This window comes from Rattus rattus, chromosome 7, assembly GCF_011064425.1.
Source record: "Rattus rattus isolate New Zealand chromosome 7, Rrattus_CSIRO_v1, whole genome shotgun sequence".
In the NCBI taxonomy this organism is placed as follows: Eukaryota; Metazoa; Chordata; class Mammalia; order Rodentia; family Muridae; genus Rattus; species Rattus rattus.
Window position 1 is genome coordinate 113,774,507 of NC_046160.1, and position 209,510 is coordinate 113,984,016.

The window sequence follows — 209,510 nt, forward strand, 5'->3', positions numbered from 1 at the left end:
CTCGGCCTCTCGGCATAGAGCTCAGCGCTGAAACTAGGAGATGGATGGCAGGAGTCTTCCTGGGGAAGAGCCATGACAGCCTGAGCTATGGAGTTAGGAGGAAGGAAGGGTTCAGTCTTGCTAATGGATTTTAAGATTTTTTTTTCTCTTCATTTGAAAATGTTTCAGGAAAATGATTAAAACCAGGTTCCCCCCTTAAATGGGAAACAGCACATGCTCAGCACTGTGTGGCCAGACTTCCCGTCTTTGTTTAGTCCTGGCGTTTGTTGGGACATCTGTAAGTCTTTGGTCCGGTCTGCACATTCCTGGCTTTGGCAGTGTCTGGCTGTTTCCCGTTCTGCACTCACTTGCTGGTCTTCAGACTCAGCTCTTGACTACTCACAAACCAGGCAAGGGGATGTGAAAAGAAACCTCGCACTCATGAGAAGGCCTGTAGGAATGCCAGCGTAGTGTCTGCCTGTGTCCAGTTCACGGAGTCAAAGCGGTTTCAAACACGCATCCGTGGTCCCTGGACAGCCTTGCATTGATAGGTGTCAGGTTACCTCACCAAGCTCCAGCCCCTAATTGCCTGGGATCACCTGCACACTGGAAATGGCACAGTGGGCCTCAGTGAGCACAGAAGGCAGGAGGAGCTGGTGAAGCCTGAGAGTCAGGACCAATCGTCCATGGCACTTGGGGCTGGGACTGGCCTTAAAAATCATGACAGAGAAGCCAATGGACCTTTCTCCTTCCGCTCTTACAATTAAGGGTTAGAACTCTCTGAGGAGAAAGACAAACTGTGCCAGTGGCTAAAGGCTGGTGTAGCTGCAGAGTGGTCCAGCAGAACACTCAAAGCCAGCTAGACCTGCCATTTCTAACTGCTACTGCCCCTTGCTTCAGGATACGCCCTGCTAGCCGTTAGCCTTAGGAAGTTGCTTTCTCCCGCCTATGTCTGGACTATGACACACCCAGAGAACCTGTATAAATACCGCTTGAGGAAATTTCCTACCCCTGCCTTCCAGAAGTTCTCCACCTGTTAGGTTTGTTAGAATTCCACCATGGCTTCCATGGCTGGACTCTTGGACTGAACCTGGTGGTTTTAGGAGAGCTTTCCCTAAAGGGAAACCCTGGCTGACAGAAGAAGGCCTCTAGGGGTAGGCCTTAGCCCCACTCCTCTGTTTTCCCTGTCCTCAAAGATAAGAGCAGACAGTTCATGGCTGCATGAACCCAGCCATGCCTTCCCTTCCATGATGGAGGGGACCCTCTCAAACCACAAGTCAGAATAACCTCTCTAGTTACTCCTTGCCAGTGAAATTCTGCCAGCACTGAGAAGAGGAACTACACTTCGACTCATGACTAACCCTTCCATTAAAATTTGACTTTCAAATTCAAGCCATCAAAGATGTCAGCAGTCCACTTCACCTCTTGGGTGTGTGCTACTGCTCATCCCTGTTTCTAGCTTCTCCATTTTTTCCTGCACTTAAATGTCTATTTAAACTTAATAGGTCCAACCTCACAAAAAGAGGGCAGGCTAAGAGGAAGGCCCCGTTGCCTCTTCTGCACACAGTCAAACCACACCAATACTCCTGTTCGCTCCTAAGAACATTGTCTCGATGCTTTGCTCACCAGATACCTCAGAGTAAGCACGAATTTTTCAAAGAACACTTTGGAAAGGAATGGGAAACCTATTTTGTCAGCTACCTTGAGTGCGGAAAATAAAATATAGAAGGAAGAGTTTATATGGGAGTTTGGTTCCAAAGAGATATCTAGATGTCTCTAAATATGGTGAAGGCATGACAAAAGGAACAGAAGCTGAGAGGTCATGTCTCAATTGCACACAAATAGTAGAAGAGAAAGTCGGGTGAGGTTATAAGCCCGCAAAGCTCATCTGCAGTGGCGTACTCCTCTATAACCTCCCTAGACAGCAGCCACGGACTAAGTATTCAAATACACAAGTCAATGGAGGACATTTCTCATCCAAGCCACACAAAGGTGGGCGCCACCACCTCCTGGCATTTGTTTATATTTTTAAAGAGAGAAAAACATTTGGAGTAATTTTGTTAAATGATAGCCAGAGTATAATTTGATTTCGATCCCAGCTGCTTCTCAGATGTACAATGTGAATAGCCGCATCAGCCCTCAGGGAATCTTACAGTTAAGTGGGAAGGCAAACTGTTAACTGTCATTTTAGTGTTAAGTCACTGAACAGAAGTAAAATGGGCCATGGGCGTGAAGCTGGGCAGCAGGGCGGTGGCACTTGTGTGTTGGTCGTGCGGGAAGGGTATGGGTGAGCTTTCTCCGCTGAAGGTTCAGTGAGTATAAAACTTCTGTGTGCTTACAACCTCAAGGAGCCAGTGAGGCCGGAAACAGAACTGGAGGGGAGGGCATGCACAGCCGGCCTCAAGGGACTGTCAGCCAATGGAAAGGCTTCAAAACTTCTGTCTGAAGAGTAACCCTGTTTCCCCTGAGTCAACACCACCTTTAAACAGAGAGAACCTTTGCGGGTGCTCTGTCTAAGCTCCACCTCCACAGTTACCTAGCAACAGCCAGGTATGCTCCACCCCACAGTTACCTGGCAACAGCCAGGTATGCCTGACTATAAAAGGGGCTGCTTGGCCCCTCCTCTCTCTCCTTGCTTTCTTCTCTTGCCCTCTTGCCCTCTTCTCTTCTGTCCCTTCCTTCCCAATCCCTCTCTCCCCTTCCCTCCACGTGGCTCTCTCCATGGCTGGCCTCTATTCCTCTCCTCCTCTACCTTTCTTCTCTCATTTAAACCTTTCCACGTGGGAACCATGTTGGTTTGGTGCGGTTTGTCGGGACGTGAGCCGAGATTTATACCCCAACATCCTTTAACGCCTCATGTCTGTCTAGAGTCTGGAGATTACAGCTGCCCCGTATGAACATTCAGAGTGTGGCCGTGGGCTTTGCTGAGGTGAAGACAGCTGTGCCTTTATCGCTGTCTTCCTGTGTATTAACCAGAAAGACCAAAAGCATTAAACTTCCCACTGGTGTCACAGATCGGCTGCAAGGGCAGCTTAAGGGGAGGGGGGTAGGTTGGTTCATTTTGGGAAGGGTCAGTCCGTGGTGGGGACAGCACAGTGGAGCAGGAAGCAAAGAGGAAAGCTGTGGATCTGACAGTGGACAGGGCAGCGGGTGGCCTCCAAGAACACCCCCTTCTAACTTCCTCTAGCTAGGGCCCGCCTTCTGCTTGCAGAACGAATCCATCAAGGGGTCAATCCATTTATTAGGTCAGGACCTAATCAGTTCCTCAAATCCTAGCAGTGTGCAACCAAGCCCCTAGAACATGACCCTGAGGGGGAAATTTTGCGTTCAGATGACACCAAACCAAGGAAATCAAGCAACCCTTCCAAACTTCATGATCTTCTCATCTTAGTTCAAGTTGAAGACACAGAAGGACAAACTCCAAGAGTAGAACCTTTTGCATCTGTAGGCCAGCATCTCCCTCTCACTAACTTTAGTGTGAGCCACTGCCCAACATCTCTGCCGCCACGCCTGATCTTAGACATACCTGATCTCTTATGTGACAGCCATAGTTAGCCCCTGTGGTGTCACGGAACACTGCTTGGCATAAGTGATGCTTCTCTACTCTCCATATCTCACGGCTTCTCTGGGTTCCAAAGCCACAGCAAAGCAGAGAAACAAAATGGACAGGTATGTGACCAGTTAGGGGGCATTTAGACTGGACAGCTTGAGAGTGTCCCCAAGAGGGAAAGCAGTAAGGGTTTAAAGGATCAAAGCAGGGGCTGGAGATTGACTCAGCAGATAAGAGCATGCGCTGGTCTCGAAGAGGACCCGAGTTCAATTCCCAGACCCGTGTTGGGCGGCTCACGACTACTTGTAACTTCAGCTCCAGCAGATCCAAATCCTCACTTCATTTGGCAGTACACAGACAGACCAGACAGACCAGACAGACCAGACAGACCAGACAGACAGACAGAGAGAGAGAGAGGTTAATTTTTTTTTAAATACCCCAGAGCAGCAGTGGGCTGGGGATGGGGCCTAGTAGTAAATTGTGTGCCTGTCTTGCACGCAGTCTGGAAAATAAAACACAAAGGTGTAAACTGAGCTGAAAATATTTCTGACCATAGATGTTCATAGCTGATCCATTTGGGCTCCTGATTGTTTTATTTTCATTTTTTTTAAAAATGTGTGGGTGGAAGGGGAGCTAGAGAGATGGCTCAGTGGTTAAGAGCACTGGCTGCTCTTCCAGAGGTCCTGAGTTCAATTCCCAGCAAACCACATGGTGGCTCACAACCATGTGTAATGGATCTTATGCCCTCTTCTGGTCTGAAGACCGCTACAGTGTACTCATAAATAAAATAAATTATTATTTTTTTTTAAAGATTAGAGTCACACGGCTTACAGAATGTCTGTATGTATTAAGGGTAAGTATCAGAATGACTGACAGTCTGCGGTCCAATTAACCCAACAATGGCCAGCTGTGTTGCTCAGTCCCATGAGACCGGGTGTCTCAGCTGGTCTTCTGTATAAGGTGGAATCCTGAAGAAGTAGGTTCAACAGATGCGCTGGCAAAGTGAGTGAAAACAGGTGAAGAGGAACCCTTCCTACTTCCATAGTCCTTATGTGGGCCTCAGCAGAAGTTATGGCCCAGATTAAAGGTCTGTCCCACCACTCATGGACCTAAACTGTTCTTACTTGGAACTTGCCCTGTCTCAGGTTGGCTTTGAACTCAGAGATCTGCTTGTCTCTGTCTCCTGGGATTAAAAGTGTGACCACCTTGCCTGGGCCTAAGCTTTTCATGGTCACTATGCCTCGAGATCACAGGTGAGCCCTCCATTTCTGGATTGTAGTTCATTCCAGATACAGTCAAGTTGACAACTGGGACTAGCCATCACAGACCGCAGCTCACAACAGAAGCTGACCTCTCAGTTCTTCAGCTGAGGAGTCCCAAGCTGCCTGGACGAAGGCCCTGACACTCTTGTCTCTTGATTGAAACAGCTGCCTCACAACTGCTTCAGATGGGTTCTGCTCTCTGTAACTTATCTCCCGAAGACCTTCCCCTCCAGACACCCTTACAATGGGTATCAGGTTTCAACGGGGTACTCAGAGACTACTATGTACATTAGAGAAAGAACAACTTTGTCGACAAGACTCTCCACAAAGACAGGCCAGGGCATGGTGACATAGTAGAGAAGGCTTCCAAAAGCAGCAGGGTATTTTGACAGGATTTTGCAAAAGTTCTGTGAAGTGGCACCTAGGTATAGGAGGCTCCTTCCTCTGCCCTGCCCTGCCTCTCTTCCACAGAGGCTTTGATTCTTTTTGTCTTTGGTGCTTGTGACAGTTCGACCAGGAGCAACCACCTTCGATTCCTGAATGTGGTTCAGGTTAGTCCAATCCCAGAATTGATTAAATAAATCTCAACACGATGAGGAGTAGAGTGCACTCCTCAGTGCCATGGAAACCTGTTCTTACTGCTTTTACACGAGAAGCCACACACGTGTCTGCTGTAAGTTAACGGCACTGTGACCTTAAGATTCCACGGGGCTGGGGGTGGCAACGTCAGAGACCCAGCTCCTCCCTCACCATCCCACTGACGATCCACATCAGGTGTGGTCGTCCTCACCTTCTCTGGCTTCAGCACAGTTCAGCTTATTCCCCCCCTCCCCCTCCACACCTCCCACCCCCCACCCCCAGCCTGGGCCTTGAGACCTGATTTGCTTTGAATTTGAAATATCAGTGAAGACACAGGCGTCACTCCCCCTAGGGGGAAGGTGCATTGGGTGGCTATGGGGGTGGCGGGATGGGGGAGGGGATGAAACATGGATGAAGGCCCTGAGACTTTTTACATTTCATAGGCTTTTACTGTGACAGACTTATTGATCATTAACAACCCCACCCCCACCCTACCCCATCCTTACCCCCTGCTGCTCTTAACTTCTCTTAACCCAGATAGTCGCTCTGCTGGGATACTTTTCTCCCTGGCAGGCCCTAGCATGGTAATTTAGCTGCCACTTTCTTGATCAAATCAAAACTAAGACCCCCTTCCACCACCTCCTCCCCCCAAAAAAGAAAAAACAAAGAGCAAACAAAAAGATAGGGGTCAACAGTACACCGAATAATGCTCCCCTCCCCCAAACATCCGCCTGATTTCATTCCAGTGACTGGTGTCACGAAGGGATTTTTTGACCCTAAAATAGGATTGACCTGAACTAGGCCCTTAAGTCTCAGGATCCTAGAGGCAGAAGGGAAAGTGAGGACTCGGAATGTATGAATGTGAGGGTGAATGCAGGGGACAGAGCAGTGTGGTGCCGGCTTTGAATGTGGACGGAGGGGCTATTAGCTAAGGAACATTTCTAAAACCAGGACTGTTTGAGTAACAAAAAGACCAGAAGCTAAAGGCAGGTGCTACTGTCCCTGGCTGGTGGGCACAGGGCTGCAAAATCGGACAGGGTATGGCCACGCCCTCCCTCAGTTCTCTTTCTTAGAAATGACGAAATTCCTACTCAAATGTCAAACGTGAGTTGGTTTGTTCTCAACGGGGAGGAGACAGAAAGTACAAAATGGCCTCCATGACAACCAGTTGTCACTGCCCCGGGGCACAAACACAGACCTTGAAAGAGATATTAATGCGCTCACAATCAGGAATACAGAAACCTGAACATCCCAATGGGTACTTCTCTCCGCCCGGAGACCACTATTCCTCCAGAGAAAACAGCGTGGTCTTCCCTCTGGGTCAATGTTCTCAACCTATGGGTTTCGACCCCTCTGGGTGTAGGGGTGAGCAACCCTTTCACTGGGGTCAAATATCAGATATCCCAAATATCAGATATTTATGTGATGATTCAGAACAGAATTACAGTTATGAAATAGCAATGAAATAATGTTATGGTTGGGGTCACCACAGCATTAAAGGTTTCCAGCACTAGGAAGGTTGAGAAGCACTGCACTAAAGTGACCCCCGCTGTCTTTGTTGGCCCAGGACTGAGGGGACAGTAGACTTTTAATTCTAGCTGAGGACAGTTGCAGGTTCATTCTACCCTTAGCCATCAGAGAACAAATAACCCCAAAGCAGGTTAGACAAGAGTATTTGCTGTATTTTTTTAGCCATAAAATTGGATCTAAAAGCATTTCAAATCATTTGAAGTGGGGTTTTTTTCCCCCCCTGATATTAGAGTAGCATTTCTTAGTTGTGGAAGACACACATTTAAAGACAAAAATATCACTCACTCACAAAATCACTTATCTACATCAGCCAGCCAGCATGTTTTGGCCTGTTCTCTTCCAGACGTTTTTCCTTGACTGTGTATGCATGTCCATAGAAAGGCCTAGAAACAGGAAAAAAGCTGTAAGTCAGTGGTTCTCAACCTTCCTAATGCTGCAACCCTTTAATACAGTTCTTCACGTTGTGGTGACCTCCAACTATAAAATTATTTTTATTGCCACTTCATAACTGTAATTCTGCTACTGTTACGAATTGTAACTATTTGTGTCTTCTAACGGTCTTAAGTGACCCTTGGAAAAGTGTCCTTTGATCACCAAAGGGGGTTGTGCAACCCACAGGTTGAGAACCACTGCTGAACATACAGAGTTTCTCTCTCTCTCTCTCTCTCTCTCTCTCTCTCTCTCTCTCTCTCGCTCGCTCGCTCGCCTGAGTTCTACCACAAAGCCCCAGCCCACAATCTTCATTTTTAATTGTATTTTTAATCATACAATTCACAGATACATGCTCATTGTCAAATTCTGAACAGCCCACGTCCCTCAGCCCCGTCCCTAGTGACATTCCCTAGTGACAGCTTAGGAAGAAGCAGGATAGCTACACAGAGTTCAGCAAATATGTGTTGGGTACAGGGAAGGTAGCTATGGTGATTTGGAGTGGATTTTTTTCCTGGCCCTCTGTGATGGTCTGGAGGTGTAATTTGGCAGCAGAAACATTTGAATGGCATGCATGATGTTCTGGGTTCCATTCCCAGCGGTGTCTAAAAAAAAATGAAGGAGGTGAGATAAGGACTCAATCAAAACAGCCACCCAATGTGGCTCTCTATCCAGATGAACACGCAACAGTATGTGTGTCTATGTGTGGCAGTGCACACGCGCGCATGTGCTCACAATTATGGAGGTCAGAGGTCAGCATGGAGAGCCTTCTAGCACTGTTTTTTTTTCCAGAGCTGAGGACCGAACCCAGGGCCTTCCGCTTGCTAGGCAAGCGTTCTACCACTAAGCTAAATCCCCAAGCCCCTAGCACTATTTTTTAAGACAAGATCTCTCACGGAACCCAGAGCTCATTGTTTCAGCTATGCAGCCGGGCTAACCAGCTCTGGGGACCCGTGATTCAGAACCAACATTTTGGGGAAGAATGTGCCCTAGAACATTCCAGGACAGTGCATCAAGCCAAGAGGCACGGACAACAGCAAGGCTGCTTGATCACGTAGTGCAAACAATCTCTGGGCTCTGGGAAAATGGCTTATCAGGTAGGAATGCCTGCTATACAAACGTGAGGACCTGAATTTGAATCCACAGGGTCCATGTAAAATGCTGGGTTCAGACACACACACACACACACACACACACACACACACACACACACACCTATAGTCCCAGCATTGTAGGGTACAGAAGCAACAGGGTCCTTGGAGCTTTCCAGCTACTAGTTTAGCTCCAGGTTCAGTGAGAGATTCTGTTGCAATAAGATAATCTGACAGTGAGAGTTGGACACCTGATGTCCTTCTCTGGCTTCTGTGTGTTCTTAGGCACGTGTATGCACACTCACCACACAAACACCTACACCCGTATTTCATCTGTAGTTGCAAACCATGATTTTCACAGTCTTATTTCATTATTGTTATCAGTCTTAATGAGAGTGAAATCTCCCTAATTTACTCTGCTCTGGTTTCTTCCCAGCAGCTCAGGGAGAGTCCATGGAAGAACGCTGATTACTGGCCTGCTCCTCATGGCTTGCTCAGCCTGCTTATAGAAGCCAGGACCACTTTCCCAGGGGTGATGTAGCCAACAGTGAGCTGGGCCCATCCCATGTCAATCATTCATCAAGAAACGGCCCGGCAAGATTTGCCTAAAGGCCATTCTCGTGGAGGCATTGTCTTAAATAAGGTTCACTCTTCTGAAATGATCCGTGAGCTTGTGTCAGCAACGAACTAACGCACTGTAAAAGTCTTAAACCTGTTAATCACCACCTGAGATGGCGTTTTTATATTTTTAGACACTGCTGTTGTAAGGTTTCCCATTGTACTAACACTGGGAGTTTAGGAGAGAGAAATCCTCCATTCTCAATAACGCTGTCGTGAAAGACCAAATGCTCCAAATCTTTGAAGTAAAAGTGAGGGGCCAGGGCACGTCAGAGTCCATTGGGTTGCAAGTCACATGATGACTCTTCAGAAAGATTGCATGGATTCACCCAGGCACCTGCAGTGAGGTACTCTCTGTGATCCCACAGACAGCAAGTACTAGAAAGACAGGCACGTTGGAACACAGCATGCTGTCTCACTGGCCTCATATACCTGTATGGGAAGGTAGAATCTTTTGTGTCTGCTCCTTGAATAAGCTTTACAAAAGCTGCTTGCTTTAAATAGAGATCTGAAGGAATGAGGTGGCTGTTCTGGTAGCTCTGGTACTATCTGACCCCTGAACAGCAGGCCTAAGTTAGGGTAGGGAGGGCTCTCCTTTGTGGACCTCCCTCAGGATAGGCAGACCTTCCAAGAGGCATTAGCAGAATGTACTGGCTTTACTTGAGCAGGGGTCTCTGAGGAAACTGCAGGCTATCGACCGATAGGCTCCAGCTCTTACAGGCTGCTGAGGCTACAGAGCTCACCAGCTGCCATTAAGTTGTATTCTCTCCACAGAAGTCAGCCTCTGCCATATTTGTACGACTTCCCACTTCCAGGATCGTGCGGCAGCCCTATGGTGTTCCCACAAGGACAATCCCCAAAGTGCGTCTCTGCTCAGAATCTAGCAGAGTGAATTTTGAAGACACTGAGGGTGCCAAGCAGCCATTGGACTCAAATTCCTCATTTTAACGGGCCTGGAAATGAGGGTTCAACCCAGTTTCCTGAAGCTGCCTAGACATCTGGGAGCCAGTAAGTAGCACAGTGGCCTCACCCTAGTCACCACTCCCTGCTGTGACACCCCAAGATGTGTGGTTTACTGACTCTCACTGGGGACCAGTCCAAGCAGTTGTAGGCTCCTGTCTGAAAATCACCAAGGATCCTTATACTGATTTCTAGTGTCTCCGGAACGTGTGCAGTTTAAACCTTTAAAAAATGACATGCATGCATGCCACGGCGCACATGTGGAAGTCGGGAAGGGGATTGGGGATTTAGCTCAGTGCTAGAGCGCTTGCTAGGCCCTGGGTTGGTCCCCAGCTCCAGAAAAAAAAAAAAAAAAAAAAAAAAAAAAGAAAAAAAAAACAAAAAAGGAAAAGAAAAAAAAAAAAACAAACAATTCGGAAGTCGGGAAGGTAACCATGAGCATCCGACCTTCCCTTTCATCGTGTGGGTGGGTCTCAGGGATTGAACCCAGCTCATCAGCCTCGGCAAATGCCCCACTGAGCGATCTGTCCGACCCAGGGGGTGTGGCTTTTGACATGAAACAAATAGAAAGCTTGTGTCTCTGCAACTCAATCTCACTGTGACGTTGTGACATGCCAGTGCACATATGGGAAGCCTTTGGGTTTGGGAGAGTGTGGGCGGCTTCTGCAAGTCTCATGGGTAACAGCTGTGTGTAAAACAAAGTGCCTCCCTGGGTCCTGCTCCTTGGCTCCAAGCCTCATCGAGATTCGTCTCCTCTGAAATGGAGCAAGCGGGAAGCATTCAAAAAGCCGTACAGACTCCGAGGGGACAGGAGCAGTGGTTCTACCCCTACGGAGCCCCTTCTGCAGCCTGGAAGCCACTGCTACGTAGGCGACTGTCCTCTGTGTCAAATCCATTCCAGGATGCTCAGGACCACCTAGCTTTGCCCAATCCTGGAGCAGCAGAGAATGGGAACACACTGTTCCCAACACCACTGTCACCCGAGAATAAATTACACACAGGATCTCCTCCGTTAGCTACCGCTCTCTAACAAAAACCACTCCTCAAACTCATGACCTAAAACATGCTATTTCTCACAGCTCGGTAGAAAGCTCTCCGTCTGGGCCAAGTCAGCTGATCTTGGTGGACACTTCAGATGGGCTGTAGTCAGCTGGCTGATCAGGGTAATGGCTGGTCTAAGTGGCCTTGCCCTTTGTATGAGTGGGTGACAGAGCTGAAGTACTCACCATCCACCCAGCAGGATTGCCTGAGCATCAGCGCAAGACTGTGGCTAGCATATACAAAACCAGACCTGCTACACACATCACTCCTGTCTCAGTTCAGTGTGTAAGGCCAGCCCCACTCCTAGAGACTCCTCTTCCTCCTCCTCTTCATCATCCTTCTCTTCTTCCTCCTCCTCCTCTCCTCTTCCTTTTCTTCTTTCTCCTCCTCTTCTTTTTGTTTCACCTTGTATATGTATATGTGTGTGTTTGCACATGTGTGAGCACATGTGTATGTTACGGTTTTGATGTGTAGGTCACAGGACAACCTGGGTTCTCTCCTCTTACCATGTGGGCTCTTGGGATGGAACTCAGGCCGTCAGGGTTGGTGGCAAATGTCTGACCCTCATGAGCCATCTGGCCATCCCTAGGCTACCTCAAGAACCTGAGAGGACATGAGAGAGGACTGGACTTAGAAGTCACTGGACATTTTTTTCCCCCAATTAGTCTCTTTAATAAAGCCACAAGGCAGTGTGACTGTAAAGGAAAAAAAAATCTCAGGAAAACAACTCCTAGGTACTGTGCTCTATCCTAGGGAGCGTCTATCTAGCTATATGTCCATTCTTTATGGACATGCTGTTTTGAGATCCATGTGACTCCCTTGTTATGTCCTGATGCAGGGAGAGCGAACAACCTGAGCTCACGATATCTATCATGCATGATCCAGCTGGGAGGTGTCAGAGCCAGGAAGCGAACCAAGCACAGTGGCCCCAGAACCAGCGTCCCACATGCTAGCTCCACTGCTCCTGTGCCCATGAGGCTGGGCTCAGGACACCCATGTGTGCGGCTGTGCACACGACTCCTCCGACTTCAGAGACCTCAGCTCCTAATCAACCAGTGTGGGCTGAGCTGAAACAATGCCTGGTGATGTTGTTTGGGTTGCAGGTCTGATTTTGTACATGCCAGCCACAGCTCTGTGCGGATGCTCAAAAGATCCTGTCGGGTAGATGGATCCAAGAGACCACAGGCGGCGAGTGTGCGAGCCAGTAGCTCACACAGCTCACTGCCTGCTGAGCTGCATGGTCTCCCATTTGTCTTCTTGTCTGCAAAGCAGGAGCCGTCTTCTGCAGTGATGGCCAGGGTTAGGGGAGATCATGGATTTGAGAATGCCTGCATCTGCCTGGCACACAGCAGGCTAGCTGAATGAACACCGTGTTCCCTCCTTCGCTGGGGAGATCCTAGGTGCTTGGAAGGGACAGCTTTTCCAGGCTCTGTGATAATAAAGGTTGTTTCCGACTCTGTGTCCTCAGTTGTCTCCTGTGGTTGGCTCTTTTCTGCCAGAGTGTAATTAAATCCAGGAGCAGCGAGCACAAATAATGAATGGTGGGGCTTGTTAGGGTGTCTTCTGTTAATGGTTGTGACTGGGGAAGAGCCCGCCACAGGCAATTAGCGATTCTCCTGTAATTGGGATGCTCCGTTGGCAGGAGCGCAGGGAGCAGCTTGCCTGTGTAGGTGGCAGATGGAGGCTGGGCCCTGCCTGGGCCTAGTGGGCCAGACAGGGACGAGAGTCCCAGAGCAGGTCGTGGCCCACCTGACCCCTGTACACGGAGGCCACAGGGAGGCCCGAGTGGTTCTCCCCACACCTAGTGGACTTTTAGCTCAAGGAGTTAACGCTGAAGACTGGCTGGGGCTTGTTTTAGTTACAGTAACAGTGAATAATGAGTTAACCATTTACCTTCTGAGTAGGCAATGAATTTGCACGAATCTGACATCGAAATTGGGTTTTGTTAAAAAGATTGACCTGGGGGTTGGGGATTTAGCTCAGGGGTAGAGCGCTTGCCTAGCAAGCACAAGGCCCTGGGTTCGGTCCCCAGCTCCAAAAAAAAAAAAAAAAAAAAAAAAAAAAGATTGACCTGACATGACCTGGTCAAGCAAGGCTGATGACCCAAGTTTAATCTCAGGAACCCGCATATAAAAGCCAGATGTTGTGATCTATCTATCTATCTATCTATCTATCTATCTATCTATCTATCTATCTACATCTATCTATCTATCATCTATCTATCTCTACATACATCTATCTACCTATCTATCTATATCTACATCTATCTATCTATCTATATCTACATCTACATCTACATCTATCTATCTATATCTCTATCTATCTATACCTATATCTCTATCTATCATATCTATCTATCATATATATAATCATGATCCCAGCACCGCTACATTGAGATGGGAGATAGAGACAGGCAAACCACCTGGAACCTCACACTTGGCATAGCAGAAACATAACCTCAAGATAACCTCACCTCAGCAAAGGAAGGGATAACAGGACCAAACATATGCTGTCTGTCCTCCACGCGCGCACCGTGGCATGCACACATGCGCATTCATTCACATGCACATCACACACACACTACTACTAATAAAGTGATATGAAGTGAGAATGTATGAAAACGAGTGTTGTCCTGCTGCTAAGGTTGAAGTCTGATATTACCAGAAAGCCCTAAGATAGGTGCAATATGGCAGACTCTGTCAGCAGGGCTTCTCCTCCTCTGACCTTGTCTGGGGAGATCAAAACCCCTATACCGAATATCTGCAGAATGTCACATAGCATTAATTAGATTACAGCTTTCTCTCTCCTGATGAGAGCCCCATTCAGCAAGCAGCGAGATCCCCAGGATGCATCCCCATGCTACTGAGGCTTCTCAGTGCCTTAACCTTCAGCCAATGAATGCCTTTGCTCCTGGATATCCCTACCCTGTCCCCAAAACTATGTAACTCTTGATTTACCACGAATAAAGTTGATCTGTCTCCTTGAAGCTGATCCCAGAATGACTCTGTTCATAGTCATGGGCCTCCAAAACCCTGTTCATTGACTCTGCTCCCTTCATCCTTATGGGCCAGTAGCCAATTTCCCGGAAGAGAAGGGAGACTCACGAAGAAGCAGGAAGTGATGGGACACACCTGTAACCCTAGCCTGTAGTCCTGGCCCACAGGAGGCTGAGACAGGAGGATTGCAGGTTCGAGGAAAGTGTAGACTATATTGTAAGATCTTATCTGAACAGAACAATAAAAAATATGAAAAGACAAACTGAAAACCTCCATTTTACCCATTCAAATACAAATCCTCTCCCCCAATTAACAAACAAACACACAAACACAAAAAACCCACAGCTGAGGTTGGTGGTGCACACCCTTAATTCCAGCACTCGGGAGGCAGAGGCAGGCAGATCTCTGAGTTTGAGGACAACCCGGGCTACCACAAAGAAACCCTGTCTTAAAGAAAAACAAACAAACAAAAACCAAAAATCCCCCAAACCCCACGATGGTAGCAAACATATTAAAACTCTTTATTTCTTATAAGAAAGCTTCTTCTTACAATAGTGGAACTGCTCTGTAAGATACACAGTGAGCACAAGTCATTATCATTCTGCATCTGTCTGAATCCACAGTATCTGCCCAGCACACTGCTGTGTGAACTGTGCACCCTGGGAGTCATCTGTCAATCATAACCAGTGCACCTCTCTAGTGAGAAAGACTCTGTGTGTGTGTGTGTGTGTGTGTGTGTGTGTGTGTGTGTGTGTGTGTGTGTGTGTGTGTAGTAGTAGCAGAAGGGATATGCTGTACCACTGTACATCAATCATAACAGTGCAGCTCTCTAGTGAGGGACGCTAATACTGGGGAAGACTGAATGTTCAGAAACAGGATGTAGATGGGAAGCCTCTGCACACTGAGCTTTATTGAAACAGTAAGTCAGAAAATGTCGTGTGTTTTAACGTCTCTACAAAATTCCACAGACAGCTGTGTTTTAAACTGTAGCCAGTTATCGGCCAGGGGGGCTGCGTTGGTCAGGGTTCTCTGAAGGAAAGAATCTGCAGGGTGAATAAATATATTGAAAGAAATGTACAAATCCAGCTTATATTAAAATGGTAGCAAGTTCTCTCTCAGTCGAGAGCCTGAGAACCCCAGAGTTGCCTAGACTTGGAGGCTAAGTACTTCTGCAGACCCAAATCTGGAAGGTTCCTGGAGAGCGGCATCTTTGTCAAGATTGGAAGACTGGAAACTGTGGTCCTCATATCAGTGAAGGAATCGTCTGCCATGCCATTTGGCTCTGGGCTATCACCAGATGGTAATGTCTACAACTGAGAGTAGGGCTTCCCACATCAAGAGAGGCAACTAGGGTAAGTCTTTGAGTGAGGCTTCCTACTGAGGTAATTCTAATGTGTAGCAAGTTGACACCAAAGCCAACCAGCACATGGATAATCAGACTGTGATCTTCAGATCACAGAGCATCCCCAGGATTCACACTGAACAGACAGTGAGGACCCAGTGCTTTGGACCTTCAGCTGTCAAGGAATAGGGCAGTGAGAGACAGAGAGACCAATTCGTAGCCCATCCAGCCTAAGTCAGGTGGGTCCAGCTTAAATAAATCCACTGTCTTGAGGCAGAGGCAGCAACAGCCACAGTGCAAAAAGCTCTGGCCCATTCTATTGGCAGCCTGCTGGTATGGCCGTGGTTAGCTTCTGGGAGAGGCATGCCCATAACAAAAGGAAGGGGACAGCTGGCACCTTGAGCCCTCAACCATGAGGAAGATCCTTGTAACTGGCCATGCTAGGTCAAAAGAAACCAGTTTTAAAATTATAGTTGGGGGTTGGAGAGATGGCTCAGTGGTTAAGAGCACTGACTGCTCTTCCAGAGGTCCTGAGTTCAATCCCCAGCAACCACATGGTGGTTCACAACCATCTGTAATGAGATCTGATGCCCTCTTCTGGTGTGTCTGAAGATAGCTACAGTGTACCTATATAAATAAATGAATTAGTAAACATAAAATTATAATTAACATAGCAGTTGCACAGGTTAGTGAACTCATATATCCATCCATACAAGTACTCACTGTTCATGGTGTCTACCCACCCACCTACCCTTCCTCATCCACCTTTTAACCCTTTCCCATCCTTGTCCTTTCTGAGTGCCTAGTAATAAGCCCTCTTCTGCTTTTAGGATGTCTACTTATTTTAAAGGTTTATTTGTAAAAAGTGTGTGTGAGTGTGTGTGTGTGTGTGTTCTGTGTGTCTGTGTGTGTGTATGTGTGTGTGTGTGTGTGTCTGTGTGTGTCTGTATGTGTGTGTGTGTGTGTGTGTGTGTGTGTCTGTGTGTGTGTGTGTGTGTGTGTGTGTGTGTGTGTGTGTGTGTGTGTGTGTGTGTGTGTCTGTGTGTGTGTGTGTGTGTGTGTGTGTGTGTGTGTGTGTGTGTTTGTGTGTCTGTGTGTGTGTGTGTCTGTGAGTGTGTGTCTATGTGTGTGTCTGTGTGTCTGTGTGTGTGTCTGTCTGTGTGTCTGTGTGTCTGTGTGTCTGTGTGTGTATGTGTATGTGTGTGTGTGTGTACTTCAGCACAGCTACCCAGAGAGACCAGAAGTATCAGATCCCCTGGAGCTGGAGTTTCAGGTGGTTTTGAGCCACCTGCTTAGGTGAAAAACCAGAATGTTCTCTTTCCTGCTGAGCCATCTCTCGAGCCCCAGTATGTCTTTGTTGTTTTCACATATGAAAGAAAACACATCATCTTCTTATTGTTTTGTTGAACAGGATGCTCTTCAGTTCCCTGCAAATGACAGTGTTTTTTCTTTTTGTGTGGCAGAGTGATGCCTCTGCGGTGTAGACACAGCATATTTTCTTTATCCATTCATCCGCTGAGGGGTATTGAAGCTGAAACTCAGCTATTGTGAGCAATATTTTAATTAGCGTTAGCATGCAGATGTCTCTTGTTTAAGGAAAAATCTGTTTGAAGTATGGCCTCAAATGAAAGGCATCAAGGGTGGGGGCTACTGACTGGATGCTTCCTTATGGTTCATACACACACACTCTCTCACACACACATACATAAATACATACATACATACATATATACATATATGCATGTACACACACACACACACAAACACCCTCTTCTGGCCTCTTAGGGCACCTGCTTTCATGTGTACACACACGTGCATTCATGTTCACACACCTGTGCATTCGTGTACACATGCATACATACATCCGCACTTTAAAATAATAAAATAGATCTAAAAATTAAAACAGACCAGAAAACTCCAAATGCAAGGCGGGTATTAGGAAATCAGACCCTCCTGAACACTGCTGGTGAGATTAACGTTGGGGGTGAGGTTAGTGTGTGTTACAATAGGCCACCGTCTTTAAAAAGGAAAACATTCTGTAAATCACAGACTGTAGGGAATGATCGCGTAACCCTGCTGGCGCATCACTGTCTCAAATGCACTGCAGGGCACACAATGTTCACAGGGAACCCAAAAGGGACGGGCTCAGTCTGTGGGCATGTCCCTTGGCAGTTGAGTCGATTTCCTTCTTGTCCATCTGTATGTGTTCTTTCTGCCCCATTTTTGTGAACCTCAAATCACTACAAAATAAAGCCTGCTTTTCTTTCTTCGTTTCTTTTTCTTTCCTTTTTTTTTCCTTCCCCAGTTTCTCAGCGTGCTTTTGGTTAAAGCAGAGGCTGGGTTGTGTCAACAGCTGTCCCGGGATGAGCAGACTGCAGGCTCTTTCCATCGGGCCTGGGCAGGTTCTTATTCTAGGAGAGAAGGTCACCGGGTCAGAGAAGCTGCAGGTCTTGAGAGACCTTGAGAGCAGCCATTGATCATCCTGTCGGGAACTGCACTCCACAGAATGCTCCCAGGACAACAGATGTTTGCTGGCCTTGCCTCCCCTGATGGTCTGTCCCCAGATGGTTGGAACCCGCCAGTGTAGAGTCGGGCAGAGAAGAAGAGAAGCAACAAAACCGTCTATAACCCACAACTCCACTGGCTCCAGAACACTGAAGTCAATTACTTGTCTGCCAAAGGGTGGCAATGATCCCCACTTCTCCCTCAGACCTGACATTCTTTCCAGGCTGACGTCAAGCTGGAAGGGGAGGCTCATGAGGCCAGGCTATGTCAAAGGTGTCACCTGCAGTCAGGGTAGCCAGCAGAGGCTAAAGAGGAGTCTAATGCTGTCACAGCCTCCCACCCTGGCCCGTGTGGCTGGCATAGGCATCTGAACCCTGTCCAGAGAGTCCTCGCCCCCAAAGGCACTGGAGTCTGAGATTTTTGCCCCTGATTTTATCTTAATTGTAATTTTAAATAATTCACAATGTTTAATAGTAATCGTATTTGGGTTTTTGTACAATAATATCCTTAAGCCAAGGCAAGGCAAGGCCTTTAATCTCAGCGCTTGGGAGGCAGAGATGGTGGGTCTCTGCAAGTTTCAGGTCGGCCTGGCTTTCAGAGCAAGTTCCAAGATAGCCAGGTCTCCACAGAGAATCCCTGTCTCAAAAAACAAAAACAATATTAACAACAACAACAACAACAATAACAACAATAAGAATAACTTTATTAATTCTTTCAGAATTCCATACAATGTGCCTTGATGCATCTGTGGTTTTAATAAGCCACAACTGCTTTGGCGTGCTCTACACACTTTATTCCGAAAACCAATCAGTGTTCTGTGCGGAACACTGGGATCGCACAGATAGACAAGAAGACAGAAATTAAGGTCAACTGCCTTGACATCAGGAAGAAATACAGCTGAAGGTTTTGAGGTAAGCCTTCTGGTTCTTTCTTCCTCAGTTCCTTCTTCATTCAGTGGGCAAACGCTCGCTATGACTCACTGCCGTCAGTGCTGGCTGTCCTTGCACCAGGAAAACAACAGTCAGTGAGCCTGGACCTCAGGAAGCTGGACGCTCACACAAATGCCTGAACTCACGCACCCAGAGGCTCACACGCACCCAGAGCCTGGCTCCCATTGGCACTGAACACAAAACGACTTACATTCTTTCCACATAATGCACGATGAACACTTCCCGTGGGATTCAGTGCTGTTTCGAAATACCATCTCCAAGATTACATGGTGCCCAGCTCCGTGAGTGGGCCGTGGCTTCTCTTAGATTATTTACTTACAGTTGAACATTGAGTGCTTCAGCCAAGGTCCTTCCAGTTGGATTTTTATACATAGTCATGGTTGATTCCTTATTTTCAGGTTTTTTTGGTTTTTGGGGGGGTTTTGGTATCAAAATACATAAAGCACAAAACTTGGACTTTTAGCCACTTTTCGGTGTAGTGCTCAGCGGTCCTGGTGTGTGAGCATTGCTCCTTCTCTGCCCCAGGACTCTTTGAATTTATGACGTTGAAATGCTGTGCCTTTTATGCACCAGATCCCTCTTCCCTTCCCCCCACCCCCAGACCCCAGACGTCCTGCTTCCTATCAGTGTAGACACAACTATTCTATCTAGTCACTGATGTATGTAGAATCAGACAATCAAGTGCTAAGTGTCTTTTTGCACTTAGCTTGGTGTCCTCAGGGTCCCTTCGTGCAGCATGTGTCAAAAGGCTGAGTGACATTCCACTGTAAGGACAGCCCACAGCTGACAACCGTTCAAATTAAATACCTAGAGGTGACTGTAACTTTAATATTTTCAAATACCTATTTTTAATGATGGTTCTTAAATGCTTTAACCTCCCTTGTAGCCCACCACCCACGAGAGGTAAAAGAAAGGCTCTGGGGAAGTGGACCTGTTTAGAAAGGTTCTTTGGAGCATCTGTGTTGTCTGGAAGTAGGCAGTTCAGTTCACAGGTCAGCAGCGGCAGCTTGATCCACTCACAGACACTTCACAGATGCACCACGGTCCAGTTTGGTAGAGTCGGGATAGCAAACAGGAATCAGCAGCAGTGCTACGACCTAACAGAGAGAGTCAGGCCTCAGCCTCAGCACAAGTCAGCGGGAGGGACCCGGAGGGACACCAGGAGACGTTCTCAGCTGTGCCTCTATTAGAGAAGTAAAGATCAGGAAAGACACTAGGCCCACAAGCGTTGCACAGCTAGCTCTGTAAGCAAGCCAAGCTCAGGCTGCCACTGTCCACCGAGTCCTATTTATACCCTCTAAACGTCACTCGTCCTCCATCTTGTGCATCTGTCTCAGATGACATCACTCTGACAATCAGCCCAAGTCTGTGGCAAGAAACTGCAGCACACCACCACGAGTTTTTTTGGTGCGGTTTCTCTCTGTGGAGTCCCAATGAATGCAGCTCAACTATGCAATGTATGGCAGACCAATACACTCATGTCCTTAGCAAACAGTCTTTCATCACGTGTCCTTTCACACGCTTGCTTTAGCAGAACATCCTCTCTCCTGTGTTTGCTTCAGCAAAACGTCCCTTCACGGGCTGCCTTAGCCTTTCACACCTGTGTCCACTTTAACAAAATGTTCTGTCATGTGTTTGCCCCAGCCAAACACCATCCAAACGACTTTCCAAAGAAAGTCAGTTAAATTTCCACTTCAAGTGACCTTGGTAGGTGAAACATTTTGCTTTCTGTTGCCCAAGTCCCCTCTAAAACACTCAGGCCAGCTTCCTTTCCTGTTTTTAGGATAAGAGTTTTCAACCCTCTGCGACTTGTCAGCACTGGACATTACAAGGTTGTTTTGAGGGGAACAATGTCAAGGGGTCAGGGAATATATGGATGTGTGTCGAGGTATGATTGCTCATGTGTGTGCTATGGTGCAGGTATGTCCCTACATGCATGTGAATACCAGAGGTCAACCTTTGGTGTCATTCCTCAGGAATTGCCCACTTGGTTCTTGTGTTGTTGTTGTTGTTGGTTTGGGGTTTTTGAGACAGGTTTCTCTGTATAGTTCTGGCTTCTGTGGAAATAGCATTCTAGACCAGGCTGGCTTTGAACTCAGAGATCTGCCAGCCTCTGCTTCCTGAGTCCTGGAGTTAAAGGTGTGAGCCACCACTGACTGACTCACTTTGTTTTTTGAAACAGGGTCTCTCACTGGGACCTAGGACTTGCTGATTCAGCTAGCCTGGCTCTCCAAGAGTCTTCAGGGAGCCTCCTATCTCTGCCTCCATTGTTCTGAGATTATAAGTGAGGGCCCAGCACTCGCTTTTTACAGAAGTGCCAGGATTGAACTCCATCCTTATACAACAAACACTTTTAAAAAAAATGGAAAGTATGCAAAAGAGGGACAGGACACAAATAAATACTTGTGTGTGTGTGTAAGTGATTACATGTATGTCCATGCACCATGATGTCTGTAGAGGCCAGAAGAAGGTTTTGGATATTCTGGAACTAGAATTACGAATGGCTGTTAGCCATCATGTGGGTTCTGGGAACTGAACTTGGGGTCCTCTTGCAAGAGAAGCAAACACTCTTAACCACTAAGCCAGTCCCAAGCAAGCACTTTATTGACTGAGCCATCTCCCAGCTCAACTATGAGATTTTTAAAATAAAAACTGCTTTAAAAAATGAAAAAAATTAAACTTCATTTAATTTGATGTATAATTTAAATTTTACAGGAATAAACTACATAATTTTTCTCTTCCGAGACAGGCTTTCATTATGCAGCCTTGGCTGACCTGTAACACACTCTGTAGACCAGGCTGGTCTCGAACTCACAGAGATCCACCCACCTCTGCCTCCTGAGTGCTGGGATTAAATGTGTGTGCCACCATGCCTAACATTATAAATATCATGTGAGGTTTACACAGCATTCACAAGAACAGTGTGTGTGTGGTGGGGGGTTGAGGGGCAGCAAACACCGACCCCTCATCTGCTTCTTCTCCAGCCCCTCTCCCAGGTAGATTGCAACTGTCACAGCCCTTTACCCAGAATTGTTTCAAGGGACATTTTCCTAACGACCTCTATCATAACCACTGTACAATTACAAAACAATCGGGAATTTAGCCTTGCTCATAACCCACGATCCAGTTTCAGAACTCACCAAGGAGACTTTTGGTTTTACACCCATCTAGGTTTAGTGCATTTTCCAACTTGAAAGGCCCAAGGTGGTATCTTGATTTCATTTCTGACAAAACTGAGTATTTCTTCTGATTTGTCCTTGCCCGATATTGCAGGGTGAGTCTAGTACTATCAAGCACTCCACTAGCTAAATACCACCTGTCCCTCTTTTGCATACTTCCCCTAGGTGTCCTTTACACACAGGGCCGGCGGGTTTCCTTTGCACACGGCCCACTGGTTTCCTTTGCACACGGCCCACTGGTTTCCTTTGCGCACGGCCCACTGGTGTCCTCCATCCTTTTCCCTCCTGGCTTTCCCCCAGCACATTAGTATCTGACTTGACTTGTATAAACAGCCCTCAAAGCCTGAAGAGGGGGAACGACCGCTGCCCTGGCCCTGGCCCCTCAGATCAGCCTCTTGCCAGGGTTTTGAAATAACACAGTTGTCTGCTGCAAGCCAACACACCCCACCTGTCCTTCCAAGCCCCGGGGAACACAAGCCAGTGATTCCTGTTTGGGTTCAATGTTTCCTACAGGATCTGACGCTCTGCCAGCCCAGTTCTGTTTCCAAGAGGCCACCTGCTGAGTGTCAGAAGTGGTCAGCAGCCCCCAGGTGGCTATTGATCAGTGTCTGTGGCAGCCAAGGCTGGTGTCCAAGACCCGATCCATCCCGGGAGAGGACTGTGGAGCATAGGAAAGTTCCATGGTGCATGCAGGGACAGGCTAGTCCTTTTAGCTCCCGTTGTGGGGGGACTTCTCTTCAGAGGGATAGAAAATGCTACATCAATGCACTCAAAGCCACGAGCTCTGCCAGGGCCACCAGAACACATTGTCACTGTCCTGTTGCTACTTTGTATACAGGTTTTTATTGAATTAGGTCTCGCTCTTTCCAGGAGTCATTAAGAGGAAAAGATAAGAAAAAATAAAATTCCCTATTTAACTTGGCTCTTTTGTATCACATTCCCCCTCGTTTCTGCTGAGATAAATGTTAAGTTCGCAGGGGCTGAAGAGCCCAGTGGTTAAGAGCACTGACTGCTTTTCCATAGGACTGGGGCTCAATTCCCAGCACCTACAGACAACCATCTGTAACTCCAGCTCCTGAGGGTCTGACTTCCTCTTCTGGCTTCTGTGGGTACCAGGCCCACATACAATGCCTAGATACACATGCGGACAAAACACCCGTATGCACAAAATCAATAAATGTTTTCATATAAAATTATAAAATACAGTTAAATATGAAAGTTAGTGGAAAATAGGCTTTGAAAAATCCCCACATAGTTATCATAAGTTCTGGTCTCATCCACAGCACCAATACCCACCCCCTTTTCAGATTATTATGGAATACATTTTATATATCAGGTACTTTATACTGTAGTTCATACTTACAAAAGCACTTGTATGTTTTAACATCATAGCGCTCCTAAAGATAGCAAACATTTCTTTCTTTCCTTCCTTTTTTCTTGTCCTTTGTATATTTTAGATATTAATCCTCTCAGATACCTACCTAGCAAAGAGATTTTTCTATTGTGATAGAATTTTTTTTCATTTAATTTCATGTACATTGCTGTCTTGTCTGCATATATGTCCGTGAGGCAGTTGTGAGTTGCCGCGTGGGTGCTAGAAATTGAACCAGGGTCCTTCGGAAGAGCAGTCAGTGCTCCCAACCGCTGAGCCATCTCTCCAGCCTCTAATAATGGTTCCTTTAAAGATTTATTTATTTATTTATTATATGTAAGTACACTGTAGCTGTCTTCAGACACACCAGAAGAGGGCATCAGATCTCATTACAGATGGTTGTGAGCCACCATGTGGTTGCTGGGATTTGAACTCACGACCTCTGGAAGAGCAGTCAGTGCTCTTAACCACTGAGCCATCTCTCCAGCCCTAATAATGGTTTCTTAAGAACACAGGAATTCCAGTCAAATCCTTCTTTTCCTGTAGTTAGTTTGCCAAGCCGGCACCTAAACGAGGTCTACTATACTTTGCATATGCTTTCTGAGGCCATAATCACAAAATGCCCCTCAAAATCCATAAACTGAAAGATAATCTTCAATATAATGAAACAATAATTTACAAATGGGAGTCTGTAGGAACTTTTTTTTTCCTTTTTTCTTTTTTTTTCCGGAGCTGGGGACCAAACCCAGGGCCTTGCACTTGCTAGGCAAGCGCTCTACCACTGAGCTAAATCCCCAACCCCGATTTCTTTAGTCTATGCTATCTCTTCCTCATTATACAGATGGGTGTCGGGGCTGAAGAGTGGTTAAGAGCATTGGCTGCTCTTCCTGAGTTCAATTCCCAGCAACCACATGGTGGCTCACAACCGTCTGTAATGGGGTCAGATACCCTTTTCTGGTGTGTCTGAAGACAGCTACAGTGTGCTTATATATAATAAATAAATAAATCTTAAAAAAAAAAGAAAAAAAAAAGATGGGTGTCAACAGACCCAGTTCTGTTACTGGCCCATGGGTGAGCAGATGTGAATAAGTCATAGTTGTTTTGGTAAAAGCAGAAGTGGGGGTGACAGACAGGAAGTTTCAGGGTTCCTCCATGAAGGCGACTTGTTGACAGCATGAGTCAGCTCTAAGGCTGTAGAGGAGCAGCCCTGGGGTGGGGGTGGGAGGTAGATAGGGTCAGCCCGGCCTTCACTGTCGGAGGCCACTGGCTTTCCTGGTACAGCTCTCAACATGGCCGCCCTCAGTCGGACCCTGGAATGGGTCCCAGGAAGCTGGCCTGACTTAAAGACTTCTCATGGAATTTAGATCCACCTGGCTTCTGGTCACATTTACTGAACTTCTGTCCCTAGATCCTCCAGTGAATGGTGGTTCTGTCTTCAGTGAGGCCAGAGACACCCAGGTAGACTGTCCAACACAAGTCACAGGGCCTAAAATTCACCCAATTCAAATTCACTTTTCCTTCCCTTTCTTTTTTTCTCTCTGTTCCTCTTCTTTCTTCCTTCCAATCTCTTGAAGTTTGGGGGGGGGGTATCTCCCTCTTTAATAAACAGTTTTGTAATTTTTTTCAGTGCACTAGGGGGAGCTACTGTGTAACAAAACCCGCAGGGACTTGGCCTTGGCCCCTGCAAAGGCAGTCCTCTGGTCTGGGACCTGCGGGGAAGAAGGATCCTGTTACTTACTGCAGGGCTGCAGACAGCAGAGCCTATCCCTTTCTGTTGGCACAGAGGAGGAGCTCAGGAGACCTGGGTTCAAACGCGCCTCTGCCATCCTAACCCGGAAGACGTCTTCTCTTTCCTGGCTGGGCTAGGATAGGGTTGGTTTGAGGCTGTACTTACTGCTGGGGCTTGCGGCTCTAAACCCTGACCTTGTCACCTATCTACTATGTGATCATGGAGGAGTTGCCAGACCTCTCTGAGCCTTCTTCCGGAGGGCACAAGGCAGAATAACTACACTGCTCTTGGCACACAGCCTGAGATAAGCTGTTTCCCCGCCTAAGCCCAGGGCCTGGGAAATGCCCTATAGTTTGTGTTTGTAGCCTTTGAGGCAGATATGACTTAAGAATGACATTCTGTATGTGGGGACATTATAGTTTCCATAATAAAGTACTTATCCCTCCCTCCCAGTGACACAGACCTTGCTAGTCCCTGCAAGGTGGGTTGAATGTGCCGTTCATTGTGTAACCATGGCAACCTCTTATGGTATCTGGGCTGGTCCTCATTGGGCTGCTCAGCACAAGAGAAGTCAGCGGACTGGTGTGCCCCAACTGCAGATGCTTAAGAGAGACAAGAGGGGGGTTGGGGATTTAGCTCAGTGGTAGAGCGCTTGCCTAGCAAGCGCAAGGCCCTGGGTTCGGTCCCCAGCTCCGAAAAAAAAAAAAAAAACAAAAAAAAAAAGAGAGAGAGAGACAAGAGGGTCCCAGGCAGGCTTGTGGGTCCTGGTCACAGAGTGTCTGTGAACTTCTGTGTGTGGAGAGGCACTGAACAGCCACTGGGTCTGCGAACAGGCCAAAGCCTGTCCCTTACTTTCAGGTAAACTGAAAGGAGGCAGACCTCAGAGATCTCTGCCATGAATGGGACCATAGCCCTTGATCATTCCCACAGTCTCTGAAGTTCTGCAGGGGAGGAAACCCAGTCTCCCTGTTTCTGTATTCTTCCCTTGAACCCTAAACAGCTTGTCAGCTGGACCCAGGATCCCCAAAGCTGCTGGTGTTTCAGTGGCTGGATGTGGAACACTGTCACCCTGCATGGCTGGAGACGCAGGAAAGCAGGGTGCCGGTCTCCGGAGAGGAAAGCGAGCTTATATCAGACAAGGTCAAGGACAGGAATGAATCAGAGACTGATGAAGTGAAGCCTCAGGGACCTCGGGGACGGAACAGAAAGACGAAAATGGTGGGAAGGTAACGCCGAGAAGAGGAGGCTGAGAAACGCGTAGTGTAGGGAATAAAAAAATAAGTCTTTAAGGTGAAGAAGCCTAAGGAATCTTGAGCAGGAAAGACCAATAAGCCCACACTGGACACAATGGAGAGAAACTTGCCCCATCTGAAGCACGAGAGATCTTTAAAGCACGGGCGTAACAGACAACTAATATACAAAGGAACCCACACTCTCAGCACAGCAACACAAACTGAAACAATATTTTATAATCTCATGAACATAATCGTCCACAGCAGTTTGAGGTTCTGGAGGGAACTGTTTAGTCTCCAGTAGGTGCAATGTCTCAAATACAAGTTCAGGGAATAAGGACAGAGAGAGAGAGGGAGAGAGAGACAGAGAGAGAGAGACAGAGAGAGACAGAGAGACAGAAACAGAGAGACAGAGAGAGACCAAGACACAGACACACACACACATATACAGAGAGACATACACAGAGAGAGAGACAGAGAGACACACATAAATACCTGAAAGAACAGAGAGCCCAGAAATACACACACACACACACACAGACACAGAGAGAGAGACAGAAAGAGACAGAGAGACAGAGGCAGAGAGAGAGACAGAGACAGAGAGAGACCAAGACACACACACACACACACACAGAGACAGAGACAGAGAGACAGAGACAGAGACAGACAGAGAGACAGAGAGACTGAGACACACACACACACACAGAGACAGAGAGACTGAGGCAGAGAGAGAGAGAGAGAGAGAGAGAGAGAGAGAGAGAGAGAGAGCGAGCACTGTCACTGACCAGTGTTGGAGACAGGCTGAAGGGCGAAGGATGGTCCACATTGAAGTATAGGCCAGGAGGCAAAGCTAACTGCTTTTTATTTCCTTTCATCCTGCAGACAGGCTCTCCCGTAGCCCAGGCTGGTCTCCGGAGCATCAAGGGGAAAGGGGATAAAATAGAATGTGCTGGAGTTTGGAAGAAGGAAATCATGAGCTGAGAAATTCAGAGATTCCCAGAAACCGGGAAGGGGAGAGCAATGGGTCCTCACCAAGAGCTCCCAGAAAGAACGCAGCCCTTAGGTTGGCTAAAGATGATCCATTTTGAGCTCTGACCTCCAGAACAACAGGTTGCGTTGATTTAAATAAGAAAGTCTAGGGGTTGGGGATTTAGCTCAGTGGTAGAGCGCTTGCCTAGGAAGCGCAAGGCCCTGGGTTGGTCCCCAGCTCCGAAAAAAAAAAGAACCAAAAAAAAAAAAAAAAAAAAAAAAAAAAGAGTAAAAGAAAGTCTAGAGTACTTGGTTACAGTGGCTAACAGGAAACTGACACAGACCTAAGCATGGACCTGTGGGCAGAGCAGAAAACACAGAGCTTATCTTTCCTAGAGCCAAGGGATTGCCCTGGGTTTTTATACTTTTGAAACTCCTTTACCTAAAAGAAAATGTCCTTTCTTTTAGTGTAACTCATTGTTCCTGTGGTGGTTGGTAATTCACAAGCTTAATGCCTGATCGAATGATAGGGACCACTTCATTTTAACCTACATTTAAGACCATCCCACAGCTGCTCACTATAAAAAGCAGTAGACACATAAAACCCAAGGTGCTTCCTCTTGGCTATGTTAAGCAATTTTCTTACATTTTTAATTTTTAGGGCTATTAAAGACAATTTTTAGTGAGTAAAAGTATTTCTTGAGAGGTAGAGGGCTGGCTTAAGAGGACTTGCTGCTCTATTAGAGGACTGGAGTTCAGTTCCTAACACTTGTATCAGGGCTCACAACTGCCTGTAACTTGAGCTCACCAAGGAGTCCAACAGCCTTGTCTGGCCTCTGCAGGCTTTATACACATCCATGTGAATAAATAAAAAAAAATATCCTGGGCTTCATTCAGAAGAAAACAGTGCGCTAACACCTTTTTGGATAAGCATGCTTGGGCTGGAGAGATGGCTCAGAGGTTAAGAAGCACTGACTTGCTCTTCCAGAGGTCCTGAGTTCAAATCCCAGCAACCACATGGTGACTCAAAACCATCTGTAATGAGATCTGATGCCCTCTTCTGGTGTGTCTGGACAGCGACATATAATATAATAAATAAATACATCTTTTTAACAAAAAGGAAAGGATGCCTTCCTGTCTTATCTCTAGCCAATAAATTATGCAAAGGGAAGAAGGGACCCAAAGCCTATCAGTCATTCTAGAGCTCAGAGAGACTTGTGATATCTGTGCTTCTCTGTAATCGTCTCTCGTGCCCTTCCTGTATTCTGTGGCTCTCTGAAATTCCGAGTTATGTTTCCACTTAATGTTTGCTGGTGTCAACCTTGTGCAGGGGCAACCCTGGGAGGGTTAACTCAGAACAAACAAACCATTTACAGCTATGGATGACAGAGTCTTTTTTTTTAACAACACGAGGTCCAATTGTGTCTTTAGGATGCAGAACAGGAAATGGACCCTATCAGTAGAGTCTGGGTGAAGAGATGCATTAGAGTCAGGAAAGGGCATGAGAAAGTAAGATTCAGGCACAGGGATTCTCATGTGCAAAGGGCCTGTGGCTAGAAAGAGGCTTGCTAACACTGAGACATGAGAGTGTGTTTTGCATGGCAAACGGTGGGTGGGCATTGTGTGGAAGGGAGGCAGGCAAGGGTAAAGCGTGGAGGCTTTGGATCCTACACAATGTGCCTCGAGTTCATCCTGCACATAGTAAAGAAACATGGAAGCATCATGAGCAAGGAGAGGCAGACAGACCTGTGCTCCATGCTCTGAGCCTGGGAGCTGAAGGAAAGACAGTCCTGGTGCCTCTCTGATCATTCTACACACCATGCTGGAAGCTTCTGGAAAGAACTTCCAATCAGCAGCGGGTGTTAAGAGCCACTGGAGGTTTTCAGCAAGCGGGGAGATATGGCCAGACCAGCTGTGTAGAAAGATTCCTCAAAGACACCTCGGAAAGCAGAAGGCATCAGGACAGGGGACAGGAAGGGCATGGGGGTCATGGGTGGGGCATCCATTCTGGCATGAAGTTATGTGGGCTTGAACTCACTGGCCCTGTCCTGGCTAGAGGAGGAGATGGCTGAGAGAGATTTGGAGGAAGTGGAGAGACCAGGCTGCCCAAGGACAGATGGCAGATGACAAGGGCAACGTGTGGAGATGAAATGATATGAACGCAGGCAGTGTTCCTGCAAACGGACCCCTGCAAGCAAGGTCACCTTGCTGAGCGACATCTCAACCGGGCTGAGATGAAGGGCTAACACTGAGCAGGACACTGGGAACTCACCAAATCCATCATGCCCCTTCTCTCAGCCTTTCCCCGGAAGAAACCTGAGCTGTAATTTCTATCATCCTATAGACTCTTTTGCTCAGATGGAGGACCAGTGGGTGGATGGAGAGCCCCGCTTTCATAGGAAGCAGCTAAGCAGAGACCCAGGGCCAGAGGCAGTCCAGGCATCGTTGGGTTCTGAGCTGCTGCAGGCCAGATTAGATTGCCACTTACCAGATTGCTCTCTATTGCCTCGGTCAGATGAGTGGCTGGGAGATGAAATGGATAATGATAGAAGTTCAGCCGGCTTGTGTGACTAATGAATTAGCTGCTCTGTCTCTGATGCAGCCTCCCCTCCACGTGGTACCCAGACCACTTGCCTAGCCCTTCTCCTGACTGCTTGTTCCATGCACAGAAAGCATTGGCACCATGGAAATCATGATAACATGAGGATGGCCAACATAATTCCCTCACTATGGTATATTGCAACCCTGACATTTACTCCTTGGTATTCTGGGTACTTTGTATTTCCTGCTAGCAAGTGTGCTGGAGAGAACAACTATTCAGAACACCACACTTAGAGAGTTAATATGCTTGCTGGTGTCCAGCTCATTTTCTCCAACCTTACGCAGTTCAAGATCCACTGCCTAAGGAATGGCGCCACCCATAGTGGGCAAGTCTTCCCATCTTAATTACCATAATCAAGCTAATTATTCACAGACATCTATACAGTCAATCCCTTGTTGAGATTCTCTTTTTTCAGATTCTAGATTATGCCCAGTTAACTAGTAAAACCAACCATCACATCATGTAATGGTACAAGTTACCCCTGGAGGACGTCTCAGCCTCCCTCAGTCCATCTGCCCCCTGTTCAGTCCAGCCTGGCCCTCTCTGCTTGCTATAGTCTCCTGAAAGTCATACGATGAGACCTGATTACCAGAGTGGTGGTGATTACATTCAAGGCCTTAGAAGGTAGTTGGGATGATAAAGGGCTAGGTTGTAAAAGAGACTCCAGAGAATTGCCTTATCCTTTCTACCACATGATGGTTGACCAGGTAAAAGCACCTGCCACCAAGCCTGAGGGTCTGAGTTTGATTCCCTATACCCACATGGCAGGAGAAAACCAACTTCCAAAAGTTGTCCTTTGTCCCTCACATGTTCTGGCATGTGTGTGCCCATATACACACATACATATGTATATCCATGCACATGCATGCACCACACAATAAATAAATCAATAAAGTTTTAAAAAGCACATCTATAAGCTAGAAGCAGGCAACTTGTAGACACCAAGTCTGCAGGCACCTTGGCCTTGGATGCCCTAGATTCCAGGATTGTGAGCATGCTGTCCCCAAGTCACCTGGTTTATGATGCTTTGTCATAGCAACCTGAATTGACTGACAGGTTGACTACATAGTTTCAGGTCCCATGAACCCTTGAGGGCCTGGGCCCTGAGTCCCTAATGCTGAAATTCTCTATTTAAAATGGGAAATGGCAATATTGATTTTTTTTAAGCACATTGTTTTTTTTTTCATTCAAAAATAAAAATAGGAAGCAATTTATCTTTACAATTTTAGATGTATTTATTTTTACTTTATGTGAAGGAGGACACACTCCAGTTACAGCAGGAAAAGTTTAGAGGGGATTAACCGAAAAGCCTGCCCAGGGAGTGCAATTCAATTAAAGTGTCTCACTTACGCGCACGTCTGTACACAACACAAGTGCCTGGTGCCTGCATAGGCTGTGCCAGAGCTCCTAGAACCAGAGTTCCATGATGCTATGTGATACTAAATTGGTTCTGGGAACCAAACCAGTGTCCTCCACAAGAACAGGTAGTCTTTACCACGGAGCCATCTCTCTAGACCCTCAAAATAGGAAATTAAAATGACTTGTTATTTTCCAGGGAAGATCCTGTTTGCCACGTGTCCTTCCAGAATGTTCTCAGTCCTCGGCCCAGGCTGCACGTACATTTTGTCATTCCGAAATGAAAACGTCAGTGTACAATACTTCACACTCTCAAACTGCTTGCTGTTTGTCGTGTACAACGTGAGAATGTGACCCTGTCGGGACACCTGGGTCTCTTCTGTCACCCTTCCCTGCAGAGTGGTCTAATGAAAGAAAAGGCTTTAATCGAATTGCACCCCCTGGGCAGGCTTTCCTTCTGTAACCAGAGTGCGTCCTCCTTCACAAGCCTGGGCGGTAAGACGGCCTGCTTAAACTTGGGGGATCATTTGGTTCCCCTGGCTCACATCATAAAGGAAATTGTTTTTTTTTATTTTCAGAGTCAACATGATTAAATGAACAATGGTTGCCAAGCAACCTGGGAGCTGGGTTCTGGGTGGAGGCCAAAGCAAACAGTGGCCTCCACCTGCACCTCAGGTGCCCTGAGCATCTTTGGTGGGCATGGTGCTTCTAGGGAAGGAGTCCCTCCCTCAGACTGCCAGTGAGACTGCCAGTGACAGAAAAGACTTAAATCCCTCGCCTCTTGAAAACACAGTTGCTGCCGGTGCTCCCAGATACAGGTGCTGACAGGGAGTAAAAGCCAGGATCTGAGCCCAGCTGCTCCTTGGCCCATACTCTCTCCCTGTCCCCCACCACTGTGATCTCCTTCCTCCTCTCCCTCCTGTTCTCCTCTAAGTTTCTGTTTCCCATTCTCTCTCCCCACCCCTGTGCCTCCTCTTCCCTTCATTCCACTTTTAACTTCCTTTGGTTTTTTGAGACAGGGCTCCTGGGCTCCAGGTTGACCTCAAACTCACTGTGTAGAAACAATGACCTTGAACTCCTGATCCTCCTGCCTCTACTTTCCAAATGTTAGTGTGTGTGTGTGTGTGTGTGTGTGTGTGTGTGTGTGTGTGTGTGTGTGTGTGTGTGCATTGCATGCTATGGTAGGAGTTGGATCTCTGCTTCTATAATGTGGGTCCTGGGGCTCAAACTCAGTAGTCATGCTCAGCAGTACCTGTTTTTAGCCACTGAGCTGTCTTATTGGTCCCACAGGGTGTTTTTGTTTGTTTTGTTTGTCTGTGGCAGGGTCTGCCTGTGTAACCCTGGCTGTCCTGGAATTCACCCTGTAGGTCAGGTAGACACGGAACATAGAGATCCACCTGCCTCTGCCTCCTAAGGGCTGGGATTAATGATGAGTGCTGCTACCACCAGCCTAAATGGGGTGTTGAACTGGCACAGCTTCCTGAGCATTTGCTGGATGTCGCCGTCCTGTGTGGTCAGGAGGATGTGACCGGGATGACTGCTAACAGACTTATGAGATAGCTAAGGGGCTACGCCCTTGGATGGTTTTCACTCTGGGAGAAACCAGCGGCTGTCATGACTATCCTAAGGAACTGTTCATGCAAGGACAGTTAGGAGCTGGGGTCTCCTGTTCACAGCTGTCATGAATACAGACAGGATTCATCTGCAGAAACTGCTAAGCCTGGTAAGGATCTGGGTGGCTCTGGAAAAATCCCTAAAGGAAACAAGTTTTTCTTAAAGACTCAATGTAACACCCAGAACACACTGTGAGCACTGAGACACGAGTCTGTGAGCACTGAGACACGAGTCTGTGAGCACTGAAACACGAGACTGTGAGCACTGAGACACGGGACTGTGAGCACTGAGACACGGGACTGTGAGCACTGAGACACGGGACTGTGAGCACTGAGACACGGGACTGTGAGCACTGAGACACAAGTCTGTGAGCACTGAGACACGGGACTGTGAGCACTGAAACACGAGACTGTGAGCACTGAGACACGAGTCTGTGAGCACTGAGACACGAGACTGTGAGCACTGAGACACGAGTCTGTGAGCACTGAGACACGGGACTGTGAGCACTGAGACATGAGTTAGTTTGCATCTCCCCAGGTAGGAAACGCAGAGACGTGGCTCTGTGGAGTTAACAGATGAGATGGGTGAGTGCCACAGACCATGTGCCTGGCATGGATGGGTGCCGCCAGCTTAGTCAAGGTAGGACTCAGCTTTACAAAGGGCAGAGTGAGGGGTGGGCAGGCGACCGCTGGGGTCAGCAGGGCAAAGCCCCTGGCATCTTCTCTCTGGAGTGTATCTGAAGTATCTCTGGGCTGGGGAGCAGAAACAGGCCAGCTCTCCACCCAGCCTCAAGCCCCCATTCCTCATGCTAGTACTCTACCTCATCGCCCCTGTTGGCATTAGCCCCCTGCCTCTGATGAACTGCTCAAAGGCTTCTGTCCACCTTGGCTATTAATCAGCACCAACACTGTCCTCGGCTATCCCAGGCCCACCCCTCCATGGCAGTACCGTTATTTTGATCTCCTGTGCTGGTTACTTTTTATGTCAACTTGACACGGCTATAGTCCTTTGAAAGAAAGGAACCTCAGTGGAGAAAGTCCATCTATAAGGCCTGCCTGTAGGCAAGCCTGAGCTGTAGGGCATTTTCTTAGTTAGAGGTTGATGTGGGAGGGCCTTGCCCACTGTGGGTGGTGCTACTCCTGGGCTGGTGGTCCTGAGTCTTATGAGAAAGCAGGCTGAGCTAGTCCTAGGGAGCAAGCCAGTAAGCAGTACTCCTCCATGACCTCTGCATCAGCTCCTGCCTCCATGTTTCTGCCATGTTTGACTTCCTGTCCATGATGAACAGCGACGTGGAAATGTAAACCCAATAAATTCTTTCCTCTTCAAGTTGTTTTTTGGTCATGGTGTTTCATCACAGCAATGGTAATTCTAACTAGGACACTTCCCGAAACCCAGATCTAACTCATTTCTCGTCTCCCCACACCCCCATTTCCTTCTATCCTTACCTACAACCACCTCCACGTGGCCCTCAATGTTCACTGCCTTCACCCTGTCCCAAGCTGTCTATCACCCTGGGTTGCATAACCAGTTAGCTTGCTGGTAGCTTGCTGTCCAACTCACCCTCTCTGCTTCCTCAGTCCAACACTCTACCCAAGGGGATTAGTTCTAATGCTTTGTCTTAATTTAGCTCCCCAAACCCACACTTCTGAGACACTGAGGGTCCCTGCCCTTGGCTGGCTTGGATTGGTAATAAAGAATTGTGCTGTTCAGCCAATGGCTGGACAGGGAGATAGAAGTGAGACTTTTAGAGACTAAGGGAAAAGAAGGGCAGAGAAAACTGGCATGATTCCATGATGCCACAGGGGCCATTCCCCTGACTGTGTCTGGGGCAAGATAAAATGTAGAGTTAAAAGGTGTTAACAAGGATTACCAGAGGGGAGGTTCAGGAAGTGCCCAACCATTGAGCTAGTAAGGCATATTAAAAATTAAGCTGACAAATGGGTGTGTCTTTCATTCGAGAACCCAGAGAGGTCTGGTGGGTGGCTAGAGGCTCCATCACCCTCTGGGAGGGAGCTCAAGGTGGAGTAACTATTCACTGCTACAGGGACCTCGTGAAACAGGTGTCTGATTGTGTCCTTTCCTGGATTACAAATCCTGCTCGCTCCATAATTCCTGGCATCCCTGTGCACTGTGCCCCAGGCCTGTGAGGTCCCATGTGGTCCCAGCCGGGGATGATGAACTGGGAGCTGTAGAACCTTTAGGGATTTGGGGCCTCACCAGAGGAAGCGTGTTGCAGTAGGCAGGCCTTGGCATTTATAACCTGATGTCACTTCCTGTCCTGTCGCTTTCCTATTCTGTGGAGATGCAAGCAGGCAGCCTTATGCTGCCGCCCTGCCTTCCCCAGTGTGATTGACAGACAAAAGCCTTCCTCTCTCAAACTGCTTCTTGTCAGAGGCTGAGTCACAGGAGGAGGAGGAGGAGGAGGAAGAAAAAGAAACAAAAAAATAAAACAACAACAACAAAAAATCCTAACCCACTGGCTTTGTGCAAGGATCCAGCTTCCGGCACAGGGCAGGGCTCAGCTGCAGCAATTCAGGGTGCTTTTTAAAATGTTGAATGATATTTTTTTTTGACTAGAAGAAAAACATCTCACATTTTATATTGTTAAAAAAAAAAAAAAAAAAAAAAGTACAATGGCACCCCGTGGAAGAGGAGCAAACACACTCTTGAGCGTACAGTTATATAACAGTTTTCTGGTTTTTTTTTTTTAAAGGCATACTTACTTTTTGTGTGGCTATTTTGCCTCAATGTATGTGTGGGCATCACACGCATGCAGTGACCATGTCTGTGCATCACACGCATGCAGTGACCATGGGGCCAGAAAAGAGGGCATCAGATCCCCTGGGAGTGGAGTTTACAGACAGTTGTGAGCTACTATGTGGGTGTTAGGAATGGAATCTGGTCCCTCGCAAGAACAGCTAGCACTCTGAAGTGCTGAGCCATCTCTCCAGCCTATGAAACAATTCTTTTAACCCTGGGAGAACTTCACACAATGTATTCTGATCATATTGGCACATATCCTCCCCTCCCTGTTCTAAGAAATGGATGGACTAGACAAATTAGTGCTCGCTGGATTTTCAAAGGAGCTGAGTTTTCCCAGCACCTACGCTGGGCAGTTTGCTCCAGGGGATCTGACACCCTTTTCAAAACTCCATAGACACACATGTATACATACAAATAACCATGAATCTTCTATTTATTAATCTGTTTGCATATGTCTCTGTGTATGATGTATATACACGTGTGTGTGTGTGTGTGTGTGTGTGTGTGTGTGTGTGTGTGTGTGTGTGTGTGTGAGTCCACACACAAAGTCCAGAAGAGGGCATCGAGTACTGTCTTTCAGTTTTTCCTTTGAAACACTAATTTTTCTAGTCACATTTTTATGGCTAAGTTTTAGCAATCCTCCTGTCTCTGCCCTCTTTAGAACTGGGGTTATAAGGAGGGATGGGGTACCCAGATTGTCACACGTGTGCTGGTGTCTGAACTCTGGTCCTCATGAGTGTGTAGCAAGCTTTTGTAACTGCTGAGCCACTGCTCCAACCCTTCTTAGTGGCTCATACCCACCTGTTACTCTGATACCCTCTTCCGGCTTCCACAGGAGCAAGGCACACACATAGTGCACGGTGTGCATACAGGCAAAACACCTTTACGCATAAAGTAATTTTTTTAAATGTCTGAAGCAAATAGCAAAATGCACATAAATATTCTTGTCTGTACTTGAAGACTACGCCAAGATTTTAAAATACATTTTTAGGATGTAGTAGAGGGAGATAAAACCTCACAAAGTAGGAACTGTCTTCATGTTCTGAGGAAGAAACTGAGGCGGACAAAGTTGCTTGAAAACCAGGCTTTTCTAAGGACAGATGCTGGGGAGGGAGGGGTGTTGGTCAGGTGGGGGAAGTAACATCTCATTAGTCGGTGGGGAGGACTGCAGGCAGCCAAGCACAAGAGAAGGGTCTGCCAGCTGTCAATCAAAAGGTCAAATCATCCAGCACCCCAACAGCTTAGCTTATGTGAAGGAGAAAGCATTAAAAGGAGACCTTCCAGTAATGTTCAAGTTAGCGGTGTCTAACCATGCTGACCACCTAACGAAATGCCTCAGGGAGGGCTGGGCCCCACTGATTTAGCTCAGGTATTTTTCTTTTAATTTGTGTGTGTGTGTGTGTGTGTGTGTGTGTGTGTGTGTGTGTGTGTGTGTATGAGAGACAGAGACAGAGGCAGAGGCAGGGTCAGGGAGAGGCTCACAGAGGGAGAGGGTGTTTATATGCATATGCAGGTATACACAGAGGCCAGAAAAGGCCCTCCAGATCCCCTGGAGCTGGAGTTACATGTGCTCGTGAGATGTTTGAAGTGGATGCTGGGAACTGAATCCGGGGGCTCTGCAAAAGCAGCAATCGCTCCTAACTGCCGAGTCAGCTCCCCAGGCCCAGTCTCAGGTCAGCAGCAGCACTGAGAAGTGTGAGTGGAGCTCAGGAAGGTTGTGTGACCTGTTCCCATCCCACAGGCTGTGAAGGGTGGAGCAGGCTCTAAGCCTCCATCTGTGAAGCTCCAAAGCCTTTAGCTCTTGGAGTCCTTGCAGGCTCAGCAGGAGAGTGTTAGGTTCTGAACCAGGTCTCTGACCCCCTGGAGTGGCAAAACAGTGAGGACATCACTAGCCAGGACAGTGGACTAACCACTTACCTCAGCTAACAACCCCTTAGTAATAAATACAACTCCAAATGGCCAGGACCTTGGGGTCTCTTCCCAGCAGGAGAATCAACTCACTCTGGGCTTACCTCTAAGGCAAAGCGGGACACCCCACTCCTGGTCCACCTTTGTGTCATAGGGTCGTGTGAACTTATAATTGCAGTCAGTCCCCATACCTGTCTTTCCTCCAGCTGTTGTCACCATGAGGGTGGTTGTCCCATCTCTGCAGCAGGTGTATCATGACTGGAGGGAACCTGTTCTTTCCCTAGAGTCGCTTTGCTTCTACTCCGTTCCCCACCCCACCCCCACCTCAGTTCGGCTCAGCAGCCACCCACCTGCAGACTCCCAGATAATTAGCCTCCCTCCCACCTTCTATCACTTCTGATTAGACTCACAGGGTCCGACGAGCCAACGGCAGGAAGTCTGTTTCTGAACTCTAATTAAGAGAGGAAGTAGCTGACTCAGAGGGGTACAGAAAACAGCCAATGGCCCCTCCAGAACTTTAATCTCTTGGAAGTTCCAGGTGACAATTCTAGCCTTTCCATTAACATTTAGTGAGCTCCTACTGCATGCACACCCCTATTGTTGACATGGAAGTAAGCAAGACAAAGACCCCCCCCTTCCCCATCCCATAGTCAGGAAGCAAGTGTATTAGATACACAGAAAACATCCTGGGCTGTGACTAAAACTCAAATCCAACTCTCCTCCTCCCCTGTTTGAGCTTCATGGCATTTTGAAGCTTGTTCTCCTGCCCTACGCGGCACATGACTTGCCTAGGCCCTCCCCACCCCATCCCTCCTCCACTCTGCACTGGGACGGGCCTTCCTATGGCATCTCCAAAGAGCGCAAGGCAATGTTGGGCCTCTCTCCAGTTACAGGAAAGACAATTCAGAAGCAGGGATGTAGCTGGGGCTGGATGGAGAAACAGCCTAGAAGCCTCAGGTCCTGCATCCTTCACCCAGAACCTCCTTGGTCAGGGATGGCATCAGGCCAACTCTGTGATGACCCAGCCGAGCTATGTGGGGAAGTGATGGCTCACACATCTGATCACAGAGCAGTGTCCACAGAGCGTCTACTTTGTGCTGTTCATAGCAGGGACCCAAAGATTTGTGCAGTGGTGGTGCGTCAGGAGTGAGGATCCCTGAACTGCACATCTGGACAGGGATGGATAGGAACGAGTGAATCCCAGTGCTCAGGAGTTTGGGGTGAAGTCCTGGCATCTTTCAGCCATGCTTGTCAAGCTGCTGTCAATAAATAGGTTCTCTTCCTGAGAACCCATAAAATCATAGAAGGATGACAAGAAATATCTCCCACCAAACCTGCGACACCTCTGAGGAGGTCACATCCAATTCCTTCTTTATATAAATAGGTAAAAAGGCCAGATGGTGAGTTAAGAGACAGAGAAGTGTCTCACTTGAGGTTGACAGAGTGGAAATGGTCACCCTGCCTTCCTCCCTTCTACACACACAGAACAGTCTGCCCAGTTTTCCATGAACTGAGGGGGAAGGGCCCAGTTCTAGACCCACCTCTGCAGTTGGCCTCCTACGGAACTTGGCCTGTGTATCAGTCAGGATGCTTTGAGTAACGCTACAGTCACAAACACCTTCATCTCAATGGCTCAAAACCACAAAAGTTATTACTATTTCACACACAGATTGATGGTCTAGGCCCTCCCAGGGCCCTGTCCTGTATGAGGTGGCTCAACATTCAAAATGGTTCATCTTCTGGCTTTCCTCTCCGCAGGGTAGCTGAGCGGTGGCACATACTGGCTCCTAAACATGTTCATTCAGACCTGGAACACACAGTTCCTGCTCACATTTCATTGGTCCAAGGGGGGTCACATGACCACCCTCAGCTGGCGCCATCAGAGGCTGATAAAGCATCCTCTAATGGTGAGTGACAAAATGTCAGTCACTCTTTTGTACAGCTGACAAAATAACATCTGTCAACATCCCTTCTCCTTGGTCCATCTGGTGCATGGCTGACGAGAGCAGTGGCGGAGGGGAACTCAGGTTTCCTGTGTAGGGGTCACTCTACCATTTACGATGCCTGCCAGCCTAGCTCATATTTTGTGTTCTCTTTGAAGCAGGGCCTGAGGCAAGGACTCAGATTTAGGGGATTTTTTTTTTTGAGGCCCTTCTGGAGGCTAGCACAGAGGAGCAGGCAGTGAGACAGAGAAGGACAAGCCATCCCGTTGTGCTATTGAGCTGTCTGATGCGGGCTTGATTTCTCCAAACTCCTTGTGCAAGTGTGTAAAATACACAGCTAAATGATCAGGAAGCTACAACGTGACCTCTGCCTTCTGACACGATTGTCTCTGGAGACACACACCTCTGCCCTCCATCAGGAAAGTTCTGAAGCATGCAAGCTGAGACCCAGGAAAGGCTCTGGTTGAGAAGCCACCACTGAGTGTAAGAGCTGTCTATAGAGGCTGCAGCTGGTGTCAGAGGGGGCTCAAAGGACCAGGACTGAGGGGTGCCAAGACTGAAGCTAAAGAAACAAACGGCTGTCATGGGCCATATGGAACTGCAAAACAAAAAGCCTAGCTTTAGCCAAACGCCGGAGGCAAGTGTGTCTCATGACAGCTGTAAAACTATTTTCTTCTAATCTCCTTTCCCAATTTGGAAGGAAGGACCTCCTCCACTGAGAAAGGAGGGAGAATGGTAAGCAAATGGTACCAGTTATCCGTGTGTGGGGACGGATAGTGATGGTGGTCACAGGTGCTGTGGGAGAGAGGCTGCTTGCTGGCTCTGGCGTGCTACTCATGGAAGGTAGGACACTTGAGGACACAGACACAGGTCTGCTTGGCACCTGCTACAGCTAGTCTTCCCTAGAGCTCTGGGAATGGAAGACCCCAGCCTTGCCAGCCCAACTTCCACAGCAGAGGCAGTGCAGTATAGACAGGAGAACCCCACTGCGGAAACAGGTCTAGGTTCAAATCGTGATGTAGCTGACCATGTCCCCCACACCAAGTCTGAGTTAAAGACCAGAACACAAGTAAACCATGTGATCTTCACCTTGTGAGAGGTGGTGGGTTCAGTATCACCCTCTACAGTTTAGAGGCCTGGAATTGGAGGATCAGATCCTCCTAGCTCTTGCCTGCAGGATGTCAGACTGCAGACTTGAACAGGCTCCTCTGGACTCCAGTCTCAAGCTCCTTTGAGTTCACAATTCTGAACAAATGCAAAGGAAGAGTCAGAGTGGGATCACCACAGGAAGACCCTTACACTTGCAGAAAGACTTCATAAGGTGGTGCGAAGTGACATAGACAGGGTGGGAGCAGGGGTGACTCAATGTATTTGCTTTGGGAAGTGGAGAGGACTCAGGGCAGAGGGCACACAGAATCACAGGTTGTGAACTTCCCAGAGGCTGCATCCTTGTATTCGGCTGTGTTTACCCTCAAGACAATCTAGAATTCTTGGGTGAGGTTTTCTGAGGTTGCAGAGGTCAGGAGGGAACCATGTCCTTGTTCCCAAGGATTTAACAAACAGACATGGCTTGCCCCATTTCAGAACAAGGATTGTTTTGGTTTCCTTTCTTGTTGATGTGATAAAGTAAGACAGAAGCAGCAGGGAAGGGTGGAGGGAGAAACCACTGGAATGGGGATGAGGCATCTCTGGCATCAATGGGAACTCCCAGGAATCTATGTAGGTGACCCTCGCTATGGCTCCTAGCAATGAGGGCTACGAAACCTGAACCGGTCATCTCCTGAACCAGGCAAGACTTCCAAGGGAGGGATTGGAACCCAGCCACAAAACCTTCAGCCCACAATGTGTCCTGCCTACAAGACATGCAGTTGTAAAGATGAAGCAGACAAGGAGGGAATGACCAACCAACGACTGGTGCAGCTTAAGACCCCTGCCATGAGGGAGAGAGAGCCCACCCCTCTGGTAATGATATTCTTCTATGCTTGCAGACAGGAGCCTAGCATAACTGCCATCAGAGAGGCTTCGCCTAACAACTGATGGAAACTGATGCAGAGACCGGCAGTCAAACATTAGGTGGAGCTTGGGGAATCCTGCAGAAGAGGGGAGGAAGGATTGTAGGAGCCAGAGGGGTCAAGGACACCACAAGACAACCTACTGAATCAACTGACCTGGGCCCATAGGGGCTCACAGACACTGACTGCCAACCCGAGAGCATGCATGGGACTCTGCACACGGGTAACAGTTGTGCAGCTTGGTCTTCCTGTGGGACTCCTATCTCCTGACTCTGTTGCTTGCTTTTAGATTCCTTCTCCCTAACTGGGCTGCCTTGTCTAACCTCAGTAGGGGAAAATGCACTTAGTCCTACTGCAGCCTTGATATGCCAAGGCGGGTTGACATCCATGGGAGGCCTACCCTTTTCTGAAGAGAAAAGGAAGAGGAGTGGATGGGGAAGGTGAAGTGGGAGGAAGGACTAGGAGTACAGAAGGGAGGGGAAGTTGTAAAAATTAATTAATTAATTAATTAATTAAAAAGCAGCCTCAGGGGCCAAGGTGTTTATTCAAGTTACTGTCCCAAGCTGGGAAATCAGAGGGAACTTGAAGATGATAATCACATCCAACCACAGTCAAGAGCAGGAAGAGAGAGACTGGGAGGTGGCTCAGGGTTAAGAGCCCTGGCTGCTCTTCTAGAGGACACAGGTTTGATTCTCAGCACCCAAACGGCAGCTCACAACTGCCTATAACTCCAGCCCCAGGAAATCAGATGCCCTCTTCTGGCCTTCGTGGGCACTGCATCCATGGGATGCACAGATGCATATGCAAACAAAATACTCATATTTGTAACACTAAAAATGGGAGAGGAGGGGTTGAGGATTTAGCTCAGTGGTAGAGCGTTTGCCTAGCAGGTGCAAGGCCCTGGGTTTGGTCTCCAGCTCCGAAAAAAAGAAAAAAAATGGGAGAGAGGAAGGTGGGGGAGAGAGAGGGAGAGACAGAGAGACAGAGACAGACAGAGAGAGAGAGAGAGACAGAGACAGAGACAGAGACAGAGAGACAGAGAGAGAGAGAGGAAGGGAGAGGAGCCATGTATGCTTACTAATCAGGTCACTTTCTTTGCTCTTGCAAAGTTCATGTCACAAACCCAGGAAAGGGTGTTGTATCTTCCCCCATCAATTGCAACAATCCCCCACAGACAAGCCCATAGGCCTACCTGATTTAGACAATCTCTCATAGAAACTGTCTTCTCTGATGGCGTGATGACTAGTCCCAGTTGTCAATTGGACTGTATCTGGAATGAACTACAATCCAGAAATGGAGGCCTCACCTGTGAGCCAGATCTTGAGGCAGAGTGGCCATGAAAAGCTTAGGCCCAGGCAAGGTGGTGCTCACCTTTAATCCCAGGAGACAGAGACAAGCAGATCTCTGAGTTCAAGGCCAGCCTGGGACAGAACAAGTTCCAAGTAAAGAACAGTTTAGGTCCAGGTATGGTGGGCTGCACCTTTAATCTGGGTCACACCTCCTGCTGGAGACCTACATCAGGACACCGGAAGGAGGAAGGTTCGATTGCTCTCCACCTGCTTGCATACACTTTGCCAGCGCTTCTGTTGAACCTACTTCTTCAGGATTCCAGCTTATACAGAAGACCAGCCGAGACACCCGGCTTCCTGGGACTGAGTGCTTCTAGATCCTTAGACTTTCCCTGCGCAGCTGCCCCTTGTTGGGTTAGTTGGACCGCAGACTGTAAGAGATTCCATAAGCTCACTTTATATGTATAGATTCATTCCATAAATTCTGTGACTCTAGAGAACCTGACTAAAACAAATGGTCCTAGATTGTGTCAAGTTAGCAACTTAAACCAACCACCACGAAGCCCCTAGCTGGTGTCTTACCTTAGGCCCTTTGTCTCGTTATCCAAGCAGTGGGCTGGCACACTGCTGACACTGCCCGAATCCTCCCAGACATTTGACCTTCACTCAGGGCCCGATTACAGGATCCTGTATGAGGGCTGGGTTTGCTGAGTTAGGGGAAAGGCGACTGTGAAGGTCATGTGTCTGTCCCCGGAGCTTCTGTACTAGGACAGTACCCAGCTCCTAGATTCTCAGCATCCAGAGCAGCTGTGCCCTGGAGCCAGCCTAGAGCCCCTGAGCTAGTGAGTGGGCACTGGACCCATGGGTCTTTTTTAGTTTTCATGCAGCCTTTGTATAAAAGATACAGAAATGCCAAAGATTGAAGCGTTAATAAATCAGGAAAGCTGCCCAGGGGAGTGATGTGTGTGCATGTGTGTGTGTACTCGTGTGCGTGTGCATGTGTGTATAGGCACATGTATATGTAAGTACTTGTATGTGCAGATGTGTGTGGAGGCCAGACTGTGTATGACACTTCGTATATGTGCTCATATGTGTGTATGTGTGTGTGTGTGTGTGTATGTATATGCGTGTACAAGTGCATGTGTATATAGGTGCATATGTGGATGCAGGTGCAAGTGCATATGAGTATGTGTGTGTGGAGGACAGAGTGTGTATGACACTTCATGAATGTGTTTGTGTGTGTGTATGTATGTGTGTACAAGTGCACATGTGTATGTAGGTGCATGTGAGTGTGCATGTGCAAGTGCATGTGTGTGTGTAGGACAGAGTATGACCTTGGGTGTCATTCCTTAGGAGCCAGCCACTTTGCTTCTTTGAGACAGGGTCACTTACTAGTTTGGGATTGGCTGGGCTGGCTGGGCTGGCTGGGCTGGCTGGGCTGGCTGGGCTGGCTGGGCTGGCTGGGCTGGCTGGGCTGGCTGGGCTGTCCGGCTGGAGTCCACCTGTCTTCACCCCTCCAGCACTGGGAGTATTAAGCACACACCACAACACCCAGCTATTTAAAATGTGGGTTCTGGAGAGTCAAACTCAGGTCTTCATGCTTGCAGGGCAAGCAATGTGCCAATAAGACATCAGCCCAGTCCAGAGGGGAGTGAACATCTAAGCCTTAGCGCTGACCACGTCTGGCTCACCAGCAGTCAGTGCTGTGGGGCTTTTCTTCTGCTTAGCCTCCTTGACCTGCATGGCAGATAGAAACAGCGCCTCCCTCAAAGGGCCACTGCATCGAGACAGCTCACAGAATAGGTTCCGATGATAAATCCTGGTAAGCGGCAGATGGTTTTCGAGGTTATTATTGCCGCAGTTTATGTATTTGGCGTCCAAGCCATTGAACGAGTGGAGACGCGTTCTACACTCAAGTGGATAAAAGGTTGGAAGTGGACGGCATCAAAGATCGACATAAACACTTGATTTGCCCCTGATTTGGTGCTTACCATCTGGTATCCATGGCAACTACTGACTATCAATGCCTGAAATAGGGTTTCTTTGTTGAGTCCCAGAGGTAGGGTGAGGCTGCCGTTCTTTGTCACGCACAAAGGGTACCCACCTTGCTACTCTTTCTCCACCACAGAGCAAGGTCTGTTTAATAGACACTCAGAAGCCAAACAACCAGAGGCTCCTGGGAGGCCACAATTGCTTATCCTCTCTTGTTGAGTGAAGCAACAGGAAATAGCAGGACCAAGTCGGGACACAGAGTCTCCCTCTGGAGGGACTGGGGAAGCCCATTTCATGATCCCCCTGATATGGGCTGACTCAGCCTGTGAGAGAGCACCAGCTCAGGGTCAAGCACCAATATGCAGGTAGCTAGGCCACTGGGGCCAATCAAATCTGGGCAGAAGCAGTGGCTCAGATGTTCGTTCGCTTGGCAAACTCAGGCCTCAGTTTCAGATGGCTTAACTGGTCCATGTCACCTTCTCAGGAATGTCACACCGATAAAACGGCCCATGTTCATAAATGTCTGCTTGTCCACAAGAAAGTGAACCCCACTGCCTTTACTGCTAATGTTTGAAGTGGACACAGTAGTAACTTTCTCCTTTGGGAATACTGACTGGGTAAGTCAGGAGAGACGTCGTTATAAACTGTTGGTTTATAAAGTTGCTGATAAACTTTATAAGCCGTGCACCCCCGAGGGATCCTAAGGTGGCTTCAGTGGAGACAGCGGCAAAGAGAACCCGGAACTGCAGGAATGAGCCTCCCACTGTGGGGGATGAGACTCAGAAACAGGAAGCCCTGGGATCCTGCAGGAGTTGGGAGTGTTGTGCACAAGGCCATGGGCTTGAGAGTCAGATGACCTGAGGTAATGGCTTGTCCTACTCCCTGACCTTGGACCCATGCCAGTGAGCTGAGGCCTCACGTCTATGGTGGTGTTGCTGATGGTGGGTAGTTGTGGGGACTGAAAGGAAGCCTGGAGGAAAGGCTTGGCTCATACCTGGAACACGTAGGTGCTCCGTACAGGCAGCTGGCCCACTCCCTCCAACCTCATTCTCCATCCACCCCAGGGCTCAAGTTCTCCTGCCTCAGGTCACCTGGTCCCATCCTTAGTTTGTCAGGTGTAAGAAGAGAGTGAACCAGCAGGGAATCAAGGTGGTGGTGGTGGTGGTGGTGGTGGTGGTGGTGGTGGTTTGTGTCAACTGAGCCTTGTGCGGGTCATTAAGGCACGGCCATTCCACAGCAGGATGCTAACACAGACCCAGCTCTGTCAGGAGTAGAGCCTGCACTTGTTTGTCTTCTGTTATCTGACCTGCTTTGATTCCTGATCCTGTCTGGGTATCCAGAGCAGGGGCAGGACACAAGGGACAGAAAGCTAGTGGGCTCTTGGAGCAGCCTGAAAAGCTACCCTGATCACTACTATCTTCCAACTCCTCTTGCTTCTACTGTGACCTCTTGTCCTAGTGTTCCTCAGGTGGCCCCAGAAGATGGTGGCTGTACAGAACATTGTGAGCAGGGGCTGGAATCCCTAACAAGGCTGCCCTTCCCTCCTCAGATAAGAGCATGTTAAGCAATTGTATTTACCCTTATCTCACTCTCCTGTGAATGGGGCTTCTCAGCAATTAGACTACAAGGCAGGCTGAAGGTCTGCTGCTAGGGAAGAGGAGGCGGGGGAGGTGAGATCGCATCTTCAGATGAAAGGACACCCAGTCCTTCAGCTCGGGGTGTGCTGAAAGGCATGGTGGCTCCCGAGAGCACAGGCAGTACCTTGTCAGAAGTGCCAGAAAGAACACGGGTTTTGCTACAGGGCCTGCACTAAGTGGCTATTTAACCTCAGAACTAGTGCTTAACTGCTCTGGACCTCAGGTTCTGCATGGGTTTTCTCCTACAATGATCAAACCCACCTGACACTTAAGAGACTCCTATACATTTTGTGCAGTGGCTTTAAAAACAAACAAACGGGGCTGGAGAGGTGGCTCAGCAGGTTAAGAGCACTGACTGTTCTTCCAGAGGTCCTGAGTTCAAATACCGGGAACCACATGGTGGCTCACAAGCATCTGTAATAAGGTTTGATGCCCTCTTCTGGTGTGTCTGAAGACAGCTACAGTGTACTTACGGAGAATACATAAATAAATCTTAAAAAATAACCAAACAACCTTATTGACAGATACTGTACAATTCAGTAAGCTTTTACTTGCATGGATATCTGGGCAGCCATTGCCACAATCAAAACTGGGGATAGAGGCATCGCCTTGTTTGTTTGCTTTTGTTTTGATGTTGCCATTTTAGTTGTTATTCTGTGACAAGGCCTTGCTATGTAGCCCAAGCTGGTCTTAAAATTCAGTCTTCGTCGTCAGCCTCCTGAGTGCTGGAATCCCAGAGACGACCCTGCTTCTTCTGATTGCTAAGCACTGTCCTATTTCACAGCAACACCTGGGCCCCAAGCCTTTCTCCATCCATCTGTCCTTGGCTGGGATGCAGGGCAGGACTCTCCAAGCCCTTGAGATCTCAGTGTGTGTTCCTATCCTTTCTTCCTGATATGAGAGAGCTATAATGGACAGGTGACCTCTTGACCTTTCCAGGTCTGTGACTCCAGGACAAATGCACTTGAGACCCAGCTTTCCTTTTGTCTAGGAAGTCTTTGAGCTCTCAATGCCACTGAGTCAACTATAGTATCTATTATGTATTATATCTTGGGATCAGGGTGCCAGGATTAGGATTCTGAGCTTCCTATCTTACCACAAGACCCAAACCATCTGTCCTAGAGCTGAGGGGAAGGAGGACTTGACTTCTTCTGGACTCCCTCATCAAGGGCGACATCAGCTCAGGTTTTCTGGGGCTGTCCAGGGTGGCAGGATCCCCAGTTCTAACAATAACTCAAGAGACGTTGTCATTCCTAGCTTTCTACTTGTAGGAGGAAAATCTGCATGGCCTATCTGTGGAAGCACAGAAGAGTGAGTGTTTGGGTGGTCTTGTAAGATGGCTATGGGCATGATACGCAAAGCTCTCTGAACATTCTTAGTAACCACAGTAAGGCCATCTGTAACACACCATCTTTTGATGTGATATAGGATTCTTTTGTTCCTTTTTTAAAAATTAAATTAATTTTTAATTTTTTAACTTATTCATCGTATATCCTGCTCACTGCCCCCTTCCTGGTCACCTCATCACAATCCTTCCTCCATTCCCCCCTTCATTCTCCTGAGGGGGTGGAGGCCCCCCTCCATATCCCCCAACTCTGGCACTTGAGGTCTCTGTGAGGCTAGGCCCTTCCTCTCCCACTGAGGCCAGACTAGTCAGCCCATCTAGAAGAATGTAGACATGGGATTCTTTTTAAATGAGGATTTATTTGCTAATTGTACTTACGTGTTTGTGTCAGTGCCTGTGCCAGTGTGAGTGCACGTGCACTGTAGTGTGAAGGAACCCACAAAGGACAGCAAAGAGGGACTGCAGCCCCAAGAACTGGGATTGCAGGTGACTGAGAATCTAATGTGGATGCTGGGAACTGAACCAGTGTTCTGCAAGAGCAGAAGTGTTCTCTCTGTCTCTGTCTCTCTCCCCCTCTGTTTTGAAATAACATCTCTCTACTTAGTCCTGGCTGTCCTGGAACTCGCCCTGTAGAGCAGGCTGTCCTGGAACTCACTCTGTAGACCAGGGTGTCCTGGACCTCACAGGGATCCTCCTGCCTCTGCTTCCCCAGTGCTGGGATTAAAGGCTTGCACCTCCATGACCAGCCCCAGTAAGGTCTTCTAACTGCCGAGCCATCTCTCAAGTCCCCTAGATATTCTCACTTATTGAAAAGAGCTTGAGAAGAGGACTCGTGGAGGTGTGGGCAGTGGGGCTAGGGAAACAGAGGACATATTTCACCAAAGAAAGGAATCGGGAGATAATCCGGTTCAAATCTCTTCCATCGCCTCTACCGTTGTATCAATTAATTGATCAGTCAGTCTAATTAATTAGTCACCACCTAATTAACAGCGTAATTAATCTAATTACTCAATTAGCCTAATTAATCTAGATGATCTAATTAATCACTATGTAGCCCAAGATGGAGTCAAATTCAAGCTATTTCTTCCTCAGCATCACAGGTGCAGTGATTACAAGCCTGGTTGTTTTCACCATTATGAAGGGGAACATTGTAATGATGAATTGACTTGTCAAAAGTCATGTAGCCAGTGTGAGCTAGAGCTGGGACAATGTTTTTTCTTAAACGATGCAAAGGTGCTAATGCAACCAGGTGTGGTGGTGTATGCTTGCATCTCCCTCACTCGCAAAGCTGAAGCAGGAGGGGGGTGAATCCAAAGCTAGCCTGAGCAACATGGAAGGATTCTCTTGAAGCAGCAGCAGCAGCAGCAGCAGCAGCAGCAGCAGCAGCAGCAACAACAACAACAACAGCAACAACAACAGTAACAGCAACAGCAACAACAGCAACAACAGCCCACAGAGCCACTGTCACTAAAACTCCACGGTACTCACATCAAAACGGACTCAAAGACAAACAGAATAAGAGAGCCCGGGAAAAAAAACCTACACACTCGTGCATATCTGTTGGAGAATAAAACAGCCTCCTTTGACAAACAGTACCAGGAAGGTCGAGCACCCATGTGTAGAAGATTGAAACCAGAACCCTACCTCTCACCTCATACAAAACCCCAGCTCAAAATAGATCAAAGATCTTAATTAAAGGCTGGGGAGCTACTAGTGTGAATGTGGTGAGCATGGTGGCCCCCATCTGGGATTCCAGCATTTGAGCTGGAGCTAGGAGGATCAAGAGTTCAAGGTCAGCTTCTGCTCTACAGCAAGTCTGAAGTCAGCCTGGACAACATGGTGTCCCATCTCCCAAAAGTGCCTAGGGCCTGTAGACCGTGAAAGTGTCATTGTGTGGAGTATTTTAGGGGAAAGGACCGATCCGCTAGGCTGCAGTTTCTCAGAGGTGAAAAATATTCAACTGTTGGGAATTTTGACAAAACTTCATAAGTTGTTTGTGAAAAAAACATAGCCCTAATGATTCTGTCATGGTTGTATGTTGTCTGTCTGTCTGTCTGTCTGTGTGTCTGTCTGTCTGTATGTATGTATGTATGTATGTATGTATGCATGCACGTTTATGAAGTTTAAGCCATTAGAAGAACATAGTATCTTAATACAATTTTGTTATTTAAGTCTCCAGAGCTAGGAAGTCCCAGGCAGGACTAGTGTTTCAGCACCGCGGACAGCGACCGGACCACAGTGAAGCTGGGTCTGAGACTCTTGAGTCGAGCAGTGGGTCCTGCCCCACGTGCTCCAGAAGCAAGCCTGCAGCACTACCTTGGGGCTTGCATATTAGAGTCCAGTCATACCCACATGACCCTCCTATGGATCCCCTAAGGAGCTGCCATCAGGGGGTTCTGCTTGACCTCAGAAACTCATAACCTATTTCCAGAGGGAGGTGCTTGCCGGGGACCCTGTGGGCACACAGACTGGAAAGATGAAAAGGAGGCCATGTGGATGGTTCCAAGCTCTCCCAGGTTTGGGTCTTCTTGCTAGCCTGCTTGCTGTGCTCAGCGTTATCCTTAGTGACCATCCTAAGGGACTAGGGTTTGGTATATGTGGCACTTCCTTCTGCCACCCCCACCTAGTCTGGGGCCCACTAAAGCCATCATCCACCTTCTGAGGAGACCTGTGAACTGCTTTATTAGATGAAAACAAACATTTAACAAAGAAAGAAGACAGGTCCTTAATTGGAGGCCCCCAGGGCTGTTTGCAGAGACAGGTGGGAGGAGATGTAATGAAACTGTCTCACACAGTCCTTGGTGAGCACCTCACAGATAAAGCCCCATCACCAGGCAACAGAGCTTTTCCATCCAGTGACCTGATAAAGAGCTCGGTGGGGCTCTGTGATTGGAAAATATAATTCTGTAAGCAGGGCCCAGAGTGTGTTGACTCTGCCCAGTGCCAGAACCTACTGCCAGATAAGCAGCTGCCACGTTCCCTGGGGCATTGGCAGGGTTGTTCTTTCCAAGACCTCTGACAGACCCTGTCAGCATGAAGACACCCTGAGCCACAGCCAGAGAGGCCCGTCATTACCTAAGAGCAGATGCTACTCAAGGGGCTTCTTTAGCCCCTGAGGGCAGGCGGTGGCGATGGTCCAGGCCTGGGGATGAGGGTGGAAGCCTGTCAGAGCTGCAGAGACTGGCTATATCCGATGCGTTACCTTAGCCCCTGGTGTCCTCTGCTGCCACTCCCCTAATGACTTCCTCCCTCTCAGACCGGAAGCCAAAGTCCATGCAGATGCTCATGTGTTTCTGCATGACCCTGGCTCAACACTGTCTCCCCTGTGCTAGCCAGCTCTGGGCCTCCTCCCTTCTAGTCCTGTAGGCTTTATTTTTCTTCTCTACCTCACGCAGGCTGGGTATATGGCCGCCCTAGGGTTTTTGCATGAGCTGTCCATTCTCCCTACAATAAATGTCTCTCTCTCTCTCTCTCTCTCTCTCTCTCTCTCTCTCTCTCTCTCTCCCCTCCCTCTCTCTCTCTTTCCCTCCCTCCTCCCTCCTCTCCTCTTCCCTCCCTTCCCCTCCCCTTCACTCTCCCTCTCCCTCTATCCCCCCCCCTGTTCCTCTCAGTCCTTATTCAAGTTACCACCGTCAAGAGGCCATACCACATCCCTGTTATTCCAAGGCTCCTTACTCTGCTCAGCGGTCTTTCTTCTCCCCTACCCACCCCAGCCTTCCAACCTCCCTGTCTAATGTGCTTTATTGCTCTGTGTCATTGTTCACTGCCCGCCTCTTCAGTTTAGCAAAGCTCCAAGAAGGCAGAACTCCAGCTTTCCTTCTGCACAGGCACATTCCAGGCGTCAGGCATAGAACGCACAATAGGTGCTCAGTAAGTGTTTGATGATTGATGAAATGTCTCTTTGGGTTGGTTCCTAATTATTCTAGTAGAACCAATGGACACGAGCCCATGCTCATACCAGGGCCCTACCAGGCCACTGAGCCTCTGAGAGAGGGTCAGCAACATCTTATGCTCTGACACCATCACCTACAATCTCGGGCAGGAGGCAGCCTTGTCCACCAAGGAAGACCAAAGGACTTGTCTCTAATTCTACCCTGATGTTGGTGTGCTGTGTGGCTCTAGTTGTGCCACTCTCTGAACCTCACCTCCATGAGTCTGCCCATTGGGTGTGACCCTTTGGTCATGACTGTTATACTCTTCGCTCAGAAATGTCAATTGCTTCCCTGCGGGAGAGTGTGGGAAAGTGGCTAGCAAGGGTTGCGGGGACTTGAGAGAAACTTCAGGGTGACCCCACACCTTACTCCCTCACCCTGCTCTTGAGGGTTAGCAAAGATAAAGCCTTGTTAATCCCCAACCCAGTGGTCTCATCCACAGCCCATGGTCACTATTTGGGCTTCCATCCTGGTCAGAGGCACTGAGATAGCCAAGTGTTGACAAGACACATTTAGGAAGGAGAGGCATCCTACGACATGTCCCCAAACAACCACCAAGGAACAGTCAAGCCCCAGAGCCAGCATGGAGGGGGAAACAATCGTGTCCTGGAGAGAGGGGAGGCTTGAAAGACCCAGAGTCCATGCAGTTATCAAGGATCAAAGACCATCAGAGGAACAGGGTACTGTCAGCCTACCTATACCCCAGAAACAACGCTGGTGTTGACCAGCATTTGAGCTTGAGTTCCCTAAGATAATGATTTTATTTATGAGGACCCTGGTGAGAGAGGAGAGAGAGGGGAGAGAGAGGGAAAGAGAGAGGGAGAGGGAGAAGGAGAGGGAGAGGGAGAGAGGAATGGAGGGCACATGGGAGAGAGAGGGGAGTAGACACAGGATCGATGGAGTGTGCACTATTGGCAGTGTACTATTGATAAAGTAAGATATCAGTGAAGTGTCTGTTATTAATATAAAAGTCTACTGATAAAATCCATTACCAATAGTGTGCTATCAATAGTGCCTGCCATTGATAAATCACACTATCGATAAGGTACCATCACTTAAATATATACTTATTGATAAAGTGTGCTCTTGATAAAGTATGCACTCTTGGAGCAGATCGGTAGAGTGAGAATCTTTAAAAAGTTAGCTCTTATAGGCGACAGTGATGTTACTGGAAGTCCTCCTCAAATCATCCTACCAAGTGGAGGAAGCTGGGCTGTGCTGCGGACTCTGAAACTTGTGGTGGCCTTTGGTTACCAGTACATCTCTCTGTCACACATTATGCTAAAATAAGTATATATTTATATTTTATATGATATGAGAATAAATATAAAAATAAAAAAGCCAGCACACCTAAACTGTGACCTACAAAAGGGTGCCTGGGTTGATGATGCCCAGGGATCAGGTAGTATTTATTTATTTATTTATCTTATTTATTTAGAGACAGGGTCTCACTGTGTAGCTCTGGCTATCCTGGAACTTACCATGTGGACCAGGCTGGCATCGAACTCACAGAGATCTTCTTGATTCTGCCTCCCACGTTCAGGGGTTAGAGGTGTGTGCCACCATACTTTGCTGCAGCTAGTTTTTACGAGATGGTATTTTGGAGACAGCATGCCGGGAGCTTGCGTGTGATCACAGTGACCTCACGTCCTAGGACCTGGAACACTCTGGAATTCTCCCAGTGCTGAGCTGGAGTCCTTTTCTAGGAACTAATATAAATGAACGGAGACGCCTCAGTGCAGAATAGATGCTTTAAATTTGCTGGCCCCTTTCCCCGGGTAGAGCCAGCCTCTTCCTACATTCCTGTCCCTCACTAGAACTCTGCCGTCTTCTCTCCTTTATGCCCGTAGCACGGCCATGACCCAGCATGTACACCTTGCTTCTTTCTCTGGAAAGGGAACTCTATAAGGGTTGGGTTTGCTGTTTTGTTTACTGCCGTGTCTTTGACATCTGGCACAGTCAAGAGGTGTTCTGAGGTGTTCTAAGCCCACGTTGATGCTTAACACATGGTTGTTGAATGAATGCATGCAAAGCGGTTTCTCATTTAGGGGCATGAGTGGGCAGAGGTGTGGGCAGGAAGCAGGGAAGAGCAGAAGCAGGTGGGGACGGAAGGGGCGGGGCTCTGAAGGATGCCAGTCAGTGCCAAACTGTCGTCCAGATACCACGTTCATTATGGCACTGGGTGCAGGCTTCACAGGGCTTCCCATGTGGTCCGCAGGGTGAGAGCAGAGCTGGGGGTGGAGCGGGGCAGAAGGAAACCAACCAGGAAGCAGGCTCACACCCAAAATATCCAGCTTTTAAGAGCATTAAAAAAAAAAAAAAAAAAAAAAAAGACAAGGTGTGGCTGTTGAAGGCAGAGGTGTTCCTGGAGTGCTGGACTAGGACTGACTACTTTTGTTTTAGCTTAATGGTGAGAACTGCCTCCCACTGCTACCTGCCTACTTGCCTCTTGAAAGACTAGGACACACCCATATGTGGGCTGGACCTTCAATGCACACATTGAACTTGTGTGAAGCCATTGGTCGTCAGTGAGGAGCTCTCAGCACTGAGAAGGCAGTGACCACTATCCCCTATCAAATAACTATTAAATACACACGGAACGAGGCACAAAACTGAGTTTCAGGAGACGCCTCGCTCAGGTAGGGATCCAAGAGCCTTCTGTGGGACCCGCTGTATGTTCCAGGGAGTTCTGAAAGACAAGCGTGCCTCCAAGCCGAGTGAAATCAAGAGAAAAGTACGCTAAGTATAGGAAAATTCAGCAGCCTGGAGAGGAACCCTAAACAGGGGAGGGATGTGAGGCTCAGAGACAGGAGGACTTGCCCAAGGACACACAGCAAATTGACAGGTGGAAGTCCAGCTGTGCCACCTTCTGAAGCCGTGTATCCTTCACAGCCACCAAATAGAAGCAGGATGGAGGCAGCTCACGGTGAAGCTGGAGGTAGGGGGCGGGACCCCGAAGGTGGGGAAAGGGCGCAGGGGGCGGTCCTATGACGTAATTTCCTGGGTGTGTGCGTGTGCGTGCGTGTGTATAAAAGAGGGCATAGCATTGCTTCGGGGCTGCTGCTACCGCCACCACCATCACCGCCACTGCCACCACCACCACCGCTACCGCAGTGCTCCCACTGGTGCAGAGCTCCAGTGGTCACAGACCCACTTCCGCCATCCTCCTGCAGCAGCTCGCCCTCTCTTTCCGCACCGTCCGGCTCGCTATGCGCTCCGCCGCGGCTTTGGCGCTTCTGCTGTGCGCCGGGCAAGGTGAGAGGCTCGGCAGCGCGGTCCCCTCTCTTGCCCCAGGTCCCTTGCGGCGCCCGAGGATTCAGCACCTCGGACAGCACCAGGTCTCCTGCTTGAGTCTGGTCGCAAGACCTGTAATGTGGCCTATGGTCTCCCACCACACCCGGAGGAACTATAGAGCCTGACCCAACCCCACGGGACAGCCCACCCCCATTCACATCCGCACATCACCCACGGGTGCCCTGGTTCCACGCCGACCAAGGTCACTGGGGGGAGATAGGGGACTGGCACTGGCTCCCCATCCCTTTTCCTGTCCTTCCACCCTCCAGTCTGTCCTTGATCTCTTTCCTCACCCCTGCTCTTTCCCGCCACGTCTGGGGTTTCTCCCCTTGCCTGCCTCTGTCCCTACCTCAGTCCCACTTCATGGCTGGCCTTGTTTTCATTGAACTTGATTTCGGCTCTGCACTCCCATGGGAAAGGGTTGAGGCTCTTCAGAGCAGCCTCTGAGCCGACCCTCTACCCTGGGGGTGGGGCGCAGCTTGGAGGGGTAGCAGAATCAATTCAGCCAAGTTATTTGGGTTTGGGTGGGGATCAATGGGGGGGTGTTGGTTGAGTGGGTCCCTTGAGCCTCCCAAAGGGAAGGAATGGGCTTCCCTGGGTGCAGAGATAGCCCCAGTCAGCAATCTCAGACACACTCACTCACTCCGCGCGTATGTGTGTATGTGTGTGTCTCTCTCTTTCTCTCTCCAGTCTTTGCCCTTCCTGTGAACAGCCCTATGACAAAAGGAGACACTAAGGTAAGAAGGAATGTTGGGGTATCCTGGGAGAGGGAGGGTGCCTTGTGGACTCCTCATGGCCAGTCCTTAGGCAGCTGCAGAAAGGAGCCTGGCATGGAGCCAAAAGGCAGCACTGCAGCGGCTGAGCCTGCACAGGGGACAGCTCGCACAAGAAGGCATCAAAGAGCTCTTGCTTCTCCTGCTGTTCAGCTACAGTGACTTCCCAAGGCCCATGTCTCACCTGCTGGGGCCTGGGACCAGGGACACTGGTCTGAGCCAGGACCATAGTTTCTTCCTACCCTAGGTGCACAGACCTGCCTGGTTGTGGCCTCTCTTTGGCATTCCTCTTCCCCCACACTCTGCCTGAGGCTTCCTCTGGCAGTAAGAAAGAAGGCACATCAGATGCTTGGACTGCATTCACAACAGAACCAGGGGTGTTCTTCCAGCGGAGGATCGGAGAGTTCTGTTCTCTGTGTTCTGAGGGCTGGCTTCTTCCGCAAGAGGCCACAGTTTAAAAACTGGGTGTTAAAGGGAACTCACCATTTATTTGTTGAATTGTATTTTGTTGTTTACTTGTTGTTAACTGTACACAGGCCACTACTCATTCTAGCTGTGCAACCTTGGAAAATCCATCTATCTATCTATCTATCTATCTATCTATCTATCTATCTATCTATCTATCTATCTATCTATCCCTTCTCCTCCTCCTCCTCCTCCTCCTCCTCCTTTTCCTCTTCTTCTTCTTCTTCCTCCTCTCCCTCCTCCTTCTCCTCCTCCTCCTCTTCTTCTTTTTTGGAGCTGAGGACCGAACCCAGGGCTTTGCGCTTGCTAGGCAAGCGCTCTACCACTGAGCTAAATCCCCAACCCCTTCTCCTTCTTTTTGAGAAAGGGTCTCTCTATGTAGCCCTGGCTGTCCCTAGAACTCACTATATAGACCAGGCTGGCCTTGAACACAAAGATCCACCAGCTTCTCCCTCCAAAGTGCTGGGATTAAAAATATGCATCACAATACACAGCTCCCCAGCCTTCATAAGGCCCCTTCCCAACTCCTGTCTCCTGGTGTCTGCCCTCAAAGGCTGGTGGTTGCCAGGTACTCTCTATGCAAAGTCTCGTGTTGGGGAGACAGGGTATATGCTTCTAGGAGATATTTGCCAGATCTGCTCCTGTACTACACCATAGTGTGGCAGCAGGGGTCAGGGCGCCAGCATCTGGGGAAGACCCGTATGTTCCCTTTGATGTTGTTATGACTACATCCCCTGACAGCCTTTGCCAGCTTGCTATCCTGGAAGCATGGATTGAATGTCTCAACCTCCCATAGACACAGCCTCCCACACCTTTACTCCTTGCCAGTGTTGCCTGACACATGTCTGGCACCTCCTGCTTCTCTCCCCAGCTGCAGGCTGTGGAAGCAGGTCTGATGTGCTTCCCTCCCTGAGCGTGCGTGTTTGCACCTCACACTGGACCAAGTGTTTCCCACTGGGTAGGAGTTCTCATCCCAGCTTTGCCTGTGAGGAATCCAAGGCTCAGAGAGACTAAGTCACTTGCTCAAGGCCACAGAGCTAGCACAGCACACAATAGAGAGCACCAACTTCAAAACTCATCCATGGTGCTTTGCGACCCGCTGCGCCTCACTGGGTTGGATAAAATGAATATTCAGAGAGGTGTCTTATGGGTCTGGTCTGGACACCCAGATATAACTAGTTAGTAATCCCATATGGCCAGGGCATTCTTCCCATGGAACGATGTGGAGCCACACAATGTGGCTGCAGAATGGGAGGTGGCCCTGTTTCTGGCAAGTTCAAACCCAGGTGGGTTCGTGTTCTTCGGTGGGCAGCCTGGAGGAGCTGAGCCATTGGAATCTGCTGGACCCCAGCCGTTTGCACGAGGTCCTTTTAGGTTTCAGAGGCAGCACCATCCTTGGATCCATCCTAAGAGTGAGACGATGTCAGGCACCTGCTCCTACCCCTCCCTCAGCAGTGGTTCCCTCGAGATGTGTGCTGGCCCATGCAATTCGATTGGCCCACAGTAACATCGTGTGTGTGTGTGTGTGTGTGTGTGTGTGTGTGTGTGTGTGTGTGTATGTGTGTGCATATGTGTGGTGTTTTCTCTATGGCTCTATGATCTTGTTATGGAAGCAGATCTGGGCCCCATGGCCTCATGCAGACAACACAACTGCTCTTCTGGGAAAGTTGCTCTGGCACCTCAGGGGCTGAGCTCCATGTTCCTACCAGCCACACCCCGCCTTGCTGTCTCCCAGGTGATGAAGTGTGTCCTGGAGGTCATCTCCGACTCGCTGTCCAAACCCAGCCCCATGCCTGTCAGCCCTGAGTGTCTGGAGACCCTCCAAGGAGGTAGGAGTCAGAGGCTGGAGGAGGAATTGGGAGGCCAGGGTGTGGGTGGGTAGCTCTTGACAGGATTAATCATCTCATCCAGCAGTCATTGCCCCAGGGCCCTGCTGTGTGCTAGAATCTGGGGAGGACACATGGATCAGTGACAGCTCCTGGGACCCTGAGGTTTGTAGACTCTCAGAGGGGACATAGGGTAGTTAACTAGAAGGGACTGGAACAGCAAGTTGCAGACAGGCCACCTTGAGGACCAGGGTTCTGTGTGTTGTAGTCCCAGTGTTTGGAGTCTTGCTGACACCAGGAGCCATTCTATGCATCTGGGGTGAATACGGCGTTGAGTGGGCCTAAGAAAGACCACATCTTTCCAAACTGACAGTCCAGTTGGTCTAGCGCAGGATAGCACTGGGACAGGTAGACGAGGAAAGATGTCAGGGGGTGCATACAGAGCAGGCAGCACGGAAATGGGAAAGAGAGTATTTATACACTCACTGGAGCCCAAGGCCCTCAGCCCTTTCCTTGGAGGCTGGGACTAGAGTCAGCAGGTGACCTTTCTGCTGCAGTAGGAAGGTGATTGACATCTTGGAGATGAGGAATTTCCAAAGCCTTCTACCAAGATCCAGGCTGTCGTTGCCTCCTGGTGAGTTTCCAGGATAAATGCTTGAGCTCAGCTGTAAGTGTCCACACCAATCTCTCTCCGGGGCTGTCCTCTGGAAGCCACCAGTAACCGTGCTCTCTCCCTGCAGATGAGAGGGTCCTCTCCATCCTGCGACACCAGAATTTGCTGAAGGAACTTCAAGACCTGGCGCTCCAAGGTATTTCAGCACCATACACAGTTCCGCACAGAAAAGCCAGCCACAGAGCCTGAAGGGACCTGGGTGGAAGTCGAGTGTACTCTTTCAGGGGCTCGGTTCCAGAGCAGAAAGGTGGGGCCCTACTATGCCTGGCTCCATTGTCTGTACTACTAAGAGCTCAAGGCTCAGAGATTCCCCCAAGGTCACAGGGAGTAGACCTTGTTAAGAGCAGACACAGCTCTTCGGACATTCCTCCGCCTCAGGTAGTCATCCAGGAAGGCCCAGAGAGTTCTCTGCAGACCCAGAAGTGAATGAACCCACCCAGAGAGAAGGCTTTCGTTTCCTTGTGGACTCTTCGTTCTCTGGGTAATGGGGGAGGCTAAACACAGACCACATTCTAGTGTGTTTCAGACTGAGACGTAACTTGCCCCCAAGAGATTAAGAAAATCCATAGACAGGCAGTAGTGGCAAATGCCTTTAATCCGAGTTCAAGGCCTGTTGATCTACAGAATGAGTTTTAGGACAGCCAGAGCTACACAGAGAAACTCTGTCTTGGAAAACAAAGAAAGAAAGAAAGAAAGAAAGAAAGAAAGAAAGAAACAAACAAACAAACAAACAAACAAACAAACAAAGTAACAAAGAAAGAAACAAAGAGAGAAAAGAAAGAAACAAACAAGCAATAAACACAGAAAAAGAAAAGAAAAGAAAGAAAGAAAGCAAAAGAAAAGAAGGAAGGAGGGAAGGAAGGAAGGAAGTCCATAGACATATTTCAGACAGGAGTGTGAGACTGGGGTCTCAGTGTTGAAGGTGGGCAGGCTAGACAGCAGGCCAGATTGAGACATTCGTAGGCCGTAGTCTCCCGTCCTTCCTGTTGGAGGTGTGCTGTAGGTGGAGCCTAGGGCTTCATGCATGCTAAGCAAGCACCCTACCAACGGAAGCCCAGCCCAGCCCTAGAATCCATGATATACTCATGGTATCCCCTGGCATACGAGAGTGGTGGGCAGTGCTGGGGTTGTTATAACCAACTTTGTCCTGGCTTTGTGTCTGTTTTGAAACAGAGCTCATTGTGTAGCCACGCTATCCTGAATCTGCAGTCCCGCCTCAGCCTTTTGAGTGCTGGGATTGCAGGCACGTGCCAACACATCCACCATGCCAGGTCCATGCACAATGCATTGTGGGCCTGCCCCTTAAACATGGCCACTTACCTCAGGAAGAAGCCAGGGTGGAAGCAGGGCTGGGTGCCAGGCAATCTGGTCTCCTGGGTGGCGTTTTTAAACAAAACATTAGATATTTTAATGATAAATTGAAAATTAACTATTGGGTAGATATTCTACTTAAATAATGAAGTATTTCAACGGAGACTACTAGAGAGGAGTATAACCTACTCTACATCCTCACACATATGGATCTAACAATACACAGCATCCAATGCACACAGGGTTGTTTTCCATTATGAGGGTGCTGGGCGTGTCTTTGGCTGCGTCTCCATCGTCACATTCCCTCCTGGGTTCTTGCATTCACCACGAGTCTGTTTATAAATGAGCACCTGAACCTTGGGGAGCCCATGTTGCCCAAGGTCACAGAGCTATGGTATGGCCCGGGGAGGCCTGGAGCCCACTGTAGCTGGTGTAGGCTTACTTCCCAGCCTACAGTGACCCCACAGCTACAGAGCTGTGTCTGGATTGCAGCCACAGCTGCAGGATACTCAGGGCAACATCTGTAGCAATAGCTGCAGGGGTTATGGAGGCAGAAGGACTCTGGGCCATGTAGGTATAGCCTTGGGCTCAAAGGTAGACATAGCACTCACTTCTTCCTGGACCAGACTTGGGGTTCCAGAAGAGTGGAGGTTGCTTAACTAAAGAACACCCATGAGGAGTCCAGGTGTGCTATATGGTCTTAACGATTCCTTATTGTTCCTGCTGCCTTGGAGACCTGTCTGTTCCATTTGGGCCTTTATTGCTCTCTAAGGTATAAGTAGAACATTCTCTCATTGCCCACTGGGGACACTGAGTCAGAGGGGGTGGTGTGGCCTGATGGGTAGAGCTGAGAGCCTGCACCCTCTAGGGAGGCCTTTGGTGTCATGGACATGTCAGGGCTTGGCCACATGGGACCTTCCCTTGTCCCTTCCTGCCAGGTGCCAAGGAGCGGGCCCAGCAGCAGCCGAAGCAGCAGCAGCAGCAGCAGCAGCAGCAGCAGCAGCAGCAGCAGCAGCAGCAGCAGCAGCAACACAGCAGCTTTGAGGATGAACTCTCAGAAGTGTTTGAGAACCAGAGCCCTGCAGCCGAGCATGGAGGTTAGTGTAGCCAGCTAGGAGGGGAGGGGGCTACAAGGAGAACAGTGGTTCCCAGAGGATGCTGCTTTCAGAGCAAGAAGGTGGCTACCATTCCCTTCCCTACACAAGGGAAACTGAGGCCAAGAAAATTAAGTCTCTTGGGAATTTGAATCTGGCTTTTATCCAAAGCCAGTGGCTTGTCTTGTACCAGCGTCTCACTCCAGCGGCTGCAGTAATTCTGGACTAACCTCGTGGCTCCTGCCAACACAGACCCTGTTTCCTGCTCCTGTCCACCTGGGACTCGATGCCATCTTAGGTGAAGGTCTTGAGGGAGGGGTCAGAGGAGCGGGTTCTAAATACAAAATGACCTGGGTCATCCACCATGAAGCTAAAGGGGTCATCCTTGGGCAGCTTCCTATCCTAGAAATACAACAAACTGCAAACTGGGATTTATTTTTCCTGTCGAAAGTGGACAGAAAGACCAGTTCCCAACAGTCAGGATGTGGTCATCCTCTGGGCCAAATCTGTCATGCTGTACAGACTCCGATGTACCAGTAGGTCACTGTGGTGCTGTGAGAAGGGAATAGTGTAGTGTGTGTGTGTGTGTGTGTGTGTGTGCGCACATGCACTTCATGCACTTACACATGTGTACACACAACTGGGGGCTTTAATGCAGAGAGACCCTGAACTTGGCATTTGGAAGCATGAACAAGGCGAACCTCCTGAGTTTGAGGAAAGTCGGGTGTCTTGCCCGTCTGAGCATCATTTTGAGTTTCTGTGGACGGGGTGCCCTGAAGCCCCGGAGACAAGTCCATAGCACACACGCTGCCTCGTGGGGCTTTGTTCAGCGGTCCAGAAGCAGGAGGGATTTTTACTCTTAAGAGGCTTTCTTCAAGAGAGCATCTTTCAGTGTAGCTTTGTGAGGACTGATCACACAAAGCTCAAGACAGAAGCTGTACACAGACATGCAGGGATTGCCTCGAACCCAGAAAGGTGACATGTTTACCCCAGGTCTTTCTGATCCTTACAGTTCTGGGCTTTATCTTCTGGGGTAATTTTCAATTATGTTCATCTTCATTTTTGCTTTCAAAAATCACACCTGGTTTTGAGAAGCAGAATTAAAGAAGCCCAATTCGATTGTTTTCAGATCAGACTCCGATATGAATGGGTAACTTCAATTCTTCTCCTGGGCTGGGCTTCCTGGCAGCCATGACATCTGATGGCAGCTTCGGACTTGGCCTCAGGAGTCCCCAAGGGCATCTGGGTCCCCTGCTTGACTCTATCCATTTGTGTTTGTAGATGCAGCATCAGAAGCCCCCTCCAAGGACCCTGTAGAGAAGAGAGAGGATTCTGACAAGGGGCAACAGGATGCCTTTGAGGGAACCACAGAAGGACCCAGACCTCAGGCCTTTCCAGAGCCCAAGCAGGAGTCCTCTATGATGGGACACAGTCAGTCTCCAGGGGAGGACACAGCCAACAATACCCAATCACCAACCAGCCTCCCCAGCCAGGAGCATGGGATTCCACAGGCCACAGAAGGCAGTGAGAGAGGTCCCAGTGCCCAGCAGCAAGCCAGAAAAGCCAAGCAAGAGGAAAAAGAGGAAGAGGAGGAGGAGAAAGAGGAGAAGGTGATCGCCAGAGAGAAGGCTGGGCCTAAAGAAGTCCCCACGGCAGCATCCAGTTCTCACTTCTATTCAGGCTACAAGAAGATCCAGAAAGATGATGATGGTATGTATGGGGACAGGACCTCAACTGATAAGTCTGGGAGATGGGTGGGTAGGGACCTCACGCCTGCCACCTTCATAATGACCGTGAAAATGAGTGGGGGGAACTGTCAGGGAGTGGGGGAACAAGTGGTTATATGATTTTCCCAAGGCTACACAGCTAATTTAAGACAAGGTGCGGTTCCAAGCCCAGTTTATCTGACTCCTGAACCACGTGTCAATCACTCTTCTACACCTGGGAGTAAGAGGAGCTTAGGGGGAGGTGCTTGGAGAATGGAGAGATGACAGGGTGAGCTTCAGAGAGGGGCTCTGCCAATTCCTTTGAGCTTGCGAGGGTCTTGCTCCATGCTCCCGGTGGGGCTGGCTGGACCCTGCATGGTGTGCTTGGCCTTAGAGGTAGCTGCACAGAGGACCTTGAGGAGTGGCAGGGCCTGAGGGAATGGCAGTCCTTCCTCACTTCCTGTTCCTGCCACCACCTGCTCCAGGTCAGTCGGAGTCTCAGGCAATGGATGGAAAGACAGGGGCTTCTGAAGCTGTGCCGTCTGAAGGGCACTCTCAGCAGGAGGAAGATGGGGAAGAGGCCATGGCAGGGGCCCCCCAAGGTCTCTTCCCAGGTGGGAAGGGCCAGGAGCTGGAACGTAAGCAGCAGGAGGAGGACGAGGAAGAGGAGCGTCTGTCCAGAGAATGGGAGGACAAGCGATGGAGCAGGATGGACCAGCTGGCCAAGGAGCTGACAGCAGAGAAGCGGCTGGAGGGGGAAGATGACCCTGACCGTTCCATGAAGCTCTCCTTCCGGACCCGGGCCTATGGCTTCAGGGACCCTGGGCCTCAGCTACGCCGGGGCTGGAGGCCATCTTCCAGAGAAGACAGTGTGGAGGCCCGAGGCGACTTTGAGGAAAAGAAGGAAGAGGAGGGCAGCGCCAACCGCAGAGCAGAGGTTGGTATAGGCAAGGGTAGCTGCGCCCAGCAGCCCCTCCCCCACTGAGGTGACACGGTTCCTTAGATGGGTCCTGGAGAGGTGCTCAGATGGGCTTGGCATAGGGGGACAGCCGGCTTATAGCAGGGGCTCTACAGAGTAACTGGGTCAGGTGGACAGACCTGCCTGAGGGGCATGGAGTGAGGACATTGCCTCTCCTGGTATGTGAGCAGGGCATTGGGTCATAGGGTCAGCATGGTGCTTAGCAGAACTTGCCTCTTAGGGGTCTCTCAGGATACTTCTGGCCTGGGGAACTGGGAACGGATGCTAAGGGGCCAGTGGTGACCAAGTTAGACAGTCTGGTTGGTGGCCATGTCCTCCAGGTCCCCAGGCAACTCAATTGTACCTCCTCCTGGGTTCAAACTCACATCTAGCCCACAATGCCATAGCAGGGCAGGGCTAGCTGGACCTTGGTAAGCAGGTAGGGAGGCGTGGATGGGGCTGGCAGACTTGGGTTCCAACTGGTCCTGGCTGTGTGACTTTGGGCAGCTGATTGCCCCTCTCTGGGTCTCATTTGTCCCCGTTTGTGAGATGGGAGTATGGAGTTTCTCTAACCTTATTCATCATAATCAGAACATGACCTTCAAAGCCCTAATATACACAGGGCCTCTAGAGCAGCTGCAAAGGTGGTATAGGGACATAGAGATGTGACCTCCCAGGAGGGAGGTGAGAACTGGGCTTCTTGGCAGGGCAGGATACCTCTTGAGCTGGTGGGGCCTGGCTAAGCTAGTGTTCCGGAGGGAGTTGGACTTCCATAGGGAACCTGATCTATCAAGGCTCTTTTCCAGTCAGCCAGAAGAGGTCCTTCCTTAGGTCCTGCCCATGTCTTCTGACATGGGACAGGGTCTTGTCAATACCTGAGAGCAATCAGCTCCTCTTAGGAATGGGCATTGGCAGAGAGCATCTGCTTTTGGAGGTGGTGAAATGAACTGCACCCTCCAGAGCCCCAGCTCTGGCCCCAGAAGAAGATGGGACAGTTTCAAAACCCCCTTACCCACCCACAAAAGCTTCTTTCTCATGGACAAGGGGAACCTGCCATGAAGAAGTGGGGGGCCCTGGGTGTTATGGACACGGTAAGGTGTGGGAGAGTCTTGTTGGACCCTTCAGCACAGAACTCATACACCAGGGGCTGCTCTAAGATCAAGGGACCTAGAATCCCTAAGTCCAAGGCAGCCACTGTCAACATTCTGTGGCCGTTGCCTTGTCAGGACAGTGTAGAGGCTTAGAGGAGGGTGTCCTGTTTCCCTGTCTGCCCTGACCGGAGTGTGGGATCCTCTGGGGTCAGGACCATAGGTCAGAGCCCAGCTGTGGGCAGGTCCATGGTGATGCTGCTCTGACCATTGGACCAATCGTCACAGAGGCTCAAGTGGGACTGGCTGCACCCTGGGAGCCAGCAGTGGTCTTCAGGCTGAGGAAGAGTCCTAAAAAGGAACTACATATCCTGAAAGAATAGGCTCCTAGTGGTTCAGAGTCCCAAAGAACAAAATGGGGGCTGGGTGAAAAGCCACGGGGGCCTTGGACATAACGGTCTCTAGAGCGTCCTAGCATTACTGGGTGGCATCATTGTACCTGGGATGTGGCCAAATCTCCTGGGGCTCCGAGGCAAAGCCACTCTTCTGAGGCTAACAGCTAAAAAACATCAGGGCCAGCCTGGCACACTGTACCATCGACGCTTTTAACATGGGCCAGCCCCCAAGTGACCCTGTCTGTTCCCTCCTAGGACCAGGAGCTAGAGAGCCTGTCAGCCATCGAGGCAGAGCTGGAGAAGGTGGCCCACCAGCTGCAGGCTTTGCGACGGGGATGAGGCACTGGCTGGTGGGGTCTGGCCATGGCTTCAAGGCCCAACTGCTGCTCAAGTAGGGAGGCTTCCAGCCGCAGAGCCCAGGTTACCCCTTGCCCCTTCCCTTCTCTTGTTCTCAGCCCCTGCCCTGGACACTTCTGCAGGGCAGCCCTGAAAGTCAACACAGATTCCTTCTCTGAACACAGGCAGCTTTCTAGAAGTTTCTCTTCCACCTTCTAATCCACGGGGCACAACTGCAGTAATTCTGATCTTTGGGCGAAAGCCGAGAACTCCTGACTAATAAGATATTCCAGATAAAATTTATTGAAGGAAGAATAAACCTGCTTTGGGCTCTTTCCTTTTCTTTTGATTATTTTTCTTCATTCATTTTTACTCTGAGTTGGGTCGGACTGGGTCTGAGGGGCAGGGTGGTTTCTACACTGGGCTGGGTGTGTGGTTTGGGAGACTCCGTTCTGGGCCATTTCTGGGGCAAGCGACTTTGCATTGTGGAACCTCAGTTTCATCCGTAGATGGAGGCGCTTAGCTGCCCAGAGTGGGGGTGGAGCTGAACACCACCACAGGGGACTTCACCCCCTGCTTGCTCATCTCCCAGCCATGCCTGAGTCAGGTACTTTCTGCTGAGAATGTCCTCCTGGACTGTCCCCTAGTTACCTCCATGCTGGGTAGAGGCGGACAGGCTCCAGGATAATACCTCCCATTGGCCATAGGCTGGCCATGCTGGACTCCCTAGCATAGCTCCTTGCTGCTTAAGTCCACAGTGCCCATGACCACAGGCTTGTGATGTGCGTGGGACCACAGGGTATCTGAGGGGTGGGGCAGGAACAATTTATTGAAAACAGCAGGTCTTAGGTCCAATTTTGAAAAGAGGGAAACAGAGGCAGAGAAGATAAAAAGGCACATTGAAGTCTCAGGTAGAGGGTACACTCCCTCCCCATCCCACTCCCCTTTTTGGTTTTAAGACAGAGCTTTTTTGTTTACACTTGGATGTCCTGGAACTAGCTGGCCTAGAACCCAGAGATCCATCCACCTACCCGCCTGAGCTGAGGCACACGCCACCATAGCCCTACTGACACACCACCCAACTTTCCTTTTCAGATGTATTCATTTTATTTTGTGTGTTTTGCCTGCATGCATTTCCGGGCACCATATGCTGTCTGGTGCCCTTGGATCCCCTGGAACAGGAGTTAGGTTTATGTGTGGTTCTGCTGGGTTCAGTTTTAGGCAAACTACCTCATCCTGTTCTCCACCTGTGCACCTCAAACTAAAAGCCAGGAGATGGTGATGCTAAACATGAGGGGATGGCCTTAGTCTCAGCAGTCAGCCTGTGCGAGGCCCTCCTGCCGGGAAAAGCATGCACACTGTGACTTGAGAGACAGACATTGCTGCTTCCCCAGGCAGAACCAGCTCTATAGAGTTCCAGCTGTTTTGAGGGCTGGGTCCCAAGAGTCCTCGTCTGCAATGTGCCTCAGACCCCCCATGGAGCACTACCTGGAGTGCTTGGCCAGCTTTTGCTCTCCCAGAGCCTCGGTTTCCCAATCTGGAATACTTACCTCTCTACTGAGGTAACTGTAAGGTTTGACAAAACCAGACAGCACAGACTAAGAGCTACAGCAGTGCGAGACATGGTAGGATAGTGGTGGGGTGGGAAGTCTTAGCCTTAACTTGTGAGACCTGGCTTCCCGCTGCAGTGCAGCCTGCACCGAGGTGGAGACTCCTGTATGACGTCACCGCCGAGGCGTGGTTCTTCACGTTATACCTCCTGATAGTTATATAATTACACAAACTCCCATCAGGCCTCCAGAGACCAAGAACACCCACCAACCAAGACTAAGCGGCAACAGACCACAGGGGCACTGTATCATCAAAGGACCCCATCCCAGACACAAGCCACCTGCATTGTATCATGGGAAGGAAAGATGCAGCCCAGGTGGGCACCGACAGACGGCTTCGTAGGCAGTAGAGGGCCAAGTACACTTGGTGTACAGATGTGCACAAGATACATGGGGAGGCAAGCAGCAGCCATCGCAAAGTCAGACATGGGCACTACTTAGCCCCTGAGGTAGGAGAGCTCTGTATGAACCCTGGGTGAGCTGTCTAGGCGGGGAGTCTCAGGGAAATATTATCTCCTATGTCCTGCAGTTGCCCTCGAAGATGCCAAGGCCCATTAAATTCAGGATGAGAAAACCCAATCCTTCTTGCAAAGAAAGGGCTCTGAGGTCTGGTTAGTACCTCCTAGTCACAAACAGAAGGAAGAGGGTCCAAGCAGGAGGGTCGTGCTGTTATGGAGGTCAGCCCTCCTCTGCACAGAGCACTGGAAGGAGTTATCCCCAGAGTATATAAACTGGCACTGGCTTGGCAGAGGAAAGGGAACAAGGCACAGGCCTTTACCACAAGGAGAGGATCTGTGGAGATACCTTGCAGCCATCCTCTGAGCTGCAGCCGGCTGAGTAGCAACAGAACTATCCAAACTGTGGGCTCCTGGACCCTAGGAGATCCAAGAGGGCCACGGCACCTGTTCATCCATACTGGAGGAGACGGGCTCTTTCAGGCCATCTTGAGGGCTCTGAAGTGACGGGGACAGTGAGTCCCAGGGTGCTGGGGTGGGGAATGCTGTTGGAATCCCAGTGGCTAAGAGGAGATACAGAAGGGCAGCGACCCCTCCCAGGACACCGAGGCCATCTGATGGCTCTACAGTCAGCAACCAGTGTGAACGCTCTCAACTACAGACAAGGCCCAGTGGTCAGGTCAGAATGACAGCATCCTTTTCTCTGTCTGTCCGGCCGATACTACTTGCCCCAGCTGTAAGAAACCCAGCTTCTTGCTGTGGCCTTTGTGGGGGTACCTGTAAATGCTCGGAGAACAAAAGAGGATTGGGGTACCTGCTTTCATTATTCTCTGCCTACTTTTAATGTAGGGCCTCTCCCTGAACCTGGGGCTCATATTTTCTTGGCTAAACTGGAAGTCAGCAAGCCCCAGTGCTCCACTTCTTATCTCTTACACCCCAAGTTGGAATTAAGAGTGCTGAATGCCTGGCTTGTTACATAGGTGCCGGGATCTGAACCCTTGACCTCACGATTACATAGCAAGCACTCTTTTTTTGGGGGGGGGTTCTTTTTTTCGGAGCTGGGGACCGAACCCAGGGCCTTGCGCTTCCTAGGTAAGCGCTCTACCACTGAGCTAAATCCCCAACCCCCCATAGCAAGCACTCTTAACCACTGAGCCATCTTTCCAGCGCCCCCACCGACCTACTGGAATTGTGCTTCACCATGGAGCCTACTCTGCAGCCTCAGGCTGATGCCCACTCAGGGTGGTTTCTTCTTCCGGTGATGGCCCCCTTAATCCCTGAGGATTTGGTGGGTCCAATTCTGCAGGCTAGCCTGTCCATAGTGTGTGGCAAGCCCTGACTCTTCCATGACACCAGCAATGACCCGGTCCCACAGCAGATTCCCTCTTGGCTCCCTTGGTGAAGACAGACACTAATGCTTTGCAGTGACATGTTTGTGAAGGTCACATCTCTCTATCATTAAAGTATCTGCAAGAACACAGGCCCAGGTTTCTGCTCCTGTTTCCAGTCCTGCAAAGTGCGAATTCCTCCTCCATACCCGCATGGAGACCTGTGGAAAATGCTGCCTGGCCAGGAGGCAGATACATGATACCTGCCCTTGCTGACCATGTGTGACCCTGGAGAGGGAGGGACTCTGGGGACACAGCACTGCCTGTTCTGTTCTCAAGGCAGTCTGGGGATTCTACTCTGAAAGGGCAACGCTGTCATTGAATGTCTTTAAAGACCGTGACCACGTATGACATGCAGTTTGAGCTCAGTAGTTTATTCCGGAGACAAAGCAGTGCAAGAGGTGGCCACACTTCCCACCCCCTGAATTCAGGGTCAGGCCTGGGAAGGTGACGTACAGATATCATCAGTTCAACACTCAGATCCTGTAAACGCGGTTAGTCCTGGGGTTCTGCTTCCAAGACAGCCAATCAGCTTCTCTTTGCCCAAAGGCTGCCCCAGCACAGCCCTGAGTGGCCTTCCCAGGGCTGCTGCTGCTTCCTCTAGTGTACACCATCTTATTAGACCCAAGGACAATCCAAAGGCCTCATTCTCTGCACAGTGAGCTGATATCTTAAGACATAAGATCACCTTTGGGGGTCCTGGGCTGCTTATCTGGGGCTCCACAGGTGCCCTTTCCTGTGGGCTTTGGTGCCAGTGGGTGCTCTGCCAGCTGCTGTGGGGACAGAGTGAGCCTGAAGGAGGGGACACCTCCCTTGGAGGCTTGCCTAGCGCTCGGTGCAAGGGACTTGCTGTGAACACAGCAGGGCTGTGCTGAGCCTTGCTGTACCAGGAGCGGCTGGCACGTGTGAAATGGGTGGTTTTCTCTCACCTGAAAAGAGGGACCTGGATGAGAACACGAGGAAGCAGGTATCCTCGTGGGCAAGAACACTAGGTCAGGCCTTCAGTTCTGTTTCGGGAACCACCCTGAAGACTCATGGAATGATCTGTTCAAGGTCCCAGAGTAAATCCTGGGTCTCGGCAGCCTCCTGGCCTCCTAGCCAGATGGCCTCCTTCCTGGATCTCAGTGAGCAGTGGGGTCAGGGTGGAGAGGAGAGTGGCCTGGTGGATTCCGTGAGCCAGTGAGGACGAGCAACTTGGCTACACCCACAGGAAGCTTCTTTTCCCTTCCTATGACTCAGATCCCCCATGCAGAGCTCCCGAGGGCGGGGCCACTGCTTCCCTGGCTTTGGAAAGCAAGGGTCAGCTGCACGGGGCAAGGGTTTTAGCTTTGGAGGAGAGCACGTCTGGGAAAAGAGAAAGGGGGAGGTCTGGGTGTGGGCAGGAGTGAAGAGGAGGGACCTGGGAAAACCGTTCGTCCATCCTTCGCCTGCTCCGCTGCAACAGCCTGGCCAGATAGGGGCTTCCTTCCAGAGCGCCCAGAGCCTGGCCCACAACAGCCATGAAGACAGACAGATAGGCACACTCACACTTGCATGACGACCACACACTCCCACACACACACACGCACGCACGCACACACCCACACACGCACGCACGCGCACACCCCACCTCGCATTCAGACCTAGTGTTGAGAACACAAGCGTGTGTAAACTCAGTGAGGAGATCTGCACAGCAGGAGTTTAGGCGGCGTCCTCCCGGCTGGACCACTTGGTGTTCTGCTCTGTCTCCCCCCCTCATTCCGATCCTAACATCAGAAAATCAGGTAAAAAATTAAAACAGAGAAGCATCAGATCACCAGGGATTCTTAGTAGTGTTCCCATTTGGAGCTGCTGGCCCAGTGGGTGTGCTCCACGCTCTGCTCCGCCCCTCTGGGTCCTGGGCTCTGTGGCTACTGTGAGGAGGCCTTGGTGGCCAGAGAGGCCACACAGTGCTGCTGGAAGCTGGGTGACACGCCGGTGGTGCAGCCAAGTCTCTGGTGCGGCAGCTTGGCGGAACCACCAGCGCCCATGTTGCCCGCTTCGGCCTCAGTCTTCCAGGGTGTGTCCTGGCCCTTCATGCTGCTGCAGCAGCCAGGGCTGGCACTGCACGTCCGCTCACCAGCCAGGCTGCCTGCCGGTTCCGCCAGGAGCCTGTTGTGCCTTAGTGGGGCCACTTCCTCTGTGGCAGCTCCTCCTGTGCTCTGGCCTTGCAGGACTGTGGCAATGTGGTTCAGGAGGTCGGTAAAGAACTCACTCACTCCCTCATAGCCTGGAGATGGGAGACAAAGAAGGCACTGGGCGTGAGCCAGGGGGTGTGAGAGGAGAAAAAAGCAGACATGATGGGCTCCTGGGACCTGGGAGGCTCTTTCCCTAACCCACGGACAAAGGCAACTCAGGCTTGGCTGGAAAGGCAAGGTGGTGGGAGTCACAGGGCCTGGGGTATGTGGTCCACAGGCTGGCCCCAGACCACTGTCTGTCCCCTGAGTGTGAGAAGCCCTCAGCTCCAGCAGATAAAGACGAACTCTGTTTTGTTAGGGAGTGCCCTTGCTCACCAACTGCTGAAGCTTGGGTGAGCAGTGCCCTTTCCAAACCACGTGCTAAATGTTTGCTCTGAGCTCAAGAAGCTGCAGGGAGGTGGTAGAGGGGCCAGCTAAGGAGACTGTCCAGTCATTTCAGACATGCCTTCTCCCGCAGGTAGCTTCCTCTGCCAGTGTGTCCCATAACATCTGCCTTGTCATAGGCCCAAATCAATGGGGGCAAAATCATCATGGCTCGAAAGCCTCAAAACCCAAATAACCTTTCCTCCTTACGGTGATCGTCTTGGGAAGGTAACCACCCAACAGGACAGGAAGCACAGTCAGAGACAGCCAGGCCAAGGTGGATTCCTCATGCACTCACTCACAAACTGAGTCTGGCCTCAGACCTGGGTCCTGGCCACTGTAGCCATCTTAAACCTCAGCTTTTTTTGTCCACACAGCAACAGGAGACCAGCTCTCACAATGCAGGCTTCTGTGAACACCACAGGAATGCTGGACCTGGGCGGGTCTGAAGCAGTAGCCACAGCCCGAACCAAATCTGTTCCCTCTCACCCCGAAACACCTTCATCAGGGAGGCTACTTGCACCCCAGACTCCGAGGATCAGGGCGGAGGAGCAGACTGTCAAGGCTTCCATTTCTGGCATAAAAATTGCTGGTGAACACCTGGGGTGAGAATGCTTTCACACGCGTGCTCACACACAAGCACACACCTACCACAGATGCGAATGCCAGGACAGACCCCAGGAATAACCCAGCAGGTTTCAGATTCAGGGGGAGGAGTTGCTGACTCCCAGAAAGCTGCATCCAGGTAGATGTGAGGTGAGACGTCCTCCCACCTGCTCGGACTGATGTGCCTGGATTAAAACTGGTACCCGGCTCCCAGAATGAGCTGGGGTCGGGATGCCTGCCAACTTTCTTTGTTAGCCCCCTGGGGGAGGGCTGGCCTTCAGACACTGGCTATGACCACGGCCCATACCACAGTGTAACCAAGTGAGTACCACGAGGTTAATAAAACCCTGGCACGTGCTCCAGTGCCAATCCTACTACTGGCAAAAGCTGAGGTGGCACTTGCTGTGTGGGGACCAGGCCACTGGGCTTCCATGTGTTATTTGGCAAACTGCTCTGTGGTTTTGAGGAAGCCTGAGGCTGCCTGGGAAGCAGGGGCACCCATGTTAAAGCTAACAAAGTGGCTGGCAAGCAGTAGAACACTGCGAATGTCAATGCCACCTTCACCACTCTGTCCCCAGGATACCCACGGAGGTGAGGGAAGCCATCTCACAGGGGACTTTGAGGCTCCATGAGGCCCAGGTCACACAGCTCCTAAGTGGTAGTAGAGCTGTGATCTGACCCAGCTCCTGGTCTTGTGTACCTGGTACTCAGAGGCCCCACTGCAGGACCTGATATCCCACTAACTCGGGAAAGAGGGTGAAGGGCAAGGCAGGCACAGGTCTAAGTATGGCTCGGGGTGGGGCGGGGCATCAGGACCCAGTTGGGTTGCCTAGAAACCCAGGAGGCTGCCACCTAGCAACCACCCTGCTATAGCTCCCAGATGAGGCCTAGAGGACCAGGCAGACTACCGCAGGGAATGAAGGTAAACTTTCCAGGGTATTGCAGAGGCACCTTCTGGGGGCCTGCAGTAAACAGGCTGACTTAGGTGTCAGCCTGGGAGGTGAGAACTAGCAGAGCCGGTGCCAGCTCCACGCCTAATACCGTGCAAACCCATCCGTGTGCAGCACGGGGAAGAGCTCCCATTTGTACAGGAGCAGAAGCAGGGGCTAATGTAAGGTTGCCTGAACCGTCACAGAGTGAAGGGGTGGGCTACGATTGGAACCTGGGGTTCTAAGACAGCAAAGGTCTCAGAATCAGAGTGAAGTCTCTAGAGTGACAGGCTGCAGCCCTTTTGGGGACTGAAACCATGGATGAGGTCCTTTAGCTTCCAGCAGTACCTCTCACAGGCAGGCAGAGATCACAGCACACGGCAGGGCCAGGGGCACGCTGATCTGAAAAGCTGGGTGCTCTGATAAGACTCCCACCTATACCGATATCCACTCCCCGCTGCCCCTGGCTTCCTGAGAAGCGGCAGGACCCAGAGCCTCTATCTCTGCTGGGCCCAAAGAGGGCTGGCTCTATACCACCCTGGCTCTGTACCAAGTAACCTCCCAGATATCTCCTCCTCTCTGCCTGAGGTCCCCAGACAACAGATCCCTCAGGCCATCTCTCAGCATCAGGCTCACCAGCTTTGGCTGGGCTCAGTCTTATCAATCTAGTAGTCACAGACCCACCACATGGCCCTGTCCACCCAGCTCTTGGTTCCCATCACCAGTGGAGAAGTGTATCTCCCTCCTCCCAAGGCTTTCTCAGTGTCTTTAAGTATCCCACCTTCAATCCATTAGTGGCTGTATGTGTTCTTGGCTCACCCCACATCTTTACCTCATCTTCATTACACTCCTGACACACAGCAATCCCCTCTCTGTACACTCTAGCTCACCTCAGAGGCCCCACCACCTACACCAAGGGGGTCGGGAAACACAACGAGCTAGAATTAAACGTGCTGGTCAGACACAGTCCTCAGACATGGGATGCTCCCCTCTTGCCCAAAGAGAGAGCCAAAGCTTCCATCAGACCTCAGAGGTTCCCCTCCGACCCCATCAGGTCCCAGTTCGCCACTCCTGGTCCCCCAGCTGCTCCTCCTTGCTGAAGTTCCTTCCCTTTGCTAAATTCCCTCTGGTGTCCACACATGACAGAGGACCATCGGCTGCCCCATCCCCATCCTCTGCTTCCTCCCAATTGTGGTGTGAGCTCTGAGAGCAGGAAATGTAGCCTGTAGCAGATGTCAAGTAAACGGACAGATGGAGCTGGCGGGCTCCTTGGGGTCCCTGCTGTGAATCATGAAGGTATGGAGTGGTTCATGCTCTCTCTGGGGGTTTAACAGGATTAGGCACTGAGTACCCAGGATGCTTGGGGCTGGTGAGGTGGCTTCCTAGCCATACACATGCCCCTGAACAGCAAGGGGGAGCTAGCTATCCCTCCATATCAAGAAAATGAAGAACTTCCAGGAGCAATGACCACCACTACAGCCCCAGCTACTTGGGAGGCCGGAAGGCATGGATTGGTAATGAGCTGGGAGCTTGGGGTCAGCCTGAGGCAGGTTTACCTGGGTCTGCAGAAGTGGGGCCATGGAGACTCAAAGCTGGACTGTGCCTCTTTTTCATCTGACCCCCCGAACCCCACTTCAGGCTTCTCGGGTAGGGTCTTGTTACGTAGTCCCAGATGGCTTTAAACTCACAGCAATCCTCCTGCCTTAGCCTCCAGGGTGCTAAGATGACAGGCATGAGCCGGCAGACGTGGAAAGCTCCTACACCTCTTAACTGCAGCCACGGCATACACATCACTGGCCTTAGGGTCTCCAGGGCACGCCGCCCGCCCGCCCGTGCACATGACACCTGCTCTCCCTGCTAGCCCGACAGATCCAGGCTGGGGCTCAGTTGGAGGTAATCCCTCGGGCCCCTGGCTGAGTGGAGACTGAGGGATGTTCAGCAGAGTCCCGTTCCAAGCCAGAAGCGTCCCGAGGCTCCAGCATCGAGGGGATGTAGTGTGGGGATCTTTGTGGCAGCAGACACTGTAATGGGGGATGCTGTGGCAAGGCGTGGGCCTGGCACTCAGCCTTGAAGCTCAGGACAGTGGAAGCAGCACTTGCCCAGGAGGGTCTGGCCTTGCCAATTCATACCTCAGAAAAATATTGCCACTGGAGGAGCCTCAGTCTCCCTACCTGTGAATGATAGGGATTGATTTTTCTCCAAGTCATTTTTAGCTACTGGGTCTGGAAGGGCCAATGGAAAGGACTGAGTAGGCCAGTCAGGGCTAACGCTGATGATTGAAAGATGGGGGGAGGCATGGCACCTCCCCAGAGAGGCATCCGCCTTAGGAGCTGAGGCTGCATGGAGGTGGCACTCGGCCTAGATTCCAGCATGAGGAGTGGTTCTCCCATCCCCAGCCAAGCTGACTCGTTTCCCATCCCTTGAAGATATCAGGCAGCCCGAGGACCACCAGTGCAGGGTCACCCAGCCCCGAGGCTCACCTGGGAAGGCATTGACATCTATGACTGCGTGCTGCCCCGTCTGGTTGTTAATGATGATGTCGATTCCAAACAGTGACACTCCCAGCGCCTGCCGCAGAGCCCGGGACAGCTCCCGGATAACCTCGTCACTTGGCCGTTCGAACACGCCCTCAATCTTGTCCAGCTGTGAACACATACATACACGGGTCAGGCTTTTGTGGCTAGGGAACCATATAGGGTAGACCCCTCTCATGGAAAGCACTACCATCCTTCCAACCAGGTGGGGCTAACCCACCATGGTCCACACTGCCAGGCCCTGGAGGCGCCGGTGCATGAAGCACGTCTGAAGAGGCTGATATCAGTACATTAACAGGCAGGGGAATGGGCTCACACAGGGCCAGGGCTGGACCAGGGTAACAGAAAGGAGGAAGGATATGTTCTGTTATGGAAGAACCCATTAAGGTGGAGAGCACTGGGTCAGAACTTGAAAGCAGACATAGCAGGTAGAAATGAGTACCAGCCAGCACCCTGCCACAGGGCCACTTTGCTGGCAGCCTATAGGAGTGAGCCTGAGGACCCCCAGGAGCAGGTCTGGAGAAGAGTGCTTCTCTCTTCCCAGCTGTGGTAAACTAGGTATTGGCAAACAACATCTTGTCTCATGTGACCTGGGCTTTCCCAAAGGTGCTACCGGCTGCTGCTTCTGCCTGACTCTAAGCCTAGCTACCCATGATGCTTTCCACAGGCCTCTGCCCACCCTGCTCCCGACAGCTCGAATGGTATACGTTTTCTGCTCTCTGGGAAAGGCATGTGTCCTCACACACAGTCACAGGCCAGGGCTGACTGAGGGAGAGCAATGAAGTCCTAGGAGGGATTGTAGATGAGGACATAGATTCAACCCCAGCAGAGACTGTTCAGCTCTGTGGACTGGGCTATAGTACCTGGCCTGCACCTCCACTTGATGATCTGTGCAGTGGGAATGATAAGGCCTCCATCTTAGACTTGCTGGGAGGGACAACAAGGTAGGGACAGTAGAAGCCCGGCTTCGAGGAAAGGTAGCTCCCTAATACAAGGACGTGGACCACATCGCCTCAGGTTGAAATGTCACAGTAGGGCACACATTAGCTGCCAGTGAGTACCAAGTTCTGGGGGGAAAGGGGTAGGTTTAAACCGAAGTGGGAAATGAAACTAAGTCAAAAGCTTAAAATACACCGGGCTGGTGAGATGGTTCAGTGGGTTAAAACTCTTGTCACCTGACGGCCTGAGTTTGATCCCTGGGTCCTGCAGGGTACAAAGAGAGCACTGACTTCTGAAAAATGTCGTCCTCTGAGCTCCACACACAAAAATGAATGGATAAACTTATTTAAAAAAATTCTTAAGTGGTTAAACACAGAATACCCTAGGGTCTAGATAGATGGTCTATTAGGGGTTAGAAAAGGGTACTCAAAGAGAACCAATGGTAACTGCAGTGATCTTCCAATGGCCGAACATTCCAGATGGCCTAAATGTCCAGGGGCAGACAAACGGAAACGCTGTAGGCTATCCACACAGAGAAGTGTGGGTCGTCCATAAAAAGGACCTTAGTCCTTTGATGCTCGGGGCTGAGTGACAGGAATCCGTTGGGGAGTTAAGTGATGTAAAATGCCCAGCACAGCGGAGTCCTCGTGGATGGAGGTCACACTCGAGGTGGCCAGGGGTTTGGGGCAGGAGGAATAGGGATTGAGTGCTCATGGGAACAGGGAGGAAAATGTTTTGAAGTGGACAGAGGTGTGTCTACAGGGCACTGGGTGTGTGATTGCTGCTTCTAGATTTTTCACTTTAGGAGGTAGACAGATGGCTCAGCAGTTAGGAGGGCTGGTTATCCTTACAGAGGACTTGGCTGCCAGCATCCACATGCGATCTGATGCCCTCTTCTGACCTCTACAGGCACAGCACACATGGAGTGTACATACATTCGGGCCAAACATTCATATGCATACAAAGAAAATAACTGAATCTTTAAATAAAAAGATTTAAAATAGCTAATTTTTGAACGTGCATTTTTATATCACTTTTAAAAGGACAGAAAATGCTGGGTGTGGCATTTGGGGCGGGAGCATCTCTGTGAGCTTCTGGCCAACCTGCTTTACATAGAGAGTTCTAGGCCAGCCAGGGTTACAAAGTGAGACCGTACCTCAAAACAAGACAACTGCACAATTTGACACAAGCTAGAGTCATTGGAGAGGAGGGAGGCTCCATTAAGCAAGCGCCTCCTAAGAGTGGGCTGTGGGCAAGCCTGTAGGGTATTGATTAGTGATTAATGGGGAAGGGTCCAGCCCACTGGGGGTGGTGCCACTTCCAGGGTGACAGTTCTGGGTTTTATAAGAAAGCAGGCTGAAGAAGCCATGGGGAGCAAGGCGGGAAGCAGCACCCTCCACAGCCTCTGCATCAGCTCCTGCCTCTAGGTTCCTGTCCTGACTTAATGAGCTGTGATGTGGAAGCACGAACCACACAAACCCTTTCCTCCCGGAGTCACTTTGGTCACGGTGCCTCATCATAACAATAGCAACCCCAACCAGGACAACAACCAAATAAAAAAGCCCTGGTCAGTAATGAAAAAGACCCTAAAATAGGCATGTGCCAAGCAGGGACAGACACATGGGACCACCTATGCCCTGCTGTTCAGGTTGTCCCCACTGCTCTGAGAACAGCAGGGTCCCCCCATTTGAAAGCCTGGTATCCAGTGCCTGACCTAGTATTTCCTGGGTGGAGGTTTTGGGGGGACAGCCACCATCTGGCTACAGTGGGCACTCAGCCCTGCCTGAGCTTCCTGGTCACTTGGGTCAGAGTCCCAAACCAAATCAGAGACCAGCCCTGGTCTTCCTGTATCCACTCTGTGGCCCTGATGTGTCATGTGGCCCTCCCGGACCCTGTTTTTCCACCCCAGGGAATAGGCTAATAAAAGGACCTAGGCCACGAGGCTCGGGCATGGACTGATGGCTGAGCGGATATCTGAGGCTCATGGCGCAGTGCCTGGGAGTGAGGCAGTGTGGGTGGGCCATGGCCTGTTGCAGAGCCCCATGACACACTGTTTATAAAAGCACCTTCTTGGCTTAGCTAGAGAATCTCAGAAATCCTTCTGAAGCCATTTGATTATCCAGCACCAAACAGCCGGCCTAGGACTACACAAAGGCATAGAGATGGCCTTGTGGACCCAAGCGGATCGAGCTGTGAGGTTCTGGGAAAGGAGGAAGGGGAGAGTGGAGCTGGTGCTCCTGTCGGTTGACCCAGTGACCCTCAACCTCTATCGCAGCTGACACTAAGGGCGATACAGGTGTAGAGGTCGGACACAGGCATTCCTAGTGACTCATGAGAGATGAAGAAACTGAGGGTCAGGTCGGTGACGTGACTCAGGTCAGACCACGGGCAGTCCCAAGAGAACTCTGCTTCTTCACTGGGGACAGATCATAGGACTGGGTGTTTGTGACTCTGTGTGTCTGTCTGTCTATCTTTGGGTGTGCCACTGAGATACCCACTGGGTGCGTACGCTTAACAAGCCCTTGTACTGACTCTAAATGTCGAAAGGTGTTCATGGTCTAAAAGCTCAGGGAGAAGCGAGGCCCATTTTCACCATTCTTTTTTTTTTTTTTTTTTTTTTTTTTTCAGAGCTGGGGACCAACCCAGGGCCTTGCAGGTTGCTAGGCAAGCGCTCTACCACTGAGCTAAATCCCCAACCCCTGAGGCCCATTTTTAAAGGCGATGCCCTATGCATCACACTCTTTGGGGCAGGATGGGGACGAGTGGGGTGTGCTCTGACCACTGGTCCCTGGGAATAGAATCGACTTTCTGCTCAGCTAGAAGGCATCCTGGAGGGCAATGTCCCCGGGGAAAAGGCTGTGCTTGCCCTTCTGCATCACAAGATGTCAGCTCTGAAGGGTTCAGTATAGTGAGTGGAAATCTGGGGTACTCAAAGGTCTCAGGTGTGGGGAGGGACCCCGTGGTGTAGTAGACTCTTCCCCTCTTCAGAAGAAGTAGGCCAATAGGCAACGATCCAAGGAGACTTCTCGGTCCTTAAAGCATCCCTCTGGTACTGGCTAATAACATTCCTGGTGGCCAGCTGCCCTATCCTATACAAGAACATCAAGGACAGCTTCTCAGGAAGCCTGTGGAAGGCCAACTCCCTTCTGCCACCACGATGAGCAGGAGTGTCAGTGGCCTCATGGGAGGCGGCAGGATGCCAGTGCTTCTGACGTAGAGAAGACAGCATTCCTACATACAAGGCACTGCTAATATTTCTCAGTGTGCACAGCTCTGTGAGAGTCTGCTTGAGATGTGCTGGTCTGGGCAGATGAGCTGGCTCGTGACAGTCTTGAGAGCTGAGTTCCTTCCACAGAACATACAACTCCACAAAGTGGTCCTCTGACTTGCACGCATGCGCGCGCGTACACACACACACACACACACACACACACACACACACACACACACACACACACGCATGTGTACACAAACACACAGTAATAATAAAAAGTTAAAACAAGCCCGATGGTCCGAGGCTTCCCTACTTGTTCTAGGGGGACAATGACATTAGTCAATATCCCAAGGGATAGCACTATCTTTCCAGGTCCCTGTCAAAGCCACACTTTACTTCTTGTCTCACAGTTGCAAATTCAAAGGAAACACAAACAAGGAACCAGCCAAGCTAATGGTGCGTGCCTTTAATCACAGCGCTCAGGAGGCAGAGGCAGGTGGATCTGTGACTTTGAGGCCAGCCAGAGCCATACAAGAAAAGGAACTGCTGGCCTGCTGAGGTCAGAGGTCAGGCACGAGGCCAGGCCCTGGATCCAGGTTAGGTACAGACCTGTGTCAGCTTCTGACATTGAGTACAACCAGGAGAGGAAGAAGGATCCACTCGGAGCTCCCAGAACGCCTGACTCCCCCATGGAGTGCAGGAAGCCAGACTTCTGTGGGGAACAGAAGGCTGTAGCCCAAGGCACTTTCTGTCACTATCAAGGGAGGGAATGTCTAGAAGACCCAGCTTTGCAATCAGAGAGGTGAGGATAATCCCTGCTTGCCATTGTATGAACTCGGTTGGTGACGTCCCCAAGCTGGTTACCCTTTCTGTATGCCGCTGTGAGGCTGCCAAGCACCCCCGCTAAGCCTGACACACCGATGTTCCAGCCATGATGGCAGGAGGGAGGCTGCTCCAGGAGCAAGCAGACCTTACCAGGTCCTCAATGCTCCCTTTCCAGACAGGTACACAACTGTGATGCCCACTGATAGATGATCGTGCGGCCCTCCATGTGGGCACGGGATCGTTTTGCTAACCTTGGCCTGCTAGACAGCTCATCTGGGGGCCCCTTCACAGGCCGCCATGGATGGAAGACATACCTCAGTGAGGACTGATGAAGACTCCGGCTTTGACACATTGTGGCTGTTGAAGAAGATGGATTCACGATCTGAAAAAACAGAAGTCACAGGGTCAGTCAGACCAGAAGACAGCAGTGCCAACACCAGGGGGCAGCACCACACCAGTCACGCTCTGGGTGGCCTCAGGCTCAGCCCTGGGTTCTTGGGAGCTAGGCCCTTACAGCTGCATGGCATAGAGATGTACACCCATCAGGACCCCACAATTTGTCCTTCCACATAAAAACGAACGATTTACTGGGACACCCTCACTACCATCTTACAGCACCGTATATGGGTTTCCTTAGCGCCTAAGGCTGGGCAGTCCATAATTTGTATAGGAGGCTGGGGTCTGGAGTGTCCTGAGAGAAGTAGTCTACCAAAAACCATTTGGTCCAGGTACCCCCAGTCAGGGGGCCACTCATATGTGAGCTTAACAGACAAAAGGTTCCCAACTACTTAATAGGAACCCAGGCAAGGCTTCCATAGGCTTACCCTGGAAAGCCTTGTAACGTCCCAGTCTCCTCCACACCACATGTCTGATCTGCTGCCGCCCACAATCCCTCAGCCCCACTGGACACCAGAGAGGAAGCTCAGTCCCAGGAATGTGATGGTGCGTTCATTTATTCCCCCCTGCACAAATGTCCTTGAGGTGTAAGCCATGATTGCTCCGGGAAGATGTAAGCTTGGCTGCACAGTTTGCAACGTTCTCGAGCACTTGGACACGTTAGGGCAAGAATCACAAACCACAAGCCTAGGGGTTGAGTTCTGGCCATTAACCCCTCATAGCCCCACTCCCACCAAGAATAGCACAGGGTCAATCTGGGATGGAAGCCCCCCCAACCCCCCCAAAGGGATCCTGACAACCCTTGCTCAAGTTCTTGCAAATGAGGTGTCATGGACCCCACCCTGCAGGACATGGAGATCATCCCTGGGACCCAGGCCCCCAAGCACTAGGGCAGGTTGAAACCGGCTGAGGGCATGTGTGCCAGGGCTCAGGTGCCTGTTGTGGCTGCTTTGACCCCCAGCAGCTCCACTCTACGGCGCCACAAAAATCATGCACAAGGAAGTGATTCAGGCAGAGCCAAGCAGGCAGGCGCTGAAGTACCTGGCATCCTTCCCGCTAGCGGGGCACAGAGGCCCCTGGCCACCCCGGTGTGCCCGACAGTCCTCCCGCTGCTCCGACCAGAGCCAGTCCAGACAGGGGGCATGAGAGATGGTCCTGGGGAGGAGCCTGGGAAAAATAAACACCCTGCGGGACTTGTGTCAAGCACGCCCACTGGTCCCTACTCTCGGGCACTAGTGAACCTTCAGGAGTGGCAGGCAGAGCCTGACAGGCCAGAGGCCAGAACAGGGCTTTCAATTAGGACGGCTCTCTGGCCTTCTATAGGTATTGTTGACCTCCTTCTCCTGGAGCCTCCTGAACTCGGGGTACCTCCCACCCAAGTCTCTATAGGTTCCCAAGAGCAAAGGCTAAAAGAGCAGAGCAGGCCTGTGGTGTGTGGACAGCCCACCAGGAGCAGGTAGGCACAGTAATGCTCAAGGAGGCTGGGGAGCCTGTAGGAGCCTGCAAGAAGTGCACAGAGGCACTGCTAGGGCTGGTGCTAGGAAGAGACAGCACCAGAGACTTGTGATGTCTGTTTCACTGGACAGATCATGTCCCTAACTGCTTCATAGGGACAGATCAAATGTACAGATAGCTCCAAGGGGAAAATGCCCTCTACTCTGACTGCCACACTGCTGGCTGGGGCACTCTGGTCTGAGGACCACTAAGCAAGAGCTGTACCTGGCTAAGCAACCTCTGCACAACTGAGACGCAGGGAGTGAGAAGCTTCCAGCCGTGCTTGTCATCAAGAGACTGAGGGGACATTAGAGGTGTCTAGGCCCAGCCAAGAGTCCTGGTGCCTGGTGCCTTAGGAAGCTGGTTCTGTTAACAGACAGGTGGCGCCTGGGCCTTGCTCTTGCTCTCTACCCTTAGCAGCAAGGTTCTTGTTTCCAGGAGCACTGATAATTCGAGTCCAACCATTGACTGCTCCTGGATTAGTCTCCCAAACGCTAGCATGGGGGCCACCTCCAACTTCCAGTAAGAGTGGGAGGCCAAGGTGATGGTCACCAGGTGGTTTTGCTCTCAGGGAGAAAACGGATTCAGAGGGAGGGTAAATGACCAGACCGGCTCAGACATTTCAACAATGTAGGCTATGACCCTGCTGTTTCAGCCTTTACATCTGGTCTTGTGTCTTTCCCCATGGTGTATGCCACCATCCTGTCACTGAACGCTGACTCTGCAGAGGTGCCTGTCCTGCTTAGCCCTTCTCACAGGGCTCTCCCTCACCGCTCGACCTGGTGTCCTAGCACTTGCCTGTGCTAGCACTAGCAGCTCTCATCTCCAATAAAACTGGTCCTCCAGTTATGTCTCCCCTGTGTGTAATTCCTCACAGGAACACACACTGCTAATGAACCTGCCTGGCGGGCTCCTGGCTGGCCCTCTAGCATGCCACCCAGGGTGAATCTATGGCAAGTACAATAAAAGCAGCATCCTATGACTTAAGGCTTCCTGGAATCAGCTCAATAAACCACAGACTGTAAGCCAGGTTACCTGCATCTGCAGTCTTCTTGGAGAGCACAGCCCCACCCACTCATTTGCATACCACAGTCACCCTGCAGTAGCATCGAAGGACGGGGACAACCCTGGAGATGCTTATTATCCGTTCAAATAAATAAGAGGCACCATACTTTTACGTACCCTTAGGACCTGGAGGGAGAGGGGACTTTGTGTAGTGTCCTTACACAAAGCTGGGAGCCCAAGACAATGTGGCTTCAGGGTCAGGGTACAGGATGAAAGAGGAACAGGAAGAAGATGCTGAGGGCCACCTAGAACTGTGGCTCTCAACCTTCCTAACGCTGCGGCCATTTAATCTAATTCCTCGTGTCGTGACGACCTCAACCATAAAATTATTTTCGTTGCTACTTCATGACTGTAACTTCAATACTGTTATGAATCATAATTTAAATATCTGATACGTAAGATGACTGATATATAATCTCCAGGTTGAGAACCTAGAGTGTGAACCAGGGGCAGAGGACACGGGCACATTCCCTAGTGGCTGGCACAAACCAACACTGCCCCTCTTAGTAAACTCCTTGGGTACCTGTGAGGTACCATGGGCTAAGTAAGTCACACATTTGACTTTGGACCTTGACACGGTTAAGTACAGACATGCACGTGAGAATCAGAGGAAAACACTAGCTGTGGAGGGAAAGGGCCTTTGTCTATCTATATAGCCCATGTCCAGAACAACCCCAAGCCAGGAGACCTATCTTCCAAGGTGCACGTGGGAAGCTGAGGGCCCTGCCACACTGAGTGGTGGGGGCTGCAAGGTTGAGAGGGCTCTGGAAAGTATCCTCAAAGCCCCCTTTCCATCAAGTCAGGGGAAAGGGCTGTCGAAGCCTGCCGTCTTCTCGGTCAGGCTAAGAACGTGCAGGCCAAAGCTGGAACGGTGCCACTGCTGGATCAGACAGGCCCCCTCAAAGTCACTCTGATCCCCAGCCCACCTCGGAATTTCATGCCTCAGGGTACTTTGTGGCCTAGAAACAGTCACAAGAGAAGACACTCTGACCGGTTCTTGCTTTTATCATTCCCAGCGCCAAGGAGGAAACTGGCCTAGTGCTTTACAACCAGGAAGAAAGAGGAGGAAGCAGTGGACAAACGCACTTTTGTGGGAAAAGAAAAGAGATCAGATGCCACATTTCAGTCAGAGATGAGCTGATCTGGGTAAGAAAGGAAAGGGTGTGTCATAAGCAAGACACCATTCTCTGTGAGAGGGAGAGGGAGAGGGAGAGGGAGAGGGAGAGAGAGAGAGTGTGTGTGTGTGAGAGTGTGTGTGTGTGTGTGTGTGTGTGTGTGTGTGTGTGTGTGTGTGTGTGTTTTGCTGGGGATGGAACCTGGACCCCTCTCCTGAAATATTCTCTTTTAAGCAATATTTTACTGCTAGGCGCCTCCACCTAATTTAACTGAATATGCTTCTCATAGGTTCAATGAGTGTATTCTTAAAACTGGGTAAATAAATGTTTTCGTAAAGACCTCAATCTCCTGTGTCCCATAGCCTGTAAGAACACCTCTTGGTGGTATGTGTGACACACCTGTCTAACGCTGCCCTTGCTGCATGGTCTCAGTGGGCAAGTGCTGGTGTCTGTCTGCATCAGGATGGGACTGTCCCAAACCACCTGGTGTCAGCAAGGGAGGAGGGTTCAGAGTGGACAGCGGGAGAGGCTGTAACAAGCCCTAAAGGGATGATGGCAGGAACTCTGGGCAACAGAGCCTCCTGGGGCCTTGAGGAAGGCTGGCTTGCTCAGCTGGAAGCCGGCAATGCTTAGGATAGCTTTTTCCTCTCAGGCAGAAACAAGCCTCACTGGGGAGTCCGGTATCCAAGAAGCCAGCCGTGACCCACAAACTTCTAGAACCTGCCTAAGAGGGGCCTTCAGGACGGCTGGAACATTCTTTTGAGCAGCTCCAGGGTCGGCACATCTTTAACTGGCCCCAAACAGCTGGTGACCAGTGTGGATGGAGTTGTGTGCATGAGATGGGGGAGGGGAGCCCTTCCACGGAGTTTGAGGCTGATCTCTAGAGGGCCTTCTCTAAGACCCTCAGGGACAGTGAGTCATGCAAACACCTCTACCACGTGACATCTGAGGGACGCCAGGGCCCTGCCCATTGTTTCAGGGGACATTCACTGTGGCATGGCAGGGGTGATTATACCCACTGGGACTTGCCTGAGGTCCTCCCCAGGGATTTTGTGACTACGTAGCTGTAGCTACTGTCTGCTACAGAAGCGCTGACGCGCCTAGACAGCTGCGGAAGCTACAGGTGATTCATTCTCGGGGTCCACTTTTATGCTAGGCAAGGGTGGCATGCAATGCGGTCAGCATTCACCTCCCTCCCTCACTTCCCACACCCGGCTGGCCACACCCACTCTGGCGTACTCCTGGGTACCATCGCTGGGTGGGTCAAGGGACCTTCCTGGATATAGGAAGCTTCTAGGAATTTCCTGGAGTTGGCAGCGGCTCTGAGGGATGGAGCCCCACAGTACCTAGGGCACAGGGTCTCTCGATGGCTCGTCGGGACCTTGTTAAAACCTATCTACTATATACGGTACACTCTTTCAACTCGGGTCATCTCTCCCTAACCCGGAAATAACAAGGACTAGCAGGAGACAGACACTGGGTCTCCATCTCAGCTCTGCCCCAGGGTTTGGCTCAGACAATATGAGGGGCAGTGGATTACCTGAGGTGCCCGCTGAGAAGTTCTTGAGTGAGGGTCTCTGGACCACTGTGTAGGACTCGCCCACCACAAACACCTTGTACAGCACAGCATTGTGGTTGATGAAATTCTGGACCACACAGGGAGGTTGGATGGCACTCAGGCCCTCTTGGTTAAACACAATGGCCATCTGGGGAAACAAAGACCAAAGGCTACGTCAGAGTCAACTTCCAGTGTCTAACACTGTGGTTTGTCACCTTCCTGGGCAACCCCACCATGACCTCTCCCTGGTCCTGTGGTAAAGAGCTGGTGCCCAAGATGGATGGGGGTAAGCATCCTTCAAGGAAGATGTGAAGGGCTCCTCCACACAGGGCCCTCTCTCCAGGTCTGGAGAGGCTGCTCTCCAGACAGCCCCCTCTAATACCCTCAGGGACAATGAAGTCACTCGTTAAGGACCCACAGCGTTTCAAGGCAGAGCAAGAGGGCAGTGTGCAGGAACACATGTGGACTTAGTAGCCTGTGCTGTTTGAGTTGGGAAGCCTTGAATCCACGGGGTCTACGACGTTAAGCTGAGCAGACTGTGAACTCCAGAGCTCCTGAGAACATTAGTCACTGTAATTCTGGGGAACAGGGATCCCTAGGTTGGGTGCTACTCGTTGCCTATAACACCTGGAGGATCTTCCACAAAGACCCAAAAGGGAGAAGGCAGGAAGCAGACGCTACCGGCCTAAGTAGGAGGAACAAGCAGTAGGACCCAGGTGCCATCCTCACAGTGCCTGAGATGGGCACACTGCCACACCTTTACAGATAAAGAAACTGAGGCCCCATATGCTTCAGTGACAGTCTGCAGGAGAGTGAGAGGCTGGGTTGAAACTGGCTCTGCCTGGCACCCGGACATGACACGCCCTATCACACAGTCACATGACACTCAGCCAACTGGAATACAACTTTGTCCTAGCCTCAAGCTCCTCTAGGGACCAACATGCTGAAGGAGGCTCTGAGGGGGGCTGAGTGTGGTGGGGAGGACAACTATGATCTCTTCCACTCCATCACAAGCCGGGCCCTGAGGATGATGGGACAGGGGGGGGGGGTGGGGGTGGGGGGTGGGGGTGGGGGAGTCGCCTTAGCTTACCTGAAGTAGTGGCTTGAGCTAAGCCATCCATTACATCATAGCCAGGAGAGAGCCCAGGCACATTCTGGGGCCACTAAGCAGGGTTAATGGGCCTGGAAAAGACTGGCCACCTGACCAACTGTCCGCCTCCTGTCAGCCATCATAGAACTACCTCGTGCCTGAAGCCCAGCCAGCCAGGACAGAAGGCAAAATCCAAGCCATGTGGAAACACCAGTGTGTGCTGAGATGGGAGTGAGGGGTCAAGAGATGTCCTCTCAATCTTCTTACAAGAACGGAGCAACAGTGTGGGAAGCAGCTGAGAACACAGGTGCTGCAGACCTGACAGACTGAAGTCTCCAGTGCTAGGACACACCACCCAGCACAGACCAGCTAAGTCCCACTCTTGTTGCTATAAGCATTGTTTACTCTCAAGTGTAGGTAGATGGGGCTATGGTAAGTTATGGGTTCTGTAGCTTCTGTAAGTGGGGGGGAGGGAGGGAGGGAGGGAGGGAGGGAGGACTGACTGCTCTGAGGAGCTCATGTGTGTGCACTGGGTTCCAGGTCCATAGAAGCAAGGATCCCCAGGCTGGGATAAACCTGAGGACCCTGTGAGAAGCCCCCTCTTTGCAGCTTCATTTCCACCCTCGCTGCACTCGATGTCACTGGATACCCCTGAAAGACAGGAGGCACTGGGCCCCCGCCCTGCCCAATCCACAGGAGATATTCTCTAAAGCGACAAACTTCCTGCCTCCATCCTCCTGACCCCCACATGCAATGGGTCTTCATGGCCCAAGGATGAGGTGCACACTGCTGGCTGGGGACCGGAAGAGCACCTGTACTGGGGTAGCAACAGAGGACATGCATGTGCGTGTAGTGAGTGGGTGCGTGCATCTACACGTACCTGGGAGCCAGATGGCGTCCCTGGAAGGGAGGGGGGGGTGACAACCTGGCCTAGGGTTGTCTGTCAGTGACTCAACACTGCCCCAGTCTGAATCCATAAATCCCACCATTGGAGCGGCTGTTCCTACAATAGTGACTCTAACGATCACCATGAGCCGGGCTCCGTGGAAAGCTACACGGCAATTCCCTCGCCCCACAACTGTCAAACCCCCAATTATAAAATGAGGCCAGATGCTCAGAGAGGCACAGTAACTGCCTGGAGGTGCACACAGGCAACGCATAGCATCCGCAGTAGTGCTAGCTGTGTGCTATCCCGAGGCTGGGTTCCCCTATGCCACAGAGGAGCCATTTGGCGGTGACAGGGAACAGCGCTGTGGCTGCCTGCTGCTTCCTGCCTGGCTTACTCATGAAATCACCTCGGGGTGTTACTGCAGCTGGGAACCCAAGCAGCCAGAATACCCCACATGGCTCCTGACATTAGCAGACAGCTGTCCTTGCAGCTGATGACTTCCCATGGCAGGGCCACCCCCTGGCACTGCCTGTCCCCTGGTGTTCTCACACTGTTTATAGACATTTCCCCGTAAACATCTGCCAGGAGATGAGAATGACCCAGATCTGGAAAGAGTCATGGCGTCTGGGCTTCCGTTTTTAGTCTTCTCTCGGGGAGCACTTCCACCAGTAGGGTTATCCAGGCGGGCTTTCCCCACAGGGCTGCTTAGCTCACCCTTGAGAATGTGGGGCCTTGCTAAGAACGCTACAGGAATCCAAGGGTCCTCTACATAGCCACTAAGTCCTTACATGCTTACTGTCCCCATGTCCCAAAGCATTGTCTCTCCAGACACTCTACTGGCACTGGGGCAAGCCTCCTTGACACTAAGGCACGGGAGGGGGGGGGCACACATGCAAAAGGAAGGGCCTCAGGAGGGGTTGGCTCTCTCCTCAAATCTCCTCTGGACCAGCAAGACTGAGACATTCCTCTCAAAAGCCTCTTTGGGAGTCCAGCCAGCACCTCTCACTGATGAACCCGAGGCCAGAAAACCAAGGTCAAGTCTGGTGTGATGGCGCTGCTACAAACTGCATATGTGTGTTTACCAAACACATACATGGAGCTCTTACCCCAGTGGGATGGCATCTGTAGGTGCAAGGCTAGGATGAGGTCTCAAGGATGGGTCTCTCTTGAGAGCCCCCGTGAGAGCGCACTATCTCCTCTCAGACATACAGAGCCAGATGTGGAGATGCACCAACAGGGTGGCCCACGGTATGCTCTTACCAGAAGCGTCTTGTGGCCCTCTGAGCTGCTAGATGCTATGTGTGCCCAGCAGGCAGCTAGCATAGCATCCTGGGCAGACTGAGCAAGAAGGCAGCCTTAAGAATAGGGACAGGAAGTGGAGTGACATAGGAGACAGCCCAAGGTGTTGCTCCTCAGCGGGACAGTGAGCAGCAGCAGGTATGACTCAAGCGACAGAACTTAGCAGGGGCCAGAGAGAGCAATGGGAGAACAGAGGGATGATGTGCAGATAGGTAAGTCTTCCACTCACCTCATGAGAGTTGGTGCCATGAGCCACTCTGGTTTTGCAAACTATGTGGGAGAGAGAGAAACAGAGAGGGGTTAGTGGGCCTGGTAAGTATATGGCCGACAAGAAGGACTGGGACCCTCTGGACAGGAACCACCCCATCTAAGTATAGATCCTGATATCGGGTTAGACCAGGGGCTTTCAGGGCTGTGAGGAACTCTCAAAACGGCACAAAGGGCTGTCGGGGGCTAAGAAGACAGCTGCTGGTGTTGAGTCCTGTCTGTCCCCAGAGCGGCACAGACAGACGCCTCCAGGCCAGGCCCTACAAGGACCCTCTCAAGGTATGGGTGGAGGTGGGACCCAGGGCTATACACACTTCTTGGCATCAACTTGGCCTTCAACTGCTTCAAGCAAGCTCAAATCTACAGGGACCCGTAAAGACTACCTCCCCCCACAGCAGTGATGTCACCCTGGAGTCCACAGTGTACATACTGAAGGGGAAGGCCAGGCCGTTCTGCTCCAGCAGCCTCATGGTGTCATCCCCACACAGGCTCGTGAGCTCCATGAAGGGTGGTGAGCAGATCCTGTCATCTAGGGCAGAGGAAGTTGGGTCAGCACACTGGCCAGAGCCACCCTCTCTCTACACCTACCCCCACAGCCCTGTGTGCACGTGTATGTACAACAAGCCCAGCACCGTTGTTCACATTTTCCATGACCGTTTCCGTCAATATGAAATTCCTGCTGTTTTGGTTGTGAGCCTAGCCTTTAACGGCTGAACCATCTCTCCAGCCCCCTGTCAGCATAAAATTCTCAGATGCTAACTGGAAAATGTGAGGTGCACAGTTTTACGGCTATAATTACCAAATTCTTAGTCTTTGAGTCTATGTTTACACACGGAGAGCTATCTAATAGGATGCCGCTCTGTACACTGAAAATTAACCCAATACACTGCTGTCACGTCCTTAACTCAGTACCCTGCACCCCTACCCTGCCCCCAGTCTGTATCTTGGCTTTATGACAATCATAGACAATGTCATGTGGTTAGATCTGAGCACAGGTTACACCGTGCTATGGCACCCCACACGTCCCCAGTAGTCTGCAAAGTCACCCTCTAATCCCTCCCAGAGGCATGGGGTTCCCGCCTCAGCCTCCTCATCTCTGAGCCCTCCCTCTCCATGACGAGCTCCAGGCCTGCTACACCCACTGGTTTCAGAAGGGATGACTGTTTCCTCTGGTGCTGGATTCTTTCTTTTTAAAAATATTGCATAGCTGAGTGTGGTGTGGCCTGCTTTTAGACCCAGCACTTGGGAGGCAGAGGCAGGCAGATCTCTCTGAGTTTGAAGCCAGCCTGGTCTACAAAGTAAGTTCCAGGACAACCAGGGCTACCCTGAAAACCGTGTCTTGAAAAACTAAAATAAAGAATAAAATAAAACAAAACAGTAATAATTTTACTAGCATATTTGGAATGGGCCTGCCTATGCCACAGTGCATGTGTGCAGGTCCAAAGACACCTAGACAGAGCTGGCTCTCTCATCCACTATGTGGGTGCTGGGGATTGAACTCAGGTCTTCAGCTTGGCGGCAGGCACCTTTTCCTGCTGAGCTATCTCACTCCCCCCAACCCTCGGCTCCACCACCCTCCACCATGGGTTCTAACACTGTTGGGTACAGGGCAGCGCCACGGAGGCAGACTTGCTCTACACGTATTTCCTGATACGTCTGCCGCTCCACAAGGTCAGGACAAACAGATTATTGGTGGGAAAGCGAATGTACTTGAATCCCTAATGATTACTGATGGTTGCTTCTTGTCATAGTCCCCATCACTGAATGACTGTGAGCTCTTAGGAGGTGAGACCACCCTGTACTGGGCACAGACACCTGGAAAGGCTGAGCGTTAGTGGGAGTAAGGCAGCCTGATGATCCCCAGACTTAGAAACCAGGCCCAGAGTAAGCCGGCAAGTGCTATTGTCTCACGAGCACATTACATCAAGATCTAGCCTCACCTTCCTCAGGAAAACTACAAACACAACAGAACACATTAATAGTGCTTGACCTCCCTCCTCAGCTCCTTCTCCTTAGGGCGAACTCCAAGTAGGCACAGTAGTTTGGGGATGCAGTTCCTTGGGGACCCTGAGAAGGGGCTGGAAGCCAGCATCTGTAGACTAGTGCGATTGTTCAAGTGCCTTTGCCCGCAACCTGCGGCACCCGGTGTCTGGTTGTAAAGATCTAACAGGTGCTCAGCAGGATCAAGCACTGCCCACAATCCCAGGATAGTAGGACAGCCCAGGAGAGAGCAGGCTGATCTAGTGGTTCAGCAGGAGAGGTGGCAGAGAAATCAGGGTGGGGAGTTGGGAGGGGCAGGTCCTACTGCACAGCAGGACGCCTTAATTCAAATGAAGACTGGGTCTGCATTCCACCCAGAGCCGGAGGAGGCCTGGCAGGAGACCAGCAGGCCTTCCTTGCAGTTGTCAATGAAGGGAGGATTCAGACTGTACAAGGATCTGCAGGGTGTAGACCCTGCAGCCAGGGGGTGTGATGCTCATACCTGAACACCTAGAGGATTCCGCAGAGAGCACTAGCCTTAAGGTAGGGGATTCTTGGCCTGGCAGTGGTCCAGTCCCCCAGGGCTTGGCCCACCCTCCTCTTTCAGTTACACCCAAGCTGCTGGGATCCTATAGGCCATGTCCTGTAAAAGTGACCAGACTTCCTCACCAGACTTTTCAAGTAGGGAGACCAGCATGACCTGAGTTTGGCTTCTAAGATCTGAGCATCTTTCCTTCTACGGTCTATACAGGCTTTTATACAGCACCTTGGATTAAAGCAACGTCCCAATACATTCCTGTTCCATGCCAGACACAGTTCCACACAGTTACTCACCCTCACACTGCCACCCCACGCCCACCCCCCAGGGGGGCACCCCAGTCGCCCAATTTACAAACAGGGAAACAGCCAGAGAGGGGAAGCTCTTTGCATGGAGATTTACAGTGGGCAAGCAGTACAGGTACTGCAGGATCGCCCCAGGCAGCCTGACTCAGGACTCTGTGCTTCAGACCACAACTGCCCTGGTAGCAGGATCCCTGAGGAGGGTGGCTGACTCACTCACGGCTGGACAAAATACAGAGAGTTAAGTGTCAGTGTAGTGCTCAGCTACAAATGGGACAGTGATGTCACCCCCTCCCCCAAGACCACTGAGGAAGAACAGGGAGGAAGATTGCCAAAGCCAGAGGTTGGGAGGACTGCGCTAAACCGTGTCTTCTGGACACGACAGACCACGGCACTCATGGATTAGGTGCAGCTGTGGGTGCTTGAGCAAGGCCTGCGTGAGAGCAGGCAAGACTGGAGGAGCGTTGGGCTCACAAGAAGCAGACCCTGAGGAGCTGAGGGGGGAGAACCCTAAGGCGACTCTTCCCATCCCAGAACTTCACCAATCCAGACCCACAGGCCGCATCATTTATAGTTACCCACAGTCCAAATCACGTAAGTGTAAGATTCCAAAGGAGAACAATTTGTACGTTTTAGGTTGTGTGCCCTGCTGGGGCACTGCAGTTTCTAGCCATCTACTGTGGTGGGGTCTGAACTATCCCTGTGCCTTGCACCCAAGCCGCACACAGTCAGAAGCCGGCTGGGTTATTGGATCAGCTGTCATGTCCCAAAACACTTTTCTTACTTAAGACAGGTCCAAAGTGGAAGATCAGGGATACTTTGGGGGGCGAGCTAGTATACACCTGCCTGTCTTCAGGAGCCTAAGGCAGGAAGATTAGGAGCTCAAGAAACCCTAACTCAAAAAAAAAAAAAAAAAAAGGAGGGGGGGTGGTGGTGGTAGGTGCTTGAAATGGCTCGGTGGGTAAGGAGTCTTGCCAGTAAGCCTGATCTCCAAAATCCATCTTCTGACTTCCACATATGTGTTGTGGCATGTGTGCATGCCCCCTTACACACACACATATACCCACATGCCCACAAAATATCTGGAAAGGGGCAATAGCTATCAGATTGCAGTCTGTTGTCACAGTAGTTCTAATAATTATGACTTACCCATCGCTATACATAATTTATAAATTAATTTTTTGTGGTAATGAGGATAGAACCTGGGGACTCACAAATGCTTAGTACTCTGCCGCTGGGCCATATATCCCCAGTCCCATACGTTAGCTTTCAGGGTAGGTTATGTGTGACTAGGGAAAACCAAAGTAAACACAGCATCCAGTACTGTCTGAGGTTTCAACCATCTCCCGGGGTATCGGAATGTTTCTTCCATGAATCAGGGGTGGGGTATCTGGATGAGACAAAGGGAGGTGAAAACCACACCATCATCTCACCAGCATCTGAGGTGCTAGAGAGAAGGTCTGGGAAAGGGCGTGGACTGCCCTCGAGGAGGGCAGATTCGGTCCCCAGTCTGTACATAGTAGCTCACAACCATTTGTAACTCCAGTTCCAGGGGAATCCAATGCCTCTTCTGACCTCCATAGGCACCAGGCAGGCATGCAGTACAAAGACACACGCACAGGCAAAATGCTCACCACGTACATAAAGAAACACAGCTTTAAAAAAGGATTTGATACAACCCAGTAGTCTTCACAGTAAAAAACGTCAACGAGTGAGATGCAGAAGGGGTTTCCCCCCCAAAACCCCCACTGAGCCTGGGGTGTGAGCCGAAAAGGAAGGGAGCCCATCCCTCCTCAGAGGTATCTGGAATCCAGACAAACTACACAGACAAGACACTTCCAGAGGACAGGCAACATCCAGCATTGGATGGACCAGACCCCCTTGCCTTCCAACTCTCAAGTATATAAGAGAGCCTAGGGAGTAAGAAGGGCCAAGGGGGGGGGGGGGGGGGGAGAGGGGAGAGAGGGAGAGAGAGGGAGAGAGGGAGAGATATGCCCGCCTGCTGATGCTCTAGTTCACTTATACTAATTTGGAGATGGCTACCCACACTCTGAACTGCAGACCCCTGGCTGCCTGTCCTATGCCTAACCTTGGGAGGAAACCTCAGTACCCTGCTCTATTGCCAGAGTCATTCCCGTATACCTGTGACAATCACAGTGGACTAGAAACCACTACTGTTACCATTTTGGGTTCATCCACCACCAGCAAAAAGATAGCCTCTATTAATGTGAGAGCCTGGGATACAGCGACAGGTAAAACAGCAGTGCCAGATACAGAGGGTGGATGTACTGGGGGCCTGGAAGGGTGCTGAGGTGTCCCTGGAGGTGGGGCATGCACGTGGCCAGCACGAGGGAGGGGCATGCACGTGGCCAGCACGAGGGAGAGCCAGCTGGGACCAGTCTAGCAGCAGGTGAACGCAGAGCCCCCTTGCTGAGAGGGATGGAGGATGGGATGAGGCCCTGCAGCATCAGGGCAGGAGCTCTGGCTGGCTGGGACCTCGGCTCCTGTAGCTCAGCCATGGGAAGTGCAGGGTGGCCTCACCAGCGGGGACAGGATAAAGGAATTTTGGGTAAGCCTGGGCTGGAGCCGGAGAGGCTATTTCTGGCTCTTGGAGGAAGGGTACTGTTGTTGATTTATCCGTCATCTTATTTTTGGAAGGGAGTTGGTTAAGAGGCTTTTTTTGGTTAGGTGGTAGGTTGTCCTCCTCTGAGGGCTGAGACATCAGCCCCTGAGAAACTCTGAGCCTCCCAGCTCCCCCCTCTTCCACTTGACAACTGACAGCATGAGGCAGGGACCTCACACAGGAATGACCACCGGCGTCCAGGGCACACACAGGGTCCTCTGCACTTCGCAGGTGACCACAGAGAGGGGAGGGGGCACGGAGAAGGGGCTGAACGGCTCGCCAGCGAGAACCTTTGGAAAGCGACTGAATGAGCTAAGACGGGCTGTTAGGAGTCTGGCACGCAGCCAGGCCCAGCGGAGGAGACACATGGAGGAGCAGACACGTTCTGAGTCATGGCCACTCACTGGTCCCTGTCTCGCTCTCATTGGCTTTCCTCCGTTTGCTTCTGTTCTCGTCTTCACCGTTTATTTTTTTAATAAACGAATTTCCCCTTTTTCTTCTCTGCTTTTACGGAACACGGCTACCCACTCCATTCCCTGTGTGTGACCTCGTATCCCTGGCTGCTTGACTGCTGAAATTTCCGCCACGGCCAGCTTCGAGGACATCTCTCCTACACGCAGCTCTTACTTGTGGTGAATTACTTCCACAGGCTGAGTTCCCAGGGGGGAGGTTTGAGAGGGGGGTCCACAGGAACGGTCATTTCTGTGGTTCTTCCACACTGTGTCCCCGAAGGACGGAAGCACTACACTACAGCACCAACAGTGAAGGACCATGCTCTCTTAACCCTGTCTGGCCCCTCTTCAGGCAGTACTGTTGTGAAAGGAGAGGATGAGGAGTGTGGTGAGGAATCCAATCCCTCTCTGTGATCGTTCGCCAGGCCTGACTCAGGGTGAGGCTGAGACAGAGACCTCAGTCATGACAGGCGGCCATAGGCAAAGCCCTGGACTTGTACTGGGACTGGTCAGGTAGCCTTCTGGAGCTTGGGGACCTGCTCAGTAGTCTGAAGTGACAATGCACCAGGTCTGTTCACATCCAGGAGCTACAGCACAGCTGGAGGAAGAGGGAATGTTCTCTGTGACACGGAAGGTACGAAGCTAACCACTCCAGGGTCGCAGGCAGAGCCGGGTGGTCTGTCCTCATCTTTCTCCAGGCTCCCAGGCGGGAGGTCAGGCTAGGAGAGAGCGAACCAGCAGTTCCTGTTCCCAGCCAGTCACTAGAACTCCCAGGCTACTCCCAGGAAAGAGGGGCTGCCAAGGTGCAGCAGCCCAGACTGGAACTCCATGTTCAGACTGCGACCACAGGAAGCCACATGTGACCAGACCCAGTGACCATGCAGGTTCCAGTCTATACAAATTCTGCGGGCTCAGTCGGAGCTGGGTAACTCCCCAGACTCCTTGGAGCTTGGTTTTCACAGAGTTCAGCCCAATAGGCCATGACTGTGGCTGCATCCAAGTAGGCCGGCGAGCACACAAACGAGCAATGCACCAGACTGCACTCCCACCTTCCCTGCTCTGAGGGAGAAGTCCATAGGAGATTGGGCTCCCACAAGCTCCGCTGGATGACAGCCAGGGACAGTAGAACTGGGTGCAGATTTGTCATCCGTTCTCCCAGGGTCCCTGAAGTATGGTAGGAAACGGTCTCACTCAAAACGGGGGATGAGGGAGAAGTCCACGGTGTTGCTGGCACAGGAAAGTGAGACACAGGTTCTCCCTGAATCCTCTGAAAACAAGCATTCTCACAGAACCAGGTATTAGGTCCTCCTCTCTGTGTGTACTGGACCCCAGGGACCCTTCCTGGCCTGGGGAACTCTTGCTTGTCACTCCTTCCTGTTCACATGGGAAGAGAACCCTACTGTTGTGCTTGCCCTTACGTATCCATTTTACCACAATGATGCAGCCCCCTGACCAACTTGGCTAGGCTCCAACAGGTCAGAGGAGGGAACCCAGGAGGACCCAGGCCATCCAGGCCACCTAGGTCTGCAAAACGGTTCTACCCCTCCATCCCTACAGTGAGGTCAAGACAAAAACAGTACCTGCTCCTCTCCCCAGCATGGAGAGAATGCATTTAAAATTATGAAAGAATTTAAATTATGGGGCTGGGGATTTAGCTCAGTGGTAGAGCGCTTACCTAGGAAGCGCAAGGCCCTGGGTTCGGTCCCCAGCTCCGAAAAAAAGAAAAAAAAAAAAAAAATTTAAATTATGAAAGAGATACAGATTCACCTCTTGCCACCTTCGCTTTAAACCCTGTGTGGTAAGAGGGAAAACTGTTCAAGGCGTGGAACCTATTCTACTGCCTGGCTTGGAGGGCCTCTTGCCTCAGCGGGAGCAGGAGAGGTGCCCTGGTTCAAGTCCTGATAAGAACATACCAAGAACTGGTTGTAGCGTCATTATCATGTGTTGTATGTTTAAGTGTGCGAGTGTGTGTGCGCGCAGACCCACATGTATACATATGGTGTTGGGGGTTGGGGGAGTCATTGGACTTCCTAAATCACTTTCCACCTTATTGTTTGAGGCAGGGTCTCTCTCTAAACCTGAAACTCACCAATTCAATTAGACTGACTTGCCTGCAGGCTCCCAAAATCCATCTGTCTCTACTTCCTGCCCCGAGTACTGGAGTTAAGGCTGCACACCGTTTGTGTCTGCTTTGATGTGGGTGTTGGAGGTCAGAATTTGGGTCCTTGTGCCTATGAAGCACACGGAGCCTCCTCTCCAGCCCTGGCTGTTCTGTCACTGTTAGCCCAGGCTGCCGCAGGTCAGGGGCAGGAGTGAGCTGGGAGTGTGCCATGTTGGAGATGCTCGGCAGAGTAGGTCAAATGCTGACTGTGCACCACAGTGCAGGGACAGGGCACAAGCTCAGCACTGACACCTTTGTACCTCAGGGTCAGGAGAGTGTGGAGAGGAAGCCATCTCTGGGAAGAAGATCCCCAAAAGTAAAATGTGACCGTGGTGAAGAGCATTGCCTAAGGCCCCAGAGACGGCCCTGTCACCGTCACCTGTGCCTCTAGCCAGGTCACCACACTTGTCTCTTATCTGGTCTCCCTCGCCTGTAAGATGGGGCAGGGAATTTGGAAACATTCAAGGCGAGCTAACCCCGTTCAATGTGATAGTACCCTCTAGAGGGCATCTGGAATGCCCCAGCCTCAGCTTACTCGAAAGGTGCCATCTAGGCCTAGGACATCAGACAAGGTGACCGTAGTAGTCCTAGCACTGGGACCTCATCCCAGCTGCTCTAGGCATCCCTGGAATTCACAATCAGGAAATGGCTCCCCGAGCCTGTCACCTATAACACCTATAACACCTATGTCTTCTCTCCACACAGTGTTCTACCCCAAATCTGCGTCCCCTGGCACCTAACGTGTTTCAGCACTGCCTTGCTACCCTAGATTTCCCATCACTGGAGACCTCAGTTCACTTCTCAAGTCCTTCCAACACTGAAGTAGCTCACACTGACGGGCTGTGCCCAGTTCCTGAAGCTCACACGGAAGCTTCGATCCTCTCAGCTCGGGGCTGTCAAAGAGAGGGTCTCTTTAGTGAGGTATCCAGGTAGAACGAGGTCATCAGGGTTGGCTCTGATCCAAAACAGCTGGTGTCCTTGGGAGAGGCGCTCAGAGCTGAGCTTGGTAGCACAAGCCTACAATCCCAGCTACTCAGGAGGTTAAGGCAGAGGGATTACACACTCAACAGACCCTGCCTGAAAAAAAAAAAAAAAAAAAAAAAAAAAAGAGCTGAGGTGCCAAGCGATAAGAGCACACCTGCTGTCTTGAGAACTATTTACTATACATCCAGGCCCTGTAAGGCCTCAGACTGGCTGGGGTCATCTGGAGCCAGGAGAGGATGAAGGGAGCATTCCACAGTGGCCACAGCTGGTATTCTGCTCCCCAGGGATTCTGAGGCCCCCTGTCCCATCACCCTCCCTACAAACAGCTATATCCCAACTTGGCCCCCTGGCTGCAGGTAAGGTATTGTGGGAAGATGCTTCTGCAACGGAGGGGACGGGGTTAGAGCAAATAAATATCCAGGGGTGGGGCGATATGGCCCAAGGAAGCATACTAGAGTCAGACCCGTGAGAGGTTTTCCTGCAGAGCAGGCTGGGGACCCGTCTCTGTTTCCGGAAGCCAAGCAGCTATTCCTACACGGGACGTTCAGAGCCCAGGAGTGAAGGAGCCAGACACAGGCTGGGGCAGGGCCAGACATTCCTGAACCCCGACCAGCTGCTGTAAATGCGGATTAGCTCAGTGGCAGCTGTCCCCACTGATTTACAGCCCCTGCAGACCCTAGCGGGGCTCCTCCGACTCTCGGGTTCAACTCCCAAACTGCAGCAGCCAATGCGTTTCCAAGACTCATAAAACATAAGGCTTGGAGTGCTCTCTCCACAGGATGCGTCTGAGATGTTAGCTTGGCCCCAGCACAGAGATGCTCGCACTGGACACACGATTTTTGAACAGTTTCCTCCACTCCAAGGGGATTCTCAATAGTCAATAAGGAAAAAGAGTAGCAACTTTTTTTTTCTCGATCCAAGAGAAGGGTGAGCCCTATGAAGGATTCACTTGAGCAGAAATACAAATGGCCGGTAAGCACAGTAAGGGAAGCTGGACCTGCCTAGCCAGGCTGTTAAGATGAGCTGGGCATCTTCTCCCCCAGACAGGGCTGCTGGGAATCATACAAACTGTGCAAGGGTAATACAGCAAGAGCTGCTAATGTGAGCACGCTTAGAATCTTCAAGCAAGAAATCCCACCTCTGTGGCGAAGATTTGTATGGAAATACACAGAAACATATTTTAAACAACTACATCGAGAGACAACAAAATCGAAACAAAACAACTCCCACCCCCATCCAAACAAAAATGAACAACATATTGAACCCAAAGAATCAAAAATATGATAACTGACTGGTTCAAATATTGAATACAATATTGTTATCAAAAAAGGCAGGGCCACCCTCCCTCGTTTTTGTCCTGACTCAGACACAGGGTGACAGGTATGAAGGGGTGCAGTTGTAGCAGGTACATGTGAGGTTAACAGCACAGGCTGTTCTTCTAGAGGACTCAGGTTCGATTCCCAGCACCCACATGTCAGTTGGCAGCCATCTGTAACTCCAGTTCTAGGAGACCGAATGCCCTCTACTGGTTTCCATGGGCACTGCATGCACGTAGCGCACAGACTTAAGACGCGGGCCAAACACCCACACGCATAAAATAAACGAACTGATTAAAAACCATTTAAGTCAGCCTGGAATTTAAATGTACTGGGTAGAGCAGGTCTCTTGCTAGAAGCTTCATGAAGTAGTAGGGATGTGTGTGTGGGGGAAGGGGTGCATACAACTCCACAGCTGACTAGACTAGAGTGAGAATGGATATCTCTATTTAACTGACTTATCCAAGACACAGTCTTGTTTTTCACCTGTGAAATCGATATGGGTCTCGTAATAGGGGTCATGCCACAATCCACTGATCATTTACTGGCATAGGAAGTGCCAGTGTATCTTAGGATTCGGAACAGCCATGCCACCACAGACTGAAGGTGTATACTAGTGTAGCCATCAAGGCTCTGAGAAGTACCACAGCAGAGAAAACCCACAAGCCAACCATACATGGACACTTTCCCCTTCCCTTTGTTGGGTTCTCCACAAAGTACCAAGTAGGCTAGAGGGGTGCAGCACTGGAGTCTGATGAGAGCCTGGCAGGTTTCACAGCTGTCAGATCCCTGATAAGGTGCTGAACACTTCAAAGGCCCAGGCTGGGTGGTTGGTGGTGGGTCCTGGGTGGTGGGGAGACTATGTGCACCTTCATCCCCCTGCGAGCGACCCCCTTCTCTCAGTGGCCCCGAATTCTTCCACACCTCCATCTTCCTTAACCAAAACTTTAAAGCGACTTCTTCTCTGGCTAGACTGTCAGTATTTGTGTTTAAAATCTTTCCACTCTGCTTTCTGTTCCCAAGTCTCGCTGTAATTTTGTCTCCCTTCTGCACCTAACGCAGAACCCAAGGGGGACACAACCAGCCTTTGGCTCCCGTTGGACCTAGGTTGCAGAGGGAGCTGCCATGGCCAGTAACCCTCAGGCGAGCCTATAGGCCTGAGAAGGCTGGGCCTGAGGGGTGGTGGTGGCTAGCTTGGGGCTATGCTCTGAGGTGATCTGCCCACAGTGTGCTCTGGCCTCAGGGCCAAAGTGCTGCTCTTTTAAAGCAATCTACTGCTGTACTTGCAAAGAAGATCGGGATTATGTTCTAATAAGCATGGACACTCAAGACCTCCTCTGGTCACGGTCACCTCCTATACATAAAAGGCACCCACTTCTGGGAACGCCGCCAGCTGGCAGGGCCCCATTATGGCCTGAGAATCATTGGCCATAAGCACCAGAGCTTCCCACAGCACTATCCCTAAGAGCTACAGAGGTAGGTGGTCACACAGGGGCCAGGATACCCTGGGGGTTAGGAGCAACTCAGACCTGCCTCGGCTCTCCTGGAGATCTGAGTCATCCCACTCAACATCCTCAGGTGTCTTTGTTTCTAAATCGGGCAAACCTTCCTCACAGAGTCATCTTGGGAAGAGCCACCCCAGTGTCAGGCATACAAGTGGCCGCCTGGAGCATGGCGTGGGGAGTGAGGCTCAGTGGGTGGCGCTAGCTCTCCTAGGATGGACAGCTGCACCCGGACCTATAATCCACATCTCAGCTTCAGAGAGCCATTTGTCCAGAGCGCTAAGCGACGCCACGTTCCTTTCTTTCCTCCTGGTGTCAAGATTACTCCATTTCAATCCTGCTTCCAAACCGCCTCCAAGATGAAGCATGATTAATTTCCCATTAAAACCACAGGCAGGGAAGGAAGATTGCCCGCACTGTGCACGCCCCTCCCTGGGGAGGCCTGTGTCTGGGACAGGCCATCTGGTCACCTCCCCAGATCGTGTGGGAGGTTACAGGAAAAGGAGAACTGAAAAGCCAACCTCACCCTCAAGTCCTTAGAGCCCTAAAGAAGCCCTCTAGCCCTTGCCCTTGTCCCAAGACCCTTCAGATCTGTTATCCCCGAGGACAAGGACGCAAACCCATGCCATCCAGTGACATTTGGATGCCTCTCACATCTGGCTTCAGTCAATTAGGGAACCGGCTAGAGCCAAACCTATAATTGCCCAGTCTGGCACAGCAGAGCCAAGCCTTGACTTTGGGGCTTGTGTCCCTGGACTCTGGCCCTGTGAAGCACAGTGGGTCGTCCCTTGAGAACCGGCCTTCCAACATGCACAGCAAATTACAGTTTGTCATTATGTCCTCCTCCCTACCCCCACAAGCCCTGTACCAGGCAATGTCATGGTTCTGGGAGCTTCCATGCCTAGTCTAAACTGGGATGACTCTCAGGGCTGCCTGTGCCTCTGCCTGGGGGGTGGGAGTGGCGGTAAATACCGGTACAGGCATGTTGCAAAGTGGCTATCTCCAAGAAGCACTTATATGAATGAGTCCTGGGCCAGGTTCCGGGTGTGTCACGCTGAAGCCTCCTAGCCTCATGTTAAGCTGCTGCACTGAAAGAATTGCTGTTGGGTCCGGGGCAAAGGGCATATCCCACAGCAGCCAGAGGCCCAGTGGCCCTTCCAAATGCCATTCATACAGAAAAGGCGGGTTTCCATAGAGGAGCTCACGTTCCCGGTATGACGCGAGAAGTCGCTAGTGTTCCCTCTCACATCTGTGCTAGCCCTTCTTCTCAGTGCTAACTTCCGGCTTTCAGCTGGGCGAACAGCTACACGGAAGAAAGATTTTATTTCCCGAGTCCTTTCAGCTCAGCATTCAGCTAGTTCTGACCACTTGGGGAACATCTCGCAGCCTCCGGAACCTAAAGGTTCAGCCCCCACTGTGGACCAGGAGGGCCGTGCTATCAGAGAACGAGGTTCTGAGAGCTGCCTGGGTGTTCGCCATCACGAAGCAGAGCCATCCTCTGGGCTTCCACACGGGTCAAGGGGAGCTCCGTTTGGCTTTGCTCTCACAGCAACTTACACGCTGAGAGTCTGAGGATGGCAGAAATCCGGTCCTGCTTCCCTCCCGGCCCTGGGGGACATGAAGTCCAAGAGTGTGGTACTGAGACCACACAAGGCACTGGCCACACAGAGGTGCTCGGGTGATCTGACTGCTGAACCTGGGGCTTTCCTGTCACTGATACTAAAGGGGGAAGGCTCTCCCAGGGGACTTCTCTGTCTCGAGAGGAAGGCCACATAAGTGTGGACCCTGGCCTACATGCCATGATATTCCTGGGGTCCCCTTCCCCGTGGGCCACAGAAGTCACGGGCCACATTTACCTTCGCTCCCTAGTCCTGAGAAGCCAAGTGCCTCTGCAGTAGCCTCTCCCAGCTCTGGCTTCCCTGAAGGCTGGTTCTCAGAGAAGGGTGGGGGCAGGAGGTACCTCAGCCTCCGGGCGCTGGCAGCTTAGGAAAGGCTCAGCGAGCCCCTTCTCTCTACACAAAAGCCCTGTCACTTGGATTGCTATAATTATCTGAGGGAATTTCAGGGGTAATTATGGTGGTTCACAGTATGCCTGAAAAGGGCTGTGTGCCTCCAAGGAAAAGGAGGGTTTGAGGCACAGGCACAAGAGTTCACTTCCCAGGAAGGGCCCCTGCACCTGTAGAGGGGCTGGCAGGGAAATGGCAGGGAGTCCACCAGGGGCCACTGCCCGGGAACTGCCCCATTAGCAGAAGAGGGTTCCAGGTCCACTGCCCCCTGGAAGAATATAAAGTGGCTTGGTGCAGACAATAAGGAAAATTCAGGGTGCAGCACTCACAGGCTTCCCCCTTCAACATTTCCTGCCAGCCCAGAACCAATCCTGCTTTAGGGAACAGTCAATGGTTCTTGCAAGCCCTGGCAGGCAAGGCCCTGCCTGGGAGGACCTACATAGTTCCCCAATCCTGTCACTTTTAGAAGACAATGCCTGGGGTTGTGGCTATAGATCCCGCAGAATGGCTTCTGCCTGGCACCTTCCCCCAATAGCAGGTCCCCAGCCTCCAGAGCCTGAATTGGTGTTAGCCACTGTCAAAAGATCCAGAACCTAGGCACTCCCCACAGGACACTGGTGATGGACGTTTGGGGCCGCTGCTGGCCACGTCTATACTGATCTGGCAAGTGAGGGTTTCAACTGGTTCACTCAAGCTCTGAAACATTGTCTGTAAACACAAACAAGTCCCCGCCCTACTCCCTGGCCTGACATTCTCTGTGTCCTGCATAAGCGGCCACTTGGCAGCTTTCCTCACTGCCCTCGCCACTCGGCCAGTCCACTGCGCCCTCAGTCCTTGCCTTTCTCATCTGCCTTCCCAGGCAGGTCCTTTGCCAAAGGCATTTAGGGAAGGAGCCCCTAGCATGCATGGACTCTTCCTCCAGTCCCCTGAATCTGAGTCACCTTACGTAACCACCATTCCAGAGGAGCCATGGGACAGCTGCAGCCCAGTGGGTCCCAAGCCTCCTGATATCAGCTGCAGCCCTTTAATACAGTCCTCATGCTATGGTGACGTCCCAACCATACAATTTTTGTTGCTACTTCATAACATTTGCTACTGTTATGAATCATAATGTAGATATCCGTGTTTTCTGATGATCTTAGAAGACGCCCAAGAAAGGGTCGGTCAACCACCAAAGGGGTCTTGGCTTCTCCGTACTAGGGAATGAAGGTAAATGTATGTGGCCCTTGACTTCTGTGGCCTACGGGGAAGGGGACCCCAGGAATATCATGGCATGTAGGCCAGGGTCCACACTTATGTGGCCTTCCTCTCGAGACAGAGAAGTCCCCTGGGAGAGCCTTCCCCCTTTAGTATCAGTGACAGGAAAGCGCCAGGCTCAGCAATCAGATCACCCGAGCACCTCTGTATGGCCAGTACCTTGTGTGGTCTCAGTACCACACTCTTGGACTTCAAACATCTTCCACCAGAAGGCCCCTCTCTTGAATTTAATGTTACTTGCCCTTTATGTCATCAGTGTCCAAAAAAAAAGATACCTTTTTCTCATGTGGAGTTTTGGACCCATCTCAGAAAGCAAATCAAACCATTCAGACCCAAGGAAGAAGGTTGCCGGCTACCCGCCATTTTGTGCCCTCCCACACACAGGTAAGGAGGCATCGTCCTTAGACGCCATGATAACTGGTAAGATCAGGCACTAGGAATGAAGCCCCTGGGCCCTTCCATGACAGCCTAGCCCAGCTCTTCCCCAGAAAGAGCTGTCTACTCCTTAGAGAGAAGGGAGGGCTTGCCAATGCTCCAGGCAGGAACTTGGATGCGCTGTCCACCCTTGGCCATGGTTTTAAAAGGCAAGCTTTGGGGCGGGGAGCTGAAACACCAGAATTGGAGAGCCACCAGGTCACTACAGTGTCTGCTACAATTCAGAACTCTGCTATGGTTTGAATAAAGTGTGTTTGTATCCTCCAAAGGTCTGTGTGGTTGGAGGTTCCTAAGGCTATAGTTTAAAAGAGTAAACCATTTAAAGGGGGGAGGCATGTGTGTGTGTGTGTGTGTGTGTGTGTGTATACACATGTGAAATTCCTAATGCCACTGGGACTCCCTGGTAGTTTTCACAAGGTGAGGGAGTCGTTATTATAAACGAGGCTGAGTTTGGGTCTCCCTGGTTCACCCTTTGAGATGTGACCATTCCCTTGTTTCCATTTATGTTCCTGCCTGTGTCACCCACAGTGAGGTACGGCAGTCAGGGGACAACTCTGCACTGTACTGCTTGGACTCTAGCCTTCAAAGCTACGAAATGATTAAACCTTCCCTTTATGCACATAGCTGAGCTCAGGTATTTTGTTCTGGTAACAAAACGCTGACTAATACGGGCCCCGTGACTCATCTGTAAAATGGACAGGATCATTGATTGTGCCTGGCAGACAGTGCTGAAAGACAGACCGTAAGAGGCTTAGGCTAAGCGCATGGCGCTTACCCAATAAACAGACACTCCCACATCCTGTTCCCCTCTTTCAGGACTAGCTCTGCTCCTGTCTTACCAAAATGTGCTCACTGATTCCACCAGCACTGCAAAGGAGCATCCAGGTTGGAGTCCAAGGCAGCCTAGGCCACAAACATAGTCTACATGATAGTCAGGCATGGGAACATCACTCAGCAGCCCGTGGGCCGAGGCAAAGGAAAATCGATTGCTTAAAATGAAAATAAATAGACTCAGTGGGACACGTCCGGGGAGGGAAGGCTGGGCAGTCTGTCTACAGCGTCCATCTCACAGAAGCACACACCTTGAACGGGCAGCCTGCACTTCGCTGGAACCGATCAGGTGGGATAGAGGCAAATTCTCTGGGTGAGAGCCAGCAGGTGGCAGAAGCTCCACAGTGAGGGGAGGCTCCGCTCAGGGCAATAGCGTGTGCTCCATGATATCCGACAGCAGCGCTGTGCATCTATCTCTCTGCATTTGATTGGAGGCCCTGACTTCCCACTGTCTCCTTTGCCCTGTTCTGTAACTCTACTGCACATGAGCGATTCCACACATACACTTCTGTTCCTAACCACAGCGTTATCAGGACACCTCATCTCCCCACGGGGTTCAGCACAGCAAAACCCTCAGCAGCAGCAGCAGCAGCAGCAGCAGCAGCAGCAGCAGCAGCAGCAGCAGCAGCAGCAGCAGCCGCCGCCGCCGCCAGAACGGCTCTCTCCAAGAGCATCCTGCTGCTTGTATCTCTTAACCCTAACTGCAAAGGAGAACATAGGTCCTCCTACCTATGACGGTTGCCCCTGTAACTCAATTCTTCCCTGCATCAAAGTGCTTAACAAGACAAGATTCCTTCCCTTCCTTGAACAGCGATAATCTGTGACCACAGAGAGGGGATAACCTGTGACCACAGAGAGGGGATAACCTGTGACCACAGAGGGGGGCCACCCGTCAGAAGGCTGGGCCACATGTCTGTACCTTTCATATAGGCCTCGATCTTGCGGATGAGCTCGTAGGACTTGGAGCGGTCTAACAGGGTCCTGATGGCGGGGAGGGGGTCCAGGACGATGGTCTCAGGGTGAGCATCGATGTACTCCTGCAAGAAAAGCCGGCTTGTGGTTAGAGGAGGAGGCTGAGTGCTGTGACAGGGCATGAATAAGATAGACAGATATCCAGAATCCCACAAGCATCTGTCCCTCTCTTGTCCTTTCCCCATTACAGGACTTTGTTTAAACCAATAAAGGGCCAAGCAGACACATGCCCAATCAGAGGCAGGCTCGGGGTTCTTGCTGGGACAAAGGGGTTAGAGAACTCCCTCTGAGAGTTCCTATAGAGAACCTCAGGAAGGAAGAAGCACAGAGACCAGGTATCTGTGAGTAGCCACAGTGGGAACTTAAGCAGAAGTATGCCTAAGGCCTGAGCTCAGCTCAGAACAGGAGGGCAGTTAGGTTCTGATGAGGCCATTCGCCCGCTGGGTAAAAGCTCTGTCTGAACACAGGGCTAGCCCACCTGCTCGGCATGCTCCACCGGAGTGCCTGTCCAGCCTCCTGCACCAACGTGAAGGACACCACGGCAGGGCGAGGAAGAGGGGAACGAAATGACGCGTGGTTCATGGAGAGTTTCATAAGAATGTGCTATGTGCTGGGTGGTGGCGGGGCACGCCTCTAATCATAGCAGAGGCATGCAGAGGCAGGTGGATCTCTGAGTTTGGGGCCAGCCTGGTCTACAGAGCAAATTCCAGAACAGATAGGATAGGACTAGGCAGAGAAACCCCGTCTTACACACACACACACACACACACACACACACACACACACACACACACACACACACACACACACACACACAGAGAGAGAGAGAGAGAGAGAGAGAGAGAGCCAAATGTGTGAAGAACAGAACAGTGCCATTCAACTATGGCCATGCCACTGTGCTCAACCTTGTCAGAGATGTGTCAGTCAGAAGAACTTTCCTTTCCCTTCCCACATCTAGCAGTTTCCCGATGGGCTCTACAGAATCCCAAGGGGAATCTGGGGGGTGGGGGTAGGGTTAGCCTTTGAAGAGTCTAGCATCAACCACGGAAGGAACGGTAACTCATGTAGCAGACAAGTTGCTATAAGACAACTCAATACCTTGAAGTCAGAGGGACTAGGGAGATGCCTCAGCCAGTAACGTGTTTGCTGAGCAAGCGTGAGGACCCGAGTTTAATCCCCAGGCCCCAGGTAAAGTAGGGCACAGTTGTCCACGCTTGTAATTCCAGCACAGGGTAGAGGAGATGGGCAGATCCCTAGGGCTTGCTGGTCACTCAGCGTAGCCTGCCTTGGCAAGTTTCAGGTGGGTCAGAGAATATCTCGAACAACACAGAATGGTTTTAAAGGAACAGCACTTGAGGGTCCTCTAGCCCCCCACACATGCGCATATACATGCATGCACACCCACTTACATGTGCAGACACACACACACACACACACACACACACACACACGCGCGCGCGCCGCATATACGCCCACCAAGAGACAAAAAAAAAAAAAAACAAAAACAAAAAAAACCAAAACACTCTGTTGTGACTCCAGGAGCCCCAGGCACCTTGGTGAATCACGGTGACTTGCTGGCATTTAGAAATGAGATTCTTCTCTGGTTTTTCAAATTTATGATTTGGAGGATACAATTACAAGATGCTGAAGGGACAATGGAGGGTTTCAGCAGACGGGCTGGGCTTGGGCTTCACTCTGGTGGGCTGAACTGAGTCCCCCAAACACTCCAAGCCCTAACCTCACTCCAGCACTCGTGAAAGCGGATTTACCTGGGAAAGGGGATTTTAGCCATTATCAAGTTGGGATTCAGCTACAGAGAGTATGGGTGGGTGTGGGCCAGAGCCTCCCTTGGCCCCCAGGTGGAACTAGACCTACTAATACCTTGAGTTTAGAATTTTGGCCCCCAAGTTTCGACAGAACAAATCCGCTGTCAAGCTGTACCTTTGGCAAACCATCACACAAGTTCACTTCATCCTCTGCTGCCTTCGACCCAGCCCCACCCTGGTCCACGTGCCAGGCTGAGGTGAGCGAAGGTCAGAGGGGGAAACAGCACAATGCTGCCTCTCTAGTAAGCTTTATCAACACAAAGAAAGAACCATTGAAACGTTGTTTAAGAGAATCTATTTTTGTTCCTAGTATCACTTGGAGAGCATTTGAGGCAAAGGCCAGATTCATACCCCCTTTGTCTGTCACTGTCCTCCCTATGAACTCCCATAGGGCCTCCTTTCAATCCTCTCCCCTGAATGTTTAAGTCTCCGTCTCTCCCTTGGATGTGACTGGGTGCCACCTTGGGAGGCCTCTAGGTTGGCACCAATTCTAGCAGATTCCAGTTAACCTGCTTACTCCAGAGAATCCTGTTGCCCCATTGGCTGCTTATGCAGCTACGATGCAGATCTAGGAAGAATGGCCATTAGGACACATAGCTGTGCCCACTGCCACTCTTCCCTAATTTCCCTGAGAGCCCTGGAACTTGCAGAGTTGGCCTTACACCGGGAGAGACCTTTAAAGAGAGCCCTGCTTCCCCCATGGGCAAGCATCCCTGCTGCCTCGAAGCATGCTGACACACAAGCTTACTCTTCACCGACTCCCCTCCTCCCCCACCTGCTCACGCACACTTAGAAAACATGACTCTACAAAAGCCTGTGCTGGGGTGTCTTGCAAGAGCGGCAGATACACCAGGGAGTGGGACTCTGTACCCGGTTCCCAACCGGTCCTGGCCAGCTCTGCAAGTTCCAGTCCCTCAAGCCCCTTCCCACTCTACTGCTTCCAGAAGCAGCCTGGCGTGTCAGGAAGAGCATGTGACAGGGACTGAGGCAACAACCACTAGGCTTCTTGGGGTCTCTCAAGGCTCACTGCAGAACGACACATCGAGCTGATCTGCTTGTGACTGGGTGACTTTGTTCTTGCCCTCTTGTGTTTTGTTTCTTGTAATGCACATATTAAAAAATAAACGAAACCTTCTTTAAAAAGAAGAAGGAGAAGGAGGAAAAGGAGGAGGAGGAGGAGGAGGAGGGAGGGGGGGGGGAAAGGAAGAGGAGTAGGAGGAGGAGGGGGAGGAGGAGGAGGAGGAGGAGGAGGAGGAGGAGGAGGAGGAGGAGGAGGAGGAGGAGGAGGAGGAGGCCTTAAGTTCCAGGAGTCTATTAGCTGGAGAAACCTGAGGAGTAGAGTTCCAAAGCCATCTGGGGCTTCTCTGGAGAGAGAAGGACAACTGTTTGTTGGTAGCACTTCAGGTGACAGCGAGGCTGTATGCACTTACCATCCAAGCCACTCACCACCCAGGGATGACACACTCTCCCCAGCAAGCGAAGCCACCTAAACACAGGCATATAGCTCCTTCCCTATGCCCCAACAAAGCTGTGCTGGCCCCATGGTCTTACACCGGGAGAGACCTTTAAAGAGAGCCCAGTATCACCAAGGCAGGAATTTAAGCCAAAATCACAAGGGAAAGAAGCCATATGAAACTAAAGAAGGAAACAATCTGACAAGCAGGCGCCAACCAGCTTTGGGCCTGGATGGAAGGAGGCCCACAGAAGACTCTCTGCCCGGGCATAGCAATCTCTCTGGAGACGGCAGAGGGACGGGGCAGAGGCTTTTACTAGCTTCCCTGCGATTACAAGTATGTTCTTCTCCAGGCTTTCCAGCTCCTCTATTGTATGGAGGGCTCCATGCACTTTCTACAAGTCTCTTAGAATTGCCAAACAAATTGCTGGAAGAAAGACACAAACCATCTCCATGGCAAGCGGTAAACACTCGTTCCCTCAGAGAGCTGCTGGCCTGCCAAGAGGGACCAGAGTGAGACCCTGAAGCAAACGGGGAAGCTGGCCTTCATGTAGAAACGGACAGTACGTTCTGAGGTCAGAGGGGACGAGGGAGAGCCCAACCAGGTGCCCACTCAAGCACAGGCTGATCCAGACCTACAGGATGATGCCACTAGGGGCACTGATCAGACAGACAGACAGACAGGCAGGCAGGCAGACAGACAGACACACAGACACACACACGTGCGCACACACACATACACATGCACACACAATGGGGTGGAGCGATTGGGGGTGGACAGTTCCCCACTGCAATCCGAGACGACGGAGAAGACCAAGAACACTGGCTATACTACACCTCTGTGGTCCCCTGGCAGAGAAGTGGGCTTTGCTCTCCACCAGAAGCTCCAAATTCAGACCTTGCTTGTTATAGTTAGTTTTGGTCACCCTGACACAAGCTTAGACACACTAGGGAAGAAGGAACTCTCAGTGAGGAATTGCTCCCACAGGCTGGCCCGAGGAAGCATTGTCATGTCCTGGCTACTAACTGATGCAAGGGGTTGGTCTGTGTGAATGGTGCCATCCCTGAGTAGTGGGCCTGGGATGTTTAAGAACGATAGCTGAGCAAGCCATGGACACAAGCCGGTGAGCAGCGTTCCTCCACAGACGCTGCTTCAGCTCCTCCCTCGGGTTCCGGCCTTGGTTTCCCTTGCCGCTGGAGGGTAACTGTATACTGAAGTAAAACCCTGCTCTCCTGGAGCTGCTTTTAGTTGGGGTGTTTAACACAGCAAGAGAAGGAAAGTAGGACATTGTGTCACGGCGTCCATGTCTGGAGGCACATCTGGAGTCGAGACTGCAATCCCATGCTACCTAAGCTCTGGATAAAGCGACCCCAGAGAGCTGCCAGGGAGTCCAGGGATGACTGATGTGTAAGGGGTGGGTGGAACACGGAAAAAAAGAAATGTTTAGCATTTTGTAACATGGGACTCAGGTCTCTGGGCTCACTCTGTCCCTGAAAACTGTCAAAACACCAGCCACACTCTACGGAGTAGTCCCAAGCGGTCCCAGCCTCCGGAGGACACATATGAGAACAATCTAATGAGTGCTATCCCAGAGATATCGGTTGTAGATGACATCCATCTGTGTGCTAAGCCTAGCAGGAGCTAGGATCCAGAACATTTGGCTTTAAAGAGACACATTAGGCATCTTGGACCTGCAAGTCAAGCCCAAGGGAAAATCCTTGGTCCTAACCAGGGACTCCTGGGAAGGGGGGGGCAGCGGGGGGGTATGTTTCAGTAGCACCCGCCCACCAGAGGAATGGCAGGACTGACTCCCAATCAGAGCTGACCTGACTTCCATATAGGTATTGAAGATTACTCATGGGGGCCTTCTCAGTGTCGTTTTTCCCTTCTGAGTTCCTCTGATTGTCACATAAGGCTGGCCTTCTTAGGCACCCCCTCCCCATGCTGGGTGAGAGCTAGGAGTCTTCTTATCGCCAACGCTTTGGAACCGTGATGAGGGTGAATTACTACGAACACAGTGATTACACATAGGTCCAGACATGCCTCGCTCACACGCAGCCTACTGAAGAGGGCCTGTTAAAAGTCTCTCTGACAAAGGAAACCAGCGCTCAGAGTACCTCGGTGCGAGATGATCCATATGGAGTCCTGGCTCTGATACCAGGCAAAGAAAAATGGCAGGCGAGAATCTGGCTCCAGGAAGGACAGCTCAGCTGCATCTGGGCCAGAGCCACTTAGCCCAGTCCTGACAAGTCTTTCTCCTGTGCTGCAATGGGCCATGGCCTGCAGCCTAATCGCAGTGCAGACTGTGACACCCCACACTGCAGCATCGGCCAGAGATAATGCACGCAGAAAAAGAAGGCACAGGGAGGTCGTATCCTTCTGTCCAGCCTGGGAGTCCTGCGGATCCAGAACTATAGCAAGAAGCAAAGGAAGGTCCCCAAGCCCGGCCTGTCTTCTCAGGAAGGAAGAGGCAGTTTATGGCAGCATACAGAATACACCAGGAGCTATGACACCACTCATGGTTATAGATGCTCTGTATGCAACCTGGGTTAACAGTCCCCGATGGTTGGCCAGGACGTCTGCCTTCCAACCATTTGCAGAGCACCTCTTTCAGCCCAGCAGCACACAGCCCAGCCCCAGCCTAACACAAGGACCCAGAGGCACCGCTCAGGCAGGAGTCGAGAAAGTGACCCAAAGCCCTTGAGCCAGCACTGGTTTTTAAGACCCAGGTACCCAGGTTGTAATGTGCAGAACAAACCAGAAAACGTTCCTGGGGCACCTGTGCTGAGTCAGACCTGAGACCCACAGAGTCTCAAGGCTGTGGCCTTGCTGCCCTGGAAGCACAGAGCATGTGGCTATAGGTCCCTTGCCGTGGGCCAGTTAGGCATGCACCTAACCTGGGCTGGAGCAGGAAAGCAATTAGGTTGAGCACAGTCATGCCCAACACACCTCTTATCCCCATCCCACCCTACCCCACAACCCTCCCTCCAGCAATGGCGGACACTAAGCCAGACAAGGCCATGCCCGGGGCTGTCTTTTCTTGAGTCTCCAGGTACTCTGGGCTGCTCCGATGTGTGCAGAGAGAACTTCAGCCACAGCTTCCTGTCTCACTCTCTGAAAAGGCTTCTCTGGAGAGTTGAGCTTCCTGTCAGCAGACACTCGGGTCTTAACCAGTCCTCATTTGTATTCCAGAGAGATCTCTCCTGTCTGAGCACTCAGTCCAAAGCCTCCTGGAGTACAAGAGGCCAGCCCCTAGGAAGCCGGGTGGGTATAACTTTCTGCCTGTTAAGCTGCAGAACAACTTCCCATCTACCACCACGGAGATAGAGATCTCCTAAGTGGCAGCAGGGACCTCCGTGGGGGAGGGGATTATTGACTCAGGGGATTTGGGGGAGGGGCACAAGTCTGGCCATGAGGGAACATAGGGAGGGATTTTCTGAGGCCATTGATGATGAAGAGCCACAGGCACAAGTCAAGAGGAAAAGGATCATCTCAAGCAGAGGCCTTGGGGAAGGGCACTGAGATTACCCGAGAACCAGGCGGCGGGGGTGGACATGGGTCTCAAAGGAAAGTTCAGACTGAGGTCCAGGAGTCTGGATTTAATCCTAAAGTAATGAATCTCTTGGCCTGGGGAATGGGGGGAATGGGGACACCTTAAGGCACAGAGTGACCGGTCTAGAACTCTGAAAGGCCACAAGACACAACAAGAGACACACAAGCCTTGGTAGTAAGTGTGATGTAGTGCTGGCCAAGGGGCACATGGGCTGGACTGCACATTCGCAAGAGACTGTGTGTGTGTGTGTGTGTGTGTGTGTGTGTGTCTGTCTGTCTGTCTGTCTGTCTGTCTGGATGTCTGGATGTCTTGGACCTTGGCCATTTATATCAACGTCATCTTTGTGATTTGGGAGAGCTGACAGAAAGGACAACAGAATTCACTGGAGCCCTCCCTGCTCCTCAGCCCTGTTTATACCTGAAGGCGAGATGGGAGAGCCTGACGACAGAGGACCCAGAAGAGATGGGCCACGCCACGCGTGATCCTAGCAAGGTGGTCCAGGCTAGCCCCATTAGATCGGCCAACACAGCCCTTCCCAGGACACTGCTGGGATCCTGGCACCCTTCACAGAGGGTAACTCTAAGCCAAAATGTACTGATTAGGAAATGGAGCAGTGCCTGACAGTGGGGACGAAAGTGGTATAACCTTCATAGGAAGAAAATGAAAAATGTGTAGAGTTCGCGTTTCCACCAAGGGATTTATCCTACAGACCCTCACATGCCTATGGAGGATGGTCACCCGCTGCTTGCGTCTAAAGTAAGGTCAGAAAAGTCTAAAGGCCCATCCGTGAAGGCTAAGGCCATTCTGTGTATAGGCATAAACACAACAGGGCACCCAGCAGGATTGCCTCTGACTGGGAGCAGGGACTCCCGGTGGCCACAGTTTCCCTACCCTCTTCACCCAGTGCTTTGTTGGTTTTCTGGATGGAGCCCACAACTGGAGCTTTCACTCTAGAACTTGCAGAGAAAAGCAGGTCTCAGGGGTTGGGATTTAGCTCAGTGGTAGAGCACTTGCCTAGCAAGCGCAAGGCCCTGGGTTGGGTCCCCAGCTCGGGGGCAGGTGCAGGTCTCAGGGGTTCATTCTGTGTGCAGTGCTGCGGCTGAACTCTGGGGAGGACGCCGAGCTCCTCACCTGCACTTGCAGCCTTCCAGACTTCTAGTTTCCAACAGGCCTCAGTCATACGAGAACAGGCGGTCTTGTTGCCAGATACTCTAACCTGGCACGTGGTGGTGGACAACCGACCCAGGGCCACAAGCTTTAGACTCTAAACAGTAGCCCAACAAGCATGCATCCTCTCGTGTCACCAATCCCTGCCACCGGCGGATGAGGGTGAGGGCTCTTCACCTCAGACAGCTTGCAAAGGGGAAAATGGCACTAGATGGCAAACTCATGGTCATCAGAAAGGGGACCGCACAATGTCACTTGTCTTCAAGGACTCTCCCTGTTTGTCTCAGTCAGGGTTTCTATTGCTAAGGCAAAACACCATGGCCAAAAAACAAGTTGGGGAGGACAGGGTTTATATTTGGCTTACACTTCCAGATCGTAGTCCAGTACTGGAACAAGCATCCCATGGCTTACTCAGCCTGCTTAGTTACAGAACCCAGAACTGCATACTATGGGCTGAGGCCTCTCCCATTGATCACTAATTGAGAAAATGTTGTACAGTTGGATCTCATGCACGCATTTTCTCAACTGAGACTCACTCCTTCCTCTCCGATGACTCGAGCGTGCGTCAAGCTGACACACAGAACCTGCCAGTTCACCTTCATCACAGGCTTTGTCATATTTCCCCCTGGTCCTTACTGGAACAGGAGTCATGCTCTTTCTTTCTTCTATTATTTTGTGCCTTGGTTGCACCATTCCCATGTACGCACATGCACAGACCCAGGCACATGTGTGAGCTCAGTCCATGAGGCATGTATGTGCTTTATCTGCCTGGCCTGTCTGATTTACTATGACGGTTGCTGCAATGTCTTTGGATTCCTGGTACCCGCTTAGCACTCGCTGACTGAATGACAACTCCAATGGTCATTTGATGGCTGATATTACAGATCAGTGGAGAGGTTCACAAACAGGGTTGGGAAGCAGACCTGGGGCTGGAGTTCATTCAGAAGGTATGGAGGTCTGAATCTGGGGGTACAGATACCCCCTACAGAGACATGATTTATTCCATAAAATCAGAAGATGTCAGGCTTCATAAGTGCAGCCCACATGGGTGACACAGATACTACTCGGCAACAGAATCCCTATGTAAACTAGGAACATGGAGACAGACACCACTGTGGCCCAAGTACGGCTGTCAAAAGGAGTCCATGGGACAAAGTCCTCTAGGACTGGGAACCCATCCCCAAGCTCGGAGAGCAGACTCTTTGGGGCTTTGGCACCTACACTCACAAAACAGAACCAGCTTTTGTGACCCCCAAGCTCTCAGAGTTGCCGAGACCATACCCTAAGAGACAGAGTGGGAGCTGGAGAGGTGGTTCAGCCTTGAGAGCAGGCTTGCACGGGGCTTGAGCCTAGTTTGTACCAGCCATGCCAGGAGGCTCACAGTCACCAGTAACTCCATCTCCAGGGAATTGAATGTCCACTTCTGGCCTTGTGGGCACTGTCCTCACATGCCCAGACACATAAAGATAAAAATACTGTATTTTCTAAAAGCCCAGTGCTGTCTAAGAAGTGTGACATCTCCCAACAACTCCATGGCAGTATCTGGAGGCACGTTTCGTCCGTACAATAGAGAATGTTTGAGGCATAGACCAAACGGGCCATTCAACATCCTGGACAGGTCCCAACAACAAAGAACTATCCAGTTTCTCGTGGCCGAGAAACCCTAAGATAAAGGGTACAGAAGCTCTTTCTACAACTAGGAAATGTTTCTTGGGGTTGTTTGCTTATTTTTGGGTATCTCAGTCTTCTTCCTTCAGTCCCCCAAGTGCTGGAATTACAGGTGTGCACCACCATGTCTGGCAGAAAGCACACCAGGAAACATCTTTCTTTGTTTACTCATTTGACTTGAGACGATCTCCTATCACTAAACCTTGAACTCCTGATTCTTCTGCCTCCACCTCACAGGTCCTGAGAGCTCAGGTGTGTACCAGCACGCTCTGCTAATAAACACATTTCTAAAACTCAGCACGCACCAGACCTTGAGGGAAAACACTACCTGTTGTTTGTAAGGGCTTCGATACTGGGCGGTGGAGTGGTAGGGCTTGGGTCTTCTTCTATCCACAGTGGGGATAAGAATACCTTCTACCAGACAAAGGTATTAAATTGAGTTCCCTCCTTCCTCAGAAAGAGCAATGCCCAGTCTAGTCCCTACCACCTAAATAAACAATGGGCAGACTGTGTGGCTGTCTCCCTGGGCCGACTGGCCTTGTGACTGAGCTGTGATCCTGAGGTTGACCTCATGGCCGCCCTGTACTGAGTCTGCTGTTTAGGGACTGGGTTAAGCAGCTTTGAGTCCCTTGGCTTCTGTTAGCCTATGTTTCACCCACATACAGCACCAACTGGGTCAGAAGCAATTCAAGGCAATGAATGACCTCTTCCTAGGTGACCCTCCAGCCAGCTGAGGGAAAGGGAAGGGGCACCATTAGCTACTGTCCAAAGGAAGCCTCAGGCATGTGTGAAAAGAATATAAGCTTCAGTCCTAGCCCTGCCTCTTTCTAATGATTCTGGGCAGGTGGCAGCTTCCTCGGGCCTGGAAAACTCCTAACTAATTCTGTTATCTCAAGGATTGAGAAGAGGAACATCTAGTAAGAGTGGGGCAGGACCCAGGCAGCACGTCCACACGGTCTGTGACTAGCCAATGGCAGCCTCTGTTGTCGATCTGCTGTGGCCATAGAAAATCTTTTCTGGGTCCCATGTTCTAGCTCTGACCCACATACAAACCAACAGAAGCTCACTTTAGACTGTTACACAACTTCTCGTGGGTTTGGATGTTGGCTTCCTAATTGGGTTAAAAGGTCAAGAACAAGGAAACCTTTGTCCCCTTGACTTCCCCTCCATCCTCCAGCACAGCATAGACCCTCCGCTAGGGGCTCCTCAGTGCTGGAGGCCGCCACGTTGAACTTCATGCCTGTGGTGCTATCCCGTCTGTACTTGAGAGGGGAGGGTGGATGGTGCTATGGCTTGGGAGGTGCCAGCCACACTTAGAACTAGACGGGGTCAATCCCAAGGTTACTGTTAAGTATCATCTAAACTGCTCCTGGTGTGGCAGGCAGGGTGACTGGAACCCACATTGGCTAACTAGTGAGGGGCGGAGCCAGGAATAACAGCCAAGTCCCTCTGGCTACCTCTTCTCCCTGACCCTGCCTTTTAGGCTAAGTAGCCCACACTTCCGCAGGCCCCCTCACAGGCGTGCCTCCCACTAAGGGACACTTTCATAATCACTGTCTCCTTGGCTCCAATTACAATCAAGAACTCATAAACTGGCTGGGGCCACAGCTAAGGCTGGGGGCAAAGTGCTGCTGTCACTGTAGTGACAGAAGCATGGTTGAGCGCTCCAAGGTGCCACAGGGTCTGCATGTCCTACCATATACCAGACAGCAAGGAGGAAAATGGTCAATGTCCACACAGGCCCACACAGACCCACACAGCCCCCCCCCCACACCACACACACACACACACACACACACACACACACACACACACACACACACACACACAGAGTTCTCATTCCATGCCAGGCACTGTTCCAAGCACACATGCATATATTAATATTTTTAATGCTCACAAAAACCTTTATAGGCTACTTTAATTTTTAAAGGGAAACAAGAGTCCTGGAGACAGCTCAGTCCCTTGCCTGCAGGGAGAACCTACTGAGAACCGGCAGGAGCTTTTCCCACCCCTTGCCATAATCAAGAGGGACTGCGCTGGCACCTGAGGTCCTGGATGCCCAAGAGCGCCTCGGCCAGCAGGAAGAGCCCTGAACTCTTGGCCAGCCACGGAGGTTGCCAAGTCTATCGTGCAGAAGCGAGCTGCACCCCCTGCCTGAGCCCAGACCACCTGCTTCCCAGTCTCCCGCAGGGTGAGTAAGCAGCTGTGGGTACTTGGAGAACCAAGGCACACAGGGGTGGGGTGTGAATTCCATTCCTGCATCCCTGGGATGATGCAGCAAGTGCTGTGGCTTTCATCCGGTCCTGGCGGTGGAGAAGGGAAACACGAGTACACCACACCTGGGGCTGAGCATGGAGAGCTCTTCGGTCACATGTGCAAGCTCTGGCAACTACCTGTTGCCTTGACTGCTTAAAGTTCACCTTGCACTGGTGAAAATTCCTAAGTGGAGCCTCCTACCCCACCCTGCCCCCTGCCAGTTAGCCAGTTAACCTGACCTTATCACCATTGTCTTACTCCCTAATCTCTCTGCATGAGAAGGTCCAAGCTCCAGAGCCTGGCCCCCAAACTCCCTGAGCTCTGGCCCTGCCACCCTGCTCTCCAGTCTGCTGGCTCCAGGTCACATTCCTTCACAGAGGCCAGGCAGCAGCACTTGCCCCTAAATCTCCTGGCTTTCTTCTTCTCTGTCCCTAGTCATCCAGAGCTATGTACTCCACCCACCACTGATCCACCCAGCCCCAAGCCAGACCCTCCTTCCCCATGGTCCTATTGACAAACACAAAGGCACGTTCAAAATGCGCCAGGTGTGGAGGGCAGCATTGGGGACAAAGGTCCTGGTTGCAGGTGGCCCCAGAGGAACAACAAAGAACTTCCAAGTGTGGAAAGTAAAGGCCAAGATGGGGAGAGCCTGGAACAGGAACTGTATCTACTATCCGGATGAAGCCTATTCTCATGAGGGCAACCTTGACTGCATGGGCTGATTGCACAAAGGGTGAGCAAGAGTCAGGCTTGAGTGGGTCCTGTGGAGGGCTAATGTGGCAAGGAAGAGGCAGGAGGAACAGCACAAGGCTGCCCTTACAGAAGGTGTCCAGAGCCAGGAGTAGTAGTGCACGCTTTTAAGGCCCAGTACCTGGGAGGCAAGCACGGATGGATCTCTGTGAGTTAGAGGCTAGCCTGGTCTACACAGTGAGTTCCAGGACAGCCAGGGCTAGGTAAAGACATGCTGTCTTGAAAAAGCAAAGAGACAGATTAATGGACAGACATAGAGAGACAGACCAACCATGTCCAGGAGTACTCAACCTCCTTAGAGATAATCAAGATGGAGAAGAAGGGCTAGGGAGTTAGACCAGTTGGCAAACTGCTTAACCATACACTGTGTGAGGACCTGAGTTCAATCCCAAGAACCCTGGGAAGAGAGAGGATAGGAGAGGATAGGATAGGATAGGAGAGGGGAGGGGAGGGGTGGGGAGGGGAGAGGAGAGGAGAGAGGAGAGGAGAGAGGAGAGAGGAGAGAGACAGACCGCATGCTGGCATATACTGATAATCTCAGTGTTCGGGAGGGAGAGTCAGGCAGATCCCTAGAGTTTGTTAGGCAGCCAAGCCTACTTGACAAGTTTGAAGCCAAAGAGAGACCCTTTCTCAAACAAGCAAGCAAGCAAACAAACAAAGCCCTCTGCACTCCTGATGTGCCCGTGTGCCCACGAACCCATACATGAACGCATGCACATACATAAGTAATGAGGGAAAATCATCAGTTTGGATTCAACCCCCCTTCCTCTCTTCAGAGACCACCCAGGGAGGAGCTACATACTTACTGGGTTACAACTGCATGCATCTAGGGAGATTTGGGAACCCAAGGGCCACCGGTCCCTAACCCTTGCAAGACATACTAGACAGGTGGCACCAAAAAGTGACAGAGAGACTGCTACTGCTTGCTAGAGGGAGTAGTCAAGAAGCCGAGAGGCTCCAGGGTTCCTGTATACCAGTCACGCCCATCCCCTGTGGCTCAGGAGGCAGGGCCCTCCCCAAGGAAACCTTTGCCCATGTCTGTGCACTGATAACCAAGTCTCAGGCAGTGGGCAAAGGCGCCAGACTGCTGGCTACACATGACCCTTGGAGCAGAAAACAACTGAATCATCCCAGGAATCCTTCATTGTGAGGTTAATCCAAAAGGAAAACCGACTGGGCGTGGTTTCTATGACAACCGGCTCAAATGACCTGCAATACACACCAGGCCCGCACCCTCCCACCTGCCTACCTGGACACAAGAAGAAGCTGGCCTAGTTCTGAAACTCCTTTCCCTGAGGACCAGAGGCGTGTGAGTTGTTCTAGGCCGTAATGTTCTAAAGGCCATCAGAACATCTCCAAAACTCACCACTTCCCACATATAATCCTACGACTCCGGGATCTGAGTAGGATGGGGTCCTTTTGGAAGAGTCCTTTCTGAGGCAGAGTCCCTTCGCTTTGATCTACTGCAAAAAACACTTAAGGTGCAGGAAAGGTCTCTGTATACCAGGTCCTGGGCTCTGCTTCTTGTTCCTGTCATCAAGAGGCCTGATTATAACATCTTTCTTCCTCTTAGGTCCCAAGCCAAGCCAATGCCTTCTTGTTACTGCCCAATACAGAAAACTGAACAGGGGTTTGAAAATGAAGGCCACAGCATGGTCAAGTTCAAGTGTCAGCTCCCAGGTACCTGTGGCCTGGCTCTGAACTTGCATCTCTCAGGGAGAGATGACTGGGTCAGTGCTGACAGCCCCTAGTGCCTTGCCTCAAGGGACCTAATCCTAGTCTCCGTCCTGATGTCTACTCCTACACTACATACTGACCACTCCTGTGCCCCTCTTCGGAAGGCAACCTGATGCTCTTTCTCAAAAGGGTTGGTCTCTTCTGCAGGAAGACATATCTCGGTCTTTACCATCTATCTGTTTTTTGCTGAAATCGACGGCGGCCAAGATTTTCTCTAGAAATACCTCGCTGAAGGTTATCAATGAGAGTACCAGCCCAGGCTAGTGACCAGCAATGTGTGTGCTCTGCAAACAGCAGACTTAAGGACCTAGCTAAGACCCTCTCTAGGAGACACTCCACAAGCACATGTGCTCCAGAATGTTCTTTATCTACACCTAGAGCAGCTTGGGCGGCGGCTCTGCAGTCATCTGCCCTGAGTGGAGGCCTCCGGTGCATCTGGGGCAGAGAGGCAGGTTCAGTGTTTCCCTAGCGCTGCGGACTCTGCCTCTGGAACGGTGAGCTAGAATAAACTCTTCTCTACGTCATCTTGGTCATGGTGTTTTGCCAGAGCAACAGAAAAGTTAGCGAGCACATTACCCAACCTGCACCGGCTTCCTCACCCTGAGGTAGTCGAGATCCATGTTGGTCCAAGTAACAGGAGATAAGGTGCTTCAGACCAGAGTGACTGAATATCTCCTGCTGGAGTCCTCACCCTTACCCTGGCCTGGCTTTCCCTGATGGAGCTTGGCAGGGTCCCCTGCTGCAAGGCATCAGCACTATCTGCTGTGGGACTGGCAAGCACTCTGTCTCAATGGTCTACATAGGTACCCAGGCTCTGTTTTCTCCCCAGAGGACAGCCATAGCCTGAGGAGTTGCAGACATAGGAATCAGACACTTGGGAGCCTCCTAAAGGGCAGGAGGTGAGTGGGGAGTGACAATGGTGGCTGCTTTACTGAGTGTCTACTGTACCTATGGGTCAGTGTTGAAGGCATGCGGTCCCTTGGTTGCCACTAAGCCACACAGGGAACGAGCAGAGAGGGCTCTCTGAGAAAGTCAATATTAAACCCTGGCTCTGCCACACCCTGCACACCTCTGAGGCTTAGTTTCCTGGTTGTAAACCAAAGCTGATGAGACCTGCCCTGCGGGAAGTAGATATGAAACAGGCTCGGGCCGGCTGCTTTTCAGGCTGAGTTCAGGCCATGGAGTGGGGGCCAGTTGGGTCAAACCTTCCAGCCTTGCCTGACTCCTGAGCTGGCCTTGAAGAACTGCCACAGAGCCAGATCCTAAGGAGTACGCACGCCACGTACCAGCAGCGAGCACCCTCCCAAGCTCTTCCCATCACTGCCAGCTGCTCCTCCCTGCAAGCACTCACTTTACAAACAAGAAAACTGAGGAGGACCAGGGATGGCCACAGCCTATGCTCAAGCGAGAGGGACCTCATGCAGAGGCCCATGGGGACAATCCCCACCTCATTTTGGACACCCTAGAAAGCATGCAGGAGGCAAGGGGTAGCACAACCAGTGGGGGAAGAAGCCCGGGCAGCAGGAGGTCTCCAGGAAGTGGGTGAGCACCATGAAACACTCATCCTGAGGCCACCAACCCTGAACACATGTCGAGAGGAGGAACACTGTCAGCAGGCCGGTTGCTGTGTGACAAGGGTCCCTTTGTCCTAACAGAGGAAAGGATCTCCAACCTCCAATTACTGTAGGTGAAAAGTGCTGGACCAAGCGCCCGGAGCCTGGGGAGGGGCGGCAGCAGGGGAGGGGGTAGGGGGCTGGGACAGCCGCTATTTCAGCTGCATTTCTGCTGATAATATGACTTTGTTTTATGACTCGTGAGCCGCCTGCCAGAGGAAAGAATCACATCTGTCCACAAAAGAGGACATACAGGACAAGTCAGCAGCGATGACAGCGGCAGTGGCCAGCCCACTGGGAGATCCCCGAGGGGACAGGCAGGTCATCCAGGGGTCAGGACCTGGAGCTGCTGGGGAAATGGGTGGGAGCAGGGAACATCCCTTGGGCCCATGAGAAACGTCAAGGCATACACAGCATCACACAGTATCAAATCAAACAATGGAGGCTTTCCTGTCAGTGCAGGATATGGTTCAAAGGCTTTCAAGAAAGGGACCCTTGGCCCCAGGTGCAACGGAGGGGTCCTATCCTGGAGTCAAAGTGGAGCCACATGTCAGTGCTGAGCACAGCTGCCCCAAAGACACAGAAACCTCATCTGGGCTCACCAACACTCATCAAACCTGGGGCACGTGCAAGAAAGACTTGAGGCCTGGCCCACCGCCGAGCACTTGCCCAGAAAACCGCAGCTCACCAGTGGCAGAGCCATTTCTACATATTCGAGAGCTCTAAGCTTCCGGCTATCTTATCCTGGCCTTCCCCCTCCGCCCCCACAGGCCCCACAGGTGGGGTCACCACCCTTACTCACTTGGAACCTGTGCACCAATTCCAGGGACTGGCTGTCATTCTGGTCAGCCTCGAGGATGACATCGGTCAGCTTGTGGATGATGACGTCCAGGGGGCCCTGCTCCTCAATTGGCCGGCTCAGGTTCAGCTGCAAGGCGAGAAGGACACGGGAGGAGAGAGCTTCAGTGCCTGAGACCACGTCTGGGATCCTTGAGCCTCGGTAGCGCCCCAAGAGACTGGATGGACAGAGTGGGAGCCCGAGGTCCCCACTACTCATTCTTCTCAGTAGCTGAGGACAGACTACACTCCTGGTTGGCATGAGGGTCCCCAAAGGCACACAAAGCAGGGGATGCTACACACTGGCTGTATGGGGAAAGCATTTACTGAACACACCTCATCTGCCCAACCACTGAAACCAGAGCTCGGCAGAGAGATGAAGAAAAATGGCCAGTCACCCGGGAGGAACGCCATCTAAGCAGATATTCCTCCCGCGGTGCGCCGAAACCATGGCAAAGGGGTGTTCTTGGCGGGTCTAGGAGTTGCTTCCTTGAGAACCTAGGCACTTGGATTCCACCCTGAATACCAGGGTGTGTCACTGACCCTGGAGGACTGCAGGAGATGCCTGGGATCAGCTGAGTACTTCACACACTGCTCCACAAGGGAATGTGTTTGTTTTTTTTCATGGACACAGGGCGGGAGGATCAGAGGGAGAGGGGGGGAGAGAGAGAGAGGGAGAGAGAGAGAGAGAGAGAGAGAGAGAGAGAGAGAGAGAGAGAGAGAGAGAGAGTGAGAGAGAGAGAGAGCGAGCGCGCCCCAGAGTGGCCAGCTGGTACTTAGCATCACCTGACCCCAAGCCAAAAGCACCTGCCAACAGCCAGGGCACCCTGACACCACGCTTCCTGATGCGCCAGATGTCCGCCGCCAGCATGTGACCATCGCCACCCACAAGGAGGCAAGTGGCGTCAGCCCAGCACCTGGCTGACCCCCCACATAGCCTCGACTAGGCCAGAGAAAGCAACCCCTGACTCACCAGCAGCTAGCACCGATGAGGATTCGGGGATGGCTAGGGCCGCGTCACTCATGACATAAGACAGCTACAATTACAAACTCATTCTGAGGAGACAGCAGGCTAAGGGCACACGTACCTGTCTCCTTTTATTCCCAGCCACTCTAGGAAAGGAAACTACAAACTAAGTGAGGGCAGACTTTAAGAACCGGCCTAGGACCTGGGTGGGAGAGTTCAGCTTGGATACACAGTAAGACCTAAGGCAGTTGATTTAAATTCCTAACCCACCCAGACAGCCCCTGCCTGTCCCCTGTCCTCTCTGTCCCCTGGTTGTCACAATCCAAAGTCACAACCATATGGCTGCTGTCCTCTGGCAGAATCGAAGGAGGGTGACAACAAAGGCAGGTCATGACGCTGATCCCTGCCCCTGGTCCTCACGCAACCTTCCATCTCCCAAGATGGCCAGCTACCTCTGTGGCTCCGGTGACAATTTTGGTTCCCCTGTCCTATGGGCCTATGGGCAGTGACAATTTCCCACACTTGTACATATTACATATTCTGTCTTGGCAGCCCCTCGGGCCCTGCTCACTCCACCTATGGCGTACTCGCACTTACTTTAACTCTTATCTGATAAGCTTTTGGAATGTGTCCGCTCTCTCCTGCTGTCCTTAACCCCACTTTGTAAGCGTCTGCCAGGAGAGATGTTAAAGGTCACCCCTATTTAAACGGGGAACAAAAGGTACTGGAGACCTCCCAATGAGAAATCATGGAGGAATATGCTTCCTTCCCATGGTGACGAGCTTGTGTATCAAACAAACGAAACACAGACAAGACACCAGACCGAGGAGGGGAAGGGATGCAGCCCAAGTATCTTTTGTTGTTGTTTAAAATTGTGTCTGGCTGGTCTCGATGTTAAGGTTCTCCCCATGACTCTTCTTCCTGAGCGTCTTCCGAGACCTCACAGCAAGGCTAGGAGACGGGGATGGTCCTCCTGCCTTCTACAGCCAGAACACCGAGAACGGAGGAAGAAAAACGGGCCAGCCACGCTACGCAGCCGGATCCAGGCTGAGGCCCAGCAGAAATGCCAGTGTCCGCCCTGCCAAGCCACCAGCCAATCTGTGCTTGTCGTGATCCTGGCTTCTGTTTTCCCTGAGGAGACTGGAAGGGCCTCGCTGGCTCTGTGTGGTGACTCCACGCTAGATTTTCTTCCAACCCCAACAGGATGCGGAGGCAAATGAAGAATCCTAGAGTGAGAGGATGAACCCAGGGGACTCCAGCTGTGCCTGCTGGGTTCCACTGTGGCGGACACCACAGACAGAAGGACAGTGTTTGCAGACCACGGCAGCTATGAAAAGATAACTGGGTCCCCAGAGTGATGGTGGACACATTCCCCACGTCCAGACAGAACTATGATGCTGGTCTCCATTTCCAGCCCTCCCTGGACCAGGATCTGGGGAGGGGGACAGTGTCAGGGCCTAGCTTGGGTACCAGGTAGAGCATGACTATGTTCGTTATTGTCTTAGAAGTCACAGGTGCATCTTGGGACTGCATCTTGCTACTGGAGTTTGCAAGGACAAAAACCAGCTAGAGACAGACCAGGGGTCCCCTGAGGATTGGGGAAGGAGGTGGATATCAGCCTGAGGCCTGTAGACCTGACAACCAGGGGCTGTTTGGAAAATAAGCTCCCGGTGTTCCTGGCTGCTCTACAAAAGGTAAACAGTTGAGTCTGGAAGCCAGCCACCTTCCTTTGTGTACTTTCCAGGCATTTTTATGCCAATAAAGCCCTTTCACAAGAAAAGTAACTTGGGATACACATCAGGCCTGGTGTGGTTCTGTTCCACAGCATGGCCGCCTCTTGCCATCGCATTGTGTCTTCATCCCCCTCCCGCACCCCCCTTTTGAGACAGGGTTTTTCCTACATAGCCCTGGCTGCCTTGGACCACTCTGTGTAGACCAGGATGGCCTTGAACGCACAAAAGATCTGCCTGTCTTAGTCTGTAGACTCACCACACCTGGCTATCTTTCCTTTCTAAAGCTCAGAGAAGCCCCAATCTCTCCCCACTGCCTTGGGCTTCATCTGAGGCCTCAATAGTGCACGATGGGCGTGAAGGGCTCCTGACACCAGAGCACCACAGAGGGAACACTGCAAAGGTGGGGGCCCTTAGGAGAGAGCACGTCACAGGCAAGGGGATTGTACGGAAGGGATGTTTCAAAAGATGGCCCAGTCAAAGCCCTGTCTCCTCGACAGGGTGAGGACAGGGCTCAGGGTAAAGATTCGTGTGTGCTCGCCACTCCATTTCTCTGACCACTCAGCACCCAGAACATCCCCAGAGACTTCTTGCTCTCCACCTTGGGAGAAGTATGGTCTGTCCCTCTCAGGGAGGGTTAAGGGCCCATGAAAGGCCTGACCACCGAGACCAGGAATCCACGGTTGCTCCACTTCCAGGTCTGGCTGCCCGGCGAGGCCAGCACTGGACATGGTGGCAGGCAGCACACAGAGGTCTGAATTCAGAGAGAACAAAGGGCCACTGTTTCCCTCACTGACAAAGGCAAGTGAGGCTGCCTAGGGGGGCAGGCAGGGCTGGTAGGATATGGGTCAAAGTTGGCAAATCCCAGTGGCCCATGAGTCACCTCTGATTTCCAGAACAGTAATTAGCATATTCATGCCCTACCTGGTAACCAAGCTAGGCCCCTGACACTGTCTCTATCCCAAAACCAGCACCTGGAACCAGGCAGAAATGTGAGCATGGCTGGGAAACCCATCTAACTCCATTATTTCTGGGTAGCCAAGGTCACCTAACTATACTGTGTCTGTTTCCCCATTCATAAAATGAGTTTGCTGCTAACTCTTCCACCTACTGCCCAGGGCCCGTGGACCGCGCCCCCACTCCCCACCCCTCACCCCCACACACCTTGCTTCCTTGGGGCAGCTCTCCTCTATCACCACTCTGTGGCTTGCTGTCATTTGGGCCCTCAGGGTTCTTTACTGTTCCACAGGATCATGGAGACACAAGGCTGCTAAGCTAAACCCATGCCTTCCTAGATAGCAGGGTGTACCTGACTTCAGAGTTCAAAAGCTACGACTGAGGTTACAGTGGAAATCAACCAGGTGCAAGGGCCGGCTTTCGTGGCCAGCGCCTTTCCAGACCTTCACCTGCCTACAGAGACCTCACTGTTCTACAGCACACGCACCGCCACTGCACACCTGATCCGACCCTGATCATTATACGCAAGGATTCAAGTCCCCTGTTAATGGTACTTTGCCAAGGAGTATGGTACGCCCAATAAATGTCAGCCGTTAGACCTCCTCCTCCTTGCTGTTCATATTGTGACCAACGCGAAAGCCCTACCCCCTCTGGTAGTATCATGCACGGGTCAGACGAGCACTGGCTCACACTGACATCCTCAGAGAGTGTGCTGCTATACCTCAGCTCTCTGTGGTTGGTAATGACAACTGCCACCCACACAATGCTTACCGGAAGCTACACTCTGTATTCCTAATGAGCACTGACAACTCGGGGTGCAGAAGAAGACGAGTCACATGGCGGGGGGGCCTGTTCAGTGACAGGCCCAGGAGCACGGAGTCTCACAGTGTGGGAACCCAGGTTTCTCTCCCGCTGACATTACACTTCTGTTCACACCAAAGGGTGTTCAGGGTTTCTTCCCCGTTCCTCTCCGAGTGTGGCCTGGGAATGGTGTTTTCAGCTGTGACTTCAAATGGGACCCACTACATCAAAAGTTTTGCCTTAGCAAAACCAAGGCTGAGTAGGACAAATGTCCCAGATCAAAGGCCTGATGTATATCTCTAGGCTCCATTAGAGTCCTGGGATCTGGCTAAAGACCCAGTCTACTGCACAGAAGTAGGTCTCTCAGTCTGGGCCTCTCAAGGATAGACCCCAAAAGGCAGTAGGGTCTCTGTGTGGGTTTGATTCCAAATGCAGGATGATGGAGGACACGGGAGCTTCCTGAATAAAGCAAACCCCCCCCCAAAGGAATGTCACATGTCCCACAGTCAGGAGTTTGAGTCTGGCCACCCAAACCTGTAAACTAAACCAAGGGAGATACCTGTCATCCTGATGGCCTCTGCCCCAGATCAAAGAGGGAGGCTGGTGCCTTTTTTCCCTGACCCAGTTCCCCAGTTCCCCAGGGACCAGGGCAATTGTAAGCAGCAGCAATTCAATTAAGGCAGAAAAGTAGACAACATTTTATTCCACAGACGGAGGCTGACAATGCCTCATGGCACCAACATTTGGGGAACTTCAAGCATTCTGCAGGTGAGAGTCCAAGCCGAGCTTGTTGGGTCTGATGAATTCATGCTGACCCTAATGTCTCCAGTAACATTCCGAGAGCTACAGAGCCATCCAGAAGCACCACTCCATATGAACTGTACTGAACATCTTCATTCCTTCCAGGGTAGTTACACTATCATGAAATCTCTCTCTCTCTCTCTCTCTCTCTCTCTCTCTCTCTCTCTCTCTCTCTCTCTCTCTCTCTCTCTCTCACGCATGCACACTCCTCCCAGAATCCACCCCTGATTTCCCTACCACCCAACTTGACTTGTTTTGAAGCCATCAAGTACAGTCGGTGCCCTCCATATGCTCTCGGGTGTGTGACCCTCTACTGAGCATGGCCAACCTACCACTTGGAGAAAGATGACACTCCCACTGTGACAGCTACTGACTATTGGTAGCTATGGACAGTTTTTGAGCGTGATGGCACCTGGAGCCAGTCAGAGGAAGAACTTGTCCTTTGTGAAGAGAGTCCACACAGTTCTAACTAACTTGTCAGGCCACCTTGCAGGAGCAACTCTGGCCCAGACAGTAATGGGCGGATCCATACCTTGGCCATGAATGCTCAGTTATGCAAACGTCTTAACCACTATTTAAACCTGACCCTCAGGTCAGGAACCTGGGGATGGACTTTGGCTAGGGGCAGGTGCCATCACTGGGCCTCTTTCTTTTTCTTCTCCATATGGCCATAAAGAATAAATCTTCTTCTACTTTTTACTATAACTTGTCTATCTAATGGGTAGGTGGGTGGTCAAAGACAGCTTGCTAGGGAAGCTAGAGTCCAGACCACATCCTGATACCTTCAGTAACATTCCAGTCATTAATACTTACATTTAAGTCAGAAAAAGAGACAAAAATATCATTGAGCAGCAGGGGAAGGTGGCCTGGTCTAAAAAGTGTCTGCTATTTAAGTGTGAGAACTCAAGTTCCCTTCTCCAGTCACAGTCACTATGTCAGAGGCAGGTACAAGAGCATGCATGTGTAACCCTAGGACTAAGGGGCAAGTTAGAGAGACAAGATCCCAGCAGCTCGCTGGCCAGTGGGCTTAGCTGAATCGACAAACTTCAGGTTCCAGGAGATCCTACCTCAAAAAATACAGCAGAGAGTGGTCAAGGAAGAAAGCTGACTGGCATCTATCTCTGGCCTCCACATGCACAAGGATCTGCATGCACACACAAACAGAGCATGTACACACAAACAGAGTCACACACCTACACAGGTATACACACAGAGAAAGAGAGAGGGGAGAGACAACAAAGTCATCTTAAGGGTTGTAAAAAACACAGCCAGACACAGTGCCACACACCTTTTAATCCCGAACTCGAGAGGCAGAAGCTGGCAGACAAATATTCTACTGGATAAAATAAATCTAACAGAAGTGAGTTCAGGGCTGGAGGGATGGCTCAGTGGTTAAGAGCACTAACTGCTCTTCCAGAGGTCCTGAGTTCAATTCTCAGCAACCACATGGGGGCTCACAACCATCAGTAATGGGATCTGATGCCCTCTTCTGGTGTGTCTGAAGATAGCTACAGTGTACTTACATTAAATAAATAAACAAACAAACAAACAAACAAAACAGAAGTATGTTCAAGGCCAGCCTGGTCTACATAGTTAGTTCCAGGACAGTCATGTCTACTATGTAGAAACCTTGCTTTAAAAAAATAAATAAATAAAACTGAAAAGGAGCGAAAGCCCAGTACCTAAGGGCCAAGTTAACGAACAGTCAGAATGCCCACACACCATGCTTCTGTCTCAGAATGTCCACATGCCATGCTTTTAACTCAGAATGCCCACTCCCAGATGGCTACAAAAAAATCCACATGGACAAGTGTGAAGACCTGGAACTCCTGTGGAAAGATGGGGATTGGCTGTACAGTGGTGGGCATGCCCACCTACCTCAGAGAGATATTGGGAAGCCGCCAAGATGGCAGCAAAGAGGTGTGGTGGAGACACCTGCTGTGGGAAACTGGAATAGGAAGGAGGAGCAAGTCCCACCTCCAGGATACAAAACAGCATAGCCCCTGGCTCACCACAACCAGGAGCAATGAGCTCCGGCTACTGCCCTGTGGAGTAAGTGCTTCATGTCGGCCACTTGGGAGGAGGTTTAATGAGTCTCCCGCCTTCCCTGATGGCCCTGTCACAGGCGGAAGGAGCTGGGGGGAAAGGAGGGGGTGTCACTGTTTCAGTCTCCAGGACCTCAGGTCACCTGATAACCCAGAACTACATATCCACCTGACTGATAGGCAGGAAGTTCCCCCACTCCATCTCTTCCTTCATTTAGTGAAAAGAAAGACACGATCGATGCTAGCAAGTGGGGCCCTGTGGGGTTTGGAGGCGCTTTTAAAGCTATGGTTTGGAATCTGGATAGAATAAGGCCACAGAGATTTATCCTGTAAGAAAAGAATACTTCCTGACGCGTAAGGATCATTAGGCTGAAAACCTGAACAAGCCACACATGAACCTGGCTGTTCTACAGCACGCAGGAAAGCCCCCTCAGTCCCCTCCACCTGCCTGCAAGACCCTGATGGCAGCCATTTTGGCCTAGAGGACAGTTCATCTTGTTGCTGTTCATGGGACTCAAGACAGCATGATGGGAAATAACACACACGCGCACACACACACACACGCACACACACCCCAGGCAATCTCTTCCTGTCCTGAGGAAAGGCACACATCACAAGCTGGCAAATAAAGACAGACAAGACCTGGCAGCTCTATCCAGCATGCAGGGAAGTCACAGGCCACATCCAGGTCTGGCTGTCCTCCGAGTGTGCACTGGGAGACTGGGACTGGAGAAAGGCTTCTGGGGTCCTCTTACCTCAGCTCCCTGACAATTATCTTCCTTCCGAGCCACCCCAGGCACAAGGCGGCCCCTCCCAAGCAGGAGGACACTAAAGGATCAGAGAGTGGGGCTGAGTGTCTGGACGCACACAGGCCCAGGCCTAGGGAGAGCGTATCCTTCACCCTCAGACTGGTTTCCTCACCTGCAAAGGGAAGATAAGGAAGCATCCTCCCACAGCACATCCCAGACATCAGGCAGTCACTCTGGGCAGAGCCAGCCCACCACGCACAAGTCAGCGGCAGGGATCTCAGCTGAGATCACGTGAGGATAGATTTTTTTCTCCAGCTTCAATGTAATCCTTGTTGGCTGTCTGCCAGGACGATCCACGTAATCCCTTCCCCAGAACTACAGGAGCCTGGCCCCATACCAGGTGCTGAACCGAGCAAATCATACATATTATTTCCCCTAATCTCCCCATCTGAAGCAGCTGAGGCCCAGTGACCATTTTTATGTGAGGTCACTCACATATAAAGAAGATTCCAGAAGCTAAACAGTAAGCTGAGATTGGATAACCAGTCAGCAAGAGGAACGGCCAGCCTCGGGCTCTGTCCTGTGCTCCAAAGAGCAGTCAGACACCTTCTGCTCTCCTCAGGTGGTGGTGGCTAGACACTTTTTCTGGAAGTGTCAGGCGGTAACAACACAGCCCGAAAATTATGTCTGAGGCAAGTTCTTGCCTCCTGGCGGTAAGTCTGATGGGAATCTCAGCCAAGGGGTCTCAGCTAGTCTTAAGACTGGAAACTCCGGTAGGAGGGAGTGACATCTCCAGCAAAACGCTACTTCCCGATCTCTCATCCCCAGCCCTCCATCCCATGGCAGTATCCTGTAGCAAGCACAGCACTGGGACTCTGAGTTTCTCAATCTTGCTGGCAAGCCAACACACGGGGCATTAGTTATAACCACCCAAAATTAATAAATCAAATCCACCAAGAGGGGGGTGGTTATATATCAAGCTGCCATAGAAAAGCTAGGAGGCGATCCAATGCAGTATGCTGTGGAGTGTGTGGGCAGAGGGGGGCTCCAGACATCCACCTCCCTATGCCCATAGCATCTCAGTGTACCCCAAGGGACCGATGTAAGTGATAATCTCCGCTGAGGAGAGCAGAGGGGGTTCCTATGGGACTAGGTAAGATGAGTCTTCTCATGCTGTGCTACTAGAGGGTTTCGAACCAGGGTAGTATCTTGTTTTTCTGACTTTATGTTATCAGGTTAGCATTATGTAGAATGGGTGTAGAAGAAAAGGGTCTGGGTTCAAATCCAGCCAGTATCTAACATCTATTGGCATCTGGTCTGGGTTCAAATCCAGCCAGTATCTAACATCTATTGGCATCTGCTCTATGCCAGGCACACCTACAAGCACTGTACCTAAATCATTGCATTGATGAGTCAGAGGGTCTCTCACTGGGACCCCCATGACGGTAGTGGCCTTTGTATCTTGGTGACTCGGACTACAATTGATGAAGGAGGGCAGACAGCTGTAGGCAGTGACCTTCAGCCCATCTAAGCCTGTTTCCTCATCTGTCTGATGGAGCCCTGGCATCCGCTCCTACATTCCTCATTGGACAAGGCGACGTTGGCAAAGCTTCAGCAATGAGCCAGCCCAGAACAGGCTCTCAGGAGGCCCCACCCGTGGAAGATGCCAGCTCGTGTCCTGGGGCCTCTCTGCTCCAGTCCCTCTAACACTTCATTAGTCTCAGTTCTTGGGGGCGCCTCCACTTCCAATGACAAACAGGAAGTGGCTTTTTGGTTCAGGGGCCTGGGCATGATGCCAGCTCTCCAAGGCACCCTCAGCCTCCTCTTTCAGAGAGGCTGACACAGTCTGGCTTGGCCAATCATGCCCACTGTGAGCTGTAAAAGGAGTCCTTGGCCTGCCTCTGTGACCTCTCTAAGGTCACGTCTGTGACTGGTTGCTCCCTTTGGCCTTGCATGGCCTAGGAGTGCCTGCTTGCCCCCAGGGCATCAGACATGCACTAAATGAGTAACTGGGGACAGGAGAGACTTGCAACATGGGCCCACCCGATCCACCATTCCACCCATCCCTCCACATAACCGGTACCAGACATGGCACGTACACGACCATAACTCCAAACAAGTGTTACCCTATCGTTCTCAGGGGGAAAAAAAATGAAGCTAGAGCAAGATTAGGTCAGTCCTAAAATGTCACCGCCAGAAAGGGGCAGACCCAAATGCTTTCTGATCACAAATCCTTACCCACTACCTTCTGATCTGCCTATATTCTCTCCATAACACTTGCAGATCTGGACCGCTGCACTGGGCTTGGGTGTACGGGTGGGGCTGAGGTGCTTCTTGGTCGGTCCTACCAGAGAAGTTAACAAACTTGAGTCCAAGGTGGCTCCAGAGTGAGTTGCAGACTCCGGCCTAACGAGGGCAGAAGATCCCAGGATTTTCTGGGCTATGGAGCAAACAAGGACTCGGGAATCACCTTGTTCCAGTCCTGTGGCCATCCTTAGGAAGGAGACACGGCCACCGGTGTTCAAGAGGCCCAGAGATTTTCTACGGCAATGCTCGGTGCCCACTAGCAGCTATGATCCTGGCTCCCACAGACATAACAGAAGAGCATACACAGCAGCCTGGCCTAAGTCTTGTCGCTCCGGGCCAGCCATGGATATCTGGGGAACACTCCCTCTCAGCATCTGTCTGGAAGACTGGACTGTGTCACACACATACAAGACAGGGTAACAGAGCAAGCAATCAGCAGTCCTCGGGGTCGCAGCCTCCTCGACATAACCAACTGTCAGAGTGAACACTCGGGTCATGATAAGCTGTGTACTTCAGTCCCTGGCCAGATAAACTCAGAATGGGTCACATAGACTCCGCTCTATACAAGACTGCCTACCTTCCCTACGGTTTCCACTGTGGGATGAAGACGGACTGCAACAGCCATTCAACTACCTGTCCTCTGCAGCCTCACACAAACCACACAAACTCTAGCTCCGGTTCACCAGGAGGTGCAGAGACTGAGGTCAAGGGACACCATGTGAAAGGACGCCATGTTTGTACTGAGCATGCTCCCGGAAGGCGTGCACAATACTAATCTGGAAGGGGGTCTGTGCCCACCGGATGAGCACTGGGAATATCGAGTGTTCACCGCAGCAGCCCTTTCGCTCCCGACCTCTGTCTAAAAGGCACAAAGAAGAAACACTCACGAGTCGCACAAAAGACGATGCTGTGTGTTCTGTTCTGCTTTTCCTGAATCCCAGTACCACCCCTGGGTGGCTGCTTTGTGCTGGCACTGCCCCAGTGCCGCAACTCAAGAGGGAGGGTGTCAGCAAACAAGGAAATATGGTAAAGTTAGAGAGCTGGGGTGCTTGGTAAGGAGAGTAGACACACTCATCACGGAAGGCCTAGTCCAAGTGGAACTGGCTCCACGAAGACAGCTCGTCCAAGGCCTCACCTCCATTATCCCAGAACGTGGCCTTGTCTGAAAGAGCACTTGCATATTTGACTATGGTGACATCATGCTGGAGTGGCGTGGACCCTCAATCCAAAAAAAAACTACTATCCTTGTCAGAAGGTGACACGCTGGGAGAGCACACTGGGAACATCCTGGAGAACACACTGGGGACATTACACTGGGGGGGGGCACACTGGAGACATTTGGGAGAACACGAGTTGACAGTGAAGGCAAAGATGGGGTGTCACATCTGCAATCGAGGAAGGCCAACGATCCATCAGAGCTGAGGAGGCTTCAGAAAGGGCCTGCTGCAGGCTCCCCTCACAGTTCAGGAAAAAGCCTGTGCCTTGACCTGTACTATGGCCTCCTAAGCGTCGGGACATCCTTATTTCAGACTGTGGCCCTTTGTCAGAGCAGCCCCAACAAGCAAATGCAGGCCCTCTATGGAAGCAGCACTTGACAGAGACCCAAAGAGAGGGATCCAGATGAGACGGGCACATCTGGGCGTCTTTGGAATGACAGGGTGAATGGTGTGGGTGTGAGGACAGGGACATGAAGGGGTAAAAAGGGTAGGAAGCTCAGAGCTGAGGACATGATTAGAAGTTGGCTAGACAAACGTGGTGGCACCTATTAGCCCAACATTTGAGAGGTCAGTACGATACAGTGAGACACTCTCGAAAAATAAAACAGCAGGCCAGCGAGATGACTCGGCCTGATGGCTTGAGTTTGACCTTCGCGAGAGAACCAACTCCTGAAAGCTGTTTCTTTTGAGTGCTGTGTGTACATACATGCACACAAACGTGTACCCACACTAATAAAACGTTTTTATAAATTTTTTTAGATTTATTTTGACTTTCTGTGTATGCATGTTTTGCCTTCATGTATGTCTGCATACCATGTGTGTGCTTCATTCAGGAAGAGGTACTAGACCTTCATGCGGGTGCTGGGAACTGAACTCAGGTCCTTTGCAAGAACAAGTGACTCTTAACCACTAAGCCAACTCTCCAGCCCTAATAAGATATTTTAAATTAGAAAGTATTAACAGCTGGGCGGTGGTGGCATAAGCCTTTAATCCCAGCCCTTGGGAGACAGAGGCAGCCAGATCTCTGCATCTGAGGCCACCCCGGTCTACAGAGAAAATTCTAGGATAGTCAGGGCTACACAGAGAAACCCTGTCTCAAAACAAAACAGGAAAGTATTTACAAGCTGGCATTCCAAGGATGGTGGGAAGGTGCCGATGGCTCAGAGAGGTATTTGACAGTCCTGTTTCCAGAAAGTACTCTGGAAGCTGTATGAAGCAACTCGTGAGCTGTGTGGTTGCTATGCCTCACGTAAACACATACGAGCACGGTGCTCAGAGCTGAAACTTCATGGCTCCATAGAACAGAGGGCCCAGATAAGAACCCCCAAACCGCAATGCTGTGAAGGTGGCAGCGGGCAGGGGATCCCTGTGTGAACCTGAACCACCATTGTCCCTGTTTATAGCCTGAGGTCTAAGCTTGAAGAGGTGGGTCCCCAGAGCGTGTTCTGGGTCTGGCTCCAAGTATATCTGGTGGTATGAGAACAGCTAGCTGCCCGTCCCCATCTAGATCCTGCTTCATGCTCCAAGCTTTCTCCCCTCTCCTCCGCCCTGGCTTCAGGCCCAGGATGCTTTTCTGTGCTGACGAGGGAAAGCATCTCAGTGTCTCAATGCTTCATTTATCTTTCCATGTTCCTCCCAGAGAGCAACTGGCAGCCCCCACCAAAGTGCCTAAGAACTCTCCAAGCCCCAGACAGTCTCCTTTTACCCTTGTTAACAATAAGGAGTGAAAGCTTGGAGTCTAAGTTCTACAAAGTCTCCACAGATTCCTTCCAAAGCTTCAGGGTAATGCTCTTTCTATATTCATTTCTCACCGGTCCAAAGACAGCATCCCTTGAGGCAGTGCCAACCTGGTATTTGACATAATATCAAGGAGTATTAACGGTCTTCTTTAACAGGCTGCTGAACTAGAGACAAGCATTGCTGAAAACTGCCTCATCCATCTGGGAGAATTCCAGAGAATGAAGTAGAATTCAAAGAAATGTTGAGATCCAACTAAACCTTCTGCCACTTTGCCTCTCTAGGCAGGGAGGACCCCTGTGGAATAGACATAGACATAGACACACACACACACACACACACACACACACACACACACACACACACTCAGTGCTGTGAGAGCAACTTCCAATTAGCCTCATCCTAGATGACTCGTGTCAGCCTGGCTCTAGCTGTGACCTTGACAAATCACTAAGATTCATGGGGAGGAGGGTGACTGCTGACTCTACAGCCATGAGACACAGTGTGGGAGCTCAGGGCAGCAGGTAACCAGCAACAATTGCGTGTTCTGGGAAGCTAGTCCCTTTGCCTAGGAGTGGTCCCGGGGCCTTTGGTGAAGGCCCTGAAGGGTTCTGTCTCACTGGTCACCAGTGTGGTTCTCCGGGTCCACAAATGACATCCACATACTCAGCAGGAAGGGCCCCAGTTGACTCTGAGAGGCCTGTGACTACGTGTCATTTGTTGTCATGGCAATCAGAGTGTAGGACCTTGCTTGATCTCACTAAGCTGAGGGCAAGCAGGGACAAGGTAGATGGGTTCTCATGAATGGAAGCTGAGTTAAACTAACTGAACCAGCAAAACTATGCTGGGGGAGCCATGGGCCTCACCAAGAACTGGGGAGCATGCCACAGAAGCCATAGGCCTCACAAGGACTGGGGGAGCATGCCACAGAAGCCATGGGCCTCACAAGGACTGGGGGAGCATGTCACAGAAGCCATGGGCCTCACTTCAGTACAAGGAGATGGGGTGGCTTCCCATCCAAACAGTAGCTAGAGAAAACTGGAGCTGGGAGCACACTGGGAGGGTACAGCATCGTAACCACACTGACGACCAGATGAGATACCCTGAGGAAGGGGGTCAGCCTGCAGGACAGGACAGGGGGCAGGAGGGCCCTCACGCAGCCCGGATAGATCTGGAACAAGAACACAAACAAGGGGAAGGAACAGAAAGGGACAGCAGAAACAAGGACACACAGTGCCCGCACGGCTAGAACTATGGGGTGGGGTCAGTGTGAAGGAGCTCAGGGCTTGCTCCAGTCATAGGCTGGGGATACAGTCTGGCTCCTGGTCTTTCTCCACTGTGGTAAACTTGAAGAGGAGTGGTCTCTGATGCTGGGGTCCCAGGTCCCCGTCCAAATGTGAAGGCCAAAAGTAGGCCAGTGCTTTGCAGTTTCCTAATCCATAGCTTCATGCCTTTCTCCCACGGCCCCTCTCAGAATCCTTCACCAAGCACGCTGGAATGAACTGGGAGGTGGCTTCAGCCACACACCACCCGCAGAGACCAAGAGTTTCTATGGCAACTACCTTCCAGGGCCCTGGAGAAGCAGGCCGACTAGGGGAAGTCGGCTCCATGAAGGGCAAAGCCATCATATTCACTGGGATGCAGATGGGCTCCCAAGTTTCTCAATTCAGACTCAGAACCTCTCTTTCTCAAAAGTGTTCCTGCCCTCTGGAGATTCTTCCGTTGCCTCAAGAAGGGGGCATCAGTCCCTCCACCTTCTTGTTCACTTGTATGCTTGAGGGGAGTTTTCCCCTAGGGTGGAAGATGAGGCAGGCTCCTCCATGCTGGACATCTGGGGTACTGCGCTTTCTTTCCCCTGGAGGGCAGGGCCTGTTGCGGGGATGCCTTGGGAACCTTTGTGTCATGTAAGAGGTGGGGGCTCAAGGAATGTCTGTGCTGGCTGTGTAGACTTGTAGTGGCCCACCCACCAAGAAGGGCCAAAAAGTGAAACTGCTCCCTCCTTACACCAGGAGGATGAATGGTGGGGGAGAGGGCTTCAGAGAAGACACAGCGTGCCATTGAAACAAACACTGAATGGCCCAAGGATATGGTAGGAATAAGACAGCAATTCAAGCTGGGCTCAAGTCCACTCAGGAGGTGGATGCTATTGACCACATTCACCATAAGTCCCAAGTAAACATGGAAATGTTGCCTATCAGCCAGGAGGTTGGGGAGGTCAGCAGACAACTTAAAAAAAAAAATCAGTGTTGCCTGGGAAACAGGAAGAAGGACAATCCCACAAGGCCACGCCAGACCCTAGTGAGTAGGAAATCGTGGTCTATCAGGCACATCCAGTGCTGCTGTGGGTGGGAGCAGGCCTAGCTGATGGGAGCCTGGGAGCCTGCAACACCACATACTGGTCCTGCTTGGCACCAAGAGACGGCAAAGGCAGGGCTCTGCTAACTTGGGAGTAGTCTTCTGCCAGAGCCTTCTCTTTGGTTACTAGCTCCATTGTTCTCTATAAGAAACCAGAATGTGAAATAAAGGAAGGAAGGAAGGAAGGAAGAAGGAAGGAAGGAAGGAAGGAAGGAAGGAAGGAAGGAAGGAAGGAAGGAAGGAAGGCAGGCAGGCAGGCAGGCAGGCAGGCAGGCAGGCAGGCAGGCAGGCAGGCAGGCAGGCAGGCAGGCAGGCAGGCAGACCCGAACCAGCATGTGGGAGGGCCAGCATCTTGGGTCATGTGGGTAGTGGGCCTAGACATTTCAAGTGACCACGTGGTTCTAAGCGGCCTCTTTGTCCCAGCTTACCTTGAACACTGGTGAGCCTAACTCAAAAATTTCTCCTTCCTAAGTAACATCCTTAGAGTCTAGAAATAGACAGCTGCCCTGGAAGGTGTCCACCAAGCCCAAATCCACCGCTTCCTAAGTGAACCTACCCTTCCCAGAGGAACCCATGTCCAGAGGGCTGTGAGAACAAATAAGAGAGTCATGGAGTCACTGCTGGGAGCAGCCATTCCTAGCCTGGGTCACCTGCCCCCATCTGAAATGGTCAGGACTCCGGGATAGCTTCTCTAAGTCACTATGAGAAGAATTTCAGGCACCTCTTGAAACTCAAGATAAAACCAAAGATATCAAAAAAACAAAGGGTGACTAATGTGGGCTTGGGCTCCCAATATCAGCGCCTTTCAAACTAACATAGCCAAAACAAAATGTGACAACCACGATGCTGGCAGGGATGCGGGCCCCATCTGGCCCTAGAAACCTGTCATGGCTGGTGACAGTCTCCCCATGCACCCCACCCCCAACCTACCCTCAGCTTTCTGAGACCCATGTGGCTCATGACTCATCAGACTCAGTCCCGGACCAGCTGAGGGCTCTCTCGGAGGAGCACTAAGCTGCTGCCCAGGGATCATCACAACAAACTGCCTTCTCTCCCACTCAGTGCCTCAGTACTGAGGCAGGTGGGGGAGGGGAGGAGCTAAGGAAAACCTCTCCAGGCAGAGAGGGATTAGGGATGAAAGACGCTAGCTGGCACAAGGGACCAGAAGAGACCTTGCCACAGGGTGTAAGTTCCAGTGTCTCAACAACAGTCGGGAAAGCCTCCGGGCACACAATGCTTCCCCCTGACAATGCCCCTGTAAGTTAACAATGCTCCTTTTCTGCTAAACCAATGACCCCTGCTTATCAGAGGAGTCTGCAGGGCTAGGCTACCAGACAAGAGGACCCCAGAGGCTGCTGCCCTGTTCCCCTACCCTCTGGGTGGTTACTATACTGGATCCAGCCAGTCCCAGATACTGGGAACTGCAGAAGAAGCTCCTATCCAGAGTAAATCTCCTAGCCACCTGCTTTACACTGTAAGAAGCTGACAGGAGAGGGGAAAGCCACCACTGCTAGCTGAGTGGTAGTGGCACAGGCCTTTCATCCATGCAGGTGGATCTCTGTGAGCTCGAGGCCAGCCTCAAACACAGGTCTACACATCAAATTCCAGGACGGCCTGAGCTACGTAAGGGAGACCCTCATGTCTTTAAAAAAAAAAAAAAAAAAAGACATCAGCTCCCACCTGCATGAAAGGGAGGGGACGGGGACCAAAATAATGACACTGATGAACAGGAGAAAATATGCCTCTTTTCAGAGATGGCTATGGACCAAACCCATACTGACTTCCAATTAAAATTCAGTGTCTACTAAAAATCATTAAAAGTATTTCAAGACCCACAGAGGCTGGGCCTCACAGTAGAAATGGCAGTCAGAAAATAAAAGCCAACAAGGCTCTGGGGCCTGGCTCTAGGCCCAAGGAACCGGGACTGGTAATACCCTCTGTGCCCACTTGGACAGTCATCTGTGAGTCAGCCAGCCCCTTGTGCCCCCAAGGAACTGAAGGCCAAGCTGGAACTCAATGCACAGGGCTGGGCTGAGATTCAAACCCAGCTTCCAGTTAAGGGCAGATCTGGGGGCAGAAGCCAGAAAGGACTCAGGTGCCACTTCCTCTGCAGGCCTAGGGCTCAGACCTGAGGTTTCTCCTGGGTTGCTTGGCAGAGTCCCATGCCACTGTAAGGAAATGCATGTTACAAAATGCTTTTCCTCCTCCTCAATCCAACTTACAGCTGCTGTAAGGGGTCTAAAACCCCCACTTACCCATGCCAAAAGATCGATTTCTGAGACCTTTGGTAACATTTTGTTATACATCCTTCCAACTCCTTTAACCCCCCCCCTCCCAAGGGGAAACAGGTTTGGATGCCACTTCTAGATAACAGGCTGTGAGGAACATGTTCCTAAGATACTTTGTATCTTCTAAAGCGCTACCAGCAAAAGGTCAATACAATGTCATTTATTGAACCAATTCCCACCATTTAACATTTGGCTGCTTCCAACTGTACAATTATAATAACACAGGAAAAGGAAATTACACCCATATGCCCTTGTTAGAGGGGAAAAGAGAGTGGAGTGAGTTTAAGACTGAAAAAGCACTTTCCACAAAGGATCAGGCTCAGGGGGAAGGGACGTCTCCCTCCAGAGCACAGCAGAAAATAAGGCCCCCTGAGAATTCTTCCTAAAAGTTATGGGCTATTTCCTGCCTTTTATTCTCACCTGAACTGAGGTGGCATCCTAAGGAAGATGTCCCCTGAGTTTTAGAGAATTCTCTGACACCCTCACCTCACCCCAGTGTCACAGTATGCCACCATGGTTAACACCACAGACTTTCCCTCTCTTACCCAACGAAGCCAAGGTTCTGGGTGCCAGAGTCTAGTGCCCCCCCTCAAGCTCTGCCTTCACGCCTTGCTCTTTGCTGATGGTTGTGTCCAGGAGAGTCGTCCCCCAACCTTACCCTCCCACGTTGTCCCCTTTTGTCACCAGAGGAAGAAGGGCTAGAAGTGGTTAGGCTGTTCCTCCCACTCAGACCATAGGTGTATTTATGAATCCCAGCTGATTTCCTTCAGGGCTGAACTGCCTTGGTTTTTAAAATTGCAATCTTCATTACCCAGAGAAAAATACAACACAGAATTCGTACCCATTTCACAGATTAGAAGACTGGGGACTTAGAGGATACATGTTGGGAGACACGGGGCTCAGACTTGTTTCATGAAGCAAAGTTGCTTTTCCCTGTCAAAGTAGAGTCTGGGGGCCCACGGCTCTCTGGAGGTACAAAGGCAACACAGGACGCGACAGGAAAGACAAACAGCTATTTGCCCACCAGGTCTACGGAGCGAGTTCAAGGTTAGCCTGAGTACACAGCTTCTCCACCATTCCTGCCCAGCCGTCTCACAAAGACACCAAGTTCCCCCGAATGCCAGCATCTACACCACCCACACACCTGCCTCTCCGGCTCCAGCATGAGGTTCCTCTAGTTCTCGCCTGCTTGCTGCCTTCTGCCTCTCTGAGGACCATTTCAATGCCCCCAGCACTCTGGGAAGCCGGAAGCTGCTTGGCACTCCCTGAGCAGGAAGTGGCTCTGTGCCTACCCTGGATCACTGCCATGCTCACTCTCTGTGACCGTCACCCTCTGGTCAGGCCTATGAAGTGGTGGGAACCAGCCAGGCTTGGGAGGCAGGAAAACTAAAAACAGCCCTGGAGGTGGCTGCTGGCTGGCTGGCCTGGGAAGAAATTTACTAACTTCCCAAAACCACACATCCTCAAATATGAGAGGCAACTGAGGCCCACTACACAGACCACGCTGTAGGTGAGATGAGACAGGCACCCCACCTCATGCTGCCTGTCCCAGGCTACGTAGGCACACAGGGCCTGCAGGCCCAGAGTGTGGCCTGACCCAGGGCTTAGGGGAGCCCAGGCTTGTCACTACAGTGTCATTTGCATTCACTGTGAGGAATGAGATTCAAAGAAGCTACTGAGCCAGGGCCAGGCTGGAGCTAGCAAGCTCGGATGTGAGAGGGTCTGACCCTGCTCCATAACTTCTGTGAATAAATGAAGACCATGAAAGGAGCAGTCCTCTATATGCACAAAGGCCGTGTTCTCTCACTACAATAAACAGGGTCCAGCCTCTTCCATGGGGCTCTGAGTCCTTGTGCTACGAAATCCCCCTTCTCTCCTTCCCAAACCCTTCCATGATCTTCCCTGCTGGTTTGAAGGCATCCCTTTTCTCTGGACCGGGTTCCCCGTGCACAGCAAGTGTTATTCTAAATCCTAGGGGGTCAGCATCTAGGGTGTAAGCAGCAGAGCTCACCAGGCTGGCCTGAGTAACAAGGGGCCTCACTTGAACGCTACTGTGCAGCTCAGGAAAAGCAGGGAGCCAGAAGAGGCCTGCTCAGAAACCAGGCACTTCAACAGAAGCCAGCGGGGCCCAAGGGTACGTAAAATTATTCCCAGCAGCAGCCAGTGAGGCCCAACGCCCTGCCCAAATCCAACCACAGTGTCCACCATTCTTCACCTACAAGTTTCCCGTGCTGTAGAGATACCATGACAAGTGTCCCGAAGAACCCACTGAAAACAAGGTCCTTTGGGTCTGGCCTCTAAGGCTGGGGGTGGGGGGGAGATCTAGAATACAGAAGAGAATCCTTGCGTGTAAACTGGGAGGAGTCAGATGCTAGGAACCCCCAAAATACAGTGCACATCTACTATAGTCCTTGACAATGTCCTCTAACCTTAATCTCCAGGAAGCAAGACTCTCATCTCTCTGTGTCTGTGTCCCCCATTGCACTGAATGCTACAGTGCCTACAAATGAGATGTGATGTCACCCACCCCACGCAGTGTTGAAGGTTATGACGCTGAACCTCCACGGATTTAATCTGTTCCTCTCATGCTCTGGGCATGGTAGCACACACACCTTTAATCCCAGCACTTGGGAGGCAGAGGCAGGCAAATCTATGAGTTCGAGGCCAGCCTGATCTACAGAGTGAGTTTTAGGACAGCCAGGGTCTCACAAAAAACAAAAACAAAAACCCTGTCTCAAATGAATGAATGAATGAATGAATGAATGAATGAATGAATGAATGAATAACAAAACAAAAAATGTCTCTCTCTTTATAACACCCAATGCAACAGGGCTAGTTAGTCATTTCCCCAGCTAAGGATTTAACCTTCTAAGAATGCAAATACCATGTCCTGGATCTCACAGTAACAACCCAAGCTTCAAACACAGGTAACAACAACAACAACAAAAAAAGACACCTTTCTACTCTGCTACTCCCAGTGATCAGCCAGTCACTGTTCATCTGTGGCTAGTACCAAGCATAGGTCCTCTTGCCTGGGTGACCTGATACCACAGGGACACTCATTTTCAGGTCCCCTGAGGTGCCCTTGCCACACAGTCATTTGCCAAAAAGATAAGTGCAGTCCCAGCATCTACTCAAACACACACACCCTGGATGGGACAAGAGACAAGGCTGGGAACAGAAACAAGATGAGCTGGGTCCTGACAGCACAGAGGCAAAGATCCACACTCAGGCCTGTGCCGGCCGTCTCCATCTCCCACTGGGGCTGCTGAGCCTGCAGTTTGTGGGAGATCCGGGTTGGACAGGGAACTCGGGAACAGAGGGAGCTGGTGGGGCAGAGCAGGGTTCCCCCCCATTTCCCTCTCCCCCACCCCGAGGAACAGAACTTAAGTCCTCTCTCAGATTTCATGTCAAAGGCAAACTCTCAGGCAGCCATGGCTAGCTTCCCACCAATGCCTACACTTTGAGAACCTTTGACACACCTTGGCATCAGCTTAAACATTGACCTAGGATGGCCAAGTGGGCCACAGGTGAGTTTGTTGCAGTAATTATTAAAAAATGGTTCCCTTTTGACCTGCTCTGGTGCCGGCACTCGTAGGGCCACATGGTACTGCAAGGTACTTTTATCTCAGCAACTCCATGCTGCCCCCAAGAACTCTCTGACCCAGGTGGTCCAGGGCCCATACCAGCATGGCCAGGTACCACACCGGTCCCTAGAGTTAGATCCGGCACTCATGGGGCCATATGGAACTATCCATGATTTATCTCTGGTTAGTATCTCTCCTTGTGGCTCTCTACTAGCCTCGAACTCTCTGGTTCCAGCTACCTGGCAAAATCAAGACTCAACAAACAATCAGATTTAGATGTTAAATTCTCAACCCACACAATAAACTCACAACCAAGTGATAAAAATATAAACCACCCACCTAAATAAGATAAGTTTGCCTACAGAAACCCATCCCAACTACCTTGGCAATTCAAGACCACCCAGATCCGGGTCATCCTTCCCCATCTCCATCTTGATTCTCCTTCCCCTTCTCTCCCGCCTTATAAAAGCTTTGTCCCCATTTTATTTTTTTACTGTCCAATCATGGCCTTGACCTAACTTGTGCCAGCCCTCACCTGCATATAGAAATCAACCTACATGAGTTAAGACACAAAGGCGAGAAACAGGAGCTCAGTGGATCACATGATCGGGGTGCCAGTCTGCAAATCTACCCTGGTATGCACAGAAAGGGTTCATGCTTACTCTTCTGACCACTCTAAAACTCCCAACACCCACAGTCGCCCCACTGACCACTTTTTCATTTAGGGGCGACTTCCAATAGGAAATCCACACACACCTGGCACACGGGCAATGATATCCGGGTGCAAAATGCCCTCTCTCAGATGAACAGAGGGCACCAGAAGGACTATGTGCCCACAACTGGGCAGCCTCAACTAAGGGGTAGGTGGTAAGTCCCATCTAGGGCTCAGTGGAAATCTGCCATCTGTGACCAATGAACCACAGGGCTGCAGGGCTGCTGAAGTGAGGCCCAAGTCACAGAAGAGTGCAAAATTCCAGGGGGCACCCTAAGCCACAGCCTCTCTTGACCCCCACAACAGAGGGTGGTATCATGACTGAGCTCTGCAGGGAACACTCTCCAAGTCAGACTGCTTGTTAGTTCTTCTTTCTCTCTCTGACCCCTGCATGCACCTTGTTACCATCCTGGTTGAAGCTTTGTTCCTTAGATATCTCTAGCCACCAAGTCTGCTAACCCATACTCCTTCCCACACCCGAGGTTGGGACAAATAAAAAGCCTCCTCTGTCAAACCCAGGTCCTCAGCTCCGGGGAGCAATCAGCTCTCACTTCTCCCTTCTGCTGCCTCGACACTCTGGACGTCAGAGCCAGAGGCTGCAGGGGAGCCTCAGAAGACCCGGAGAGCATCAACCTGAAATGGTCACAGCAGACATGGCCATGAGGCTGGCCAGCACAAGAACAGAACAATTGGTGTACATGTTGACAGTGAATTTAAAGAAAAATGTAAAACATTTGGTAGGGCAAAGGCCTGGCTCCGTCTGAGTCACCGGTCTGTGTTAGAGTCCAACCCCTTGTGCACAGAAAGGGAAGCTCAGGCCTAGCCAAAGGGAAGAGGACAGTGACTAAGTAAGGCTGGTAATTACCGAGAAAGCCAGCGTGAAAACTTAACTCACAACCCTGGCCAACGAAGTGACTGCAGAAGGACTGACAGCTGCCGGACAGATTCTGGAGCTGGAGTCACAGGGCCCTGCAAACACAGGACTCAGAGCCACCTGGGTCATTCACAGTATTAAGTGACTAAGCACTACCATGTGGGGGCCACAGATCCTGGAGGAAAAAGGAGGAAGAGGAGGGGAGGAGCTGCCCAAGGAACGAGTATGAAGAGGGGTGTGGCCTCTGGCCTCAGTCCAACCAGAAGAGAGTCTTGCTGAGCATGAAGCCAGCCCCAGATCCAGCCCCAGATCCAGCCCCAGATCCATGGTTTTTGGTTGTTTCAGAACTAACTTCAGAATCTAGTCTCCACTTTGGGCAAAAAAGCCAGCCCACCTTGGGTAAGCACCAACAGATTACCTTTCCTCTTGAAAATGTTCTAAAACAGCTCACTCCCCTGGGCGACCAGGACACAGCACACAGCACACAGCACACAGCGGGATACCCGGCCCCAGGCTCTCCACAGTGCATACAAAGAGCTCTCGGCCACCAGCCCTTCCACTGGAGGGGGTCCACCCCCTCGGAGCAATCATTAGCTCAGGCCTGAACAGTCTTGTGGTCTGTGCTCAGGCTCTGAGGTACTCATAAAGCAGCCTGCAGGACATCAGCCCAGGGACATCCCAACCCCTGCACAGGCTGAGGGCTGTCCCATTTCCTATTTGTAGGGAAGGAACAGGCATGGAAAATAATACTAACTCCGGGGCCCAATAGTAGCACCAGGCTCTGCGTGGGGCAGGCCTGACTGCAGCTTCTTCTCCCACATGTCACCCCATGAGTTCTAAATAAAAGGAAATTGTGAGCCATGTCCTTGTAGCAAAGGTGATAAGGCCAGCATACAGGAAGTGGTAAGGGTGCAGAGCCCAGGTCATTTCTCATGCTTGAACAAGAGCTCTGGTGCCCCACCCGAGACCTTCCACAGTGGGTTAGGTAGGAAGAAATAAAACCCAACAGCCAAATGTATCACCAAAAGAGTGCCCAACTGGAAAGGGAGAACCTGGGAACCGGGATTTTTTTTCCACCAGCTCCGTCACCTGTACACCTGCCTCGTGGCATCGTCACTGCCTTCCGAGGTAGATGGAGACCACGTCAATAAATAAGACTGTCAATGGAGGGCCCGTCATCTACCTGGCATCACCTACCCGGGCTCTACTGCAACAGCGCTCTTCAAGAGAGCACTCATAAGGTGCAAGGTGTACACGGACGCACACAGCACCAAGGCTGGCCTCGGTCCAGGCCTCAGCCAGTGAGGACAGGGCAGGGTTGGGGGTGGCATGAGAGGCTTCTACTGCGTTGGGCTGGCTTTCTTCTTCTGTCTCCTACCTAAGTGCCCTTTTCCAAGTCAAAGGATGGAATTGGGGGAGGGGACTATACCAGGGCAGAAGAATGGGAACATGGGCTGATCACAAGAAAGAAAGATCACTCAAGCCCTCTCCCCCCGACACCCCGCCCCCGCCGTGCTGGTGACCCCTCCCTACTGCTTCTAATAGCCTTGAAGCTGAGGCCTGTGGCCATGAAGTTCCCTCAGAGGGTCTTCCTCCCCAATTTAAAGGTCTAGATACGAGATACAGGCTTGACCAATGAGAATATCACATTGCATGGACTAGTAACTGACACATGGGTTGAATAGTGTCCCCCAGCAAGACAAGCTAAAGTCCTCACCTCCGGCAGCCAAATATGTGACTGTATTTGGAAACAGGAACTTGCAAATATCAAGTTGAGGTAAGTCAGGTCATAGAAGTCATGCTAATCTAGGTCTCCTCAGAAAAGGAAAAATCAGGGCTGGAGAGACAGCTCGGTGGGAAAACATTTGCTTTGGGGGCCCAGGACCTGAGTTGGATCCCCAGAATGCAAAAATTAAAAGAGGGATGGAGGGAGGGAGGGGGAGAGGGGGGCATGTGTTTATAATCCCAGCTCTGGGGAGGCTCCTTGCCAGCTACTTTTAACTAACTAACCAGCTATACAGGCCACCCCTCAAAAGGAGGTAGCCAGCATTCCTAAGGGCCTCTTCTCTTCTCTTCACTTCTCTCTCTCCCTCTCTCAAAAAGCCATGACTATACAGGCCTACACACAAAAGATGGCTATGCGAAGACAGAGAGGCAGAGACTAGGCCAGGAAACCATGGGACCCCTCCCTTTGCAGTTGGAGGAGGAGAAGGAACTACTCTAGGAGGTTCTGGGGGCAGTCTCGTCCTGTCAACACACTGACTTCAAACTCCTGGCCTCAGGAGCTGAGAATAAGCTTCAGTTCTTTTCAGCCTCAGCTGAAAGTTAGAGGACCTGTCAGACCAATCAGGGCCAACCACCCCAGCCAGCCTCGAGCCTCGAGTCCTGGCTCAGGGAAGCTGATAAGCCAAGGGGATACAGTGCTGGCAGCCACCTTCTCCTGAGTTGGCAAGGGCTAACCCAAAATAATTTTCTCAGAGAGCCTGAAGAAATATTCCCAATGTGTCTTTAATGACCTGAAACCCCTCCGCCCTGTCTCTAGACCTTCAGCTGTTGACTGAAGCTCCCTTTCCCTTTCTACCTATGCTCAAGATAGGAGTGTCCGATGGCCTCTCCAAGGCCTTTACACTTCTCATGCACCGGCATAATTTGCCTCTAAAGCATGTCTAAAAGAGACTGACACCCATCCCCCAAAGGACCTGAACTTTCCACACTATCACTGAGATCCTAAGTGCCAGGTTCTCTATGACCAGCAACTTCGCCCTTCAAAGTTCTGCTTCAGTGATCGATAGCTAGTCCTCATCCTAATGACGCTTTCTCTGCATAGCTGTGGCTGTCCTTGAACTCAGAGATCCGCCAGCCCCTGCCTCCTGAGGGCTGGGATTAAAGGTGTGCATCATCACCATGGCCAGATGGAATTTTCTTATAGCAAAAAAAAAAAAAAGAAGGTTCCTCCAAGCTCAGAATGGTTAAGTAAAGAGGTGCTTGGGTTTAAATGAAGACCCAAACCAGCTCCCGTCATAAAGCAAAGTCCTGGAGGTATGGATCTCAGGTGCTTCAACAGCTTGATATCAGTGAAAACTGAGGATTTTTTTTTTTTTTCAGGTTCCCATGCTGCCGTGTTTTCTATGACCATGGTCCACTTCTTGGTCAGAAAATGGCTGACTGCCACAGCCCCCAACTGGAAAGCTGAAGGTACCTGGAAAGGAGAAGGGGATGTGGCCAAGGAGCCGTGTTTTCTGTGAGACAGTAGATGCTCTTTTTCCTGCTACCTCATTAGTGAGAAGTAGGTGAAAGAGACCACTTGGTGCAAGGGAGACTGTCTGCACGGAGAGCCAATCCAAAGCTGCCCAAAGGGCACGGTGAGACGGAAGGCAGGCTGGGAAGCTAAGTCTACGGAGAAGAACAAGAGAATCACCAGGTTTGGACATCCCAGCTGCGCAGGACACTGAGGAGGGTCATGAGTTCAAGGCCTGCCCAAGCTACAGAGTAACTTAATGAGAGCTTGCCTCCAATTTTTACAAAAGGATTTCAGGTGCAGCTCAGAGCAATTGCTTAGCATGTGCAAGGAAGGTCCTGGGTTCAATCATCCCCACCCAAAGAGCAAGCAAGCAAACAAACAAAAAAAAAGAGTCAAGAGTCCACTAGCGCCTTGAAATATTAAGAAAAAAAAAATCATTCTGTAGCTTCTAAGTTGGCCCTAGGGTAAAGTAAACAAGTTCACAAGAATCCTTTCCCAATGCTTCTTCTGTGCCAGGTCCTCTGCTAGGTACTGTGGTGAGTGCCAGGAGCCCACAAGACTTGCAGAGAGTGCTACTGGGCCGACTCAGGAAGCACCAGCAGCCAGGGGGCAGGAGAGTTGGATGCTCTGTGCCTGGGTCTACAGAGGGTGGTACTGGTACTGAGGTGGGTTCCGTGCGGCATGCAAATAGAGACAGTATGTTCCTAGACTGGCTGGGCTCAGGTACCTCCAAACCCAGCAGGTGTCCCCAATATGAGAAGCTTGCAGGGAGCGGTGGCTGAACCCCCTCCCCAGAAGGCAGCTTGCAGCCGCCTCACCCACCCCATAAGGTCTCTGTGAGGAATGCTTTCCTTGGACAAAGCAAAAGCCAGGGCAGCAGGCTGGAGGAAGCATGCTCCCTGCCTTAAATAGAAGCGAGCCAGGGCTGGTAGAGAGTTTGCAGAGGAGGATGGGCTTTGGGCTAGAGTGCTTTAAAGAAAGCTCAGTGGTTATATTGTCGTCCTGCCTATGCCAGCCCATAATGCAGAGGCGGGGCTCGAGGCTGTGCATCTTACAAGAGATCTGAGGTGGCTCTCCTCTCCACCACAACCCTGCAGAGTGGGGGTTGGGTAGCAGCTTTCTCTCCTGCAAGGGCAGTGAAGTACCACTGTCTTGTAGGCATTGCCAGTGAGGCCACACAGGACAGCAATTAAGCAACACACCACACATTCCAAAGGAGTCTCCGAGAGCCCCAAGATGAGCAATTCCGTAATACAGGAGAGGTTCGGAGACTGAGTCAGCACTGAAGGGTGACCGAAGGGTGACAAGGCACGGTGATGCTGGCCTCTGAATGCATTCAAGCACACTCCGAAGGCCTCCCTGGGCTCCCTCCTGTCCCTGTTCTTAGTCCCCTCACGCAGTCAGAAAGGTGGCAAGTCACGGTGTGGCTGGCTGAGCTCCACTAGAGGAAGATGGGGTCAAATGAAGAATGCTGAGAGACGCTTAGCATAGAGGACATGAGAGGAAGCCCCCTCAAGAGGACCCGTATGGGAGAAGTCAAAACGCTTTGATCAAAGTGTCCAGAAGGTGCTGACAGAGACTCCAACTTCACCCAAAACATTCTGATCTCCTCACCAAAGTGCAAGTGCCCGGCGGAAGCCGGTGGGCCAGTCTGTGTATCTCTCTGCTAGGGGGCAGTGAGCCAGTCACACCACTGACACCGCCCCCTGGGGTATGACACCAAGTAGCTCCCAGCAGTTTACACACACAGGGAAAGAAGCCTTTTATCCTAGGACCCTACCTCTACACCACAGGACCCCTTGGTTTCTGACCCACCACAGGACCCCTTGGTTTCTGACCGCAAGTCTTTCTTGACAGAAAACCCAGCATGGAGACTCCAGAGCACAGACAGACCAAGAGCTGTCTGTTATAAGGGGTCAGGACACCCCAAGAATGGGTGCCTCCTCCAGGACCCACACTATCCCCTCTCAGTCCCCTCATCAATGAACTCAGAGAGCACTTGAGCCTACAAACTCCCCAGCTTCTTGACCGGCTGCAAAGCAGAGCAGTTCCCCAGTCCCCGCCACCGCCCACACGGGTACACACTTCCATGTCTCTCTGTACAGAGAGGTGTCGAGAACCACCACCACCCACTTCAAGAACTGTGTCACAAGAAATTCTACCACATCCCAGGCGAGAGAGCTCCAGCCCCCTCACCCTTCTGCAGCCAGAACAAACGTGGGCGGAGCCTGCATCCTGGCAGGAGGATGCCACCCAAGAGGCAGCTGAGTCCTGAGGCAGAAGGCAACAGAGTCCTGGGTGCCAGTTCCACTCTGCCTTCACCAGCTCTGTAATCAAGTGAATCTTTCTGAACGTCGGTGTCCACAGCCACAAGGTAGGACAGCCCACTGTCCTTGGTGCTTGTGGGACCGGATTTGGGTTTATAGGAGGGATTTTTTTTTCAAGTGCTTTATAAAGCACTCTCAAATGTTAGCTATATTTACATTGATTTTATTGCTGGACTCCCAGGAGCCGACTGGGCATTTATTCAAGGCCTTTTGTGACTGATGCCAGGCACCCTCACAGGCTGGGCAGAGGGACGGGCTGCTGCTCTCATGGGACTGCCAGACCCCAGACACTGAAAGGTCCAGGTCTCGTGAATTCCTGGTTTCCACCCCTAATCGGGAGGACCTATCCCGATTAGAAGTTCTATCTGTCCAGGTGGGGGTGACAGGGTGACAGGGGTCCCTAGTAAGCCCAGAGATGGCCTGAGAGAGACTCAGTGGGCTGGGGCACAATCCACGTCTCACCTGACCTCCTGACTCAGTCTGCCCTGCCACAACCCTCCCCCCAAAGTAAGTTTCCCAGGACTGGTGACACAGGAAACACTGCTGGCTTGGTCCCCTACTAAAAGCAATGCAGGCTGGGCAAAGGCTCGGCTTCCAGTCAGCAGGCCTGAGAACTTGGGAGGCAATGTAGAAGGAAACAAGCAGAAAGTGAGCCCGTCCTTCTCCACTGCTGCTCAAATCTGTCCTGAGGCAGGGCTGCTCAGACATGCAGCACCCTTACCTGGGAGTAGACAGAGACCCACACTCTGAGCCCTCACTCTTCCGTGCCAGTGCAGAGACTAGGGGGGAAAGGGGTGGCCACCATGTGAAATGTGTGCTCTGAGCCTTCAGGACCACACTCAGCTTAGTTAGAACCACAGCTGTAGTCTATGCCCTCCCTTAGGCTGCACAGCAGTTAGAACCTACTGGGAACTTGAGGGTACAACAATGTCGGGGTGCATTCCACAGAGAGGTACTCTACTGGTGCCCGCCCCTCCGCCCTGTGCTCCTTTAAATGTTCTTGGAGAGAAGCAGGCATGGAGGATTCTCAGGACTGAGGAAGTCCTCTGTGGGACACTAAGATGGCCGCCATGCGTCATTATAGTCCTCCCATGCCCACTGCACAGCACCAGGAGTGGACACTAAGGCCAACTGTGGACTCTGAATGACAATGATGTGTCCAAGAAGGTTTGTCCACTGACCGCAACTGCACTACTCCGGGAAGATTCTGGTAATGGGGGATGTACACGTCAGGGGGTATAGATAGCAATTGCACGATGTACTATGTTCTCTCTAAATGCTGCTATTTTGTTTAATCTGTTCTTTAAAAATCCCCTAGGTCAAAGGTTGCAGATATAGCTCTGTAGATAGTCTATCAAGTCTATCAATCATCCATGAAGTCCTGTGTTCCATCCCCAACACTATGTAAAACAGGTGTGGTAGTACATGTCTATAATCCCCGAACCTGGGAGGCAGAAACAGGAGAGTTAGAAATTCGAGTCATCCTTGGCTTAACAAGTAAATCAAAGGCTAGCCTTGGCTACAAAAGATCTTGTCTTGGAAGGAAGGAAGGAAGGAAGGAAGGAAGGAAGGAAGGAAGGAAGGAAGGAAGGAAGGAAGGAAGGAAGGGAAGTAAGTAAAAGTAATCTCCCAGGTGGTTGTAATTCTGGTTGTGTGTGAACCCTGGGATGACATCTGGAGTGTGGACAGGACAATCGGGCTTCAGAGACAACAGGTAAAAAAACCATCATGACCTTTGAGGTTGACTGGGATTCAGCTAGGCCCAGGATAACAAAGAACACACAGGTTATGTATTCAGAGTGCCTGACAAGGATGAGAGGTAGCGTCTGCTATATGGAGTGAAGCATCATCTAACTGACAGCCTCAGCTCCTGCCCGATCCAGGTTGGGCTGGAGGCCGGACTGATATCACAAGAGGAAATTGTATTACCCGCCACGAAACAGGGCGTACCCTCCCCAAAGGGGCAGAAGTAACTGGAACCCAGATCCCTTCATCCTGTAAATACTGTCCATTTGCTTCAAAGCAGGCACCAGGCTGGAATACAGGCTGTCCCTCCTGACTAAGACTTTCCCTTCCGGTCTGCAGAGAGCAAGAAGGATGCCTTGAGGCTGAGTCTTGATGAGGGGAGAGGCCTTCCCAGCAAGCAGCCTTGGGGAGGAGGCACCCGTGTTCTGATGGTGCCGGCTGTGTGAGAACCACCAGTACAAACACGATTGTTCGACAACCATCGTTTCAGATAACCCACCAGTACAAACAACAGAAAACAGCACGCTCTGTCTCCAAGGGTTGCCTTGCCTTGATCCTCTATAAGCCTTTTACTGAAGTATACGCATGTGATAAGAACAGGCCTCTGGGTTCAATCCCCAGTACCACAAGGAAATAAAGTGTGTCTTTTAAAGAAGGAGGAAAAAAGAAAGCGTGTATGTAAGTGGACACCCAGTACCAAGACTGAGACACAAATATTTCAGGTACCTTGTGTTCCCATGCAGCGCCCTCTCCCCACGGTGGTCCATCTCTGGCCTGCCTCTCACCTCCAGAGCACAGATCTGAAGGCCTCGACCTTCGCCTACATAGAAGGTACGCTGAGTACACTCACTAGCTTAGGTCCTCCATTAGATTCATCTGTGAGACTCAGCTATGGCAGCAGACAGTTCACCCTCACAGACGCATCTCCTGCACTCCTCTGATTGACATAAGCAAGTCTTTCCCTGGAGGCAGAATCACAGGGTCAGAGTGACCAAGCCACTCTCCTAAACCCCAATCAGCCTCTTTACTCTGCTGGGCTCCCCTCCACGCCCCCAGCCCTATATATCACATGCATTCATTACTGTTTCAGACTCTTGCCCTGTAAGTCATGCGTGCTCCACAAAGACAGGGTGCTGTGCTGTGTTCCCTGGACACAGCTTGGCCTAGAACAGATGCACCTCTGGCTAGCCAGAGGACTCCTGCCCTCACCTGTGCACACAAGCAGAGGGCTCTGCTCTCAGGACCCCCCGGCTGTCAGTGAGGCCTCTGTTGAAGCTGAGGGCCCCCAGTCACGCTTGCAGACACAAGAATCAGAGATCACAGTGGCTCTTGGGACAAGTCTAATTGGTGGTGGAGCACCCAGGAAATTGGTATAGCACCCACTTAGGGGAGGTGCAGTGAAGAAAGTGGAGACGGAGACTCTGCTTGGAGAGGAACTCAGGCCTCGTGGGCTCTGGTGAGTAGCACTGGTGGTACCTCTGGGGTTGCCTGTTCCGAAGCTCCTACAGAGAGAAGGCAGGGCGGGCAATGCGAGCACACACTGGGACTGGACTGGGTGTGCAAAGACCGAAGGCAAAGACCAATCCTGGCAGACAAGAACGAAGAATGACTACAGTGTATGGCAACGACAGAACACAGGGTGACAAGGCAAGGCCTGGGGTTGTCCTTGGCTGTGTGGCAGGTATGGGCTTCACTGTGCCCATACTGAGAAGGTCCCTAGGTTACAGCCACCGGGTCCCTGGTTCTTCACTGGTGAACTGACAGCACACGTGTTGGTTCTAAACCACACTGCTGCGGCAAGAGCCTAGGGGACAGACCAAGCTGACAGTCAAAGCACCCAACGGGGGGGGGGGGACACAGACAGAGGGTCAGGAGTTAAAATACTATCACGGCATCTTAAACAGTTCACTCACTCCAGCCAAGGCTGGCTACAGCGACCCTTTCTGCCCAGAGCTCAATCCAGAACCTTCTACACCATGTGAGAGCAAGCAAGGCCTCTGCTTCAGCGCCTCAGACCCCAGTGTCGCCGTGGCAACGGGCCACAAACACGGGGAGCCCAGGCTTCAGTACTACAAACAACCCTGACAGATTCAATAAATAAAAACGCACTACGGCAATTCGTGGGGGAATTTATGAGAAATTAAAATTTCGACTTGGACAATAAACAACCCATTTCAGAATCTGCCCCACTTAAAGCTAAATAAACCACGTGCAAGCATTTTTGGAGCATGAGGAGGTGAGGCTAAAAGCGGGCCTGGCGGGGAGTGCCTCGTGGCCCTCCACACCAAGAGTGCTCTGCCGCTCCATGCCTGGTCCTTCCAAAAGCCACCTGGGGCACAGAAAGGCGAGGACGAGGAACTCAAGTGTGCACGAACTCAACCAATCAGTGTCACTCGGTGAATGGCCCAGGGTCCCAAAGCCCATCAAGGTCAGAGGCAAGAGGCAAAGCTGCAGGTCAGCCCGATTCCAATGCTCCCGTGTGCACACGCACATAACCTCATGTATACTTGCTGTGCACAAAAACATCCCATGTGAGTGAGGCTGTATGTGGGGGGGGAGAGGGGCCGTGTAAGTGTGGGGGGGCTGCTGGATTCTCTGGAAATCTGTCCTACTAAGATCCTCCATAGGGGAGAGCCTCAAGCAGATCAAGGAAATTCTCACTCATTCACCACCCACAGGCGGAGGGGCTCAGATCCCAGGATTCTGCGGTATGAGCACACACAGCATCGAGATGAAAGGCCGAGGGGAGACAGGGATGGATGTTTCTGTGGGGAGATCTCCCACTCCTGCTTCTGAAGAGTCAGAGACTCTGGAAAGGCACATCAGAGATGGGACCCAAGAGACACTGCACAATCCTCTTTACAGAGAGGAAACCAAAGGGCAGCGCACACTGCAAAGGCACTGGATAGGCTGTGGCTCAGGCAGGGAGCCAACAGCCTTGGCCTGATGCTTTCTCTGTGGTAGGTGCCACATGCCCAATTCTCACCTAGGTTTGGTGCAGAAGGTCCTTGATGGAGAAAAGGGATCATGACCTGAGGTTCAATAGACTGATGGCTGATCTCTTAAGGGACCACCTGATTGTAGGTGGGACAGATTAGCCAGCAGGTGCCACACGGTGCTGGCAAAGAGACCTGCTCAGCCACAGAGACATGGACCAGGAAGGAACTACCCCTTCTTCCCCGCCCTGTAATGCAATCCTATGGCCATCCATGTCCCAAAGTCTCAGGTGAAGAGTAAGTCAGAGGCTTGGTCATCTCTGTCCTTACAGGACAGCAAAGGACCTGGCAGGGAGTCCTGGGAGGAATCTAGGGACAGAAGGATTGTACGGGGGCCAACTACCCAACGCTGGTTCACTCCTCAGCTTGCAACCTGGCAACCCCAGGGGACGGAATTCAACTGTGAGAGACACCATGAGGGAGAAGCAAATGTCACATACATCCCTGTAGCACACGTGACAACAATGTGCTGGGCCTAGAAGGACAAACCCAATGCAGTGTTCAATTCCCCCAGGTACCCAGGCCATTTCCCCTAGGAACTTTGTGCTACTTTGAAAAGCTACAAACCAATAAATATTCATATTTATGGAGAGCACAGTAATCATCATAGCCCTGCCCCTACAACACGAGAGCTGGACACTCACGGCAATAATATTTACAACAGCAACAAAGGAGAAACCAGGGACGGCATCCACTCATGGCAGCTAGGTGCATGGTGGGAGCAAACTGCATGATTTGCACCATAAGTTGTCTAAGGTACAGCAATGAACGGTCTATCTCTGTTTACTATCACAGTAAAAAGGGACCACATGCATGCCCCGAGTATGAAGAAACATATTTTGCTTCTCCTATAGGTTACAAGGAGGCTCTGGATCTTCTAGAAGGCCATTTAAAGAAGTCCTCTAGAAGGTCAGAAAATCACAAGGACAGAGAGACAGCTCCAGAAGGGGCCCTGGTTCTATAGCAGTTTTGTGCTGTCACAGAAGTAAAGGAGTTCACTAGCGGTCCTGCTGGAGGAGACCCTTAGCTTGCAATCCGGGCTGAGTCCTGACTAGTGGACCTAAGACACGTCTTTTCTCTAGAATATGGAAGGGCAGAAGTCCCCATCCCCAGTGGCAAGAGAAGACACTGAGGTCGAGGGTAGCAAAGTAACAACAGCCTGTGCGATAGGCCCTGAGGCGAACAGCCTCAGACGTTGCTCTTCCAGGCCCTGCTGCCTGGGCTGAGAGGCAGCCCTGGTCACTAGCCTATCAAGCTCAGTCCCTGTAGGCACCAACACCGTCCGTCATGCCAGGCTCTGACTGCCCTACTCCTGGGCCCTCAGCTCAGACCCAGAGGCATCTCTGACCAACTTGGCTCCTACTGATCTTGGGGAGAAGACAGCACCTAAAAGACCTCCTCCCCACCAGAAAACCGTACCCTTCTCCCACCTGGGATGAGAGAAGCACAATCAAGGCCAAAATTCCTATTAGTCAAGGGTGGGTTTCATAAGACCAGAATTATTCTGGTAGACGATGAGGGTCTACAAAGTCCTTGCCCAGTACAGCCCTGCCTGCCCTCCTGAGCACCTCCTGGCACTGGAGCTAAGCTGCATAAGGTTCTCCCACCTGTCCTCATGTCACCTCAAGCTTTGGCCTTGCCACCATCTGGTCAATGGGCCCCAGAAAGGTTGTACCCACTTGCCCAGAACTGTACAGCTATGAAAGGGTATGGCTGGAACTACGGCTGAATCCTAACTGATGGCCTGTGGAGTCCAGGCCTCAGGAACCCAAACCCATCTTTGCTGCAATTTACTGGGCAGTAGACGGTAAAGCTGGCTCCACATGGGCAGCCGAGTCTTGCCTAAAAGTAGACAATATCAAAATAAGCCAGCAAGGGAAAGCGCAAAAGCGGATCTCTATTGCTACAGGGCTGGTCATGGAGGCCCAGCCCAATGACAAAGGCATTCCAACAGCCCTACACAGGTATGCCCTAGCTCCCAGACTCTGATGTGGTCTCCTTCTCCCATATGTCTCTCCGCAGCCTTGGCAGAATTTCCCTGCCCAGGCCCTGCACCTCATTTCCACTGGATCAGCAGAGCTTCCCAGGGAAGCTTCTAGAGTGTGACTAAGCCCCACAACACCAAATTTCTGGGACACAGCTGCTGGCTGGGACCCAGCAAGCCGGCATCGCCTTATAGGGCATGCTCTATGGCTGTTCTACAAAACTCAAGACGAGTAAGATGCGGACAGTGAAGCTGCAGAGCAGGCTGGGGGGGGGGGGGGCAAGAGCTCAAGTCCCTGGAGCGTCTGGGTCCAGAAAGGCTGTCCCGGCCTGCTGCCTGTACACAGCATCCGGGATCTGTGGAGGAGGGTTCCCAAGGGAGTCTCGAGTCAGAGGCTAGGAAAAATGGGGAGAGAAAAGCACAGCCAAGCTACAGCTCGAGGCCTGCAACCCTGTTGTTAAAGAGACTAGACTTGTGATTCCCTGGGACCTCCTGAGACAACCATCAACGGCATGTCAGCAAGGCTTACAGGCTTCGAGGCTAGGGCCAGAGCCCATCTCCCGCCCCATCTGGGGCAGGGAGCCAACGAGAGAGAGAGAGAGAGAGAGAGAGAGAGAGAGAGAGAGAGAGAGAGAGAGAACTGAACCAGCCTCTGCCCATCAACGTACCCCTGAGGAAAAGCCATTCCAGTCCCAAAGGGTGCTGCAGGCCACACAGCATCCACACAAACAGGAGAGAAGGGGCCAAAAGCCAGGGCCACTATGGAGAAGTCACCCCTGGGCATCCCTACTCTGAGAATGTGTACCTGGCAGGAGAGTCCGGTATGGTTATACCTCATAAGGAGAGAGCACTGTACCATGACTCATTTACATCTTCTGCAGGTCAGTGACAACAACTACATCAGCACTTGAGAACGGTACTAAACCACTGTTTCCAAGACGGTCCACGTACCGAGCTCTGCGCTCACCTTACCTGCATTGTCTCTACACTTAGAACCAGTGAGGCTGAGTCGATCGATACTGCCATTCTACAGAGAAGGAGATGGAGACTGGGGGACGTAAGCTGCCCGGCTTTATGTGAGAGCCCCAGCGGAGCTTCATCTTCTCGAGGCTCACCAACTAAAACCCAACACCCATTCCTCACCTCCCCGCCCTTCTCAGTAACAGAACCCCGAGGTCATCCGGGGTGACAATGTGCTCCATGAAAACATCACACTCCTTGCCTGTTGACACCAGACGCGGCTCAGTTCTAACCCAGGCATGGTCAGAAGCAATATCACAAGGGATTTCTAGGAAGGCCACCAAGGGAGAAGAGACTGGGGCGCCATGTGGGGTCTGTTCCCACACTGCCTCCGCTGCTCAGAAAGAGAACAAATATAGCTGTTAGTCCCAACAACACGGAGCCACAAGGCCAGCAGAGAGGGTGGAAGGTGACAGACAGCGGTGTGCCCTGTGCCGTCTACACCTGGCATCTTGGATGTGGGAGACAAACACGCCATGTTTTCTTTGGGCCACTGGCATTCTTAGTCCCCTATTGACAGATGCATTCAAATCCCACCAGTCCCCTAGTAAAGCTTCAGGGGTGCAGGATGTCGGAGAATTGAAGCTGGCCAGACCCAGCAGGAGAGTGAGGCTAGGGTCAGGAAGAGCCTTGGCCCTAAGGTGCAATAGCCTTGCACAAGGGAACCACAGTGGAGGAGGCCACGGACTCCTGCTTCTAGTATGTCTTCTCTTGTCACACCGGTGAGAGCCTCCTCTCTGTAGCACGGCCGTGGTCCCTCAGTGTACTGAAGGCTCGATCGTTTTCATTTTGGGTGTTGTGTTTCGTTCTGCTTTGGTGTTCTTCCTACGCCGTCCATGCTGGCCTGGACTTTGCAATCTTCCTGCTTCCTTCCACCACCTGACTCCTGGGATTACAGGCATGTGTCGGCACACCCAGCCCGGCACACCCAGCCCTCTCCCTGGCTTTTGTTCTCCCTCCTGGGGACTTTTCACCATGGCAGCTAATCTCACTTTCCCACACGCACAGGCTGCCAGGAGGTTCGGCTCGGCACTGCCCTGATGTGCTCCCACAGCAGAGGTGTTCTTTTGCCCCTGCCCTATCATCACTGTATTTACCAGAGTTTCCTCAGGAGGAGGAGGAGGAAGTGAAAAGTAAAACAGGCAAGAGCGCTGGAAACCTAGTCGTTCTAGACCAGAAAAGCTCATGCACCCCCTCCTGAGTACAGTTAGATGCCAATTCACCTCACAAGTTAGAGCTTCACAAAAGTAAAGACATGAGATGGTTCAGTGATTAGGAGCACTGGCTGCTCTTGCAGGGGACCTGAGTTCAGTTCCTGGCATCGACACAGAGGTTCACAACCATCTGTAACCTTAGGTCCAGGGGATTCTACACCCTCTTCAGGCCTCCATGGGCACTGCACGCACATGGTGCACACACATACATGCAAACACACACACACACACACACACACACACACACACACACACACACACACACTTTTTTTTAACTTAAAGAAATAAAATTACTTCCAGTTCACGAATGCACTTGGCTCTCTGGGCTTGGCAGGTTCTGCATCCACGATTCAACCAACTTCAGATCAACATTATTTGAAAGAAGTAGTTACAAGCGTGCTTACCACATGCAGAATGTATTTGTTCTTACTCCTTACTTCCTACATAATGTGTATACTGTACTGGGTATGATAAGTAGCAAGAGCTGGCCAGAGTGCATTGGCCATATGCAAACACTACATACTCTTTATAAGGGACTTAAGCATCCCTGGATTCTGGCAACCACAGGCATTCCTGGAAACAGTCTCCCAAGGGACGGACCTCTGAAAACGATGCCGGATGATACATCCACATCTGACCAGGAAAACAACAGCAAGCTTCCCCCAACCCCAGGCTACACACTCACCAAGTACAGGCCACGGATTTCCCACGGCACACAGACACATGCCCACTATCTCCAGAACTCAAGTCGCTTTCCCCATGGCCCAGATGGTAGATCTGAACACCTCGATTTTAAATAAAATCACTGAAAGGCATAAACGGGGCATTGCAGAACCAGAGAGAGAAGGGAAAAAAGAGAGCAAGCTAGTGGAAGTACAGGCAAAGCAGAAGGAAATGGTGGCTGCTTTGAGGAAACGAGACAATGGAGGGCGTCTCCAGTTCGCATATCTCCGTAACATTAAATTATTTTCTGCTGACTCCCGAAGAGTTCTGGGCAAGACGCTTCTATATGCTAAATGTACGGTGGGCAGCCAGAGCCCCCAGAAGAACGAGATGTAACCCACGCCCCTAGAGAACTTACACAGAAGGGCAGGGAAAGGCTCTAAGGGCTATACTAAGGGACACCGGGGCTCTGCTCAGAACTGGGTTCCCTAGAGCAAACATCAACCACAAGGGTTCCACTGATCCCTTTCAGGAAGGGATCAGTCGACACACACCGTCGCAGGGACCAACGGTGACAACATGGGGTTTGCATGAGAAAGAGCATGTAAGTGGTAGTGCGGTGGAAGGGACCAGTGCAGGAAAGGGACCTCAATGCCTCCAGGAAAGGGGACCACGGAAAAGCACTGGTTTTCAAAAACGCAAAGCCAGCAGTGGAGTATAAAGATCAGGTGACAACTGGAAGACACACTAAGTCAGCCAGCCCATACGAGTGCGGGAAAGGCTGAACTAGCAAACACAAAGCCAAGTGCAGAGGGACAGAGCAGCAATGTCCACTTACGATCAAAGCTAGCCTCAGTCACTTAGGACCCTGTTTTACACATGGATGCGTGTGTGTGCATCCTGGCTCTCTGAGTCCGTCTTTCATTCTGTGTGTGTGTGTGTGTGTGTGTGTGTGTGTGTGTGTGTGTGTGTGTGTGTGTGTGTATACATGTACTGTAAGCCTCTCTCTCTTCCTCTCTCCCTCCAAGTAAATGTAGTACAATAAATTAATTAACTGAGGAACTGGTGAGACAGCTCAGTGGTAGAGGTGCTTATGCTCAAACCTGATGATCCCACAATGATGTAAGAGTGAATCAACCTCAGAGAGTTGGGCTGTGGCCTCTACAGGCTCTCCCTGGCACACTCACACCGCATTCATACACACACATACACAAACCACACATAATACATTGAAAGTAAAAATTTTAAATGATACTTTGAATTGACTGGGGCAGCGACACGTGTCTGTAATCCCAGCACTAGGGAGGCTGAGGCAGAAGAAAAGCAAAGTTCACCCTGTGCTTCACAGCAAGTCTGAGACCAGCCTAGACTAAAGAATATAATTCTGTACCAGTATATACTTATATAATTATCACTACTACTGTCTTAAAAGGGGGTGGAGCGTAAAGACAATGTACTATAGGTCTGAATGCCAGCTCCATGGCCTTCTTGCTGTAGGATTCTCTGTTTGCTCATCTGTAAAATGGGGGCGATAATGAAGCATTATCTACCAAAGAGAATGGCTTACAAGCAAGGCTGCCTGCACACTTGCTGGGGCCAACCCTCGCCACTATCGAGCAAATAAGTGTTCAGGACCCAGCGGCCCCACCAAGTCTCTGACTGCCACTCCAGGGGCCGGTAAAAGACATCATCCTCTACCTTCTTCCTGGAGGCAGGGCAGCCCCACCCCTTCCCGAACTGACGGCCCAGAGGTGAAGAGCAAGTCTTAGTCACTATCGTTCAGAAACATTTACAGGTGACAAGAAAGAATGGTGAGACCCCAGCAGGAGCGAGGTGTCCCTGAAGCAAGGCTGGCCATATGTGGAGACACAAGCTTCAGGGAGGAAACCTGAGATCCCACTCTCCCAACTTTGGAATGTTGCGTGGTTTTCCCATAATAGAAAGCTTTAATAGTAACAATGAACCAGCCTTCTGGAACCTTACTGCCTGCCTTCCATGACTTCTCCTCCACCTTCCCCCCTCCCCGACCAAGCAACTTTAGGCAACTACTTGCCTTTTCTGTTTCCTGGTTTATAACACAAATGACAACCTTATAAACATAACTGGACTATATATAAGGACAAAAATAAATGTGTGTGGATATTTACACCAGAGCACAAGACACGTGCTCAGTCAAGGTCATTACGCAGAGGGCAATGTGCTGGAGGTGGTGACTACAAGGCATCCTAGGAAGTAGCTGTTCAGTGCTGGCTTGTGTCTCCCCGGGTTCTCTACCCATCTACTTCTAGTATAGAATCAGGCATGAGGCACACTATGGGCGTAACTGGCCTGAGACACAGCCTGTAGGCACTATGACTCAGTGCACAGATCTGCAAACAAGCCGTGGCCAGCAGCAGACCTTAGGGGTCTCCAACTCAGTGAGGTCACTTCCAGACACCTATCCATAGCGAACACTGAGATGCGTTCTAAACCTACAAACACCTAGGTTCAGACATCCATGGCGACACTGTTAGCCACTGTAAGCCAGAAGCGACCTTTAGCTGAGCCAGACACACACATGGAGAACGAGCAAAGCAGCCAGCCAGTGTAGCAGTCCACCTACCTCCCCCAAAGCAGGTCCCAAGTCAAGCACCCAGACACGACAGCCCGTTTTCATGATCTGTCTCTGGGCTGACATCCCAAGACTCCAGCAATGAGCACACTACTTAGAAGTGCAAGGAGAATAAAGAGCTGCTGTTAACGAACCAGGGCTGGCACGGCCCAAGAGAAGCAATGGCTTCAACACCTATCCACTCATCCTGCAAGCACATACCAAAGGCTAGACCCCTGGAAGGACAGTTCTAACTGCAGGGGTAGGGGGTCTGTGTGAGAAGTAGGGAGGGGTCACAGGCAAGAGCAGCTCTGAAGGCAAACAGCAGAGGGGCTGGGAAGAAAGATGCTGCCTTCTTACCCAATAGAAAGACAAAGTTGGGGGGTGGGGCTGGAGAGATGGCTCAGTGGTTGAGAGAGCACTGACTGCTCTCCCAGAGGTCCTGAGTTCAAATCCCAGCGACCACATGGTGGCTCACAACCATCTGTGATGAGATCTGATGCCCTCTTCTGGTGTGTCTGAAGACAGCTACAATGTACTCATAAATAAAGTAAAGTAATCTTTAAAGAAAGAAAGACAGAAAGACAGAGAGATAGACAGACAGACAGACAGACAGACAAAGTGCTTTGTGTCCTCTGGAGGTGAACAGAAGGCTATGCATGTCTCTTGCCTGTGACTGTGATAGCTGTCACATCAACACACCATTCCTCAGCTGCACGGCTGCCCTACACTCCCCGGTGTTCTTAGCTCCAAGTGTTTCCAGCTGCAGCATGCGCCCAGATCACAGACAGATTCCAACTGGACTGGAGCACTCAAAGCCTCTCACAGTACCAAAAATGGTGGTAGCACCTCGGGAACCATCTTTTTTTTTTTTTTTTTTTTTTTTTTTTTTTTTTTTGTGCTGGGGGCCGAACCCAGGGCCTTGCCAGGGCCTTGCGCTTGCTAGGCAAGCGCTCTACCACTGAGCTAAATCCCCAACCCCGGGAACCATCTTTTGAGTAGCGTTTAACCCCAGAACTGGATGCTACCTGCTACCTTCCAAACGTCTTCTTTGCCTCTCTCCGTCCAAACCCTTTTCCATTCCTTCCTTTTTTCTTTGTCTTGCTTCTCTTTCCTTCAGTCTCATGTGAACTTGCTTGCCCCGGTCCATCAAAGGACACCAGGAAGCCCTGACAGTAGATCCTGTGGAGGCTCCGTCCCAGCTCAGCTCAATGCAAAACAGGAAGGCCTGACGCCGAGAGTGAGAACACACACACACAGGCAAGCACAGGGAGCCTGCTTCCCTGGTCACCTTCGCCCGTCTAGATGGTGAAGCAGAACTTTTTGTTCCAAGGATTTGCTCCTGTTGCCTTGGTGAGTCAGAGGCTGGGGAAGAGACAGGATCACAGAGCTGAAGCCTGCTAGCCACTCAGGATAGCACCTATATGCATCCATTCAAGGAAGCCAAGAACAGGGGTAAGATAAAGGTGGATGTGATTAATGCATAATTCACTAGCAGGGCATCTGCTAGAATGATCCTGGGTCCATCCTGAGTCACCCATGCGCGCGCACACACACACACACACACACACCAACTAGAACAGAAACTGCTTGGCAAGGGCTTCAGCACTCGGCAGCCATCTTTAGAATGTTCTCGTACTGTCTTCCAAAATGGGATTTCTGTTTTGTTTTGCTTTGTTTTTGGAGACAGGGTCTCACTATGTAACCCTGGCTGGCCTTGAGCACACAGGGATCCACCCACCCCTTGCTTCCCAGTGCTGGTACTAAAGGTCTTACAAAATGAGATGTTTTTAATGGCTACAAAAAAACCTGATAAGAACAGACACTACTCATTTACATAACCTTCCCATCCCATGTGTCATTATTATTAAAAAGAAAAAAAAAATCAATTCAACATATCCAAATAAGTGGCTAAGAGTGAAAATAATTGTCTGCATTTAGAGGGAAAAAAAAACCCTGTATCTTAGTTGGGAAAAAAAAACCCACAACTTGTCTTTTTAAAAAAACAACAACAACAATAACAACAACAACAGGAATTTGCTAGAATCAGAGAAAACTAGAAATCCTAAGTTCTCTCTAGTGAGGCTGTACAGCCCAGGCCACATCTGTCCCTTCACAGGCCACACTGTCCTCAGCAGATGAGGAGCAGCGACTCAGACTCCGTCAGCATTTATCGGGACAACAAATATTGTCCACTTTTAAAGATAAAGAGGATGAAATCCCACAGCCAGAAAACGCAAGTTAGGGCTCCTCGGAGAAGAGAGCTTTTGTGAGCACTGGCCTCTGATGACCACAGAAAACCTCCAGTGCGGAGCCAACCAGACCTCGGTGATCTTTGGAGGTAGTAGTCTGCTGAGGGCCAGCTGTGGTCAGGGAGTCCCCAGAGAGTCGCTGCTTACAATGGGGGTAACTTTTCCCACCAGCTCTTCCCACTCTAAGGAAGGGGTCCATGGTGGGGGTTGGGGATTTGGCTCAGTGGTAGAGCGCTTGCCTAGGAATAAGGTCCTGTATATAAGATATTCAGTTAAAAAAAAAAAAAAAAAAAAAAGTCCATGGTGCTTAGAGCACCAGAGAGGCAGGGAGGGCTAAGAGCTGAAAGAACGATGTCCCCTTTATCTGGAGATAGTCTACAAGACCAAGGCCAGCTGCTGGGGACACCAGAGAGAATGGAGCAGCAGGGGGACCGGGCTGGTCACTCTATGCCGGTAATAAACCTACTAACTACCAGAACTAGGCAACAACACTATACTAGTTCCCACCCCTGGAACTAGGCAGAAAACGTTCTACAAGTAATGTTTGCAAAATTGAATGACTCGGCTCTGTGATATCTATGGAGAAGGGTATACTATGCAACCAGGCAACTGCCCCAGCTCTCAACTGGCCAGTGACTGAGGACTTAGTCTTTGTCCCCTAAATTCAGTACACCTCTTTGTCATCAGCATTCTCCCTTCAGCCTCTGGAACCCTGGAACCCAGAAAGAAACAAGCACCACCTGGACCTGACCCCTCAACTCTTTCTTCCTCCCAAATCCACCCAGGCTCCACATCTTCCACCTGACCTACCTCCCTTCATTGCCATGGTTAACTACAGCCCCACTATCTCCTCTTGCCCGGCTACAACCCTAACTTCCTGCTAGAGATCTGACTCTTTGCCTTCCAAATCAGCTTTTTCCCCCCAACAGCTTCTCTGTGCTCTCCAGGGGCCTCTTCCTCCCTACCACTCTCAGCCCACCACTTCCCTGCCCAGACTCTGCCCCCACCCACATTCACCCAGCCCCTCAGAAGTCTGGGCTCTCCCATTCTCTCCAGCCTAAATTCAGGACCCAAAGTCCAGCCTCCCTAGACCACTAATCATCAACAGACACCTCTCCCAGCCTCCAGGTCTGGATGCAGGCTACTCTATGCCCCATCATGCTAACCTGATGCTTTCCCATAAGAATGCTCTGCTCGTTCTTCATCAAGAGATAGTGTCCTCTCTAGTGAGCCTCCAAATGCCACCTCCTCCTTCTCCCATCCCCTCAAAGACCCTAACCCAGCAAAGAGAGCCGGCATGGTTCGCAGGGCTTGAACATCAGCTCCAAGCGGGCATCACCATGGTTACGCCCCACCCTGGAACTGAAAAGGCACAGCACCAAGTTCCACTCCAATCCTGAGCACACGGCCTGCTCTTGGAGGTACACAGCCTGCTAACATCTGCTTCTCACTTGTGCCTGTCCTTGGAGGCTTTACGTCTGCCAGCTCTTGGGGCAGGCTGGTTGCTGTTCTAGAAGACTGCAGTACGATTCCTGGCACCTACATGGTGGTTCACAACTATCTGTAACTCCAGTGCCAGGACATCCAACACGCTCTTCTGGCTTCCACGGTGCTGCCTGCAAGTGTGGTGCGCAGACAAACACACAGGCCAAACACCCATATACATTTTTAAAAAAAATTTTTTTTTATAGTACAGCATCTCAGTTGGGTAACAGCTCAGGAAAGACCAGCCCAGAAAGCCCGCTCCCTCTCGAATCTGGGGAAGTGACTTGCCAGCCTGAAAAACAGTGGCTGTCCCAAGACTACACTTCATAATGTCTGAATTTGCCAAGAATTTGGACGGAGGAATCTGTAATTGGCTACTGTACTTTTCACACTCGTGGCTTACTCATTTAAAATAAAAGCCCAGGCTAACAGCCCTTGCCTTCTCCCCCGTGGGGTGGAAGCCAGGCTTCGGCTGTGGCAGGGGCTTTGCCAGCATGTCGGCTGCAGGCAGGACGGGTAACAGCCCAGTCTTCTTCACAGGCCGGACCAGAGTAGCACAGGGCTTTTGATAAATCCTCAGGGAAGCCCAAGGCCCAGCCTCGAATCCAATAACTCTCTCCCCGAGCCGTTTCCAAAAAGGATTTGTTTCTCCAAGAAGGTGGCTACCGCTCTGTGTTAGCACGTGATCAACGCAGCAACTGTCTGGCTATGTTTGAGGCTTTTGGACTTGGCAGAGGGTTAAGTCCTGATGGACCCAGGGTTTGGACCAGGCCCCTCAGGCAGGCCCTCCTGGGTGCATACAGCTTACCCACCCTACCAGCCAGACTCCTTACCTGGGCCAAGTTTCCTGTCTGACCAGACGGGGTGAAGACATCAATGTCTCTGATCCTCTGGGCCCCTGGTCACCTACTGGAGACTGGACACACAGGTGCCCAGGCTGCCACAGAGAGCGATGTCTGTTCAATCTGCACCTTGTACCTCAACCCTCGGGTTCTGCCCAGTGCCTCAGAGCTAGGCACAAAGCAGGGTTCCTGCTCCCCACACCAGGCTGGCTGGCAGCCCCCTCCTCCTCAGTTAGGCTGAGCAGAGAGTGATACAGCTTACAGTAAATCATGTCATGAGAGGCCAGGAGGCCAAGGGGACCTCACGGGTTGGGTCCCCTGCGGGAAGACTTGCAGAGCCTCGTGATGGCTTGCCGCTGTCCCCCTTCAAGGAAGTACCTGGTTCTGAGATGTAAACAGCCTTCAAACCAAACCCCAAGATTAATGTTTAAAACTGTCTCCAACGGCCCCTTTCTAAGCTGACATCTGAAACGTCCCGCAGTTTAAACACTTGCGGAGGATGTCATATCCAACATGTTGTAAATTATTAACATTAGAAAATAAAACTGTTATCATTCCTCTTTTAAATGGCTCCAATGTGGTCTGAATACCCTGGTGATCTGCGATCCAACATCATCCATTTTCTGATTACATAATCAGCCGCTTCTTAGGCAGCTGGAAATCAAACGCTGCTCCTTTTTCTTCCTCCCATCTTTCCTTGGAGACGTTCAAACTGTCAGGGTATCTTCCCCTGGAAAACCTCTTACTAATTATTCTACAGCACCGCTGAGCTAAGGAAGTATGTGCACAGAACTGCTCCTCCTTCAGACTTTTTATGTGGTAATAAAGCACACATCAGAAGTTTCCTCGGAACTACATTATTGGTTATGAATATATAATTGAGCAACGGGACCAACGTACACTCAAAACTGCGCGAGTAACATGCATAAAAAGAAAACTTCGTTAGAGATGCAACTCTGAATAGGCAAATGGGACTTTTTAAAAAGTCATTTCCTGCATCTGCAGAGGAGTCCTACCTACTGACAGAAGAAAACAGTTTTGACTCGTTTCAGCTTTCAGTTTTCAAGGAAGCAAGTGTTAAAAATCAAGGGAATGGGGAATGGATGTCAAATTCAGCACCCATGTGCTAGCCAGTTGATAACTCCATCCGATCCTCTCTCGGTTTTGTCACTAGCATCAGGGAACTAACCCCAGTCACTGTCTCCCAGGGTTACAATGACCAGCTGCCTTTCTTGATGACAGGGCCTGTGTCCTGTGGTCCCACACCAAGGTACAGCTCTGTAGATCATCAGCCTCTGTGGGCCAGGCCCAGTGCCAGACATGTGACCTGACCTGACTCAGTCCTCACAAGCCTGGGACAGGCCTGCTGTCTGTCTCACTACGGACTGGCAGACTCATAGCACAGCCAGAACCTGAGCCCAGGCCACCTTGTCCTTTATCTCCACACACATTTCCCTGGCAGGAATGGCTGGGGCAAAAGAAGGGATCTGCCAAGCTCTCCCTGTTGTGCATCACATGCTCACACCGCACCACACCAACTAGGCTTTAGAATAAACAGCCACTTCCTGGTACACCACAGTCCCCATAAATGCCCATCACTGATGCTACCACTGTTGCCAACGGGTAACAGGAAGAGAATTGACTTCCGTGACGTAGATAAACAGGCAAGATCGTCCCTGGGTTACTCATGCTTAGGTCTTGAACCCAGGTCTTACATCCACTTAGACAATAGCAAGAGGCCAGCAACACTAGGTGAGAAGCATCTCTTGTAAATGGGTCATTCGTGAGCACAGAAAGGAGACCACGCTGCTGTAAACAAGCAAACCCAAACTCAACCCTAATTCTACCACCAAACAGCTGACCTCTCCAAAAGGTCACGACCATCTTGAGCCTCAGTTTCCACATCTCTGAGAGAAAGATACCTCTTCCCATATAATCAGGACCTGACAGAGAAGGTGGATGCTGGGGTGGCTCAGACATGGTCACCCTAATTCTCTAACTCATTCACACCCAACCTGATGACTGGCACCCTGCCTATGTCCAGCTTCCAGGAGCCCACATCCTGGAATGTGGTGAACGAAAAGCTCAACTGATTTTGAGAACCCAGCCAAGTGGTTTGCCTTCCAGTTTCTGTAGAGTCTCTCCCAGTGCCTTCGAATCCGAAAGCGCTCGAGACTCTCCTGGACGCCAGGAGGAGGTACAGTGAGAGGCATGGCCATTGACTTTATTTTTAGATGCCAGAGTAGAAAGTGTTCAGTTTGGCTTCACTCCGTGCCCAGACACCACTTCCTCCCCCAAGTCGTCGTCCAAATGAACAACAGACACATTCTGAAAGTTTTCAGAACCCTTGTCTGGCACACTCTAAACAATGGCTGCAAGGCTCCTGTCCACCCCAAGCCAGGGCACCAGGAAGACCTGGGGCCTGCCAGGTATGGGCCGCCTGCCTTGGGAAACCCTTTCCCACAGCTGCTGAGTAGGGCCCTCCTGAAATTGAACCATGAAGAGCTCTAAGTATGTACGTCCCATCAGGCTTTCTGGAAATTTCCTCCAGAAGTCCGCCATCAGCCTTGATCTGGTCCTCATCCCAGGCGACCCTCTGCTGCTGCATGAAGAGACACCCTTCAAAGCAAATCCAAGAGTGGACAGCTTGGTCCACAGCCAGATTCGTCTGACACGGGGACAGTGACACGGGAAACCTAGCCCAGTCCCTCACCATGGGTCTATAAGTCTGGGTTCACATGGAGGTACCCACCATTTTACCGTCCATGGAAAGGCATAACCATGGGGGAATGGGGGTGGGGGAGGGATGTCTCTTATCAGAATATCAACAGGGAATCCGAGGCCAAGCTCTCTCAGACAGGACAAACCTGCCAACCTGGAGATGGCGGCTGCTGGAGCCTGGGCATCCACTTTGAGGCCATCTCTGCATTGTCTCTTCTCCCTCCTTCATTGTATCCATGCTTGCTTACCCTCCCCCTCCTTCCCTTCTTCCCCCTACCACTCGTCCCTCTATCCAGCCATCCCTCCTTCTTTTCCAGCCAATGAACACAAGACTAAGCACACAGGGGACAGGATGACAGCAGACATCCTCCCGAACACAACCCGAGTGTCATGACCTCCAGGACCCCTGACCCTTCCTATTCCTCATCCACTGTCACTCTCCAAACATGAGCAGCCATTAGCCAGTCTGTACCCAGATGGGGGGCAGAAGCTCTGTCAGATCTCCAAGGGGATGTCACAATCCAGGTGCCCGTAAAAAGCAGTCAGACACCCAAACTCTCCCGAAGACAGATTAAGTGCACACTTAGGTCAGCACGAGGCAATGTGAAGAAGTGGTCTGGACTCACCTGCACGACCTCGATCCCTCGCTTCCTGCAGAGAAAACAAAAAGAAAGCGCGTTACTTCAGCAGCAGCCAGGGAAACACCCTCTCCAGACTATCCACTACAGTCGCTGAGAACAGGACCAGTTGGAACGGCAGGCAGCATGGGAGTGGCTCAGGCCAGGCCTCTCCTGCCAGCAAACGCAGAAGAACCACCTTTCAAGGACAAGGTTTATGGGCTCTGAGCCCCCAGTTCCCCTCACAACCTAGAAGGGATGGCTGATTCTCAGGGGAACTCGGCTGGTGCCCTGTAGAACTGACAGCAGCTATCACCCCCAGCCCCTGAGCCGGACAGGTCTTCGTCAGTTAGAGCTCTGGCCTGGACAGCCTCAATCTGAACACTCTGTCCTGGTTTCCCGGCCGGTCACAGCCTGCCACACTGGCCAGCCATTTCCCATCTGTGCTAAACCAATCCTGGCCCCTTCTGCCACTCCCTGAACTCTAGCTGACCATCCTCCTGCCTCTGCCTCCCAAGTGCTGGGATTAAAGGCACCATACCTGCCACTAACTACTTCTCTGTGTAACCATTATAGCTCTTAGAGTTTTTGTTTCAGACACGGCTTCTTGACATAACCCTGACTGTCCTGGAACCACCTCTGTAGACCAGACTGGCCTCAAACTCAGAACTCAAGAGATCCATCTGCCTCTGCCTCCTGAGTACTGGGATTAAAGGCCTGCCCCACTGCCCAGCCATTATCGTGAACTCTTAACATACAAGGAAGTGGGTTTCACTGCGACATTTCACTGCACACACATCATCATTCTTTGCTGCTATCCCTTTATGCCCACTCCTGTCTGGTCACCTTCCTCCCTCAAACAGTCCCCCTTTCTGCTCCCATGTGACACACATTCGGCTGCCCTCACTACATGGCCTCTCCCTTCCCTCATCTAATCCTCGAGTGTAAGCCTGAAGGACTCCAAGTCAGCACACCCGAGTTGTTGCTGCACCATTCGCAGCAGGCAGGCCACGGGACCGACCTACAGCCCTGTCACCAGACGAATGCGTAGAGAAATATACGGGGTGGAATTTTATCACGCTGTGAAGAGGAAAGAGACCGTGGCACTTGCAAGGGAGTGAACAGAGCTAAAGTTCACTGTGCTAAATGAAAGAAGCCAGACACGGGAAGACAAATATCTTTTCTCTCACGGTGGAATTACCCTGGGCATTGTGTCCTCCATCTTTCTCCCACAGCCGACTATCCATCAACCCTTGCCTCGCTCACCCGGTTTACTCGAGTGGTTCTGTGCACAGCTTTCTGGAGCACACCACACTAAGGCTCCCTGCTCCATTCATTCATCAACCTGCCTCGTGCTTCGTACTGGAAGCCCCAGCTAGGACCATCTCCCTGAGCTCCAGCATGCAGGGCTGTCTCAGTCCTCTCCAAGATGTGTGCCCTCCCCATCCAACCTTCCCCCGCCCACTCACATGATATAGCCATTCTTCCAGTCCCTGAGTAAAGACAGTTGTCACTCAGGGAGAAATGGCAAAACTAAGACCCATGGAACCTCAAATGGTCCATGTGAATATTTACTGAGAAAGGGGCAGATGCTTACAAAAGGCTGGGTCCAAGCAAGGTCAGGGGGGCCCGCAGCTTACTCACCTAGGGGCCCTGAGATGGAAACTCAGTAAAATTAAAAACTGTGCCCAGGCCTAGTCCTGGTGCCTACCAGCCAACAGCTGCTCATAATGGGCTGCTGTCCAGTAGAGCTATAAATATGGAAAAGCAGCTTAGCTCCCGGCCCTGGCACAGCAGTCAGAGGGCACAATAAATGCCACAGCCAGCCTGCATCCCCAAGGCCTCAGGAAGCAGGCAGGATCTCCCCTCAGCTGAGGTCACCCTCATCACTTCTTACATGTTTGCCAGCTGCTTCCTGAGGACCAACAGAGGAACTAACAGAGGAGAGGAGACGGTCGGGCTTAAGGCCACTAGAACCAGCTGGGTCAACTGGAGGAAGCGAGGGCTAGCGTGCCCTTTAACCCTATGTCCCAAAAGAACCTGGCCCCAAAGAACCCAATGAGGGAATGCTATGATTGTTACCACTGTGGATTCTCGGGTCATTGCATCTCCCTGCACTTCCTGAAGGAACGGCAGACAATACCCACCTGCTCTCAAGACTGCACAAGGCACAGGCCAGAGACACATAGCAGCCTCAGGTCACCTATGCTCACAGCAAGGGGACAAATAGTCAGGAGGAGCCTCTGCAAACTGAGAGCCTAGATCACCTGCCCCCAGATCATTCCAGCCCAATGGAGAGAGAAGAAAACTGTAGCCGGTCTCATGGGTGAGGGAAGCTGGCCAGGCAGGCCTTTAGCTGCTCAAAGATGAACTTTTAAACATCGACATATGGATGGGGAAAGCAAGTGACAGAAAGGCACACATCACCCACACCTGGAGGGGCTGGTTTCCCTATGGCCTCAGTTTCCCTCTGGGGAAATATTCTGATATCCAGATGATGTCAGCAGGTGGCTCTCACCGACTAAGCCTCCCGTAGTCACTTCCAATCACCCTGATCCTCAAACAGCAATGGGGAAGTCACTAACTTTGAAAACAGATGGGATGCAAGTGAGAAAGTCTGACCAACTGTTTTCTCACAGAGGGCTGAGCTCCCGGGAGTCCAGGCAGCTTATCCAGCTCAGACCTCTAGGGAGAAGGACTTTTGAGAGGGAGTCCCCTCTCCTAACACAGGCACCTTCATTGTTCACTGGTAACCTGCAGCCCACGAGGACAAGGTCCAGGTTACTGTATTACTTGAAGGAGAAGCAGGATGATGTTCAGAGGCCTGAGGAAGGTTCCGGACTGGCGTGACAGAGTTGACATGACCTCCAGGTAGGCAAGAAAAGTCTTCAGCCTCTGGGCAAAGTTCTTGAGCCTCTGACACCTTTCCGTACTAGGGAAGAGGCAGGTGACTCAGGGGTTGTAGGGGATGGAGGGGAAGGGAGGGGAGCTCCATAGCAACCACATCTCCTTCCACCTCACAGGAAAATCAAGAACCTGTTGGGCTCACTTCGGTTCTTCATCAGGGAGCCCCAAAGAGTAGACCCCTAAAATCCTGCCATAACCGGAAAGTTCAGAAAGGAAATCACGGGCCTAAAGCAAGGGGCAAGAGAGGAACGTTAAAGGCGGGAGAGGGAAGAGAAATCAGGGAGCTGGCTGTAAAGTGACTACCATCCCACCTCCTCATCACCCAGACACACGATCGTATGAAAGATGTGGGCTCTGGGATGACAGCTGCCAAACTGGGATGGGGAAGAGCTGAGCGAGGTACTTGCCGGGAGAACTGCCACTGACAAGCCACATGTCGCCCAAACATATAGCATGCAGCAGTAGAAAGAATTGGGCGGGAAGCTGTGCATTTCCCTAAGGAACAACACCAAGGCAACAAGAGAGCTTCGGGGGGCAGAACCCTGTGGACTTGTGTGTACAGAATGAATCCAAAAGCAGCAGAAGATGACCTCAGCCAGGCCTCCGAGCAAGGGCAAGGGCAAGGGCAAGGGCAGCTGAGAGGAGGGCTGGAGAGAAGGCAGACTCCTCCTCCACTATGTCCTTGACAGAGTGAATGAAACGCCAGCAGCCTCCCAAGTCCTTCCCAGAGACAAGCTGAAGTGACCCCATGGCAGGGCCACACAATGGTCACAGCAGACACTCAGAACTGAGGTTCTAGGCCAGGGTTAACATCCAGGTCCTTGGGGGTGGGGGCAGGTCAGAGGGCCCAGGCTACAGTATTTACTGGGGCCACGGGGCTGGGGCAGCAGTGGGTGACCTAGAGGTGTTTCCTGCTTTCTGGGTTTCCTACTACTATGGGCAAATCCGTTGCTTTCAACAACACTGGAAAGTAGCAATAAAAGGTAAAGCTTAATAATTTAAATGTTATTAAAAGCCTGTACCTAGGGGACTCTTCTTGGTCAAATTCGGTAAGTCTAGGGCAGAGGCATACTCAAACTCATAATCTTGTCTTCCAGCTGGTCCCCTCCCCAGAACTCCAGGGAGGGTACACCCTTGGGGAGTTAAACATTTGCAGAAAGAGAAGGATGGCCCCTCCTTTGGAGGAAGAAGCAGCTCCAGGTTCAAGATGGTGGCCGTCCACACCAGTAATCCTCTTCCTGGACTCTAAGTGACACTAAGGCCCCTCCCTTGTTCAGCCGTGGGCAATGAAACATGAACAGACACGGCATGTACTTCAGGAAGTAGCATTCGGCTGTGAGCACTAGACCCTCTAACTAGTCCTCCTGACCGGGACAGCATCAGTTTGGAAAGGTGGTTACCAGGTGGACCCTCACCAGGTGGAAGGCTGAGGCAGGAGGACTGTGAGTCTGAGACCAGTCTAAGCTGGAGAGATGCTGTTCCCTCTGTAAGAGCAGGGGACTATGCCATGGGGGCAGCGCCAGAGCATCCAGAAGACAGAGGCTCCACAATGTGCAGGATAGGATTACCTGGTCTAAAGTGATCGGCGTGCACAGTTAGGGGGACATTGCGGGGGGAACATAGCGCTGGAAAGTAGGTGTAGCCACAGTGGACTCTGAACAAGCTTGAGCTAGGTCTCTGGTGTTTCTTGAACATCTGTCCCTGCAGCCTGACCTAGCTTGTCCTGACTGACAACTGCCGTTCAGGAAGCAGGGTATGTCCTATCGCTACACCTCCTGGCCAGCAGCATATGAAAAAGCAGCTACAGGGTCCTGAACGGCAGTAACGCCAGACCCTTCCCTCACCCCCACACTCCCAGTCCCCTTCTCTCAGTCACCTAAGCCTTGCCTACATCTGGCCTCTCCCCCGTGTGAATGTCTGTCTTCATGTAGCAAGCTGCAGCTGGCCCGTAAGAACAGCTCTCATGCCACATACACCAAGGACCCTTCCTTCCTCAGTGGTTCTTCAGCTCACCACAGCCAACATTGCCAAAGCTCCCGTGAGGCTGCAGGCAGTGAGGCCCTGGACCTAGCGGCCGGTCGTGATTTTGCCTTCCACGCCTACAGCCATGCCCAGTACACAGTACTTTCCAGACTTCCAGTGTCAGGAGCCGCCTGCCTGCCTGTTCCCTCCCCGGAATCCCCGCCGTTCCCTTGCGACTGCTCTGTGATTTGGACTGTCCTCCTGTTTAACGGTGCCAGGAACTGAAAATGGCCTGATATAAAGACAACATATGAACAGAATTTTAAAGCCAGTACAAACATAGTAATTGTCTGGACAGCAGCAGCAGAGAACCAGATAAACTGGAAGCTGCCAGGTGTCTTTCTTTTTCTGGGATGGGGGTTCAACCCCTTAACTGAAACTCAGCCCCCTGAAGACCCTGCCCATATTGTGGGCCTCACCCGAGGGAGGCAGTCGGGCCCAGGTGTGGGTCTCTCTCAGCACAGGTGAAGCAACCTGACTCATCAAACCCTAGGACCTTGAACAAGCCCGTGGAGCCCGGAAGAGGCGCTCCTGGTGAACCTACACGGGCAGAGCAGATGACTCACCCAACTTCCAGGAGTGGCAGCATCTAGGGATGCACTGCCCATGCAGTCCACAACAGGGCTGGGGTGAGCCACACGGCCTTCCAGGATGTGTTCCAAGAGCATCCACAGTGTGGTCAATCCAGCCAGAAAGGTCTCGGGTCTATCCCTGCAAAGCTCTGACACACCTAAACTCTTAAGAGCCATAAGGAAAAAAAAAAATCTCACCTTGAAATCTTTTGGGCCCTCACCTGGGGGAAAACCAACGTGAGGAGACCTAACAGGAGGGTTCCAGGCTTCCCTCAACCTAGGTGCCAATCAACCTTACTGAGACCCATGGTGTAGCCTGCTTCCTGGATGCAGTACTCAGAGCCCCAGGAATGCAACTATCTTGGCCTGGAGAGCAAGGTAAGCTTTGAGCAGGGAGGCTCTGGGGCTGGGAGAGGGAGAAGTCTGCCGTCCACGGTTCACGCTTTTCCAAATACCTACTTTCAAGGTGCACCCACTGCTTACGGAAGCAGCCCTGCATGTATGCGGCAGGCACGCAGGGTGCTGACACGCGGAAAGGCTACACACCTGTAGCTGAACTGTCCGCTGAGCAGCCAACGCACCATGTGACTATAAACTTCCTCCTGGCCCCCAATCCCAGGAACGCCTGGGGATTCTGAAGCCACACACATTATGGGGGGCTCTTGGACATAGATTTCCCTCACCTGACTGTCACCATCAAACGTTGGGGTTCTCTGTACAACGCTGGCACAAGGGGGCCCCTAAACCACGGGTTCAGCCAAAAGATGTTAACAGTCCGGTGAAAGCTGGAGGAGTACAAACCATGAGCTGGTGCGTGTGCCATGGAGTGCCAACACCCTCACCATCCTCACCAGCAGGAGGCGCCTGAGTGTTCACCGCAGCGCAAGAGTCAGAGTTGACTGACCCTGGCCACCTCAGAAAACCGTCTACATGCTACCCAAACCTTAGTCCCCAAGGGCACACAGGCAGTGACTTTACCCTTTATCCCCTGGTCTGCCATAGGGTAGAAAGCCAAGAAGCCTGGCTCCAATACCCACATGACCACAGAGAGCTCTGACCTTGACCCAAAACTGCTTCCTGAGGTAGCGGTCTCATCCCAGAGCCCAAGATGAGCCTTGTGAATGAGTCCTGTATTCCTAGTCTATGGCTTCCGTAACGAATGAAACACCACAGGGGATAACTAAGAGCAACAAGAAACCTTCCACAATGTGGGTAGGTCCGGCTGTTCTTCCTTCTCCGTGTGGGAGGACGGCACCCTGGCCTGGCCTCTCCAGTTCTGGAAACTGTCACACTCTCTGGCCCCCAGCCACATCGCTGACTAGCCCCATCTCCTCTCTTTGGCACTCCCTCCTCCTCTTATCAGGACCTTTGTGACCGCCCTGGGTCCACCCAGCTAATCCAGGGCAATTTCCCTGTCTCGGGATCACCCCTGTCGTGGCACTGTGCCCTCTGACCATGCAAGGGAGCCGGGTCACAGAGTCTGAACTCAAGGGCCTGGCCATCTCTGGTAGGCTTCTTGTTCTGTCAGCTACAGCCCCAAGGATTCAGCAGTGTTGCCACCCTGTGACACCGGACACTCCCTCAAAGTGCCCAGGGTAGAGAAGAAACAGAGGAAAACCTGCCCAGGAATCCAAGGGGAACCTAGATGTTCAAAGGAAGAGTTCGCATGGTTCCCACAGAGTCAGTGAGCATTACCAGACATTCCCGTAGGGATTCCTCATGAGAACAGAGGGCCCGGGAACAGGAGGCAGGAGGTCCTGGACCTGAGAGGCCTAAGAACCCAGGCCTCAGACCTGGGCTATGAACTAGGAAAAGGGGTGATAATATTGACTGAGGTCAAGGAAAGACATGAAGGCCAACCGTGTCCAAATCCAGGGCTCCCTGCTCTGAGGCAGGTCCCATCCTGGACTCTGCCAACACTGTGTAGTAACAGACTCTCTCCAAGCATGGAGTCAGTTGGAACCTAAGACTGGGCCAGCACCCAGGCATACCAGGGCCCTGCCAGGCCCAGTCGAGCTCACCATTTATAGGCCTGGGGGTGTAGTGACCTGGCCCCAGTCCCCGCCCCAAATGCACGGAGCCCCTTGTCCTAACAGGCAGCAACTTGATCTGATACCCGAGACCCTCCAGTTTCCAGAGACTCTGAAGGCCTGGATATGACTCAAAGAAATGCGAAGGCAACACCTGCAGCACCTAGGCGGCCTCATTCCCACTCGGCCTGCTCCCCAGAGCCAGATGAGGGAGGGGACGAGGAGGAGGTGAAGCTGGGGGGGCCTGTGAGTGCCAGGCACTGCTCTCGTGCTGAACTTCTCCTCAAGCTGATCTCCCACATCCCCCTGGGGCACCCTGCTGCATGGGACTGACACACACTCGGGTCCCAAATTCACTTGTCCAAGGCTAGGAGCAAGCAGAGAGCAGAGCCACACGTCTGAATTCAGGACAGTCTCTCAGCAATGGCCTCCTCAATCCACAGCAACAAAATGTGACCTGTACGGGGCCGTTCACCTGGCGGAGGCTCAAATCTGCTGGGTGAGGCCTCGGGGATATTTGGGAGAGAAAGAGAGAGCGTTCTAGACAGAGCTGCCTCTGGTCCCTCAGCCCACCCTTACCCCAAGTTTGATAAAATCCTCTCTTGGAGCCTTGATCCTCGAGGGCAAAGTCCTCCACAACCCGAGGACCAGCCCTGACTAAAAGTCAAGGGCACAGAAGACACTCCTTAAGGCGTGACCGGCCGCAAACATCCGGGCGTACAGAAGCCTGGGCATGACCTACAGCATCCAAGGTTCAGAATTAGGATAGACCCAGGTCCGCTTGGTCATCCCTCAGCACGGGGCTGGCTTCTCAAGCAGAAGGAACCTTCTAAGAAACGAAAGGGATGAGAAAACAACAGGTTTTCTAAACCACAAAAGAGATGGTTAGCTCCCAGAACAAGACTGCCGGGTAAAAGGAGAGTGAATGCCCATGCTGAGAGAAGGCCGTGCACGCCAACAGTCAAGAGAAGAGGTAGACACTCATGGCAGAGATGACAGAAGTCTAGAGGGTACCACCCAACCTCCAAAGAAGCCTGAACCTGCTAACAAGAGAGAAATCAGCTGTAGGGCAGGGCAGTGGAACAGGTGGGAAGGCCTCTGGTGAGGACAAGCCTGAGCCTCAGAAACACCGCTACCCAGAGTCAAGCTCCAGGAGGCACATGCCCCCAACACCTCCTTCCTTCTCAGTGTCCATGCCCTGCTGCCTTCGGGCTCTGCAGCTGGGAGTCATGGCAACAGGCCCCAAACATCTGCAGTAATCCCTCAGAGCCCCACACGGGGGTCACAGCAGCCAACGGACCAATGCCAAGAACCAGGGCCCTGTGCAGAAGAAATGACAAATACAGGAATATCTTTGTCCAACTAGAAGAAAGGAGAGGGAGAGAAATGCCTGCTGGGCATCAGGAGCAACATAGGCAAACAGCACGGACCTGTGTGCTGTGGGCCAGCCGGCAGGTCTCCAGACCGTCTTCCTGCTGCCCTGTGTTGTCCACCCTCCAGCCTGTGACCTTCCACTTCAGAAGCATGACTCACCTCACCATCCTGCCCCGTCATGCCTTTGTGTAACTTCTCACCACCTGGCCCTGAGGCCCCTTAAAGACGCCAGCTCCCCACCCATGGAGCATACCCAGTCTGCTGTGCCCTGCCTACAGGCTGGTTCACACACACACACACACACACACACACACACACACACACACACACCCCACCTGCCTGTATTTCACTCAAATGTCAGCCACACCCCCTTTTTATAATCTACCACTAAATCCCATCCCAAAAAGAGCCCATCAAAGGGAAGAGAAGCCGGGATACCATGGAGCCCAGGGGGCATGCTAGGGCCATCAGCCGGCGGCCTGCTCCAGATGTACTCTCTTCCTCCTGGACCATGCATAGGTCAGCTGTGTCTTGCAACCCACTCAGGAAGCCAGTGAGTGTGCGAGAATGACCCCAGACATCAGCGTGCAGCTCGAGAGGGGGCTGAGAAGCCAGTTCACGGCGGGTCAATTAGTTTCGATTTCTCAGACTAGTATCCTCCACATGACTGGCCTTCCCCTTCAGTCCCTACACTAAGAGATGGTTTTACTCATCCTATACTTCCTATGTGCTTCTGAGGACTGGTTAGGGGCCGGGCGGTTTCACCAATGGGACAAATAATAGGAAAGACTCCTGATCTCAAGGAGAGTGAATAACCAAGCCCTGAGATGGGTACTGGCTGAGACCATGAGTCTGCAGGAGAGGGCGAGCCTGACAGGTACCAGAAGCCGTGGACACACACAAAGGACGGAAGCTAGGAAAAAGCTGGAGGTAGCAGAATTTGGACCTGAGGAGAGATCCCCAGTGGCTGGGCCACAGAAGGGAAGCACAGAACTAACAGCCTGAGGCCTTAGAGGCCAGTCCTTTTATGGCCAGACTGCCTGAATCCAGGAATTCACCTTCTGGCTTAAGCTCATCTGAACCGGGCTTGCGGTCCCCGCCACTCAGCATCCAAAAGTCGCCTGCCATCAGCTGCTCCACCAGCCTGCCTCCTGATGAAGACATACACCAACCTGGAGCCACGCCAGAGTCCAGCCCCATCCTCCCGCTTCTGTCTCTCGTCCCTCTCTCCACGGAAAGGACTCACTGTGGTGTCCTGGCTGCCCAGAGCTGGAGGGGAAGGCGAGAGGAGAAAGAAAAGCAGGTGCCTCTCAGCTGAGGAGCAGAGGATCCCAAGAGCAATAGTTAGCAGACTGCACTAATTAGGAAGGGGGGTGGGGGGACCCTTGAAAATTAGCTTCCCAAATGCAGATATAATTGCAAGTGTCCTTGCAGAGTGATTACAGCGTCCGCCCAATAAGTGTTTTACCAGCAGCCCAAGCCCCTCCCTGCAGCAGAAAGAATGGAGCTAAGGAAGGTGCCAGAGCCAGGCAGCACCTAGACCAGTGCTTCCAATGGCCCAGGGGAAAGCACCAGCACGGGAGCAGCACACACCCAGGTCAGGCCCTTCCCTAGAAGGCACCTGGCCATCTGCATTCTTCCTCACGGTTCCCTTCTTCACAAGCTCAAGCACTACCAGCAGTCAGACTGTAAGAAGGCCAGCCTTGTCCCCTCCCCCACATCTCCCACAGCCAGGTGTGCTCTATGCCTCAGTCTCCCTATCTGCAAATGGGTTTGCCGGAGGAAGACAGCTCAAGACATTGATGGGATCCAAACAAGGACCGACACAGGGGCCACCAGCCCCTCCCACTCAGCTTCCGCAACAGCAGTAACCCATCCTCAAATATAGAAGATGGCGACTAGAAAGGCTCAACAGCCATTAGGTCAGACAAGCAACATGGATGCAACCTAGATCTGCTCAAATGCAAATCCACGCTGTCATCACACCGGGTCCTTGTTGGGTTCTAAATGATAAGAAAATGTCTCTCTGGGCATCTGGGCCCAAAGTCAAAAGACCAGTTCACAAGACCTCAGTGTCCTTCCGACCCTCCCAGCCAGGGTACGTGGGCCTCTTCAAAAGTCTGGGTTGTTAGACTGTGGGTCTGGGCCTGTGGATTTGAGGTGCAGGGACACTCTAACTCTTGTGAACGTCTAGAATGAAGGGGTCCTCCCTAGACCATACCCTGAGCACCAGAGTACTCCTAGTAACCTTGGCCACCTCAGCAGCCTGTACCACAGCAGTGGCTCCCATCCTCAGCCTTGCTGTCTCATATGTCCTCCAGTGGCAAAGGCTTTCCAGGCCTACAACAGTTCTCCTTAGGACAAAGCCGCAGATCCACAATGGCCACAACCATAGTGAATGAGATACTGTGTAACAGGCTCACTCCAAAAGACACTTGCTCGAAAGTCAAACTCCAAGCTGACTGACTAGGATACTCCCCCTAGCCCACATTCCCAGCATGGGGGTGGGGTGGGGTCTATATCACTCAACTCCTCTGAGAAACCTTACTTTCCCCGACTGTGTATGGACTACCTGAGGACAGTCCCTGTAGGAAAGGACCAAGTTAGGATCTGGGATGGCCCAGCAACTCTGGAAGGAGGAAAGAAAACCAGCTATTGTCACCTGACTGGAAACCAACATGGGCTAGCTAAGGAGTCTGGGGTAGCCCAAGGACAACCTGTGAATGCCACAGCTAGCAGAGAGAGGCTGTCCAGGGGACATATCTCCCAAGATGGACTTATCTAAGAATATTTCATCTGTCCTCATACTGACCCGGGATAAAAGGACCGTTTATCCGTATCCTGACCCCAAGCAGGGCACTCAGGGTCAGTCTAAGCCTGACCCCATGCTCTTTGTCAGATGTTATGTGAGAACCATACCTGCCAATCGAGAAGAGGTTTCAATGGCACACTAGTATCTCGAGATCAGGGCAGTAAATCGGGGGCTTTACACCTGTCATCTCCACGCACATTAAAAAAGTGGGAGAATAAGAATTCCCCCCTCATATCCTTGAATGCCTGTCAGCAGGAAATGGCACTTTTGAAAGGATTAGAAGGATTAGGATTTGTGACCTTGTGAGAAGAAGGCTGTCATTGGTGAGCCATGTCTGCCTGCCATCCTCCCCACCAAGATGACAAGGACCAAGCCTCTGAGACTCTAAGCCAGTCCGCAGCAGTTAAATTTAAGAGTTGCCTTGGTTGTGGTGTCTCTTCACAACAACAGAACAGTGACACAGAAATTGGTACAAGGAGTAGGGTGTCGTACCCACACACATGAATATGCACTATAAATCACTATAAATTATTTGAAAATTGCATACATTGCATTTTAATCATATTCATGCCCCTTCCCCAAGTTCTCCTAGATCAGATCAGACTCATTCCAAACTCACCCAACTTTTTTCGTTCACCTAACCCAGGGAGCCCTGCATGCATACACACACACACACACACACACACACACACACACACACACACACATTCTGACTCACTCTCTCTCTCTCTCTCTCTCTCTCTCTCTCTCTCTCTGGTGTGTGGCCATCCACTAAAGTATCTTTTTGACCTACCAAGTACCACATCCTTAAAGAAAACTAACACCAGGGGTTGGGGATTTAGCTCAGTAGTAGAGCGCTTGCCTAGAAGCACAAGGCCCTGGGTTCGGGTTCCCAGCCCCGGGGAAAAAAAAAAAAAAAAAAAGAAAAAAAAAGAAAACTAACACCAATATTCCTCAAACTTTCAACAAAATAGAAAGGAAAGGAACCCTATGAAGTTCAGTTACGAAGTCACTATGACCCTAATACCAAAACCAGGTAGACAGAGCAAAAGTAGAAAACTATACAATATTTAATATTGCTGATGGATACATATGCAGAAGTCCTCACCAACCTTATTACAGAGAATAAGAGCTTACTAAGGCCTGGCATCGTGGCACAGGCCTATAAGTCTTAGCACTCGGGAAGCTGAGGTGAGAGGACTACCATGAGTTCAAGACCACCTTGTTCCAACCGCATCATGTCATCCCCAACACAACTGCCAGCTCCCCTGTCATATCTTGGGGCTCTTGAACCTAATGTCCCTCCTGCCTTGGGATGCCCCACCCCAGCCTTTCTGAAGCTGATTCCTCTCCTGCTACTCAGACAGCAGCAAGGATTCTAGTCTTTAGAAAAGCCTTCCTTGGCCTGGAGAGATGGCTTGGTGGTTAAGGTCACTGACTCTCTTCCAGAGGTCCTGAGTTCAAATCCCAGCGACCACATGGTGGCTCACAACCATCTGTAGTGAGATTCAATGCCCTCTTCTGGTGTGTCTGAAGATAGCAAATCTTTAAAAAAAAAAAAATCATTCTCTATTGTGCTTTGTCCTCAGGCAGGCCAACATCCCTGGAAATGGTTTTATACTTTTTCACAAGTATACATATGAAATACATGTGAAATCAGATGTCAGGATTTAATTCAAATATACCAGAGCAATAAAGTAAATCAGGCATCAGTTAATACTTAGTAGTTTCTAAGGCTGATCTCATCAATCTTTCTGTTTATGTTAGAAATTTTTATAATAAAAAAATGATCAAAATAAATTCTGTATTTGTTTTGTTGGTTTTTATTTATTTCAAGGAGAGATCCTCACTCTGTAGCCCTGGCGAACCTGGAACTCGCTACGTAGACCAGGCTAGAACTCAGAGACCAGCCTGCCTCTGCCTTCTGGATGCTGGGATTAATTAAAGTAGGGTGTGCAACTACGCCCAACCCTCAAAATAAACATTTAAAAGACCATTCTACTGGGCTGGGGCCGGTAGTTCAGTGGGAGATGGTTAGACCTCTGGTCACCAAGACACTCGCTATTAGACTATGTTCTTAACGTGTGCCAGCAGCAGTACCCAAAGGAGGGGGAGAAAAGAGGGGGGCGGGGGCAGGGCACTAAAGCCAGGGAGCAGGGATGGGGATGGGGATGGGGGTGGGGGAGGAGCGCTAAAGCCAGTATAAAATATAAATATGGACTCTGTTTATACCACAACGCCAGGTGCAGAAAGCAGAAACCAAAATGCTACATGTACAATGACTTGTGGAGTCTATGATAATTCTACGCTAAAAGAGAACACGCGAGAAGGAAATGTGGACAGGCGGGTGGTTTGATGCTGTCTGCTGAGGGCTGATTCCAGGGAGGAGATGACACCCTCCGTCTCCTTCAGCTGGGGCTCAGTGCAAGCTGGGGCAGCTGGGGCCCTTCTCACAAACAAATGGGATAAGGGTGGAGAGGAGGAAGCGATGGTGAAAGGGGGGAGGGGCACTGAGGAAGTCACCCTGTGGGTCTTCACCACAGGCTGTCTCTCCCTGAACCTCCCCTCCCCAGCCCTCCACAGGCCTCAGCTCCCGACCCTGCTGGCATAAGGCAGAAGACATGGCCTCCAGGCTTAAAGGGCCACACTAGCCACCCACCTTAGACCAGTTCTGAGACTGGTGATGATAATCAAATGCATCTTCAGCTGGGGGTGGGGGGGTTGGGTGGTTAAATGAGAATAAATCAGAATCATACCCCCCACTGCGCTAGAACCCACCTCCACCAGTTCGGTGGAGCCTCCTCATCCCCAAACTGCCTCAGAAGGACACTGATAACCCATTTTACAGAGCTCAAGTTTGGCCATGCCCAGCGCGCTGGCCCGCCTCCCCCACAGGACCCAACAGTGATGAGCAGATCCTCAAGTCCCTCCCAGTCTGATGACCGCAGTGTCTCAGCCTGTGGACCCCCTCGGCAGAGCAAGAGGAATGTCAGACTAAAAGCAGGTGTCCGGCCAAAACACCTGAGGTTGAAAAGCCTTACTCTTCACTGAGACAGCGTTGGACAGGTCTTTGGGAAATAATTAAGTTCCGGTGTGATTGTAAGGAAGGGATCCCACGTGGGGTCAGCACCCTTATTTAACAAAAGGGAAAGATCCGTTTGCTCCTCCTGCCGACACCGGTGGACATACCTAGAAAGCGGCTGTCTGTGTACGAGGAAAAGGCCTTCCCTGAAGTCTCCAACCAGGACAACTGTGCGGTCTGAGCCCCCAGGCTATGGTCCCCCAGGTTGTGGTATTTGTTACAGAAGCCAGAGCTGACTAAAACAAAGGGAAAGGGTGACCATGAACCCCTTGGGAGGTCAAGCCTCCAAAAGAGATTGACCAGAGCATGGCCAGGCCCAGTGTTACCCAAGAAGAGCAAAGGTAACCAACCTATCTTCCTGAGTTATTTCCTAGAGACACTGACAATTCAAAGTCAGCACAGAGAGGAAAAATGCAGAAGAATCTCAGGTGCCTCCACACACAGACACACAGACACATAGACAGACAGACAGACACACAGACACATAGCATAGACAGACAGACAGACAGACAGACAGACAGACAGACACACACACACACACACACACACACACACACGCAGCCAGGGGCTGGGTTAGTATAACTCACTTTAGTGCCATTTAATTTTTGAGCATGGGTAGTCCCCCCCACACACACACTTCCTCCCTCCCTCCCTCTTTTTTTTCCAGGTGAAACAGGGTCTTGCTACATTGTCCAGGCTGGCCTTGAACTTGAGATTCTCCTGCTTTGACCTCCCCAGTGCTAGGGTTCCTGCATGAACTACCACACCCCACTTGTGGTGGTTTGTTAATGTGACGCCCACCCCCACCTCATCCCTCTTTTCTTTTGGAGTAGGACCTTTTAACAAGAGCTGTTTGGTATCTTTTCACAGTCTGCCTGAGCCAGGCCCCCAGAGGCTTCTCAGAACCGCATGGGCCAAGTCACTGACTTACTGAGCCTGGTTTCAGTTTCTAGAGCTCTGACTTCAGCAGCTGATCAAGCTAGGCCTTCTTCAAGACCTCCCATGGCCTCCAACACCAGGGCTGACCCTGCCCTGGGGTTCTTCCTGACAGCAGGAAGCCCCATGGCTAAGCAGAAGTGACTGGCAAACTCCCTTCCCAGGACCTCTGAGCTGGATCCTCACATAGGAACTGTAACTCGTCCCCACAGAACGCAGAGTGGGCTGAGCTCTGACCCTAGTTTCTGCTTCCCTGGGCAGCTCAAGGCCCAAGAGGATTCTTCCCAGCTGACGGGACAAAGGTCAGGCCAGCCCTGTTGTCCATCCATGGTGGCCACAGTGAAGCCGGCTGGGAGCAGTCCTTTTTCAGAGCTTCCCTGGCAGAGCCTCCACTTAGCAGCCAACCTGGCCATTATCACAAAGGTCCACACCTGGGAATCTGGATGGCCTGGCGGAAGTACCCACAGAAGTTGAGCAAACCTTCAGAAGGGTTCCAAACAAGCCTCCTCTTCCTCTGGCCCCAAGAAGGACCGTGAGGCCCCAAACTCTAACCAGGCCCCATTGGCCTGAGCTTCCCCGACTGCTACCTGCCCACTTTGCACAAGGTCCTCGGGCAGAGAGACTGCAGCCTAGTGGCCAACTTTTCCAGGCAGCAATGTTCCCAGGGGGCCTCCCACAGCTCCCATGGGACTTGCTCAGTAGCCAGATGCCAGGACCCGGCTTGACACACCATTGGAGGTGAGCGTCAGACAGATCAATGCCCCCCCCCCAGCCTCTCCTCTGGATCCAATGACCCAGTTGATTGGTCAAAGCTGCTCCTGGCTCAGGGATCCTCAGGGATCCTGGCAGACACACAACTCAACTCTCCCCAAGCACAGCCAAATGGCAACGGGCCGGCCTGTTTACAGAACACATGGACTGTTTCACTCCAAAGCACTTCAGTGTCAATACCCCAAGGTCCGCTCAACAGCCTTCACTCTAAGGTGCTGGGAAGCCTCCCCTAGACCCTGTGAACACGGCAGGAGGAGACCAGCTCAAGGGCATCCATCCACCAGCCTTCGACCCCAGCTCCTTGGATGTACCTGTGTAGACTGACCATAGGGATAAACAGAACCAAGCTTATCTGAGGACAAAGGCAGCCAGTACTGAGGCTCTGACTTATGGGGGGCATTCATCTTTCTTTCTCCAAATGAAAGACCACTAGATTGGAGCAAGGCCTACGGCTCACCGTGGGCCCATCGACAAAAGTCACTCATCAATGGCAGGGACGGGGTCCACCAGCCATGGCCGAGAACAGAACAGAACTGACTCTGCCCCAGCACTGTTCGGGTCAGAAAAGGGACACCTGAGGACCCCAGAGCGGTAAAGGCCAACACCAGCACACAAACCTGCAAGGCCTGCCCCTCCGAGCCCGCACCTGCAGAGACCTCTTTGCATGTAGCTCAAAGGTTCTAAACCAGTGTTCCTCACCATCATGTAACGTGCCCCCCCCCCTCCCCCTCGACCCTTCACCCTGCAGAACACGGTGTGACTCGGGTGGCTGAGGGCAGCTCCTCCCAGGGCTAGCCTCTGGCCTGCAGGACACAGGAGGGAAGCCTACGCATGCTGAATACCTTTGGCACAGGTACCAAGAGCAAGTCCAACTGGGGAGGAAATGAAGACCTCAAGAAGACCTAAACACAGCCGAATCAGCCACCTAGAGAAGAGGTCCACAGGGGCTGCGATCCCCAGTGAGCAACATGCCCACTGTCCCCTGCTCTGACAGGAATCTAGCCAAGAGGCCTCTGAGGCTACATTCTTGATAGAGCTCCTAGAAAGCCTGACCTTCTTAGGCCGATTCCAGAGTAATCGTTCCTGCAGGGCAGTGGGGGGGCACGCCTTTAATCCCAGCGCTCGGGGAGGCAGAGTCAGGCAGATCTCTGTGGATCTGAGGCCAGTCTGATCTATAGAGTGAGTTCCAGGACAGCCAAGGCTACACGGAGAAACCCTGTCTGGAAAAACGAAACAAACAAACAAACAAAAAAGAGTTCACGGTTCCCACTGGCTGGCAGAGCAGGACAGTAAGATACCCTTACTCACCCCATCTGCACAGAGGTTAAGTCTGCAAACTCACACAGTCAGAAAGCCGTCCGTTGGCCAACCCAGAAACTGCCCTGATAAGAAAGATTACCAAGAGACTGCCAAATTTGGGAGATCTTTGTCAACATTCCCCAAACTTTCTAAGGATCTAGTTTCAGCGGATAAAGTTCCAGGGTCCCCAAATCAACCCCAGAAGGAACAGGGCTTAAACAGAAAGTGGACCTATGGCCTATGCTCAAGCTCAGGTAAGGACACTAGGATCTCCCCAGAGTCAGAGTTCAGACAGAGCACTTTACAAACAGGGCAGCCATGCATGGCACCACAGGATAGCAGCTATACTGTTGGTAGGGCTCCTTGGCAGACCCAGCATCTCACCAGAGTGGATCTAAATAAACCAGTACCTGTCACCCTCTGGGCAAGCAGTGCATAGTCACCAATACGGATGTTAAAATTCCACAGCATGGAGGAACCAACCATGAACAAACTCCAGAAAGGGATCTTTCTGGGCCTCGCTTTCCAAAGAGAGGCTGAAAGCAATGGTTGGCACTGCAAGCATCCAGCTGCGTGGCTGAGAGCAAACCGAGGCTCTGTGAAGGGCCGCTTGTGTTCCAGGAAGCCTAGCTTCCACGACTCCTGATCTCGCACACTACAGGCAGCCCACGATGCCCCTACCGCCCTGTGAAGGGACCACACGCCCAGCAGCTGAGGCACCTTCATATCTCCAAAATGCCAGAAGCTACCTACTGTGGGCCTCTCTACCTATGCCCACAGTCTCAGCCTTCCTCAAAGCGTTAAAGGGACTAGCTACCCAAACCTCCTTGAACACAGGCTACGCGTGTGGCTGAATTCGGTTCAAGATGAGGAAAAGGGTGCATGAAGAACAACTTCTGTTTCCACACCGAACCACTAGGCAGGCTTGCTTCACTAGGAGGCAACAGGCCTGGGGGACCCCATAACGAATATTAGGACCCCAATACAATTTTTAAGCTGTGTGGTCAGTCAGGTCAGGCTCAAACCCCTGCCCCTCCCACTGCCACCCGTGGCCACGGCCCACCAGCTCTATAACTGGGACTAAGGGCTCCATTCTTCAGAGCCTCCTTCATATTTCCGAGAGATGGGTGTGGTGGTTTAGGAAGATGCAGAAATTTCATCCAGCCCATGTGGCCTGATTCCTTGTAAAGCAGCTCTGATCCCGGGGTCTTAGGCCCCCAGCTTGGAACACGGTAGTCAAACAAGGGCCCTAAAAACACTCTCTCAAGCTGTTCTGACCCTGGGGTGGCTGGCATGCAGCAGTCAGTCATGGGTACCTATCCTATGAGCATGTAAAGGAGTGAATGGGATATCTTTAAAAGAAAGACACTGGGGCCCACCCCCACCCCCACCCCCACGTCCATTCCAGAGGGAGGAAAGGCCTGGGAACCTCACTAGGACAAATGACCCATTTTATTTGTCCCCTGTGTTCCCTCACCTCAGGAGCCCAAGCCTGGCAGCTGAGTGGAATCAAGAGTGAAACAGAGAAACGAAAGTGGAACTGCTAGGCAAGAGGCCTCTGACCCCTGACCCCTGACCCCAACGGCCACCCTCAGCCCCTCTAGAAAACAGAAGACAGCAACACACACACACCGGAGAGAGGAGAGAGGGCTGTCTGCTGGCCTCTTGTTTAGTCCTAGGGGAGGACACTCACATCTTCTCTTCCCCGAGCACCCCTGGGAGGCAGAGCACCCCTGGGAGGCAGGGGAGGGAAGAACAGCAAGCACAGTCATCCGAGCCAGCTGGCCAAGTCTTGAGCTCTGAGCTCAGTGCCATCCCCACCGCCCACCGCCCTCTGGGACGGCAAATGCACACCAACGATTCTCAGCTTGTAACACTTTGGTTTTCTTCCGAAGCTGGGTACCGAGTGCATGGGGGATGGATATTACATTTAAGACAAGGTGACCGGCGGCAGGTGGAAGCCGTGTGGTTTTTCAAGAGTCAACCAGCCCCCGAGGGGGAATCCCGACTCTCTCTGAATCTAAATTCTCTCATCGGGCAAACATAGATGCACCGCCCACCTGGGAGAGTGGGTTTCCCATCTACAATCATGCCGGGCCTGTGGAGGTTCCCAGCAGCCTCTCTGATCCAGTGTGAGCTACTCACATAGCAGGGAGGAGAGAGGAGGTAAAGTACGAACCCTCAGAGGCTTGGCAGCCACCTGTCCAGCTTCCCAGCTTGGGCCTAGGAGCACCGTGAGGAAAACATCCTGGGGCCGTGTCTCCCCCACCTCTCCCTTGGGCCTTGAGCCTCCTCTGATATCGGCTACTGCATGTGGCCAGGCCAGACCTCTTCCGGCCTGCCTCACCAGTATACTCCAAGGCAAACCAGCAGCCAGAAATCTTAAAAGGTGTGGAGAACAGATTTCCCAGAAAGTGGCAACCTGCCTGGTGGCCCTGCCTTCCCTCTCTCCTGCGGGCTGGGGCTCCAACGAGGCATCAGATGACCGCTAGCTCACGGTAAGCCTAGTGTGAGCACCAGGGATAGAGACTTAGGCATCAGGAACCTGCAGCAGACGGCTGTGTGCACAGACCACCTGCCTGGGAATCTCTGCTTCCAATGGGCCTATCTGAAGAGGCCCCGCCTAAGAAGCAGGGCCCTGCCCAGCCTTGGTTTAGCCTACTTAACCCAGTGCTACCTACATGTGAGAGTTTTGTTATGACGCCCAGTAGCACAGTAAATGACACTTTGTTTCTTTCAGAAGAATCAACAGGACATTCCACAAGATCCCCAGCCTGCTTTCCTGGAGAAGCTTCACCTTCTGGGATGGCTGGAGGAAGATGAAGGCATCAGCTGGGTTTCCCACCAACCCCAGGCTCTGGGCAAGGCCACTGGCCTGGAGCCCACTCGTCCCACCTGCCCTGGGCCCACAGTTCCTGGCTTCCTCAACACAAAGGCAGAACTGAGCCAGGCCAGAGGGGAGCATGTCTTCTCCTGTCCTCAGCCCCGAGCACGGCGGCAGCTCCTTCGGATGGTAGGAAGGTCACAGGGCCACCCACGTGGCCTCCATCACACTTCCAAGGAACGGGCTCTGGATGCCGACATCTGCCTGGAATGATACCCAAAGCTGCCCTTTCCAAGATGGCTGCCTTCAGTCAAGTGGGACCCCTCAGGGCTGTGAACGAGGCTCTGCACCCCTGGGCAGGGGACCCTGCCCACTCCGTGGGTCCTTCAGCATCTCCAGGGAGTGCTCAGTCCCTGTCAGTGAAAACCACCTCCCAGGAGAGCCCTTCTCTGACCAGACCTCAGAGACCCCAGCGCTATCCTCTCCAGTTTGCGAGCATCCAGACTCCTTAAACCTTGCAGTGTGTGTGATGTGCGGACAGACATGCTGGCTCACCTTCCCTGCCACCAGGCACAGCAAAGGAAGGGCAGAACCCAGCACAGGGGCACTGGGCAGATGCTGGGCCAACGAGTGAGGCTAACCCAGGACTTAGCCCTTCCTCCTTCCACCTCAGGTGCTTCTCTCCTGACCTGGAGGACTTGAGGGTCACGAGGCGCGTTGGCTGGGCCAGAGTTCAGCAGAGGCTTCTGAAAGCACCAGGCAGCTCCCTGACCCCACCGCATGCCTTTGCCTTTGGGTACCTGTGTTCATTGTGCGGTGTCAGCATTCCAAATCTCTCCCCCACTTTTTAAGAAGACAGACAGGATGCAAAGCAGAATTAGTCAAAGGAAAGACAAGCCTAGCAGTGTGTGTGTGTGTGTGTGTGTGTGTGTGTGTGTGTGTGTGTGTGTGTGTTGTGTGTGTGTCTGTCTGTCTGTGTGTGTGTCTGTGTGTGTGTGTGTTTGTGTGTGTATATGTGTGTGTGTTTGTGTGTGTGTCTGTGTGTGTGTGTCTGTGTGTGTGTGTGTCTGTGTGTGTGTGTGTGTGTGTTGTGTGTGTGTCTGTCTGTCTGTGTGTGTGTGTCTGTGTGTGTGTATGTATAGGGGGTGTCTCAGAACACCACAGAAGAGCAGATGGAGCCAAAGAGGAGGAAAGGCATCTCTCAGAAGCTCTTGGGGGAAGGCCTTTGGCCTGTGTATCCTGATTCACCCTCCAGGGACAACTGGTGACTTAGCATAGTCCATTAGGTGTGCCCAGGGACACTCTGAGCACTTTACGGGGTGGGGCACCCAGCGTGCACAGGCTTGGAGGGGGAGGTGCTGAGGTGGGAACCTTGTGGGGGGGGTTCCCTCGTGGGAGTGATTCTCAAATTCTCACATATCTAGAGACAGAACCATCCTATTGAACCTTAAAAACAGGTGGTGGCGGGAGGGTAACGTGGGGTGGGGGAGGGGGGACATCACAGGCTTGCAGCTTGGCACCATAAGGGGCCCAGACACCAGCCTGTGAGGCCCTGCTGGGGAGGCGCAGGCCACAAAGGCTGCTTTCTGAGAAGGCTCAGAGCAGGCAAGACAAAGCCCCAGACAGATTCAAACAGCCCGACAGGAATGGCCCAACCTTCTCTAATACAATCATGTCCTCCCTCGCAGCCCCCAGAAAGGGCCTGTTCCCTGGGAGACTTTAGTTCCAGCCGTTAGGAGGGGACTCTGGCCTTAGAGCAGGACCTACTGTGTGACCAGCCACTTCATCCAGGAGGTCTTGGCTTCTCTCTCCAACACCTTCTCCAAAGCTGGCTCTCCAGAAGCACTGGACGGGGAAGGCTGGGGTAAACAGTTCAAGCAGAAAGGAAGGCCTTCAAGCTCTTCTGGTGAAGGACCTGCTTTCTAAACCCAGCATTACTTTTTAAAAGGATGTGCCCAAGCATTCTCTCCAAATGCAGGTTTACCGAGGTGAACAAAAACAAAAGCCCTCTTTAGATCCTACCAGTCAGAGACCACATCTCAAAGTTTCCACTGAATGCCCAAAACCTGCTAATTCATATGAGAGGAACAACCAGGGGAGCCTGGGAGGCATGATGATTAGGAACAGGGAGGAGCAGGGTCATCAGCCCCGCCGTGTCCGGTACCTGTGGAACCCCTCAACCTCACTATGGTGAAAAGAAATGCAACCAGGGTATTCCTTCTCACCCCTGCACCCGGCAGGCCACTGTGTGCTAAACGTGAGTTGTATCCCTCCCACCCTGTCACCCTCTGAAACTGAAACAGTAAAATTGTTTCAGGACTGCAAGAAAAAGTAGAATGTCTGCGGCCTCTGACCTAACACGTGCCAACGCACATCCAGGCAAGGGATGGGGGCACCCACTGTCAAACTGTCTAGGGCAGCAGGCGGAAACCTCAGGAGAAGAAAAATGTTCCATCCTCTGGAGAGCTGAACCACAGTGCATATACATAGATAGGTAGACAGGGCAGAGAGAAAGAGAAAGAGAAAGAGAGAGAGAGAGAGGGAGAGAGAGAGAGAGAGAGAGAGAGAGAGAGAGAGAGAGAGAGAGAGAGGGAGAGAGAGAGAGAGGGAGAGAGAGAGAGAGAGAGAAAGAGAGAGAGAGAGAACACATGATACAGAAGCTCTAAGGGAAGCAGCAATGTGGAATTTCTCCAAGGAACACAACCCCATGCATCAAGCAATTGTACCACTGTAAGGGGAGGCTGGCTGCATGCTCCCCTTTGGTCACATCAATGCCCATGGAGACAGCCTGCTGGGTTCCCTGAGCAGCTGAACTCAGGGCCAAGAAAGGACAAGCTGGCTTTTCATCACATGCTTTGGTCCCTCTGGATTTTGCAGCACGGGCTTGTATTTTAAGAGGGGGTGTGGGGAGGGAGGCTTGCTGGTGCACACCTTAGATCCCAGCACTTAGAAAGCAGAGGCAGACAGGTCTCTGTACGTTAGAGGCCAGCCTGGACTACAAAGCGAAATCTAGGTCAGACACAGCCCAGGATGGCTTTGAACACTCAGGGGCGCCAACCTTGAACCTCTGATGGTCCTGCCTCCACCTCCATCGTGCTACGATTGCGGGGGCATGCACCACCACACCCAGTTTTATGTGGTGCGGAAGATCAACCCCAGGTGCTCATGCATGCTAGGTAAGCATTCTACCGACTGAGCTTCATCTCAAGCTCTAAATATTTAAAAGGGGGTGGGAGGCAGAAATGTTAGCTAATAACACTAACGGGATTATTAATGAAGATGGCATTTTCACAAAGCACCGAATGAATGAATTCTTTGGAATGGCCGAAAGAAAGAAAGAAAGAAAGAAAGAAAGAGAGGGAGAAACCTAGACCTCCTTCTTGCATTTGTAATTCCCTCAGATTCTCCAGCCAGGAGGTTGCAGCAGCCTGCCAAAGCTAGGTGGTAAAGAACTTCAGCCACCAGGCAGGGTGGGCCGCCTCTTCAGCCCGATCCAATGACCTGAAGTTCAGTTCCACAAAGCCCACCTCCTAGCAAGAGGATCAGTTAGTAAGCATCCCAGAGCATACCTGCAGAACAACTAAAACGTAGTCCAAGGTCACTAAATCTACAGGGCCAAATGGGCATCACATGGAGGGTAGGCTGTGAACCTGGCCCTGGAAACCTAGGAAGCTGTTAATCAAAGACTCAATGTCTACCCCCACAGCAAGTCCAGCCTGCACCCAAGAGCTGGAGAAAGAGGTTTATTTGCAAGGCTGGGTACATTTTTCGAGAGATGCCGTAAAGTGAACCTGACCGGGATGTCTCTCTCCATCAGAGCTCTGAGATCACGGCAAAGCCAGCCGCTGAAATCTACAGAAAAATGCTGGGCTGCAGACCAGCATCTTTCAACCCCGGTAACGATCCTCTTTTCTCTTCTTGCAGAATCTCCTAGAATTTCAGCCCAGAATACTAAGCTATTTCAGCAGAAAGCAACCTCCAGATGGCTTTGTTTTAAAGGATAAAATAGGGTTGGGGGTGTAGCTTAGCGGGACTTGCCTACCATGCACAGGTTCAATTCTCTAGCATAAACACAAAGGAAGACTGTCAGGTATGCTTGGGAATGCCTAGAAACCCAACACTGGGGAGGAGGCCAAAGCAGAAGAAACAACAGTTCAAGGCCAACCTAGGCTGCATAGTGAGACTTTGTCTCAAATCATGGGATGGGAATGTACAACCTTAGAGGAAAAGACAGGCCCAGAAGCATTCTCCAAAACCAGGTTACAGCAGACACCAAATTCCAAGCCCTATGTGCACTATGCACCAACACTGTGCATTGTACTTCAACCTACTGCCTCATACCCGCCCTGGACTCCAGAAAGCACTTGGTGCACATAAGTATCAACAAAGTCCTGGGTCCCTTCTGAGACAAACAGGGGTCTTGGTGGGTTAGGACACATAACTTGGTCTGAGATGTCCCCCATGAGTCCATTTCCCAAAAGCTGAGGTAGACCAGATGGCCCCCAGGTTTCTCAAGGACAAGAGTTTCCCAGATAGGCAGCAGGAGCCTCCGAAATGGTTCATCTTAGCTTGGTAAGGACACTGAACAAACACGGAGACAGCTTTCGTGCAGTAAAGACTCAGGCTAAGCTCCCATAAGCCCTCCAACCGGTGGCACAGTCCCTCACAGGTTCCCAAACCTCAGTTTCCCCGATTCTATTAGAGAGCTTGCAGGAGATAAGACATGTTACAATCTACAGTGTAAAGTTTGGTGTGGTGGTTCACACTTTTAATCCTATCACCCAGGAGGCCGAGGCAGCAAAGTCATCAGGTGTTTGAGGCCAGAATGGGCTAGAGGGGACAATGTCCCAAAGTAAACAAAATTACAGAAAACAGGCAAGGCTCACCATCACCTTATGCCAAAGGATCTTCCACCTACAGCTCAGGTCTCCTAGAATAAGGGTCAAGGAGGAGAGGAGATGGAGGAGAAGCTTAACCACCAGAGAAGGAAACCCAGGCCCAGCCAGCTACCCTCAGCTGAACACCCCCAAGGCTCAACCCAGTTTCTCCCCTTCCCCGGAGAACCTCAACTGCCCATCTTGGGAAAGCCACAGAGAGGAGGGATGAGGGAGCTTCCAAGTCACTTCTAGCTAGAGGCAGAGAGGCAGGCAAGGATAAATGAGCCTAACCAGAGCATATTCCTGTACTTGGGAGGAGACACCAAGGATGGGTGGAAATAAACAAGGCCACCGGAGACAGGTTGGTCCAAAGCCCATCTGTTGGCCCCATGCTATCAGGGCACATATGTAAAAGGTTGGCTTTTGTACCTGCCTATGATAGGTAGGGCACCTCACAGGAATTGGCTCCAACGGCCTATGGAAGGGCCCGGCTCACTCCTCTCAGGAAAAACAGAACCTGTTACATTGCAGAGGGCATAGCTTGACCTGGAAAAGGAAGGCACCCCTAGAGACATTTAGCAGCAACTGGACAAGAGTGTGTGAAAAGAGGCTCTGTTCTCTGAGCAAGTCTCAAGGTCTCGGGGCTGGACTGTGAACTCTGAAAGGAGACATATGGATCATGCCCCCTCCGGTACCCCCAACCCCAACCCCCACCCCAGTCTGTAAACCAAGGGCTAAATGAGATGAGCTTCGGAGAAAGGAGTTTTACAAGGCCCGACCGTCAATTACACCAGTCATCCCAGGGCAGTGGAGCAGCCCTGGTGGATGTTGCTACAAATGCTTGAAAGACAGCTCAAGTCATTTCCCAACACCCCTGGCCCTTTTTGTCAGGAAATTCATCGACAATTCACCATCCATCAATACCCAAGCGCTGCACCCCCAGCTTCTGAATGTCAAGGACAGGACAGTGCCCATTCACAGTGTCCCCGGAGCCACTTAGACCACTCCAGCGTTCACAATAAACAAAACACAGTAGAGGGAGGGGTGGGGGTGGGGTCACTATCTCAACAGTTGTTTGGTTAATAATGTGGCCACCAGGGGGCTCTGTCCTGAAAGTAAAGAAGCAACAGAAAAACTCTTTCTGGTGTTTTCTTTCCTTCTTAAGCTTCAGCTACAATGCACTGAAAGCTATACTAATAAAAAAAAAAACGCACATTAGGACTCCTGGGCGGCTGAGACAGCCCGGAGACTTTCTGCCATCTCTCTGAAGCCTACCTGTGCGCAAAGGGAGGCCTGTAGACCTTGAATTTAACCACCTTCCTGAGAAATGAATGCTCAATAAAGATTTCCCTGAGATGGGCTGACACCCTGGGGTGCCCTGAAACACACACCCCCCGCCCTCTTTAAAGGAGGGAGGGCCCACGGGAACCTGCAGGTCTGCCAGTGAGTCCTCATTCCTTAAGCCTCTGCTGGGACTCTCTTGCTACAGTCTGCTCACTACAGAGTAAAACACACCAGGCCAGGACAAGCCTCGGGCTTAGATAAAGGTGACACAAACCTATATCAATAAAAAGGATGCAAGGGATGAACTGGGGTTTCCCAAGAATTATTTGACAGCAGGGGGAGCTCTGGTCCCCTCGAGTCAGAACTGGACTTCCAGAATAACCACAGAGGGGCTTCTCCAAATTTTTCTGCTGTCTAGGGCAACCTTTTCACAGTGTGTTTATTTACGGTACAAGCGTCCAACTGTCCTTTTTAAAAAAAAAATATTCCATAAGCCCTGGGCTTTTCCAAAGCTCTGGCTTCAAGTTCCTCTTGATTTCCTTGTGAATTCTGGGCTGCACTGAACGCCCTGCCAAGCGTGAAAAGCCTGCTTTCTCCTAAGAGGCCTGTCTGGGAGACTTGGCCAAACCCACAAGGGAACTAAGGGGTGCAGAACCAGGGCCCCCTTATAAATAGGCATTATCCCATCCAGTTGTGGTCAAAGAGGGCCTCTAAGGCTCGCCTGGGGCAGAGAAGCAGCAGGCTCTTGGACAAGCAGCAGGCTCTTGAGGGGCAAGGCAGTGCAGCCAGGGCGGCCTCTATGTATCAGCTCAGACTGCTAACGAACCTCTGTGCACCAAGGGATATGGAAACCCAACTGTTCAATTCTCCAAAATTTGGGGCACCCACCAGGGACGGAACTACAAGTGAAAAGTCCATCTCAAAAGTCAAATCTACCAAGCGAAAAGACTACTTAACAAAAGGTTTCCGCCCCGAGTTTGCAAAAGGCTTTGGGGGCTGGAATCTCTAAGGCTTTCATTGAGAAGCAGTTACCAAGAGCTCTGCAGAGAGGCAAGGCACACACACCTAACTCAAGGCACTTCTGTAATGTATTAAGAGCAAGATCTATCAAAGCCCTGGGTCTCTGTCACTGAAGCACCAGTGCTGGGAGAACGAGGTGCTCAGCCCGGATGGCAGATGACAATTCTACCCTGCATGGGTCCACCCATCACTTTCTATGCTCTGCCACTCCTTGGCCCTGGGACCAAAGGCAGGTATCCCACCTCTCTGCTGATAAGTGTCCCTCTTCTCAGACACGTGGCCCAGAATCACCACCCTGGCTAATTTGCGAGGCTGCTGCGAGGCTCTAATGAGACAGCAAATCACCACAGACAAGACAAGTATCGCTACTCATTTCAACTGGCTTTAAGCCGGCTGATATGCAATGACAGCTTCAGGAGCTGTGCACACGCGAGGCACGTAGTAGGCTCCACACAAACGCGGGTACCCTGTTCGACTAAGGGGAAGGAGAGGGAGGAAGAAAAACACACCGGTCCAAAAGTACCCTCAAGCCCTTGACTGCTGGCATGGACTCCCGGATTTCCCGGGTCCCACCACACTGGACGGCCAGGGTTCTCCCGGCACGACCCCAGTGCACCTGAGAGCCGCGGTCCGAGCCTAACGCCCACAGCCGCCACGCTCCCCTCGGACACAGCCCGCGGCCCCCCGCGGCCACCTTGCTGCTGCGAACCAGCCTCCGCGCGCGCCGCTCCTTCCCGGGTCGCGGTCGTCTGCCCCGCGCCCGCCGAGGGTAACCGGGCTCGGGCCGCGCGGGGTCCCCGAGCCGCGTCCCTCCTCACCTGCACAGCTCCGCGAAGGCCTGGAAATTGAGCTTCTTGACTTTCTTCTCGCTCAGCCAGTAGCCAACTCTCTTCCCTTTCAGGAAGGTCTGCATCTTCTTCCTCCTCGGCCCGGGAGCCTGGGTCCGGAGGAAATCGCCCACAGGCCGAGCGTGTGGGGCGGCGCGCCGCGAGCGTGCGGGCACCTCCTCCGGCGGCGGGGACGCGGAGCGGGCTTCAGCGCGCGGTCCTACCGGGCGGGGCGGCGGGGGGCGGGCTGGGGGCGGGGCGGCGGCCGGGGCGGAGGCTCAGCGCGCCGCGCCACTGGCTGGGCCCCTGCGGGTGGGCGCGCACCGCCGCTGCACCGCCCCCTCTGCCCTGCGGGGCCTGCCCGCGCAGGGACGTGCGACCCGCAGCACCGCGCGACGCTCCAGAACTCTAGGGATCCGGGACCGCGGCCCGTGACCGCACCCGTGCCTCGAGCCCGAGCAGGAGCACGCCCTCCCGCGGCTCGCGTTTGCCCGCGCGTGCCTCTCGGGCGCGCGGGGAACCCCTAGTGGCGCGCGCCGCCGTGTCCCCCGCCCTTCCTGCCCCGGCGCCCGCGCACACGCCGCGCACACGCGGGGCCTGGGGCAGAGCTCCCGGAGGAGGAAGCGCGGGTTGCCGCCAGGGGGCGCCGCTGAGTCTTAAAGGCGCCGCCGCTAGTGGCGGGGTGCTGGATGGTGGCCAGTGCAGAGTGTGGGGTGAGGGAGTCGTGGTGTGGGCGCCTTGTGTCTATCTTGGAAGGCGGCCAAACCACTGGGCTTCGTTGCTCCCTGGCAGCACAACGGGTTTGCCCCTGAGGCAATTCGTTGCAATTGTCCTGTAATATCTCCACTGCTGCCCCAGGTCTCTGGGGTCCCTTTCAACTGAGGGAGAGAAGCAAGCAGGGCGCACGTAGCATCTTCAGGAGAGCCATTTCTTTGCCAGGTGAAGGGGCATAGGTCGGCGTCTGCCTTAGTGCCTGGATCCTCCGAGCCACCTGCCCCACCCTGGCCTATGGTGCAGTACTTAGCATTCTAGCCATCTCCAGCCTCTGCTCCGGGCATAGGGAGAAGAAATTGGAGGCTCTCCCCAGACACAGTCAGGAAAAAATGGGTTCCCATGTGTAAAGAAAGACATTTAATCCGGCTTTGGAAATAAAGACAGTTTTTGAAGGTCTGATATGAGAAAAGGCTTGGATTGAAGGAGAAACGAAAGTTGTTAGTGGAGTGCTAGAAATAGGCCTTGACCAGACTTGAGTCAGACCAAGTCCCTTTTTCGACTTAGATCCTGATCTTGGGCGGCATCCTTGGTCCCCCTTAGTTCAGTTTTAGCAAGAATCCTGCTGAGTCAGAAAAGTTCACCATCCTTGGGATCAGATCACTGCGGCCTGTCTACAGTAAGAATGCTGTCAAGTGGGGCTGCCGAGATGGCTCAGCGATATAAAGGAACTTGGGGCCAAACCTGACTACCAGAGTTCGAGTCTCCAGGACTCAACATCTTAGATGGAGAGAATTAAGTCCCGTGTTTTCCTGTGACTGACACTCGTGCTGTGGCATATGCACACACAGATAAATAAATGTAAATAATAATAATCCTGTCAAGTAAATTGAGCCGGAATCTCAGGAGCCCTGGCGGTTTTGCTCAGTAATTCTCCACCCACAGATGTTCCACTCTACTCCTTGGCAGTGACTTCCCATCTTTCCTTGTAGCCAGAGTGGAGCTGGGTTGCTCCCCTACTGTGGAGCCTGGGTGCTTCTTTAAATAAAATCCGGTGAGTTTAATTTTTCTTTAATTGGAGAAAAGGATGAGAGAGGATTAGAAGAAGCAGGGTGTCCACGTGGTCCTAGAAAGCAGGGAGTTTGTATTCTGGACCGTAGGAGCGGGGGTTTTTTTTGTTTGTTTGTTTTTTCCTGGAGCTGGGGACCGAACCCAGGGCCTTGCGCTTCCTAGGCAAGCGCTCTACCACTGAGCTAAATCCCCAACCCCAGAAGGCAAGGTTTAACAGCATCCTTTCAGCTCTGTGCCTTAGGAAGATTGCTTCTGTGGAACATCATGACCAGCCTAGGACTGAGGGAAGAAATGGGGACAGGAAGTCTAAGAGGGGGGAAAGAAAGAGGGCTAAGGGACAGACAGATGGCAAGTGTCTCACTGTGGAAGTCCACGGTAGAAATTCCCACACCCTGGCCTAGGCTGTGGGTTTCTCAGCGGCCCCATGTCTGGGTGGTTCAGGATACTTGCTGGGGTTCCTTCCTTCCTTCGACACAAGCAGGGAACCCAGGGTGTGGCAGGATAGTGCTGGCCTTGGAGTCCAGAGATGAGTAAGGCAGAGGCACACAAACCATTGACTCCTGGAGCATGTGATGAGGCCCCGTGAGAGATGCAAGGGACAGGGCAGTCCGTCCTGCCTCGCCGAGTGCCTCGAGACTAGGACATTGAAAGATGAGGAGGAGGTTGGGGTTAGGGGTAGCTTTCTAGATAAGAAGTCAAGGAGATGAGAGGGATAACCAGGGGGATTGCGGGGGAGGTGGAGGGGTGAGCAGAGATGAGAGGGATAACCAGGGAGGATTGCGGGGAAGGGGGGCGGTGTGAGAGGCTGCCAAGCTACACAAGTTACTTTGTTGCTTTCATCTGTAAATTGGGCAGGAAATGCTCCACCTGGAGTTTCCTTGAAGACTGAATGTGCTAGCTGGGGACCTGGCTTCAGGGCACGCATTGTCCCCACCCACCCACCACCAGCCTCAGGACTTGCTGTCTTCCCCAGATCACTTTAGGACCCAAATGATCAAGGAAGGACCCACTGACTTGCTGGGTAACTTAGCGAGTCCCTACCTAGACTTTAGGGCCTTGGATCCTCTATTCTGAAGAGAAGATTGTGTTTGTGCAGAAGCACTTCGGGATACAAAAGACTAGTAGTTGTGCTGTCTAAAAATGTGCCATGAGCTGACCGTGTAGTGGGGACGGGGTAAGCAAGGGGTGATGTCCCCCCACACACGGGGCGATGGCTTCAGGAAAACCTATCTTAAGACTCCTAGTCCATCTCTTCTCAGTCTCTTCCGTTGTCCATGTGAGAAAGAGGATGTTGGACTGGAAGCACGGGGCTAAAGATTTGAACTGAGGTAGACACCATAAGGAGGGGGATATTTGAACAAAAGTTCAAGAAGGTGAGTGGGCAAGTCACGCGGATACCTGACTGGGGTGAGGCTGAGGAACAGCAAGTGCTTGGGTCTGACGCAAGGGGCAGTGAAGAGGCTGGCTGACTGGGGCAGGAAGAGCTGAGTAGGGGGGTACTGGGGAGGGGGTCCCCAATTACTAAGGGCTGTGGGTCTCCTCTAAGTGTAAAGGGAGTCTCATAATGACAACAGGTCCTTGTCTGGTTTTTACCCAGATCACCTCTGTCAAGGAAGCAAGACTAGGGGAGACAACAACAGGAGGCTGTTGCAGAAACCCAGGCCAGTAATGACTATGGTGAAGCGAGGAAGGTAGGAAGGCACAGCCCGACTCAGGGAAGAGCTGGAAGTGAAAGCCAGTGGTGTCGGCTATGTACATGCAACTGCGAACGAGAGAGAAGGCGTCCGTGTTCAGGATCCTGGCCGGCCTGAATGACTGTAGAGTGGAGTCACCCGGTGTATAGACAGGGGGACAAAAGGAGGCACCGGTTTGGGGCCTCAAGTCAGGAGTTCCAGCAGCCATTCAGGGGAGAGACAGCACGGAAGCCGTTCGATGAAAGAGGCGGTAGTTTGGCCCGTGACTCAGGCAGGAGATAACATCGAGACGGGTGGCGTGAGTGTTGAGATCTTACTTGGAGCCACAAGACTGGATGAGATCACCTAGGGTGTAAGAGCAAGCAGAGGAAAGGTCAAAGGTGGAGCCGGGGCATGGTTCAGAGGCCAGGAGGAGCGGAGGGACGGGCGAAGCAATGAAGAAATAAAAGGAAAGCTGAGAGACACTGCAGCCCAGGGAGCCACTTCTGGTAGAAAGGGGCCACCAGCTGGAGAACAAAGGACTGAGGGTGACCCTGGACCTTACGGCAGGAGGGCTAGTGGTGACCCGAGGAAGGGCAGGTATCAAAGTATCTCTCGGATATGTTATTTCAAAAAGGAAAACCTGGGGCCGGAGAGATGGCTCAGTAGTTAAGGGTGCTGGCTGCTCTTCCACAGGACCAGGTGCAGGTTCCAGGACCCACGGAGCAGCTCACAGCTGTCTGTAACTCCAATCCCGGTGTTTCTGACACCCTCATGCAGGCGTACAGGGAAGCGAAATACCAATGCCTGGAATATAAAAATAAATTTAAAAACCTTCCGGGCATGGTGGTGCACCCCTTTAACCCCAGCCTGGTCTACAAAGCAAATTCTTGGACAGCCATGGCTACACTGAAAAACCCTGTCTCTCAAAACCAAAAAGAAAAGGGGAGAAAAGAAAGAAAAGTCATTAAGTGTGATTGAAAGCCTGTAGTAGGCTTCCTATAGGAAAATCGAGGAAGGAGACTTAGGAGATGGCTCCGTTGTAAGGTGTTTGCCTCACAAGCATGACGATCTGAGTTCTACCCCAAAACTAACAGAAAAAAAACAAAAAACAAACAAACAGAACAGGTGTAGTGAAACATCCGTGTAATCCCAGGACCAGGGAGGCAGAGGCAAGAGGCTCCTGGGGCTCCTGGGGCTCACTGGCCGCCAACCCACCTAGCTTAACTTGTGGGTTCTGGCTTAATAAGAGAACCTGTCTCAAAGGATTTGGAGGGGTTTTTGAGGAGTCTGGTGGCCTCCACAAGCATGCCTGCACACCACGTGGTTGTGCGCATGCACTCGCGCGCGCGCGCGCTCGCGCGCACACACACACACACACACACACACACACACACACACACACACACACACACCCTTAGTTTTTCTCAGGGAAACGTGAAACCTGATATTTTTGTGTGAACAGAGATAGTCTCATTTCTGAAACAACAGAAGAGAATACAGACTCGGGTGAGAGGAACTCTGGTTTTTCACGGAATATTTATTGAACTATTAAAATATTTTGGAGGGCAGAGACGATGACTCAATGGGTAAAGTTCTTGGCTTGTACCATGTTCAGATCCCAAACATCCATAAAAGAGTCGGGCGTGGGAAGGGGCATCTGTAACCCCAGCTTTCAAGGGTGAAGATAGGAGGATCCCTGGAGTTTGACTGACAGCCAGACTAGCCAATTGGTGAGCTTCAGTTTCAATGACGATGCTCTGCCTCAAAAGAAACAGAACGAGAAAGAGGTCATCTGGCACTGACTCAGGCCTACACACACGCACGCACACACACATGTACACACACATGAACATACACTACATATACACAAATACATAAATAAGTAAAAAGTAATATATATAAAAAGTAATATCGTATATTACTATGTTAGAAATAGAGCAAGGGGAAACACGGGGCTATCACAAAACAGGAAAGTCTGTCAAGGGCTGAGTACAGCGTGAGTCCAGGACAGAGCTACTCTGCAGAATGGCCGTTTGTAGAAACATCTGAAGCACTCAGGTGTGCGCGTCTGTATCTTTTTCCCTTAAAGTTTATTTTATTTTGCTTTGAGTGTAGGTGTGAGTGTTTTGCCTGCATGTATTTCTGTCCACCACCTGTGTGTCTGCTGTCCACAGAAGACAGAAGAGGGCATCACATCCTCTAGAAATGAGTTTACAGACTACAATGTAGGTGATAGGAATCAAACCCAGGTCCTCTGGAAGAACAGCCAGTGCTCTTAGCCACTCAGCTGTCTCTCCAGCACCCCCTTCCCCCCCCACCCAAGATTTTACTTTTAATTATGAGCCTATGTGGAGGGATGAGTGTTGTAGTCATGAGAAGCCGAAAAGGTCACTGGATTCCCTGAACTGGAACCGTGGCTGGCTATGGAGGATGAGAACTAAACCTGAATCCTCTGTAGGAACGGCCCGTGCTCCTAACAGCTGAGCCATCTCTCCAGCCCACGCCTTTAAACGTTACAAGCAATTCCTAACCATCATGTAGAACTTAATTGCTATCACCTACGTTGAGCGGGTCCAGTGTGGTGTTGATTCTTTAGAGGGTGGAGCTTGGTGGAGAGTGACGAGGTCACTGGGGTGCTGACCTCTGAAGAGATTCAGTACCTTTCACTTGACCCTAGCTGGTTGCCGTAGGAACTGCCCGCACAGAAGGAACATCTCCTTGGCCCTGAACCTCTCCTGCTTCCTGCTTCCTCTCTTCCCATGTGGCCTCTCCCTCTTACACGGGGCTCCCCCCATGATGCCATCTGCCACGTTGTGATGAAGCCAGAGTCTCTCGCTCAACCCAGGCAGAAGCCGGTGCCATGCTTTTGGACCTCTGAAAGTATGAACCAAATAAATATCTTTCCTGATAAAGTGCCCAGCCTCAGATATTTTGTAATAGCAACAGAAAATGGATGCGTAGATCAAATATCCCTCCTTGCCTTGAAAAGTTCTTGATAAAATACCTTGGAAAGTTACAACCGGTTTGTGCGATCTAGATCCCAAAGCTGTCCCTCTGTGGCACCTGTCATAATGTCTCCTGACTTCCTCTGATTGAAGCCGGTTCTCCTTAGGAAAGAGACGGAATTGGCTGGACTGAAGAAGTTGCATCCTTCTGATTTGGCTGACTGGCGTTTCCCGGCACTAATTAGCCAGTCTCTCTGTCCCCAACGCTTGCTGTAAATTGGACATTGGAGCTAAAGTCTTAGTTGGGAACAAGTTAAATGTCTCTGGCTGAAGGAAATGCAGACAGTATGACATCTGCTGGGGACTGCGTGAGGCCTGGTTGTGCTAAGATATTTTGCTGTGCGGTGCTGGAAGCCCAACCCAGGTTCTCGACCACAGGGCTTCCTGCCTGGCTCCACGCTAAGGTGTTTACATAGGGAGCCATCTCATAACCACCGTTCCGAGCTGGCTCCTCCCTCTGTACTCCCTCCCACACCAAGCGCCTCTTCTCTGAATGGAAGGAGGTCAACCCTGTTCAAAAGTCACAGATGGGGTTGGGGATTTAGCTCAGTGGGAGGGCCCCTGCCCAGGAAGCGCAAGGGCCTGGGTTCGGGCCCCAGCCCTGAAAAAAAAAAAAAGGAAAAAAAAAAAAAGTCACAGATGGGGGTTGGGGATTTAGCTCAGCGGTAGAGCGCTTGCCTAGCAAGCACAAGGCCCCAGGTTCGATCCCCAGCTCCGAAAAAAAAAAAAGTCATAGATGATTTTCTTTCTTTTGTACTACACGTGAGTGAGTGGACTTTTCACACCAAAGTGTCTGTGAGGTGCGATCATTACAGTGTTATTTCCACAAGTATGTCACGCTTTTCTCTTTTAAAATTTTTTAGATTCTTACATTTCATTCTATATGCGTTTTGCCTACCCACACGTTCGCGCATGCACACATGCACACACGCACACACCGCGCACACCACGTGCATGCCTGAAAAGGCCACCAGATCCCCTGAAACGGAGGTTACTGATGGTCAAGAGCCTTCATGTTGATTCTGGGAATCAAACCTGAGACCTCTACAAGAACAAGAAGTGCTTTAAACAATCAAGCCATCTCTCCAGCCGTGTGTCACACTTTCCTATATTTCCTTGCTGACGAGAGTCTTGCTAATGATCTAAACCCCAATGGATAACGTTGCCTAAGTCAATGATTTCCCGGAAGGCAGCAAGACATGGCAGATGCTAAAGTTATCCCTGAAAAGAGTGGGACAAGAGAGACTTAAATGGGCACTGGAAACCCAGAGGGAGAAAGGTAAATTCATTCAAAAGGTGATCATTTAAGGCGCTGGTAGGTGGAGATGTTCGCCTAAGTTCGAACTCTAAAAGCTGGTGAAAGGAGAGAGCCAGCCCTACAATGTGTCCTCTGACTTGTCCTCCTGTACTGTGGCCCTCACCCACACAATAAACAAACTTTAAATAGGTGATTAAAGAGCATTCATTTAGGGCTGGGAATGTAGCACA

The 209,510-nt window shown here is 51.4% G+C and overlaps 2 protein-coding genes across 5 annotated transcripts; one reads left to right on the forward strand and one right to left on the reverse strand.

The window, feature by feature from the left end:
• The first annotated feature begins 54,700 nt into the window (after nucleotides 1–54,700).
• Chga (chromogranin A) lies at nucleotides 54,701–65,960 on the forward strand. The gene is made up of 8 exons (XM_032908276.1): nucleotides 54,701–54,961; nucleotides 55,691–55,737; nucleotides 57,974–58,067; nucleotides 58,805–58,873; nucleotides 60,987–61,145; nucleotides 62,424–62,852; nucleotides 63,334–63,785; nucleotides 65,545–65,960. The coding sequence occupies exons 1-8, from the start codon at nucleotides 54,916–54,918 to the stop codon at nucleotides 65,626–65,628; spliced, it is 1,380 nt and encodes a 459-aa protein (XP_032764167.1). The 5' UTR covers nucleotides 54,701–54,915; the 3' UTR covers nucleotides 65,629–65,960.
• Nucleotides 65,961–69,426: 3,466 nt separating this feature from the next.
• Itpk1 (inositol-tetrakisphosphate 1-kinase) lies at nucleotides 69,427–201,788 on the reverse strand. Of its 4 annotated transcripts, none has more exons than XM_032908277.1 (11): nucleotides 201,551–201,788; nucleotides 172,932–172,956; nucleotides 124,063–124,188; nucleotides 107,184–107,301; nucleotides 90,308–90,406; nucleotides 89,840–89,880; nucleotides 86,315–86,480; nucleotides 82,142–82,267; nucleotides 81,019–81,086; nucleotides 75,673–75,835; nucleotides 69,427–71,326 (listed from the first exon to the last, which is right to left on the reverse strand). In XM_032908277.1, exons 1-11 carry the CDS (start codon nucleotides 201,643–201,645, stop codon nucleotides 70,968–70,970), a joined length of 1,386 nt encoding a protein of 461 aa, XP_032764168.1. In that variant the 5' UTR covers nucleotides 201,646–201,788; the 3' UTR covers nucleotides 69,427–70,967. The 4 variants fall into 4 exon arrangements, with proteins under 4 accessions (XP_032764168.1, XP_032764169.1, XP_032764171.1 ...); XM_032908278.1 differs by lacking the exon at nucleotides 201,551–201,788 and adding an exon at nucleotides 178,418–178,468; XM_032908280.1 differs by lacking the exon at nucleotides 82,142–82,267 and having other exon boundaries at nucleotides 201,551–201,787.
• Between the last annotated feature and the right edge of the window lie 7,722 nt (nucleotides 201,789–209,510).

Coding starts and splice junctions, on each gene's coding strand:
- Chga (XM_032908276.1), top strand. CDS start 54,916: ATGCGCTCCGCCGCGGCTTTGGCGCTTCTGCTGTGCGCCGGGCAAG. Junction 54,962..55,690: donor TCTGCTGTGCGCCGGGCAAG/GTGAGAGGCTCG, acceptor TTCTCTCTCCAG/TCTTTGCCCTTCCTGTGAAC. Junction 58,874..60,986: donor TCAAGACCTGGCGCTCCAAG/GTATTTCAGCAC, acceptor CCTTCCTGCCAG/GTGCCAAGGAGCGGGCCCAG.
- Itpk1 (XM_032908277.1), bottom strand. CDS start 201,645: ATGCAGACCTTCCTGAAAGGGAAGAGAGTTGGCTACTGGCTGAGCGAG. Junction 86,481..89,839: donor ATGGCACCAACTCTCATGAG/GTGAGTGGAAGA, acceptor TTGTTTCCCCAG/ATGGCCATTGTGTTTAACCA. Junction 75,836..81,018: donor CTTCATCAGTCCTCACTGAG/GTATGTCTTCCA, acceptor ATGTGTTCACAG/CTGGACAAGATTGAGGGCGT.